We start from the raw sequence: 250,326 nt of genomic DNA on the forward strand, positions 1-250,326 counted from the left end.
ATAAAGTAAAAATACTGGGCTTTAACTTTAATGTTTATGACTTTACAGTTATTTACCCCCTTTTATTTAATTGGGTTCTATATTATTGTATCTATCCTATAGGTGATAGCTTATTATCTCAAATTAATTTAGGTCATTTGTTCTTTTGTTTGTTGTGGTGCTGGGGATTGAACCCAGGGCCTTGTGCATATGAGGCAAGCACTCTGCCAACTGAGCTATATCCCCAGCCCTAGGTCATTTGTTCTTGAAGTCATACTTCTGCAAAACATTAATCAGGCAACAGTTATAGAGTTGAGAGTTTGCTGCAGTGACAGAAGTTGCATGAGTTCCACTCTCTGGCCACGAGAAGTCATTATCTAACTTATATTGGGGTCAGACTGTGTTGCAATAGAAAAGGAGCCTGCAAAGTTTGAGATCTGGAGTCAAATGAAGAGGCCAAATGTTTTAAGGAGACAGCCAAGGGGGTGGGAGTCGCAGAGAAATTTAGATTGGGCAGAGCCCATGGCTAAGAGTTCTCAGGAGCCTGGAGAAGGGAAACAGGAGAGAAGGGGTGTCCCCACAACCTCTCTGATTTCCCACGTAGGAGAAGACCATCAGTGAGGGTTGTTACCATCCCTGACAGGTCTGCGGTCGAAGCCGAGGGAGACCCTGATTCAGCGCTGGGGTTTTCCTAGAGAGAAAAAGAGTTCAGGGCCTCCGTAGAAGAGCTCTGAGGATTCACCGCCAGTAGAAGGAAGGCTGTCCAGAGTCGAATTCTGTGGTGGACGAGGAGGTCGGCAATGGAAGAGGCAGAAACACCCCATAGTGGATATTGGCCAGGGAGGAGGGAGCACGGTCAAGGCGGCTCGGATCCCCATGAGGGGAGAGCCAGCAGGCAATGACCGTGGATCCCATCCCAGGTTTCATCACAGAAAGACTTTCCTACCCAGAAACATTTTCTTCTCCCTTCTACTAAATATATTTTTGTTAAGTAGAACCTTTTATTTTTCAATACTCTAATTGAAACACAGTTGAAATTTTTGGATCCCTTTGTGTATAGAATTATACCTGTTAGAACTTAACAGTTAGCATTTTAACTTTGTAAATTAATCAGATGTCTCTAACACATTTGAGTAATCCCATACATGTCAAATCTACTGATTTTACTGTAAACACCAAGATATCAGACAAGTGTATTGAATAGTATCTGCCGTCTCTTTCCTGGAGAAGAAAAGTCCTAGAAACAATTGATATTAGACATTTTATAGATATTAATTTGACCACCTGGAGGCTTGTGAGGTAAGTAATTTCAAAGACATTTTACTTTCATCTGCTTACCCAATTTAAATTGGACCTTTTAAATCACGTGAATTAAGGTATCTGGATCCATTTTTTAAATTTTAATTTTATGAGTACTATATTTGGATGCACATATATACACAGACAACATGATATCAGACAGTAGTATATACACGTAACACAAAAGCAAAGGCCTTGTAGCTTTTATCTCCATTGCAATGTAACAGATGTTCAAAAATATCTCTACAGTTGAATAAAAATAGTACTGATCAAAAAAATCATTAACCTAGGTAAGTAGGATCAAAATTGTGAGCTCAAAAAATATAGCATTTGAGAAAAACAAGAATCCTAGAAGAAAAAGTGATAATGGCCATTAATTATAACATTAGAGAGTGAGAAAGGGAAAGGCAGGGAGAGGGGGTGAGAGGGAAAGAGAGAGAGAGAGAGAGAAAGAGGGTGTTCTGTGTTGCAGTCCAGGAGAAGTTTAAAATGGACACTTTTTCTTCAGTCTGAGCAGCAGGTCCCTTGCTGAACCTGCTACAATCTACATTCCAATGTAGGCTTCAGCAAGGCTAGGAAGGGGAAATTGCCTAGGGCCTTTTAACCCTTTTTCCTGGTTGGTAATCAGGTCAGGTTTGGATGTAGAAAATTATGAAAGATTATCTCCCACTACTTTTGAGGAATGGGGCTGCTCTATCATACTCCTTACTGTGACATGCCACTGGCTGTTGGGCTGGTTAGGGTTACTCCCTCCACACCGGCCACCTCCCATAGGGGGACTGGAATATGTGTGCAGGACGTCGTGGCAGGAGGACTGGGTGGGCTTGGCAGGGGAATGGAAGCAGAAACAGAATGGGGCAAAGGAGATGGAGGAGCAGGGGCTGGAAGGGCCTCTGCTGCAGGGGACCAGTATGGGGGTGGTTTGTTAGCTGAGTCAAAGCCGGAGGAGGGATTAAGAGGGGGAGAAAGGGGCTGGGGAGATAGCTCAGTCGGTAGAGTGCTTGCCTTGTAAGCACAAGGCCCTGGGTTCGATCCCCAGCACCCAAAAAAAAAAAAAAAAAAAAAAAAAAAAAAGACGGGGAGAAGAAGAAGTCAAAAGGAGGTGTTCGGGTTTGCAGGAAGAGCAAAGAAGCGCAAGAAAGAAAAGACTTAAAGGAATCCCTTTCCGTGTGCCTGCTCGCTCACAGAAGTTGTATGCCATTGTGTGGCCATTTTGGATTGATTATCTAATGGATAAGTTTTGGTGGTTTTAGGCTGGTGGTCAGGTGAAGGGGTTTAAGATTGTCTAGTAGACACCCCAGGGGTGAATCTGCTGGAATGGAGGACCCAGATCCCATGGTGGGGACTGATACAGCCGAGTCAGTGTCCAGGGCATCCCGAGGTCACAGACTAGTTGGCTGGAGATGAGAAGGCAGCACAGTGACGGGGTCATCACCTGACCATCAGTGTGTGCTGCGCAAAAGCCGAGAGAGTTGAGGACCTGACGTCAGGATTTTCGAGAGCGAGCGTGAAGAGGAGCCTCAACACTGAGAGAGAATCTTCACCACAAAGATCGGGGTCCCGCCCACCAGATAAGGTCAACCAAGGGGGCCAGCCATAGCTGTAAACGTCGTGGCTGGGGGAACCCCCACTCCTCAAGCGCCTCGAGGGCACCAGACCATGAACAGTCGCGTCTCAGGTCAGCAGAGGAGTGTTGAAGCCGACCCAGGGAAAGACGGCCAATCTGAAGCCAGTGGTGAATGTGCAGGAGAGCGTCCAGAGGAATGGAAGATGAGACCAGCGTCTCGGGCTCTGGGGCGACAGAGGGATTCCACCGGCCTAAGTGGCGGTAGAAGAGCCCATCTGAGTCATGGCATCAATGAAAGCATCCAGAAATAACTCTGGACACCGGAACTCACACAAGAGATTTTATTAAGCAGACAGAGTGTCTTCCTGTAGGGTGAGAGAGAGAGAGAGAGAGAGAGAGAGAGAGAGAGAGAGAGGGGGAGAGAGAGAGAGAGAGAGAGAGAGAGAGAGAGAGAGAGAGAGCAAAAGAGTGAGGAGGAGAGAGAGAGTGAAAGCCAAGAGGGGAGAGAGCAATAATATTCTTTATTTTCAGCATCAGGGTCCAAAATGTCTCCAATAAAATAGCTGTCTGCCCAGCATCCATTTACCTCTTCTTCCTTCTTAGGAGCCATGACTTTGTTCAGGTGTCCCTGCTCCTCTTAGAGCCCTCACCTCGGAAGAGGCGTTCACCCCTAGCAGCTGGGATGAATCGGCCCGTGGATAACTCCTCATTTCTGACCCTGGTCAGTCACATGACCCAATGTGGACTCTTGAGGACTTGGGAGTGGCTCCTCTTCCCTTTCTGGGAACAATTCTAGAAACATCCATTCCCTTTTCCTCTGGGCATTGCCATGCATATCAGGAGCCAGATATTTCACTACCAGACTGGGGAGGGCTGAGTCAGGAGAATCAACAGGAAGCCGAGACCCTCTGGCTTGAGTCAACCACAAAGGCCCACGAAGGTCCCTTAAACCTTGGACTACCATGTGTGTGAGCACCGTGGTATGCTCATGGCTTAATTTGGTTTGAGTTGGTTCCCCATTGCTTACAGCCTAATGCGTCCTATTTGACTGACAGCACCCAGGGCCTTTACCTCCATAAATGTATACTATGGGCAACACTTTTTAAATTTTTCATTTTTGAGCACTTACTCTAGTCATAAACTGTGTCAAGTATTTCCTGCCATATCTTTATAAAAATTCTCAGTGGCTAGACACTGTTCTTATTTCCGTTTTGCATCTAAGACAACAGTGAAGATCTTAAGATCACATTGCTAGTAAGTGGTAGAGCTCAAATTAGCACCCAGGCCTGACTTCAAGCTCAGCTATTACCCACTATAGTATGTCACCTCCCAGGAAGTAACAGATTAATTTAATATTACCATTTTGCAAATGGGGAATTACGGGTTCAGAAAAAAACTTTTTTGATGCGAGGGATTGAAACCCAAGCCTCAAGAATGCTAAACATGACTGTACCAACTCAACTAAACCCCCAGCTCAGGTAGTTTTTAATTAACTTCTAATGACTTGCACAAAATAAGTACAAAGTAAATATCTGCTGAACTGACTTGCCCAAGATCCCACCCAGGATCCTTCAAGATCTGGCCTCTTTCTAAGAGATTCCTTTTGGGCACCTGTCCTGGGATTTCATAGAGACTTCTCTGTTGTGGGATAGTCTGAAATGACGATGACTTCTCAGTTCTGGGACAGCCAAAGTCTAAAATTATTAGGAAGAGAAAATATGTGGTTGAAGTGAAACTGTTACTGATTCACTCTTTGCCTAGGAAAACCAGGAAGTCAGAGCAATTCAGTGGCCCCAGGCAATTTCCCTTCTCAGAGCATTGCACCGCTCTCTTCAGAGGCCACAGCCACACCTTGCACGCCAGCGTAGACCAGAACTCTCAGGAGTGTCCACCTGCAGTGTGACCTCCCGTGAACTTCCAGGAAGTAAACTGACTTTGTCTGACAGATCTCCACCTGCCTCTAGTGAATCCTTAGAAGCTTAGGCTGGTAACTGCTGATTTTGTTTCAGGACTTTACACTTGTCAGGTTGATTGCTTTGACCACTTGAAAGCAAGCTTTTGTGGGTTGTAGACGTCATAGGATCATGTCCAAACCCACCGATGTGGCATTCAAGGGCCCACTCACCAGTGGCTCAGCTCCAAAACCTAGCACCCCCAGCATCCACTCCAGCCACACCGCTGCCTGTCCCTGAGCACACCAATTCTCCTTTCTAGGCTGTCTGTCCCCACTGTACCCTCTGCCCGAGAGGACTTGCCAATCCCGCTTCACCCGGAAAATTCCTTCTCCACTACCCTTGTCATTTCTGTGATGAATCAGCATCTCTGGAGGTAGGACCCCTGGGGAATCATACTTTTAAAAAGCTCCCTGGATAATTCCAGGGCTCAACCAGCTTTGGAAACACCAGTGTAAACACACACACACACACACACACACACACACACACTCACACTCTTCCCACCACATAACCCTCACACTGGTTTCTGTTCTTCTACAGCCCCACATAAAGGAGTTTCACTCCATAACTTGGATGGGGACAGGGTGCAGGGAGGTGGCATGCAACGGGAGCGGGTAACATGGTGCAAAGAGTCCTGAATGAAGGAGGGGCGAGAACAGGTTCTGTCCTCCAGCAGGTTCCTTGGACTGGTTTGGAACCTCCATGGGGAAAAGGTTTTGAAGCCATCCGTGAAAATGTTTAAGACGGACTTTTGACACGCTGAGCATGGACAGAGATTCAAACCCAAGGGATCATGCAGGGCACTGAGGAATCAATCCCTCTCCCACGCCTCCAAAGTCTGCAAACTTGGGCATATCCAGGGGCAGCTCTTATGATGGTAGCTGCAGCAGCAGAGATTTCTCCAAACAGCTTTGGGGCAGCATAATGAAGCTGTGGGAACCAGCAGTGGAGAGGTAGGTCCAGGAAGAGGTCATAGGAAGTGACAGCTAAGACGATGCACCTTGCCCAATTTCTACAAGGGAATGTAACTAAGGGCCCCAGCTGCTGGCTTCAAAGTATCCCCACAGCTGCCCCAAAGCCATGCCCCTCAATGACAGGACACAGTGGGGACACAAGACACACCTGCTTGTGAGAGACATGCAACTCCTTCCTTGACTGACTTTGACTCTGGCCCAAAACATGTTGAATGAAGCAGATATTTGTACACTTATGTTCACAGCAGCATTAGCGCAACAGCTGAAAGGTGGAAATAACTCACGCGTCCCTTGGCGGATGTGTAGATAAACCAGATGAGGCAAATCTAAACAATGGAATATTATCCAGCCACATAAAGGAATGAAACATTGGCACATGCTCCAAAGCAGATCGATTTTGAAAATGCTATTCTAAATGAAACAAGTAAGGTACAGATAGCAGCTATCGTGTGACTCCACACAGACAGGGCAACTTCAGAAATGAAGTAGGACAGGGGGTGGAGAGGGAATGGAGAATTATCATCTAATTAATGTGCAAGGCACTTATGTTGGGGATTATGAAAAAGATGTGGGTACAGATAGTGTGATAGTTACTCTGAATTATTTAGTATGTAATACCACTAAATTGTACACTTACGAATGGTCGAAATGATAAACACTCTGCTACATACAGTAAGCTACAATAAAAAACAACAAAAATAGGATCATATCATTAAAGAACACTTTGACTTTGGCTCAGGACTGCCTGAAAGTTTTGCCAGACCTTCCGGATGGTCAGGAAGGATGCTTCTGCCCAGACCGCTCTCGTCTCCACCTAGGTCGGACTTGCATCCGGGTCTGACGGCCCTCCCAGTCTTCCTGCATAGCATGTCCCCCAGGACAGTCTGAGCACATCTCATCTCAGATCAGCATCTGCTTCTTGGAGGACCAGGATTAGTACCCAGGGTGGATATAGCTCATCTGCTGGTTCACAGGCACATGCAAAGTGCCTTTCTCAGAACGAGTAGGGACACAGGCAGGGAGACACTCTTGCTATCAGGTGTGTTGGAGCTGTTGCACAAGCAGAACAGTTAAGGCATATGAAATTAACACACTTCAAAAAGCTTTTATTGAATTTAATTTTCAAAGCGCAGATATTTGAGAAAATTCTGCAAGAACCCTGATATTTCGCAGGGCTGTTTTTGTCTACTGTAAAAAAAAAAAGAAAGAAAAAAAAAAATACCACCCGCACACACATCTGGCTCACTGTAAGATCACTTTGGGAGACAGACAGTTCTAAAAGGCACTGAATAAGTGACCCTGATGGGTCTTGTCGCTCCTCAGGCGGCCAGCTCAGCCAGGGCCCTGTCCAAGGGGTCCACAGACCAGTAGTTGTCATCCCAGCCGAGGAACCAGCCCACAAAGGAGGGGGGCTCAAAACCTTGCTTCACAACGGTGATGGGGGTTCGCCTGTCCCGATTAGCAGGGTCCGTCTCGATGTACCGCTTAGCTGCAGACACACAGGTGGGAAAAAGAACCCCCAAGAATTCTTAGTGCCTCCCCCACCAGGGAGAGGGTAGTTCAGGACACGAGTTGCCACAAAACTCTCGGCCCTTCCTTGGGTATGTCACTTGGAAGATATGAAAGAACCTGCTTTTAGGTTCCCAGTCCCTAAATCAGCTCCATTAAACTAGTAGGGATCTGCTTTCCAACATCAGAACCCTGTCACGTCTGGTTTTCAGGCATCCTGGAAACTGGATGCAGCTTCTCCTCTGGTCCTTCCTTCTCCTGGTTTTCCCTGAAGCTTCCTGAAGCAACTCATCTGTTTTCTCACTGCCTGCTGTATAATATGGTTCTGGAAGGCCCTCTACAGCCCATGCAATGCTTGGTCCCTAGCGTGGCACTATTGGAAGGGGAGGACATGGGGCCTTTTGGGAAGTCTTCTAGTCACTGGAAGGGAACAATGGGACCTTGCTGCCTCCTCTTTCTCTGAGACCTAGTCCAGAGGTGAATGGCTTTGCTCTACCACGTGTTCCAACCATGGTGCACTGCCTCACCACAGGCCCAAATGCCACAGAGTCAACTGATCAGGGACTGAAACCTCCAAAACCATAAGTCAAACTAAATCTTTTTCTCTTTATAAGATGATTATCTCAGATATTTCTAACAGTAACAGAGAGCTGACCAACACACTGCCCAAGGCAGGGCTTATGGGGGACTGACTGTGGAGGAGGGAGTGGTCACCCCATGATGCTAACTTCCAGACCCACGCCAGAAGCTGTGCCCACCACCCCACAGCCAAAGACCACACAGACATTCTCACCAGATGTCAAGGCTTCCATCTTTTCCTCTTCTTGGGAGTCCTTTCCAACCCAGACGAAGACCTGGAGGTATGAAATGGAAAGGACATGAGCGTACTGACCAAATCCCTGCTGAAGGAGGATCAGGGAGGTGCCACATGCTGGACAAGACAGCACCTTGGCTAACTAACAGAGCCCATGGCTGGAAGGATGTGGAACAGAGGTCACAAAGTGGTAACCTACAAATGCACTGGCCCACCTGCCAATCCACGTAATATCTTCTTCCACAAATTTAGTAACCAGTGATGACATCTAGATTCCCAACCTCTCTTAAGAAATTAGAGGATCCAGCAGCCCTGGATGTTCACCTTCACTTGGATGAAGCTGGCAGATCCAGTTTGCCTCAGACTCCACCACTCCTCAAGACTCTCCACCCCAGCCTGACCAGGTACCATCAGACATTGAGTTGGAGACCCCTCTCAAAAAGTTCATGAACAATTCCTTTAAAAGCATTTATTTGTTCAACGAATGAGCAGCCAAACACATTCTTACTCATTTATTCATCCAACTTATATACATTGGAAGTCTACTATGTGCCTATCTCTGTCATGGTCAACATGGGTCTAAGACTTGGGATTAAAAACAGCTCACCACCATTACCACCATTTTGTGCCTTCTGATAAATTTTGTTTCACATAAAAATCTATCAGCTGAGTTTTATGTGTCATCTGTAATATCACTTCCAAGAGCACCTGCCATTGATAAAATGGCACTGGACAATAAGATGCCAGACTTGACTGCTCTTTACTATCAGTGTGTTGTCTCCTAAAGTGGAGGCCCCTCCAAGGCAGGCACTCTGTCCACCTGGCTCATCACAGGATTCCCAGCGCTCAGCTTTCTGCCTGGAAAACCGTGGTGCTGAATGAAAGCTGGCTGAGTGAATAATAAACAGAGGGACAAACTGATTAAGTAGCCCATGGATTAGGAACCCAAGAAGCAGCCCTGTGGCAGGGCAGGGGAGGTTCATGCTCGGGGGGCCGGCCACTCTGCAAACCCGAGGGTTCTGGGAGAAGGCGATCTGATGGGAGGGGTTAGTGACCTGTCACCAATCATGAGAAAGAGCCCTGTGAGGACAAGGGAACACCGCTCCACTCAGTCCTCTCTCCCCAGCATCCAACACACAAGGCACCAGGCACAAATCAGGGGCTCGATGGGTATTGGTGGAAGGAAGGGCCTTTTCCCATCTGAGTCTGGCTCACCAGCCTCCCCTGTGAGAAGAAGCAGAGCCCAGAGCCCTTTAAAACAGAAAGAGGGGCACTAGCCACCCCCCGGGTGACCCAGGAGCTCAGCCTTCCTCACCAGCAGGCTTAGGTGAGTGCTTACCTGCTGTGAGGGGAGGGGGTGCGCCCAGCCGGCCCAGCCTGCACTGACTGGTGCTCTGCAGTCCTCAAGGGAGGACCCTCACTCCCATTTACAGCAGAGGAAACAGAGGCTCAGTGGGGAAACGACCGGCGCGGGGACATTTCTGAGAACACCTGGTGCTGCCTCTTTGCGGGCCATCTGGCAACTGCTCTTAGAGCTGGAAGCCCAGCTTCTCCCACTGCCTCTGGCCTTCACCTTGCCTCTCACTCACCTGGTCCCAGGTGTCCAGGAGCATGACGTCATCAGTAGCCAGGTCTTCCTGCATGAGCTCGCCGGGAACCTCTTCGATCTGGGAAGGACAGAGGGAGGTTCAGGGTGGAAGGGCTGGCGCCCTCCCTTTCCCCCAGGAGGGAGCTGCGGGGCTGCTGCCCAGGCAGGGGCTCACCACAAAGCGGCCGATCTTGTTGGAGCAGGCAAAGAGGCGAGGAGGGTGAGCGTCCATCTTCTTGTCCTTCAGACGCGGGGAGGTGCGGTAGGTGGCCTTCCCGCCCAGGGCCTCCCAGAAGCTGTCTGTGAGGGGAGGCCACAGTGGTTGCTGGGGGAGGCCACTGTCACCCCAGCACATCTTCCCAGACCCGGGGGCAAGTGCTACCAGAGCCCTACCGACTGCCCCGCACCCCCAACTCCACCTACAATCCCAGGGGCCGAGGGGAGGGGACCTGGGGGAGTCTGAAGATGATGAAAGGGAGGCCTACAGAGGGTAGTCCTGGCAGCAGGCACAGCCAGCACGGCAGCACTGCAGGACAGGATAATTATCACCTCTCAACAAAGGAGGCAGTGGAGGCTCAGAGGTTAAGCGACTCAGCCAAGGCACACAGCTGGTACACAGCAAACCAGATGCAAATCTGTTCTGACCTCCGTCTCCATATTCTTTCCACTACACCTGCTCTGCCTCTGCCTGCTCTGTCACAAGAAAATACTGACACTTAAACTCACTAAAATTAAATATACACCAAAGTTTGGTTCCTCATTCCCAGAAAAAGGAAGATGGTCTTGACCTATGTTCAGCAAACAAAGGAGGCTGGTGGCGAGCCTGCCCGGGCATATTCTAAGGATGAGGAGAGACAGCTGTGCCCCTCAGGCCAGCAGCCCTGCCTAGGTCTCCCGAGGCTTCCAGGGAAGTGACCTCCTCCTCCGGCAGCCTTCCTAGACTGCCTCACCTGCGCTGTGCTCTCCTGTCTTTAACTCCTGGAGACCACCCTCTTCCTGACCACAGCCTGCATTTTAGTCCAATTGCTTCTCTTTAACGCATGCCAGAGGACAGGCACTGGGGACAGGTAGGAAGATAGCGCCCTGGGCAGTAGGAAGGAGGGAGAGCTGACAGCTGCAGACCCCGCGCTTCCTACCTGGCTCGCTGCCTTCTGCCACCTGCACGGGCTGGGCCCGCAGCACCCTCAGCAGCTCCTGGGCCCCCGTCTTCTCAGCATCACTGGCTCCTGCACCCACCCACAGGTAGGCAGCCGAGGGGGTTTTCAGGACAAAGGCATCATTGGAGTTCAGCGCACCAGCCTTGGGCATCACCTGTGAGGAAAGTGCTCACTCCGTCAGGAACCAGATACAAAGCCCCAGGTCCCTCCTCACAGCCCAGGAGACCCTGCAATGCGACCAGCACCCAGGTGGGGACTTGGAAAACACCCCAGCATAGCTGAGCGCACAAACTTTGGATACTGAGGGGTGTTGCTGACTCCTGTGAGTCTCTAATGCACAGTGATGAGCCAAGATGATTCTAGAACTTCGGGCTCCATTAACAGAGGTTGAGTGCCCAAAACAAAGGAAGTGATGGAGCACCCATCTTCTCCGGGGCTCAGACCATGGTAAGAGAATTATGTCCGGGTCATTGCCTTCCACCGTGAAAGGGACAGCACCATCGGAATGGAATCAGGAACAGTGTCCAGTTGTGCAGGGAGCGAGCAGTGTTACGGAAGATGTGCAGGGGCCCCTGGGTGTCCTTGAAACAGGCGGACATCTAAGACAGTCCTGCTGCCAGCACAGGAAGGCACAACCCCGTGCCCAGTCCCACCCACTCCTGGGCCTGCTGATCTGCCCATCAAGCCTGGGAGGCTCCAGGGAATCCCTCCCGGGATCCAGGACCTGGGCATTACCTCAACAGCCCGGGTGGCTCCAGCGCTGCTGGACCGGACCTGGAAGAGGCGGGTACTGGCAGGGGCAGTCTGCCCACCCTCGCGGGAGGTGCCACCCTTGTAGATGATCATGGGCTTCCCACCAAACAGGCTCATGAGATGGGCAGGCTCCTTGCCCTGGACCACACGGCTCTGGAGGGAGACAGGAGAGCAAGTCGGGAAAAGGGGGCAGTGCAATCAGTCCTTATGTGTGGCGTTGCACCCACACACCCACCCCAAACAGGGCCACCACACAGCCTCTGAACGTGACCCTGCAGCACACAGGCGCTGGGCAGGGAAACCGGGGTTCCAGGAAGGCTGGAGACAGTGCTATTTCCTGAGGTCCCCTGGGCACTGCCTCGGCTGCTCCCCGTCTCCACCCCCATGAGGACTTGCCTCGCTGACCCTGAGTCTAGTCCAAGAACCAGGGGAGCCCGTGTCTGCAGATATTCCCTTAAATGGAAGCTTAAGGATTGGTGGTGGACATTCCTCCAGAAGGGTGACGTCAGTCCCTGACACACAAGCCGGAGCAAAGGAGGCCTTCCAGATCTGGAGAGACCCCTCCTACACACAGGGCTGGTGGTGGACAGGAGCTACACCAAGAGGTGTCACATCTGCTTCTGCCGTGTGTCTTCCTCGCTTCAAACCCAGGTGTGGTCCCTGCTAACTAAATCCGGGCAACAACCCGCCACGGCTGGGCTGGAGTTCATTTCAAGGCCCACCTGAGGGAGCACCTGGGCACCGGAGGGAGCACCTGGGCACCATCTCAACCTCCAGGCTTCTTCCTCTCCAAATGGTGCCCAGAGTTACTGCCAACACCGTTGTTGGGATGAATGAGCAAAGGCGGTGACCCTCTCGTTGTCTGGCACCCAGACTGTCCCAGTCATCAGGAAGCTGACCCTGACTCAAATGCAGAGCCCCACCCACCCCCAGGGCAGGATGGAGGCAGCAGAACTCTTGTCAGCTTCCCCCACGACCCCTTACAGCCTGGCTCTTGGCCTTCCAGGGCTCAGTCAGCAGCCAGAGCAACCTTTTAACCAGAAATCCCTTCACCCAAAGGGAACGTCACCATTCAGCAACTCCCTGCTACTCTCTGGGTCAAGGTCAGCATCCATCACTGTGGCCTCCATGTGACCCAGCCCCTCTGACCACCTCTCCAGCCTCAAGTCGCAGTACCCTCCTCCCCTTAATGCCATCACTGCCTCCACCTCAGGGCCTTTGCATATGCTCCTCCCTCCACCTGGAATGCGCTTCCCTTTACTCCTGGCCTGGCCAACTCCGACTTGACTGTTAGGCCCCACCTGAAGAGTGCCTTCCCGAGGGCAGGAGGATGGCTTCTCAAACCTCATTACATCTTTCTGGACATTTATGTCCTTATACTTACCACGCATGTACACAGGAAGGGCCCTACGTGTCGGGCATGACTCTAACTGCTTTACAAATGTTAACTCTTACTCCTCAACCACAGGAATCCTATGAGGTGGGTACCGCGATCGCCCCCATTTGGAGAACACAGAGGCACAGAGAGGCTAAGCGACTTGGCCAATGTTGCCCAGAGATGAAGTCAGCGTTCGAACCCACGTGGGCTGCTCCACACCCATCTTCTTCCTGCTCAGCCACACGGCCTGTCCCAGTACCCTCTCCCACAGTGTCCTATCATTCTGCTGGCTGCACAGTCACGGTGTATGGTTCACACCCCCATCTGTGTGCACGTGCGCCGAGTGTCTACCTCCCCCTGGACTGTAAGGCCCACCAGGGCAGCCATGTCCCTGCTGCAGGGGTGAGGCCAGGCAGGTGGAAGCCCTCCATAAATATCTGCTGCATGAATGGATGGACAGGCAAGTGAGTGACCAGATGGACAAGGTCCAGGCCACAGCCCAGAGAAGGAATGGGCTGGCTCACCTGGACAGGGGTTCCTCCCAGCTCCTCATCCAGCTGAGCAGAGAGGATGGCAGATGCAGCAACCTCATCCTGGGTAGACTGGGCGCCCTGCCTGGAGAAGGAAGTGAGACTCAGCACTGAGGTTTGCACAGAGCCCTGCGTTGAGAAACCCACAAATCTCCACATCACAGGGGACAGAAGTGAGTTAAAGAAACCAGGGCCAGGAGCCAAACCAAGACTGCCTGCTCTTGGCTTAGCACTGGTCTTACACAGATCTGAGTACAATGAATGGACTTCCCTATCCTAAATGTGCCCCACAGGGGCCTGGCTGGGTCATCCTGTGCTGGACAACGCAGGTGCTCTGAGACTGAAATCTGAGATACAGAAAAGTGGCCAAGAACATTTCACTATGTGGAAAGGCAGGTCAGAGAATAGCAAGCAGACATGAGCCCAGTGGTAGGAAAAGACGTCAGTCGATTCAGCCTGACGTGGACACAGGCAGAAAGGTCTGATGGATGGCCACCAAAAGATCGGTGGTGACTGTCCTGAGAGGGGACAGTTAGGGGTGGCTGGGCTTTCTATCCTACCTCTTCCTATGCTGCTTAAATGTCCCATTACCAATGTACATTATTCAAATAAGCAAAATCTGACAAATCAGTGTGCTGCCACAGCTAATTGTTTTAAAAAGCTTCCTTAAGACTTTATACCACGTGCATTTAAAATCTCTTTCTAAAATTTTTAAGCTGCTTTCAAAAGTGCGAAGTTGTCTTATAGATTCATTCTATAAGATAACTGCCTGACGACATTCCTCAAAAATGTCAAGGTTGTAAAAGAAAATAAAACAGGGAGAAAGTGCCACAGATTCCAGGAGTCTGAGACAAGGGGCAAACGCCATGGGTTAGATCCTGGGTTAGATCCTGGACCAGAGAAAGGACACGAGTGGGAAAGCCGGGGAAGTTCCAGGAAAGCCCACAGAAAGCAGGAGGCATTGTAACAATGGTAGGTTCCTGCGTGATGGTTATCTAGGACGTGACCCCAGGGGAACCTGGGTCCTGGCGTGTAAGAACTGTCGGCAATTTTTGCAACTTCCCTGCAAGTCTAAAATTGTTTCAAAATAAAAAGAAGAATTACAAAAGTCAATAATCAAATAAAAAGTCTGAGGCTAAGGCTGGGGTTGTGGCTCAGTGGTAGAGCGCTTGCCTGGCATGTGTGAGGAGGCACTGGGTTCAATTCTCAGCACTATGTATAAATAAGTAAATAAAAAATAAAGGTCCATTGACAACTAATAAAAAATATTTTTTAAAAAGTCTGAGGCTATATATAAAGCCAAACACAATTTGCAGAATCTTGTTTTGTTTTATTTTTGTTTTTTGGTTATTTTGTTTTGTTTTGTTTTGTCTTGGTTTTTGGTACTGGGGATGGGGCCACATCTAACCCAGGATCTAACCCAGGATCCCACCTGGCATTTACTCCTTGTCTCAGGATGGAGCTCTTGCACATACCAGGCAAGAGCTCTACCACTGAGCCACATCCCAGCCCCAAACACAAATTTAAAGCACACTGAGACATCAGGTTATAAACTATCAGGTTGATAAGCATCTAAAAACTTGACAACCTAGTCCAGGGGTGTGGATACAGGGAACAGGGACTGTCACGTATTGCTGGTGGGAATGTGAAAAGCCACAAACATGCTCAAGGGAAACTGGCTGCATCTATCAAAGTGACAGGTGCATTGACTCTTTGACCCAGAACCCCGCTTCTGGGAACTCTCTCTAGAGGGACTTCTCTACACATTCCACATCATGTTTGTTTAAGATTACTAATCTCAGAGATGCTTGTAATAGCTAAAGACTGGAAGCAACCCAAGTATGCATCAGCAGGAAGTGGGTTAAATCAGCCACAGCGCCTCCACCCAAAGAAGAGGAAGCTATGTAATGACATTGACTGGTCTCCAGAAAGAACTGAGTCAAAAAAGCAAAGTGTAGAACAATATACATAGTATGTGGGGAAGGAAATCAGGAATACGGAGTTGCGTTTGTTTACGTTTGCGTTAAAGAACTACTGGAAGGGGCTGGGGAGATAGCTCAGTTGGTAGAGTGCTTGCCTAGCAAGCACAAGACCCTGGGTTCAATCCCCAGCACCGAACAAAAAAAAAAAAAAAAAAAAGAACTACTGGAAGAATATGCAAGAAATTACCGAAAGTGGTTACTCAGGCAGGAGGCGGTCTGGTGAATGGGGTAGAGAAGGACAGAGGTGTGGATGAGATGGCTCAATAACACCTCTTTATCATTTTGATTTTGGAGCTGACACAGATGGGGACCACTATGAAAACAGGACCCCTCAGGATAAGGATAAACACCTCTCAAGGGAAAGGAGGCGGCCGGGCCCACTCTCAGTCTCCAGGGTCTGACAGCCATTCTAGAGAACCAGGAGCTGACAGTGCGCCAGCCTGCCAGGCCGCGGGCTGAGAGGACTGGCTCGCCAGGGGATGGCGGCTGGGAAAGGCGGCTCGGCCTCCTGAGACTGCGGCCAGCAGAAGCGCCAGCTCCAGTCAGCCAGGGCAGGGTCTGCACTTTTCTGAAAATAGCAGCCTTGGAGACTCTCCCAGATGAGAAGGGCAACGCCAGGTGGCAAGGGGCAAATGCAGGACTCGGCAGTCACCCAAGTGACCCACGGTTGCTGTCACCTTATTAGCAGAGTAGAAGGCACATCCGGGTGAGACTTAAGATGGTAATGAGACATTAGACACCTGAGGAGGCGGGAGGAAGGGCGCAGATGCGACAGGACCCCCCCACGCCCACCCGCCAATGTCTGAAGGTGCCAAGAGTCGGAGCTCCTGCCTACTCCAGAAGTGCCATGGAAGCTCATCCCGTTTGCTCTTTATTGAGTCAGCCTGGGATCACTGTCCCCCACATGCTGTCTCCCTTCTGCCTTGGGCAGAAATTCCTGGCCCCTTTTCCCACTGGAGCCAGCCGGACACCCTCCCTATCAGTGTGACGACCTGCTGCCTCCAGCGGAAGTCCCTTAATGAAGCCTGGCCTGCGTTGAATCCTTCTGGATTCAGTGTTCCTCCTCAACCCCGGACCCAGCAACTGGGTTCAATAACAGAACAATCTGAGTGGACCCTTTACTTTAAAAGGACTGCTTAAATAATTATTTTTAGTTGAAATATATAATAATTGTACTTATTTATAGGTATAGAAAACACGGAAGGGTCAACAGGAATGTGCTCGGGATGCGGCCTGGACTGTGGGAGAAGTGTGATGTGTTTGCTTCCACCTGTTCACCACATCACTTACAATGCACATGCCATCCTCTTTCAGTAAGAGTGAGTTAGATGCTGTTTGGAGAACGAGGACAGGTGGCACTGTGGGCTCTCCTGCAGCGGGTGGCTGTCCCACCTCAGGTCCACACACCCAGACTTCTCTCCGTCCTGCTCATTCTCCTCCCAGTCAGTGGCCCCCACACCCCCAACACAGCAGATGGCCCCAGGCCCTCACCAGTTGTAGATGATCTGTCCCTGGCGGCCACCATGGCGATAGTTGTACAGAATGATGTAGCTGTCACCTCCGTAGAACTGCCCGTACGTGGCAGGGTCCACAGGCACTTTGTTGGAGCCTTCGATTCTCCAGATCTGTCAGGGCAGAGCTGGGGTCAGACACCATGCAGCATCCCTGCCCCAACTCAGGCCATCTGGGAACCACGGCACAGAGGACAACAGGCCAAGCTTCCACAGGTGACTCGACTTGGGCTCAGGATAAAATTAAATGATTTGCCCAAAGCACAGAGTCTCCAAGGGGCGGGCTGAGACTCTGGATCTTCAAACCACACCCCCGCCCCATGCTGGACCTCCCCCTGGTAAGGACTATCATGGCAGCTCCTGTCCAATGTAGCCCAGTGGGGGTTAAGAGCCATGCCCAGACCCAAGATCAGGCCCCATCCCTTACAGGTCATGTGACCTTGGACAACTTGCTGAACCTCTCTGAGCCTCAGTTTTCTCATCTGAAAATCAGGGATAATCACAGTAGCTTCTTGGAAGAATTGTGAATCCCCGGAGTTCACTCATGGAGGTCCAACATGGTGCCAGCACCAGCTGACTACTCCGTAGATGGCAGCTGGTCTTATGAATATAATTATTATTGTATTACTAATGTTTCTATTATCTGTATCATTATTGAATCACTGGGATTTTGCAGATACCTCCAGAGGCAGGGCCATCACTGAGTGACCTCAGAAAGACCCCTGCTGGCAGGTCTCTGCAGCACTTCCATAACACGACCTTTTCCAAGTGGTCGGGAGGCCCTGCAGTGCCACCTGGTGGTACAGCAGAGATACCACGTTCCTCCAATTCCTGGAAACAGTCCTACAGTCTCAGGATCTTGGAAACTCTTGAAGGTAATGGAGCAGGATTAAACCCCATTTTACAGGCAAGAAAGTGAGGCTCCAACAGGTTAAGAACCTTGCTCCAGGTCACAGCCAGGCTGCCAGAGCTCCTTCTACTGTGCCCTGCCCCAAATATTTTCACTACATCCTCCCCAACCCACAGCAGCATGGATGAATAACAACACCAACGATAAAAGAGTCATAAATCAAAATGAACACCTTTGCTATTCCTGCCACAGGAATGCAGTCACAGTGGCCTGAAGTGGACTCTTGCTCACAGGCTTCCCTGAGCCCCACCCCCACCTCTCCTTTGCCATTGGGTCTCCCAAGCTCAAGGGTATCACCCTCTCTCCCCTAAACTGTTACCATGGCATCCTCACAACTCTCCAAGTCCATTCACCGGCTTCACACCCATTTGCACAATGAGTTTCCAGAGCACAGAACTGAGCAAATCTAAGTCTGCTTTTTCCAAAAGGACAAAAGAAAAAGTCCACTGGCTACAGGACCAAGTCCAGGAACCCACACACACGGCACCTCCCAGAGGATGCGGTCAGCATTAGCCTGGGACAGCACCCTTGTCCCCAAACAGGGAGTCCTGCCTGCAATGCCCACCACTCTCCACCCCTTCTCTCCACGCAAACCCCTACTCGAGCCCTGATACCCAACCCAAGTGTCCCTATCCCTAAGCAAATCACCCCAGCCACGGCACCCCACTGCCCTCGTGGCCTGGACCAGCCCAGCCACCTCACCCCCCAATGGCACCTGTTTCTGGCCGGTGCCATCGTCATCCATGGCGTGCTGGGCGGCCATGGCGGTGGAGGTGTGCAGCGTGGCAGCGTCGAAGGGCACACGCTCCACGTTGGCGATGTGGCTGGAGAGATAGGCCAGGCCTGGGCCGTCCGTCTGGTCTGGGTCGCGCCAGTTCTTGAAGAACTGCTTGAACAGCGGGGTCTCGCCACCCTCAGGAAGGACTGAGACCTGGGAAGGGGAAGGGGAGAGGTAGGATGTGGCTGGGTGCCTGGCGGGGGTCCTCCTGGGAGCCTCAGATACTCAGTCCACACTGAGGGTGGGACACTGCTCGCTCCCCAGCGTGTATCCCCCAAAACAGACCCATCCCTCCCGGTCCCCCAAGACTCACCTGGGTCTGTTTGGGGTACTCCATCTTGGAGATGAAGTCGGAGGCCGTTTTGAGGGCAGCCTTCCTCTCCTCTGTGTTGGCCTGTTTGCCTGTTGGCAGCCAGAGAAGGTGATGGAGGATGGGGATCTAGGGTCCCGCTGCAGCCTAATGTCCAATGATCCAGGGAAACGGGTAGCCAAACTCACCTCCCTACTCTTTTTAGTCTGTGGAGAGCCAAGACGAGACACCCACCCCTCTGCCCCAGGAGCTGAGGGCTCCCAGGGCTCCTGGGGGTCCAGCTGGGACCCTGGTCAAGGACAGCAATCACAAAGCCACTGTGGGCCATTTACTGAGCACGTACTTTGTGCTGACAGCTATACATAGATGATTTCATTCGATCCATACAACACTTCATGCAATAAATGTCATTACTGTTGCTATTTACACGTGAGAAAATTAGGGTCTTAGAGAGGCTACATGACTTGGCCAAGACCACTCAACAACTGGGAATCCTGTGATTCAGACTCCCCACCTCCATATTCCAGCCTCCTTCCACTGTGAGGGGATCTGTCCCACTCTGCAGTCTCCAGTTTATCTCAACTCTGAGGGCTCCTGGCTACTGAGTACCCAGACTTTCCATTGCCAAGGCCAAGACCAAGGTCAGCTAGTCCAGGCCCAAGGGGCCCAGAGAGTATTTACAGTAACAGCCACAAGCACGTGCTAGCTCTCTGTCCATCTACTGTCTCCCTCCTTCTGGCCTCTTCCCTGGAACTAGCCTTAGAGCTTGTGGGGAGAACACAAAGGGAGACTCTCAACATCTCAGGTCTCTCAGAAACATCTGGGCCAATGTTTCCCAAGAGCCTCCCATAAAATATTCCTTGAAGAGTTTTGTGAACTTGAAGCATGATGCTCCCCTAACAGAAACCAAGCACCTTCATGAGCAGCCCCAATGTACATCAGCACATTTAAAGTCTAACGTTTAACATTATCCAATTCACTGTAGTCCATGAATGTATTTGACCACAGAGCTAGACATTTTTTCTGTAATATTTACAAGACACCAAAGAACCTCTCAGAGAACTGACATTGTAACACACTTGGGAAATACTAACATGAGTTCACATAGGGAATCTGAGGCCCAGAGAGGATTAAAGAAAGCACTCAAGGTCACACAGCAAGCCAACTGCAAAGCCAGGGTAGTCAATAAGACTCCTGATTTCCACGGCACCAGGGTGTCTCCAAAATTCTGCCTTCCCCAGGAGCTCCTGACAGTCATAAGAGACCAACCCGAGAGACCAGGTGAGACCTTGGCCCTGCCCCCAGTACCTTTCCAGACAAAGATTTTCCCATCCCTGCCATGGTCCAGGATGAAGCAGTCCTCTGACCTCAAGGCTCCCTGGGCAAAGGGGTTCTCATCAGCCACGAGGGAGACTGTCATGCTGCCTGCTCCATTGGAGACCTGAGGGGACAGGGAGATGAGCCGGGCACGTGAGTGTCAGCAAGAGGATGTCCCAAGCCCACACACGGAGCACTCCGAGTGACAGCCACGCGTTTGCCCTCCAGCTCTGAGCCCAGTAGGTCTTATTCTTCTTTTTCCTTTTCTGCTCTGCCAGGTCTACTGACGGACACTCAGGAGCAACATGGAAATACACGAGCGTTCCTGAGACACGAGAAAGCAGAGCCCAGCCCCACAGCACGGACCCTGCTTTGCTTAAGGTCCCTCGGCAGAGGAGCTGGGAGAGCCAGGTCTCATGCCGAGGAGCTCACCTTGTAGAGCTTGGCCAGCTTGCGGTTGGCCGCATCCTCCTTGGCTGTGTCCTCAGTACCTGCGGGCAGAGCTGGCTTGGGACCCAGCACCTGCAGGAGATGGAGAGAAAGGGTGGCCATGAAGGAGGGCTCCTGAGAGAGCTCCCCTGGCAGGCAGGGCCACACAGGCATTCAGAGTGACCGTCCAGGTGGAGTCTGTCCCCTATAATATCCCACGTCTGTTCACAGGATTCCCGTGTGAGGGGCCCAGCTGGATCTGCTTGTCAAAAGTCCTTCCCTGACTGTCTCCCTTCTTCCAGGACAGCCCTTCAGACAGGTCCTCTGCCTTCCGTTAGTGCTGGCTGCAGCTCCTGAACACCTCTGACCACGGGCTTCAAGAGATGGCATGACAGGGCGCACAGGTTATCACTCTCAGCTTATGGAAGGGGAAACTCGGGTCCAGAGAGACAACATCACTTGTCCACTTTGCGAGATGGCTAGCTAAGTCAGAATTTGGACCCTGATCCCTGCTGACTTCAGAGTCTATGTTTGCTCCTCCATTCTGGGCCTGTCTGGCCTTAACAGCCCAGCTCCCGTCCTTCCCAAACCATGGCTGATGCCCAGGCTCCCCTTCTCCATATAACGAACCTTCTGCTCTTTCCAAAACCTGGAACTAGATGTTCCTAGGCAAGTAGGAGCCAGAAGGGGGTGTGAACCTTGCCTCTTTTGATAAGCCACAAAATACAATGGCTGGCATATCATATTATTGACTGAACAGGCCATTAACTATCAGGAACTGCCAAAGGAGGAATTTGGGGACTGGGCCTCAGTTGTCTCAGCTGACCCCCAGGAGAGGCTGACAGGCTTTCCTCCCTGGCTCCTTTGGAGGACTTGGCCCTCCTGCTGGAGGGTGTGGCTCACACTCCCAGCATGCACCACATCTATGCAATTCTCAGGGGGGTCTGGGGGTTGCCAGGGAAGCTGATCCTCCACACTCCCTGAAGGGTTCTGGCCTGGTGGATAAACAAAAGGCCTTCAGGAGGAGGGGTGCAGAATGTAGTTCCCTCACATTCCCCTCCAACGGCCTAAGGTGTGAACCGAACGCACAGCAGCCCACCCCTGGCCACCCCACCCGCGTCCCACAGTACCTGGAGCATGGCCTCGGGCTCGGCACCTTCCTCAGACACATGCACTTGGGCCCGGCCGCTTCGCTCATTGTCACGGATACCTTTGGACACCTGCGTGGCCTTCAGCCTCTCAAATCGGTTGCTGTTGGACCCACACCACTGGTAGATGTTCTGTGAGACAGAGATCCCAGGAAGTCAGCACCCCAGACTTCGGGTAAGCCCTGCCTGGTGGCGTGGCAAGGAGGAGGCCACGGGTGCGTGAAGCCCACCTTATTCTGCGCTTGCCCAGGTGAGGCTGGCAGGACGCACACATGTGCACGCCCCACGTGCCACCAGGGTGACGCTCGCACTCCAGGATGTGGGTCTTCACGCCTGGGGATATGTGTTCTTCCCAGATACAACCACGTCACCGTTATGCCATTACAGGTTACACCCTAAAGTGTCTGCCTGCTGCTAGGGTTTGAATATGGCTTGTCTCCTCCAAAACTCATGTTGAAATTTGATTGCCAATGTGGTGGTGTTGGGAAGGGGACCTTTAAGAGGTGACCAAGTCATTGAGAAGGATTAATTTCTTTCTCATGGAAATGTGTTCATTCTTTGGAAAGCAGGCTGGTTTTTGTTTTGTTTTGTTTTTTTGGGTTTTTTTGGTTTTTTTTTGAGGTGCTAGGGATTGAACCCAGGGCCTTGTGCTTGCAAGGCAAGCACTCTACCAACTGAGCTACCTCCCTAGCCCAAGCAGGTTGTTTTAAAGCACGCCCACTCCTCGTGTCTTGTCTCTTCTGCATGCTCCTGCTTGAACTTCCTGCTTCTGCCACATTACAAAGCAGCACATAGGCCCTCACCAGATGCAGCCACCAGATCTTGGACTTCTCAGGCTCCAGCACTGAGAGGCAAAATTTACTTCTTTCCTTTATAGGTCACCCAGACTCAGGTATTCTGTTACGGCAGCAGAATTGAACCAAGACACCTATGATGGGAATATAAATTGGTCCAGCCACTTTGCAAAACTGTTTGGCCACAGCTACCAAAGCTCACTCTACCTCACCCTAAGAGCCAACAATCCTCCTAGGAACATATCTGTCAGAACTATACTCAAATGTCCACCAAAGGACCTGGGCAAGGATGGAGCCCAAACCAGAAACCACCCCAAGTGTCCATCAGCAATATAAAGGATAAATACATTGTGGGACACCATGCAAGTGAATCTTATATAGCAAGAAGAATAACTGCATGACAAAACGCAACAGACAGATAAATCTCACAAATGCAATGTTAAGTCAAAGAATTCAGTCATGAAAGAGTGAGGTTTGCCAAATCTGTAGTTGAGAAACAGGTGAAACCAATCTATGCCTTTGAGAGAGTTCCAGATGATGGCCCTGTGGGTAAAGAGCCTGGAAGATGGCAACAGAGGCCTTCCGGTGAGCTTGTTTCTTGATCTGGTGTTACGTGGGTATGTTTGTGCTGTGAAATCCACTGAGCTGGACACTCAGGACTCACACACTTTTCTGTGTCTGAGTCTGTTCTACTCTATTAAAAAGCTCACGCTAAGTCATGGGGGCCATCACATCACGGGCATATGTGCACATGAGTCTTGGGGTGGAATGTCCTGCGGGGTCCATTTGCAGGTTTGTGCTCACACGGATCTGTGAGGCAAGTGTGTACAAAGCATCACCCATTTATAGGGTAGTGGGGAGTGCATCCCACATTCACTGTCATAAGTGATATATATGCATGCATCCATGGGTATGACACATACATGTGGACCCAGGTCTACACATGAGGGCATTTGCTACGGTGCAGATGTCCACGCTTGGTGGGCAGGAGCCTGTAGTTTTTACCCATGCCTGACATATACTTTCAAGTGGGTGTTTATGTCAAAAGGTACACAAGAGTCACTCAGGAAACTGAGGCAGGGGGATGGCAAGTTTAAGGTCAGCCTCACCAACTTAGTGAGACCCTGGGTTATTCAGGCATGCTGGTACATGCTTAAAATTCCAGGGACTTGGGAGGCTGAGGCAGAAGGATCGCAAATTCAAGGTCAGCCTCAGCAATTTAGCAAGCCCTAACAACTCAGTGAGATCCTGACTCAAAATAAAAAATACAAAGAGGATGTGGCTCAGTGGTTAAGCATCTCTGGGTTCAATCCCTAGTATCAAAAAAGCAAACAAGCAAAAAAAAAGCCTCTGGGTTTAATCCCACTATGGGTCAGGGGGAAGGTACACAAGAAATATAAACAAAAGTGTCAGGGAGTCTAGGTGTCAATCGAATTCCTGTGTAAACAAGGTGTACTCAAGTCTATGCACATGTGCCCAATGGGCTTGAGTCTACACGTGTGGGAGTCTATGCATGCTGGACACATCTGTCCATGGGTCTCTGACTACCCACAGGGCACAGGGCCTGCTGATCCCTGGGGTTTGCCCTGTTTATGAGTGTCTTTGCACCTATTTATGACTGTATCCATCTCCCTGGTGTCAGCAGCCCCTGGGAAGGGTGGGGCAGGACTCACGTTGCCCAGGTCCAAGATGAAGCAGTCACCATTGTTGAAGCTGTCCCAGGACACAGGCACCTCAGTGGCACGGACCACACGCCGTCCTTTGACCTGGAAGAGTCTCTGCACCACCACCTCGTTGGGTACCACATGCTTGAATCCCGATGCCACACCACCTTTCTGTTGGGGGAAGGAAGCAGCATTAATCCAGGGTCAGGGTCCAGGGAAGAAAGTAGGAAGAGCATAGAATCATGGTAAAGGAAACTCTGCCTGTGGTTCAGGGTTGTACAGCATCCCGTGATAATCAGTCAATGCAGAATTCTCACATCCTATCATTTGAGACATTCTTATGCTCATTTCAGAGAAGGAAATTGAGGTTTAGAAAAGGAACAAAATTTGCCCAAGGCCACACAGTTTTAAGAATTAAATTCCCTACACACTGTGTCCCACTGAATCTCATATTCACTCCACTAAAAAGACCCCTGGAGTCACTTCCCTAAATCAAAAAATTGCAAATATTCCTTTCTCAAAACCAGCATTTCCCAAGGAAAGTTATGACACCCAACTCCCCCATGAGACTCTGCAAGGAAAGGGTTCCAAGATCAGAAAGTGTAGGGGATAGTCCTTACTCCCCACTGCTGACTGCTACACAATGCACAAGAGCTAAGTGTAGGTGCTGGCAAATTCCCTGCTTGCCTCCGGCATTCCCTGACCCGACTGAATCAAGAACCACCTATCTCCACCACATCCTGCCTCCAGCTCAAGTGCTCTGCAAAACCCCTTTGGGAAGCACTAAGGCACTCTAAATCCTTCCCATCCTTCAAGGATCCCTGGGAAGTGTTTGGGCACTGGCCCCACCCACCCCATCTGCCTGTACCACCCAACGGAGCTGGAGGTAAGGGACAGTTACCCTGCCGGGACAGTGCTGGGTGGCTGCAGGCATCACTGGTCTTGTAGCAGGTCTTCAGAGGGCTTTCCTGCTACAGCCCAAATGCCCCTGGCTCAGTAGAAACCCAAGGAAAACTGGCTGGGGTTTCTTCCCACCAGCTACAGGTCCCAAGGACAGAGCAAAATAGGTCCTAAGACCGCACCCCATTTTACCACGGTGAGCTGAAGCCCAGAGAAGTGAAGTGACTTACTCATGGGCTCTCAGCAAGCCTGCGGCAGTCAAGGCTGGCAACTTTGCCTCCTGCTCCCGCTCTGATACTTCTCTCTTCTCCATGCTACAAGAGGGTAGAAGCGGAAGGGCTTCCGAGAGACTGGAAATGCAGCCACCCCACCAGGTCCCTCTCTGCTTACTTCTCTCTGCAGAGATGTGCAAAGTCTGATGCAAGTCACACTCGCTGAGGGCAAGGAGGCAAAGGGAGTTGTCTGAATCAGGCCCCTGTCATGTCCACTCACAGTTAGCAATACATAATACTGTGACATGACAATGCCCACTGTGCGGGACATTTTGCAGGCATCGTCCATGAGAGAGGTATCATGACCCCACCTCACAGCAGAGGGAAGCAGAGCCCACAGGTGAGGGGCTCGCCCCAGATCACACTGCTGGCAGATGGTGCAGCCAGGATTCGAACCCAGCGTGTAAGACCCACGTTCTTGCCCCAGCATCAGGCTTCCTGCAGCAAAGGTTGCTGGGGTCACCCAGATGGGAGGCAGGAACAAGCCCCGCTCTGAGCCATTTTCCAAGTGCCAGGAGCTGGAACGCCCCCTGGTGTCCCTTCTTGGGATCAGCACAGAGCCTTTCCACATTCCCTGACTGGGTGGAGCTGTCAAGCCTCAGCTGACTTTGCCTCTGTGCCTGGCTTCAAGGGCCCTTGGAGGGAGCTGTGGGTGCCACTCTGTGAATGACCTTGATGTGCAGCAGGGGGAGGCTCACAGCCTCCACTCTCGACTTCACCGCCCACAACTAAGTAGCAAGCAACAACCCGTCACCTTCCCTGTCATCTGAAGAAACAAGATGGGGTGCTGGGGTGCAGGGCTAGGCCTAAGGGGGCTCAGGCACTGGGTGGCACTGATGCTTGGGATCTGAGAGCAGAGCAGAGTGCTAAGGACATGGTTGGGGGCTGATGGAGGGGAGCTGGCTGGGAGCAGGTGAGGAGCAGCCAGGGAGGAGGACGCACCGCACGTGACGGCTGTGCTCCACCAGGACCAGTCCTGCCTTCCGCACACGCAAGCCCACGAGGTCACCCCATTTGCTCGTGTCACCCATGTCACTAGCAAAGAAAAGGAGGCTCCAGGAGAGTCCAGACCAAACGTGCTGGGGTTCCCGCTAGTTGGCAGCGGTGCTGGGTTTCACCTCTCCACTCTCCCGTCTGGGGACAGGTCAGTGATCTGTCAGCCCAGCCCTGACCTGGAGCTCCACTCAGCTGGACATCAAGGGAGAGCGGATCTGAACGACTTTTCCAAAAGGTACAAGGACCCACCAACTTTTCCTACTGATTCCTCAGAGACAAGGAAATGAGGAGACAAGAGGAAAGGAAGACCAGGCATTAAAAAAAAAAAAAAAATACACCTCTATATAACTAAACAAATAAAAAAATTAAGTATAAAAAAATACACCTCTAAAATTCTTAACTGGATCGAGCATGCCTTTTTGTTTTTATTACTAAGAAAACTGAAAACCCTAGCAAGGCACAGTGGCACTTGCCCGTAATCCCAGCTACGTGGGAGGATGAGGCAGGAGGATAGTAAGTTTGAGGCCAACCTCAGCAACTTAGCAAAACCTTGTGTCAAAACAAAAAACAAAAGACAAAAAAAAAAGGATTGGGACCAGGTGTGTTGGTGCAGGCCTGTATTCCCAGCGACTCAGGAGGCTGAGGCAGGAGGGTCATGAGTTCAAAGCCAGTTTCAGCAACTTAGTGAGGCCCTAAGCAACTCAGCAAGACCCTGTACCTAATAAAATACTTTTTAAAAGGGGAGGGATGTGGCTCAGTGGTTAAGTGTCCCTGGGTTCAATCCCTAGTACCAAAAAAAAAAAAAAAAAAAAAAAAAAAAGGATTGGGGATATATAGCTCAGTGGTAGAGAGTCCCTGGGTTTTGGGGGGGGGCGGTTGGCAAGATAAAAAAACCTTTTTCTTAAAAAAGGAAAAGGGTTACTTTATGTCATAAATCTCAATTGTCAGGACTTCTCTGTATAAAATTTATAAAATAGAATAATACTTGATTTCTCATGATTGTGGCCATGAGTTTCCTGATTAACTCCTTTACTCTTACTGATCTAGGAAATTACACTTGGCAAGATTAGTTAACATAAATAAATAAATGCTCTGAGAAAACACTATTGGATTTCCAAAGATAGGGGGCAGGAATTTTTTTGGAGGTTACTCCTATTTTTTTACTAAAATCTTCAGATTCATTGTTGCTTTCTATCTTTAGATTCAACTGTTGTTTCTTTTCTCATCATTAGGTGGGAAGAGATTGGTATCAAATAATTTGAAATTCAATAGGATAAACTGTTTAAAGAGTCACTTTCCAAATTGAAATGATGAGACAGGTACGTTCATGGAAAGAAAGAAAAAAAAAATGAACTGCCACTTGGAACATACCTACAAGAGGGAACCCGGGGGGACTTTCACTGTCCACAACCTGTATACTCCTGTACCATTGGATATTTTGCATTAAACTTGCATCTTTCTTACCATGAGAAGGGGAAAAGCAAGAGACATTTACATGAAAAAAAAAAAAAAAGATATCAAACTGTTTATAAAACAACTAAAAATTTTTGGCAGGGCTGGTCCTTCTACCTTCTAAACTCAGGAGTTCCTTTTACAATAAAGGGGAGAAGACAGTTTCCAATGATTCTCTGCATTTCCAACTGTGTTTCTAGGTCCAGGGGCTCCTAGGACTCTGCCAGGTCCTGGATGGATTTGAACAAAGGGTTTCAAATAACCTGGCCCCAGGGGGTCCCCCCTCTGTCTGAAGTGAAGGGGCCGCAGGATGGGAAGGTGGGGGTTCCGAACCATCCTGCACTGTGCAGTGACTAAGATGGGGGGGCGCTGTCAGAACAGGAGGGGCCCCGCGGAGCCAGCCAGCTCCTCCCAGCAGGTCCAGTCCCCGACCTGCCCCTTCTCACACTGGAGGTCAGACTGGCTCCCAGGAAGGGGCTGTCACAGGAACAAGTCTTGCGTGACCAGCCCTGCTCCTTGGGCATCCATAATTGATGAGGGACCCTGCTGAGAACCCGGGCTGGGCCTGCCAAGTGCGGGGCAGGCCTGGGGACTTGCACAGAGTAGCAAACAGGACCCGCATGGAACCTCACATTTCCACCAGGAGCCAGAGCCTTTCAGGACTGAAGTGCCAAATCTGAGCCCCGTTTGGGATCCGGCTTTCTGAAGCATTCCTCAAAATAAGGTCAAGAACATCCCAGAAAATCACCTGGGGGTGGGGGCGGTGAGGGAGGCTTGTTAAACATGCAGACGCTAGGCCCCATCTGGGCTAAGATGCAAGATCAGGGAATCTCGAAATGTCTGCTCTGAATCAGCTCTGTGCCAGCCCCTTCACACCTGGGTTTGAATCCCAGTCCCAGCTGTGTGACCTCGGGCAAGGAGCTTAACTTCTCTGCGCCTTCTTTCATCATTTCCAAAATGATGCTAATCTTAGTAATTACCTCATAAGGTGAAACGAGTTAAATAAGTATAGTGCCCAGAAGAGTCTTGGACACATAGTAAGCAACACAAGTTCCAGTGGTAAGAACCTACCAGCTGTGGATGTGGGCAAATTAGTTCACTCCACTGAGCCCCAGTCTCATATATATCTATGAAATGGGAATATTACAAACCATCCTAAAGGCTACAGTTAGAATTGAATGCAAAGGCCCAATACCTGGTTATGGTTATGGTTCTGATCACCCTTATTCATTTCTGAAAATCGGGGAGTGAATAAGGTGTGGTGGCCCAGGCCCGTGAGTCCAGTGACTAGGGAGGCTGAGAAGGAAGGAGCACAAATTCAAGGACAATCTCAGCAACTTAGCGAGACTCTGTCTCGCAATGAAAAATAAAAAGGGTTGTGGATGTGGCTCAGTGGTAGAGTGCCCTGGGTTCAATCCCCCGTACAAAAAAACCAACCCTGGGGTGTCCCTGATCTGGTCTGCCACATCCTCTGAGCATAAGGACTTCCATTTCTGTGACCACACGAGACCTAGTGCCTGAGAAATGGGACTAGACAAGACAGCTGAGCAGACACCTGCTCGTCCCTGGACGCCCTGAGGAAGTGACCACCATCTGCTGCCCACCTGCATGCTCTTCCTGGCCTGCCCATCTTCTCCCTCCTGGAGAAGGGACCCGCCCTCCTCACCTAGGCACCCCAGGGCTCAGCCCAGAGCCTGACAGGATCCGGGGAACACAGGCCTGGTGGGTGTGAAGCTGGCTTCCACACTTGCTGGTTTCGTGACCGCCCTGAGCCTCAGGTGCCTCACCTGTGAAGTGGAGCTCTACTCCCAGGACAGCCACAGGGCCTAAGCCAGACAAGGGACGTTCCCGGTACAGTGCCTGCTGCATCACAGCACAGTAAGCAGGCACGGCGGGGACAGGGACTTCAGAACTGCGTGTCCCGCGAATGAGCGAATGGAGGGCGTGAGGACGCCGGGCGCACACCTTGCCCGCGTTGCAGGGGGTGACCTGACACAGACAGGGCTTGACGCCTACCCTGGCACCCTGGTCAAAGGGATGTTGGTCTAGTGGACAGAATGCCAGGAGTCAGGAGATCTGGTACCAGGGAGACCCTGGGCCAGCTGCTAGTTCTCTCTGCATTTCAGTCTCCTCTGCCCTCCATAAAACGAGAGCTCGGGCCCTGACATTAAGGCTCATCTAGCTAAGGAAGCCTGTGATCCCCTCCCTGTCCTGACCAAGAGCGCCCCAGCTTTGCAAATCTAAAGCTTTCCCTCTGCCCTTGCAAGGAACCAAGCCCTGCGCAAGGCATCTCCCAGCCTGCCTTTCACCAAATCCTCTTCTGGCCCCGCTGGGCAGGTACAACTGGTTCTCCTGCAACCAGAGAGGAAAGGTAGGCTCTGGAGTCAAGTGGCTGGATGGAGGTCACTCAGAATATTAGGGTGCTGCCTCCTGGGGCTCCCAGATGGGTTCTGCTCAGTCCCACCTGGCCAGGAGCTTAGGGAAAGTGCCGTCTTAGCTGTCCTAAGAGTTCACATGCAGGAGGGATTCTAGGGATCAGAAAGAGGGATGTGACCAAGAGTGCTTTATCAAATGCCTTACACAGGCCCTTCCCGGCAAGGGCCATCGATGACAGGGTGCAGAAATAGGGCCCGCAGAAGGACCCACTCCTCGCTGCTGGGGCAGGAAGACAGCACTATGAGGTTACGGGGAACTGTCCTCTCCTCATTTTAAAATAAGGAATCAAAGACTCAGAGAGAGCGAGCATGTGATCTGTCCAGGATCCCACGGCTGGAAGGGCCTGGGGTCCCCAGTCAGAGCTGGCTGACTCTGAAGCCTGCCTCCCACCTGCCGGCCCACCGCCCTGCGAAGCAGACAGGTGAACCCGAGTGAGCCCCACCATGAACGCATCGGTCCCGGCCACTCAAGCAAGGTAGGGTCCAACCCACCTTGTACTTCAGGCCGGACTTGAAGTAGCCGAGGAAGGTAGCCGACTCGAAGCCCTGCACCTCGCGGTGCTGCACAGCCCGGCCGTTCAGGTAGTCATCCAGCTGCACGGTGAAGATGGCGGCCGCCCCGCTCTCATCCTGGCTGCACTCGTTGCCTGGCAGACAGACATCAGAGCAGCATGAGGCTGGCTTCCCCAAAGCGGTTCCGGCACCCTGGGGACAGGAGGGTGGTGCCTCCAGCATGGCCCTGGCCTCACCACAGAATCTGGACAAGCCTCTGCTTTCTGTGAGCCTCGGTTAGTCCACCTGTGTAATGGGGGATCGGGCCCCACACCATTGCAGAACAGATCTGCAGTCTAGAGACCCCGGGCTCCTGGCTCCACAGATTCGACTGCAGGGGTTTGACTGGATCTGGGCCAGGGAAGCTGCAGAGGGTCCTCTGTGTCCTAGTCACCCACCTAACTTCTTTTACCCTCACGACCCTCCTTTGAGGTAGTGCAGCTGGGTATCATGTCCACTCCACAGGGACACTGGCGACTTGCCAAAGGTCAGATCACAGCTGGGGTCAGAACGTGCCCAGGCTGGCTCTGGAGTCTGGGGACACATGACCACTAGCCAAGAGCCTGCACATACTTAGCACTCGGTCATCAGCGAGACTCCCGGGTACCTCCTGGGACCACAGCTCAGAGGTCGCTGCTGTGGGGCTGGGGCTGGACAGCAGCTGGGAGGGGCGCCTCACCCAGCCAGTAGTGAAGGTCGTACTGCAGGTTCCCGTTCCTCAGCTGCACCGTCTTCAGGATGACATAGGCGTCGCCCGTGAAGAAGTCGCCATAGAGGTTGGGGGGCACGGGCACCAGGTCGAACTTCTCCACGCGCCAGATCTGCAGGCCGGGCTCCTTCCCTGCCTTGAGGAACTCGGGGTGTTCCACCACCATGCTGCTGGGCTGGGGAGAGACGGGGCAGAGCCTGAGCAGGGGCACCGGTCTGGGCAGGCAGAGACCCCGGGCACGAGGGAGGGCGGGTTCCAGCACCAAGAGCGTCTCACTTGAGCCTCCCGCGGCCGGGGGACCCCTTTCTATGAGTCAGCAAACAGGGCAAGTCTTAGGCTCCAAATCCTGTGCCTTGGCGAGCATCTGTCTCTCCAGCTCAGCTCCCTGATCTGCTTTTTCTGGTGATGGGGGAGGCAGAGGGCTCCACCTCCCTTCTCCCTCCCTTTTTATTGCCAATTGGCTGTGATGACAGAGGCACAGAGAGGTGAATGGACACCCAGATAGAAAACAGCAAAGAGGGACTGCCCCAGGCTACTCTGGGTCTATGGGTAGACACCCTCAGATGGTAGTGATACATCTAGGGGTCCCCAGGGGTTCAGCCTGCTCCCTTCCAGCACCATCATGGTTCTTAGAACTAAAGGGTTCTCAGCTCACTGCCCACCTCGGCTCTACAGATAGGGAAACTGAGGCCCCAAAAGGGAGGGACTAGCCCAAGGTCACATAACCTGTTTGCTTTTGCTCTTTGGAAGTGGTAAGCTTGCGCCTGTCCCATCTGTCCCAATCGCACACTCAAGAAGGGACTGGATCGACAAGCCCAAGTGGCCTCCTGAGCTGTCTGCCTCCTCCCTCCTGCCCCCCAACACCCACCCCCAAGATCCATTTCTTGGAAAAGGCGGAGAGGACGCAGCCTGGGTCTGCAGGAGCCTGTTGGAGAGGAGGAGTCAGGGAGAGGGGAAGGCTGTCAGACATGCACTAGGGTTGGAGACAGCGAGCGGGAGGGTTAGGCTGGAGTCAGGGGGTGGAAATCAGCAGGCGCAGGTCTCCTCGGGCCGGAGGGGAGATCCGGTGGAGTCAAAATCAAATGGGAGAAGTCAGAGGGACGAGACTTGGATTAGAGCTCAGGCAGAAGAGTGAGGGGTGGAACAACATAAAACCAAACAGGAGAGGAGGAGGAAGGAGGGCAGTGGAGACAGCGGAGCGGGGAGAATAAACAACAGCAATGAGGCTAAGCAGATGGATGTGAGATCACACAAGAGGTAGAAAACTGGAGCAAGAGAGAGAGATCTAATGGGGAGGAATCTGAAATGGAAGAAGAAATCAAAGGAGGCAAGGAGAGAAGTCAGGCGGACAGGAGGAGAAATCAGACACGAAAAAGAGAAATCAGGCGGCAGAGATGGGTAAGAAATCAGAAAGCGACGAAGGAAAAGAACTCCGGCCAAGGGGTGGGTTAGCCTGTAGGGAGGGAAACAGCCATGGCCCCGAGGCTCCCACCCTCACCCGAGAGCCCTGGAAGCAGCGAGAGATACTTACAAAGCAACAAAACAGTTTTTCCATTCTAGACCTGAATTACTCCCCTTTTCCTAGCGCTGTATCTGCAAGAACTTACAATAGAGAGTTACTCCGGGAGCCCCGGGGCCCCCCGGGCACTCACCCGCGCCTCGGACGCCCGCCCCTGGGGCGGCCGCGCCTGGGCCGCCCCGCGCGACGCGGTGGCTGCGCGGACCCGCGGCGACAGCGCGCACAGCGCCAGGAGCAGCGCGCGGAGCAGCGCGGACGCGGAGCGGTGCCGAGCCATGGCGGCGACGGCGCCAGAGCACCCAGTCGGCAGCCCCAGGCCCCGGGTCGCAGACCTTAAGTAGCCGCCAGCCCATCCCGCCCAAGCAAGGGACCGCCCCTCAGGGAGGGCGCAGGGCTGGGCTGGGCCCCTGCGGGCCCGCGGGAGAGGCGGGGATCTGTCCTGGATCTTGGAAACATCTGGGTTCCCACCCGGACCTACCCGATTGGGCGCGGCTGGCCCTGAATCCCAGCTCCCCGAAGAAGACCCAGCACAGGGCCTGGCATACAACCGGTGCCAACTCAGTGTGAGCTAAATGGGTGCGTGAAAGCACCACGGAGAGCACAGCTCAGCCTCATCTTCCTGTGCAACCTGCACAAGCCCTCTCTCTTCCCTGCACCTATTTCCAGTAAAAACAACAACACCGACGACGACGACATGAACTAACACTGTGAGCTTTCCACTGGTGCATCAGATTGGTACCAAGGGCAGCCCATTTTAGAGAAGCGGAAACTGAGTGCAGAGTGATTAAACAACCTGCACGCAGCTAACAAATGCTACCGTCAGGCTCAGAACCCCCACCTGGGCACCACACATGCCACCAGCTCCGGGCAGGTGAAGCATGCCACACTCAGACACCTGACTAAAACTACCAACTTCTGGGCTTGCGGGTTCTACTTCACTCAAAGCAGCCTTTCTTTCCATCTTTTTTTAAAAAATGCTTTTCTTTTCAAAAGTTTTATTTTGATCAAACCTAGTCACAAAGTCCTGCAAGGTTGTTCCCTCTTGACACCATTTACTTCTGTCCCTGGGTACAACCACTTCTATCCACCTCCCTTAGCTGGTGTCTCAGGGTTGGGCTTCTTGTCTCTGAATAACACGTCTTTGTTGCTTCTCGAAGTTTCCCGTCCATTTGGGGCATTCCCTATGCGCTCTACCTGGGCAAGACAGGGTCTGAGTCTTCTCCCAGTCCCAGGCTCATAAGTGGGACATGGGAGATCTAGGTTTGAGTCCTGGAAGTTACTTTCTTTCTTCCATGCCTAAATCTTACACTTACATGGGTATAGAAATTGCTGAGGACTAAATCAGTCCACGTGGAAACAGCCTGGCCTGCAGATGGGTCAATGAAAGTGTCCCTCCCCTGTCCCTGAATCTATAGTCACCCATCTCAGCTCCTTAGATGGCTTTTATCTAATCGGGTTGAAGTTTGCCTTTTCCCACCTACAATTTCCTCCCACTTAAAAGGGCATGGAGGTGGGGACCAGATCAAAGGTTAAGGGAACTCATATAAGGCAGTTGAGACTCTGGGGTTATACGGAGGTTTCCTGGAGGAGGGGCTGGAATATCAGAGACAGCGGAGACTGGAAAGAAAAAGTATTCCAGGGGAGGGAACCACATGAGCAAAGGGCAGGAAAATCTGGGCCGCCTATGGTGAATGCTGAGGGTCCAGTCTGCAACGCAGGGAACAGAGTGATGCTGCCGGAGAGGGTGGCAGGTGCCCAGAGGCCACACTGAAGAGTCTGGATTGTATCTAGCATATCAAGGGGTGCCTGAGGTCTCAGGGCTCCAAGGCCTAGTAAGTTCACCCCAGGCCCCGCAAAGCCTGAAGTAGGCTGCCTGGGCCTAAATTCAGAGAGTTCTTCCTTCTTCCAAGCCATCTGGAGAATCGTCAGAAAGCCCACTGCTCTCAGGTGCTTGACGGAAGCATAAACCAGTTTCATCTCTCGGGATAACAATTTGATTATATGAATTCAAAATGCACAATACAACATTTCCTACAGAAATACAGACAAACAGCAAAATATACGTGCAAGGATGTTCACTGAAGCATTGTCTGAAGAAAACTGGAAAAGACCCAAATGTCCTGGTTAAATAAATTATGGAGCTGCTATACAATGGACTACTATGCAGCTGTGAAAAAAGAATGAGCTAGATCAGACTGTGCCTGGCACATAGTAGGCACTCAATAAGCAGAAGATCTCCAGGTGCAAAAAAGCAAACTATAACAATGTCTAGAGTGTGCTTCTCTCCTCCTTTTTATGAGTTTTTTTGTTGTTATTGTTTGACTGTTTTCTTTCTTTCTTTCTTTTATTGCACGGACCATTAAGAAGCCAGTAGACACCAACCTGTCAAGGCAGTTTGCTTGTAAGAAACGAAGGGGAAGATTTTCCTCATGGACATAGCCAGGGCTGCCTGAGGCTACAGGAAGTGCCCAGGTCACTGCAGTTTGCAAAGGGAACTCTTTAGGGTGATGAAAATGTTCTAATACTGAATTACGGTGATGATTACACAACTGATTAAATCGACTACAAATCACAGAATTGTATGTGTACAGTGAGTGAATTGTTATGGCACGTCAATTATACCTCCCGATACTTACTGAAAACATTGTAAAAGCATCGCTGTGGGGTTTGAAAATTTACAAGTATATATTCAACATATTTTTTTCATATATGAAGAGCAATACCTTTTAAAATACATTTAAAGTGATACTTGCTCATTAGACAATTTTGAAAATCCAAACAAATAGGAAGGAAAAATGTCCCTGTTTTCCCAGCCCCCAGAGTGAACTCCAGCCAGCAGCTGGCCCGGTTGAGCAGCCTTCTGGAGCAGTGTGGCCTGGACTGGCCAGTTGGTGATTAACAGAGGGGCGTTGTGGCTTGGCCTAGACCCCAGGGGTCATGGACCGCCAGCCCAGGGTCGCCGGACCCAAGTTAATGATCACAAAGGCCCTATACTTTGCCTGCCATATAGCTATGGACCTGGCTGTAGCCCTGGAGAGCTGAACTCCAAGCCCCTGTTCCTGCTTCCTGGGAGCCCAGAGTCCAAAACACTCACTACAGGGCATTGAGAAGTGGTGACTTTGATGCGGCAAAACTGTCCTACTTTGCTTCGGGCCTGGAAGAAGATGTATGAGTTCTGGGGAGGGGAAGTTTGCTAGGGCTAGCTCTGCCACTGACTTCCTGGGTGACTTTGGACAAGTCCTCTCTAGGCCTCAGCATCTCCATATGCAAAAGACAGGGTAGGTCCTATGCTCAGACTCTGCCTCTTTTCTAGCCCCGGCATTCCCAGGTACTGGCTGTGCAATCATACCCAGAACCTACATGTCTCTGAGCTTCAGCGTGCCCACCTGGAAGATGGGGCACTGGACCAGGATGCCTCTGAATCAGGTCCTTCTGAATCAGACAGCCCAGAGCCCCTGACTCGGGGTGGGGAGGCTCATGACAGCATACTATCTCACCTCTGGGCCCAGCTGAGGCAACTGAGACTCAGGGAAGGACAGTCATTTGTCCAGAGTCACTCAGCTAGATGGAGGCATTGCTGAGACTCAAACACATGTCCGGCTGGCTCCAGAGCCCAGTCTGGCTGCGGGGAATCAAGCAGGAGTCCCTGGAACCACCTGGCCCAAGCAGGGAGCCACAGGGCCACATGCAGATGAAGGGTTGCAGTTGCTAAACCAGTCACGCCCAAGTTAAGCTGGCCACCAGGAGTGTTCAGGGCCACCGTCTCTGCCACACCTGCCAGGCCAGGGCAGGAGGCACCGCAAAAGTCCTCTAGCTCTCCAGATGCTCCATGTCAGTGCCCAGAACAAAGGTGTGTCCCAGGAAAATCCCCAGACCCTTGCTTGGAGATTCCCTGACCTCTGATTTTGGCTCTCCCCGGATGCTCCTCAGCACCACGCAACAGCAGGGAGCTTTGCACAGCATGGAGTGTACAGCCCACATCCCTCTGGCAGGCCCTCCTGCCCCATAGGTAGACCCAGGACCTAGGCCCTCCCTCCCTCTGCACCTTCAGGCCAGTCTCTGTGTCTCTGTGGGCCTCCCAGGGCAGCTCCCAGACACCAGAGGAGGTGGCCGCCCCCTCACCCTCCACTCCTGGCCACAATGTACAAAAGGCCTTGGCCAAGCCTGGAAGACACCACCCTGTTCTTTTCTCTTCACCCCAAACACTGTTGTTCTTGCTTTCCCAGGCAGCCAGCCATTCGTGGGAAGCCCTCTCTCAGAGCTTGTTTGCTTTTGGCTCATCTCTCTGGACCTCCTTGTTCACCCGCCACTCTGGCCTGGGATTTTGCTAACAGGGACAACGGTCAGTAAACAGAGAAGCCAGTTATGAAACCCAGTGAATCTGGACAGGGCCTCAGCAAATTCTAGCTTGCCCTGTGAACTTGAAAGAACACAGGTTTTAGAATCTAGCAGACTCAGCCCCTGTGATCGAGGCCTCAGTTTCCCCAACTATAAAATGGGGAAAATGGTACTGAGCTCGTGCAGCAAGGAGAGGGTCTAAGGCATGACACACAATAGGAGTTCTTCTCCCAGAGGCCCGAGTTCAGCCCGTTGCACTGAGGAGAGCAGCACGCTGGGGCAGGAGAAAGGTTACAGATTCCACAGTGGGACTTGGGCTCAGGTCTGGGCTGTGTGACCTGGAGCAAGTTCTTTCCCTCTGTGAGCCTCAGGTCACTCATCTGTAAATAGGGACAGTGAGTCAAGCTAAGCTGCAGGGCTGTCCAGGGAACAGGCACAGCCTGCTAGAGTACACAGCACTGAGCAGGGCTTCTTAGCAACCACGGGCATTAGTCCCTCCTGTCTTTGTGGACGATCATACCAAGAACAAGAGGGGTGATGTCTCAGAGCCAGAAAGCAAGAGCCTGGCAGAAATCTAGAACTCAGGTCTCTTTGACAACCGGGCCAGAGCCAAGGCCTGGTCTGCATGTGACAGGGCTCCCTGACAGGCCAGCTGGGCATCTGCCTTGGCCAAGCCCATCCTGGGTGTGGACAACTATTGGGAAGATGGCCAGTGGGCTGGGCTAAGCCTCTATCTGGGAGGCCAACTATCCCAGGGACTGAAGCCACTGGCCCTTTCCCAGCTTCCGGAGCCAACCCCACCTAGTGCTGAGAGCCAGGACAGGACATTTGTAAAGGGCCTGGCCCCACCACTTCCTGACCCTGTGCCCTGGAAGCAGCGAGATCTGGCCATGGGTGTGAGCCTGGCACCCTTTTTGCCAGGACCCATATTGGCAGCCAATCTCCCCTTGTCTGGGGGAGGAGCCCTGGGAGACTTGTCAGGCCAGCAGCTGGGCCTACAAATGGCTGCAAATGACTGTATTCTGGTCCCCTGCCACTGGCACAAGTACCAGTCAGCAGCAGGACAGAGAGGCCCAGAACCGCAGAAGACACGGGTGGAAGAGGCAGGGTCCATGAGGCCCCAGTCAGAGCCAGAACGAGCAGGAGAAGCCAGGGAGGCAGCTACCCAGAGGAAGGACTTTCCAAGAGGGAGAAAAACAAAGGGAGTAGCCTTGTGTTTGTGATTTTGCAAACAGAAACATCTGGGTGTAAGTTTCTGGTCTACCACTTAGCAGTTGAGTGGCTTTGAGCAAGACACTTTGGTGCTTTGACCCTTGATTTCCTCATCTGTAAATGCCTTATTCCCAGGATTATGGTGAGAATTTAATAAGGTAAAATATGTTTGGGGCTTAGCACAAGGCTTGGTGCAGATTAAGCATGTGTAAAGAAAGCTGCTATTATTGTTAGGCGGTGCACTTGGGTGAGTCTGTATCTCTCTGAGACTTGATTTCTTTATGCATAAAGTATGGTTAAAAATGTCTTTCTTGAATGACAATTGGGAGGATGAAATGAGACCATAAATGTGAAAGATCTTAGAACCATGCCTTCCATAAAATAGATGTGCAAAGAGGCTGGTTTCCAAAAGCAAGACTTGTATATCTGGGTTCATAGCAGCATCATTCACAGGAACTAAAACATGGAAGCAAGCCAAGCATCCATGGGTGAATGAATAAGTAAGCAAAATACACCTCTATACCACAGAAGGTCGCTCAGCCTTCACATGGAAGGGAATTCCGCCCTGTGAACCAGCCTGGAGGACATTATGCTAAATGACATAAGGCATTCACAAGAAGACAAATGCTCATAGGAGGAACTCAGAGTAGTCAACATTCTGGGACAGAAAGTAGACTGATGGCTGTCAGGGGCTGCGGAAGGGGACAGAGTTTCAGTTCCACAAGAGGAAGAGTTCTGGAGATGGACAGTGGGGCGGGGGGCTGGTGGGGGTTACACATTAACAATGTCTTTAATCATCCAACTGTTCACTTAAAAGCGGTTAAGGTGTTAAGTTTTATGATGTATTTTATCACAATTAAAAAATAAACTGGGAAAAAATAGTAGTTCTCTTCTCTCTTCTTAGAGGTAATGAGATGTCCCAGTGGTGACCCTGCCAAGAGGACTCAGAGGACAAGCAAACCAGCCCATCTCTAAGGACCTTGGGGCCCTGGGATTCAAGGATGCTGAAAGAAACAGCAAGAGCCAATAATGTTGTGCATGGGGCCACAAGTCCCCTCCTGCCTGTCTGGGGATCAAGTTCATCCTTCACCGGGATCCACCAGGGTCCATCCTAGTGGAAGCAAGGATGCCTGCCATCAGATGGTGCCACATCCTCCTGCGGCAGGCTCCAGATGAAGCCCTTCTCTGTCCTCGGGCCCCACACAGCCCGGGTTCCCTCGGTGCTGGTCTGGCAGGAAGCTCAAGCCCACTGGCTGGATGTCACTTTGTACCTGCAGGCAGAACCCCCTGAGAAGAACAGAAGCAGGCAGGTGGGCTGGGGTTGTGGCTCAGGTAGAGCGCTTGCCTCGCATGCATGAGGCACTGGGTTTGATCCTCAGCACCCCATCAATAAATCAAATAAAGGTATTGTGTCTATCTACATTAAAAAAAAAAAAGAAAAGAAAAGCAGGTAGGTGCAGGGAAAAGGTGGGAGATGACAGAATCCAAGAGCACAGACTGAGTCTCCTTGAGGTAGCAACACAAGAATGACCAACAGGGTGACAGCTGAATGACCTTCCCACTAAGGGACCACCAGGCCATGTCCAGGAATGAACCCGAAGAAAGCCCAAATCCCTACCACCAGGGGATGCAGGCAAGTGGCTCCTTCTGCAACACTTGAGTTTCCTTCTCTATAAAAGGCATAATGATTCCTACCCTGTGGGGTGTCTGGTAGGATGGAGTCCCTGACACTGTGCTTGGCACTGAGCAAGTGCTTGGTAACCCTGACATCCAAAGAGGACCACCCTGTACCTGTCCAGCCCTTGCACATGTCAGCTCAATAGCCCCCACACCTACCCTGGACCCCCAGAGTCTTTGCATCCAAAGCAGGGGAGAGCCGGAGGGTTCCAGCCCAGGAACCCCAGGACCAGAGACCTGGGGTGGGGCTGGTGGTAGAGAGGAAATCATCTCAGGAGAGGCAGCCTTGCTACTCACCCCCTCCCCTCCTTTCTGAGCTTAGCCTTTCTGCCTCACCTGAGGATCCCAGTCCTCGCATTCACTAGCTGGATGACACTGGGCAAGGCATTCAACCTCTCTGAACTTTTAGTATCCTCAGGCACAGACTGGTCAGGTCATCTCACAGGTTTGCTGGTCCTTGACACCAGTAAAAATCAATTACAAAAACTCCATGAGACAATGAAGGTCAGAGGAAAAGTAGCAGATGGGTAGGATAAAGAAGTGTAGGATCCAAGTGCCATGTAGACAGTGATCAGATTGAACTGTATTTGGGATCTGTGGTAAATGAGATTTTAGCTGTCCTCACCACAAAATGGATAAAAATAATGGGTAATTATATGAGATAATGGATATGTGCACTTGTTTCACTACCTACATATATCATATAACATCATGTTATATTCCTTAAGTATACATAGTAAAATTTATTTTTTTAAAAAAAGAAAAATACTACAGCATCCAAATACTATAGTATCATTAGAGACTGAAATTGATCTTAAACTTTGAGCTATAATATCAAACACTCAAAACATTTTTTATTGTCACTGATTCTTTGAATTCTAACAGATTTTTTAAAAAGTACGTTCCATCCTTTTAACCTACAGAGGCACAGCACTGGAAAGCCGTCGCCCCTCTCAGAACACCACCCTGGCAGGAAGGAGGGCTCCAGAATGGGTGCTGCCTTCTCTCCCAGGGGCTCTTGTGCCTCACCTCCAGCCAGGTACCTGTCAATCATCCATATCATCCCAAAGATGCCTGACCCTCTGCAGGCTTCTGGAATGCTCTGGGATACCCTTGGTGGCAGGTCCCAACCAGGATCATCCCACCAGGATAGTACCTAAGGGCTGAGACCACAGCAGAGATACTCAACTGCTCCCTCTGTCCCTCCCTTACACCCAAACCCCAGACCCCCACACCGGCCACTAACCCAGTTCAGCATCCCCATCTTTCCCCTGGAATCGCTCACCAACTTCCTCACTGGCCCAAACTCTTGCCCCACTCAGCCCTTTGTCCCTAGAGGTTGTGTTATTCCCTGCTGGAGACCCTACTACAGCCCCCAGGGCAGACAGACGTCAGAACTCCTAAGCTTGGCCCTCCACAATCTGGTGCCCACACGCCCTTCAAACCTCATTGCCCCCTGAGCACCACCAACATCCTCTGTGCCATCTAACCTGGTGTCAGTATGACCTGTTTCCTGCTGCAGGAGGCCTGGGGGCTGGCCAAGGCTCTGCCTCTGCATGAGCTCAGACAAGCTCTTTGCCTCTCTGAGCCCCAGTCTTCTCCAGGCTAGTGGGGTCCTTGTGCAGATAGGACTTATTTTGGTAGTGGGCTCCGGGTACTAGGAGGGATCAAGAAATGTGTGCCTGCAGTCCACGGCCTCCTCCCCTGCACTGCCACCGCTTCCATAGCAGCTGTTACCAATTTGCTTCCTGGATCTCCTGCTCTCCCCTCAGCCCGGGAATGCAGACAAGCTCAGAGCCAGCAGCGGAGGCCAGGAGGGGAGCGAGGGGGAATGGATTAGAGGAAAACTACCCGGCCCCTGCACCTAGCCCAGCCAATGCTGGCTAGCAGGCTCTGAGAGGGGACCTGGGGGATGGCAGGCCCTTCCAGAGTGTGGACTGGGCCCCACGCCCTGACCCCTCTCTGAGCTCGTGGTGGGGGTTCTTGGAGCCCCACCACTCCTCTGGGACACTCCCACTCTTTGGCATCCAAAGAGCTGGGGAGGAGGAGGGAGGGAGGAGGGAAGAAAACAGGCAGGCCTTTGTGAGGAGAAGAAAATTGGCTCCTGTCACCGCCTGCAGGGGCCCCAGGCACTGACATGATGGAGGATCCCAAATGAAAAAGGGTCCCACTGTTGCCTCAGAGCCTGCATGGTTGCCACAGCTCAAGTCTCATACCCTTGGGACCCCTTCTCTGTATCATGTACGTTGTACTGTGCCCAGTGTCACATATACCCAGTAACTACGCCACACGCTAGGTCCTGTGTTCCTCACACATCATCATCCTGTGTGTCCACCTGGAGGCTGCATCCCACGTCACTTAAGCCCCAGATCACGATTCAAGTACCCCATCGTGTCTGTTGTGTGCATTTGTACCACCTTTCCAATCCCAAGCCCACATCTAGATCTTATCCCTTGGAAATACATGTCATCAATCTTGTCCTGGATCCACGCACTGAGGCACGATTCACTTTCAAAGTTGGAGGAGAGGGGCAGGTACGCAGTATGGCGATTAAGTGGGTCACACTCTGGCACAGACTCCCAGCCATTATCACCTACCTGACTTTGCAAAAGCTATTCCCTCCTCAGTGCCTCAGTTTCTTCAGCTATTAAAGTGGAAATGATGTGAATACTCACCTACTAGGGCTGTCACGGGGACTGAAACAGATAATGCATTCAAGGTGCTTAGCCCAGTGCCTGGCACAGAGTGAGTGCTTTAAAATGTTGGCGAGGTCTGTTTAACAGATGTCCTGTGTGCTGAGCACCAGGCGCCCACGTGCCCGGTTCTTACTGTGCATGAGATACTCTGTGCATTTTGGTGACATTCAAACAACCACCTGCGAGGAGGGTGTGATTATCCCCTTTCTCACTAGGAGAAATCCAAGGTTCAGAGCAGGGCAATGATTTGCACAAAGTCACAGGACCAGAAAGGGTGACACTGGGAGAGGAGAAGGGGGCTGGGCACTCAAAGACACAGAAAGCAGATCAGTGGGGGGCTCAGGGGCAGGGCGAGGAGGCTGACTGCAGGCAGGCACAAGGAGTATTTGGGAGATAATGAAAATGTTCTTGAACTTGATCATGAAGATGGTTGCATAACTCTGTAAATGTACTCAAAATCACTGAATTCATGAAAATGGGTGAAGTACATGCATGCAAATTTACTTCAATAAATTATGTAAGTTTTATTTCAAGAATGCTGTTTAAAAAGAAAAGAAAAGCCCCAGCCTTCGAGTGTACCATTCTGCCCAAGTCCCCCGCAAGAGAAGCGAGCTTTCCAGAGCTACCACTTAGAGGCACAGCGGGGAGCAGCCTGCGTCATTACCCCAACACCTCTGCAGACTAGGGTGCAGCAGAATCCCTAGGGAGTTCAGGAAAACTACAGACGCCCAGGCCACCCCAGTCTCTGGGTCTGTAGGTCTGGGGTGGGGGCCGGGACCTGGGGTTTCTCATACTGGGGGAAACCAAGGCCAGGCAAGAGGGAACTCAGCAGGCCCACTTGATCAGGCAAAGAGACAGCCAGGACTAGAATTGGGGCCTCCTCCTTCTCCCTCTCAACTTTCCCTCCACCTCCCTCCCACGACTCCCCTCCCTCATCCTCCAGTGACTCAGGCCTCTGAGTCATCCTGTGGCACCACAGAGGAAACTTCTTAGGAAAAACAATTCCAAACAAAGCTTCCCTGATCTGGGGAACAGGATAGGCCCAAGGGGCCAAGAGAGGCGGGGAGAGAGAACACAGGGTGGAGCAGGAGGCCCAGACTCCCCACACCTGATCTCTCCTCTTGGCCACTAACCCGTGTGGGGCCCTCGATAAGGAACTCCCCAGCTCGGAGCCTGTTTCCCCACCTGGAAATAGGACCTCCCACCGCACACAGAAGTTCATTATGGACCAGGCGCCGCGTTAAGTACTTCATACGCATTGTCTCCCCCAAACCCGTGGCTGGCTTCATCCCATTTTAGAGATGAGAAAACCGAGGCTCAGAGAGGTTCAGCCAAAAGCGACACAGTCCGGAAGTGAAGAGCACAGCTGGCATCCAGGACTATCCGACTTTGAAGCCGGACTCTCCCTCCTGCATGCCTGTAAAAAGCGCCTAGTACAACCAGAGAAACAAAAGTTGTACCCCATTTGTGTACGATGAATCAAAATAAAAAATAAAAAAGTGTCTAGTACAGAGGGGCACGCAGATCAGGCGTCATCACACCTGTCCTCACACCTGTCACCACGCCCAAGGCCTGCCCTCATGGCAGGTGCTCAGGCACAAACGCGGTCCTCCTTCCCCCCTTCCTTCCTTCCTCAGTGTCAGGCCTCATCTCAGGCCTTCCAGGCCCCTGGGGAGCACACACAGGAAGACAGGGAGTCACTCAAGTGCTACGGGCAGCAGGAGCACAAAGAAGGGAACTCACAGCCAGAGGGAGCACGGACGGGGAGCACCGAAACAGAGCCCTGAAGGATGCGCCCACGTGGGACCCGGCCCGCCAGGTGGAGGGAAGGCGGAAGCAGAGGCTTGGCGGTGTGGCGGTGTTGGGTTTGGAGAGGTGGAGCTGGAGACGCGGGCGCGAGGCCCGGCTGCTACAGTCTGGCTCCGGGTGAGACAGTGGGGACTTTGAAAGCAGGACGAGGAGAGGGTGGGAACAGCTTGCACCCTTGCAGAGGGCCTGGCTCCGCCGACCCTCCCCTGCTCCCAGGAACCCCTCTTCTGAGTGCTCCAGATCCCTTGCTACTCACCCATGGGTCACAATTGTCCCCGAGGGTTTCCTCCTCAGCCATGGTGGGGCTGGGCAGAGGGAAGCGGCCTTCTGACAGGGCCAACCTATTCGCACTGGCCTATAAATAGGACCCTTGGGCTTAGTCCAAAATAGCTGTGCCAGCCTGACTCCACAGACCTCACGGGCATGCAGTTCCCGACTTGGTCTTTCTCTTCCACACAATTACAAACCAACACCCCCTCAGGAAACCATTGTCCGCACTGGGCTTCGCTTTCTTAAGCTCCAGATCATTGGAGCTCTGCCTGGGCCCCTTTCCTGCTTCCGACCTCCGAGGACCCTGGGCCAGTCACGACCTCTCTCTGCACCTCGGTTTCCCCACATGTGAACTAGGGAGGTTGGAAGCAATGCCCTCGGGTCCTCTAGCCAGGATGCTCCCTAGAGCTGTTTGGGGACAACCCCTGCCCCTCCAAGGTCCATTTTATTTCCTCTTCTAGCTGACTCAGGAATTTTAAAATGATCAGCACTGGAAAAATTAGAATAAATGATCAGATTCGAGGCCCACACTGAAGAGACCTCGGATGTGCCACTGTTCCTCTCTGGACCCCAGATTCCTCAGCCATGAGATGAAGATGCCATCCCACGCACCGAGCACTGCGAAGGACTCCACTGTCCCCATCACTTAGCTCTTGACAATCTTACTGCCCCATTGCACGGATAGGAAACTGAGCCTGAGAAGGACTCAGGAGCTGCAGTGGCCCAGCTCTGGGCAGCTCAGGCAGGAAGTGGGGGCAAAACCAATCAAGGGCAAGGAATAGAAAGGGGCACAGAGGATCTTTCCGTGTGTAGTGAAGGGGACTGACAAGGTTTCACCAGTGACTGTTCTTACCAACCAGCTTCCAGCACCGCCCTCACTGATCCATGCTCCCCTCCTCCTGCTATTGACTGTTCTGAAATTCCATTGCTCAGGTCATTCCTCAGCCAAGACCCAGTCATGCTCTCTGGTGCCCAGAGGGCCAGGGCCAGACATTCAAGGCTCTCCCAGCCCTGTGTTCCAGGTCACCGTTTGCCACGTCGCACCTCAACTCCCAAATGTTAGTCACTAGTCCCCAAGCACAGGGGCTCCTCCAGGCAGCAAATGCAACCCCCTTCCTGGAGTGCCCGGCTCCCCTTTTCCCCCACTGCTTATCTCAAGGGAAGCGGAAACCCTTGCTGGCTCCCTGGACCCCTTGGCAGCAGAAATGCACTCTGGGCACTAGCCACTACTGTCTCCCTCAGGGACGAGAGCAGCTCTCCAGGGCAAGGCAAGGGTGACTCAGCTCCCCCTCCAAAGTCAGCGAGGTTTGGCCTCCAAGTGAAAAAAAAAACAGAAAAAGCCAAGAAAATCCGGGAAGAGTGCTCGTTCCCAGGACTGCCCAAGGCCAAGCTCCTATCATGGTGCAGCATCAGGACACCCCAGTGTGGAAGAACCAAAAATTACAGCCTCAGGGCTTAGGATGGCCCTCCTGCTGTCTCTCTTTCAAGGGTTCTACTAATGAAATTCCACCAAGTTTCTACCCAACTTAAAAACTTCCAGTGGGTCCCAGTGCCTAGCATAAATCCCAGACTCCAGGGCCCACGTGACCTGGTTGTTCCCAGTCCCTGGACTCCTCTCCCACTACGGCCCATTCCCTCCCTTCTTCAGTTCCTGAAGGATTCCCAGGCTCCCTCCTGCCTCTGCCTCTGAGCCTTCCTGGCCATTTGCTCTGCCAGGGGGATCCTCCCATCCACGCTCGCCCCATGACTTCCCGGTCCCTCCTCAGGCAGTGGGTTTTCCAGGGAGGCTTGTCTGACCGACCCATCCAGACAAAACCCCACCCCCTTCCCCATCATTTCCTTCATAGCTGAAGAGAGAACGAATCTGTGGCACCAATACCCAGGTTTAAATATCTGTCAGATTCAGGAACGAATGAGTAAGCGAATGAATGCATGAACGGACCTATTTATGAAACTCAAGACAAGAAGGTGATCAGAATCCCAGGGAACATTTGAGACAGAAAAACTGGGTCTCAACTAAGATCTGAGAGGTTGGGAGAAAAACAAAAACAGACAGCACAGCCTCCCAGGAGCAAAGAAGAGGGGGTTTCAGAAGGAGAAGCATCCATGCGCCAGAGATGCGGACGAAGAGACGCGAGGGTGTGATCGGGACCTCATTAGGGTCTCCTCAGTTGAACCAACATTTCTGGAGACTGTGAGGTGGGTAACTGCAGGGGACAGAGGAGTGACGGGGTAAACAGGCAAAGCTCTCAGGTGACAGGCTGGGCCCGAGCAGACCTAGCCCTGCAGGGTCTGCAGAAGTGGGGCAGGCAGAAGACAAGGTCCCTGTGCCATCGTTACCAAAAGCATGCACAGATAGAACGCTCCATGAGCAGATGATGGAGGCAGATTGGCTTTTGGAGGCATCAAAGCAGAAGCATAAGGACTGAGACACGATCCTTGGGCAGCTGAAGTGGGACAAGGCCCCTCTCTGTGCCCACGGGTCCTTCTAGGAATCCCTGGCTTTGAGGACAAAGAAACCTGGAGACCATCAAAAGGCACTTTCAGTCCAGCGCGAGGACACATGCGGGAATCCCAGTGGCTTGGGAGGCTGAGGCAGGAGGATTGCAAGTTCAAAGCCAGCCTCAGCAACTTAGCAAGATCCTGTCTCAAAATAAAACATAAAAAAGGGCTGGGGATCTAGGCTCTGGGGAAGAGAGACAGGGCTGCAGAGACAAGCAAGCTGTCTGCACTCGTCCCTTCCTCCTTCTGGCCACCAAGAGTGACGCCATGAGCTGGCAGGTGCTCCAGGCTCTACTGCTAATCAGACTTCCTTCTGTTCTGATTGGCAGGGTTGTCGCCCTGGAAGTGTTCCTTCCTGTTTCCCTTTGGCATCCTCGAGCTTATTTGGTCCTCAGGACAACTTTGTCAGGTAGTGGGGGGCGGGCCCCGATGTGCTCATCTCTTGGGTAGAGAAACTGAGGCCTACGCTGGGAAGGGAACCTGCACTCCAGCCCAGTACTCCGCCCTGGCCCCTGCGCCCCACCCACCTCCGCTTCTCACCTGGGAATCTGATAGTCAGGCGGCCCCACCCTGCCAGCCACCTGCAGGTGTGACTCATTCACACCCTTGACTCACTCTTAGGTGCTGCTCCTAAGGTCAACAAGCCAGGGACCTGGGGACCACACCCCAGCTTTTCAGGCCTCTCAAAGCCTCCAGGCAGAATTCCCGTCCCTCTTCCTTACAGGGAATTGACCCTTCTACAGAAGAGCTATCAGAAGCCTTGAGAAGGAAAGTCACTTCACATCACCAACAACTGCACAGCCAGCGGGGAGCCAGGCATTTGGGCACCCGCCTTTCCTTGCCTCTTCCCTGCTGGACCACCCGGCCCCCTCCCGAGGTAAGGGACAGAGACGTGCTCTGAGCCTTAAGAGGAAATCCTGGGACTCATTTTGGATCCACCATCGCCACCAGTGGCCGCTTCCCCCTGGAGTCCCTCCAGACTCCCCTGGGCAGCAGGATTGGGCTCAGGAGGACGATGGGTGTCCGCCGTGCTGCACCTACCTTACAGGCTGTGCTGGGACAAGAGCTGCTCCCAGGGGAGAGCGAAGCACGGGACCAGGGGAGTCAGCAGCACCTGAAAAAGAAGGGCCCAGAACCTCAGCCCATCTGGCCCCTCCCCACTTGACCTCCCAAGCCCTGCCACCTCCAGTAACAGGGCACTCACTTCCTGTCGAGGTTGCCAACACCTGCTGCTGATGAAAAGATTTGTCCCGAGGATGCACTAAAACCTAGCGCCTGCTGGCCTCAGTGCTGCCCTCTGAGGTCACCCAGAATGAATCTGTCCCCCTGGTTCCCAGTTGCTCCTTGGACACTTGAAGACAGTGATTCTTGACAAGTCAAGTTGTGTGATGGGCTGATAGATCTGACTTCATGAGAATGTTCTAGGCCAGATTCTAAGGGAAATGACTAAACAGACTCCATGTTGCTCTGAGACTCCATGTTATGTAGGAAATAAGCTTCTCCCATGGGAACACCCCGCCTCTGTACCCATCATCGGTTACTTAGTGTGACATGTTTAACAATACAAAATGACAATTCCTATGTAAAGAAAAATTGTTCTCTTTTGATTCCTACTGCTCCTAAACAATGTACCATGTGAACAGTGTTTGTGTGGATGTTAGTAACCATTCTTTAGTTTGTACCTAGGTAAGGGTCATTTTGACCCACTTCTCCCTCTGTTGATGATCTCATGATGTTAGTTTGTAATTTCGAATCACAGCAACAGACACTTATGATTGATGTGATTTTTGGTAGAAGAACCCCTACAGACCTGCGGTTGGGGCTGTTCTCCTAATAGCCATTTTTGGGGGCATTGTGTGAGACAGTCAGCCAGCCAACTTAATAAAGACTCTCAAATTTGAACTTCTCAGTGGTGATCCATCTGTTCTTAAGTTGCACCCCATGACAGTTGCACATCCTCTTTCCTTTCACTCTTCCAACACAAGGATACCTGGTTCCCTCACCCCATTCCTGGACATGCTCCAGATGAACCCCATCCCCACTGACAGCACAAGACCCAGAATTAGACATTCAGACATGCAAGGCAGACAGAACTCGCACCTGCATCATTCTAGATACATGTCTCTATTAATCCAGCCTAGAATCCCTTTAGCATTTAAGGTAGCCCTAGTGCATGACTGGATTCAGTCAACCCAAGGACTGTGACTCACGACTCTGGGGTTATACAAACTGGCCCTTCACCTAACTGCCTGTGTAACCTAAGCAAAAGTCAAGGTTTTTGCATATGTTTACTGTGATTATTAGTCATTTAATTCCTAAGTCTTTTCCCTATAAATTGTATCTTTCTCATCCTGGATGTGAGCAGTTTGGGGACCCAATCTGTGACATGTGACATTCCCACCTAGGTATTGCTGTATTATTGTTCTGCTGCTCTGTGACTGCACTGCCACTCTCTGGTGATGGGTCTTCCTCTCCCACCAGGTCGCCAGCTCCTGGAGGGCAAGGGCTCTGTCAGCTGCACCTCTGAGGCTTTAGCCCAGCCCAGGACCTGACTCAAGGCAGGACCAGCAGGGAGATGAAGGACCATCCTTCATCCTTCACGGGTCCCACTGTGGACTGTGCAGCTCAGCCCCCCAGCACCTGCTTTTCAGGGGCAAACTGGAGCTTTGCCCTTCCTCACTACCCAGAGTACTCATGTGTGTGTGTGTGTGTGTGTGTGTGTGTGTGTGTGTGTGTGTCCATGCCTCTACGCTGAGCTATGTCCCCAGGCCTTTTCAAAAAAATTTTTTTTTTTTTTTTTTTTTTTTTGCCCAGGCTGGCCTGGAACTTGCAATCCTCCTGCCTCAGCCTCTGGAGTTGCTGGGATTACAGGAATGCGCCATCATGCCGAGCACATATGGGGAGCAGCTGAGCAAGCCCATTCTGCCCACGCTGGAGACTGCTCTGCCCAAAACAGCTTCTCTGAGCCAAAGGGAGAGTCCAAGATCTCAAATGAGTAGGGCCCTGCAGGCTCCTGGGATTAGGACACAGATAAGCCCTGTTCTCAGGCTGACAGTAAATGGCCCAGGCATTGCTGGTAGTTTCTGCATTGTCAATGACACAGGTGGACAGCAGTGGACCTGGAATCAAGGTAGACCAAACCTAAGAGGCCAGAGGTTAGATATTTATCTGGGCCCCTGGACCTGGTGTTAAATGGCACCTCTGTGAGCCTTTCTCAAAAAGTCTGGGAGAAACTTCCCTGCTCCAAGGGATAGGTCAAAGCAAAGTTAGGTTTTATCATTCCTGCAGAGTGATGAATGGCCTTTCATGCTCTGTCAACTCTGGGGCAGATGGAACTTATCCAATCCAGCCCCCTTCTCTGCTACATACCCCAAATCACACGCTCACCTGATGTGATGTCTGTGTTCCCAACCTGCTCTGTGCCACCTCCCTCTCAGGGTCCCCCTCTCAGCAATCAGCACCACCATCCATCAAATATACAAGGGACCAGGCCAGATGTCAGGGCATGTTCCTCCTCCACCGGCTGCTCTCACTGTCCCCGCTCACCACCTCCTGCCAGCTCAGCCTCTGACCACCTCCGAAGTGGACCCCTTTGCCTCACCCCTGCTGCCAACATCTTGGTCCATGCACCATCTCCTCTCCCCTGGACAGCTGCAGTCGTCCCTAATTGATCCTCCTGCTTCCCCTAGCTCCCCTACAATGCCACCTCCTCGAAGCAGGCCCAGACCAAGTCACTTCTCTGCACAGACTCTGCCATGGCTCCTGCATGGCCCCCAAGGTGCATACTCACCATCCTTCTCAAGGTCCACCCTTCAGGATCTGCCCTCGAGATCTACCCCTTGAGCTGCAGCTCTCAGTTCTTGTCTTCCACCTGAGCCCCGCCAGGCTTCAGCCAGACACAGCTGCACTCTGTCCCTGAATCCTTCACGCAACCCTTATACAGACTATTTCCTCTGCGTCCCCGCTGCCCCCAGGTCTTCCCTGTCATTGCACTGGAATGGTCTATTTCCACATCAGCCACTGGTATATCCCGGAGCCTAGCCTCGGGCCGAGGCCACCACAGCTTCAGATTCACCAAAGGAAGAAAACAGCAAATCATACGCTAGCACACACGCATAACACGCGTGTCTGCACACATTCCCACAGAGCCTGCTGAGAGTTCAGATGCTGCCATCTATGGGCAAGAAAAGCATCTCACTCTCCCTGAGATTGGACAGCAGGAGGCCCACTTTTCAAACTTGGCTGGGTTTACAAAGAGCCCAGCTAATTCTAAGTGAGTCTGTTTTCCATTTTGGACCTTGAGGCTACAGCCATTTAAAAACAAGATCCATAAACCACTGACGCTAGTCCACTGCCCACAAGCTCCCCATGGGACCAGAAAAGACAGAGGTTTCTTCTCAGCTCTCATAACCCCAGCGGGTGCTCACTTGGTGCCTGTTGGCTGATTATAACTTCTAACACAAGGCAAGGAGCATATTCTGAGTCAGAGTCATCCAGATGGGAAGGCCAGCCCAAGGTACAGAGTGCATCCCTAGCGTTACCTGCAGCCTTGTTCAGAGACCCTGCCTGGATCCCAGCTGGCTGGGTTTGGCCACCCGCCAGCATAAGAAATAAGCAAAGATGGGAAAATGCGTAGTGAACTTCATGCTGTTTGATCTCACTGGGGAGAAGCAGCTAGGTTGCCTCTCCCTAGTTCCATAGAAGCAGTTACAATTCATACAAGTGAAAGTCAGGTGATGTACGTGTGCAGATTTAGTTGACTGAAGAGGGACAAAAGGCAGGAAATGCACACAGAAGATGTAGTTAGCCTGTGCAGGACAGACAGGCAGCCGGGGTGGGGGGTGCAGCTGGGGGAGGTGCAGCCCTTTGCTTCCATTCTCAGCATGAGAAAGTTGCTCCTAAATTCAGAGGGGCCCCCAAAGTCAGTCTGCTTCACTAGTCACAATGTGCAACTGCTGCAGAGCTTACCTTTGGGTGGCTACTGGGGGGAGTGGGGGGAGGCTGGGTCAGAGCCTTTTTTCATTCTGTGGGACCACCCCCAGTTCACTAGGTGGACTTTCAGACTTAGTGTCCAGTAACAACAAAAGGATTCAAATGGCCACCCTCAAGAAGTCATCACTTTCTGTGCACCAAGTGTTAAAACTCTATAGTCGCCATGCCTCAGCCTCATGGTAACTCTACCAGGTAGGTAATACTGGTCTTTGTCAAAGCAAAGACATAGACTCAGAGAGGTAAAGTAATATGCTAGAGTCACACAGCTAAGATGCCCAGCAGTTCCCACCAAGCCAGGCTGCCTCCCCCACACCCTGGTCTCACTCAATGCCAAGCTATAAGGCTAGGTCTCTTGCTCACTCAAGAAAAACGCAAAGCTTTGGTTGCTGTAGATCAGAGGTGGCAAACCTCTTCTGCAGAGGGCCAGACATACTTTAGACTTTGCAGACCACTTACCCTATTTCTTTTCTTTTACTTTTTTTTTTTCTTTTTAAAATAACTCTTTTAAAGTATAAAAAGCATTCTTAGCTCAGGGACATACAAAACAGACTGGGGCCTCTCCAGGAGCTAGTTTGCCTTCATGGATACATAGAGAATAATGTTTATGCTCTTAAGCAAAAAACCTTGTGGTGGAAACATGTATCCAAGCCAAATGCTAAGCCCTCTGCCGTATCTCTCCCCCTTCCGATGGCTTCCTACTGAGTCACTCTCTGCTCAAGAAGGCCCTACCTCACTCTGCAACTGGGCAGTAAACTATTTCAAGGATTGTTCAGATTCTAGACACTCACAGTTACAGGTTAAAGAGACAGTCTGCTGGGAAGAGAAAGGGAACAAATATGGTGGATAAAAAGAATCTTAAGACATTAAAAGATCCAGGCTCCTGGCTCAAGCGTAGCTCAGGGGTAGAGCACATGCCCAGTATGCCTTAGGCCTCGGCTCCATCCCCAGCAGCAAGACAGATCTGTGCTATAGACCAGGTCCTGTTACTGGAATATCTTTTACGTCCAACTACAATACTTTTTTTTATAAAACCTAGAGGGGATAAGGAGCCTGAAGATATTTTTCATAATGACCGAGCATTAAGTCACTGATCTCACACCCACACCAGGAGGCAGGACAGCTCCAATCAGACCCTAGACAGGTGGAAAAGTAGACGCCCGGAAGGGGGTGGCAAGGTGAGGGGACAAGAGAAGTTGCCATTTCCAGTTCTCGGAGGTGGAGACAGGGATAGGTTAGAGAGAGAAACGACTTACCCAAGATCACACAGCCCAGACAAACTAGGGGCGTGACCATGGCCAAGTTCCTTGATCCTCCTAGGGCTTAGGTCTGGTCACAACTGAAAGCATTTTGGTTGAGGTACTTTTGGAATCTCACAGTGGTAGAACAGCAGTCAGATAGCCTGCTCTGTGCTTAGGGGAACACTTGTTCTCTTGGGGTGTGAGCATTGGGTTCATGAGGTGCAGGGATGGGGCCAAGCAATTCCTGATTCCTAAGAACCAGCTATAAAAGTGGAGTTTGGAAAGAAACTGTTGTTTTGAGGTGAGGAGGCAGTCAGGAGAAGTGTCCTCTGCCAAGAGTGACCACAGATACACCAAAGTCTCTGGGGTGGGAATACAAAGTCCAATCCTTCAGTTATAAGTGCGGGGGCAGAGGAGTGACCTGGCATGAGCACTGGAAGGGAGGCTTAGGATATGGTCCATTTTATAGATGAGGATCCTGCAGCCTTGAGAGAGGCCAGGGCTTCTTACCAAAGAATTTTTCCCTTCAGCTGACAATATACAAGTACACGGTATTAATTAAGAAAGCCCAAGGGTTGGGGATGTAGTTCAGTGATAGGAAAGGCTCTGGGCTCAATCCCCAGCACTGCAAAAAACAAAACAAAACAAAAACAAACAAACAAATAAAATGCAGATGTGTACAAATGATTGATTTGGGAATAATCAGTCTCCTTACAAATAGTGCACTTTCTTTTACGAACAGAATTCATTACAAAAAGACTCCATTCTGGCCTTTGATGGCAAGGGCCCTGGTGCAATGTTTCTCACACTTGAATTTGCCCATGACTCCCATGGGGATCTTGTGAAAATGCAGATTTGAATTCAGTAGGCCCAGAATAGGTAGGGTTACCAGATAAAATGCAGTATGCCCACTTAAATTTGAATTTTGGAAACACATTAAAAGTTTTTGGTAGAAGTATGTTCTAAATATTGCAAGGAGGATATTGTGCTTAAACAATCACTCATTTTTATATGAAATTCAAATTTAACTAGCGTCCTGGGTGTGTGTGTGTGTGTCTGTGTGTGTGTGTGTGTATTTAACTTGCTAAATATGGCCACGCTAAGGGCAGAGCCTGAGATCCCACATTTCGGAAAAGCTCTCAGATGAAGCCAGGTGCTGAACTGTATACAATCATGAATTCTATGGTCTTTTTTAAAAAACCGCAAAAGAAAGCTGGGCTGATAGATCCTACTTCTGAAAGAGTATTTAGAAAGAAAGCAGTCATTGGAACTGGAATATGCTTGCAAGAGAAACAGAGATACCCTGGGGAAAGGGGGCGGGGCCACAAGTCTACCCACAAAAGTCTACCTCTTAAATAGCACTGTTCAACCCACTGAACTCAGGAAGCCAAGAACACATGGGCAGGCCCTCCTGGAGTCCATAGAAGGGAATGATCTACCCCTCCCTGTTCAGGGCAGTTTTGAATCAAATGAGAGAATAGAAATTCATGGCACCTGAATGACTGTTCTTGCCACACATCATGTTGTGCATTTTTTAAATTCCTATGAACTCAGTGTTGAAATCCTAACTTTACAGATGAGGAAACCAAAGCACGGAGAGGTGACTTGCTCAAGGTCTTATCGCAAGTGCAAAGCAGAAATGGGAAGGAGAACCAAGTTTTCTCTGCTCTCAGCCTGGAATCTTAACTCTTTGGCCTTTCTTGCCATGGGACTGTGCAGATACAAAAACTTATGCATTCGGATGCTCATTACACAGTGTTTATAAACAGCCTAAATATTTAATAATAGAGGATTGTTAAGCAAACATGGCATATGCACATCAAAGATGGCATATTAGAGAGTGATAAAAGTCTTATGGGCATATATCACTTGCGTAATTTAAAATGGTAAGGTTGGGGTGGAGTTTAGCAGGAGAGCGTTTGCCCAGCCTGTGTGGAGCCCTGGGTTTGATTCTAAGTGCTGTCAAAAAAAAAAAAAAAAAAAAAGAGGCAAACTTTTTCTTTTTCTTTTTTTTTTTTTAATAAAATACATCATTTCACTTTAATCCCATCATCTATTCAGAGTGAAATAAGTTAAGTATGCATTTGTCTACTTAGATATAGTATACTTAAAAAAAACCAAAAAAGTCAGGATAGAAAATTTTAAAACAGTATGACCACAATTACATGGCATAAAAACAAAAGTACTGAAAATATCAGGAAGAAAATATGCCCAAATGTTAGTGGTATTGCTTCTGCTTGGTAGAATTTCGGATAGTTCTTATTTTTTAAAATATTTTTTTCATCTAAATTTTCCATCATAAGCATTTATTATAAGGGGGGGAAAGGTTCATGGAGGAGGACAGAAAAAAATACATATGCCACCAATGTCACTAAGCCACTGCCCCATATTTAACTAGTATTTACAGTGCCAACAAGAGCCCAGGCCAGCCACAGCCACTTCAGCCAGCCCCAGCCCCACCCGAAGGCTCACATAGACGGAATATACATTCTTTGCTTGGCAAATAAGCCGGACCCAGATGATATATTTGTTGAAATTGGACAGTAACAAAACTATTTGTTTAACCAGCTCTGCAGAATAAATGAAGCCACTCCCACAGGCCTGGTCCCTTCCTCAGAGTTCCCTGCAAGACTCTGTGGCTCAAACCCTTGGAAGAATGGGTTTCAGGGACACTTCACCACCCAGGGTAAAGCTGTTCTCATTCATTAATCCAAGGACTGAATGCGAGAGAGGCAGAGGTGTTTGTGATGCAGAGAAAGCAAGGCCCAGCAAGGGGAAGCAGGAGGGCCTGGAAGGAACCTGGCTGTCCAGGGCAAGGGAGCTCACAGCTCTGGGCCTCAGTTCTCCTCATCAGTAAAATACATGACCCAGTGACCACCTCAGGGATATTATGAGGCTCAAAGAAAAAAAAGTTATTTCATTTCTCTAGGCAGAGCCTCAGTTTCCTCATCGATAAAATGGAGTCCTCTTCCTTCATAAAGCTGTCAAAAAATTAAACAAAACAGTGCAAGCAAAAGGTAACACATACAGCTAACATCTATGCACAGTGGCATCATTAATATTGCTTGTTATTAGAATAAGGAATAGGATATGCAAATGAATCCTAGGCCTCAACTTCCTGTCTTCAAAATGGGGCCATCATTCAGCAACAAAGGCCAAATTCAAGAGCAGCTGAACTTAGGTGCATGACTTCTGTGAGCTCATTTTGGGCTCTCAGACATGCAGATGCCACGCTCCTGTGGGGAACACAAAGCCTTTTGATGTGGAGGCCATCAGAGCTGAAAACCTGCTGTTCAGCCATGGTGTGGATAGAGTCTGGGGTCCAGAGAAAGGCATACATCAGCCCAAGTCACCCAGCACTCTGTCAGTGGCAAAGCCAGGACCCATGCCCAGGCCTCCAGCAGCTTAGCCTTGCCCACCACACCCACTGCTTTTCTCTCCCCTAATTGCTGATGTGGTCCTGGACAGAGCAGGGGTGAGCAGGCTACAGAGGGGACGGGGGAGGGGAGGCTGGCCAGCAGCAGGAACTGAGTTGCCCTGTGGTCTCCAACTTCGCAAACCACATCAGGCTGAAATATGACACACACGCGCTCAGCTGAAAGGGAGGAGATATTTTTACTTAACATACCTCAGCTGCCTAAACACTGGTCTCTTTTTTTCCCTCCCCACAAAAAAGGCCTACCTCCTGGGACCTGCTTTTCTCTGCTTTAGCCCATGCTTTCTCAGGGAACAACCAGGGGGACAGGGGGATCCACTTTCCCTGGCTTCTCTAGATAGATTTCCAGAACATGGGCTCAAATAATGAAGAGAGGGGACCAGTCATTGCTGGGCTCCCATTTCACCAAGTGACTTTGTCCACCAAAGTCCATGTCCAAAAGCCTTGATTTCCTGAAATATGCAAGAGATTGCCTAAACTCAGGGGCCCTGTTGATGGTAAAGAAAAGTATGGGTTGATAATAAGAGGGGCTGAGCAAACCCAGGTCGTGGCACTAAGTCCATCCCTCATAACAATCAGAGTAGACACCCCTCCAAACACACCCCCCACCCACTTCTTAGAATGTCCAGACTAGACAGAACCTGTGGGAGAACCTTTAGTGCAGTAATTAAGAGCTACAGCTCTGTAGTCAGACCTCTGGAATCCTGATACCATCTCCTTAAATAGCCACACAACCTGAGGCAAGTTATGTAACCTCTGGAAGCCTCAGTTTCTTCATTGTAAAAGGGAGTATCATATCTGCCCCAGAGGAACAGTTATGAGGAGTCAATGAACTAATTAATGTTCCAGTGTTTGGTATATTAAAAGGTAACTTTTGACGATGATCATCATCACCATGCAGACCAAAATCCTTCCACATTACCGACAAGGAACTGAGGCTCACAATGACGGAACTTGCCCAAGGCCACCTAGAAGAACTAGGACTGCGACTGTACTCCTAAGCCAGTACTTCTAACTCGCCTCATGCAGGTGGTCTCTAGTAAGCAAAAATACACACTCGGAAACTGCAGACACAGGCCTTAAACATATCTTGAAAGAAAAAGAAAGAAAAAAAAAAAAAGAAGAAGAAGAAGCAGAGACAGTACCTCAGCAGAAGTCATCTCTATGATCTGGACACGTGTCACGGAAGACCCAAACTGCCCTCATGGCACTGCATGGCTAAGAAACTTGAAGGTCTTTGGTCAACAGCTCTTGCTTGTAACAGTCTGGCGAAGCGGGAACACCACTCTTAACAGTGGCCACCTCTGAGGAGAGGAGGATTTGGAGGGACAAAGTTGTGTCTGAACGCTTCTCTATTTTTAAATCTTAACAATTTTTTTTTCTTGTTTTAAAACTAACAAAGAAGAAGAAAAAAAAAAATACTGAAAATAACATAGCAGCTTTACCTGGCTCGCTTTTTCCAGTTGCTATCTGTTTTTAGATGAAATGTGTGGCAGGTTCTGTCTGAGACCTTCAGTTGGGCTTCCAGAATCTGCCACTCTGATCTATATCCCATAGGCACTGCTCTGGTTCAGACCTGCCCGCCCTTCCACCTGGACCAGGGAAAGCTTCCTCTAGGTCTCCCTGCCTCCACCATTGCACTCCCTATACCAGCCATCAGATAAATGAGAGTTTTTATCACTGTTCTGATTGAAACCTTTGTCAGTTTCTGTCTTCAGAATTAAGTCCAAGTCCTTAGTTTATAATTCAGCTCCATCTTCATTTACAATCCCCACTCCACATTCCTCCCACTGTCCATTGTAGCCACAAGGATTGCTCAGAAAACCTCAGTGCTTTTGCACAAACCGTCCCTGCTTCTTAGAATAGCTTTTCTCAGGATTCATTTTTGTCCTAGTAAATAACTACTCACTTCTGAGATCTGGTTCACCCAGAATTAGTCACCCATCTCACAAGCTGAAGCTGATCTCAGTATGGCACAGCTGTGCGGACCGCTGTAGATGGGAAGTACCTTGAGGACAGAGAAGCTTTGTCCTCCTTAAGTTCCTGGGCCCCAGAACGGTAATACGATGGGGAAGAAAAGAAGGAAGGAAATGCCATGACAGGCTAACCATCCTGATCCCCCTGGGATCATGTTAGTTATTCCACAATAAAAAGACTATGGAAAATTCTGGAGTAAAGTTCCCTTCCCTGGTTCACACGGAAACCTTTGCGTCTACATAACTCACCCAAGCGACAAACCAAGTTCCCCCAGCTGCTTACAATTTCTCTAAGCATTTATAAATAGGGAGGCCCCAGAGAGGAAAATGCAGCTTCAAAGCAGCTGGATGCCAATTGTGCCTCTTCCCATCCTTCCTCCTCTGTCCCAAGTCACTTACCCTTAATATCCCCCAAGAAAAATCAGCCAGCACCCCAAGGCTATGTGGCGGCTGGGTTGGGTCCTTCAGTGAATGGAAGGCGGAGAAAGAGCCGAGAGTCCCACCAGCCAGGAGTTAGCAAAGGGCAGATTGGAACCGGGTCCTAGCACTGCTGCCTTACTAGTGACTAAGAGCCCCACGAACTCGGGCCCTAGAGTTTTCTCACTGTGGAAAGGGGATGGGGGTGAGATTCCAACGAGCTATGATCAGTATAAAGGGCAAAGGGCGGGAGGTCCTGGTGCCCTGATCAGAAATGTGTTCCTGGGAGAACAGGACATACAGGATTAAGTCTTTGAAAAGTACTAGAAGCCAAACAAAAGCGAGAGAGGCACCTCCCCAGAGGCCCCGCCTTCCACGTAGCCAGCTCTATCCCCGGGACAGCCAGGGATGAGGGCTGGGCGTTTTAAAGGTCTCCCCTCTGCTCTGCAGAGGGTGCGAAGGCAGAATAGAAATGGATGTCTGAGCAGAGGGGCTACAGAGAAAGCCAACACCTCCTCACCCACACCCCAGTCCTCAGAGTTCCCAGGACTGGGGCTCTCCCTGGGCACTGCCGAGGGCAGCTAGCATGCACAGGACAGAGGGAAGTCGCTGAACTTAGGTTGTGGGGAGAGTGGACCTGAGAAGAGATGGGAGCCGTGCGAGAAGGGGTTCCAATCTCTGTCTTCAACTCTGAAAGAAGTTTGCGCGTGCGTCGGGCAAGATAACGCACACTGCACAGCCTGGGAGGAGACAGCGCCTACAGGTAATAGTCGCATGCAGATTTCAGCCCAGTACAAGGAAGAACTTTCTAACAGTCCTGGTACCAGAAAGAGGAAGGAGGGGGAGGCCCCCATCGCCAGGGAGAGTAGGCAAAGGTGTTACCCAGGAGTGGAGGATCCGCTGCGCAGACTCCTCAGAGAAGCCACCGCCCAGATCGCCGGCGGGCAGTCACCTGCCTTCTTGGTCCAACACCCTAAGTGCAAGGGAGACCCGGGCCCAGTTCCCCCACTCGCGGGGGCGGGGCAAGGTTAGCTCTGGGGCTTGCAGCACAGCGGGGCCTGTAGGTGGAGTCCCGGGCCCCTCCGATCCTGCCCAGCCCCGGGTCCACATTCTTTGCTCCCCTGGAAGACCCCCCAAAGTGGGCAAGGAAGCCCTTCTCCAGCGATGTCCCGCGGCCGGGTCGAGTTCCAGGCGCGCGCAAGCTGGGAGTGGGAGAAGAGGAAGAGGAGAGACTCAGATCATCCCACGGTCTCCGGTGCCCGGGGGGTCACCCCTACCTGCTACTGTGGCGCTGGCGACGGCGGCTGCTGGGTCCAGCTGTGCTCAGCTGGTTCCGGGCGGCGGGGCGGGGGCGCTGCGGCGCGAGCAGCTGGGGTGGGCAGGGCGCGGGCGGGAGCCGCCCTCGGGGCGGGGCGGCCAGACCCGCCACGGTGGGGGGAGGAGCATCAGCCCCTCCGGTAGGCAGCAGGGAGGAGAGAGTCTCTGGATCCTGGCTGGCGTTCGTCCAGTGCTCTGTGTTTCACTTTATGAAACCCCTCACTATGCCCTGCAGGAAGGCAGCAAGCTCCTTGCTTTACACGGGAGGAAACTGAGATCCGGAACTTGGAAGGGTGGTCTGAAGGGGCCTACGGGTCGGGGGACACCCGAACAGCTCTGGAACTGGGTTCGGGCCAAAGAACTCAGTGGGGGTGGGCAGCGTGCAGTGCTCAGCTGGGACCAGCGGGGACAGATTTCAGCCCAGGACCGACTTCAGGCGCCAAAGCCCTCTGATGGTGAAATGGGCTCCCCACAAAAGTAGGGGAGATGTGCAAAGAGCAGCTAGACCCGCAGAAGGGAATAAAGGGGAATCGTTCCCATCTTTATCCAGAATGAAGAACCAAGAAACGCCACGTGCATCCCTGTCCTAAAATGAAAACAGTAAGTTGGAACTTTGGAGTCAGAAGTCAAGAGTTGGAACCCTTGGCATCTGCTGGTCCTGTAACTCTAGGCAACTGAGTTAATATATCTAGGGCGCAGTTTACTCGTTTGTGAAATGGGCACAATTACTTGCCTCTTTATGGGGCATTGGGAAGACTCAGTGGGAGAAAGATTTCAGCACAGTGGCAAGTGCGGAGTTCTCCATAAATGGACGTGCTCAGTAATGTGATGGTGCATACTATCTTAGTTGATTGGGAAAATCCACACTGGCCAGAGAGATGAGTGCAAGGTCACTTTTACAAAAATCAAAGATTTCATTTATCACAACAGTATCACACATGCATTTGAGAAACAGTCATTTATAATGGAGCAGGGGATAGGACAGTCTCCCAACAGTCCCAGTACAGATATGAGTTCCCAGGTCTCTTGCAGGTGCTCCATGACTCTAATTTGGGAGAACTCATGTACCAAACAGAGGACTGGACCATATGACTGAGATGTCCATTCCCAGCCTAATTGCTGGCAGCAGCACCATGTTGGACCAGAGCAAAACTCCCTCTGATGCAAGATAAAATGGACCAGAGTCAATAATTGCTGGGTGCCAGGAATCAGAGCAGGAAAGGCTGGTGGTGTTCAAATGGCAGAGAAGGTGCCAGTGCAGAACTCCCTTCCTGGTTTTTCCATTGAGAAGCAGCCTGGGGAGCCTCAGGGCCTGGGGAATCCCTCCTGGCTCTTCCTCCTGCCCAACTCTCTTTGTACAACAGCAGAGATCACAGCCTCCGCTTCTTCAGTGCTTCGCACCAGGCTCCAGGCTTCCTGCTCGTTGCCACTTTCATTCTCCCCACCCCTGCCTGCCTCTCAAGGTTTGCATTACCGCGTGCATTTTTCAGATGAGGAGGCCAAGCCACAGAGGGTTAAGTAACTCTCTGGATACTGTGCAGTGTGGTCCTCTGTGCAAGAATCCTTGGCCCCAGCTCCTTTGCTCAATGTCCAATGTCACACTCTGCCACGCTTGCTGTCTTGAGCAACTGCCCAGTTCTACTTTCTCTGAGAACAGAAGCAAGGTGCCCACCCCCAGGGAGGTTCACACCCTCTCTACCACTCTGATTTTTCTAGAGCTCTCTGTGGCTCACAGTGGAGCCAGGGAGGAAGAAGGCAGAAACACAGGCTGCTTGACTCTGAGCTCTTTGATCACAAGCTCCGGCATACACATACCTTGGAATTATCTAACATATCATATCATTTCTAAACCCCAGAAACTCCTCTGAGACTATGGGAGGCGGACCTCTGAATCTGTGCCTGTATGGAGATGGAAAATATCGTATCAGGATGGAGAAAGCACTGGGGAACATCTGGCCCAATCCTTCATTTTGGAAATGGGGAAATTGAGACCAAGAGAGCAGAGGAACTTATACCCATAATCCTGTGATTTTTCCATTTGGTGGCTGGAGAGGCACATAGGCTCAGGCGATCTATCACCAAATGATGAAAAATAATAAGGACGACAATGGTGATGATACCACTACTCATTTAGGAGGGTCAAGCAGTTCCCCACGCTTTGCTTTATGCATTAACACGTGTTTCACAGCTGGTCAGCCTGTTCCTTCAGGGTCACGTCTGCTTTGTATGGGTGCCTAAAAGTCCCCTTTGTCTGGGTGCCCTGTCCTCATTCCTTTCCAGACTCCTTGGATCTAGATATCAGTCAGGACTATTTATCTGGATCCTCACCTCAGAGTGAATGTCTTGCTGATATGAATCTCCTCTGATAAAGAAGTTGGATATATTCTTTTGCCAAAAGACCACCTCTTCCCCAGAGTGAGGATGGGAGAAATGAAGACCACATGCAGGAAGCAATCGGGGTGCCTGCCCTCCTTGAGAACACCTCTTCCCACTCGTGGGGACAGCTCTCACTGGGTGCCCATGTTTGTACAATTACCTCCATCCCCTGCAACACTGTCGACAGCATTAGTAGTGGACACCTCAACCAAACTGGATTATCAGAATTTGGAACTGGAACTTGGACGTGACAACTGTGGTTAATTAGCTGGACCTGTGAGGATGGGTCATCTCTGAAGGCCAAGGCTGTGCTGTTGAAGTAACCGTCTTCTATGATTTTCACAGAGAAAGGCAGCAAGAACCTCACAGAAGGCTGGACTGACCAGGGAAGACCTCTGGGTCAGTGGGGTTCTTTTGATTGTCAATTTATCTGAGAGCTAACTAAAAATAAGTTATTAGAAGATGTATTTGCTGATCATCTAGTGGCTTATAGCAGATTCCTAGAAACAGAACCAAGACATGGATCTCGTCAAGGGATGACTTGAAGGAGTACTCTCTGGAGACCGGGAACACCCCATGGACGGCAGGGCAGGGATGCTGCTGGGCTTCCAGGTTAGACCACAGAGGGGCCTGAGGACTAAGGAGAACTCAGAACATACCCTCACCCCATCTTCCCTCTCTGCCCACCACTTCATGCCTCTGCCTCGTGTCACACAAGCATCCCTGCTTTCCACAAAGTAGCACTGACTAGCAGGGAGATGCAATCTTTATTTGTGGTCCACATTCTAACCTGGGTTAGATGACTACTCTTTATTTCAGTTAAAAAGTCGCCACGGGTCATACTGCCCAAACCTGGTTATTCCCTCTGCTGTGGATGGAGGGGCCCAATTCCCAGAGAAAACATGGGGAAGAGCTGGCAGAGAAAATGGCTTCGCTAGGTAGGAGGCCTCAGTCACCTTTAAAGGATGGAAGGGTAGGAATGAGGTAAGGAAAGGGACAGAATCTTCTGCTAAGGCACAGAATAAGCAAGAGTGTGGAGGTTGGAGCAATGCAGGGCAGGGAGGACTGGGGTTGGGGAGAGATTGTGTTTTGTTCCAGCCTGGATCCACTTTGTTGGTGTGCTAGAGTCAGCTGCTGCTAAGTCACAAGAGCTGATTATTAAATCTCCAGGAATTTTTACACCAACTGGTAATCACAGTCTTCAGTGAAGATTCATATAAACTTATAATTAAATAAATTATAACGGTAATTCTCAAAGCGTAGCTTCGCAATAATTTTACTATGCTTCATGACAATCTATGCTCTTAAGTTTATTTTAGTGATTTATCTAGATGGAAGAAATACTATATTTGACTGCGTACTCTGGCACATCTCTTCCCGACTCCAATGACATCATGTTGGTGGTCTGAAACCAGCCAAGGTAGGAATAGTTATACCACAGAAATCAGTGAAATCTGTAAGCCCATTATTTAACATTTCCCAGAACACCATTTGCCCATGCCCTGGGTCCCCCTCGGGCCCCCGCCATCCCTGCTCAGCTCTCTGCATTCAGATTGTTTATGGGTTCATTGCCTCATTACACGGGGAGCTCAGTGCAAAGAGAAAGTGTATTTGCTTGATTTGGTTTTCCAATATAATCCCGTGACAAAATAGTGCCTGGCACAGAACTCATGCTTAGCAACATTTTTATTGGATTAATTAGTGAATGAGATGAGTTTGGTCAGATAGAGGCATTTGGGACACTTACAGAGGACTCAAGAGTGGGTTGCAAGGGCTTCAATCCAAATGTTTCCCAAGTGCCCTCAGCAGGAATGTGTTTGTTCCTTTGTATTTTGGTGGCTGTCGTTTTGGGTGCTGGGGATGGAACCCCAGGCCCCATGAATGCTAAGCATACGATCCACCACTGAGCTACACCCCGGCCCTGTCCTTTAATTTTAATGAGAATTTTAAACTCTGAGTTTCATACAAACACTGTAGACTCAGTCCTAAGGTCTAAAGTTTATGGATTTCCGCATCATTGGACTCCCAGCAGCATGACTCTAATTATGCCCCATAAATGCCAGAAAGATGCCATGCAGAATGGGCATCAGCAAAGGTCACTGATCGTTACACAGCAGATCTCTCAGCCGGCCCACCTCCCAGGTTAGATTTTCAAGGAAGATCCCCAAGTGCCAGATGTTCTTCCTCCTTCTGCTGAGCTTACAACTGCTGCCCCCGGCTCCATACAGCTGACCCTACAACAGTGGCATTTATTATAATAATAACCAGAAGCACAATTATAACGACTCTATTTTGAGTGCTTTCTCTGTGCTGGCCACTTTATTACTTCAATTAAACCTTGTAACTACCAAGTCAGGCATTGTTATCGTCCATGTTTCAAATCAGAAAGCAGGCTCAGAAAAGATAAGTAACCTGCTTCAGCTTCCATAATGATAGAACAGGATTTGAATCCAGATCTGTCTCCAAAGCACAAATTCTTTTTATAGCCAAAGTGAAGAAGGCCAATGGCAAGATAAGTTCTTTTCTGTGCTTCCTGTACAGGATCAGGAATTATTTCTCAACAGTGTTAGGTCCTGATGTTGGCCTCTTCCTGTCTACTTTAGGCAAGTATTGATAACAACTTACCGTTCTCTCTCGCTCTTGCTCTCTCTCTGCTGGGACATGAACCCAGGACCTCCTACATGCTAAGCACTGCACTCTACCACTTAGCTATACTCTGCCCCTACTCACTGTTTCCTTATATGGAAAGTATTTGGAAGTGTTTAAAAAATATAGAACTATTTTAAAAGAGGTTAGAAGGTGCCATGCTTTAGAAATAGAAAATAATTCATGCCAGGCACACACAGAAGACTGAGGCAGGAGGATCACAAGTGTGAGACCAGCCTCAGCAACTTAGCAAGACCCTTAACAACTTAGGGAGATCCTGTCTCAAAATAAAAAATAAGTAGCTCAGTGGTAAAGGACCCCTGATTTCAATCCTAGCACTCATGCACGCACACAGGCATAGTTCATAAAATTCCTTAAACACACACACACACACACACACACACACACACACACTAAAAATCTTTGATGAGGTGTTGTTTCTGTTCTTGTAGGCATTGGTGGACACCCCGAATCACTCAACCTCTCTGTGCTTTGGTTTCTTCTGATAATAGTGTTGGCTCTAAGAGTTGTGGGGGAATTAAAATGAAATTATCTATGCCAATGTCTGGGCAGAGAGGGGCTCTGTAAATAGCCACTGGTGTCATTAGGGGAACCCCCTAGAGAAAGGCAGGGAGGTGTTTAAGGTGGGTAGGCTTGTGCCAGCCTGTGGAATTGCAAGGGACAGGGGCTGAGTTACGGACCAAGCCAGGCAGCAGGATGCATCCAGAGCACCTGTACTCATGGGTGCCTGCTCTGGGTACTATCTCCTTCAAACCTAACAACAAATTTCACAGTCCCACTTCACAGCTGGAGGCTCAGTGATTTTGCCTCACTTTGCTCAGTTTCCGTTGCCTGGCTGTGAAATGGCAGGGCTGGGACTAGAACTCAGATTTCCTTCAGAGGCACCGCCTCCTGTGTGGGGCTGGGAGCATGCCAAGCAGGGGAATGGGCAGTAGGAAGCTGCCGAAGGCAGAAGACTGACACCATTGGAGCTGGATCAAGAAGACATTTCCTGCAGAGGGGCACAGGGGCCCGCTGGCCTCACAGCCTGTGCCTGCCAGGGATTTAGCAGGAAGAGCTGGCTTTTGTTCTAGATGAATCAGGCCAGCTGTTTCTGAAAGGCCAACCCTACTCTTCTGGGCTCAGGGCACCAGAAGGCATTCAGCTGTCCCCGCAGGTCACCAGTGGTCGGGGGGAGGGGTGGTACTTTGTACACTGGTCTACACCATTTACAGAGTTATATTATCACCACGCGGAACAAAGGGCTTTTCAAATGTGGTTCTGTGTCTTGGTGCTGTCAGGCCAGCAATGAAGTACCTTCTTTGAAATTTGGAAAAACTTTTATAAAAAAAAAAAAAAAAAAAGACAGCTGATGGGATTAAGCCTTTATTCAAAAGTTGATCTCCTTCATTCCCCCGAATTTCCTTCTCCTCCCTTCCCTCCCCCCCCCCTTTTATTCGTGCTTCTCTATTTCTTTTCCCCCTTTTTTTTTCCTCTCCCCCCATCTCCTTATTCTCTCTGACCCATGACTTCGGCAGTCACAGCACTTTGTTGGAATCCAAGTAGCCTTGCTGGAGGAGGGCTGCTGGAGCTCCACTCTCCTGCCTCCGTCTTGTTAGTGACCTGGGGAAGTCATTCACTTCCCTGGACCTCCCTGGTCTCCTCTGCAAACTGGAATACTGAAAGAAACTACCCTTAAGCAAGATCGTACCTGGCTTCAAGGACCAGGAGTGTTGCCAGACTCCGGTAGTGCTGCACTGGCCCCAAACTGGGTTCTGGACACAAGGACAGCCAGAGGGCATTTGTTTCAAAAGATCAGATAAACTGATCAGATAATCCTTAGCCCTTAGGGTAAGTCACTCTTTTTTTTTTTTTAAACTATTTTTTTTTTATTCTAATTTGTTGTACATGACAGTAGAATGCATTTATACATTTTGATAGATCATACATAAATGGAGTGTAGTCTCTCATTTTTCTGATTATACATATTGCAGGATCATATCAGTCATGCAGTCATATATATATATATATATATATATATATATATATACATGAGGTAATAATGTCTGTTTCACTCTACAATCCTTCCTACCCCCATGCCCCTCCCCCCATGCCCCTTCCCCCTCCCCCTCCCCCTCCCCCTCCTCCTCCCCTCTACCTAATCTAAAGTAATTTTATTCTTCCCTATCCTGCCCCACCTCTTATTGTGAATTAGCATCCACATATCAGAGAAAACATTTGGTCTGTGCTTTTTGGGGTTTGGCTTATTTCACTTAGCATGATATTCTCTAGCTCCATCCATTTACCAACAAATGCCATAATTTCATTCTTCTTTGAAGCTGAGTAGTATTCCATCGTATATATATACTACATTTTCTTTATCCATTCATCTGTCGAAGGGCATCTAGGTTGGTTCCATGTTTTAGCTATGGTGAATTAAGCTGCTATAAGCATTGATGTGACTGTGTCACAGTAGTAGGCTGATTTTAAGTCCTTTGGGTATAAACCAAGGAGTGGGATAACTGGGTCAATTCCAAGTTCCATTCCAAGTTTTCTGAGGACTCTCCATACTGCTTTCCATAGTGGTTGCACCATTTTGCATTCCCATCAGCAATGTATGAGTGTACCTTTTTCCCCACATCCTGGCCAACATTTATTGTTGCTTGTATCCTTGATAATTGCCATTCTGATTGAAGTGAGATGAAATCTTAGAGTAGTTTTGATTTGCATTTCTCTAATTGCAAGAGAAGTTGAACATTTTTTCATATATTTGTTGATCAATTGTATATCTCCTGGGAAGTGTCTGGTCAGTTCCTTAGCCCATTTATTGATTGAGTTATTTGTTTCTTGATTGTCTTATTTTATACCCGTAACTTGTAAGAAACTCACTGTGCACATCAAGTACTTCATTTTTTTCTCAAATGGAAGTCACTGGACTTGAGAAACCTAGTATCTGATTAGCAAGAAGCGCGATGTTCCCCACATGGAACTTTCTGCCTCCGCCTGGTGTTCCCCAAACTGGGTCTGAACAGGCCCTAGCAGGGAGGGGGTCAGCCCACTGCCCACACCAAGTAGGCAAGCTACAGCGTTTCCCTTCTTCTTGTGCAGTTTTGCTGCTTTGACCTTGACCTCAGACAGGTGACCCTGCAGATCCAGGTGACTGGGCAGATGCCAGGGGGCTCAGTGGTCCAGCTCCCTCTTTGCTTAGTCCAGACCTGTGCTTGGTTTCTCACATAGCCATTCTCCAAGGTTCGAGTCAGCCTGAAGCCCTGTATCAAAATTTGTTTTTATATGCTGCCTCAGGGACTCTGACCACCCTCTTCTTTACTCCAGATGCCCCCATGTCCCCCCTAAGAGATGAAATGCAACCCTTAGGCAGTTAAAGGCAAAGTACACCAACAGGATTTTAAAGCCATTTTTTCTCTAGAACTGAAAAAGAAAATCACTTAAATCTGTAAACTGTCAGTGGGCAGCCTGCGACACTTCTCTTAAAGCATACATCTTCATCATAGCATAAAATACAATCGATGAAGTCTGACTTAATGAGAACGAAGAAAAGACTCTGGGACCCTTGAGTGCCCAGGGCTGGGGTTTGATAAGTTCTACATTTTACCTCTATCTAGACAAACTCCAGCTTCATCTCACCCAATTCCCGCCTGAACCCTGTACCCCTCCGCTCCTGACTTACCAGTCCCCGGGAAAGTCGTGCTTCCTGGCACCCTGATGCCTCTAAGCCTCTGAACCCCAGCTCTCTCTTTCTTGGGATAACCCACCATGACATTTCCCCCTGACTCCTTGGAAAGCTTTCACCCACTCCTCCAGAGGGTATTGGCTGCCTGTCTGTGTCCTCAGCTTCCTTCTCGTGCCTTCCGTGCACTACCGTGCTGAGATGGGCTCCCTGTCCTATTAGTCTTCATCCCAGAACTCTGTCATTCCCTCACGAGTGATGGTTACTTGTAATGGTTAGTTATTGGGTTTTCTGTCTCTTCACTAGGCTGTGAGCTTCCTGAGAACAGGGCCAGATATCTCTTTCTTCACTGCCTGTGACAGTGCTTAGCACCGTACTCTGGACAGAGCAAACCCTCAACACACACTGAATTATCACAGTATGTGAGAATTATCTGTTTGTTTCTAGCTCTGCCAGTGGACCCCCAACAGACAGGGACCAAGTCTTGTTCACTATTATGCTTCCAGTGCCCAGCACAGAACGTGGCATATTATAGACACTAGTGAATGGCTGATGGATGGATGAAATGGATTAGAAAGAAAACTAACATAAAGCAGGAATAAAAGAGGATCAAATGAAGGAATTCCAAATAACCTTACAGAAACAACCAATTGATAATTTTACTTCCACTATTTGAAATAAATATGTCTTTTTTTTTTTTTTTATTCTGCTCACTTGTACTGTTGTCAGGGGGAAAACAACTTATAATGGAGTTGGACCAGGTCAACCTTTAAAAAACAATCACCACCGAAATCCAATGACTGGAGTAGCCTTTTAATGACTAGGCAAGATGTTGATATCAATTTACATTAATTAGTAAGGCTAAGATACCTTCTCAAAATGTCTGCTCCCTTAATCTCCTAGATTTGTATCAGATATCACTTCTTAGTTTTTCTGTTTCATATTAAAACAAAACACCATAGCGATTGAAGTGTTTTCAAAATAGTCTTTAGCTTAAGTAAAGTAGCCATATCTCTCCCAGTTTCCCCAAATCAGAGTACAGCACCTGACTGTCAGCAATCATACCTAAGGCTGCTCTAGAATATTTCAGATGGATATGCAGCACACCCATAGATATTTCTCTTTTTATATAGTAGTAGTCATCATATCTAAATAATTATACACATAGTGTTTTCTCCTCAATACATTATTTAGCAAGTATTTTTCCATGTTGCTGCCTATTCTTTATATTCCTCTGGACAAGTCATTCAAATTAGGCCTCAGCTTTCTCAGCTTTGTAATCAGGTTCACCACCAACGCCTCCCTCTGAGCTCACGAGAGTTCAATGAGCTAATGGGAGGGGCTGTTCCAGTTGGTGAGAGGGCAGGCTTTGGTGGTCATGCATCTTTCTAGAATCGTGGTTCTGCAAATTCCTTATCATCTTTTTTTTTTTTTTTTGCGGTACTGGGGATTTGAACCCAGGGCCTTGTGCTTGCAAGGCAAGCACTCAACCAACTGAGCTATATCCCCAGCCCTCCTTATCATATTTGATTCTCAGTTTTCTCATCTGCAAACTGGAAATCACAGTGCCATATGTGGAGAGTTGGTATAAGGATTAAAATGAGTTCTACAAAATGCACATGTAATATTTAACCTAGTGCCTGACACAAAACAACTCTTAATAAATGGTAGCTGCTGTTATTACTTTTCTTATTGTTGCTGTCATACTTTCCTCTTCCATGGAGTTCATGTATCATGATTAGTTAACTGTTACCAAATGAGTTCCTATTCCTTAACTCTTATGTAATTCTGCAAAGTACACCCTACGGCACAAAACTTTTTCTTCTCAAAAATTTACCTCTTCAGTTTAAACTCCCAAGAAGTGCCAGCACAGCCACATAGTGCCCCTTCCTGCTTCGTGAGCTCCGGATTCTTTAAGACCCAATTGAAAAATCTCCCCTTCCAGAAAGCCTTCTTTGACCCCCCCCCCCAAAAGAGTGAGTGTTCCCCAGACTCTCTTTACCTATAGCACACTCTCTCTCTCCTAGGTATCTTCAGGTCCTCTCCCTCTAATCAATTCCCACTTGGTCCCAGAGGATTTTTCTAGAAACACACATAGAGTGTTATATGGGAAAACAGAATTTCTTAAAGGCTAATATGAGTGTAAATTGGGACAAGCAAAGAAAAAGACAATTTGAAACATCTTTCGTTCTCTTTGACCCAGCGATTTCACCTCCAGGATTTTTTTTTTTTTCTAAAAATGTCAAAATGGCTTATCTACAAGGTCATTTAAGTGTTGTGTATAGTAACAAAAAATTGGAAATCCCCTACCTGTGAACTAGTAGAGGATTATTTAAATAAATCCTGATGCACACCTACACTGGTATACCAATACATTGTAAACGAGGAATGAGGAAAGACTTAGTGAGGCTACATGGGAGCATTCCCGAGAGTTAGCTATAGTTTTAAGTGAAAAATAATGTGCAAATAATGTATCTGAATACCAGCATGTGTTTTAAAAACAATAAGAGGGGATATAGATGTATTTGCATGCACTTACATAAAATACTTTGGAACGATATATAAGAAATTGGTAATATTGTTACAGGGCAAAGACTTGCCACACAGAGCTGAGGCAGCCTGGCGGTCCTTCAGTTGGTTCTGGTGATCATGCCAGAGATTTCAAGCATGTTGCTCAGAGAAGCAGGCATGAGTTTCTTGAAGGGATAGGAAATGGGATACTCTCAAGGGAGAGAGTGGTTTCTCTCAGAGTGAATGAGGAGAGCACACTCCTCCTACCCTCCAGTTTTATTGGGGGGTGAGTCCCAGGGAAGTTTCTAGAGAGTTCTATTCGCGTCCATCTCTTGACTTTTGACTGATATCGGACTTTCAAATCCCCACTGCTCGTGACAACTCTAGGTCACTTTGGCCCATGTGCGCCAGTTCTAAATAGAATCCGATCTTACAGATTTTAAGTTAGAGGGAATTAGCTTCATCACCCCAAGTTCCAGGATCTGGTCTGTGTAAGGGTCACAAAAGTCCCCTCCTTCGGGGTAACTTGTGAACTTTTTATTGGCATTTTGGGCCTGCATTCCTCCTGCAGAAAACAGGTTGTTGCTGAGGAATGGAACATAGCCTATTGACTTAAGCCAGGCAGGGCTGCAGGAAAGTTGCATTTTGAAAATAAGAAAGCATGGGGGGGGGGGCGGTCAGCACAGTGTGCCCAGTTTATGGAATTATTCCCTTAATCACATGTTCCCACCACTCACATCTATCTGTTCCCTATCGATATTGATCTCTTCAGGAGACAACTGGGTGGCTGGCGGATGGGGTCAGAAAGATTTTTCTGTGCTTCTCTTTTCATTGCTTTTGAATTTTAATGTACGTGTACGTATTACCTACTCAAAATAATAATAGAGTCAGGGAACAACTCTAATTCCAGCTTTCAAGAAGCTAAGGCAGGAGGATTGCAAGTTCAAGGCCACCCTAGACTACCTAGCAAGACCCTGTCTCAAAATTAAAAATGAAAGGGTTGCAAGTACTCCGTGGTATAGTGCCTGCCTACCATGTGCAAAACCATAGATTCAATCCCCAGTCATAGACACACACACAGATTTTGCTATCTGTGCTTGTTGCTACAGGTCTGGTGGAAAAATTCATGTTTGGGAGAAAATTGCTCTTGCATTGGGAAGAAATACCTTCTAAGTAGCTTTTGGTTGTGCAAAGCCAAAGACCAGAATCCAGAGTGAAGGAGAAAGGTTAAGCTATCATAAAGTGGAGGTTGCCTTCTTCAGATGAAAACATAGTTCTGATTTTAAATAATACTCTACCTATTCTGGAACGGACATGAGAGCTGAAGTTTGGGTCACTGGAGGGAGAAGGAGAGAAAAGGAAAGAGAAAAAACCCAGGTCTAAATAAGAACGGAACTCAGAACTGGGATTGCTTTCTGTAAATGCTGTAAGCTGGGATCTCATTTGGGGGAGCCAAGTCTGCCATCACGTGTGTAATGAGGTGTGAAGAATGACAACTGTTTTAGTACAGAAGCTGAACCATCTCATGGTGAACTTTGTTTACCTAACACAATCGTTCGCCCTCACGTATTACACAATTTGAAGCCAGCATGCACCTCTAAGCCTCCAAGAAAAGGAAGTCTTTTCTTCCTTCTTTAAACCTCTTAGAGTTCCTAGTTCCTGCATCCTTCTGTGTGTGTGTGTGTGTGTGTGTGTGTGTGTTGTACAAGAAACCTTGATGTCCTATTAAATCTAGAGTCTGAATCATCAGCAATTAATACAAACAAATCAGAAAATTAGGAGAAAAAAAGAAGTGCCAGGGAGGAAGCCCACAAAGAAGAAAGGAGGACTTCTGGAGGTGGTCAGAGGACTGGGGAGGAGAAGAAAGTGAAGGGAGGGTTCCCAAGGACCGGGCAGCCTGGGAGCTCATCTGGGATAGTTTACTAAAAAGCTCAACTGAGACTGGTGAGTGGAGCTAGCGAAGGAAGGCTTTGAGAGACACTGTGACAGCAAGGAGCAGGATGAGACCTGAGTCATTGTCACAGATTGCTCAGCCATGACCAGGGAGAGCTTCCTGTTGCCTCCACCAAACCCATCTGTGCACATTGTTCCTCTGTGGGCAGCTGGGGACTGTGTCGTTCCTTTAGCATTGATAACTCACTGGACGCCTGCCTGGCTGGAGAGATGCCCATCCATGCCAAACGACCTCAGTATGAACCTATCCCATTACTCCAGGTGGCACACACACCTACACCGTGCCCCAGCAAAACCTCTAACCTCAAAGCGAGGAACGGGGCTCTGGGCCCAGTGGAGTGGTGACAAGAAAGCTCTGGGCATCTGTGCTCAGTGTAGGAAGTGGAATAAAAAGTGGGGGCAGAATTTAAGCTCCACCCCGCAACCCGAGACAGGATGGTTAATGATATTGTTGCTACAAGCGTATGGGGCAATCTGGATGGCAGGCGTCTGGCAAATCTGACAACATTAGTCATTTGCTAGAAACCTACCAAGGGTCGTGCAATGGACTAAACGTTTGTGTCCCTCCCAAATTCATATCTTCAAACCCCAAGCCTAATGCATTTGGAAGTGGGAGCTTTGGAAGATAATTTAGTATGCAGTGGAGCTCTCGTGAGTGGGATTAGAGCCCTCATAAGAAGAAGCCAAAGAAGGAGTTGCGTGCTACACAGCTCTAATCCCAATGACTCATGAGTCTGAGGCCAGCCTCAGCAATGTAGCGAGACCCAGTATCAAAATAAAAAATAAAAAGGACCATGGATGTAGCTCAGGGATAGCAGGCCCTGTGTTCAATCCCCAGTACCACCAAAAAAAAAAAGAAAAAAGAAAAAAAAAGAAAGAAAGAAAGCCAAAGAGCTCTCGGCCTCTCTTTTCACCACGTGAAGGTACAATAAGAAGTCAGCAGTCTGCAAGCTGGAAGAGGGCCTCATCAGAACCCAGTTGGCACTCTAAAGTGGGACATCCAGCCTCAGGAACTGGAATAAATAAATCTCTGTTGTTGTTAAGCCCTCCAGTCTACGGTACTTTGTTATAGCAGTGCAAATCGACCAAGTCAAGCTACTCTCTTCCTCCAAGGTAAATCATAAATTTCTTAGCCAGGTGTATTAGTCAGCATAAGCCAGGTTATACTTTATTAACAAATTAACCCCCCAGTCCTAGTACCTTAATACAACAAAAGCTTACTTCTTGATCAGAATACGTATACAGTGCCTGTGAGCCACACAAGCACCTGTGGACCCAGACTGGTAAAGAGGTTACCACCTTGGAGCTGACCTGTGGGCTCCGGGTCACTCCATAGAGCAGGGTAGGAAAACTAAGCGCAACTCTCACCTGCTGTTTTTATGCTGTAGTCCAGAAGTGATACATGTGACTTCTACTTAAAGTGGTGACACTAATCTTGTCTTTTCCTGTAAAACAAAAAGACAAGGAAATGCAGAGAGAAAATGGCTGTTTGGTGAACAGGAAATATCTGTCCTGCGTGGCATTCTAGACTGCCGGCAACGTGCCCCCAGGAACCCTCCAGCTTCATTTCCTTTGACCTGTCACCACCCCCATTCCTTAGAAATCCCCTTTTTCTTCCTTCTCTATCTTCTGAAATTCTACTTCTTCTTTTAAACCCAATTTGATTACTATCTTCTCCATTTCTGATCCCGCGGGATGAAGTCAATTCCTGCTTTGGCCACATCTCTTTGTGTATATTCCCATTAGCACTTGAGTTCTATGAGACTGAATTCCTTGCATCTTCCACAGTGGCCTGGCACATAGTGGGCACTAAATAAATATTTGCTGAAGAATTGCTTCTACTTTAGAATTTTTCAAATGATACTCAAATTGGATGTTTTTCTTCATATTCATCCACCCACTCCCAATAGGCCATGAATTCAGGGTGATACAGGTCAGGCCTCATTCATCTCCTTTGGCCCACTACCTGCCAGCAATGGGACATTTTTCACTAAATATTTGGGTGGGGTGAATTTGACTTACCTTATATTTAATTTTGAATGAGAATGTTAAAAAAAAAATTGCAAAATTTTTTTTTAAATGAGCCTTGGGGACTGAGGATGTAGCTCAGTGGTAGAGCACTTGCTTAGCATGCAGGAGGCCCTGAGTTCAAATCTCAGCACCATACACGCACGTGTGCGTACACACACACCCACAAGAATTGGTTGTATGTATATTTCAATTTAAAAAGGAATGATAAATATTGGAATGCATGTGTCAATATAGTATGAAGATTTCAGTTTTTTTGGATAAATACTAAGGAGTGGAATACCTGGGTTACATGGTGGTTCCATTCCTAGTCTATCAAGGAATCTCTATGCTGATGTCCATAGTGGTAGTACTATAATTAATTATACCTACAATGTATAAGTCTTCCTTCCTCCCCACATTCACACCAGTATTTATTAATGATATTCTTTTTTTAAAAAAATTTTTAGTTGTTGATGAACCTTTATTTTATTTATTTATTTACATGTGGTTCTGAGAATTGAACCCAGTGCCTCACCCGTGCTAGGCAAGAGCTCTACCAATGAGCCAAAACCCCAACCCCTTAATTATATTCTTGATGATTGTACTTGAAGTGCAGTGTAGTTTCAATTGGCATTTTCATGATAGCTAAGGATGTGGAATATTTTTTCACATCTTTGTTGGTCATTTGCATTTCTTCTTTTGAGAAATGTTCACCTAACTTAAAAAAGACACACATTACCTACATAAATGTCCCCATCATAATGGTAATTGAAACCATGGGAATGAAACATCTATGGTTCCACACAGATAGAAAAACTGAGAGATAACAAGCATGCCCTTTGTGCCATGATTAAAATGTGGGGTAGACACTTTAACATGCTATTTGCTTGTATGACCAGAATGTTTAATAGAGGGGTATATTATATAAAATTGCTTTTTCTTCTCTCTTGGCACATCTGAATCTATTCAGTAACTACAATTTAAAGACGTGCTCAAAACAATTAAGAACCACGTAGGCTCACTTTCATACTTTCAAAAGTGAGCATGTAGACCTTAACCCAAAGCAATTATAGAAGGAAAATAAAATAATACTCAATGTTTGAGAAATAAAAGAAAAAAAAGCAATGATAAACCAAAAAGAGAATTATTGAGAGAATCAATTTTACAATCACAAAGGTGCTTTTAGATGATAACAATCACTGGTGTATGAGTTTTGGAAGATTACCTGTAGATAAATCTAGTAAATCTCTCTTGGGTACTGTAATATAAGCTGGAGCTAAAGCAATATGGTACCCCAGGGTAGAATCTCATCCTGGCCTCAGATTAAGCAGAACCAGGTTCCAAGTGCTGTAGGGGACACACTCAGTCCTGTGTTCTTGTCTGTTCCTCTCTCTGAGACTATACTTCATTATTCTCATTCACTAAACTCCAGGCTTTTCTACTTCCCAGAAAATAGCCACTTGAATCACAGCCAACAGATACCTGGTTTCCATCTCCTTTCAAGACAACAGCAGCCATAACTGTTGTTCCAATTTCAAGATTCCAGAGAAAGACTCTGATTGGCTCTGCTTGCTCAGATGCCTCCCTGGTCCATTCACTGGGGACCAGTGTGGAAAGTCCCCAGGAATACACATGGCTGTTTCTCCCTATGACCTATTTGCAGAGGAACCAGACCCCAGAAAACAGCCTGAGAAGAAAAAGCTATTGCCATCTATTAAAATAAGAAAGAAGGAGAAGTATTCTTTAGAAGTATTCTTCTAAAGTAGCTTTAGAAAGAGAGAGCATTAAATACAAATATAGACTCTGAAAAAATCCATCTAAGGACTTACTATCTTGGAAGGAATTAACTGGTGGGACCCACTTGACAGCCACTCTCACATCCCCTGTGATCCATCCCTCCTGCGCCTCCACTGTCAAATTCCGCGGGTTCTGTCTTGAAATAGACTCCCTCCCCATCACCTCCATTGCCCCAGATCTTTGGTCTGGACTGTGCAACAGCCTCTCAACTCATCTCAATGCCAGTCTCGTCTCGTCCTAATCATCCAACACATGATGGCCTCCAAGTGATCTTTCTTACAAACACATCATCCTGCCATTCCCCTGCTTTAAACCCTTCGATGGCCCCATCTCCTTCCCAACTTCTTAGCACTGTCTCAACACCCTCCTGCCCCGGCACCAGGCCCATCTCCTCTCCCCAGGACTTCTTCCTGTCCCTTTTGCACCAACAGCCTGTGTTTCTGCATCGTCTAAAGCATTTACTCTCTCTGTACCCTCTGCCTAGGTGCCCTTCCCACCTCCATGATCTCTGCCCAGTGATGCTGCTTCCTCTACCAGGTTCAGTTAAGTGTCCTTCCTCCCTCTGGGATGCCTCCACATTGTTTCCAAGGTGGACACACCTGTCTCCCTGCTGTGTCCTCTCAGAGGAGTTGTCAAGTCTCACTTCTCTTTGAATCCCCGGGTCCAAAGGTATGGCCTGGGGCATAGTAGGAATCCACAGATGCTGACGGAAGGAAGGAGGGAGGGAGGAGGGCAGGTGAGGAGGGAGGAAGAAGGGAAGGGAAAATGGAGGGAGAGAGGAAAGAAGGAAGGAAGGAAGGAAGGAAGGAAGGAAGGAAGGAAGGAAGGAAGGATTGATTCAGAAAAAAGCCAAGGGTTTGAAGCTACAACATTCGTTTTCTCCTCTCTGTGAATACCTTGGACATATTATAGCTCTTCCCTGAATCCACTCTATAAAATACAGACCTAATGCACAGGCTTATTGGGGATCACGTAAAGAAGAGAATGTGGAAGTACTTGATTAATTTCTGTGCAAATATTAGTTATGAATTGGCCATTGTGTGGCATGTATTTTCCTAACTACAACCTGGCTCTTCGGGGAATTCTTTCACAGGCTGCACTCCCTGCAGTGGGTGGGGCCCTGGGGTGGGGAGGGGAGGTTGGTCAGTGGTGTTTTATCAGTGAGTCATTACCAGATTCTTGTGAGTCAGGTGAGGCTAACTTTGGGATTCATTAGGGATCAAGGTGGAACAGCTGAGCAAGATGACGTCATTCTATTTGGGCACTTTGTATACTTATCTTAATTCTTGGGTGCTCCTTTCCTCCTGTTCAAATGAATACCATAGAATAGCCACAACTACTGGCTAGTAATGATTTCAACTCAGAATCCAACATTTTTACTGGCTTCTCTCTGAAGAATCTGGGCCCATTTCATTTGAAAAGTGCCTTGGACTGAGGGCAGAGCTCAGTGTTCAGAGTTTGCCTAGCATGCACGGGCTCCGGGGGCCAGCCCCAGCACCTCTCGCCTCCACTCACATACAAAAAGGGACCTGAACCTGACATTGCGGTGGGAACTGTTCCAGCATGCTACTCTTTGTCTGTGTGAATCAGGGCTCTCACAATACCCTCTAACCAAAACAGGAGGCAGGGGGAGATTGGAAGCTGCTTGGGTGGAGGACACCCTTGTCATGTTGCACTTGTCTGGCAGGCCAGATGGAGCCTGTTTAAGAGCCCTGGCAGGGTAAGAAGTGAAACAAGGTGAGACAGCAGTGAGCAAGGGTTCCCTTATGTAGAAGTGGAGAGGTCCTTGAGTGATGGCCCAGGCTTCCTGAGGAGGGCCTGGGCACCCTGGGGCCTGGCTGGTCTCTGACTACCCATGTCGAAATCATTTTGAACTCAAGATGGTTACGAAGAAGCAAGCAGAGGAAGAGTTCTCTCTCTTTCCCCCATCGTATTTTAAAGATGGGCAAGAAATTCTCTTGTTTGAGACAAATCTTATCTTCCCAGTGATGGCCCCAAAGAATCTGCAAACAAATCTTATTCCATTAGTTTGCTTCCATGTATTTGCCTTCCCATAGTTTCCTGTCTCTCAAAGTCTAAAACCGCTTTCCTTGGTCTGGTTAGCTTCTTTTGCTTTGTTGGAGAGTTTTAAGCCACTGCTTTGAGTTACCTTTCATGGAGGTTTCTCCTGCATCAGGTGCACCCAGGGGCACCATAAGTGTTACTAAGCTTGCTTTTCTCTTGTGAATCTGTTTTTTGTTACAGGGCTCTCTTCCAACTATGTACTTAAGAGGAAGGAGAAGCTATATTTCTTTCCCAGTCCCTGCAATTCATCCCGGCATGGACGGATATCACATGCACTAGGTGGGGGAAAGAAGCCAGATTTTAAAGCAACATACTTGTGGTGACTTGTTATAGGAACCAAAGGAAAAGAATGTACCCTCCACAGTGGCTGTCCTGTTTTACAGTCTCATCAAAAATGGAAGGCATGTCAGAATTGTGTCACATGCCCCTTCCTAAGCCAATCACTAACAGGAGTACTCGACTTCCTCCTGCCCCTTGGTAGGAGACCATTCTCTTCGGAGCCTCCCAGCACCAGATCCTGAACAATATCAGGATCTGCCTTCAAGGAAGGAGAAAGGCATAACTTTGGACTGGCAACCAATAGTGCTTACCTCAAATTATTTGCCCGAAGGGTTAGAAGACTGGCTCGGGTAGAGTGCTTGCCTGGCATGTGCAAGCCCCAGCCCTAGGAAAAAAAAAAAAGTTTCTTTATTTAATATGTACTTTATTAAAGCAAAAAAAAAAAAAAAAAAAAGAAAGAAAGAAAAACAAACAAACAAACAAAACAAAAACAAAACAAAAAACCCTTGGACTGGACTCTGAGGACCATGGTTTGCAGCCTTCCAGACCAGGAGTCCCACGTCCAGCACAGTTTAGCTCCACCCTCTTCTCTTCCTCTTTGCAGAGAAGGCAGGGCCTCGCTGAACCTTTATTGTGAGTCATTTAACCAAGGTTAAATGAGGCCTTATGAACACACAGACATCTTGCAGAAAAATATTCCACTTCCCAGAACTGACTCAGGCCCTATTAAGGAAACTATTCTTGTTTTCTTCCCGTGTTAGCCTTTCTCTGACATATCATCCTAGAATTTCATACCTGCAAAAGCCCTTAAAGTAATAATAATGGTAACAGTTAATTATTTATAATGTTCATTTCTTGAGCATTTACTAGGTTCCAGGCACTTTGTATGTATTATCACATTTAATCCTCAGGTCTTCTCTATGAGGTAGGTATGTTTATTATCGTGCCTGTCTAGTAGACTTTGGAACCTAGGAAAATAAAGCTAAATGCTGGCACCAGGATTCAAACCAGAATGTATAAAGATTCTAAAATGTAATGCTCTCAAACACTCTGAATTTTGATTTTTTAAATTCTACGGGTGGGAAATGCCACAGTATTTTGTGTCCCCCCAAAAGTTCCTATGTTGAAAATTTAATCCCCCAATTCATGTTAATGGTATGTGCAGGTAGGGCCTTTGGGAGGTATTTTAGTTAGCTATTGCTGTGACCAAAATATTCCAAGAACAACTAAGAGGAAGAAAAGTTAATTTGGGGCTCATGGTTTCAGAGGTGTCAGTGCATGGATGACTGACTCCACAGCCCTGGGCCCAAGATGAGGCAGGACACTATGGGACTAGTGAAGGGTTGCTGCTCAACTCCTGGTTTCCAGAAGCAGAGAGAGGAAAGGGGGGCCACAGGGAAGAAGCCCCCTCCCAGGGCAGGCCTAAGTGACCCACCTGCCTAGAGTTACCACCCAGTCAGTTTGTTCAAAGCAAGATGGACTCATTAGATTATGGCTCTCATAATCTAATAATTTACCTCTGAATTTTCTCACATTAACAGGAGATCATAGGGGACATCACATATCCATAGCAAGAGGTAATTAGGATTATATGAGGTCATGAGATTGGGGCTCCCTTGCTGGCATTAGTGACTTTAAAAGAAGAGGAAGAGAGATTCAGGCTAGCATACTTGCTCCTTCTCACCATAACATGGGCACACCATGTTATGACGCAGCAAGAAGCCCTTGCCAGATGCTGAGCCGATCTTAGACTTCCCAGTCTCCAGAACCATGAGCCAAATAGACTTCTATTATTTATAAATTACCTGATCTCAGTTATTCTGTTATAGCAATGATACTGCCATTTATCGGTGATGAGTTCTGCTTCCTTGGATGTTGAAGTATAATGCCAGAGAAGCACGCCAAGGCGAGCATATTAAGCAGGTTTCATTTAAAGGTAGTAACACAGACTTCTCCCAGGATGGAGAAGGGGGTCATGGCGATGTTCTAGAATCCCAAGAAGTGAGTGCACCCTGCATCTTTTATAGATTAGGGCCTCCTTTGTTCTCCTGCTCTCTCCCCCTTATCTCTCTCCTTCCTGCCTGGGCCCAGAAGATGCCCGTGAGATGGCAAAAAGGTGAGAAGCAGATGGGCAGGAGAAGGGCCAAGTGGAGGTAGGGGCCCAGGGCACATTAGTTAGCAATTCCCTGCCTGCAGCTTTTGGGGAGGGGTATTATAGGCAGGTAACCTTGGTGATCAAAGGGCTCTGGTGACACTGACATTCTGATTTACCAGGGTAGTCTCAAACTTCCCAGATTCAGAGGCCTCCATTCCTCCATTCAACCTGGTTGCCTATAATTTTAGTTTCAGCAATGGAAAACAAACTAAGACAGGGAATGTCAACCGCCTGGGGATAAGGTGACCAGAAGGTGTAGAAGAAGCTTCTCCATTGCATGACTAATGTGTGGATGAGTGAGTGGCTGCCCCCTCCCTTCCAGTGCAGCCTGCAGCTGGAATTAGCTTTTTCTCTCTCTTCACAAGAAGCAGATATGTTCAAACCTAGCAGATATGTTTAAACTGAGTTGAAACAAGAGAAAAAGGTACTTGCTTGTTTTGGGAATCAGAACAATGGGCATTTTTCCCCTTGTGATTTTCCCCATGTATCTGGCATCATTAGAGAACAAAGACAAGAATAGCAATTATGCATGAAAAGTTTACAGTTCTTAAAACACTTTCAAATGCTTCTTTCACAGGATGCTCTGACTCTGGGAAACAAGAAGATAAGATTACCCTGCTTCACAGATGAGGAAACTAAAGCCCAAAGAAGTTTCATGCTGGGGTGTCACAGATCATTAAATGACAGAGCCAGAATCAAAACCTGCGGAGGAAATTTGTTGGCTATGAGAACCTGACCTCTATGGACAGAGTCTTCCTAAGAACGTTAGACTCATATTTCCAAGTTTGAAAGCCTCATGAAGGTTTTGGTTAGCTGAGGTTTGTTTTGTTTGTTTGTTCACTCAGCTGAGATTTTTCACTGAAATCACCTTGGGAGAAAGGACATCTTCCTTATCTTAAGCCTTCCCATCCTTCATCTTTTATGCCTCCTAGGAGAATTTGCTGTTGTTTTCTCAATAAAAACCCTTTTCATTACTATTTTTCTTTTCCTTTTTTTTTTCTTTTCTTTTTTTTTTTTTTTTTTTTTTTTCTTTCTTTTTAATGTGTGTTCTGGTGCAGGGATTGAACCCAGGGCCTTGAAGATGCCAAATATGTGCTCCATCACTGAGCTACACCCCCAGCCCAACCATGTGCATTGCTTGCTGAGTTTATCCCTTTACAAATTGCCTTTGTAGCTGAGTTGAATAACGTTTTTGGTTCTGTTATGCTTTATTCTAATTGATTTCTATTGCATTACTATTATTATTTCCAGCTAGTAACATGATACTTGGTTGAACTTTCTTCTTATTTCCAAGAGTTTTTCGGTTGATTCCAGTTTTCAGGATAGAATTATACCATCTGCAAATATTTGAAACAGAAAAACAAAACCTGCTCTCCTGATTCCACCACAACTGCTCTTTTTACCACATGACACTACATTTTTCCACAACTCTGCATTTTCCAAATGACCAAATGGTTCCTTTATTTGTGCCATAGAGACAAAGCTGTCTGAGTGAGTAGTCTTTCTCAACCAAATCTAGTGTGCAGACACCTGTGGTTTCCCCTATGCAACATGTCCCTCCCCTATTTTTTGGTGGCAGCCCCTCACCTTCTTTGGGGGAACTGTTCTTCTTCTTCTCCTGAGGTCGCGGCAAGATTTCATTGATCTCATTCACATGCCTCCAAAGAGGCCTTGGTTTCCACCATCAGTCAATCCAATTAACTCTTCCAGGAATGTATATCTTTAGAGAAGGGACACCTGGCCAGAAGGACATTGGAGTGGAGTTGTCTGGAAGGCAAGCCTGAGGCTGCCCTGATTTCTGTCCCTCCCAAAATCTGACAGTTCAAGTGCTCTTTTGATTCCCAAAGCTAACCAATATTCTTCCAATGCATCTCTCTCTCTCTCTCTCTCTCTCTCTCTCTCTCTCTCTCTCTCTCTCTCTCTCTTTTTCTGAAGTTGCTTCCATTACAAAGATAAAGATATTGGCACCCAGGAATTGGTTGCAGACAGTAGACCCTATAGTGAAGGGAATTGTGTCTTTTCCAAAAAGATACGTTGAAGTTCTAACCCCGAGGACTTCCACATGACCTTGTGTGAAGCAGAGTCTTTATGGAGTTATAAAGGTAGAACGATATCATCAGACTGAGGCCTGATCCAAGGTGACTGTGTCATTGAATGGGGAAATTTGGACACAGAGGCTCACATAGAGGGAAAACTCTGTGAAGATACACAGAGGGGTGCCATTTCAAGACGGAAAATCGTGGAGTGAGGCCTCTACAAACCAAAATGCTTGGCCCTGGCAGGAGCGAGGAGAGGGCCTGGAAATCGGTTCCTTCCGTGGTGTCTGTGGAGGGACCAGAGCTCCACCAACAACTTGATTCCAGCCTTCTGGCCTCTAGAATGTGAGACGATAAATTTGTATTTTTTTAAATTTATTTTATTTGTTCTAATTAGTTGTACATGACAGTAGAATGCATTTATACATTTTGATAAATCATACATAAATGAGTGTAATTTCTCAATTTTCTGATTGTACACATTGTAGGATCACATCATTCACGTAGTCACATATGTACATGAGGTAATCATGTCTGCTTTACTCTACTATCCTTCCTACCCCCATACCCCTTCCCCTCCCTTCACTCCCCCCTACCTGATCTAAAGTAACTCTATTCTTCCCTAGTATCCCCTTCCCCTTACTGTGAATTAGCAACCATATATCAGAAAACATTTGGTTTTTGGTTTTTTGGGTTTGGCTTATTTTGCTTAGCATGATTTTCTCTGACTCCATCCATTTACCAACAAATGCCATGATTTCATTCTTCTTTAAAGTTGAGTAGTATTCCATTGTATGTATATACCATGTTTTCTTTATCCATTCATCTGTTGAAGGTCACCTAGGTGGTTCCATAGTTTAGTATTCTGAGTTGAGCTGTTATAAATATTGATGTGGCTGCATCACTTTTGTAATATGCTGATTTTAAGCCTTTTGGGTATAAACTGAGTAGTGGGATAACTGGGTCAAAATGCGGTTCCATTCCAAGTTTTCTACAGAATCTCCAGACTGCTTTCCATAGTGGTTGCACCATTTTGCATTCCCACCAGCAATATGTGAGTGTACCTTTCCCCCTACATCCTGGCCAACATTTATTGTTGCTTGTTTTCTTGATAATTGCCATTCTGATTGGAGTGAGATAAAATCTTAGAGGCATTTGGATTTGCATTTCTGTAATTGCTAGAGATGTTGAACTTGTTTTCATATATTTGTTGATCAATCGTATATCTTCTTCTGTGAAGTGTCCGAAGGAGTGCACAATCTTTGCACATGTATCAATGACATGTATCAGAAAAATCCCAAACCTAAAGAATGAAATGGAAAGTCAAATACAGGAGGCTTACAAGACCCCAAATGTACAAAATTACAGCAGACCCACACCAAGACACACAATGAGAATCACTATAATACAGAATAAGGATAAAATCTTAAAGGCCATGAGAGAAAAAAAGCGAATTATGTATAGGGGGAAACCAATTCAGATCTCAACTGATTTCTCAATCCAGACCCTCAAAGCTAGGAGGTCATGGAACAGCATATTTCAAGGTCTGAAAGAAAAGGGATGCCAACCAAGAATTTTATATCCAGCAAAATTAAGTTTCAGATTTGAAGATGAAATAAAAACCTTCCATGATGAACAAAAGTTAAAAGAACATACAATAAAAAAAAAACCTGCACTACAGAACATTCTCAACCAAATATTCCATGAGGATGAAGGAGAAAAAAAAGTGAATACCAGCAAAGGGAAGAACTACACTGAAGCAATAGTCAAAGGAGAAACTAAATCAAATTAAAAGCCAGAAATAAACCAAAATGACCGAGAATACAAATCATATCTCAGTAATAACCTTGAATATTAATGGCCTAAATTCACCAATCAAAAGACATAGACTGGCAGATTGGATTAAACAACAATACCCAACAATATGCAGTCTCCAAGAGACTTACCTCATAGGCAAAGACAGAATGAAGGTGAAAGGTTGGGAAAAAACATATCACTCATATGGATTGCATAAACAAGTAGGGGTTTCTGTCTTCATTTCAGGTAAAGTGAACTTTGAACCAAAGTTAATCAGAAGGGACAAAGAAGGTCATTTCATTCTACTGAAGGGCATTATACATCAGCAAGACATAACAATTGTAAATTTTTTTTTTTTTTTTTTTTTTTTTTGGTGCTGGGGATTGAACTCAGGGCCTTGTGCTTACACTCTACCAACTGAGCTATATCCCCAGCCCAACAATTGTAAATATTTATGCCCCAAACAATGGAGCATCTATGTGCAAACCCTTCTCAATTTCAAGAATCAAATAGACCACAACACGATAATACTGGGTGACTTTAACACACCTCTCTCACTACTGGACAGATCTAAACAAAAACAAATTAAAGAAACAATAGAACTAAAATAATAATTTATATTTAACAAACATATGTAGAATATTTCATCCATCAATAAGTGACTATACTTTTTTCTCAGCAGCACATAGATTCTTCTCTAAAATAGACTATATCTTATGCAACTAAGTAACTATTAGTAAATACAAAAAAAATGGAGATAATACCCTGCATTCTATCAGATCATAATAGACTGAAATTAGAAAAATCTATGATAAAATAAAAAATAGAAGCTACTCTAATACATGGAGACTAAATAATACACTATTGAATGATGACAGGATAGTAGAAGAATTCAAGGATGAAGTGAAAAAATACTTAGAGGTAAATGAGAACACCAATACAACATATGAAAATCTCTGGGACCTTATGAAGGCAGCACTAAGAGAAAGTTCATTGCATTGAGCTCATACATTAAAAGAATAAAAAGTCAACAACGAAATGACCTAACATTACATCTCAAAGATCTAGAAAAAGAAGAACAAATCAACATCGAAAAGCAGTAGAAGACAGGAAATAATTAAAATCAGAGCTAAAATCAATGAGATTGAAACAAAAAAATTCAAAAAATTGACAAAACAAAAAGTTTCTTTGTATTGTTTTAAACCACTCTGTGTATGAAACTTTTCAAGGCAGTGCTAGGAAATTCACACAGACCTTCAAGGAAGTAAGACCTATTTGGGATGATGTTTGGCAAACATCACTAACTGTTCGCTAAAACCTCTCTTCCTTTTGGTTGCCCACAGGTAGAATTGTAGCCAGGCACGTGGCTACATTGCCAGCTTCCTGTATTTAGAGTGGCCCGTGTATCTGAATTCTCACTGATGGAATGAGGTAGAGATGACGTGCTAGAATCCAGATGTGAGGGCAACCCAGCTTCTACAGAGAAGAGAACATGACCCTCAGGAAAAAATCAATGACAAAGGAGCAAAATTTTCCTGCTACCCCGACCTGCTCTCTTCACTTATGAAAATGTCACTTGTGTTTGCCTTTTTATAAAAGGTGCTTGACTTTCCCTCTAACTGATCCATGGTGCTTGAGCTGAGTTGGAGTGAGGTACCGAGAATCTTAATTATCTTCTAGAATGGCAAGTATCAACCTATAGAACATGGTGGGTACATAAACGGTCTCTCTTAGTCATTGGGGACTTTGGACAAGCCAAAGCCAATGGAAAAGTGTGCCTAGAGCTGTTGAAACCAGTAGATTGGCTGTTGCCAAAACTACAATGTCTCTTACATTAGGGTGATAAAAAAAAATTTTTTTAAACCCTGAAGTCTTAAGATGTTTGCCCCAAGGCAAGAATTGAAACTCAGGACTGCTCTGTAACCAGGTGGAAAACTTTTATTGAGGACATGGACTCAAGACACTGAAGCCAAACTCAGATTTTAGGAGTTGCTGAATTTCAATGTCAGTCAAGTGCGTGATGTCGCCAGGCTTCCTGTATGAATGGATGGCATTATCTGGAGGTTGCTGAGGACTCAGCGAACTCTACCCACTAACCGCCTGCAGCCTCGTCCCCCTCCTGGAGAAGGAAGCTAACACTTTCCTCATGCCTTCGCCCTCTTTACCACTTAGCTGGGACTGGCTCCATCCAGGGTGGGTAAACTGTTCTCCCAGCAATGTCCAACATTTGTATTTGATTTGGGTTTGCTTTCCTTGCTCTTCCGGGCTCTAGAAGCACCACAGCTCACAAGCTTACAGAAAGCTTTCTACCCTGTTCCAGTATATCACATGACACCACCTTGCACTGAGGAATTCACTTCACATCGAAAGTGGTGGTGGCCTATAACGGATATGGAGAATAAGAAATTCCCAAAATAATGAGGCCTGAGAAAAAGAAAAGGGAGCAAAAATGAAGGCCACTCATTGACAGCTGTCATCTCCCAAGATGAATGTTTTCCAGATGCTGGCTACAGGCAGAGAGGATGTTTATCACCTCAGAAGAAAGAGTCTCTAGGAGGTGTTATCTCCTCTGGAGCAAAATCCATTTTAGGCACTGTCCACTCTCCACTGACCTTGACCGAAAGGACCCACATTCCTGACTGTCTAAGCAAAACTGACATATGTTCACTAGACCACTCCTCAAAATAACCTACATAAACCCATCCCTTTCTTTGTTCAGTGGGTCCAGCAGAGCGGGTCCACAGGCACCATTTCATCCTCCTGAATAAAGAGCTGAGATGACGCATGAGGTTTGCATCCTGTTGGGTCTTTTTGTGCTAACAGCCTAATGCCAAAATGATTCACTGTTTGCCTGATGGTCCCCACCCCTCCGTGATCCAGGAGTATCTGGCCATATACAAGAGCAGAATGGCTTTGTAGAGGCCCCCAGTGTCCACTGGGAGATAACTGCCTGCTCCCCACGGGAAGGATCCCTGCTGTGAGTCAGCACCCACCTGTGAGGTACTTTCCTGGGATCTCGCTCCAAGACAGCAGTGAGGCAGCCTCTGCTAAGAGTCTCCCAGTAGCCTTTCTTACCAAAAGTTGCAGGATTTAGAGCTGGGTGCATGACTTTGCAGAATCAAGACCGCATTCCAGCCTCCTAGGCATGACCACAAGAAGTGACATGTGATAGCTTTAAACAACATCACACAGGAGAAGGTATACTTTGTGTTCTTGTCCCTTCCTTCATCCTAGTGCCCGAAGCATCATCTTCATCTGTAAGGCTGACACCACACATAGCACAGGAAAAAGGTAGAAAACTGGTGTCCCTCACAACTTATGGCAATATTTTAGCCTGGACTGTTGCAGGATAGACTGGTTGAGAAGCAACAAACAACTCTTGGAGAGGAGAACTCCAAACTTTTTACTCCAACGGGCCCCGAGGAAAACAAAACTCCAAATTCTGAGCCCACATCCATAGTTTCTCACAACATTTATAGGCTATCTAGTGTCATAAATTTTTTAGTGTACCTGATATAGGGTTGTGCACAGGGGTTTCTAGTGGGAAGCGTGTTTACAGAAACAGAGTGTGATAAGGAGAAGAGCTGACTCTTTTTACGAGGCCTTCAATAAATCTCTAGTCTTGGGCTCGGAGCTTCCACAGATGCGTTCACACTTCAAAGGGGAATAGTCGGACTCCCAGGGGAAATTATCTATAATCCAAAAGGTAGGGACACAATCCAAAAGGTAGGGTCAATCAGGTTTCCTAGAGAAAGACTGAGAGAGGGGAGGGGAACTGACCCCTTCCCCAGGCATTGGTTTCTTACCACAACATTTTTATAATTTCACTTCACAACCAGGTCTGGTTTTGCCATCATAGGACCACTTACCTTTTTGAAAGAAACTTCCAAGTTGTTTAAGGGTTATTGTCTGGGACTTTCTGTTGCCCAACGAGGTCAAACTGAATCTCAGCCAATGCAATTGGTTCAGGAACCAAGGCGTGGAATCACTCAGATTAATACCTAAGATCCACTCCCAATGTTCAGCTTTCTGTCCTAAAACTCTGGGCTCTGCGAGTCTGTAAGTTTTCAGACTTCATTGGTTATCTATTATTGTGTAACAAACCACCCCAAAACTTTGTGGCTTAGAGCAACATAAAACATATCGTTATCTCTCAATGCTCTGTGGGTTGGCTGGGCTTAGCTGTGTGGTTCTTGCTTAGAGTCTTTTATGAGGTTGCAGTCAGATGACAGGTGGGGTAGTGCCATCTGAAGGTTTGACTGGGCTGAAAGGTGACTTCTACATTTGCACCGTTAGTGCCTTAGTGCTCTCCCTTTGCCTGTGGCCTTTGTCCCCAGCAAAATAGCCTGAGCTTCTTGCATGGTGGCTTAGGGCTCTAAGAGAGAGGAGGAAGCTGCCAACTTTATTAAAGAACGAACGGATCATCTCTTCTCACCACATGTTATTGGGCAAGCAGTCTCAGGTCAACCCAGATTTCAAGGGGAGAGGAAACAAATTCCATCTCTCAACAGGAAGTGATAAGGAATCGGCAGCCACCTTAAATATGCCACAAAGTCCCTAAAGGAAAAGTTTCCACCAGGGGCTATAACCATGTTCTCTTGACTTGGAAGCTGAGGCTTCCATTGAACACTTTGGCTCCTCAAGTTCCAAAGAAAACATGGAGGAAAAAAGGGGAACTTTCCTCAAGGAAATGCCTGTGAGCCCTGAAGTTTTGGTTTCTGTCCATGGTTAACTGTTGCCATTGTTCTCTGAATTCCAGCACTAAACAAAGCTCTTTGGATCAATTCCACACACACAAACGCCCCCTTCCACTCTCTTGGCTCAAGATAGCAAGATTGAATAAGCTCTAGAGAACTGCCTACCACATTGTACCTACAGTCGATAATGTATTGTATACAAAAAAATGTTTTAAAAGGTGGATATCATGTTAAGTGTTCTCACTAAAATAAAATAACAAAATTTTAAAATGGTGAAAGACTGCAGTCTGCTCTCTTGCTAACACACTCACCCACATGATGCAAGAATAAGCAAACTTTTACTCTTGTAATTCCACCATAGGGGCTCAAAGCTATGAAAAGGAATCATTGACTAACACCCCTCCTCAAGGTTAAACTGAAGTGTGACTTTTATCTATGCAGACTACAATTCTGTAGTCATAAAAGAGGCCCTGATGTGTCAAGAAGAGGTTCGGTGACATTCCCAAGACTGTCATATAAGTTCTCACTGGATGCTAGACCCTGTTCTTGGCACTGGAGAGACCATGTGAAGAAAGTCTAGGCCTCAAAGAACACCAACCCACTTTGAACCACGTTCTAGCAAATCAGGTTTGGGATCACCAGATCTTCTGTCTTTCCTATATTAAATCTGGAATAATTGTATATTAGTCAGTTTTCCATTGCTGTAACAAAATACCCAGGATAATTACCTTATAGAGAGAGAATGTTTATTTTGACTAATGGTTTTAGAGGTTTCAGTCCTTGGATCTGTTGCTTTAGGGCCTGTGATGAGGCAATAGATCATGGTGGGAAGCACATGATGTAGCAGAACTCCTCACTTTGTGGCCAGAAAGCAAGAAAGAGGAAAAGGAAGGAGCTGAGGTCCCACTGCCTCCTTCAAAAGCATGCCACCAATGGCCAGAAGACCGGTCCCCACATCCTAAAGGCTTCACCATTTCCCAAGGGCACAAGCCTTGGAGACCAAGCCTTTAACATGGGCCTGGGGGAACATTCCAGAAGCAAACTACAGTAAGCTGCAAATGCTTCCATATTTTTAAGATTAAAACTTTCTCCATCATTTTATTTTTCTCTTTTTATTCCCCATCTTCGAAGCCATGGAACACGTGCCTGCTCCATTGCTACAAACGCTTATAAGGCAAGATCTTGTGGTCAGCAGTCTGCTGAAAATTCGGATCACCTCTCCTCCGTTTCCCAGGTCTCAGTTGAATTGGCTGGAGATCCAACAACACCCAATGAAGTCACTGGGTTGTTTTTTGCCTTCTCTCCTTAGAAATAGTGTCCTAAATGAATTGCAATTTCCAAGGGCTTTTTGGCCAACCTTTTCAGTTGAGCCATTTGGTTCTGCCAGGGCTGGAACTCGGCTACCTTCACCTGGTTATCACTTGAAGTGCAGGAGGATGGTGGAGTCCTTGGTAAATCATATTAACCTATGACTCTCATGAGTTATCACAAAGATGGAGAAGAGGAGACTGTATATTTAGTCTCTTGCTCTCCTCCCACTAACGGAGTCCCTTGAAGGAATACTGTTCTGTGATGACCATGATCTTTGCCTTTACAGGGCTTGGTAGCCTTGCAACACATTTTCACATCTGACTCATCCGCTCGGGATCACCAAGAGATCCTGTGCTAAAGGAGAAGGAGACAGTGCTGACCCTTTGCTTTGGTGTTATGAATGTGATTATCTGGCACACAGCAGGGGCTCGTGGCATTGGTTGGGTGATGCTGTGAGTTTGCAAGGGAGGGATTATGAGCCCTGATTTATATGTGAAGAAAATGAAGTTCATGAGAATGGGGACAGGACTTGTCTGAGGTAACGGCTGGACAAGGGTCTTCAGAATCTAAATCCTCTGCTTCTTCTACCATCTTAACTCACTGAGTAACAGGATTCTCTCACATTTTAATAATAATAACAACAGTACTGTTGGTAAAATCGGCTTTTGTTTCTGGAGCAATTAACCCTGGCCAGATATCATACTAATCATTTTCTCTAAATAACTTCATTTAACTTTATGGGGTGGGTATGATTACCCACTTTTACAAATGGAAAAGTCTAGGATTCAACAAGGTAAAGTAACTTTCCCAAAGACACACACAGGCAAGAATTTACATGGGTATTAAAGGAAAGCTTGGTTCTTCCCAACTTCAAAGTCCACCCTAAAACTTTCCTCATGAATACAATATCCTTGGAATGTGTTGCTAATGATCAAAGTTCAAAGTTATTATCCAGATGTCCCCATCTTCTCAGACAAACTCTGTGCAGTCAGTTAAGGCTTTAGCTGTATTTGCAATCATTTACATGTCTTGATAAGGTCTTTTCTGAACTTAAGGACTGGTTGGCCTATTACTTTCCTAGGAATCTGTAACTGAAAGTGCTGAGCTTGATCAGCATCTCCCAAATATTGTGAAAAGGAAAGCCATTTATTCCTCCTCTGTGAAATAAGGATAAAAGGCAAGTCTGGGATATCTTGTTCCAGAAAACCAAGACGTGCTCAAAGCTATGGAGACACATGAATGTACACAGGGGTAATGTTACCTAAGATCAAAAGAATAAACCTTTGTAAAACATATTTATTATTCATTCAACAAACATAAACTGAGCAGCATATGTGCAGGGGCTGTACTACCTGATGGGGACAGAGGGAGGAGCAAGCAACTTCCTTTCTCACAGGGAGCTCCTGGCTAGTGGAAGGAGACATATGAGTAGGTAATTACAACAAAGGATAAGTGACAGAGAAAAGAAAGTGTGACTTGGCAAAGGAGAGTGAATAATTGCATCAGAGTTAAGATCAAGAACTTGGGCTGGTTGCTCATTTTCTGGTTGTAGAGGTGCAATAGCCAGTAGGTTGCATCTGAGTTTCTGGATGCACTAACCAACCCCCATATGGACCAGGTAACCTTGGAAGTGGTGAGTTCCTGATTCTAGAATGTTCAGAATCAAAGTGAAACAAACCCCTGTTTGGGATGCTGGAACCCGAATTCCTGAGCAGGGATGCTGGGCCCGGGTGGTAACTGTCTTGCTCAGGCTCTAGTACATTGGTCCTCCCCTGATTTGTCCAGGTATTAAAGAGAGGGGGAAAACCCCACCAAAAACCAAAGTGTGTCTCCAAATGCTCACACATCCCTCAACACATGTGGGGGCCTGGGGCCTTTCCCACACACCAGGCACCTCTCCAGCAGGCACCAGCTGAGTGTCAGGCTATTCAACTGAGGCATCATCTACTTAGAGATAAGATCCCACAGCTTGAGAGCTAGTCCCACAAGACTGTCCCACTTCAGACACCAATAAAGAGTAATAGGCTGGTCACCTATTCTCTTATCAACCTGCTATGGATCAGGGCTTCCACTACCTGCTCCTCAGGTTCAGTTAACTTGCTAGAGTGGCTCTCAGAACTCAGGGAAACACTTTCTTTACACTTACAAGGAAGAAAGGATATAATAAAGAAAATGGTTGAGCTGTCAGATGAAGAGATTCATAGGGCCAAGTCTGGAAGGATTAATTAGGCCATTCAGAAAGAAGCAAAAACAAAAACTAAACGCTCAATGTGTACCTCATCATCAATGGATCAAACACTTGAAAGAAAGAAAGAATGAATGAGTGAATAAATAGACTATAAGAAAACTTTGTTCTACAGTTTCTGCAATTTATTAAAAAAAAAATTTTAACAAATTGGGATATTAAATGCTTTAAAATATCTAAGTGGCAAACCCCACAAAATCTACTACAAATGGGATTTTAAAACAAAGGGAAAATTTATCCACAATTTTACTTTCTAAAGCACAAAAGCACATATCGGAAATCATTCCAGGATCAGGAGCAGTGGCGCATGCCTGTAATCCCAGTGGCTCGGGAGGCTGATGCAGGAGCATAGCAAGATCAAAGCCAGCCTCAGCAACTTAGTGAGGCCCTAAGCAACTTAGCAAGACCCAGTCTCTAAATAAAATGCAAAATAAATAAATAAATAGATAAAGGGCCGGGGGATGTGACTCAGTGGTTAGGTGCCCCTGAGTTTAATCCCCAGTACCAAAAAAATAATGATTTCTGCCTTCACCAACTGCCAAACAATTATAGGATTAGGAAAAACAATGCTTGTGAAACAATGGTTGTTTGAAAGCATCTTTCATCAGTCTCATCTCCAGGACTACCTAACTTAAAGGCGCCTTCACTGCTGATGGGTCCCCCCAGTCACCCCCACTGGTGTTCATCTGCAAGCAGCAGTGGTGGCAGAAAGAAGTCAGAGTCCCCTAGGCAGAGTCCAGTTCTGCTCCAAACATGCGGGATGGCTTTGGACAGGGCCCATTCCTTCTTTGCGTCTTACTTTGAACTTACAACTCTACCACTGGGGGAGAGGAAGAAGAATAAAATCATCTCTGGCACTGACAATTACCCTTCCAGAAGAGTCCTGAAGAACTCTTGTGTCAAAAAGAAATGTACATTAAAATAGCACTGAGATAGCTTTTTTCCACTATGGGACCAGCAAGTATTGAAAAGACTGTTATTACTCATTGTTAACAAAAATACAAGGTAACTCTTAAAACAAACAAACAAACAAAAAAAAACCTCAAAACTGACTGCTAGTGGAAGTGTAAACTGATAGAACTTTTTAAAGAATGATTTGGTCACATACATGGAAAATAAAAATGCATACCTTCTTGGACCTAACAATTTCCACCTTGAGGAATTCTGAGAAACAGGATGATTTCAAGATATGCATTGAAGCATTGTTCATCATAGGAAAAAAAAATGTAAATAACCCAAACACCCATTAATTGCAAGCTAGATAAATAAACAATGGTGTTACACAGTAGTTAGAGCTCAAATTCTTACTTTCGCCCTTTGTAGCTATGCAATGTTGGGCAATTTATATAACCTCTCTATTACGTAAGTTTTGTCATCAGTAAAAATGGAACCATGAAAGGCTTATTTTGAAGATTAAATGAGATAATATTCAGAGTAAGAACTCACAACCATGTCTGGCACATAGTAAGCACACCCAAAATGTTAGCTATTATAACCATGATATATGTTCCCATGAAAATTGCGGAAGTCTATTGGGTGTCCTTTCAATGGAAAGTTGGGTGTTGTTTAGATGCTATGGGGGTTACCTGATTCTACAGAGGTCTTTTAGCTTAATTTGCAATTCTAGCGACTGTAGAAAAGTGATAGCAATGCAAATTACTCTTCCCCCCATAGAAACACAAATTGATTTTGTCCAGTAAATGTACAACAGAGATGATTCCAAACATCACAATTTATATATAAAAAATAATAACCCACCTTGCATCTACTACCGAATTTATTTCTGCACATCTTTTATATACATCTGTGATAGATCGGATTCTCCTTTCAACTGGTTTTGATATATTACTGGTGACCTCATTAAACACCAAGTTGAATAAAATCTTTGACAAGTGATCATTTTGTTTTTGTACAAGTTGTTTACCTTTAAAAAATTAAATTATAATTATAATGGTATTTGTAGAATAATCCTATCTTCATTATAAGATATATGTCTATTTCTTAGAGAAAGCCTGAAAGGATGGGTACACAAGTGTTGATGAAGGATATCTTGGGTGGGGTGGGTGGATAATATTTCATTTTACTTTTATTCTCTTCTCTATACATTTCATGTTGTTTAAACATTTATTTATTTGGTGCCTGGCGTATGACAAACTCAACTGCTGAGCTACACCCCCAGACCCTGTTGAAACAATTTTATACTGGACACTAGCTTTAGGGCAACTTAAAACAAGTAGACAATAACCACAAAAACCTATCTTCTTTTTAAAAAGACAAAGCAGGAAGTTCTCCTGCTGCAAGTGGTCACTGGGATGGGGGAGAGAGGGTCTTGGGTCAAATGTGAGTGGCCTTTTCACTGCAGGGCTTGGTTATTGATATAAGGAGTCCCTTCCAGAAGCAGGCGGACCAGCTTCGGTCCCTGCAGACCTGTTTTTCCTGATTTAGAGCACTCGGGCATGAAAAAACAATTGGAAATGGCAAAGCGTTAAGTCCTCTTAGTGGCCAGGCTGGGAGCGGTCAGGTCTGAAAGTTGGGCCTCAGCTTGGGCTCCTTCAGTCTCTTTGATCTGGATCTGGTTAATAAATTCAGACTCAGGTTACAGTCCACAGGATGTCTTCTAATCACATCCCTTCTTTCTACTACAGGGAAACTGAGTCCTGAAGAGGGAAGGGAACCCATGGACGGTGTATAGCAACCTGGGAGTCGCTTCAGCACTAGAACCCAGGCGTCCAGAGTCCTGGCCAATGATTTCAGACTTCATCATACTGGACTGATGTGAAAGGCCTCGAAGGCCACGCCAAGAAAACTGGTCAGAGAAACACGGCCTGTTTGAATGCACAAGGGCCAAAGCCAGGACTAGGATTTGAAAAGAGTTTTCACTTAGAGCAGGTGGGAATGGAAGGATTAGGGGGCTGGACTGGGAAGGGGGCCACTCTGAAGACCTGATGTTCCACCAGGTCTTTAATAAACTCCCTTGCAAAGCAGCCTGTCATTTAATTGCATTTGAAAAGAAAACTGGCTGCTCTTTTTCTGTTGTGGTTTGAGGAAAAACACAGTCAGAGAATGCTGTCATGCAAAGGAAGATGGAAACCCCCTCGAAATGGAGAAGTGTCCAACAAGAAAGTTGCATATTGGAAAGGCGGAACTTTCCTCACCCACGTGAACTGGCTTTTCTTGGGGTTGGAGCTTGGCTGGAGCTTGGCTGGACCTCTTCTTGGGGTCCCTGCCAGGAATGGAGGAAAGAAGCAGCCTCTGGGCACTGGAGAGGCTGGAGACGATTCTGGCATTCAGTTTTAAGTTTCTCTTTATTACACACAGTGTTCCCCAGCCTTGATGCCCAAATCTCACAATTTTTACCATTTCAATCAACAGACCACACTACTGTTACTTCACTTTACTGCACATCTATTCCTTTTTAATAGATGTGTTTTAAGAGAACAATGATATGACTATGTCCATTTTTTCAATTGAAAACAATTTTATTTTTGATAGAAATCAGTATCATTTCCACAAAAGTAAATACAAGAATAAAATGATGTGATTAAATTCTAGTGAGCTCTTGTTGCCTGCTCTTTGTTGGAAAGGGAGGTTGGGCAGGTGTTAGAGAACTCTTAAAGTCTCATTAGAAAGAACCCAAGGATTTCCTTGATTTAATCAGAAGGAATAAAAGACAACTGACAATGAAATGACTAGTGGTTTGGTTACTTAAGGGCTTTGTGTGAAACAGCTAAAATTAGCTGCAGTTCCACTGCTGACAGTAGCCAAACTTTGGAAAGAACTTTAGACTGGAGCTACTGGGAGAGGGAACCTCAACTCAGGACAAGTGGGGTTCTTGACAAATGTCACAGAAATGAACTTAAGGATGTGTCCTTTAAAGGCACAGATGGGTTTATTTAGGAAAGAGGAGACACATTCAGCTGGAAATGCAGAATATCTTCAAAGAGAGACTTCAGGGGTGTGCCGACTCTATTTTTTCTTCATTTTTTTGCATTATTTTAATGTTTTTGTCAGTGCATTGTTACCATGCATTCTAGTGGGGCTCATTGTGACATTGTCACATATGCACACAGCACAATTTGCTCCAGGTCATTCCCCAGTTCCTCCCCTTGTGCAGGTTTTTCTTTAAGAGGTAAGTTGGTGAGGGGTGGGCATGGGAAGTTATTTGGGGATGTCATCGGTCTGCTGATCACAAAATGGTTTCATGGTGGTTCAGGATCCTTAGGCTGATGTGGTCTCCATTATTTGATTAGTAGACAACTTTGGAAAGTACCCTAGATTATAGGTTTCTTAAAATATCATATCTCTCTTTGCTTAATCTATTTACTATGTAGGCTAATTAACAGTGCATAATGCAATTTTCATAAGGAGGTGAATTTTCAGTAACTCTAAGATTGTGAGTGACAATTTGTAGATTTTCCAGAAATTTGGTAGCAAAAGGCTTGGAAGAACTGATTTTCAGAGCAAGAGTCCCAGGAGAGAACTGGTTTGAGGAGAAAGGTATGTAGAACTTGAGCACAACGTTTTTGGATTGAAGTTATACTTCCTTGTCTTTCTTTTGTCTTTTTTCTACCTTTTGATTAATTTCTTATATCCTGCCCCATGGCTCTTTGGCTGAGAGACTTTCGAAAGTTTCTTGATCCCTCTGAGCCTCTGAGTCCTCACCTGTATAATGAACATGTTAACGGAATGTACACTCTAGGATTCTGGCAGATGTGGGGATGTGGGTCACATGAAGAACTTCACCTGAATTATATTCTATGAGAGGTGACAATGGTAGGAGACACAAAGGCTTTAGTAAAATTCCTTAACTGGAACCTACAGCTATTATGTGCTTTGGGGAACTGGGCAGAGTCTGGGTACTTGTTTGTATAGCAGAGGAAACAGTAGGCAGGATCCAGCAGAACCGCAGGATGGAGGAGTCCACTCCACCAGGCGTATTTGTGGAAAGTGGAAGCATTATCTGGGATTCTCAGAAACATCAAAGAAGTGAAACTGGGACTGGGGGCGAGCCTCGGGGCGTAGTGCTTGCCCAGCATGCGTGAGAGTCTGGGTAGATTGCCCACACTGGGAGAAAAAGAAGGAAAAGAAAAAAAGAAAGAGAAGTTAAACTGAATGAAGATTATATTAGAGTTTGGAGGTATATTGTCCCTAAAGAAAATGGGGACAGTTAAACACCATGTCCCTGAAAGTCCCTTTTTCTGTTCCCTAAAACCTAGGCCAGGAAATCCAGATATGTGTTCTCTTGAAAGACCCTGCCTCCCTCTTACACACACTGGGAACCAGGGAAAATCAGCGCTCTCTGTCAAAAAGCTACTTTCTCTCATGGACACTGGGACAGTAGCTCCTTGGGATGCTGATCATGCTGATGATTTCTCGGCTCCGACAGGGGATAGGTGCCAGGCGAGGGCTCTGTGGGAAGGGACATGTGTCGCTGCTGGACAAAGTGCTGTGAGGGAGAGAAGGCGCTGCTTGGCAAAGCACCTTGAGGGACCCAGGTGCCATCTGTCAACCTGTCGCCACTGAACTCTTCTGCAGCAGTCACTGCCCTCTTGTGAGCTTTCCCCAGCAAATCACCGCCTCCCACACTGGCTCTGGGCACAGTCTTCTGCTTTTCTGCAACCTACCCTACTGCCCTGGCACAGCTGGGCTGTGGACGTGACCGGGGGCCATGCAGGATGGATGCTTGGACGATACTGGTTGAATATTAAAGTGAAAGGTAACACTTAAATGCCAGGTCCCTTGAGGCTCCCCGGGAGATGACTGTAATTATTGTTCTCTATTTTGCATATAAGAAAAAGATAATATATAATATAATATAATATAAAATAATATAATATAACATAACATAACATTAGGTGAGTGCCAGAAAATCCACAGCAGACCCATACTCCATGCCTGCACTCTTTTCAATATTTCCATGATTCTTCCAAACATAGCTGATCTTTAGGTCAGGGCATGGAGTGGGGTGGACACAAGGAAAAGGAGTAAAATTAGGATTTGCAAAATACTATACATAATATGATCATATGCATGTAAAAGCAAAACCACACCACAGCTATCTCTTTATGTAGGTGCACTCATATATGCAAAGGCTTAGAAACAGAGCTAGCAGTGTAGGATGGAGTGGGCTGGGGAAAGGAGGACTATAGCTTTACTTGCTTTGTTTAAGTTTGTACTAAAACATTTCTAAATTCTTTGAGTTATTAAAAACTTAGAGAAGGACTTATAGGTCAAATTGTGAGCCTCCCTTTACCCCAAGTTGAACTGAAGCCCTAACACCCAATACCTCAAACGTATTTGGCAATAGGGTCTTCAAAAAGGAAATTAAGTTAAAAGGAGGTCAGTAGGGTAGACTCTAATCTAATGCCACTGGTGTCCTTAGAAGAAGTGGAGATTAGGACCCAGACCCACACAGAGGAAGTCAAGTGAAGACACAGAAAGAAGAACCATCCATGAGTCAAGCAAGAAACCAGCCCTTCAACACCTTAATCTTGGACTTCTAGCCTCCAGAATTGTGAGAGGATCATTTCCTATTGGTTAAGCCAACCATTCTGTGATTTTTTTTTTTTTTTTTGTTATGACAGCCCCTAGTGCTATAGTTTGGGTCGTTGAATCCCAAAGACCCAGTGCTAAAAACTTGATTCCCAGCTTTGTCCCATTGGGAGGTGGTGGATTCTTTAAGGGGTGGGGCCTAGTGGGAGGGAGGTCTTTAGGTCATTGGGGCATACCCTTGAAAAGGATCGTGGGACCCCACCTCCTTGCTACTCCCCTTTGCTTTCTGGCCATGAGGAGAGCAGTTCTGATCCTGCATGTGCTCCAACCATGTGCTCCCATGATGATGTGCTGCCTCCTCACTGGCCCAAAGCAACAGAGCCAATCAACTATGAGCTGGAACCTCCAAACTGTGAGCTAAAATAATCGCGTCAGGTATTTTGTTACGGTGTTGGAAAGCTGACTGACACACCTAGCAAACTAATACAAAGCCAAGGTAAAGTTCCAGTCTTCTAGGAGTTCCTAGAGAGAGAAGTCCCATAATATCTTCAGATATAATATCAGGAGAACTGGGAAAAGGACTGCGAAATGCAAAAGCAGGTAGTATGGAATTTGAGGGTAGGAAGACTCTAGGAGTCCAGGCAGAGATCACAGAGGATGTGGCTTTTGACCTGGGCCTGGAAGGAAGAGGAGAAAATCAGGCTGGCAGGAGATGGGGGGTGATGGGCACTGTTTCTGGAGCACATACACAAATCAAGGCTGGCGGTGAAGGTCTGTCCTGTGACGGATCAAAATAGGAGTGCTGTCCCTCAGCACAGAAATGTGGTGGAGAGGCAGCCCGAAGTGTTTGTTGGAAGTGTTTATATTTATTTGTCAGTTCTTGCTGACAGCTGTAGGCCATTATGGAGTGTGTGTATGAGTGTGTGTGTGTGTTTCTGTGGTACTGGCGATTGAACTCAGGGGCACTCTACTACTGAGCAACTGCCCCCAACCCCTTTTTTTGCTTCAATTTTTTTGATACAGGGTCTCACTAAGTTGCCCAGGCTGGCCTTGAACTTGCAATCCTCTTGCCTCAGGCTCCTGAGTTGCTGGGATCACAGGCTTGTGCCACCATCCAGCTTGTGGAGGGTTTTTAAGCAGAGAAGTAACATAATCATATCTGCCTTGTAGAGTGATCCCTCTCATGGTCCATGTGAAAGGGGATGAAAAGTGATGCTGAAGAGCTTTTCAGAGTCACAGAAATGTTTTATTTCATGGACCCAGTTTTTAAAAAAAATTAGTTAGGGGCTGGGGAGATAGCTCAGTTGGTAGAGTGCTTGCCTTGTAAGCACAAGGCCCTGGGTTTGATCCCCAGAACCCCCCCCCAAAAAAAAAAAAAAAAGAATTAATTAGCTGTTCTAACAATATGTATACTATAAATAATTATAAATATAATTAGAATTTAATATTTAATATATTATTTTACATTTATATTATAAGCATCATAATTAATTCCAGTAAGTTAACAATGCATTAATGTTATAATTATGTTAATGTAATTTTGGCATATATTAATAAATTGGAAAATTTTATAAAATTTCAATTTTTTTTTCAGTAGTGAGAATTGAACCCGCACGCTACCACTGAGCTACATCTCCAGTCCATTTTATTTTTTTCTTTTGAGATGAAGTCTTTTAAGTTACTGAGGCTGACCTCAAATTTGAGATCCTTTTGCCTCAGCCTCCAGAGTAGCTGGGATTACAGGTGTACACAGTGCTTGGCTTCAAATTTTTTAAATAATGTTTTAACAAGAGTTGTGAGTGAATTGTGTTCATCCCTCACACCCACAGAAAAAATAGATGTGTTGAAGTCCTAACCCGTGGTGTGAAACTGACTTTATTTGGAAACAGGTCTTTTAGACGCAATTAAGATGTAAACTAAAATGTGGTCACAAAGGGTTGGGGTGAATCCTTAATCCAGTATATGACTAGTATCCAAGTAAGTGGAGCAGAAGAGACACAGACACCTGGCAAAGGTGGCCAGGTGAGGATAACAGAGGCCTAGCTGGGAGTGAGGCAGCCACAAGCCAAGGGGTGGCAGCTTGAGGAGGCCAGCAAGGTGCCCACTCCGCCTCAGTGGGAGCACAGCGCTGCAGATGCCTAGGCTTGGGACTTCCACCCGCAGAACTGTGGGAGAATACACTCCTGTTGTATGGAGCCACCCAGTTCCTGGTACTTTGTTACTGCAGCCTAGGAGCCTAAATAATAAGGAATGGACGTTCCCTCCTAGCAACACTTGGCTGGAGTCCCTGAGGGCATGCCTTGGGGTGAGTCTTCACCAGAGGCATTGCTGCTTCCTCGGGAGGTGCAGATGCAGCAGCAAAGGTCCAGGGACAAAAGACAAGTCTCATCTACCGCTAAACTGTAGGTGGTGAGAAAATAAGAATCACTGTGGATTTTTTTTTTTTTTTTTTTTTCCAGTACTGGGGATCAAACTCAGGGCCCTGTGCTTGTGAGGCAAGCACTCTACCAGCTGAGCTATCTCCCTAGCCCATCACTGTGCATTTATCCCTGAGTTAACTGGTGAGACTGAGGCAGGAGAACAGGGCTAATAGTTGGCGACAGTCAACAGAAAGGCACTACTTCTCCCATGATTAAGATAAATGGCAGGGACAGGAATATAGGGTTAAAACTGAAGTGGGAAACAATTTTAAGACAAGCAGTGCATGCTATATGCTTAAGATCAATGGTAAGAAGGACTCCCCTTTTGTCCAAAGCAGTGTAAAGAGTTCTGACCTAAAGTAACCAGGACCCTCATTTTCATATTACAAGATGTGTGGGTTGGGGGGGAGACTTAACACACTCTTAGACACACTTAAGTGTGAAAAATGGCACACTAAGAGATTATAACATAATCATAAATGTTGCTGTGTAACCTATAAAGAAACCAATTCCTGATCCACAACTGTATGAACATTGTTCACCCTTTGGCTTCCTGGCCACTCTGCCGGGGGCATGGTCACGTTGCTGCCTGGCTACTCTGCTTATGGGGTAGCCACCACCTTGCTATTCTAATCAGTGCAGTAAATGAATTTTTCTAACCCTCGGTTAGCCATGTTTGAGTTCTGTCCTGTGCAAGACCCTGGACAGGAGCTCTGTAGGAATGTGAGACACAGAATGACCATGTGTTCTTAGGAACGATATCTGCTAGGTCTTTGGAACGTGTAAGAATTCAGACTTATTCCTCTTTGTTTTTAGAAATAGTCACCCCTTACCTTGTGAAAGGGAATTAGCTAGTATTTGTTATAATCTATTATATTTTGTATCATTACTATGAAACAGGCCTTGTGCTGAGGGTTTATATATTGTGTCATTTAATCCTCCCCACCACCTATGAAAAACCCCCACTTTATCGATAAGAACACTGAAGCTTGGAAAGCTTATGCAACCTAAATTTTAAGAACTAAAATTTAAGACTAGGGGTATAGCTCAGTGGGAGGGTATTTGCCTAGCTTGTATGAGGTCTTAGGTTTGATCCCTGGGAATGAAAAAGTCCAAACCAAAAAACTAGTATTTATTTGATGCTTACAAGGTGCCAGGCACTAAGCTGTCTGTTCATTGAATTCTTACCATACCCTATGAGGTGGCTATATCTTTATCCCCATTCATGCCCCTCCATTAAGATGAGTGAACTGAGAGGTCAGGTAACTTGCCCAAGTTAGTAACTGCTGAAGCTGTGTAATGATGAACTTGTTGGTTAAAAGAGCTTTTGATCTTCGCATTCATTCATTACTAGTGAATGTCTTTATGCTTCATGCATTTTGGAGAGAAGGCCCCTGGTGTGGTTGAGAGAACACCAGTCAAATGCTGAGAGATATAGGCTCTGATCTAGCCTGGCCCTCCGTGCCTTCATTTATGCAATGCAGGGGCTCTACTGACTGATCTCGAAGAGTCTAAATTTTGTGATTCCCCAGCCTTGAATGTAAGTCACCAATTATTGCAGCAACTGAGAATGGCAATGTGCCATGATCTCAGTCAACAGCAGGGCCAGGATTTTAATCCAAGTCCACCTGACTTCAGTGCTGTCTCACTTCCTCCTGGGATGTGAAGAAGTAACAAAGAGGCTGAGGAAAGCTTGCTGCCAAGCCAGGTCTGGGTGAGCAACATGAAAGAACCAACAGCCAAGCAAAGGCCGGGCTGTCTGCTTCGGAGCTGGCCTGGTGTGGACCTGTGGCACCCTCTTGTGGAGCATGTTGGAAATGCTCTGCTCCCCTAGGTTTTCTGTTTTGACACAGAATAGACAAGGATAGTGTGAATAGGAAGTGGTTTTCCCAGTAGTTTTTGGAAACCAGTGACCCTAAGATAGGATGGGAGAAACTTAAAAAAGAAAAAAAAAGGTAGAAAGGAGATAGAGGAAGGAAAAGGAAATAAGATTTTTTACAGAGGTTCTATATTCTTTTCCAGATCTGTCACTCTCTAAACCTGTCTCTTGTCCAGGCTGGTTACTTTCAAATTCCTGAGAAATCTACAAATCCACAATTAACAAATCTCCCAATAATTGCATTAAACAAAGAGATATAATATCATGAGGAACCTATAATGTAGGGGACTTTCCAGTGGTATCTATTGATCAGATAATGAAGACCCACCACATCAGCCTAAGGACCCGGAAGTTGAGAGATCAGAAGAAACCATCTTGAGATCACCAGACTGAGATGTATGAATTCAAACATTTTAAGGAACTCAAATAAGTGGAATCACACAATATTTGTCTTTTCAACTAGCTTAATGTCTTCAGTGTTTAACTATGCCGTAGCATGTATCAAAATCTCCTTCCTTTTGAAGGCTGAATAATATCCCATTGTAGGTACAGACCATGGTTCATTCATCCATAGACATTAGTGGAGTTAATAACACTGCCTACCCCATAGTGTAATTGTGAAGCCTGAGTAAAGGGCTTAACAAAGTGCTTGTTTATACACAAATAAAGTCAACAAATCATTCCTGTGTGCAGAGAGAGCGTGAGTTATTTTATTAAAAAGCACTAGTATCTCTCCTGATACACTCATACTGGTAAGGAAATGCCCTCATGGGAGCAGGGGACTTCACAGTTTACAAACCACATTCACATCTGTGGTCTCGTTTTAATTCCTACCCCTTCTCTGTAAGGTTCACAGGACAGGAACTGCTAACCCACATTTTATAGAGGGCCGCTGTCATCTGCTGTCTTTCAGCAGATGTGTTTGGATAGGAAGGAAATACACTGTGGGACACTGTCCATCTAGTCACCTCCCTCCCAGAGAATTATACACCCTAAGGCTATCAACTTAAGGCCAGAAGACTGAAATTTGAGAAGCGATTTGGGCTACTCTGGGGCAGAAGCTTGAAAACTCAGTAGGTTGTTCACCAGGTCTCTTTTCCCCCTGCCATGAAATATGACAATAGTCCAGAGAGAGACAGAGAAAGAAAGAGCAAGAGAGCAAGAGTGAGAGTGAGCGAGAGAGAGAGAGAGAGACATAGAGAGAGAGAGAGAGGGAGAGAGAGAGGGAGAGATCCAACAGCCTGGGTGCTGGAGGGAAGATAATGTGGCACACGGAAGCAGTTGGCACATTTTGGATGTAGAGGTGAGCAAGAAAAAATACACCTCCATGGTGGTTGTTAGCCACTGAGATTTGGGAGTCATTTGTTACACAGCAAAACCTAGCCCAGCCTAACTAATCTATCTATAAAGGCAGGATTCTCTCCCGACCACAGGGAGTTGTGATGTCAGACTCCAAATCAATCCTGACTGGTCCACAATCATGTGTGTGTGTGTGTGTGTGTGTGTGTGCACGTGTATATTTGGGGTGATATGGAGGATACAGGAAAAAGAAGACCCAGTTCAGATTGTCTTGGATGCTAGCCAACCTTCCAGACCAGCAAAGCCTGCAAAAGCCTATTTCCCATTCTTTCCTTCTTCTCTCCCTGATTATTCATCTTACTCTGGAAATGCTTCTGGTCTCTGTTCAAATCCATGATACCAGATAAAGGTTTTCTTCTTTCCCAACTTATATGGAGAAACGGCTTCAGGCGCAATTGACTGGTCTTAGAAATAATAATAGCCACTTCTGCTCTCTGGGTGTTTATTCCCTAGCAAGCACCATGCTAAGAGTTTTTCATGTTTTGCCTCATTTTATCTTAATAACTGCCTTAGGAATTTGATACTGCTACTTCCTCATTTTACAGACAAGGAAATGAGGAATTAGAGACTCTCCTTAAGGAACTCATCCAAAGCTTTACAGCAACTAAGAGGCAAGGCTGGGCTTACATCCAATTACAGCATAGGGTAATTTCTGACTTGTCAGTTTGGTTTCCTGTTATATTTCTAGGCTCTGTTATACTTGCTTGCTCTGCTATTTCTTTCTTTTCCCTCCCCTTTTCCCTTTCTTTTATTTGCCCATCTTTTCTTTTTTGTTACTGGGGATTGATCCCAGGAGTTCTTTATCACTGAGTGAACACTCCCCACTGTGCCCTGAAGTTTTTATTTTTTTATTTCGGAGACAGCATCTACCTGTTTATGAGACTGGGTTCAGATGTTATAACCAAGAAACCCCCAAATGATAGTAGTTTTCATGAGATAGAAATTTATTCCTCTCCTATATGAAAGTCTGGGTAGGTAGTCCACAGTTGATATGGCAGCTGGAAGGCACCCCCAAACCATGCTTCTGTCTCATGGTTCTTAATGTCTCTAACACCAGGAAAGGGGAGAAAAAAATAACTGGATGCCACATACCTTTAAGTGTACGATCCAGCAGTTATGCATATCGATTCTGCTCACATCCCATTGCTGAGTCACCTGGCCATGCCTAGCTGCAAGGGATGCTGGGAAATTTAGTCTTTACTCTGAGGGGATTATTACTAATGGTGGATGAAATGAATGGGTACTGAGAAACAATTAGCCATTTCTGCTACATTTCTTCTTTGCTTAAGAGAAGGCAGGTATTAGAGCAGCTTGAAGGCTCAAGGAAGCTGGAGTTAAACCCTCAAGCCACCAAGATGAAGAATGGGAGGAGCAGTAGAACACGAGACCTTTCCCACCAGAGTCATTCACTCGGGATGCCTGTTTGAGGTTCTCCACGGGACTTTGGATAAATGGCATTCCTTTGCCTAGCTTTAGTTTTGAACAAGTTGAACAACAAAAGAGGAAGAAGCAGAGAGAGGCCAGGATACCCCCTTTATATATATAACCATCATGGAGAAGAGGATTTCAGGGTTGGTAGCTGAAGGGAAGTGCTAATACTAGTCCCCAGACCTGAGCTTAGAGGACAAAGGCAGGCCTCCCACCATGGGGGCAGGGTGCTGAGTTGCACATGACCAAGTATGCTCATATTTACCCAATAGGTCAGTCTTTCTTTTCCTCAAGAATGCATAAAGCAGGAGAGGAACGAGGAAAGTGCTCAGAACAAACCCTTCCACTGAAACCAGGACTGGGGAAAAGGAGTTCCCCTCTACTGTCACACAGAGCAAAGAGTGGGACTTAGAATTTGCAGAGCAAGTGACTCGGGATACTGTGTCAGATACTGTCAGTTACAATTTCTCAGTTGATCTAAACAACTATTCTGTGGAACTAGAGCTTCCACCCCATTTTATAGTTGAGGGTCAGAGAAGTTAAGTGATTTGCCTAAGGTCACAAAACTAAAAAAGAGCTATGTTGGAAATGGAGCTAAGGTCAATCGACTCCCAAAACCGTAGTTTTTCCTCCTAGGATACCATTCACTCATTATCCCCATCCACCAAAGACAATATTCTATGACACAAGAAAATCCTGTCCTTGGGCTGGGGTAGTGGCTCAGTGGTAGTGTGCTTGCCTAGTACATGTGAGACCCTGGGTTCGATCCTCAGCACCACGTAAAAATAAAATAAAAGCATTGTGTCCATCTACAACTAAATACATATATAAAATCCTGTTCTGATGGGGACAACTGACCATGGGTCTCTTGTGTTTCTGAAAGTCTTGTGAGCAGAGGCCTGTCTGCTCTTTGCCCCAGACAAATAGGCCCCAGAGGCCTGTTTGCTTTTTGGAGACAAAGCATAGTAAACAGGTTTAGAGGATAGAGATAGTTTTTACCTCCAGAACAAAGATAGAAATACTCCCCAGTAGAAAAGATTGGATTCCCTAAGTTTGGGGTTCTTCTGTAACACTACCCGGTGTGTGTGCAGGCATCCGTTCACATGACCACCCATGGGACTTGGGGACAAGTAAAACTGATGCTAGCATGCTGATGCTCGTGCTGCTTGCTATGCTGTGAATAATAAAATTCTTTGTCTTTGAATCAGAAGTCTCACATCTTCTGCTTATATCCATAGCACTGTGGCAGGCTAACTTAGCTGGCAAATAGTGTAAAGTCTCAGGGGTTTTTTTTTTGTTTGTTTGTTTGTTTTGTTTTGTACAAGGGATTGAACTCAGGGGCACTCAATCACTGAGCCACATCCCCAGCCCTATTTGGTATTTTTTATTTATACACTGAATTGCTTAGTGCCCCACTGTTACTGAGGCTGGCCTTGAAGTTGTGATCCTCCGGCCTCAACCTCCCGAGCCACTGGGATTACAGGTATGTGCCACTGCGCCTGGTTAAAGTCTCAGTTCTTGACAGCCCCTGCCATCTCTGTGCCATTGTGAGAGTCACTGATGATGAATACTGCTTTGGCACATCACATGTGCTTTTACATTTCCTCCTAAATGGACAAGGTCAAAGCATTAAAGAAGTAATTTAAACTCGAATCTCCCTTATTTCTAGTTAACATGCCTGCCTTGGAGCAAGAATACAAAGAAAGAGTTGAATCTATTTTAGCAAGTTTGTTTTCCAAATAAATCTTGTGGTGTGGTCATTTTGCCACACTGAATGTGACTCTAAAGTTCAAAGATGTATATATATATGATACTTGTCCTTTTTTAAAAAATAAATTTTAGTTGTCAATGGATCTTTTTATTTTATTTATTTATATGCAGTGCTGAGGATCAAACCCAGGGCCTCACACATGCCAGGCAAGTGCTCTACTACTGCGCTACAACTCCAGCCCTGTAACTTGTCCTTTATATCAAAACCACCCAATTCTTTCGACGGTCAGACAAAGAAATGGCTTAAGAACCAATGTCAGAGGAAAACTGAGATAATAGTCTCGAGGTTTTTTCCTGAAAACATTTCAAGTATGCTTCTTATGTGGTTTTTTGTTGTTGTTGTTGTTGTTGTTGTTGTTATGGGAGAACTTTATAATGTCACACTCTGACTCTAGAATATTATATTTTTGGAGGTCAGCATAAAGTATATGGGAATGGAGAATGTCAGTCCATAAGGGAATGCAGTGTCGAGGAAAGAGACTCTCTAGAGTCTCATGCACTTGATTTTAACTTCTTCGTCAACCTGCCAAATTTTGAAGCACTCCATTTGCTCTCAGTACTGCATTTCCTTATAGGCTGACATTGCTCCCATTGCCCTGGTCTTTCTTTCCCGTCATTAGTGGTGACGGTGTGTCTGTGGGGAGGAACTAGAATGGGGTCTAGGTCAGGGCGTCCTGGAGTGGAGGTAAGGTTTGGAAGAAGGGCTGGTTTCTTGAACAATAAGTCTTTCTATGCTCTGTTAAGAAGGTAGCTGGTTCCAGGCATTGGAATGTAGATGTAGAATGTAGGCTCCTTATGAAGTTTCACTTTCTGGTTCAGCCTCAGCAGCAGCTCCAGGACAACAGGAAAAACCCCTCCCAATGTCCAGTCACACAAGCATCTATGTCCATTTCACCCTCCTCTTACAGTTTAACAAGTGTTGACATACTAGTTTCTTTATCTCACTTTATTCATTTAAAGCATTTTTTTAATTGCCCTGTATTAGAACATATAAGTGGGCCTCATTCTTTTTAAAGGCTGCATAGTATTCAAAATACGAATGTACGGGCTGTGGAGATAGCTCAGCTGGTAGAGTGCTTGCCTCGCAAGTGCAAGACCCTGAGTTTGATCCACAGTACCACAAAAAAACAAAAACAAAATACGAATGTACTATAATTTATGTTAACGGGTCTCTAGTAATAGATGTTTTGTTTGACTCTAGTCTTTTGCTATTACAAATGATTGCCAAGAATATTGTGTGTATACCTCTCTTTACATAGAATCAACTTTTAAAAATGTTAACTGAAAATGCTGACAGATGTTTGTCACAATGATATTCTTATTAATTATGCTGCAATTGGTTACACACAGTATCTCCGAATTTTGAAAACTTTGGGGCTTGTTATAAGAATTGACTTTTCCTACCTTCTGTAACTGCATTGTTTAGCATATGGCACGCATTCTGCATTCATAACGTTTCTGTTCCAAACTGTATTAAAATGATATCTCAAGCAACCATTAGGGATCTACATTTAAGCTGGTTATGGTGCTGCAAGTGCAATTAAGGGAGAAAGTACAGAATAGCACTTAGAAATGGTAGCTTTAGAGTTATGTGTGGCCAAGTTCAAGGCCCAGTATTTCAATTTTTACCTCTATGACTTTAGGACTTCAGACCTATATGATACTCAGTTTTCTAATGCAAAAAAAAATGGGAATACAGTATGGATTTAATGTGGATGCTGTAGGAATTAAATAAGAGAATAGGATTTTTGGATAGCTCCTGGAACATAAAAATTATTCAATAAACATTAGATACACAGAAAGTTCTCAATTCAAGTGACGATTGGATATACAGAAACTTTATAGCCAGGCTTAAGTTCATACCTGGAGAAGTAAAGGCATATGGCTCATAGATTTCTCCTTTATTTAGCACAAGAAAGTTATTTCCTTCCTTCCTTCTTCCCACTGGAAAATATTGGATTATCGCCTTATATTAGATCATCATATAACAATCATTCCCATTTGAATTCCTATATGCCAGGCATTTTGTGTATATTATCTCATTTAATTTTCATAAGGACCCATGTGCCTTAGATATGGCTATTCTATTGCAGAAGAGACTGAGGATCTGAGAAATCAACTGATATGTGCAATGGCATTAGATTGCAGAAAAGGGATTTGAACCCAGGTCTTTCTAAAAATAAGAGATTTGTAAACTGCCACATATATATATTTTTTCAATGAAATATCACTAACCCATGGCAGAACCAGTTCACAAAAGATCTTAAATGTCAAGTGAACTTGAACTTCATTTTGGGTGTTCTGAAGCCGAGAGCACTTATTCATTATGTTCTCTAGGTTTTATAAGTCAGCAACAACACATGTTGTTGAATACATTAGAAAAACAGGTTTATGAAGCATACATATTGTTTTGAAGACAGACACTAAGAGACTCTTGGAAACCTGCAAACCATTGCTATATGGTGGTTCCTTACTGTCTGTGAACTTTTGTTTGTGCAAGACACAATGTGTAAACACAATGCTTAGGGTCCACAAAACTTTTAGGGATGCCCAATAATGCTTTAAGGTCTTTTAAAATTGGTAGAAAAAATGAACTTTTATCTGCAAAAATGTCTTGCTATATATTATTTTAAAAACTTTTTTTTAGTTGTCGATGGACCTTTATTTATTTTTTTAGATGCGGTGTTGAGAATCAAACCCAATTCCCCACACATGCTACGCAAGTGCTCTGCCACTGAGCCTTTACTCCAGACCAGCTATACATTATTAATATGTTCATCTCTATACCAACGAAGTTGTAAAATAAATTAAAAGTAATATAAAATAAATAAATCCATATCCACAAGTCACAAGGTGAAAATGCTCAGGGTCCAAGAAAATAAAAACGTGGATTGCATCAACATGTGTTAACTTTCTGGGGCGGTGATAATGAAGGCCGAGTTGAAAGATGGGAGGTGGAAAATGTCAAAATTTCCCCCTTCTCGTCAAAGGCACCTTCAAAGCAAGATTAAAAGAGACAGAGGTGATACGCCAGAAAGGGATACTTTCTAGCTGCATGATCTTGGACATGTGAGTTGATCAATGTGAACCTCAGTTTCGCCACCGCTGAAATGGGGAGATATCTCTGGGGTGGTTGGTCAGGGACCTAGTCTGTCTTGTTCACGGCTGTGTATAAACCAATCAGTACATACATGTTGAAAGAATGCAGTAAATGCATGCTTAGCACAGTGGCCAGTATACCGCAAGGGTCCACTTAAGTGGTGTCTGCTAGCATTCAAAATATTGAAAAAGTCTCCAAGATCAACAGCCGTAGAGCTCCAAGACGCAGACGCACCCGCATCCCAGCTGATTCCACGCAAGCCTGCGCACTAAGTTCCCAGGGAGGCGAGGACACGCGACTGCGCTTGCGCATCAGTGCTTTCCCCCGCCCCTTCAGTAGCGAGGCTAGTGGGGCGGGCCTCGGCGGCGGCGCGACGAGTGAAAAGGGGAGGACCGGGAAAGGGGCGTGGCCAGAGGGCCGACCTCCACCACCCTCTTCCGGGCTCCGCCAGCTGCGCGCGCATCCTCCCCCCTTCTTTTGTGGTCCGGCCCATTGCGAGGGTGACAGGAAACCCTGTGCAGGGAGCGCCGCCATCTTGGACCAGCCCGAGGAAGATCCTGAGGGAGCCGCAGGAGCAGTCGCCGCCGTCACCGCTGCTGCCGCCGGCGCGTCTGCACCTCTTGGCTAGCCCGCCTACCTGCCGGGGCCTCGGCCAACCGCCCCCGCCCCCTCTCCCGCCGCGGCCGCACTCCTCTTCCTCGTCCTGACGCCCCCCTCCCGCCCGGAAAGCTGCCCAGCCACCAGCAACCCCCCAGGTAACCCAGGCCTTCCGCAGTGTCCGTCCGGCCCGGGCCTCCTCGCCTGGTCCTTGCAAGGGGCGGTGGCGGCAGCGAGCGGGCCGCGGCGGGCGGCGCCCGGGCCAGGCCCCGCAGGCCGCGGCGAGCCCGGGTCGGCGGAGGGCGCCGCGGCGCCGGCCTGACAGGACGCGTGCGGGGGCGCAGGTGTCCCCTGCGCCGCCCGGGTCCCCTCGTGCTGCCCGCCGGGCGCAGGGCTCCCGGGCGTGCGGGGAAGGGTGTGTTCCGCCTCTCCTTCCCCGCCTCTCCGGCAGAGCCGCGGCTCCCGCAGGCCCCTCTCTCCCGCCGCTGTCCCCGCGGCCGCAGGCCTCCCCCGCAGTGTTTACCCACGCGAGCCGCGCCGCCGTCCACCCACGAGCCCCAGACGTGGCATTCGCACCCCATAGGCCGCATCTGGTCCCGAGTACAAAAGGCAGCAGCCCGCAGCCTCGCCGGCATCTTGGACTAGCTCCCGTGCCCTTGTCGATGTGGGTAACCGGTCTAGACCCGGCTGGGGACGGGGTCTGTGGGTCTGTGCTTGCCGGGTTCTGGATTTGGTGAGCCTCTGTAAGTCCCGTGGATTTCGTGGAAGGCTCAGAACCTACACAGCATTTAGAAATGATGAAGAAAAAAGTTTTGGCATTTCTAGAATTTAAAAAAAGAAGACGGAACAAGAACGTTTCGAGGGTTTGCACTCTGCTGTGTGCCGGGCACAGAGAGCTGTCTATACTTATGCTTATTTGGCCTCACGTCGTCCTTGGAGATAGGGTTACATTGTCCCCATTTTACAAGTGTGGAAACTGAGGCCTGAAGTTGTGATGTAGCTGGCTAACGATGGTACACACAGACCGACTTCTCTCCACACTGTGGCCGGTGTTCTCTATATTATACTCCAAGTTAGTCCAGAGACCCTGTCTGGTCGTGTCTGACAACTGAATTCCTTTTTTCCTCTGTTTGCTTTGGATGATAACTGATTACCCTTTTATGACCTAGAGTCTTCAGGTCAGCTGCTACACTGCCAGATCCTCATGCTCACAAACCTTGGAGGAGATATGGCAGGATTTCCATTTTGTTTGTGAAGTAGTTTCCCAGAAGGCAGGTGTTTTCCTGGTGTTCCCATAACAAGTGTCAGAGCTCAAATTTGAACTTTTGGAAAATTTACTATTCATTGCATTACTGACCCAACTACCTTTTTTTATTTGGGTACAGTTATTGAGGACAAACTTGACCTTACAATAATCCAACTTCTACTTCTTTCTTCCTCAAGACTTTCCAAAGTTTTTCTCCAGAGTTCTGTTTTGGTGATTTTACTTGATCATGACTTAAGGCATGTAGTAGTTAAGGTTTTGTAGTCCACCTGCCTAGTCCCATTTCAGTATTGTCCCTTCCTAGTTAAGGGACCTTATGTGAGTGAGTTAATCCCTCAGACTCAGTGTCCTTATCTGTAAAAGGAGTAATTGGACCTACATTTTAGATTAAGTGGGATTTAAGGAAAGCCTTTTGAAAGTTGCTCGACTTAAGTGACCCTGTGCCTGTAATGGGTGTGTGATATCTATTGTATGAATGAGTGGAGCAAGTCTTTAGAGAGCTGAAGAGTTTGACTTTTAAAGAGTGGGCTTTAATCCTGGCTCTGCACTTAGTAGTATATAACAATGGTTATATCATTTCTCTGACCTAGTTTCCTTATTTGTAAAAGGAGTTTTTAAGATTAGAGATTGTTTATAAAGTAGTTGGGATATAATAAGTACTCAGTAAATGGCAGTGATTATAAAGATGTAAAGCCTTAGATTCTGATTTATTAAAAATTCCTTGGTTATGTACATATATGAAAATGGCATAATGAATCCCACTATTATGTATAATTCTAATGCACTAATAAAAATTCCTTGGAATTAAAGCTATGTTTTCACTTTTTATATTTCCTATTAAATTTTATAATTGTTGCATACTTCAACTTTCCAACAGAGTTGTGAATGTTCTTAAAAGTGATTTTTGTAATTATCAAATATCTTTGCATAATCTTAGTAAGATTCAAGATACAATGTTAAAACTAGGACTATTGAGAGATATTCCACTTTAAAAAAAAAAAAAGCTCATAGCATTTTTTGTGGTTAAAAGTCAGTGACATCTGCCTTAAGTCCAGTGACTTGGAAGACTAACTGGAGAATGGTAAGTGTCTCTCAAAATAAAAAATGAAAAAGATTGCGGGTGTAGCTCAGTGGTAAAGCACCTCTGGATTTAATCCCCAGTACCAAAGCAAAACAAGTGTCAGCCATGGTAGGAAAAAGCAGTTTGCAAGCAGATTGGAGTTAATTATATTTTATTTTTAAAGACCTTTTTATTCTAGACAATTTTAAATGTATACAAAATAGAGTAGTACATCGCCAGTAAAAATTTCACTGTTAACTAATCCTTTTAAACTCTAGTAGCAAGTACAGTATTTCGTTTTTTTGGCTGTTAAGTATTTATATGAACAAAGGTACTTTACTTCCTATTCAGTAGCATACCATAATTAAATGGAAGATTTTGCCTTTTTTTTTTTGACACTTTAAGCAATCCAGGTATTATAATCATTCACATTAACTATTTTGTGAAATGTGAGGTTTTTTTCTTTTTTTTTTAAAGTGGGTCTCCAAAAAGGGGCGTATTATTTTCAGAAGTTCTAATACTGTTGCAGAAAGGAAATTGACCACTCATTTTGATTAGATTAAGTTGTTAGCTGCAGAAGTTTTGTATCTACCTGACTGACAGGTAGCATTCCACTTTAGTGGGCCTGTAATTAAATTAGCATACTTCTGTTCTTGAATTCAAGGAAGACAGACACAATGTTGTCTTTTTTGATCATTGTATTGTCAAATCCTAGCACAATGCTTTGTGCTCAGTGGATAATATTTTCATGATTAAATCACAAAAGCAGTCCATCTTGGTGCTTGTGTTTATAGGTAAATGTATTGCTTGTTGGGAAAAAAAAAAAAAAAATCCTGAACAGTGAGGCGAAGAAAGACTTTAGATCACCAGGAATATTTAGTGGGTTGCTTTTCCCATGCTGTCTTGAATCAGTCATGTAAAAATTTTACAGTAACATCATATGCTCTAAGAAGTAGAGTAAAATGGCTATAAAATAATGTGAAAGACAGTGTATAAACAAACATAGTAAGGAGTTAAACTATTAAAAAAATGAAAAAAATCCTCTGCTATTGGGTGTTGGTTTTTTTTATTTTCATACTTTGTGTATTTTAGAACACATAACCAAATGAAATAGTTTTTTCTTATGTTACTGCAGGAATGTATAAGGTTTATAATTTCCCTCTTTGCCCTTTATTCTCTCAGACATGTATTTTCTGAGTATGTGTGTGTTCGAAATGAGGTATGCTATCTCAAAACTGCAGCATTTTTAACTTAACAAAATCATTGATGTGTTTCCAGATTAATGCACATAAGTCTAACTGGTTTTTAAACTGTATGTTATTTCATAGTACATATACATGTACTTTATTCAGCCATTTCCTTGTTGATGGGAATGTAAGATTGTTCTCATTTTTTTTTGCTATAAAAATGGTGCATTAAGTGTATCACACAGCCTTAAGGACTGAAGTTTTTTTTTCTTTCTTTTTTTTTTTTTTTTGTGTGGTGCTGGGGATTGAACCCAGGGCCTTGTGTTTGTGAGGTAAGCAATCTACCAACTGAGCTACATCTCCAGCCCAAGTTTTTATTTCTATAGAATATTTTTAAGTGGATTTGTGAACCAAAGGATGATTTGGATTATTTTGAAGATGTTTAAATATACCGATAACTTTGCAGAAGTGTGGCATTTCAGAGTTCACATCTCTGCCTGCACATTGCAAAACTAGTCATTTAAATGTTTGTATAATTAGGGAGGTATCTGATTTCGTAAATGAAGACTGTGTGTTCTTCTTTTGGCACAACAGTGACTAATGTTTATATGGAAATATGTTTATGATTTTGTTAAGTGAAAAAAAAATGTGGTTTATGTATTGATATACCCCATCTTAAAATATATTTCTGACCTTAATAGTAGTATGTTTCATATTCAAGATATAAAGCTGAAAAATCCTTTGTTAAAGCCAAATTAAGTGTAATGTTTAACATAAGAGGGATCATTTGACTACATGGAACAATTTGGGTTTGTTATGCATTTAGTAAACATTTCTCTTGACAACTGGGAAATTTTATCTGTCTACCTGTATATGCCATTTAATTAGGTCCTTTAGGGAAAACCATGGCTTTGGAATCAGGCCTGGGTTCAAGTTTTAGCTCTACCATTTACTACCTTGTAACACTGGTTAAATTAGCAGATATCTCCAGACCTCAGTTTCTTCAAATTTAACATGACAGTAATGATTCTACAGAGTTATGAGAGTTAATGAATTTATGTAAGACAATATAGGGAAAAGTAATGCATATCATCATGTGGTTTACTCTCAATTGTTAGTTTTCGTGAAAATTTTTAAAGTAGATAAATTATAATGACTGCTAAAATTACTGTTCATTTGTACCTACAAATTTTTATCACAATGCATCTTTTGCATGTAATTGTTTTATATTTCTTACTCACAATATTAAATTAGGACCAAGTGAGTGAACTGAGAAAGCTCTGTGCCCAAAGCAATACCATTGAGTTTCTCATAACCATGTGGAGGAGGCGGGAATATGTAGTGGTTAAAGAGGAATCTCTGCAGACAGACAGTGTCAGATGCTGTAGTGTCATGTCCACTTAAATTGTGGCCTGGACATGTTACTGACTTGTTGCAACTAATTTCTCATCTGTAAAATGAGAGATAATAGTAACTATCTTGTAATGCTAGTAAAGATTAAGTGAAATACATGTAAAATGTTTAGCATATTGCTTGGCACATGTTCTGTACCCAGTAAATGATAACTGTAACAATTGTGTTTGTTGTTAGTTTACAAATTGTTCATCATGTATTTGATGATGCCTGTTGTCTGAAATATAGTAATTTTTTTCCCTTGTAAATCAAAGGTGGCTTGATGTGGTGGCCCACTTCTTTAATCCCAGCTACTTAGGAGGCCAAGGCAGAAGAATTGCAAGTTTGAGGCTAGTTTTGGCAACTAAAGCAAGACCCTGTCTCAAAAAGGATTGGGACTGTAGCTCAGTGGTAGAGCCCTGGTTAATAGTAAAGCCCTGGATTAGTCCCTATCAACACATATACAAAATCAGAAGCATTAAAGGAGATCTTATCTGTATGTCATCTTTATTTAAATGCTAAAGAAGTGGAAGTGCATTTCAAATCACATCAGGAGTTGTATACAAGTTATAGAATATTACCAAGGTGGTTTGTTTTTTCCCCCTTCTACGTAGTGGAAATTGTGTTTAGTGGACTTGTGTTTTCAGAGTATTTGAATAGACCAACATTTCTTGCCCCCCTTTTGGATCTTTAAGTTCTCAGAAGGTAAAGCAAAAAAAAAAAAAAAGGGAAATTTTCCCTTTCCAAAGCTACGCAAAAGTATGCTTCTCACTAATCAGTGCTGTTTCGTGTTTAAGAAATGAGACCGAGAAATCCTTTTTTAAAGTAATACTAAGCATAGTTAAAAGGGGCCCCTTGAATATTGTTCTGTTGTAAATATATAGTTGACTGAATATAAACTATTGGAATGTTTTTAAACCAACCAGTTTTTTACGTTGGAGTAAAAAGAGTGGGGGTATGTTGTGTTAGCAGCTACAGTGTTAGATATTTTGTTTCCTTTTTTTATATAGAAATTAGTAAGTTTGAGTAGTTTTCCTCTAATTCTGTTTTTAGGTTTATTTGTTTGTTTTCTTAAAGAAACTTGAGCCCCAAAATTGTGTGATGAGGTAGAGGCAAAGAAAAGTGCTTGTATTCAATCTGAAGTAGTGATTATTTTGTTTATTGATTTTCTACTTAAAATTCTGAATTTATTAACTTTGTAGATATTTAATTAATGAATGTTTTGTGTGATAATTAGCAAGTACACAAATTTGTAAAACTAGAATTGGGTTATAATTTAATGATTAGTCTTTTGAGCTTTTGAGGTAGAAATTGGGATTGTTTGAGGCCATAATTGTGTGTGTGTGTGTGTGTGTGTGTGTGTGTGTTGCTGGGGATTGAACCCAGGTCTTTATACTTCCTAAACCTGTGCTCTACTACTGAGCTTTAGCCCCAGTCCCTGTAATTGTAATACAGTAAAATTGAAGGAAGCAAAGTATATACAGCTGTAACTTTTAGAAGATGGAAAGAAAATAGGAAAATTAAGGGAAGGAGCACGAGAGAAACAGTAATTCAAAAGTGACTATTTACTTTTACTCAAGTTCAAGTAGGGGAAGAAGCGTATAGGAGTTAAAAATTAATTAGAAGAAAAGCGTACTCTTTTCATGGAGAAAAGTAATGCAGGTTAGGAAGTTAATAACCTTTAAAAATCATTTCTAATGCAAGAGGCTTTTTGGGTTTGGCATCTGGTTCAGAGATCTGGTGAATAATCCAGACCAAGTTCAACCTCAAGACCAAGTTCTTTCTTAAAAGTTTTAAGTCCCTAGTGGCTGGAAAAGAGATGGAAAGTCATGATATTCCAAATCAGAGTTAATCTAACTCGAAAAACTCCCTTTCCTGACAGAACTGGTTAAGGGAGTTTTCTATGATGTAGAAGACTGATTGTAAATGTGTTACAACATGCCAGACTGTAATGGGGAGCAAGGAATCTGCTTGTACTGAATGAAATGCATTAGCTAAATGGGAAGACTAAACTGTGAAGTGATTGTTTAATAACTTGCTCTAATTAAGAACTTCCTCTTCCTTGATAATGATTCACGTATTGTGAATATTCTTTCTACAGGTAAATTTTGTTATTTATATAGAAACTTTCCTTGAAATATGGTATAGTGAGGTGTTAATTTCAATAAAGGAATTTCTCTAGTCATATCAGATATCTTGCTTGTGTAATTTGATATTGACCAGCACAGTACAAATCAAATTTAAAAAAATACTGTAAGCCAATTTTCAAAAAATGGGTTAATTTTTATATTTATATCATTTGTATATGTATACCTGATGAGAATAAACTTTATTAGAAGTTATTGCCATTATTAGAATTACCCCTTGTTTCTCTGGCACCAGCACAGTATCTGACACGTTAAAGGCATTCATATGATTTGTTTGGAGAAATTTTTCTTGTCATTGAGATGGCATCGCACTGTGTTGCCGAGGTTGGTCTTGAATTCCTGAGCTCAAGCAGTCTGCAGTCTCAGCCTCTTGAGTAACTGTAACTATTAGGTGTGTGCCACCACACCCTGCTGAGAATTTTTTTAAAGTTCTTAAAATTGGAAACAAATTAGAGTTCTTTAGGTTAAGTCTGTGTGAAGGTAATGAATGGGCTGTGACCTTTTGAAATATATTTACATATAAACTTTCAAATTTTACAAGCTCAAGTAAATTTTTCTGGTAGTATTTCTCAGCATCTATTGTATTATTTCTTCAGCAAGCCCCTAATATATTGTTAATCAGCAAGTCCTGTGTTGAACCATATGAAATTGCCAATGATAATTGTCCTTTTAAAAAATAAAATACATAGTAACCATAGTTTCATGTAATTCAATATAATTCTGACATCATTTTGATTTGGAAATCATGTGATTGCTCTTTGAATGCTCTGCTATTGATTCAGAGTAGAGGATAAAAGTTATAAGTTTGTGTTTACTTTCTATCATTCTGTTTAAAATCCAACTGAATAAGTATACTGTCTGTAACTTTCTTGATCTGTTAACAGTGGAAGGGATGTTAAGGGGTGGAGGACTCTTTTAGAGATTTTTGTTGGAAATTTTTCCAGAGTAACATTTCTTTTTAGATATTCCTAAAGTGAAATATTGGAGTTTTTTTGTATATATGGTGTCTCATATTACTGTGGATAGTGCATGATAATGTTAAAGCCCCATTCATTGAAGAGAATTTGTGTATTGATCATTGGTGAAGAGAATTTTACTTACTGTAACCAACATTTTGTTTGCATTCAGTGTACTTTATTTTATATATGTGTGTGTGTGTGTGTATGAAATAGTTTACAGTACCTGTATCTTTTTAAAGGCTAGCAATGATAAGTTTGGATAACTTGTGTATACGTTTCCTTCTGCAGTAACACAATTTTCTTTGTTTTTAGTGCCACCATGGCAACTGCACCATACAACTACTCTTACATCTTTAAATATATTATTATTGGTAAGTTTATTTAACTTATACTTTAATTCCCTAAAGAATGTTGATATACAAAACATTTGTATACTAATATGTAAATGTACCTTTTGCATTGTGGCCCTAGATACTTCTGTAGTGATCTTGGTTGTTCTTGAAGGCTATCTGATAGATTGTTAATACTAGGAATGAGGAATGAGATTAATTTTTTAGTCGTGCTGAAATATCCTAAAAATTACTTGAAAATTCAGATATTCCCCTGGATTCCAAAAATAGGAAGAGAACATTGATTCAGAATAATTTCTGTAATACACATAAAATATAATATGGGTATATTCCCTTTGTTTCAGGATTTTGCCCAAATTAACTCTTAATGCTTTTCAGTCATGTATAGTTGTAAGACTACAGTTTAAGTCCACACGCCTTTTGATGAATTTTTCACATTAGAACTTTTTGCTCTAATGTTTATGTAATTTTATAATCCTCTCTTTACCAAGGGTTAGAGTTAGGGTTAGGTTAGGGTTGCTGTAGAGTAGTCACAAATGAGATTTGTTTTGTCACGGTCATGTAATATAAATTCTTTTCTTTTATGGCATTCTATAAGAAATAGAAAAAATATGAGATACGACAGAGGATCCAGTGATTCAGGCTTGCAAAATTTAGTTAAGTTTGTTATTTCTACTTATATGCTACCTCATTTATTACTCCTTTGCATCTGTTCTGTTAAGGGGGTAAAAACTTTTATACAGCTCAAAGTAGTAACACTTTCATAATTTCCCTGGTAGAGTTGGTGGCTCACTGTTAACATAATAATTTATAACCAAATTCTCTTGCTGTTAAAGGTTGGAACTGGTCAGTGAAAATGTACCTACACATCTTTTTAATCTATTATAAAGAAGGGAAAACCACATTTTCTAAGTGTTCCAGAAACTTGTGATATGATATGGTAAGGGGCATAAGAGTCATCGCATATGATGATAGTATAAAACTGAGAAATGTAATTGCTATCTTAAACTTTTTTTCTCTTTTTTAAATAGGGGACATGGGAGTAGGAAAATCTTGTTTGCTTCATCAGTTTACAGTAAAAAAAATGTAAGTTCAATATGTGAAGGAAAATTTTAGTAGCCTTCTTCATTGTCACATTTCTACTTTTTTAAGTCATTTTCAATGTACTTTATGAATTTAAATATAACTTTCCCTATATTTACACTTTTGTCTTTAATACGATGATTTTTTTACTTTGGTATAGGTAAAATGAAACATTATTACCAAATTGAGTATTGTTTTTTGTTTTTCTGTGGTGCTGGGGACTGAACCAGTGCCATGGACATGCTAGGCAGGCAGGCACTCTGTACCACCGAGCTACACCTTCAGCCCAGAGTGTTAATTTTTATATATGGCATATGATCAATCTGACTCGCTTATTTAGATTTCTTGATGACAAAAATGTATTTTTAAAAAATGCATAGAATGTCAAATTTAATCTTTTTTATTATTCTTTGTTTTAGAAATGTATTATCTTATGGTACATTTGCTGCATATATCATTTGTTAACCATTAGATATGAAATACTTAAAATGGAATTTTTTTATATTTATGACCAGTTGATTAAGATTCAGAATTCAACATTTACACTTTGGGTGATAGGAGAAGGGGGCAATTTGTTGTGATTGATATGCTAAACATAAGTGAAGTTGTTTGTATATGTTGAAGTTATTTCTATAGCATTTTTGTGTTACTTACCAAAGAGATTTGATGTAACATTTTATGAAGTATCCTTTCATCTGTGTAATTGTACCAGAGAATAGTGAGTTTAGGTTTTAAGTGATCTAATTATAAGGAAAGGACTTGTACTCTTGGCTTAGATGTATGTAACTTGTTAGTGTATGATTATAAGTATTTATTAAATGTGGTGAGATGATTTTCTTTGAGACACTGATAATATTTTCCAGGGTAAAAATTTGTTTGACTAACAATTCCTAGAGTCCTGAAATCTTTAGTTGATTTTTTTTTTTAATAGGTAATGATTGTCAGATGGCTCACTAGTATAATTTGGGCATTGTGAAGAGTTTATTAAAAATCTTATGTGTACATTGCAGATTCTTTTAGTCCAAGGGGTCAGCAAACAGTAGCTAGTGAGCTAAATCCAATTATTGCCTGTTTTTTTTTTTTTTAAATAAAATGTTATTGGAACAGCCATGTCTATTTTACATGTTGTCTGACTGCTTTTTTTTCCTTCAGAGGCAGGTTTGGGTAGTTGTGATAGAGCCCCTCTGGCCTACAAAACTTAAAAAAATCTATTGTTTGGTTCTTTCCAGAAGTTTGCTGACCCTTATACTAGTTCATTCACATTTCTCTGACTTCTAGTTCTTTGCTTCCCCCACCCTGTTTCCCATTCCCCAGTGGTAGAATTAGTCTAGAGCCTACAAATATTAGTCTTTTGATTATTCAGTGGATTTTCCCCAGTAGTCTAAATTTGAAGTTTTCTGAAAGTTGGGATATTATATTTTTTTCCCCCTCCTTAACAGTTATGGCTGATTGTCCTCACACAATTGGTGTTGAATTTGGTACAAGAATAATTGAAGTTAGTGGCCAAAAAATCAAACTCCAGATTTGGGATACAGCAGGACAGGAGCGGTTTAGAGCTGTTACACGAAGCTACTACAGAGGAGCTGCGGGTGCACTTATGGTGTATGATATCACTAGGTAAGAGGTGAATAACTTTTCAACCTTCATACTTGGGAATAGAAATCTGCTTTGAGAAATGTGGTTTATTTGTTATTGATTTAGGCTTTCTTTAGTTTGTAATTGGATGACTGAATGTATTTGGTTTTATAATTTAAGTTGCTTTGTACAACTTGATATAACATGTTGGTTTTTTTTCTGAAAGTTGGTACAATTGAAGAAAACTTTAGGAGATGGTGGGTGGAGCTAGTTGAAGAATACAGTTCTGAAAAGCAGCATCAGTTGAATTGTTTGAGAAGAAATGATTATATACGAAGCTTTCTTTGTTCTTTCACTTCAGTAGAAAGCAAGCAAGTCTTGAGGAGTTACTTTATTCAGCCTCTAGTGCTAAAATTGATGCCTTCTGAAAATAAGGCCAAAAAATTAAATATACAGTTTTGCTAATCCAGCATGATAGATTGCAAGTGTTTCTTATGCTAGCATCTGAAGGGAAAAGGGTGCTATTTTAATATATATAGCATCATTTTTTTTTTGACATTTAGATGGTGATTTATGTATAATACTTAAGTATTTAATTGTTCATTTACTTAAATTCTTTTTTGTCCTAACATGGATTGAAGTGACTTAAATACCACATGCAGCAGGATTAAATTTATATCAACATGGCTATTTCTGGAAACTCAAGGCACTTGATATAAAGTAACAAAACTGGACTGTAAGGTTTACTTTGGAGAACATGGAAAACTGTGCTGTTTGTCTCCTGTAAGCTAGAAAATGAACTGGATCACCTTTCATGTTGATGCAAAGCACCAATCAAAAGCAGCGTGACTCTCTCTTTTTAGGGGGTAGAGATAGGTGAGTGGGACCAAGCGATAATTATTTTGAAGCATATTTCTGTTTAGGAAATGCTTTATACTATTTCCTCTTATAGAGTTGCAGTGTGCATTAGCATATTAAGACCTTGAGAAATTCTTCAGTAAAGAAATTCCTTACTGTTTAACTTGTTTAATTTGGTGTTTCCTAAGTTTATTTTATTGAGGAACACACACTATGGGAAATGCTGCCTTGGAATAAAGATGGTGTCTGATTGTAACTATAGTACCTAAAGTCTCAGTAAATTCTACAACTGGGTGGTCTCAGGGAAAAACAGTAAAATAAGCCTTAAATGCTGTTCACTTTAGCCTGGCAGTTGGTAACATGATCAGTAAATGGTATTGTGTTATAAGACTATTTAAAAACCTGGCTATCTGTGTAGAAATGTCTTCCTTTATTAAAAATGCCTTGCATTATTAATAAATTTAAATATGGTGATTTATACCTAAAATGTAACTTATATTTTAAATGTTTTTGCTTTTAAACATATCTTTTAAACATATAGTAAAATATGTCTATTCAAGTCATCAAAAGTACTTCAGGTAGTAACAATAGAAATGTCCATCAACTGATGAATGGGTAAATATATGGTATATCCATACAATAGACTGTTTTTCAACTATAAAAACAAATGAAGTACTGATACATGCTTCATGGAGATGAACCTTGAAAAACATTATGCTAAGTGAAAGAAACCAGATAAGAAGGCCACATGTTATGTGATACCATGTATGAAATATCCAGAATAGACAAATCCACAGAGGCAGAAGATTGCCAGGGCATGCAGAGTTACTGGGAGGGTTTCTCTTTGGGGTCATGTAAATCTTGTAGAATTAGATAGCAGTAATCAGTGCCCAATTTTGAATACACTAAACACATCTAAATTATATACCTTAAAAGGATAAACTTTCTGATGATTGTATTTCAGTAAAACTGCATGTAATTGTTACAGATAACAGGTACTTCAGGCTTTACACAGTGCTTTCCTGACTGACACTTTATAGTGACATTGATGTTGGCATCATTGACACCAGTTTTCCTATTATTAATACTTGATATTTTGTAAACTTTCAAGTCCCTGCTTTAATAAGACTTTTAATTCTTGGCATTAACTGTGATTGTTATGGGATACATTTCTAAATTGAGAGCAGAGCTTATCAATCATTGCAGTTGTTTTGCCAAATCGGTTTTGATATATATCTAATGTCCACCCTTAAAGTTAGGAATATTTTAGTACTAGTACCACCAGTTAATGGGTATTTGAATGATTCTTTATTCATAGACAAAAAAATTATAGTGAATTTCAAATTAGTAACCCAACAATTACCTGAATCATTGGCAGAAGTGAAGGTACATGTAAATAATATGATTTACATGATCTTGATGCTACTAACAAAGGATGTGTAGACTTTTCTTTTTACCAGAGTGGTGGCAGTTTATAAAAATTCACTCTTCCTGTCAGCTTTGAAAATTTTAAATTCATCAAAATTAGAATAAGTCTGTTTGGATTTAGTTATCATTTGTGTAAGAAATAAAACATCCCTGTGTGTGTGAAGTCACAATATGCTGGTACTGCAAACATTGAGCAGTGGTAAGGCTTGTACTTTTTAAAAATGATATTTGAGCATTGTTTACTAAGAACATTTTAAACCATTAGGGAAAAGGTGCTATCTTGATATGTGACATCATTTTTTGACATTTAGGGTCTGATTTATGTATATTTTGAGATAGTACAAAAAAAGGGGAAAAAAGCATCTGAGTAAGAAATTCTTTTCAGTTCCCATTGGGGAAAGAGTAAATATTTAGGATAGTGAATATTATCTGAGCACTGGCAGTTAGAGATCATGGAAATATATTCAATACAAGGCTAACCTAGAAACACTTTAAGGACACATGGTATGTGTGAAAGGGTTGTAGATCTTGATCTGAATCCCTTGGCCTTCTCTTTCCTTACATGGCATATGAGTAAGATGGATTAATGTTCTGAGTCTAAAAATCAGAAACATTTTTAACTTCATAAATTATAGCTTGACTTCTTTGTTTTACTCTGTATAATATCATACATTACAAATGTTCTTTAGCAGTGGGGTTAAATTTGATAATTGCTTTTAAGTTGAAAATACCATTAGTAAAAAATGCACATAATATTCTGATAAACCTATAGTAAAATCAAGTGGAAGCATCATAAGTTGGACCATTTGCATTTGTATTTGCTTGCTATCATGGGGCTGACTTGGCTAGTGCAAAATTAGCCTATGAATTTTTAAACTTTTGCTTGGAGAAAGTAGAGAAATAGGACATTTGAATCCAGAAATGCCGCTAGGTAAAAAAAGAATGCAAAGTGAGGCTAAACTTCCTTTCTGATATCTGAGAACTTGAATTTCCAGTTGTATGTACAAAATACCCTTTTAAAACCAGTTTTTGTGCTTATAATTAACTTACTCTTTAAATTATTACTAAGGAAAGATGAATTACGTACCAACTTACACTGCGATTCTTTGGTTTCTAATTGAAAATTAAAACGCAAAAAATGTTTTCTATTTAATGTGTCATTGACTAGGCATTTTGGTACTATGTTGTGTCCATTTTGTGGTTGAAAATCTGAATAATTTCAAAATAATCTTGATTTTGACTTCAGATTGTTCCATGCTTACTTATTGGTTTGTTTATGGGTGTACTTTAAATGTAAATAATTTGATTCTGACATGTCTTTAACATAGTTGTTGGGTGTTGAGTTATTCATTTAAATATAATGAGTTTAGCTAGGTTTTTAGAAAATTATATGGTTGTATTTCACAACGTTCTTCAGAGTAACTGTCTAGTCAAAGTAAAAACACTCTTAGGATCTATTGACTAAAGCATATGTTTTAAATATTTGCCAAAGTTTCTTATTTTCGGTTTAAATGTTAGTTGTATGTGGAAGTCAACAAATTTAAACTTTAATTTTTGCAGAAGAAGTACATATAACCACTTAAGCAGCTGGTTGACAGATGCAAGGAATCTCACCAATCCAAATACTGTAAGTTAAATGATATCTTACTATACAGAAAAGTTAAGATCTAAGCTAATCCAAACAGGAAAGCCTTTTACTGGTGAGATTTTTATATTTGGGTATTAGGAATGAGGGTTTTTTTTGCTTTTTTTTTTGTGTGTGTGTGTGTGTTGTTGTTGTTGTGCTGGGGATCAAACCCAGAATCTCATGCATATTAGGCGAGTATGCTACCAATGAGCTATATCCCCAGCCCCAAGAATCTTTATTTTATTCTTAGATTAACTGAAGAAAACTTAACATTTTTTTCTAGTTCTAATTGCTCCAGGTTTTCTGATTTATTATAATTGGTTTTTTTGTTCATGTTTGTGGTTTTGAAAAATGAAAATTATGAATGGGGTGGTAATTTCATGTCAGGTGGAGACTGTGAAATCTGAAATTTCAATTTTAAAAGGGATGTTTGCATTTGTTTCATAAAATGTTGCCATTGGAGAAAACTGGGCAAAATATACAAGGGATCTGTGTTATTTAACTGGATGTGAATCTGCAGTTACCTGAATAAATTTTCAATTAAAAAGTATTCAGCATGCTTTAAAAAATCAGTTTCTTAACCAGACTGAGAAGACATTTATTGAAATTTTAAAGCCAACCACCATGGCAGATAAACATGTACTTAACAAAAGAGGTTATAGTCTAACAGAAGCAACAGGTATATAGGTAACTATGCTGTAAAGCAGATTGAAAAACGAAATAGAAATAGAGTGGCACAGTGTTGGGGAGTCTAGGATGAGCAGTGGCTTCTGGAGAACCGGCTGTCAGAGGTATGCTGTGTGAGTAGAGCCTGAAGTGTTTCACTAGTTTCTGTGGAAGGTTTTCCAGCAACAATGAGAGGAGAGCCACAGAAGCGTGACTGAACTTCCAAGAACAAGGCCTGTGTCTCACTTAACTTTATATGCCCAGCTTCTAGCAGGGCCTGGTTTCATAAATAAAATATGTAATTAGTAGTGAGATTAGCTTTTGTGAGGGAACAGGAGTTTAATCATATTTGGAAGTCAGTTAACATTATATGCCTATTATGCTAGAGACTGTACCTGGAACTTTTGTTATCATGTTAAACCCCCTGTTGGTATACATACAAACTGTAGATGAATGTTCAGAGGAGCTTTATTTGCAATAGCCAAAAACTGGAAGCAATCTAGTTATTCACTCGTGCTGGCCACGGACAGGTGAATAGTTAAGCAATGTGGTGTGTTCGTATGGTGGAATAACACTCAGCCACACATATGAATGAATTATTGATCTAGGCAACAATTTGAGTGGCTCTCAAGGACAGTATGCAGAGTAAAAAACAACTTCAAAAGGTTACATATTCCATCATTCCATTTGTTACATTATCAAAATGATGAAATTGTAGACATTGAAAGCTGATGAGTGGTTACCAGGTGTTAGTGATGAGCTGCAAGAGTAGTTCATTACAGTTCTGTATCCTGAGTGTGGGGACAAACCTATACCTGTGCTAAAATTGCATGCCACACATGAGAGCATATAAAAACTGTGCCATTTAAGAGCTATAGATCGTACCAATGTCAATTTGCTGATTTCAAGAGTGTGCTATAGTTACATAAGTTGCTACCATCGGGGAAGCTTGGTGAAGGGTACACAGGACTGTTTTGCTGTGAGTCTAGTTATTTCAAGTAAAATCTTAAAGATACTCATTGTAGAAGGTTCATGGAGGAATGTAATAATCAAATTAGGCATGTCCTTCCTGTCTCCTTTATACCTACAATCTAACCAGATCTTCAGAAGAAGAAAACAAATCTCTTCCTGGAGGTCTAGCTCATAAATTACATTTTCTATAAAGTTGCCTTTGGCTTCTATATAGAAATTATAGATATTCTCATTTTGTTGTCAGTATGTTCTATACCTCTGTGATATTAGCATGCCACTTTGTGTGTCCCCTCTCCATGAGATGAGAAACCTCACTTTGAAATTCTTAAGTAATTGGGAGGGAGACATATTCCTCTCTCCTTACCTCTCATGAAGCCAAGGTGTTGGTCTAGTTAACCATACTGTAGGCAGTTTTCCTTGTTTTGAGTACCTGTCTTATGGCCCTGTATTAGGTGATTTTGACTTTTACCAGACTTGATTTTTTAAAAAATTGATACTTTTTTTTAAGTGCTATTGTTTTATTCTTTAAAAGACTAATGGATTATAGGTTAGGATTTCTTTTCCTTCTCAGTGGGCATTTGTTCATATTGAGTGAAGAATGCTTGCTTTTGTTGTACTGTTTGATTGATGTCCTTGCAGGTTTACATTTGGGTCAGAGTGATTATTTACTTCACTGGACACAAATTTTTGAAAGTGTAAAAGCCAGGTGCAGTAATTTCACATGAAAAAAATTTAACTGATGGAAGCACCTTTTAGTTGACCCCCTACCTGGATTACTATATCTGTTTGGAAGGGGAAAGGACAGGGAGATTTTGATGTACAAAATAAGCTTTTACACACACACACACAGTTGGTCTATAAATCCTCCCTCCCCTGCCCCATAGAAATGCCAAAATCCTTTGCTATTTCAAGACTACACAGTTTTCTTAAGAAAACTTAAGAAACTTTAAAGCTTCTTTCTTTAACTTTCTTTAACTTTGCAGAGCTTTCTTTAACTTTAGCATAACTTTACTTGTATAGATGGTTCCAAATTGAATATTAAAAGGTGTGCAATATTTTGTCCTGGACTTGAACCCATAGCATTTGAACCCTGACCCTCATCCTCAGTTGCCCCCATGGACACACACAGACATTTGTGTTTACCTGCTATGAACTTAGTCCTGCCTAGAGATAGTATAGTAGGAGAGTCTTTGTCTGCAGGTCACAGTGAGGGTTTCCTATTGGTTCTAATGTTCTCCTACCACTGACCCAATGAGTGATTTTGGCAAGTCCCTTTGCCTTATTTGGGCTTTAGTTTCCTGTGTGTCACCTGAAGGAGTTGGAACTAATGGTTTTGAAACTTTCTGATAGTCCCAGAACCTTTTATAGATATGTATATATAAATAAACATATATGTATGTGTACATATACATATATATATGTGATTTAGTAATATTACTCAGTCTTTGGCCTATACCAGAAGTGAATAGACTGGCCAGTGGAATCACATCTGACCCACAGCCTAGTTTTGAATGGTTTGCAAAGCTAAGGATGCTTTTACATTTTTAAGGGGTTAGTAGAAAACAAAAACAAAACAGCAAAGAATATGTAGGCCGGGTATGATGGTACATGTCTATAAGCCCAGCGATTAGGGAGGCTGAGGCAAGAGGATCGCAAGTTCAAAGGCAGCCATAGCAACTTAGCGAAGCCTTATGCAGCTTAGCGAGATCCTGTCTCAAAAGAAAAAATAAAATGAGCTGGGGATGTGGCTTAGTGGTTAAGTGCCTCTGGGTTCAATCCCCCCAGTACCAAAAAAAAAAAAAATGGAGACCGTATGGGGTCTACAAACCTGAAAAATATACTACCTCTTCTTTACAGAAAGCTTGTCAAGCTCAGACTTGTGTGACCTCAAAGGTCTTTCTTCCTACTAATGTCTTTATGATACTGTAGACCTGCCTGATGGGTAATTGCTAGTACTTGGTTGCCTTTTTGTTCTGTCAAGATTTTTTGGGTTTCAGAATTTGAATGGTTGGTTTAAATGGTTCCTTTTGTTTTAAGATGTCTTTCTTTTGATTACAAATTAGGTAATAATTCTCATAGGAAATAAAGCAGATTTGGAGGCACAGAGAGATGTCACATATGAAGAAGCCAAACAGTTTGCTGAAGAAAATGGTGGGTTTCTTTTAACACTTAATGATCACACTTGGGAGAATTATTAAGAGAAGTTGGGATTTTGATACTGCAGATTATTTGACAAATTTTTAAAAATGCAAACTGATCAAAAATCTCAAGAATGAGGAATAAAATGTGTTTCTACTTCAGTGAAATTCATTTTAGGAGTAGTAAAAGTAATTAATGAGAAATATTAAGATATAACCCCAATCAAAACCACACACTCTTTCATACAGTAACTATGGGAGGGATATTGACAGCTGATGGGGAAACTTACTCAGATGTTACTGAAGAGAAACACTCTCTTGAGTTAGTTTGAAATGTCCTAATTATAGTCTCAATTTTATTTTTAGGTTTATTGTTCCTTGAAGCAAGTGCAAAAACGTAAGTATAGTTGAAGTGTCGATTATGTTTCAGTTATACTGTTTCTCAAAGTAGAACCGTGTATACAAAAAGTATGTAATATACACACATTGTAGATACACACACACACACGCACACACAAATAGCTAATACATCTGTGTGTGTGTGCTGCTGGAGATTGAACCGAGGACTCTGTGCATGCTAGGCAAGCACTCTACCACTAAGCTACATCACCAGCCCCACTTGTAGTTCTTATGGCAGGAAGAACAATAAACAAATAGCCCTTCCCTTTTCACATTTAAAAATAAGGTGAACTTTTATTACTTAAAAGATTGTACCTTGATTGTACCCATTGGAAACCTGGGTTAATAAATGAAACTGTTTACATTTCAAAAGTTTTTGACTTTCACAACAGGAATTTGGCATATTGGGTGCAAGTTTGGCTAACCTGTTCACATAATCTTAGGATAATGTTAAAAAGCATGACTTAAAGGAATCATCTTCATGTGTGTATGATATTGGGCTTTAACCCCTGGGGGCTCTAACACCCAGTTACACCCCCAGCACCACCACTGTGTTTGAAATGGGGACTTGCCAAGTTGCTCAGACCAGCCTGGAACTTGGGAATTCTCTTGCCTCAGCTTTCTGAGTCACTGGGATTATGTGCCAGACTGGGAATATTGTCTAATCAGAGACTTGATCATTTTCTAATTGTTCTTCCATTGAATCCTTATACTCCCAGTCATTGTTCTTCATTTGTTAGGTCAAAAGTCCTTGCAAGTGACAAGTGGGGGCTAACTTATTTTTGTTTAGTCTTACCTGTGTGTTAGTCCCAAGAGAACTGAAGTGTAAACATGGCTAAGCATGAGTGTGTTAGCATCACAGGATAAAAACAGGACTGTCCATGCTTGTCTGATCAGACAGTACAAATCCTGGAATCCTGTTCAGCTTGTTTGGAGAAATTTCCATTTCTATTTGGAGTACTCTCTCTGTTGTCACAGAAATGACCTATCTCAACCATCATGTTCTATGTTACATGCACCATTTTAATGATTAGAACACATGTAATGCCAGATAGGGTTTGTGGAAACAGATGTTAGTATGTGTTTATTCACTTTCTACCAGAAATATCTTCCCACATTCTCTTAGCCCAGTCTTTAAGTAATCTCTTATTAGATAGCACTGACTGAGTTGAAGACATCATGGTAGTTGACTAAAGGCTAGCAAAAAAAATCAATGTATAGTGTGGTATCTATAGAAATCTATGGTTCTTAAAGAAAATTGTTAATTGCCTCTTAGGGGAGAGAATGTAGAAGATGCTTTCCTTGAGGCTGCCAAGAAAATCTATCAGAACATTCAGGATGGAAGCCTGGATCTGAATGCCGCTGAGTCCGGTGTACAACACAAACCTTCAGCCCCGCAGGGAGGTCGGCTAACCAGTGAGCCTCAACCCCAGAGAGAAGGCTGTGGCTGCTAGTGACCTCTTTGCTGTGGCCCCTCATTTGACCTTTCACCTCTGTCTGTTGGAAGCAGTACTTTTTACTGCCACGTTGTCTTCTGTACATCTTACTGGGTTTAATTAAAAAACAAAAAACAAAAAAACAACTCTGTTGTAAAAACAGTTTAACACAATACTAAACTGCTAAACAACTAGATGTAATCAGGTTATCAAAGGCAAGTAGAGTAATAAATCTCTCCTGCATGATAAATCTAGAATTTTTTTTCCCCCTTCAATTGTCCTCGTGATAGATATGTCACCAATATATGATTTAAACTGAGCACTGATGCTGGACTTGATGATTTTTACCCTCCCTCTTTGGCAAGTCATTGTCTCACTGTACGGTTTAATTTGATGATATCTTCAGCCTTTCTCCCTATCTTTAACTGTTTTATGTTTGTTGTAACCAGTAAGTTCATTGCTGTGAAATGACTTCTAATGGTAGAGAAGGGTTTCTACAACCGCTTTTGTTTTGTTTTGTTTTGTTGGATAAATTCCCTGTTGTCAGGTGGCATTTTTCTTGATGAGGTTTGCTTCTGTCTTAGCCTTGCACAGGGAAAAATATCCATTTATTTTTTTCTCTTGTGCTTAATTAATAGCTTTATCTTTATCTTTTTTTTTTTTTACACCATTTATCCTTTCCTCTTTAACAGAAAGTAAATATGTATAAAATTTGAAGGAACCGAACTAACAATACATCTTGTGTATATTATTTTAATGAAGAAAATAAATTGATTACTGGCATTGGAACAGTATAAAATACCAGTTTGTACAGTATGACCTGTATGTGTCCATGTTTCTCCCTGCCATTTCACACAAGGAAATAGACACAACTGCAGTTCACAAGTAATACTGGCTCCACCCCTTGGTGCTGGCAGTGTTTGGGGACATTATGCTGGAAAGAGCTCCTAGCGTCAGCGGATTAACACTAGCAGATTCTGTTCCATCTTTGCACTGTGGCTTACCTGCTGATTTTCTTAACTCTTCTCGTGCAATCGACAATGTGCTAACCTGCTTTTCTCTTTTTGTAAACATTTTGCATTATGGGCTGCATTCTTGCCTTACTGTATAGAAAAAGAAAAAAGGCTGGGTTTATTATTGCACATTTTAAGCTTTTATATCTTTATCTTCTTGGAATGGTCAAGATTGTGAACCAGATAGCCAGAACCATAGGTCTGCTGTTAAGGGATTTTAAATTGTGCATTTTTAACACCACAGTGAAATGAGATTATCTCTAGGGGCTAGTTTATGTCATGTTGGCATAAATCCTTTTGTAAAAGGGAAAGTGTTTCTAATGGCGTTTCAGTGTTTGTGCTGATACAAAGTAAGTTATTACTTTGCACTAGGTGGTTTTGCCACTGAAAGAATACATATTTTAAGAGAAACAATCTTCCTTCTTTAGAAAAGTTTGTTTTACTAAGTTCTTCACTTCTGTTGATTTTTTTAATTGTTTATGGTTCAGTGGCTGGGGATTGAGAAGTTACTGGAATTGTAGGATAGATAAACCTGAGCATACTATATAAAATGCACTCAGCTCAACTGTTGTGTTTTAAATACACATTTTAAATCCCTATTTACAGACACTAACATAAAATTACATCTTTCTGGGCTATAAACCTGTCGTAGTTCCAGAGTATTGTATAGTCAATGTTAAATAAAAGCCAAAACTGGAATGTGCAGAAAATAGGATTTGGTTTATTTGTGGACTCATTTTTATTTTTGTCTCTGTTAAACTTTTTAAAGGAGATTCCTGGAGTGGATTGGGATATTCTGTTTGTTAGGCTTACATTGGTCCATTTTGCTTACACTGTTGCATCACAAGGGATTTGCCCAGGGACCATGACCTGCTGGTGTGTGTATATATTTACAAAAAACAAAACAAACAAACCACCTACTGGGATATAAGGTAGCAATCACAAACTAAAGACTGCTTGTTTAGGTGCAATACCCTGATTCCCAAAGTTAGTTACAGTGGGTCTTAATTGTTTTTGTGACAGAAGGATTTATTCAGACTGCTGTACTCTTCATTTGATGTAACAAAATGCTATTAATCTAAATATTTGTAAATAAAGTACCTGTATCTAGATTAAATTAAAATTGGTTGCATTATTTTCTGAACTATGATAGGATTTATTTTCTTCAGGTGAAGAGTTTTTTGATGTTTAAATGTTCAGTTATTATTACATAACTGTGCTTATTCATTGTATGAAGAGGTCTCCATATGCAGCATATAAAACCACATCAATAAGTAATTAAGCTAGTTTTGTCCTAATATTTACATAACTCTTGGATTATTTTCAGTTGACCCTCTTCAGTTTGAGGTCAGCATGTTTGGTGGCTGGTAGTGTTCTCCATTGACTGTACATGGGGCCGAATTTTATTATTTGCATGTGTGATCCCCATAATAAACTTGGGTGCTCAAAAGTAGAGGAGCAAATTGTCCTATTGTAACATCGGTGTGCCAGACACTGGGTAGTCCACTTTGGAGAGAATGCAATTCTTTTAATTTTTAACCCACAAGAGCCTCCCGCTTGTGTGGTCACCTGCTTCTTTGGATTACTCATTGCCCTGCACCCTTGAGAAAGCCCTTGGATTAGTTATTGGTGCTCAGTACTATTTATGCGTTAGACATTCCAGTACAATGTTCAAGTTATTTTTCATGGATAATAAAATGTTTGATGCATTAATGTTGATTTTATTTTTTGGGGGGGTGGGACTGGTTGGTGGCATATACAAAATACTAGTTAGAGGCAGCAAAAAAATTTTTTGGAAAGATGTCTTTTGAAACTATGTATTTGGCATCATAACATTAATTACCTCACTTCTCTAAATCCCTAAGGCCATAGTTTTTAAGACCTTCCTTTGCCCTTATATGCATTGTTTTAGATGTAACCTTTATAAAAATAGAATTGCCCAATTCACTTACCTTAAAGAGAAGACCAAATACCTTCCATTCCTGTTCATTTGGGACTATGGAGAGGGTTCATGTGGCAGTTTAGTTACCCACATTCAGCACAGGCCTGGAAAACTGTCCCCTTGAAGAATGTCAGGACTGTGAATGGGCCAGGCCTTTGACCATTTTGCTAAGACTTGCAAAAATGAAGGAAAATGTAAATACAAAAAACAAACCAAGTTTTGTTTTAGAAATATGGCTTCTAGAACATAGTCAATAAATTGTATGTCACTTCCATTGTCTTTATTGTAATTACATTTATGCAGTAGCGTAATGATCCAGTTCTAGCCCAACTTTAGGAATCTAAACCTTGGTGGCAAGGGATTATTGTACTGTGCTATTTTGTATGATAACATGGTATAATGCTGATTATGGCTCAAAAGCTATTTGGTGGCCTAGAAAACAGTTCTTGGGAAAATTTGAAACCTTATCTATTACATATTTACCCTTTGGGAATAATTCTATTACCACATAACTGTGATGGTATTTTTTTCCCTGTCGTACTGGGGATTGAACCTAGGGGGCTCTATCACTGAGCTACATTCCTGGCTCTTTTTTTATTTTGCTGAGGCTAGCCTCTTAATTTGGGATCCTTCTGCCTCTCAAGTAGCTGGGATTACAGATGTGTGCCTACCTGTTGTTCTTGTTTTTAGAGAAATGTATAGGTCATGGAATTGAGCTGTTAATTTTAATTCAAAAGTTTAAAAGTCTTAAGTACAATATGAACTTATGACTGGGTTAGTGTCCGTAAAAAATAAAGTTTTCCTAATTCCCCCCCAAAGAATAGTACTGGCCAAGGAAAAGTGTCTTAAGCATAATGGTCTTATAGTATTTTTGAATCAAGAAACAGTCAAAGATGGTAAATATGACCAATTTCCAGGTAAAGGATGGTAAAACCATCTGGAAGATTGTCATTTTCTTGGAATTAAATTGGATGGCTTTCACATGTCACAGATCTGTGAAATATAAAGTTAGATGACAGACCCAAGTTGCTTGTATCTTTTATTTTTATACGAAAAATAAATTTTAAGCAGAACCCAAAAATAACTTGAAACTGTATAAAAGAAGAGGGGCTTTAAGTTAAATACATTCTTTGAAACTAGGTTTTCCAGTGTACAGATACAAATAATACAATTAATTAAGGTCAGCACTGTCTTTATAAAAACACATTCCAAGATTAAAAACAAAGGTTTCAGCCATCTAGGAAATCGGTTTAAAGTGTTTACAACTATTCCCATATATACAAGTGGTTTACAAAAATCTTGGCATTAATGGTACAAGCACGATAGAGTGGACTTTCAGCATCTTGATCCGCTGGATCTTAATAAAACCAAACGACGATGCAATCTGGGAGCTAGTGAGGTAGTGGAGAAAGGTGTGTCCTCAGCTGCGTTTACACAAGATAGTACAGTACTCATCCTGGTGGGCCATCCTTTTCCTACAGTGTAAGACAAAAAGGTGCGAAGGATGAATTCAGGCCTTCTGACAGTGAAAACTGCCTTATCAGAAATGATGGCACAGTGGCTGGCAGGAAAAATCACACACTGAGTATCTTTGGACTTTTTCTTTTTCCCCCCAAGGCTGAGGACTGAACCCAGGCCCTCATGGGCCAGGCAAGTGCACTATCACTGGTCTACATTTCCAGCCAAAAAGTATTTTAAGATTAACCACTTCAAGATTATGAGAGAAAAAAGTTAAAGATTTTTTTATAAGACTGCTGGAATTGAAGATCATCCAATTGAAAGTGCTTGGTTTTAAAAGATCTCATGTGGGCTGGGGTTGTGGCCCAGTGGCAGAGCACTTGCCTAGCATGTGTGAGGCACTGGGTTCGATTCCCAGCACCACATATAAATGAATGAATAAAATAAAGGTCTATCAACATCCTAAAAAAAAAAAAGAAAGAAAGAAAAAGATCTCATGTGCTGGGGATGTAGCCCAGTGGGAGGGGAGTGCTTGCATACCATGTGTTAAGGCCCCAGGTACAGTCTCCAGTACGTGAGGAGGGGGAAAACAGAAGAAAAGAACTCTTTAACATGTACCCTGTGAGCAGGAAGCTGTTAATGGGATCCGTGCTGGTAAACGTCTGGCAGTTCTGATGGACCTTGTGGAACTTGGAAGGAGCCCTGAAAAGAAAAGAAATGTGCAAGGGCTCACAGGCCAGCGCCCCACTCCAACCTAGTTCAACCTTTATCCCATGGAAGGCTGGATTTCAGCCCCAGGTTTTAAACCATTCTAACTACCTTGCCCCTCCTCCTGCTCCAACATCTCTTATTTTCCTGCATTCGAGCATCTGAACTCTTGGGTGCAATCTTGAGCTGGTAACTGAACCTGGCTCCTGACCCTCCACGTGCTCTTCTCACAACTCTGGGCTGCTACGGAGCCCACCTGTTTCCATGCCTGGTGCTTCCTCTTCCTTGACCCTGCTCTGAGGCCATGATGGAACTTCTGGCCTTCACCTCACTTGGGTCTCACTACAGAAGGTGTTAATGTAATCATATTCAAATCTTGGCTCTGCTACTAATTAGTTTTTGTGACCTACGTAAGTCACTTACTTGCCCCTCTTGGGCCTATTAAAGAGAAAGTTGTCCTTGAATGTTCCCTGTGGTTCAACCATTACAATAAACGGCTCAGACTGGCCAGTAATTCCTGGATTTGTCCTTTGCTACATCTTTGACCGGGTCATTTATCATTTTAGTATAAAAGGACATGCCAGGATGTAAAGATAAAATGGGATGTTATATGTAAAGGGTTCACAATGTGTGTGTACATAATAGGCACTCAAAAACAGAAGCTATTTTCTGTCTCCTACAGTAATACTGGTAACAGTTCAATGAGAATAGTTTCATGTTCCTCTTAACCTTATCTAAGTCTCACAAAGAAAACTTTGTGAAATTCAGTTTGTTACAGACCTAGGGTTAAGAGATCTTCATTCAAATTTTTTATTGCAAAATAATAATAAGCACTATCATTATTATTAATAGTCATCTTTCCCCAGGACACAGGGAGACAGACAGACAGATGAAACTCAAGACTCAAACTGGCCTCATCAGTCTAAGCACTTTACACTGAAATGGAGGACAGGAGGAGCGGGATCTCTGCATCCCTGCCAACTCGCGCACTCTTCAGTGCTGATCCACTTCCTAAGCCTTCGGCTTTCCTTTTTGGATACCTATGAGCCAGGCGACTCCAGCTTTCCCACAGGCCACAAAAAACTATCTTTGATAAACTTTTCCAGAGTTGAAGGTGGCATTTTGACCCTGGTCCACTCTAGATCATGTATCCCAAAGCTTTCAAGTACTTCCCATGTAACATTAAACTCTGAGGGCTTCCTCTTACCTGACTTTGCCCGAGTGGACAGTCTTCTGCAAAGGAAGACTCCAGGTGAGACAGTGACGACGCTGAATCTGCAGAGGTGCTGGTGACCAATTCCCCTAAAGCATCCACTTGTCTCCTCAAGCTATGTAAAGTGCCCTCTGTCTGCCGCTTTCCTTTGATTAATACGTCTGCTTGCTTGGACATACAGTGGCGAAGCTGGGCCTGAAAGTGTTAGAAGGGGTTCTGTGCAGCAGACACGGGCCAGAGTGTGTGTTACACCGCTTCCTTATCCTCCACAGTAGGAGGGGCTGCTGGAAATGCTGAGTCCTTAGAAACAACTGAAGGAGGTGCCAGGGAAGGATGGAAGCCCCTGTGGGCCCAACAAACTTTTACCATTTGTGTTGTCATTAACCGGGTCTTTCACCCATCCATTCTTTCCACTGTAGCAACACTTAGGATTTCTGCTTCTCCTGACTCCCCACTTAATTACTGCCTCGTCTTTTTTCTTGTCTGTCAAGAATCGGATGCTTAGTTAATGCCTGGGATCTGCAGGGTCTCCTCGCTATGTGTTTGATTCACAGTGTCTTTTGGCCTCTCTGTGCGCTAATCCTGAAATGATTCAGTCCAAGGCAGCACGCTCCACCCTCCGCTGCACTTTCTGCAATGATGGAATGTTCTGTATCTGGTTGTAGCTATCTAGAGCAGCCACTAGACACACATGGCTACTAAGCATTTGAAATGTAGCAACCAAAGACTGAATTTTTAACTTGATTTAATTATATAACTGACTAAAACAGCCACGTGTGCAGGAGAATGTCACTGGAAGTCACAGGGCTCCACTCAGTGCTGCAGTGCTGTTCCCTCCCCGGCTCTGCTGTGCAGGAGCAGCCACTGCCAAAAGATGAGTCCTGTCCTCTCATTCTGCCTCCCTCTCATTTCAGCTCCTAGTACTGAACCCCCAGATCCTTAGGCTGAAGCTGGTCACTAAATCCTAGACTCCTGCTAACAGACCACAGGCCTTCACACAACATGCTCTGAGCCACACAGTTCCCTATCTGACACTCAAAGGCCTGCTTCTCCAGGGTTCTCAACCTTCTCCCAACCACTGGCTTGTGGTGTCTTTACAGTTCATCACTGTGTCTCTCTTTCCTGTTTCAAATACTTAGTTTCTGTCATTTCCAGCTGAAGTAAAGCAGCACTGCACAGGTTAAAGAATATTGGACTTAATTCCAGAATTCATGTTTTTTGGGGTGCTGGAGACCAAACCAAGGTTTGTGGTTATTGCTAAGCAAGTGCTTCACCACTAGCTACACCCGGCCCTAGAATTCATGATCTTAAAACACTGAGTGCCATTCACTAGTTGTGTGATGTCCACTTCTCTGAACTTCAACCATGTCATCTATAAATTTTTGAGTGCTGCAAAATAGTGGATGTGACAGCAGCTTGTGAATGAGAAATTTCCCCCACTTTCCCCCAAGTGCCAAGAATCTCACATCGTTTTGTTTTGTTTTGTGGTACCAGGGAGGAACCCAGGGCCTTGTGTATTCTAGGCAAGTGCCCTACCACTGAGCCACACCACCAGACTGTTTTTGTTTTTGTTTTGTTTTTAAGGGTAACCTTGAGTCGATCTTCCCGGTGCCGCAGTCTCTCTCGGAGCGCTTCCCCACGCCAGTGCTCATCCTTTTGCAAAAGGAAAAGGGAGACCTCAATGAGTCACCAAGTGCCATGGGTGGGAGACAACCAGCCTTTCCACTCCCGCACCTCCAAACCTGTTTTTAGCTTAACTGGAGGAGGTGGAAACCAAACTCTCCTCCTCTGAAGCCCAGGGAATAGCATGATACACCCTTACCGTTATGTGAACTTGGGAAAAACTAGGTTTTTCTTCAAATGGCCTCTCATTCACAGTGAATGGGAAGTTCTCCTTCAAGCTTTCCAACTCTCCTTCTAGGTTTTCATTTCTTTCCAAAATAGCTGTTAGATTTTCTGGCAGTTCTGGAAGAAACTGGTTGAGGTTCTTCAAGCTGGTTCTTATTTCGTCTTTAACCTCAGACTTAAGTGTCCTCATTGCATCACTGATTTCCATTTGTCTTCTCTCCAGGTCTTTTTGGTTCGCTATCTAAACAAAGAGTTAAATACCTAGAGGTGAGCTATCGAATGTGTCTAGTATTCAAAGATTTACAGATAACTGCAGACAATCCCTGTCTTAAGATGGTTCAACTTAAAGACGTGTTTTGAGACAGGGTCTCCCCGTGTTGCCCAGGCTGGTCTTGAACCTGAAATCCTCCTGCCTGAGCTGCCCAAGTAGCTGGGATTATATACAGGTATGTGCTACCATGCCTGCTTCAACTTAAATGATTTTCTGGCTTTATTATGGTGCAAAAGTGATATATGCTCAGTAGAAAGTGTACTTTGCATCTTGACCTTCTCCTGGGCTAGCCACATGCACACTCTTTTGATGCTGAACAGCAGCAGCAAGTCATGGCTCCCAGTCAGCCTGACCTGATCACAAGGGCAAACGATCTGCACATCGTACTGTGCTGTTGAAGTACGATGCTCGGCAGGGTAGGTGTATTAAATGCACTTTCAACCTATGACACTTTCAACTTAAGACGGGTTTATTGGGATGTGACCCCATCAGAAGTTGAGCTTTTGAACCATGAATAGTAGAACTGTAAAAACATGATTTTTCAAATACTCAAGTATCTCCAAGCTACTAAGCAAACAATTTTATACCATTCTGATAGGCACAACTTCCATTTTGAAAAGCATGTGCATAATGTTTCTTGAAGGTGAATTACTCTCTAGAAGTCGATCTCTTTGGAGTGAGAGTTGAATGCCAATCTCGGTTCCAGCATACATTACCAGTATGACCTCTGAGCAAATGAGCTGATCTTCTGTTACCTCACTTACATGGAGATAATACCTTCTCCTCAGAAATAAGAGAATTTGGATGAAGCACCTTGGTGGTACCTAACTGGCAGCTGTAATGATGAAACTTCAAATGAGAAAAGGATCATTTACTGAAACAGGTCATATGTGGTCTGGACTGAGTGCAAAGCTGCGAGGACCTGAGGGATGTCCTGGTCAAACGCGCTCACTTCACGGGAACAGTCCGGTGGTTTGAGCAGCCTGGCGTTTTCCCGAAGTGTTGGGCTGTTTAACACCTGAGATTTGTGGCTCTCCCCATAAGGAGCTTATTAGCAAAGCTATTAGGTTCATTCCTACTGTACTGCTAAATGCCCTACCAAGTTTGCAGAGCCAGCTAGAATAGGTAAGGGATGTGGCTTATAAATCATTTTTAAGAGTATTTTCCCTTGAGTCAAAGGGTGTCTGTGTGTGTGTCGGGGGTGGGAGGATTGGGGACTTTGGCAGCACAGGTGAAACTGGAATGGTTACATGGAATCACCCAAACTACAAAGTAAGAACAACTGAGTGGCCACGGCAGTTCCACTAGAGTTCAGGGCTGGCCCAGATGCTGGCCTTGGTGAAGGGACAACAGGAGCATCTAGTGCTGGAGACAACCAGTCCAAGCATGAACTGGTTTTATGCTTTCCACCTGGTTACATGTTACCAAAGGATTCCCTGGGACTATTTTTTCTTACCTGGAGATTTGGTTATTATAGACTTATTTCTAGTATAAAAATATTTGGGCCATGATAAAGTTTTATGCTAAAGAATTACCATTGTTTTCTTTCAATAACCTCCATAAAAAGCTTATTGAACTTAAGAAGAGAATTTTAGTTTTTTTTTGTTTGTTTGTTTGTTTTGTAGTACTGGGGACTGAACCCAACCCATGGATGCTCTACCACTGAACTATATCCCCAGCCCTTTTTATTTTTTACTTTGAGACACCTCAGTTGCTCAGGCCAGCCTTGAACTTGGGATCCTCCAGCCTCAGCCTCCCAAGTAGCTGAGATTACAGGATTATAGGTGTGCATCATCACATCTAGCTTTAAGAGAATTTTAAAAGCATATTTTTGGGGGGGTGGGGGGTAGGTACTAAGGATTGAACTCAGGGGCACTTGACCACTGAGCCACATCCTCGCCCTATGTTGTATTTTATTAGAGACAGGGTCTCACTGAGTTGCTTAGTGCCTCGCTTTTGTTGAGGCTGGCTTTGAACTCTCGATTCTCCTCTCTCAGCCTCCCGAGCTGCTGGGATTACAGGCCTGTGCCACGGCACCCACCTTAAAAGCATATTTTTAACAAATACTTTTTTCTCTTGGGGAGGTATATTTTAAAATTTAAGTTAAATTTGTTTTTTTAGATTTGACTTACAGAACCTTCTTATCACCAGCCTTTCAAGATTTCCATAAAGAAATAATCCTCTTAAGAGAGATACTAAATCCATCACAACCTGTTTAAGCCCTGAGGGCAAGGAGTGCTTACTGAGCCCTCCTGCCGAGGCCGGCCAGCAGAGGGTCCTGGTCACACACCTGTTTCCTGAGCTCCAGGTACTCCTGCTGCATCTGGGTGAGCTCCTTCATCAGGCGCCTGGCCCGCTCATGGTTGTCCTGGGCTACCAGCTCCATGGTTGCCATCTCCTTCTGCATGCAGCTCTTCTCCTGTTTCTGCTCCTAGACAGGGGAGAAATGACCCCACAGTCCAAACATGGCTCACATATTCACTAGCTCTGTGACTCCATCTCGCTCTTGACCTCAGCTTCCCTAGCTATAAAATGGGGATAAGTCTATTTACGTCTTTGGTATAGCCAGGAGTCCACACATGTCAATCTATTAGCCCAAAGTCTGAACCCCCATCTGCTGCATTACCTTTGTTAAGTTACTTTCTCTGAGTCTCCATTAATTGTCTGTAAAATGGGAACAACAGAACCCATCATCATAATGTTATTGGGAGGAGTAAACTTTAAACATCTATATTCTATCTTTACAGTCACCTTGTCTATTGCTAGCTGCAAGTATACCACCCTCTGGGAACACATATGGCTTAAAAGTTCCTTTCACGGAACAAGGCTCCTTAATCCCATCAGAGCATTATTCCTGTAAAAGTCATTGAGCCACTTGCCTCTACCCACCACAAATAGCTCTCAGCTATTTAATTATACCCACCCAAATTTATTTCAGGGATAAAATCATGGTAGATTGAGCTTCCTGGTCTTAGGATAATGATTAATGCCAATGCTGACTAAAAAGGGCAGGATGAGAATAATTTGTAAGCGATGACTGCAGCTGTGTAAAAATGTCTCCAAGCCCTCTCCAACACCCTCGTCCCTGAAGTGGGCCACAGCAGAAACTCGCTCTACTTCGTGCTGACACTGTTCATGGGATGCTGTCCAGCCAGCAGCCAGCGCTACTCTGGGGCTGCAGCCCAGTTGCAGGCAAAACTTACCATGAGTTTCAAGAGCAAATTCTCCACAAGCACAGCAACAACAGTTGGCTTAGGGACTGGGCGGTTGGGGTATTAATATTCTGGTGTTGCAGTTTAAAAATTTAAATGCAGCATCATCTCATAAAGCGCCAGGGCGACAGGTACTCACAAGAAGGTTCTTCTCCAGCTGGCTCCGCTGGATCTGGAGTGCTTCCTTCAGGCCGGCCACCTGCTTCTCGGCTTTCTTTCTCTCTGTTAACAACTGGTTCCGCAAGAGGCTGAAGTCTGCCCTCATGGTGTCTGTCTCCTTCTGGAGAGCCAGCAGCTCGTTTGACTTTTCCACTAACTGCTGCTCCCGTTCTGAAAGCTGCAGCTCTGAAATGAGCATTTTAGGTAGTTTGGCAGGAGGCCCTGGGGCAGCTGCAGGCAGAACTTTCCTTTCCTTTCTTCACAGGCAGACTGCAAAAGGGTGACAGGCTACCTGCTTGGGGCTGCCCTCCATTACCACATCTCACCAGTATGCCCTGACCACTCCGTGAGACCAGGAAAGATCCAAGTAAGGCACATCCTGAGGTAACTAGTTCCTGGAGGCCTGATCCCAAAGTGACAAAAACTTTTTCCTTTGAGTCTCTGAGACAAAATGAGGATAAATACAGGCCCTCAGGTGCAGGAAACCCACAACAGACTCCTGAAGTTTTTTTTTTTTTTAATAAAACTTGATTTGGTACTGGGGATTGAATCTAGGGGAATTTTACTCCTGAGCTTCATCCCAGTTTTTTTTTTTTTGAGACAGGGTCTTTCTTTGAGGTTGGCCTCAAACTTGCAATCCTCCTGCCCTTAGCCTCTGAGCAGCTTGGATTACAGGTGTGCATGACTGTGCCTGTAATCAAACTATACAAACTTTGATTTTAATAAAGGGAGACACACCAGTACTTCCTTCACAGGAGGTGGTGCAGTAGAAAAGGCACCGGATTTGGAGCTGGTTCCTGCAGCAGCCTGGCCCCACTTTATAGCTGAGGAGCATACTTCTGGTGTTTACTGGAACCACATAGGCAAACACTGGGGACAGAGTGAGCACTCAATAAAGATGCTTACAAATAAAAGTGGCATTTTAAAAGAGATTTTTCTTATCACCCTATCTGGAGTAGCATTCTACTCGTATTTCATGTTCAACACCTCTGGCGCGGTCAGGACTCAGCGTATTTGTTAGTTTCATTTTCATTATGAAATGACTGGGCCTGAGTGTATCATGAGTTGCTAGAAAAAAGGAGTGACAACCCTTTCAGACACCTGAATCCACAACATTTTCTGAGCCTATTAAACGCTGTGGTTTAAGAAAGAAAAATTGTTCATTGATGACCATGTACCCTGGATTTTCAAACAAAGTTCATTTACATAAGGTTCAAGAGGGAGCAAACTGACTCGAAGGAAATACTTGTATTTTTTAAGAATATTTTTTAGTTGACAATAGACTTTTTTTACTTACATGTGGTGCTGAGGATTGAACCCAGTGCCTCCCATGTACTAGGCAAGTGCTCTTCCACTGAGCCAGAACCCTAGCCCCCCAAATACCTGTATTCTAGTACCACTTACTATGTCAACTGAGGACAGAAGAATTGTTAATATTGTTTTTTTGACTGGTTGAGCAAAACAGATCACTATTCCCAAAGTGCATAGTGTGCTAGGGAATATCTCCACCCTTCTTCGCCATACTGTTCCACTTTCTTAAGGTAACATCCTTGAAGGAGGCAATGTGGTAAAGACTGCTTTCAGTCTTAGGATCAAACTTCTCCAGCAAGACACACATCCCCCTTGTCTCTGTCCCTGTCTCCTCCTCTCAGGGCTGCTGCTTTCCTGCCCCTGCCCCTGCCTGGCTGGGGCCCAGGTCTCCTTCACACAATTTCCCCTTCCATCCTCTGGGCCCTGCCCCATCCCTGCCCTGGGCCGTTTCAGGGTACGTACTGGTTTGGGACAGAGTCTTCTCTAGGGTCTCGCCCCACTTCTCCTCTTCTTGCAGAGTCCTCACCCGCTCTTCTGCCACTGACATCTGAATGAGCACCTGGCTCAGTTTGCTTTTCTGGTCCATTAATTCCTTTTCCAGCTGGTGCCGCTGCTCCTTCAGTGTCACTTTACTGGCTTCTAATTTATTTTCTTCATTTTCTCTCTCTCTATGGAGCCTCTGAAACATCTTAGCAGAGAAAAACCTTGGTCATAAAATAGTAAACACTCAGGTCCCAGATGAACATGGGACAGATTTCAGTTCAACAGAAAGGAGAAAAACAGCTACAGGACAGAGTAGCTCCTTTGCAAAAGTGATGAAAATGGATGAAGCAGGGGCTGGGAAGCCACCTGGGCAGCAAAGGGCACGTGGCATTATGATTCTTTACAGGACAATGTCCTATGACTTTAAGGGACCATCACAGAGAGTCACAGAGCTGGTGTAAAAGCTGCACTTAGTTACACAGGGCAGCAGAGAGACAAGGGTGCTTTCCAGCAGCTCCGTCACAGGAAAAAGTTCATACAGGTAAGAGACGGGTCCTTCCACGTAGTCATGAACGTGTAGTACCGTTTCTTGCTGGTCTAGCTTCAGCTTGTTTTCGTCAATCTCATTCTGAAGCACTTGGAGTTGCTGCTGTTTAGCCTCGGCTTCTTTTTGATAGCTCTCGAACCTCTCTATCCACTCACTGATGTCCTTCTGGAGCCGGGTCTGCTCACCAAGCAGTACATTCTGACGGCTGGTGGTATGAAGCAGGTCCTATAGGTAGAACAAATCGAAAGGACTCACACTGTCTTTACAGGGGTGGCCAGTGCCAATCCACCATCTACCATATTTGATGAAATGAGCAGCATTGTTTCCATAGCCTTTATCTCTCAACAGACTTACAGAAAAGATTCAGGAATCAACTTAATTGCTGGCTTTCCTCTTTTTTAGTGCCTAAAGAATAAGGTGTCAAAAATCTTCAGTAAGACTCTCAGTTCCTCTCAGCTTTAGCTGCCTTGTCAATGAGGTGGGTGGATGGGGGGAAACAAAAAACAAAGAGCCACCTCACAGCTTGTTTGGAAATTAAATGCCTTTTTAAGGAACCCAAATTAAGCATTTTAAAGCATATTTCTAACACAAAAAATATTCACAAGAACCTTTGCAGGATTTTTTTATAAGTAGACTATTTTGATTATAAGTTTTATATTTCTCAGAAACACAATCTTAAAGGTACAAGGAAAAGAATTTAGATGTTTAATCTAACTTCTAATTTACACAGTAGAAAATGAGACCCAGAACTTGCTTGAAGTTCTTTGAAAATCAGATTACAGCACTCTTCCCACAGGACAACACTGAATCACCTTCAGGAAAATGATGGTAAGACCAGGGTCAAGAATCTCCCCTATTCACATCAAACCCTGTGCATCAATAGGTGATCAGTTCTAAGGCTCATCTTGAAGGCCTTGCCTATGCCATGGATAAGGGGTGGTCCCCCTCTGGTCCCCAGAGGAACTACATGGCTCTGGTATAGCCACCACTCTACATACTTGTTTTGAGTAAAACTTCGTTTGAATCAAGAGTTCTAGGGCCAGATTAAATTAGAACACCACTGCTGTATACCGAAGTGTTATCTGAGAGTTGCATTATATAAATGGCCCTATGACCTGCTGGTGTGATAAGAAATCAGCCTACTTGACATTTTTATTATGTCACCAATTGTATGCATGCCTTCGGGATACTAACAGAAGATTATACTTGTTAACCTTACCTGTTTTGCTAGGTTCAAATGGTTTTGTACATTAGCTAGTTCCTCCTGTAGTGACTTCACAGCTTCTCGTTTTTCTACAGAAACAACATTTTAATAAAATTACATATAGTATGTATACATAACAGATTTTCACCAGTCACCTTCCCAAAAAAAGTCCAACAGAGTGAATTCCAACTTATTTCTGTTGAATGAATGACGATGTCACACTCACTTATTACAAGTCAAAAGACAGGGATAAATGCACAACCCAGATCTTGGCTGGGAGTCCAGGTTTTTAAATATTTTTATATTCAAAAATCTCACAATAAAAACAAGTGGTATACACTTGTAATTCCAGCAACTTGGGAGCGGAGGCAAGAGGATCACAAGTTTGAGGCCAGACTGGGTTACCTTAGACCCTGTCTCAAAAAATGAAAAAAATAAAAGGGACTAAGCATGTAGCTCAGTGCTACAGTCCCCAGAGGTTCAATCCACACTGAAAACAGAGATTCACAAATAATATTGTTGGTGAGATGCATGGTGTAAAAATATGTACCTTCTACATGCTGGTAATGTAAATTTAATACTTTTTAGGAAGACAATTTAGGAATTAAATTTATATCTATATTGTCTTTGTCAATTACTAATAGTGTGACTCAACATATTACAAGAAAACTAAGCTTAGGTTTCCTCATATGTAAATGGGTAAACAACAGTTTCTATCTCCTAAAAATGTTATGAGGATTAAATGAGAAAATGCATTAGGTCGAGTGCATAATAAATGCTCAACAAGTTGTTATTAGCTAGAATGACAGCAGTTTCTCCTAAACAATTATAAAGATTTGGTAATAAAAAATGTTTATTATTTGCATTAAACCACACACACCCCTAGGAAAAATCTGGAAGAATATTTACCAAACTGTTAATAGGCATTACCTTTGAGGGGTGAAGTCAATAATAATTATTATTTCATCTTTTTTGTTATGTTTTAAAATTGTTCTCTAAAGAACATGAATTCAAGTTTTTAGAAAAACAGATCTACTGAGATAAAATTCACATATCATGTATGTCCTATTTAAAGTGTACAATTCAAAGGCTTTTAGTATCTTCAAGAGTTGGGAAACCATTACCACAATCTAACTAGAAAGAAACCCTTGCCCATTTGCATAAATTACTTCTGTAAAAAGAAAAAAAAATCACACAAGGAATTTAACAAAGGGGGAAAAAAATCACATCTCTCCTGCTCTGCTGCCTCCTACCGTGGAGCTGTGGCTGCATTGCTGAAATGTCCTTATGCAGTGACAGCTTGTCTCTGTTTAGCTGGTCCAGCTCCTGCTGTAGTTTTCTGACATTCAATTCCAAGTTTTCTAAATTTGATTGCTCCATTTTGCTATTTTCTTCTGTAGTTGCTAAAACCCTACCACACAAAAATAAGTCAGACTGTCAAATGTGAAATAGTTAAGCTCACACAAGATATGACTGAGGAATAGTGTTGCCCTTTCACAATGTACAGTTATGGAAAGTCTGAATGAATATAAATCTTAAAACTCAAGATTGTCGAACTCATTTTTAAATGAAGTCTTATGAGCTTTCTAAATAGGAGATTTTTCCTCCCCAAAGTGACTTACTAAATTCAGGTTTTATAAAAATCATGGACAAAAAATGGATGATATTAGAATTCGGGACATCTGAGGATCAAAACGTACTGCTAACTTGTGACAGGCGAAAAAGCAGGAAGCACAGTGGTACAGGGTTTGTCCCTATCATAGACATGCCTGAGGTGTATTCTACGTATCAAGGGCAGAATGACTGAATCTTTGAGTAGGTGTACTTCTGATTTTTAAGTAACTGCCAAACTGTTTTCCAAAACAGTCGTAGCATTTTACATTCCCATCAGTTGTGCATGAAAGTACTTCAATAACATGTGGTATGGTCATTCTGATAAATGTGTAGTGGATATTACATTGTGGTTTTAATTTGCTTTTCCTTAATGAGTAATGTTGCTGAACATCTTATCATATTTACTTGCCATCGTGTATATTCTAGAGTGAAATGTCTGTTCAAATCTTGTATCCATTTAAAACTTTGCTGTTATAGCTGGGTGTGGCAGTGCACACCTGTAATCCCAGCAACTCAGGAGGCTGAGGCAGGAGGCTTGCAAGTTTGAGGCCAGCCTCAGCATCTTAGCAAGATCCTCGGTAACTTAGTGAGACCCTATCTCAAAATAAATAATAAAAAGGGCTGGGGATGTAACTAAGTGGTAAAGTGCCCTGGGGTTCAATACTCAGTATCAAAACAAAACAAACAACAATGACAACAACAAAACTGGGTTATTTTCTTACTACTGAGTTTTGAGAATTCTTCATGTATATATATAGTCTGAATACAAGTTACAAGTCCTTTATTGGATACATGGTCACAAAGATTTTTGTCCCCAGTCTGTGTCATGTCTTTTCCTTATCTTAATAGTGTCTTTTGAAGAGCAGATGTTTTAAATTATGATGAAGTTCAATTTTTTCAAATTACTATTTTATGGATCATGTTTTTGGTGCTACACCTAAGAAAATTTTGCCTAACCCGAGATCACAAAAACTTTCTCCTAGAGGTTCTATATTTAGATTTTGCACTTATGTTCATGGCCCATTTTAAGTTAATTTTTGTACACAATGTGACATGTGGATCAAGGTTTCATCGTTTTGGTTTTGGATATCCAATTGGGTTAGCAACATTTTTTACAGAGACTATCTTTTCTTTACTGAAACAATACTTTGATATATTTGTCAAAATCAGTTGCCCATATATGTGAGAGTTATCTTTGACTTTCTATTCTGTTCCAATGAGTTATTTGTCTACTTTATACCAATACCACAGTGTTACTATAGTTTTATATTGAAGTCTTGAAATCAGGTAGTGTTAGCCCTGAACTTTTGTTCTCTTTCAAAGTTATTTTGGTGTTATGTCTAAAAAAAAAATGCATAAATTCTATTCTAGATTCTTTGCATTTCCATTTGAAATTTAGAACCAATTTATCAATTTCTACAAAAAACAAAAAAGGCTACTGGGATTTTTCATTGCAGTGTTTTGAATTTATAGAGCAATTTGAGGAGAACTAAATCTTAATGATATTGTCTTTATCCAATGAATTAGGTACACCTCTCCATTTTATTTCCAGCATGTGTTATTTCACCTCAAAGACCACAACAGATAATTTTAAAAAGTAATTTTGAGGGGGGAAGAAAAGCTAGAAGGAAATTCACCAAAAATGCTATTGGAGAATTATACTATGCTACCACATTTGAGTACTTTTTTTTTTTTTTTTTCCTTTTCTCTATGTTCTAATTTTGTTTTATACAGTCCCTTCTCAGTTATTTTTGTTTTATTTATTTGCAGTACTGGTGACTGAACCCAAGGCTTTGTACATGCTAGGCAAGTGCTCTTCACTGAGCCACATGCCCAGTCCCTACACTCTCATTTTAAAAAGGGATCCCAAAAGCTTGTTTGTTCTTGCTCTCACCTTTTGGTTTGTGACAACTTCTTTTCCCAACTGTCACATTTCTCTTGGAGATCTTCCTTTTCTTTGCTCAAGCATTCAACACATGACTGTAATGCTTGGATCTCAGCCGTCATTCGCTCTGTTTCCCGTTTGTTCCTGTCAAGGAGCTGTTTCTGCCACTCTATTTCCCCTTTCTGTTGCTGGGCTGCCTGCTGCAAATTCTCTAATTCGATTTTCTCCTAATCAGATAAAAGAGGTCTCAATAGACTAAAAGAGAAAGACTTCAGTTTGCTAAGGTGACAACAGCGCTGTTCATTACCTCTAGTACTTCGACCTGAGTCTTCTCTAACTCAGCCACCTTCTGGTCGTGTTGTAGCTTCAAACCTTGTAGTTCACTGTTTTCAAGTTGCAATATGTCCATAATGTTCTTTAGTTCTAATAGACAGAAAAAAAGCACAGTTCATGCTATTAAATAGACTTGGAAATATTTATAAAATGAAACAAAAAATAATGCTACTGACTGATAGAAGAAACAACAGATAATCAAAAAATTTTTATTCAGCTCAATAAATGATGCTAATTATATTTTTAAAAGAAAACCTTTTTAAAGGTATTGATAATTATTTGTTAGAAGCATTTCAACAAAAACATTTAACGAAGAACTACTTTGAAAAGCATTTATATCTTTACATATACACAAAAGAATGTACTAAGAACATTTTATACAAATTAAAATTAATCAAAATAGGGAAAACTTTATATAAGATTGATATGATTATAGTTTTGCCCTTTGAGATAGATATTTAAATATTAACTTTTCTGATTATAAAAATATTTGTTCACTGTAGAAAATTTGGAAAAACTTTAAAAAGCAAAAGATAAAAAATTGAAAACGTATCATTATCCTAACATCCAAAAGTTATAACCATTACAATGGCATTTTGAGGTATTTCCTTCCAGGAAAACACACCCACACCACACACACACACACACACACACACACACACACACACAATTTTAAAATAAACTGGGGTATACTCCATATTCAGTTATTCATTTGTTTTTCACTGTTCTCTTGAGCACTTTTGAATGTCATTAAATATTAAAAAATGATTTTTAAATTGGTCAATTGTTTCCAAATTTTTATCATCATAAATATTACTATGAAGCATGTAAAGGCATGCCATTGTGTATGAACAGAAGAGGACTCACTGGTCCAACAGATGTGAATTATTTTTTTCCCTGGTGCTGAGGATTGAATCCAGGGCCTTGTGCATGTGAGGGAAGCACTCTATCAACTGAGCTATATCCCCAGCCCCCAGATATGAATTTTTTAAGAGTCCTGAACCCTGAAAGAGTATTCCATTGTACACGTCAATGGGTCACAGGCATATACTTGCCCTTCTGTCAGCATATATTGGTCAACTATAAAAATAACTATTTCATTTTACATAAACCATATTAAATTGAATGGCAAAAAAGAATATATTCCTTTTATAATCTGTCTTTCTTGGTCATTTGTATTTTTCTATAACCTGTAACACAGGTATTTCTAACACCAAACTTTACGATTTTCTTTAAACTTACCAGTTTTGTATTTAGACATCTGCCTTAAAACTACCTGAAGATTTTCTTCCTCTTTTTCAATTTCCTGCTTTATAAGTGCAAGTTGAGTTTTTTTTTCACTAATGTGGACATTCAGTTCTCCTTTCTGAACACTCAGTTCTTCCAAAAGCAATTTTACTTCCTGTGTTTAAAACAAAAAGTTATCCTACCCTGTGAAATTATGAATGGAAATTCCTCTAAAATCAATTCTGTTCTTGTCTCATTTTGCAGAATTTCTTAGAAACAAGCCCATTTTTGCCTTTTATGTCAAGAACAGCACTATATTTTTCACTAATATATTTCTTATATATTTTTTAATATATATTTCTGAATAATGGAAGAAAGTAACATCTTTACACAAAGCATTGACTACATGCAAGGCAATGTGTCATAGAGAAAAAAGGCTGATTCAGACATAGCTGCCCTCAAGGGGCTCAGCAGTCAGTGCAGAGGTGAGGCAGGAAATAAGCATAATCTTGGAAAGTCAAGGTGCTCAAGGAAACACAAAGAACATTGCCAAACTCAGGAGAGGAAGAAACTCCTTCCAGAGCAAAAAAGTCAAGGCAGTCTTCTGAGAGAGTGGCGTGTAGTTGGGTCATGAGAAACAGGTGGGATCTGGCTAGTGACAGTGCAGAAAGGCGATTCCTATAGAATGAAATGAAATGGGAAAGGCACGAGACAGTAGAACTTCAGCCATATCCAGATAACAATATGAGGGAGCTTCACATGAGAGCCACAGCCTGGACACACAACACAGGCCAAATGGCATTAGGGAGGAAGCAAGGTTTCAGGAATTTACATCTTTGGAGAAAACCAATGAAAATACCTCAAAATAATCTCTGGCATTGTCCTAGGACTCTTAAGAAAACCTACTGAATATCATACCCTAATGTGACTGCACTTCTCAGTGACTTCAGTTTCTCCCAGAGTCAGGGCTTCCTGGAGGTCAGCTTTGGCCTGGACCATGCTTTCCTGGAGGAGTTGCAGCTCCTCCTTCTTGTGCCCTAACTGCCTGTCCAAGATAGCCATCTCCTGCTGCTGACTTGTCACCTGAAAAGGGAAGAATGCAAAGTTTGACAAAAGCCACGCAGCCTTCAGTGCTAGCCTGAAGAGTAAGTATTTATTTAGTCCAGTCAAAGAACGTGGGGGAAATGAGAAACTTCAATCCCAGCCCCAACAATCAGGAAGGCCAAACTTGGAGGTGTGAACATACAAAGCCTAATGAAGACCTTCAGCTCTCATATTTAAAATTGCTCAGATCACAGAAAGAACAACATGATAATAGTGATTACCCCTCAGGTTATGGGTTTCAAATAACTTCCATATAAATACAAAATACACCTTAATTCCATTTTGACAATAACCTTGGCAATGTAAGGCAGAAAGTTTTAGAATTTACTCACTTTTTTAAATTTAAAAATTAATTACAATTTTAAGGGCAATACATATTTGTTTACAGAAAAAGCAGTCAGAAACATGGAAAGGAAGAAAATAGAAAATACTTAAAATGTGCTCTTATCAAATGACCACTTTTATACTTGGTTTAAATGCACAAGTGTTTATAAACATATTTAACAGAAAAGAATACTATGCATTAAGACTCATACACACAATAATTGCTATAGTTGGGCTCTTAAGTAGCTGCTAGAAGTTCAGTGTTATTTAAGGCTTAGTCCCCAGAGTGTGCCACTGGGAAGTGGGTCAAATGGGAGATCTCTGGGTCATAGGGGTGTGCCCTTGAAGTAAATAAAGGGATTCTGGCCCCTTCCTCTTCCTTTCATTCACTGCCCAGACACTGCCCAAACACTCGCACGAGATGTGCTACCATAGGCCCAAAGCAATGGGTCCAAGTGGTCATGGGCTGAAACCTCTAAAACTGTGAACCAAACAAATCTTTCTATTTGTAAGTTGATTACCTTAGGTATTTGTCATAGTGACAGAAAGCTGACTATACAATAATATGCTGTACCGTGCTGGGATTCAAATTTAGGTTGTATGCTACACTTTTCTGACACGTAGCCTCATTTATTCTTTATACTTTATATTTTCCAATCAAATGTATTACTTTCATCATCATAAAATGTAAGTTGGTTCTAAAGCAGTATGAATTTTATTTTGCAGGTGTCTACTGCCATACCTGGCTTTTTAGCCTTTCCAGCTCAGCTTGTTTGGCTTGAAGGAGGGTCTCAGATTCCTTAAGGACCTGCAGGTGCTGATGCTCGCTGTGTTCTGCTGCCTCAATATCTTTTTGCAGGTTCTGAAGCCTAGAAAGCACCAGCAGTACTTGAGCAGACTCTATGGGAGACTGGGCCACAGAGCTGTCCCCAGCATACACCCCTGTGGCCCAACAGAGGCCTTACTTACTCTTCTGTTAGCTTTTCCTTCTTCTTGTTTAAACACTGGAAGTCTGCATCTTTTGCTTCTACAACTTTGTTTACTTCTTTCAAGATTTCTTCTTGCTTAATTTTGTGCTGCTCCAAATCCTTTGCATCGGCTTGGAGCAATCTTAAAACACATCATGTTATTCCCCCCCAGACCAAAGACTTAATTAACATGCATCACTTATCACACCAACTATCAACCTCTTAGAATCAAACTTCATTCATTTCCCCACATACCCCAGTAGCTCAGGGACTCCACCTACCTCAGCTGCTGATCAGCTTTCACAAGGTTAACAGCAGTCTCCTGAGCTCTCCTTTCTAACTCCTCAGCATCTGATTCAATTTGCAATAGATTTCTCTTGGCCTCAGTGAACTTTTCAACAGTATTTTTTGTCTAGAAAAGAAACTGTCATTAAAAGCAATTCACCTATAATATTCACTTACAGTGACTGGCAGTGTAAACTGGTACAACACTTGGAAAACAAGACAATACAGAAAGGCATAAAGATGTCCACTTGTTTTGACTCTACATTTCTCAGAAAATAATGAGAAGCAAAGAACTACTACATAAAAATGTACTGAAATGATATAAAACTTGAAATAAAGATTAAGTGATAGTACATTAAACACAATAGAATATTTCAAGGATGTCAGCGATATTATGTTGGCCAAGAAAAACAAATTTAAAATCACATAAGCACTATGAGAGCAATTATATAAAACTAAATCTATGTCAATAAAGACAAAGAGCCTCTCCAAAAATAAAGTCATTTGAAGATGGTGAACTGTAGATGACCTTTTTATTTCAAAACAATCTGTAATATCATTTGATTAATTCCCAATTAAGTGCCAAAGAAGTGATTTTACCAATATTCTGTGTACACTGAGACTCCTGCTTACTGTAGATATTATCAAGTTAAGTGAAAACTCATTTTTTGATGATTTAATTATTGTTAAAAAATACAAATATTAAATTCTTTAGAAGTAGTTAAAAATCTTCCTGCTGGGCATGGTGGCACATGCCTGTAATCCAAGTGGTTCACGAGGCATGCATGAGGCAGTAGGATCCCAAATTCAAAGCCTCAGCAACTTAGTGAGACCCTGTCTCAAAATTAAAAAGGGTAGGGGATGTGGCTCAGTGGTTAAGTGCCCATGAATTCTACCCCAGTACCCAAAAAAGGAAAATCTTCCTAGAAAAGATCTGGCAAAAATCACTTTTTTTGTTTGTTTTAAATCGGCTCAGTTTCTTTTTTTGCCTAAAATAAAACAAGCTGATTATAAAGTCATCAAAAGGTACAAAAATAAGTGTTTGGTTTGTACTTCATCGAGCACTGACTCAACATCAGCCAAAAAACTGAAGCTCAGCAGTTATACTGAAGTCAAAGGAGTCTGTACATTAGTTTTGCCTATTAAATATCCCATGTGGCTACCAAAGGGTCGGCAAGCCCTCAGAGGGCTAGGTATTCATCACACCTCTCTCTGTTCCAGAGAGCTACTTTCTGTCAGTTCATCAGCAAAGCACCAGACAAAACTCACTACACACTCCAGAAGGCCACATTTCTAAGTAGGCTTTTGTCCCCTCCCATGTCAGGTTTTAACAAGTCTGGCACATTCCTTACAAAATACAGCTACTTCCTTTCCCTCCCTCTTCTTAGCAAGCTGCCTCCCTGAGTCATTTGGGTGGAGAGGCGGGGTAAAGGCAAAAGAGCTTCTCAGCCCTAGTTCACTTACCACCTGTGCCTCTACAAGAGCCAACAATTTCCTTTCAAATACCAGTGATAACTTTTTCTATAGTTCTAACACCTATTTTCTCTTACCGTAATCTAACGTGTAAAAAAGAAATGCTCACTTGAATAGAGATGAGAACTTTTTCCATTCTTATTAAAACCAACACTCATAAAATATCTTTAATAACTGAAACCGTTTTAGTTCCTGGGCAATAGATTTCTATTAACTTAAATAGATCCAAGTTGAAATAATAATATAAAAACAGTTCCTTGTGTTCCATGTGGGTAAAGTATTTTTTTCACCTTGCAATTCTCATTGAACTAAAAAAACTCTTGAGTAGCAGAACTTCAGCTGTGTAAGTCTGGGTCAGTTACAAAACACTGTGGGCTACATCTGTAAACTGAGTTACTGCCATCTTACAGAGTTGCCAGGAAGGTTAAATGAAGTGGTATTTATCATGTGTGACAACAGAAGGGGCTCAGTAAAAGGAAGCCCATCCCCACCCCACTCCGACTTTCCTGTGTTGTGATCTTTAAAGAATACTATCTTGGACCAAAATATATCATTATTCACATTTACATTAAAGAAAAAGTAAGACTTGTGATGTCCACTGTGGCTTTGTAAGAATTGGAATGGCCAATTTAAAAAATCATAGCAGAACCCAACACACACACACACACACACACATACACGGAGGATAAAGTAGTGGGATGTGCTGGGAACTAAATTAACTTCAGAAATCTTAAATATGCTATTTAATTTCATTCATACTGAACAGCCTACATATTCTTAGCCTGAATTTATAGATGAGGAAAGCAAAGCTTGAAGATTTCAGTGACTTATCTAAATTCTCACAAATTATCTAAATTCTAGACTCCAGTCTGGAACCTGGCTATCTGACTTGGACAATTGTGTTCTTTTCACCTGTTTTCTTTGCAATCCAGGCAGACAACAGTAAGCTGCCCTACCCACAATGAGTTGATGCCCCAAACCACAAAAAGACATACTTTCTCTTTTGTGCATGCAAGTTCACTCTCAGCCTCTGCCAGGAGTCGGTCAGCTTCCCTGAGCTCTGAGCGACGTTTCATAAGGGTCTTCTCTATGCAGTCAATTTCATCTACAATATCTTCATGGTGTTTGAGTGATTTTTCTATTTCTAGTTCAGTCATAAGACTCTCAAAATTTCCATCAATGAAGTCCCTAAAAAATTACATTCACAAATATTAAAAGATTTTAAATGCATAAGATTTTAAACAGACAATATGGGTAGTAGCCTATGAAAAAGATGCATAATAATTTTCTAATTTTAATGGAAGGGACAAGAGAGGCAGCTACATTTGGTTATGTTCGAAGTTAATACCCACCTTTTTGTTCAATACGGAACACTACTAGAAATAAATGTATAATACCTAGAACAATATATGGAACTGTTTTTCCTTTAAAAATAACAGCAAATAGTTTCATGTTGTTAGTATCTGGCTAAGGCAGTGCTGACACATCCGTGCTTCTGATGTATAAAAATGCACTGAAATATTCTGAATAGTCTGAAGTATAAAAATTTACTACTACAATAATCATCCATTCCCTCAAAACTGTTCTCAAGGCCCAGTTCAGTCTGTCCCAAAGACTGACCTGGTTTTGGGATTTATTCCATTCTGTTAGAGTAAAACTATGTTCATACGTCAAAAGGTACAGTACATGATTAAACAACTCAGCTGGGTGCAGTGGTGCATGCCTGTAATCTCAATGGCTCGGGAGGTTGAGGCAGGAGGATCGTTGAGTTCAAAGCCAGCCTTAGCAAAAGCGAGGCGCTAAGCAACTCAGTGAAACGCTGTCTCTAAATAAAATACAAAATAGGGCTGGGGATGTGGCTCAGTGGTCAAGTGCCCCTAAGTTTAATCTCTGGTACCAAAAAAGAAAAAAGAAAAAAAAAAAACCAGATAAAACAACTCAAGCCTAATATGACAAAATTATTTGAAAATGGGACTATCCATGACTGCATGATAGAAAAACATGAAAATAAATCCAACATGTTAACAAACTTTTTTCTCCTTAAATAAATGCATACAGATGATATTTTAACTTCTTTCATCAATTTTGTGTTACCCAAATTTCCTATAATAATCATTTTAATACACCTTATTTATAACTGGAAAAAGTAGTGGATATCCTACACCCTAGCATCCCTTCAAAAGACCTCAAAATAAAAACTCCTCCCAATATATATATATACTACTAATAGATAAAACCAACTCCAACCCTCCAACACCCAGTCCCAATCTTCCTCATGTGGCCCTTTTGTTCCCTTGCTGGGATTTTAATCAATCATGTGTCTGTTCCTGGATGGCAGTGGCCACGTCTCATTTACTCTGAACCCTCCGCAGGTTTCCCTCCTGCCCTGGGACCTGAGCTAGTCTGCCTTAAATGACAAAAACTTGGGACATGCCATAACTCATGGACTATTACAGAAGGTGGGTTTTACATTACTGATTCAATCAATGATGCTACACTCATTATGCCAGGTACAGGGAAATGGAGCCTCCCCCACCTTCTCCGGTGATGGAGGCCCAGCCACTGTCTTCAAGGAGCTCCTGGGTTCCTCACAACACTGTGTGGACAGTGCTACACCAGTGCTACACCCAAGGTTGCTAACCAGAATTAGGGGTGCCTGGGAGGCAAAAGGTTTTGTGTAAGAGGGATCCCTGACCTTCGTTTGATAGGGAACACTACTAGAAATAAACGTATAATACAGGCAAGGAGAGAGAAGGCATTTCAGGCAGAGGATGTTGGGGAAAAACATGGTGTGTGGCAGGCCACAGGAGTCAGGGGTTGAGATCAAACACTGTATGTGGGAGGGAGGGATACAAAGGACACAGGGGTTCAGATGGTGGCAGGAATTGTGCACTGTAATGGGAACAAAAGTCAGTGTCTAGGATAGAGTGAGAAGACATGGAAGGCAAGTATGGATCTATTACAGTGGCTGAGGATGACAATGAAGAAAGGCCAGAGCAGCAGAGGTCAAAGGGTCAGTTTGACAGCTCTTTGTATATAGTCAGCAGAACTCAGAGGCCAACTAGATGCCTAGGGGAGTAAGGGGAAGGGAAATGGTTGTGCTCTTCTCCAAGAAGGACTACAAGAAGTGCTGATTTGGGACCAGAAGAGAACTTAAATTTGTACTGTCCAAAGTGTACTATGTTGCTACTAATCAATTAGAATTAAATTTAGTTCTGTTCCTCAGTCCCAGCAGCCACATTTCAAGTGTAGCTCAGAGGTAAAGCAGCACTGAGTTCAATCCCTAGTACTTCAAAAAAAAAAAGTTTTATTAGCATTGATTTGGTTCTTAATAAACTAATACTATATCCATCTGAATTATGAAAATATAATGGCTAATAATAATTACTTTCGCTGTTGATGTTTCTGGATGGTTCTATGTAATTCTTCAACTTCACATTCTAATTCCTTCTTCTCTTGCAAAAGACTGTCAATGCTATGTTGCAGTTCTTCCATTTCTTTCTCAGACTGCTGCCTGGATGCTCTCATCCACCGTTCTTCCTGTCGCTTTGATTTTAAATGCTGCATTATGTCTTCTAATCGAGAAACTTCATTCTCCTGAAACAGAAAAAACAAAACAAAACAAAACAAAAAAGCAGTACTGAAACATCAGAGAATATATTTCCTCTTTTTTTTTTTTTGCCAGAAGCTGAAATTAACTGTAGTTAAAGTGACATCTATAGCCTGAAAAGTGGTAGCAGATTCTGACTTTGGTATGAAAATAAAAATTAAGTGGAGCCAATATTTTCACATGCTAAAGGTGAAATAGTTGGACTAATATAACTTAATCAATCAGTATGACTATGGTTGCAAAACATCCACCAAGCTTCTTCCAAATGTCTGCTTCCAAAGCATTCAGAATCTAGCAGAAGAGACAGATGGAGGCTTCTCCTTCCTCTGGACACGTGGGGGGGGTGCTGTCTGAGAAGGCTGCCCAGAGGAAGAGATGTTTTGCCTGGATTTTAAAAAATGAAAAGGGGAAAATCTGAGCTGAAAAATAATGTGTGAAAATGTAGAGAGGTATAAAGGCATACTTGAGAAACTATATAAGGAGTCAAGTACTTTCAGAGAATAAAAGAACCAATTTAAAAGCTTATTAATAAATGCTGAGTAGACAGAATGGCTACAAATTACATTGTACAATGAAAAAGTCACAAAAGAATATGAGCGATCACCAGTGTAACCACATTAATGCACAGAGGCCCTCTGAAGTCAGTTTGAACCATTAAGATAGGACTATGACATGGTACCAAGTGTCCGAGTGCTTTACCTTCCCTTCAATCTGCTGAAAAGGGAAGGGGGAAAACAAAAAAAAGTCTCTAGGTGCTCTGAATTTGAAAGTGGAGCCTGGAATGAAGCTTTAGAACTCAAAAGTTAGAAATTAATCTAGTGATTAGGAAGTAATCCATTCTTGGAATCTACATACAGTCAGTTATAGGACCTAAAAATAAATGTACAGTTATTAAAATACTTTCTAAAAACATTAGTAAAATCATGGGGAAAAGCTTGTAATGTGAAGTGAGAAAAAGTTACAAAAATAACTATGAAAGTAAATTTGTAATAATCAAGAAATCCTACCATTCAGAGGTAATTCCTATCAAAACCTGCTATATGCTATTTATTTGTGTGTGTATACACTTGTGCATATGTGTATGTGTGAGCAGACATATATATGTACATGCACAGGTACAGGCACTAGCATATCTACAAATACACATTAACACAGCACTTGTCAATAGAAAGATACATGAAAATGGTTCATTTCTGAACTGAAGGCATTTCTGTAATAAAATGGACAACCCAGGTTTTATACTGGCCTGGGACCTTATATCCAATTAAAAATAGAATTTTAATAAGAGAATTCTTGCTCAGTTCTAAACATCGGCCTCAAAATCATTCTTCTGGAATACAACCCATTCATTAAATGTACATCGTTATCAGGAACACCTGGAAGCAGTGTGGGTACAGCAGGATGTCTTTCCACTTACTAAGTCATGGTGTTCTGGCACATTGCAATGTAGCACACCCACAGGGATGAGGGGGACGGAAAAGCCGGGGGGCGGTGGTCCATAAATCATGGGGGCTCCAGCAGGGGGTGGGCCGTAAACAACAGTGCCAGGGGTGAGAGGTCGGCTGTTGTTGGGCAGGGGAGGAGGAGGTGCATACAGGGCCATGCCCTGGGGTACAGGAGAACCATCAGGAAGAACAGTATACATCATGTATCCAGAAGGAGGCACAAATGGGAGTTCCTCTTGTTCATCCATTCCACTCTCTTCCTGGCTATCTCCTTCACTGTCTCCATCTTTAAAAAAAATAAACAGAAGAGTATGTTACCCCAGGGTTTAGTAGATAAAGAAGTTTATGTGAGAACAGTAGATTTTGATCCTGAAAATATGAGAATAAAACTCTCAAAAAAGTGCCTGGTGATGTAGCTCAGTGGTGGAGTGCTTGCCTAGCATGAGCAAGGTTATAGGTTCAATTCTTGGCACTGAAGGAAAAACAAACAAACAAAAAAGCAAAACAAAAACTGAAAAAAAGCAATTCCGAGAAGTAGATCAAAACCGATTTAAAGTGCTTTCCGCTGCTGATACTTGAATTTTTCCTATGCCTATCTTGGTTTATTTCTTCATTCACTAGCTTATTCATTGATCCAGTAATCATTTGGGTACCTGTCTGGTGCTAGATTAACAGAGATGTGCCATGAGATAGGATAGCAATGGTATCACCCAGCATTCACCACTGCATGACACCTAACACTCTCCAATATGATGGCTTGCTTACTTGTCACCCATAAAAGGAGGAGCCTAACACACCACAGGTGCTCAATAAATAGTTCCTGAATGAACATATCCTCAGAAGGTAGTACTCCTATATTAAAGATTAACCGTCACAGAGATAAATAATTTGCCTATGATCACAGTTACTAAGTGCAAGAGCTGGGACTTACCCAGGTCTGACTCTTCCCCTGAGTGCTTTGGAAGACAGACCTATAACACTTCATTCTAGTAGAGCCAGGTTACTGCCCAGGAATCAAGGCCCCAAACTCCAGAAATACATGCAAAAAAAGCTGCTTGGTTGGAAGGCTCCCTAAAAGGGGTGCTGTTTTAGGAACTGGGCCTTACTGAAGAATGAGAGGGAATTGGTTTGCGAGAGAAAGAAAGGAGAACATTTCACACAGAAAGTTTAAAATATGAAAATTTGGGGCGGAGGAGTGGTTCAGTGGTAGAGTGCTTAAACTGTGGCAGTCTGAGAAAACTGGTGTGCTGTGAGTCTCTTATGCAATCAGGCACGGTATAAGAGGTAAGAGAAGTCATTGCCCACGACCAGGTCACAGAAAGCCTTGCAGAGTAAACTACAGTTTGGACAATATCTATGGATTTCAGGAAAACAATAAAAGGTTATTAAGCAAGCAAGAGAAATACAACTTTCCTTAAGTGATGTGATTTACCTCTATTTGAAAATGATTTATGCAACCCGCTCCTGATAGGCGAATAGACCCAGTATCCTGAAGCAGGTGGAGGTCCAGTGCTGTCCTTTCCCTCTTGTCCAGGCTGTAATTTTCTGAAAGGAGTTGAAGCTGGGTACTTGAGGCCCACACCAGAATCCTTGGTGGCCTGGGAACTATGGCTGGAAATCTAAAATAAATGACAGGAAAGCACACTGTCTTTTAAAAATGGAAAGGTTGACTTTGAGAAATGTAAAGTCTACAGCAACACTGAGATGTAACAAAGTTGAGAAAGTGCTAGGTTTCTCTTCATTATCATACTTATTTTTCACAGACAGAAGTGAGATGTGATTACAAGATCACATAAACTGCAGTTCCACACACATGATTCAGTTTATTTACTTGCATCTGGACCTGATCAACACGGCAGTGTTAGGGAGGCCATGCAGAGAGAAGGGCTGTGTAAGCAATGGCAGACTGGACTGTGAAAGGGAAAGGCTTAAAGTGTGGTAAAAGTAACCAAACTGATGTCTATTTAATCTCTTCAGAAATTATTTAATGACATCCGTCTCCTATCCTATATTTTGGTACCGTTTTCTAGAAATAACAAGTCCTTCACAATGTTGAAATGGTAAAAGCATGTTACGTGGCTATCTGACTGGGTTATGTTTATGCCACAATTCCCCATAAGATGAAATGAAATTCCAAGCTCTCTCTATATATGTGAGCAGGTCCCTGGGTGTCAGTCTCTCTTTTACCTGTGTTCATCTTTCCTGTGCTTTCTCTTCTTTTGCCTTGTTTTAAAAGCCCAACAACTGAAGCAATGGACAGCAGCAAACTTGCGGTGAACACTAGTCTTCTACTGTTCTGGCATGTTTTTAAAGCTCGACTCTGCTACTCTCCCTCCTTTCCAGCCTGTAGCTCTAGCCTCCAGGCCATATTGTTTGTTCTAACATAAGGTGCTTCTCCAGCCTGGCTGTGCCCAGGGTGTTGGCTTCCTTCAGATTTCTGGGAGGAGGAGGATCTCAGATTCTGCTCTTCAGGTTCTGGTTAAAACTAGTTAGGTCTCTGGGATCCTGGCAGGTTGAAGGCTGCTTCTCCCTGACTTGCTGGTCAGTAGTACATCACCTACTCCTCTACTTTGGGTGATTACAGCTTATAGTCCATTCCTCACTTCCCACATTCAGGCACCTATTTTGTCTCCTTCCCATTCCTTAATCCATCTCTTCTTTTTCAGCTTCACTAATATAACTCTGGTTTCTTTTATCTTTCACTTGAAAGAGTTCAAACAGCTCCCCAAAAAGCTCCCCCTGCTACAAGTCTAGCTTCTACATTCAACTACAATACTCTTCCTAACCCCAATCAAGTTAACATACAACCTCAGTTTCCCATGACCTAAGTAATTAAGTGAAAGGGATTCTACAGCCCTTTGAAAAGAAGCATGACCCCAATCTACTTTTCCAGCTCCCTCTTTCACTGTTCTCATAACCCTCCAGTCCTACAAGGTTACTTGCCATGGCTAAGCCAGCTTCCCCCTTCCACACAAGCTGTTTCCTCCCTCCCCAAAGCCCAGGCCTTGCTGCTTTCCAAGTGCTGATTTCACGGCACTGCAGGTAAAGCCTTCCTCCCTGAGCTTTCTCAGGAGATGAGTCCTTAACATCCCTCTGTAACAAGTGTGTCGTCAGTAGTCACAGTAGCACATTCTTGTAATCCAGCCACTGGGAGGCTGAGGCAGGAAGATTATAATTTCAAGGTCAAGATATCTCAGGAACTTAGTGAGAACCTCAGCAACTCAGTGAGACCCTCTCTCAAAATAAAGAAAAAAGGCTGGGGAGGTAGCTCAGTGGCAAAGCACCCCCTGGGTTCAATTCTCAGTACCCAAAACAAACTCCCACAAGTCTGTTATAACATGCCTATCGCTGTTTTGTAATTACATTAGCATGCCCCATGAGCAGCTGTAAGAGTAGACTGTACCACTTGTCATCGTACCCAAATACTGCCAGATACCTGGTCTAGACTTCAGTAAGTACTAAATGTTTGTTAAAAGAAATGAAATCCAGGTACCTATTTTTCTGTCTGGACCTCTGCATAATTCTATACATATTTTCAGCAGGCTCTCTGACTCAAGTCACCACATCCTTTTCTAGAATCCTCAAGTCAGGGAACCCCATGACACAATACCTGGCCCTGAAAAGGCAACTACTACCTTCTGTTGGAAAGCCCTACTTTTCATCTCAAATAGTAAAAATATTTAAGAAGCTCAGGGCAGAAATGTTCTTGAGAAAGGATTTATTCATGATACTTTATATGATTTTTTAAATAGTTTTGAACAGAAATGGAAAAATTTAGTTTACACTTCCAGCACCACAGAATTCCTACTTTAGATGATGATGGTGGTGGTGGCATGAAGTACCAATAGCCTCGTCTTCTGAAAGGATCTGCCATGCTGCTGATGTAATCATTCTGGGAAGAAACTTCACGGCGCAGCTCAGCAATTTCTTCTAAAACATTTTCAAAGCCTCCTTTGTTATCTGTAAAGGAAAGTCATTCTATAAAGTTGGCAAGAAATCATCAATTCCTTTTCTTTCTCAATGTAAAAAGAGATTCCATGAGAGTCAGTGAATTTCATCAGTTCCTTAAGGAAACTTTCAGCTGTCCTTTGGTAATTAGTTTTTGCTGACACTGACACTAAGAGGATAGGTACATTCATCTCTCTGTCTGATTCCAAAGTAATACACAGAAATCAAATAAACAGACACATAAGCATTATTTCTTTGAAAATTACAAATACAAACACCTTATCTCTAATCAAGTCCCCATATCCATACTTAACACAGAATGTATTTTAAATTCTTTAACCCACTAAATAATTTTCACAATGCTCTTAAGTCAAGCATGGAATTTATTTACAACAGTTAAATACATTTTTTTAAAGGCAAAGAACAGTCAGTTTGATTTTATGGCTACCAATATAAAATCATAGCCCAATAATATCTTACCAGTCCCAGTGAGGTCTAGTAAATCCCGCAGCCTTGTGATCTCTGCCCTTTGCCTCTCCATCGTCTCATTCAGTTTCTCGATTTCTAGCACTTTTGAGGTCGCTCCTCCAGTGCCTACATCTGTTTTTTTCCATTTCTGTTCGAAACTATTTAAAAAATCATATAAAGTATCATGAATAAATCCTTTCTCAGATGCATGTGTCCCTGCAACTTGACTGTAATTCTGTAATTTTTATTTAGTCCCTACCGGTGAGGAAATCAACTGACTCCTTATATTTACAGTGTTGCGTCCCTGGCATACACTGGAGGCTCAAGTACTGATTGACTATTGATTGCACTTCAGATCTGAGATATCACCTGCAGTTGTATTTTCATCTTTTAGGAACTGAGAAAGATCTGGTAGAGAAAATGGCTTGGGTACCAACACTGACCTGCTCCTCTCTCTCCCTGAGAAGATTCTGCAGGAGCTCGATCTCCGCTTCTGCTCGAGTCAGGTCCCTGGCGGCTTGTGCTGCCTTTCTGCTGAACCTCTCCACTTCCTGCAGCTCCTACGGGAACAGAGTATGAGGAGGCCATCACAGGTTGTCATCTTCCTTCTTTCTTTCTCTCAGATTGATTCCTGTTTTTGTCACATTGCCTGCCTGGCTGTCCCATGAACATGTGGTGCCAAACCCCACTTTCTCTGATGTTGTTCCCCATTGCCGGGCAGCCCGCTCCATTCTGGTCAAGTGGTCAGAGTGCTGCATTACAAGGAAAAGGGGCTTTTTCTTCACCGTTCTACAGTCTTCCACAATTGATCTCTCTTTGGGCTCCCATCATTAGACCTTTTTGGTCCTATGATCTTACTTTAATTAGTATCTGTATCCTATAAAGCACCATGACAAACATTACCTCAGTCAGGAGTCATAACAGCCCTATGAGGTAACATTTTCATACAAACACACAAGATTCAAGGTTCAGACAGATTATATGGCAAGACTTCAAAACCTTTGTCCATATACGTGTTGACAAAGACCAAAGTCTATAAAAAGAGACCAAACACAAGTTGCTAATTTTTTTTGCAGCAGCAGTGGTGTAAGCTAGTTCTGATGATGTGAACTAACCTCTGCTCTCTCCTGGTTAATTTTCATAACAGTGCCATGAAGGGACTTCAGTTGGTCTTTGGCAATAGTGAGCTCAGCTGTAGCTAGTTTATCAGAGGCAGCCACAGCTTTCTTCAGATTCTTCAACTCTTTGTCTAAACCAAGAAACTGTTCTTGAGATTTGGCATCTTCATGTTTCTTCTAAAATTAAAAAAAATAAATTACTTAACTAGACAAATCATTTGGTAGCAAAGAATTAAGATGTAAGCTTCAGAGGGCAGAACTGTTCTCCACTGCATGCACCATGTCTAGAACAATCCCAATACACAGTCAGTGCTCCAAAAGTGTTTACTGAATATATAAATAAAATTTTAAAAATCTCAAAACTGACAAACTTTTTAAAGAATCAGTTTCTTAGTTAAGAATCTCACTGTAAACTTCATTCACTCATTGGAAACATATTTCTTGGCACCTTCATTAAGAAATGGACGGACCAGTCTTCAAAAGTCACTGAATTAGCCTCTGTGCATTTACTGGTAAAGAAAGAAGTTGACTATTTTTATTGTTGTTTTTGTTGCATTGTGGTGCTGTGGATCAAACCCAGGGCCTCACACATGCCAGGCAAGCACTCTATGACTGCGCCACATCCCCAGCTCCCAGAAGTTGGCAGGAGGAACCAAAAGAAGGAGCATAGTGAGGAGAGAATTATGTATGGGTAAATCATTCAGGGTCTCAGTTTGAGAAACTGACTATAGCCAATCTGCATTGTAGAAAGAGCACCCTGGTTGCTCTGTGGAGCACGCCATGAGTAGAGCTGTGGTTAGGTGTGTGGGAAGCCATCCTTATTTAACAGAATCAGACTAGGCTGAGTCTAGTATGTGGTGTTGCATGGGAGTGGTTCCCTGTCTCCTTCTGGAATTTTCCCCCAAAGAGGATGGCTCCCCTAACTCCACCCTATCCTGTCCATCACAGAAGAAGCTCCTCCTAGTCCTTGCCCCCTTTTACCTGCATATTATAAAGGAGAGTTGAGTGACTCAGTTGTTGTAAAGAGGTCAGAATTGGTATGGCCAGAAACGTCACACCCCCTCTCATAAAAAGAGTATTGGTTCTTTTGTGTTTATTAAGTAGGTAAGTTTTTTGGGTAATAGAAAAACCACCAACATCCTCCTCCAGCAGTTAACCCTTTCCTCCTTCACATGGTATGTGGCAGAGAGGACACCGACACAGGTGACCACAGCAGTTATCCACAAGAGAGCTGATGGCTAGACAAGGGTGGTGGCATCAGAGAAGGAAAAAGCACATATATTCCAGATATATTTTGGGGGTGGGCTCAACAGGATTTGAGGACTAATGGGTTCCTGGTGACATATAAAGTAAATCATTCACTGAGCTGGGAGAAGGCAGATAGCAGGTGTGGGTGAAAAGGCACAAGACCGTGGAGTGCAGGAGAGCAAGCTTACTGAATGCTGCTCATGGGGCTGCCGACCCTGAGATTATGACACCACTATGCTGGATGGAGGATTTTCTTTTTCCCCTGGAATACCCAGCATGGATACAGGCCCAGGGAAATGGGTAACTTCAGTTTTGTCAGGGAGGTAAGACAGGAGAAAAGGGAAAAGGATTTGAGGGTATCTGTAAAAAAGGGCTTATTGGTATACTGTGGAATTTAAATTAGATAAGGGAAAGTAAAGACAGAAAGGGTTAAATAGAAAAGGTGGGACTAGTGAACTAGAAGTTCAATAAGGTTGAAAAGTTGTTAGCATGGAGGTGCCAGCAAGATAAGAGGTTCCAATCAGAATGGGATACTTCAGTATGTGACTTCAAAAGTGGTGGGTGCAATTTCTGGATTTAACAAGTTCCATGTTGAGACCATGGGAGCAAATGTTTGAAAAAGGTAATCAGAAGGCCAGGGTATTAGAAAGGAAGATGGGGAAGTTGAAAGGTATTTCCCATGGATGTGACCAATTGGGCAAGGGGTTTCTAAGAATGCAAACACATTCAATTATCATTTAAGTATCACCTGACTCTAAGGTTAGTCCAAATCTCGTTTCTATCTATCATGCCTTGGTCTTAGGTTCTTGATTTAAGGACATGCATCCAGGTTTCTATCAGGTCAGGTTTAGCTCTGTGCGAGCAATGAAGCCAGAGGTAATTATGGATCACACTATTCAGGTGACTGGATCACCAGTCGGCAGGACCTGAGAAACAGGTACTTATGTGTCTGACTTTCCTAGCTTTCCCACCTTTTTCTCTAATTCCTGGAGTTGGGCTAGAATTCTCTCCTTCTCTTCATCAGCTTCCTGAAGTTGGAGATCTGTAAGGCCTTGGATTTCTTCCATACTTTTTAGATTTTCTTGCAAATAGCGAATTTCACTCTCTAACTGTTGGATTCTTGCATTGTGATGACGCTTATCAAATTTAATCTGTGAGAAAATCAAGTTTTAAGGATTATTTTTAAACAAAATATGTCTAAGCAAGATAAAAACTTGTTACAGAATTGTCTTTCTCTTTACTATAGAGTGTAATGTAACAAAATCTTGTACCAATGAGTTCACTGGGGATGGTTTTATCTTGAATATTTTCTATGATCCATTTGAATATTTGCTTCATTATTATAACATCATTACTTCAAACAAAACAAAACAAAAACAAAAACCACAACCCAGCTTTTGGCACCACACTGGACTCTAGTAATGTGGTCTTATCTGTCTCTTACAAAACATCTCTCACTTGCTTCAAAAGCAAGGAAAACTGTCACAAATAGACCATATTTGGGTTTGGATTTTAGTCACACTGAACTAGACTTGTTATGAGTGAAAATAACTGTTATGCTGAATTTACATTAAGGAAACATTGTCATTTTCTGGAAAACATTAGCATTTGTCAAATGCCATCCTCCAGCTGCCTCCGGCCACCCTCCAGCTGCCTCTGGCCCCTTCTTACTCGAGCTTCCAAGGCTCTTTCACAGGCCAGCCTGAACTCCTCTTGTCCGTTCACCAGTTTCTCCTGCTGCAGAGCCATTTCTTCCTGGAGTTTTCTCTCTCTAACTTGTGCTTCCTCTCTTTCCCACTGGGAGCGTGCAAGGATTTCACTGAATTCTTTCTGTAAATCTGCAAGACTTTTCCCTAGTACATCCGAAGGACTGTGGATTCTAATAAGAAAAAAACGAAATGGCAAAAATGTGACATTTCATTTTTGATGCTGAATGCAAACATGCTGTTAACATAGAAAGAGTTGTGCAATCCACGAAAATTTATTGAGTACTTGCTAAGTGCAAGTCGTTTTACCAAAGACTGCTGCCATTCTGAAAGCGCAGGCTCATATCAAGCTAAGAGTAATGTCCATATGTTGAAATAATCATCAGTTTTCTTTTGATATTGTTTAAACTGTGTGATGCAGCTCTCGTTCCTGACCATATATAATGAATTTTCATGAAAGACTCTTACTTATGTTTTTAAAATTAGAAGTACCAAAAAATTTAAAAGATCTAAAATGTAAAAAAACAAACAAACAAAAAAAACCAGTGACAATTAGAATTAAACAATCTCATATCTCAGTCTTGAAAATATCATAAAGAGAACCTTGTAAAAGAAATCAGACCAATAACAGAACCTAGGAAGATAAGTTCATCTTTGAAGCTCACACTCTGAGGTGTGAGGCACGCTCTCTGCTTAGAGGTCTAGATTTCTCCTTACCTCATTTCCCCAGCTCCTGAAATCAGTTTCCTCCTTAGCTCATCCACACGAGCTGCCACTTCTTCTGGATGAATTAAACCATCAACCACATGGTTAAGGTGATTCTGGAAATCCTTAAGTTGCTGTTTTAAGAGGTTATTATCATCCTATGGAGGGAGGTGAAATGGGAAATATCTGTTACATGACAGCATATTTCACTACTAACAAATTAATCAACATATCTAGATCACAGAACTAAATTCAGATAGTGCCTCCTTCAAATAAAAGTTGCTAAATTTTCCTAAATTATAAAATGCTCCATATCCTGATTATATTCTTTTGTATTAACAACTGAATGATTAACCTATTTCAAACTCAGTGTAACACTGTTACCTAAAGTGGAGAATACAGAATTGCAATTTTTGTGGGGGGGTACTGGGGATTGAATTCTCAACCACTGAGACACATTTCCATCCCTATTTTTTTTCTATTTTATTTAGAGATAGGGTCTCACTGAGTTGCTTAGTGCCTCACTTTTGCTGAGGCTGGTTTTGAACTCACCATCTTCCTACCTCATCCTCCTGAGCCACTGATTACAGGCCTGGGACACCTGCACCTGGTTCAGAACTGCAATTAATGTTTTAAATGCTGGTACTACCTGGAGTCCTTTCATATGCAAACTGTTCCTGCTCGGTGCTCTGATGCAGCCATTTTTACACCACAGACAGTTCCCTACTTTAAGAAGAAACTGAACTTTAATTTCTAATTTTTTTCCAGGCAAGTAATATGTGCTATGGTGCTTCCTCATGATTGTGTTGATGGCAGGAAGCTGCAGCTCCCAGTCAGCCATGAAAAAACCCATTCTCTACAGTGTACTGTGTGACCAGTGTTTTCCATATTTTGTTTTGTGGTTTTTTTGTATCCCATGATGTTTCCAATAAATTACATGACCTATTCACTTACCATAAAATTGGCTTTGTGTTAAGATGACTTTGCCTGACTTCATGCTAAGGAAGTACTCTGTTTAAGGTTGGCTAAGGTATGTTATGCTACTCAGTAGATTAGGAATATTAAAAACATTTTTCAACGTAACAGTATTTTCTTCATTTTTTTCTTTTTTGGCATAAGGGATTGAACCTGGGGTCCCTGAACCACTGAGCCCCCATCCCCAGACCGTTTTATTTTTTATTTCGAGACAGGGTCTCACTAAGTTGCTTAGGACTTTGCTAAATTGCTAAGGCTGGCTTTGAACTTGCAATCCTCCTGCCTCAACCTCCTGAGCTGCTCAGATTTCAGGTGCACCCAGATCAACTTAATGGTATTTTCAACCTATAAAACCCCATTGTAAATCAAGGAATATCTGTATTATCTAATCCTGGCCGGTAATGTGACCCCAGGCTAGCCGATTCACTGAGTAGTAAAAAAACATCTTCTCACTCTCCGCAATTTGATCCAAGATTCAGTACAGCAAGTTCAAATAACTGCTGAACCTGAAAAGATACATTAGCTCAGGGCTGGGGGTCCATGTTGGGCCAAATACAATTCCCAGAGAAAATGTGAAGGAAAAACAAGGGAGCCCTGTGGCCCCTGAAAACCGATAGAATGAACTCTGGTTCCCAGCAAGTTGTCTCCTTTCTTGAGCTCCTGAGAGCAGTTTTTAGTTCATTGCAACAAATGATTTCTGAGAAAAATGTAGAGTGGGGTGAACTTGTGCTTTCTATTGAAAGGTTAGGACCAAAGGAGCTGGCTTTAATCAGGATAGTCCCATGGCATGGCCAGTCTTTTGGAGAAAGTCCCCAAAGAATATATTTTAGTGCTTTTCTTTAAGAGATGTATACTTAAGTATTTATAGGTAAAACAAAGATGGATGAGATTTTCTTTAAAATATATCCTGGTCAAAAAGAGGTGAACTAAATGAAAGATGAATAGACAATTGTTTAACTGGGTAATGGACAATTAAAGGATCATAAGACTATTCTCTTTGTTTTCAGATTATTTGAAAATTCCCATAGTAAAAATAAAAACTAATAATCCAGTGAAGACCAACACACATACTCACTACACACACCTCTCACACAAGAATGGAAAACATGTACATCTTTTATGGTATTTGCTTCAGAAGTTGAACTGACAGCAGTAAAAATTAAAAATTCTACATTATCAGATTTCCTTAAACTTTGAGGAAAAACATGTTTGAGGTGTTAAAAAGAGAAAATTTGCACAAGCATAGTCTTATTTATCAGAATTCTCCCAGCACTGTGTTTTGGAAGTCTTCCCCCAAAACGAATAAACTCTGCTCCTTTATTCCTGGTGGTAGCAGTGACCTCCTCAGCTGGCCACACAGCCCCAACCTCACAGATCTGAAGATGTGACTGCTGGTAGGTACTTTTCGTTACGAAGACATTTGTCTTCTTTGTTAGAGTTTAATTATCAGGAAAATCCTGTTCAACTACAGTTTGTTGAGTATATTATTTTGAGAATAGCTACAAAGACATTCTGTAATATATTCTCCACAAATATAAAATCATTTCATTTTTAATAGCATCCTGAGGATTGTGAAAACTGTTTACAATTAAGAAATCCTACTATGACCCACTCCAGTTAAATTCATAATTACAAACATTTCAGCTGAAGAGGAATGCATAAATCTAAAAATTTTATAACTCAGTCTGGTAACAAATCAGCTTCTCAGAGCGATACAAAAGTATTGATTTCCTCCATGAATTTACATAGTACACTGTTTCCTACTGACACTGTTTCTATCTCTTCACATCATCATTAACAATGTAAGGAATATTTATATTAATCTTAAAACCATGGTCACAAGGGATCAGAGGCTATAGTACTGCCCTGCTCAGAATTTTTTTAACAGTAATTTGAGTTGCTTATTACATGGTATAACAGGTTGTTAAGTGCCTGACTAAAGATATCGCCTTTGGGTGATCTATGTAAAAGTATATTTCAAAGCAACAAATCTGTACCTGTAGCTGCTTAAGTTGTGTGTGGAGTTCACTGTTCTCTCGTTCCTTTTCTTCTGAGAAATGGGCTTTTCCAAGGGCATTCTTGAGGGATTGTCTTTCCTTCTCAAGTTCTGCTTGAAGTGTTGATTGTTCTAACTGTTGTCACAGGAAGCAACAATATGAAAGTGTAAAACAGCAATAATTTATGATCCAAAAAGGCATAAATACACATATAGATACAAGCTATATTTTAATAACAGTTTCTATTTGTACTCTGAAAATTAAAACCCAAGATAATTTTTTGCATGTCTTTTAAATTATTAATATTTAAGGAATTAGCATCAAGATCAGCTAGGCCTGAATACATCAAATCAAAATACCTCAGGGTGGTACCAAACATCCACCTTCAAAAGCAAACTATGTCCTCAAATACATGTATCAAAATCACTTGGTGTATCTAGTAAAAATGCAGATGCCCAGACTCCATTCTGGACTGAATGGTGAAAATCTCTATGGTAGAGCCCAGGAATCTGCATTGAACAAGCTTGACAAGTGATTTCATGTAACTGAAGTGTACCAGAGATCTTAGATCTTTAGATCAAAGGAACAAGAACTTTAATGTTCCATATTCTCAAAGTATGGTCTGAAGATCAGTTCTGGCAGTCCTGGTGCTAAGAGGGGGAGTGTCTCTTTCAATGCCAAGTGCTCAATAAAAAGGCCAGGCTCTTGTAACATTTTTATCAAGACTTAGGAAATTGTGTACAATGAATCAAAATACAGTGTATAAAAATAAAAAAAATTTTTAATAGAAAAAATTTTTAAAAAAAGACTTAGAAAAAAATAAAAGAATGAAAGTACAAAAGAATACATACACATGCACACACACACACATACACATACATAAATGTATATATACATATGTAAGTTGAAATTAGTAAGGGCTGTCTTGAAAAAAAAAACATTTTTAAGGATACCATTTGAAAATTTTATTTGGTATTATAAAATATGTATTTACTGTTATTTTCCCCAAAATTCTTGTTTTCTGTGGCTCTGATCTGTCAATTATAGTTTTGCAAAATTTGATGCTCTGAGAAGTATAACCCTGACAAATGGCAAGTGATTGATATCTGATAAGAAAATACAATAACATAATTACTATAATAAACCAGACCCACCCTTCTAATCATATGAATGCTCTTTTATATGCATTTTTGAGATTCAAACTATCTTATTTCATGTTCATCCAATGTGCACATACTGATATTTCTCATGTACCAGGCGCTGAGTTTGGGCATTCACCATTCACCGAACTCTGAGTCCAGCTGCCATGAGATAAGCAATCTAAACAGGTGATCGTCATACTTATAAAAGAAGGCTTTAGGGCTGGGGATGTTGCTCAGTTGGTAGAGTGCTTGCCTCGCATGCACAAGGCCCTGGATTCAATCCCAGCACCACAATAAAATAAAATAAAAAAAAGAAAAAGAAAAAAGGCCTTGACTAAGCAAGGTTCTAGGAAAATCAAAGTAGAGTCCTGAACCTGGATTCTTAGCAGGCAGAAGGAAAAGGTGGTCTTTCCTGTAGGAAGATGCAGCCCATTTGGTTAACAACCTAAATAAAACCATATTTTCAATCTGATAAAGAATATAGTACTTCTTCACTATCAAAAGAAATTACAGCTGTCAAAGAATCATCATGGACCTGAAGATAATTTCTTGTGAAGTTGAATGTAATTGTATAGTAATTTAAAGTTTTTATATAAAAATACCAGGAATCTTCACTTTTGCTACTTTGATATAGCATTGGCCTGTCATATTATAATAGAAATACATCAATTTATTAAAAAATACTTTTATAAAAAAAAAGAGAATATAGTACTGGCCTTCTTTCTCACTCTCTTTCCCCACTCTTCTCTCCTCACACTTGGCATCCTGGAGGGACACTTTGAGCACTTCAAATGCACTGTATCCTGTCTCCTTGCTCCTCTGTCTTCTTGTCCCTAGCCCTCACGCCCCTGCCTCTTTTCCCAGTCACATTCTGCTCATTCTTCAAGCCTCAGTTGAAACATCATTGCTACAGGGTGGCCTTCCTTGACCATCCTCTTCTTTGCCACAGAACACTGTTTCTTTCTTTCTCCCACACCTGCTTCATTTGCTGGACTGTGACCATGTCTGTGCTGTTCCCTAGAGCATCCACAACACCTGGACCTCAATGGCCAATCAACAGATATTTATTGGATGGATAAAGTTCACTCTAATTTTCTTCTTTTTTTTTTTTTTGCGGTGCTGGGAATTGAACCCAGGGCCTTGTGCTTGCAAGGCAAGCATTCTACCAACTGAGCTATATCCCCAGCCCTCTAATTTTCAAGTGTAATAAACTAGTGGTTCTTTCAACCAACCATAAAAGGAAACAGCAAAGTAAAATTTAACAGCAACTTGAGAGAAGTTCCTTAAAGCTATTCTGAGAAAGAAAAAAACAGAATTTATTGAACATCAACTACCAGGTGCTTGCATGCCCATTCTTATTTGCCCTAACCTTTTGTCATTTCACAGAATAAGAAGAGGCTGGGAGGCTCAGAGCCATGAAGTATTTGCCAGGGTCACACAAGGATAGTATTTGAACTCAGAAAGTCTGACTTGGAAAATGTCACTCTATATACATTGTATTACAGAGCATTTAATCTTAAGATAAAATAAAGGAAGGATGATGGCTTTTTTTTTTTTTTTTTTTTTTTTGGTACGAGGGGTTGAACCCAGGGGCACTTAACCATCCCCATTCTTTTTTATTTTGAGACAGGGTCTTGCTAAGTTGCTTAGGGCCTCAGTAAGTTGCTGAGGTTGGCTTTGCACTTGTGATCCTCCTGCCTCAGCCTCCTGAGCCTGAGGTGTGTGCTATCTTAAGGTGACATCTTAAGGCCTGGGTTAGAAACTTAGTTTCTGATTGGCATATGGCTCTCACTTACCTGGTTAAGCCTTGTGAGTTTTTCCAACTCTTCCTTGAGCTGGCTGGCTTCAGCCTCTCTTAGTTTTAGCTGAGTCTCCAGCTCAGCTTCATAGGCACTGAGATCTCCTTGAGTCTGCTGCAAGGATGCATTCACTTCATGCTGTTCCTGGAGGGCACTTTCTAGCTCTGCAAGTTCCTGAAAAAGTTCAGTGTATTTAATTGTGGAACCCTCACTATGCTGCTGAAGCATCTGCAAGTCATTTTAAGTAACTTGTGCACCATAAACTGAGGATAGCCAATTGCCACTGCCTAAGGATAGCAGCATGATGAAGCCTCAGGCTGTGCACAGCCCAACTGGAGAATAGAAGGAGCCTGACTAAATGTAATCAGAAAAGTCAGAAAGCTACCAACACGTTGCTTCCTGAAACCAGATGTATGATACTTTAAGAGAATCTGAAAACATATTAAAAAAAAGATAGGATAGAAAAAAATAAAGAGGATAAAATTTAAGGCCTGTTTTCTTCTCTTTTTTTTTTAATTGTTGATGAACCTTTATTTATTTATATGTGGTGCTGAGAATCGAACCCAGTGCCTCGCACATGCTAGGCAAGTGCTCTACCACTGAGCTACAACCCCAGCCCCAAGGCCTATTTTCTATCAGATATGGGACTAAATGTTTTCACATTTATTTATTGTATCTTCACAATAACTGTGTAAGGCAACTTGAAGTTTTACAGATGAAGAACTGGAAAATGACCATCTCAATAAATTGCACAATGAGGTATAGCTAGAAAAAGGATGAAATCAGGATGTGAACCTAGACTTCTGACTCCAAAGTCCATAGCTCTTCCTATTAAACCACAGTACTTTCACTGAAGAAAATGGGATTGGCACTCTCTAATATTAAGGATGAGAAAACTTAAATGTGTGCTCTAAGAATATAAGTACATATTGGTTAGCATACCGCAGTTCTAATTCATTTTAATCTGTTTTTTGAGATTAAATGTTACAGTTTTCACATATCTATTTGGGAGCTTGAAGAATTAGATCAAACCATTCCAGATTAATAGGAGGATGCTGTGATGAGAACTTTCACAGAAGAATATCTCAGTGGGTGGTCCAAAGACCACTGGACATTTCAATCACTGGGGCTTCTTGTGTGAAATGCAGATACCATATATAATCAACAAAGGACTAATATCCAGAATAAAGAAAAGACAATCCAACAAAAATCACAACAAAAGGCAAAGAATATGAATAGGCAATTCAATGAAGAGGCAACCTAAATGGCAAACACACAAATAAATGCTCAACTTCTCCAGTAATCAGAGGAAAATGTGTTAAAATAAGATACTATTTTATATGGAGCACAGAGGAACAAATTTAACAAACCGCAAGAAACAAATCAGGCAAATCCAGAATGTGTGACAATCTACAGCACTACTCGCTTTGATTCTATACACACATACACCTTCCACATGTGTCCACATGTCCACATGCTATAAAAACATTTTTGGGATCACTGGGAAAACTGGAATATGGTTCAAGTCTTTGATGACATCAGGGAATTACTGCTAACTTTCCTAGGTGTAATAATGGTACTACAGTGATATAGGAAACATTTTAAGAGATGTATGATGAAAACGTGATATGTCTGCAACTTTCTGGTGATCAGGAAAGAAAAAGGTATGTTATCTGTGAGAGAAAGAAAATAAATTCAGCAAAATATATATTAAATCTAAGAGGGCTCACAGAGAAGCCACTTCAACTTTCCTGTATGTGCAAAAATTTTCATAATACAAAGATGGTGGGGGAGATACCATTTAAAATTCAGCAGCATGGCAAACATGAAGTCTGACAAAATATTACATTTTCTGAATCTAAGAGTTAATCTGTTTTTACCCTGAAAAAATATCTTAGGAAACACATGCTGAAATATTAAGAAGCAAAGGCAGATGATGTCAGTTAACTAATTCTCAAGTGGTTTGGAAAAATATCTACTTTAAAATATACATAAAATCATGTGAAATGATATATGAGATAAAGCAAATGGGGCAAAATATTATTGGTAACTGAGTGAATGATAAAAAAGAATAACATAATTCAAAATTAAAGTTTAAAAAATAAAAGCCTCACACTGCTGGTGGTAGTAGAACTTGACAGAATCACTACGGAAAATAATTTGACAATATTTAGTGAAGTTAATTAAAGATGCACATACTCTGACCCATAGTTCTACTTCTGATCACAGCCCCCATGTTAGTGAGATTTCCCTTACCATGACAATACCTGAGATTATCAACTTAAAAGGAGAAAAGATTTATTTTGGTTCATGGTTTCATTCCATGGTCACTTGGACCAGGAATGCATGGTGGAGGAGGCCTGTTCATCTCATTGAGGCCAAGAAGTTAACAGAGAGAAAGAGAGAGGCTGGGGTCTCTATATCTCCCTCAAGGGTATGCCTCCACTGACCTCACTTTCTTCCACTAGGCCACACCTCCTAAAGGTTCCACTACCTCCCAATAATTCCACAGGCTGGTGACCAAGACTTCAACATATGGGCTTTTGAAGATTTTTATCCAAACTACAGCAGTCCCCAGGGTCAAGATGTGTTAAGAATGTCATGCCCAGCATTGTCTGTAATAGCAAAAGACTGGAAACTACCCAACTGTCCCCCACAAAAGAGAATGAATAAATAATAACTACATATATACAATGGGATGCTAAACACATCAATAAAATAGAGCTGCAAGATCAATGTGCATAATTCTCAAAAACATAAATGAAAGGAAGTGCCAAAGAATAAGTACACTATACCTTTCATTTGTCTTAAAAATCACAAATAAATGTTTACATATATAATAAAAGAATAGAGGGGCTTGGTTTGTGGCTCAGTGGTACAGTGCTTGCCTACCATGTGTGAGGCACTGGGTTCGATCCTCAGCACCACATATAAATAAAGAAAATAAAGGTCCATCAACAACCCCCCCTCAAAAAAAGAATAGAGATGTAGGGAAATAATAACCATATTCAGGATTTTGTTACCTTTGGAAGGGAGTACATAGAAGTTTTTAAGTTTATCTGCAATGTTTTATTTATTAAACAGGGTTATGAGTACGTGGTGTTAAATATATATTTGATACTTTTGATATGCCTGAGAAAATTTATAATATTAAAAAACATTAATTCAAGTGTCTGAAGTCAGCCCTAATGAGTATGAGGTTTACGAATGTGTGGTTCTCATGCATGACTGCCTGCCAAACTAAAATAAGGCAAGTAAAATCTCTTAAAAAATGGGCAACAGATCAGGTATGGAAAGGTATAATTATAAAAATGTGTCTGTCTTGTTAGCTATAAAATAATATCAAAAGTATCAAGTGTAATAAGTTAAACCATGTGCTTAATTTTGCTGAGCAAATAATATGAACATGAAGTGTGGTTTTTTGCTTTTGTTCTTTTTTAAAATTTAGTATTTTTAATTCATACAATTTTATATTTTTTAGAGTCATTTGACAACAATACATTTCAGGGATGGGAACACAGCTAAAATATCTTTCTTTTCTTAGCAAAGTAAAAATGATTCACAAATAAGAAAAACTTTCAAGTTTTTAAAAGAAAAAAAGAAATCATTACATAGCCACTATTACTTTATGCCATTTATAACTGCACAGTTCTAACTTCTTCAACTAACTTAATTTGAACATCATCTACTTCTGAAGTTAAGGAAAACAGGCAGGAAGAAACAAATCATACCTTCCTCATATTTTCTGCATCCATAGCAACTATTTCCAGTTCATCCCTCTCCTGCTTGACTTCAGTCAATCTCTGCAACAATGTCCCTTTCTCTTCCTGTAGCTTCCTGCACTCATTCTGGGCTTGAGTTGCCTGGTCTTTGATGGTTCCCAGGTATTCCTGCAATCCACTGATGACACCTTCTAAATCCCTCTTCAGAGCTTCATTTGCTGCTATTTGGCCTAAGCAAGACAGAAAAAGGTTAATAATGTACGTTTGAAAAGCATTGCTTTGTCTCCTTAGTGATTTCTTGCTAGCCAAGAATGAAATTAAGCTTCTAATTATATCCTATCTTATTTTTCTTTTTCAGGATGTAGTAATACTTTTCTTCCTGTTATTCACAATACAGAAATATTAAGCAGGTATAGGATAAAAATAGTATATTTAGTGGGAAATATTGACAAAATGCCTGATTCATGCTGCAAAATGCTTAAATAACTTCCAAATACAATGATAAAAATATGCAGCAAAACTGTGAGTTTTTGTTGCTGAAAACACAAAACAAGATCGCTCAATATACAAGACTAGACTATTCCAATACGGTAACTTGAAGACTCAAAAACAAAAACCAAAAAACAAAACAAAAAGATCACACCAGACACTGGGTACCCACTATGTTGCCACTTTAAGAACACTCGCTTTTAATTCTCCCAACAGCTCATGATCGAGAGAGAAATAACTTGTCCAAGATGACACAGTTGACAGGGGCAAAACAGGGACTGTACCATTTTTTAAGCTGAGCCCAGGTTCCTATTGTCTTCTTCTTCCACTATTATGGGAATGCAACAATTTAAATTAACATCGCGAAAGTAGATCCTAAAGTTCTTTCGAGGTTCTTTTTTTTTTTTTTTTGGATACTGGGGATTGAACTCAGGGGCACTTGATCACTGAGCCACATCCCCAGCCCTGTTTTGTATTTTATTTAGAGACAGGGTCTCACTGAGTTGCTTAGCACCTTGCTTTTGCTGAGGCTGGCTTTGAACTCTGAATTCTCCTGTTTCAGCTTCTGGAGCCACTGGAATTACAGGCGTGTGCCACTGGGCCCAGCTCTACACTCTTCTTATAACTAGGTGCTGACTTCCCAGGTGCCAACAGTTCTTTGCGCTGAAGGGGTTTTATTCCATAGAAGACAATCACATGGCAGAGCTTATCATCATCTACTGACTTCTGGTTCACTGGGTGGACTGCCCTGACTCACGAGCAGCAATGCAACAAAACATAAAGTAATTTTTAAATTTTTCTAAACATTTTTGAGTACTCTGTAAATATTTCCCAATCAAATACTAGCACTAAAAGCTGAACTAAATTAAGAAATATCTAGTTTAATATCTGTCTGCATATCATCTTTCTTTAAATATTGAAACCGATTGATCTTAAATCAACCTTAAATTCTCACCTTCAGTAAGTTGCTCTTCAAGGTCCTTAATCTCTTCAGTCTCCTTAGCAATTCTAGAAAGTATTTCATCTAAACGGCTTTCAAGGTGTTTGTACTGCTTGTTCATAATGTCAAGTTGTTGTTCTCTGCCCCTTTTCTGAGCCTTCATGTGGGACTGAATTAAAAAACAAGTTCTTTAGACTTTTAAAAATAATAATCCTTAAAAACATTTTTAAAGGAAGACTAGAAAATAAAAATGAAGTGATCTGCATTTATGTTGTGTCAGGCCCTATACTGCTTTTATGTGAATGGTTTTAAATTTCAAGATAACCTGATAAAAGAATCATCTTTTCTACAAATGAGAAAATTGAGGATCAGGGAGGATAGGTGACTTTTCCAAGTACACAGCTAGAAGATAACACAGTCAAGTTCAGTGTTATCTGTTGGGCATTAAAAGGTATCTTTTTAAAAAAATTTCCAAAAAGTTAATTTATTATATTGACATATATTATGTTTATAGAAAAAGACTAAAAAACATATTCTAAAACATTAAAAGGGATTATATTTGGATGGAAAGATTACAGGAGATATTTTTATTTATGAGTTGTTTTAATATTTTGAAAATTTTGATAGGTAATGCCTTTTTGACCTCATTTTTAAAAAAAAAAACCCTACATCAAATGTGCCCTAAAAAAAGTTTATTAGGAAAAATAAAGATATGAGATAAATACTTACTTGGAATTCAAGTTTACTTTCAATTTCTTCTGCAAACAAACATTTTGCTCTTAAATTCAATAAACTGGGAGCAGGGAGGGACCTCAAAGACCTTGGGGAGACACACCTCTCCACCACCACCTAGGTCTCTGGTGGAAAAAACAGCTTTCACACACCCACACACCCTGATAGTCACTGCATTGGAGAGACACTATTAACTGAAAGGATTGGGCTGTATTATTTCTTAGATGTGCTGGGGTGGGGAAAAAAGGAGAATCACTGATCTTTTCTAACCCATTGTTTCACAAATAAGAAAAATGAGTCTCAGATCCATCAAATAATTTGTTCATGTATCCTTAGGCAACTGTTCATATGGAGACAAAATAATTCCCTAGTGAACTTCTGCCCTCCCACTCACCCCACCCCACCCCCATGACTCTAAATTTGCCCCATAGGATCAAAGGAACACAATATCTAATGAAAAAGTTATCAGAAGAGAAATCTGTATCAGAGTCTGGACAACAAACACCAAGATTCTCAAGTTTAAGACCCATTAGATCATAACACTTCTCAATTTTAGGCATCTGCTTCCCCCAAATACTAGAAAGAAATGTCTTTTCATTTCTGAAGAACAAAGTGGCAGCTTGATTGGAAGGTTTTTATTTTACTACTGGTAAAACTTGGAATTTCCAAATCTTGTCTTTCCTTACATTCCCAAAATACCCATCTGAAATCATTCTGAAAAGGTAACTGCAGATACCAGCTTACATCTTAATCAAACTTCGGATTTTTATGGCTCAAGAACCAATAAAAAACAACCACTGTACTCATATCTTTAAAATTCGCCATTTAAAATTCCACTGAAACCGCTTCATATGCAGGATAAAAAATTTGGTTCAAAATATGATGTGCATTAAACACACTGAACAACAGCAGATCCTGCAATGTTACTCCCATGGAGCTCACAAAAGAGTTATTGCAAAAACAGGAACTTACATCTGACTCCTCCTCCTCTAAGTCCTTTGTACATAGAGAGAGAAAATGATCATACCTTAACTTAGAATTTATCCTGAGCCGATGAGAACAGAGAAACTGTGGGCGGAACGCTTTCTAGCTCTATCTTCAAACTCATGTGCACTTCCCTCCCTGACAGCCACATTTTTGCAAGTGTCTCGAACCTCAGTAACTTCCCAGCGCCTAAAACCACGTTCCTGGCCAAAAGTGAGTGGCAGCCCAGCCTGTCCAGTCAGGAGAGCCTCTGCCGGCAGGCCCCACCCTCCTAGCTTTAAATCAAAACACAGGAAGCTCCAGAGGGCCAATCACGACGCAACGCCGCGGAGATCGCCTCAGTCGAATTCCCTCTGGAGAACTGCTACCTTTTGCTTCCTTTGGGCATTTCCCGACAGATTTACACAAGATCGTTTTAATCATATCTGCTAATGCGATATTTGTTCTTCTAGCTACGAATAACTAAAATAATTTGATTTTTATTTATTTTTTAAATTTATTTTTATTGTAAACAAATGGGATACATGTTGTTTCTGTGTTTGTACATAGAGTAAAGGCATACCATTTGTGTAATCATAAATTTACATAGGGTGATGTTGGTTGATTCATTCTGTTATTTTTTCCTCTTCTCCCCACCCCTCCCATCCGTCTTTTCCCTCTATACAGTCCTTCCTTCCCCCATTTTTGCCCCCCTCCCTAACCCTCACTCTAACCCTAAAACTAACCCCTCCCACGCCCCATTATGTATCATCATCCACTTATCAGCGAGATCATTCTTCCTTTGGTTTTTTGAATGGTAGCTTTTCCCTTTGAAACCTGGTCCCTCTGAGCTAATTTTAAAATGATTTCTTTAGACCTCCAATCCCTTTGTGAGGAGCTGGCATAAGGGCTCTGCCTCTTCCTAAAAGGGTTATTTGGGGGCAAATCCCTTAATATTTCCAAATCACATTTTCATTCCCTTCAAGTTGAAGAGAGGGAGGGAAAAAAAAAAAAAAACCAAAAAAAACTTGACACCTCACATGGATGGGATGATTAAAAAAAAAGAGCCTCACCAGTATATACTGGCACAATGCAAGATACATGGTGAGCACTTACTGTGCTTGTTTTCTATATCGCATTCCAACTTTTACTTTTGACTTTTGCTTTTCAGGAAGATACTTTTATCTAACTAAACACAAGCCAATTAAATAAATGTATCTAATCTAAAGAAAAATATACAGATCTTGATTCTTTTTCTTTTGCTAAAAGGCTCACTCACATTTTGTAGCCTAAAAGGGTGACTACCACTAGCCAATACCCATAGCAACTTCAAATAAATTAGAAAAAGATGCTCCTCTAGGTGAACAAATTAAAGAATGCCCTCTGGTGCAGGGACTATGGCTGTAACCTTAAGAATTAACTTTTAGTAGTTTTAAACAAAACCAAAAAGGAAACTTAAATCTAGTTTGTATGTTCCATCCCACTAGCACAGATTGATTCTGGCTACCTTCAAAACTTGGATAACATTCCTATGTCTCTCTGTGCCCCTTTCTAAATGTAATTCTTTATAGAGATTCAGTGAAAATTAAACTCTCCATCTGCCAAGAATGTCAGTCATTTGTTGGAAGCAAATACACAACCTGGGTTTTAATTAGACTCAGATCACAGAACTGGAAGGGGCAGCACATGAGCCTTGGGTAGGGCAGGTGGGCTGTTCCTTCCTACCTTCCAGAATGCAAGCATTCATAAACAAAGGCCTGGTCCCTGGGGACACATCCTTACCCAGCCAGCAGACTTCTAAACAAATAAACGCAATAAAATATTATCAACCTCAATTGTAATTTTTCATCTAATAAAAATTATTTAAAATAATCAAGATAATTTTGGTTTTAATTTTAATATCAAGTCAGGTTTTTGTTAGAAAAGACTTCATAATTGTAAAACTAGAGAGAGAAAAAAAGAATAAAACAAAGGTATCTCACAGAATAGAAGAGAGGTAACAGGAAGGAGATAGGGAGAGGGAGGGAGAAGGAGAGGGCATGGGAAAGTACTGGGGGAATAATATGTACTAAATTATGCTATGTTCATCTACAAATATATTACAACGAATGCCACTAAATCAAAATAATAGGAGATCAGTAGAGCTAGCAGATGGGGGCAAAGGAAGAGGAAGGTACAGGGGAATGGGACTGATCAAATTACATTATGTGCATATACACATAAGGCATAGTAGTTTACTAAAATGTTTCAAAGAATAATTACCTAACCTGTCAAGTACTTACAGCAATTATGGTGCATGTTATCAGTTAATTGAGAGATCTTAAAATTTTTTACAAAAGGTAAACTTACTGTTCAAAATATATCAGGAAAATATTTAGGAAATACTTTTATTTACTTTAGGAATACTACCTGACATATAAGCTGTTAGTAAGATTTCTCAGAGAACCGACAGAAAAGATTTGAGCCTGACCCTATCATTCAGCCTCTGACCACATCTGACCACACCTTAGGAGGACAAACTCCTGAGAAAAGTTTCATTTTTAAGAACAAAACAATATTAAAAAAACAAATGGCTTTAGTAGAATATTTGCATAAAGGATTAAAGAGGTAGAAAAAGAATTCTGAACCCCCTTCAGCTCTTTATATTACTATGAAAAAAAAGAAGGCAAGGAAAGAGAAGGAGTTAAGAAATTTGGAGAGCCTCTTGGAGCAAGTTTCTTTTGTTCTGAAATTCAATGAAACTGAACCATTACTAATTAAGTGTACTATGTAGCTGTCATTTACTGAAAGCTACTTCCTTGAAGACTAGTTGTTTTATTTTGGAAATATACACACATTTCCTATGTATATACACACGTATTTACATATATGTATAAATATATAGGACATACACACATATATATGCACCACATATTCATTATACATACATATATACATATCACTTAAATTGTACATCAAACCAAAAAAGAGACTTTCAGAAAGAACTCTACTACTAAAAATAGTGAAACAAGTACTATCCAGATAGAATAATATTCAAGTGTCCACAGAACAAGTTGAAATTTCTTAATTTACTTACATATTTTGGGTCTTTGGAGTCCAGGCTATCTATGGCTATTTGCAGGTCCTTGATCTCCTTCTGCTTTTCAGCAATTTCTTGCCGTTGCTTTTCCATCTGCATTTCTAGATCCAGAGTTTCCTGGCGTAATTTATTTAGAAGCTGTATTCTACCACTCAACTGCTTGAAAAGTAGGTCTTTCTCTGCTTCTGAAATCTAATTCCCCCACACCCCAACACCCCAATAATTAACAAAGGACAGCAACACTGATTTATAAAGACAACTTCCACAATGTAAAATGTATTTAATGTTCTATCAGGCTTCTTTCCCTTTTTTCCCCTTTTTCTTTCTCTCTCTTTTTTTTTCCTTTGATCCTGGGGATTGAACCCAGGGGCACTGTACCCTTGAGCTATATCCCCAGCTCTTATTTATTTATTTAGAGACAGTCTCACTAAGTTGCTGAGACTGGCCTCAAACTTGTAATCCTCCTGCCTCAGCCTTCTGAGTGGCTAGGATTATAGGTGTGTACCACCATGCACAGTTTTCAGGTTTCTTTATAAATTAAAATAAAATGTGGGAGAAACCTAGGCACTCCCCACATATATCTTATTATGTAGGAAATCTTATTTTACTAGTTTGTGAAAACTAAAAATTTAATAAATATAGTTGTCATTCTAGTATAAGAAACTTGTAAAATATTAATCACAAATATAAGTATTAAGGATAGCTGATTTTACATAGCACTTACTATGTGCCAGGCACTGTTCTGAACACTTTATATATTTCAACCTACTTCTCAAAACATATAAAGTAGAAAGCATATTTATTATAATTTTACAGATAGGGAAACTGAATTATAGAAAATTTAGATATTTTGCCCAAGGTCACACTAGGAGATTGTGGAACTGAGACTTTGTGTGACTTTAGATAATTTTACTATCTATCATAATACAGTTTTCTAATTAGTTTAAATATGAAGAGAAGTCAATCACTAAATCCTGAATACTGATAAAGCAACTATAATTTTATGCTCTCTCTGCTACTTCTAACAGTTTTTAGCACAGAGATTTGTACAAATATAGAAATGTTTCTCAAAAGGCTATACAGGGGCTGGAATTGTGGCTCAGTGGTAGACCACTTGCCTAGCATGTGTGAGGCACAGAGTCTGATTCTCAGAACCACATACAAATAAATAAATAAAGGTTCATCAACAACTAATAAAAGTATTTTTTTAAAAGTCTATATAGATGTGTGAAAAAACATGCAAATAGAAGCTTAGAAGGAAATAATACAAAATATTGGTGATGATTATACAATTCCCCATAATCACAATACTTTCGAAGTCAGGAAAAGAATTTAAAATTCTGTGTTATCTGGTAAGTAAGATCATCTCACCCTACAGAATTATAAAATATAAAAATGCTCTTGTTAAAGTCAGGTGATCTGTAATCCCAGCTACTCAGGAGCCCACAGCAGGAAGATAGCAAGTTTAAGGCCAGCCTTAGCAACTTAGAGAGACCCTATCTCAAAAATAAAAAATAAAAAGGGCTGGGAATGTAGCTCAGTGGTAGAGGATCCTGGGTTCAATCCCCAGTACCACAAACAAAACAAACAAATGAACACACAATCTAAATTTTTTCAGTGTTTTTCCTATAATACTGGTGCTGTTTAACTACATATTCCCTTTTTACTTTTTAAACTTGTTTACTATTTCCCCTACAAGTCTGTTCACAAAGGAGGGACACACATCTGTTTTGTGCATTACTCAGGACCCAGCCTAGTCAGTGACTGGCATATAGTAAGCTCCCAGTAAAATTCAGCTTATTTCTAGTTACTATGTAATTTATAAACCTGAGCATTCATTTATTTATTTTTTTTTAAATTGTAAACAAATGGGATACATGTTGTTTCTCTGTTTGTACATGGCGTAAAGGCATACCATTTGTGTAATCATAAATTTACATAGGGTAATGTTGTTTGTTCATTCTGTTATTTTTCCCCTTCCCCCCACTGCTCCCACCCCTCTTTTCCCTCTATATAGTCCTTCCTTCCTCCATTCTTGCCCCCATCCCTAACCCTAACTCTAACCCTAACACTAACCCCTCCCACTCCCATTATGTGTCATCATCCACTTATTAGCAATATCATTTGTCCTTTGGTTTTTTGAGATTGGCTTATCTCACTTAGCATGATATTCTCCAATTTCATCCATTTGCCTGCAAATGCCATAAATTTATCATTCTTTATGGCTGAGTAATATTCCATAGTATATATATATACCACAGTTTCTTTATCCATTCATCAATTGAAGGACATCTAGGTTGGTTCCACAATCTGGCTATTGTGAACTGAGCAGCTATGAACATTGATGTGGCTGTATCTCTGTAGTATGCTGATTTTAAGTCCTTTGGGTATAGGCCAAGGAGTGGGATAGCTGGGTCAATACTATGTAATTTAAAAGGAACACTGTGGTTTATCTTTTGGAAGAACCTACAGTTTGGACTTCACATTTTTTTCTACCTATTATGAATGAATGCAGTTACCATTATAATTTTAAAACACTGATTCTTACAAGTTGTAAATAACTAAAACCTTTTATGCATTTAAAAATGAAAATTTCAAAATACTTCCTTTTTTGAATCCCCCACACCATGAAATTACATCATGGATTTGAACTACCCACTTTTACATGAAATACTTTGGTGATTTCTTAGAATACACTACTTTCATCTTTTTGTACATCATATATCTTTTTGGTTTGTTTGTTTCTTGTTTGATAATGTTCATACTAAGGTAGAGATGTTTTCTGGTTCTTAATCTAGGTCCCAGGATCTTAAAGGTGGAGGGTACTTGGTTAAGTTAGAAGAGATATCAGGAAGTGACTCTCTTGGATATAGTAGTCACTTTCACAATAAAGTAGACCAAATACATCTTTTCACATGAATTTTCAGTCGTATACTTCTATATGCTTTATAAAATGTTTAAGATATCATCATGATTGAAAGGAAAATATAAATGAGAAATGCTAGAACCACATTTGACTTTGAAATTCATTACTGTATGATTGATTAGACTTACTGACTTTAAAATAAACATGACTGCTTTGTTTTACATACTTTTTTCCGTTGTATAGCTTCTTCCAGTTGTTTAAATTCTTCAGTAGCTCTTAAAACTTTTTGTTCTGCCTTTTCTATTTCATTGTGCAGTTCTGACAGTCGAGTTTGTGCTGCAAATTTAAAAACCATGCTCACATATACACACAAGTCAATTCTGAAATTTCTGTAAAATTTTTTCTTTGCAATAACCTCTTCTTCCTCAAATTCTGTCTTTATAGATAACAGACATTTTAAAAATTACTTATGAGAGCTCTCATTTCTATTTAACCTTGTAAGAAAAAACTGTTCATGATATGCTCTAGAACTATAATTGATCTTTTTATCTGTAAAATTCTTAACATAAAAGGGATTATACTTGAGATTCCCAATATTAATGAACTATTTTGAGAGAAAGAGGATTTTATTGGGAAATATTCACTTCATATGCCACTAAGTCATAATTAGGATCAAGTAAATGCTTTACAATGGGACTCAATATTTTAAAAATTCAGTATTGGAGGTGACTGCAAATCAATCACTTTCTACCTCAAATTTCAGATTTATTTTTCCCTCTCTCTCTCACCCTCCAATGAAACTATAAACCCCTGAAGCTAGTTTGCACATACATCTGATTTATTTTCCCTTTTCCTTCCAGAGCCTTGCATATAATAAATGTAGACAAGGAGAACTCAGCTTCCTCTCTGCCCTTGCAAAGTCAACCTTTACTGGTCATCCATATTTTTCATTTAACTACCAGTCAAGGGAAGATGAACTGCTAATTTGATAGGTGAGAGCCTCACAGTGGACCATGATTACTAATGGGATAGATAAATTCAGGTTGGCTTTTTCTTTTTTCCATATCTACACAGCTAAGTAGGTAAGTGGATTCAGAGTTTGACACTTGAGGGACTCCTAAAGTGCCTTTTGATTTGACTTTTTCCTCTATGTGACTTGCCAGAGGTGGTGAGATCACTTGAATTAGATGGGGGATGGAGGGATGGTGGTGAGGCAGAGTGTGGAGTTCATCAGGAAGTCAGAGCCCAACCTTAGACCCAGGCCTAAGAAAGGTGCTCTGTTTCAGCCTATCCAAAGAACTGCTTCAGGTTTTGGCTACATGCATGATCATCAATAGAAGTGATTCTTCACCTGCTTCAATTATTACTAATTATGTCTTTTAATGCATACTTCCAATGCTTATTGGCAGGACGGGATTTATGCATTCTTGGATCCCCTAGACATGTTTCCATCATTTACTGTCAAACATACCATTTGCAACAATAACAGGAATCATTTTTAAAAAATCTGTTCAATAAGCCAGTACTTTTAGACTTTTCACATTAATGATAATATAATAAATACTATCAGCATGCTTAATTAAAAGAATTATAAAACAAAACTGGCCTATGTATTCAATCTTTGTATATTTCTAAAGAATTTAATATAACTTTGTTTAACCTGCACTTATTTTTTTTTCTTTATCTTCCAGTTGTATGTTCAGCGGCACATGGGCTCTCAAGTTCTCCTGTGCATTTCTAAGCTGTTCTCCTTCGTCTGGTTCCATCTTCTTGATCTGTACTGCCTGGGCGTTAGTGATAATGAAACTCTCTGTGGCAAACATATTTCTCTTGTATCTGGATTTGCCAATGTAAGGGCTTTCATCTGGGACCTTATCAATTTCAGCACACTAAAAGCAAAATAATAGATTCATGGTTTAATAACAAATAATCAAATGACATTATTCATTTTATTAGTGGTAAACATGTCACACAATCATCCAAATTTTTACTAACCCTACATCTTAGAAGCTGAAAACATTACTCTTTTATTCTTCATATATTAAAATGGAATTAGAACTACAAATGGTCTCAAAAGGATTCTTCCTCCTACTACCAGTGAAAGTTTGGGTTAGTTGATTAAAGAACTGCCCATAATTATGTCATTTTTAGCACTGCTTAATCTCTCAATCTCCCAATCAGAAATCTGGATGTTTCATTTTGGTTCCTTGATGGACACAGTAAAATGTCAATGTAATCAATTTTAAGAATTGCGCTTTTAAAATTTAAACAACATATGATATTATTGAAATCACTGGTTTTTAGAAGTTAGGTCGTTCCCCTGTTTCCATGATATTTACGGCATCTGTACCAATAACAGTTGACTAATTCTGAACTCAATGAGTACTGAACAGACTTGTGGGGAGATGACTAACCATGATACTAAAGCATTTTTTCTGATCAAATCATTCTCTTAAGTGAGGTAACTGAGGGTTAAGGAGGCTGTTTTTACTTAGAGATATGGCTGTGGGCAAAAATTCTCTTGGGGCTTTTACTTCTTTAGGATATTGTTCTAAATACAGGAGCTAACTCACAGATGCGACCAAAACACAGTTTACTCTGATTACTCATAATAACAGAGTGGAATCATTACTAAAAAAAATAATCCCTTAAATTTCCCTACCATCTATCCCCTTCTACCTCACTTCATGCTGGCTTTAATTCTGGATTACTAAAGAATTGTAATAGCTCACCTCTGATGGATAATAATTTAGTGGCTCAAATTTAGCATCGATTTTATAAAAGGCCAATTCCTGTTCCAGCTCATACTGCTTCTGACATGCTCGTGTTAGTTCCATGGTCTTCTGTTTTAGCTATCAGCCCAATTTGATGAGACAAAATAGTTTCAAGTGAGTTAGTACCAAAGTGCAATGTTACCACAAGTTCTCATCACTAATAACTATCTTATAAAAACTCTATAGCAAATAACACAACACTCAGAATTATATCTTAGTTCTCTGTTATAAAAAAATGAAATACAAGATTATTGTTTCAGAAGAGATCACATAAGAGACCTTTGAAGTTTACATACTATTTCAGGATACAAAGAATAAAGATTTTAAGTCATTTAAGTTTGTTTTACCTAAATATAAAAATAGTCCCGTATTAACTATCTTTAAAGTGGCCTACTAAATACCTGCTTCATGATTTCCCAAGAATTAGTTACTAATTTATTTAACTTACTCTTTGGTTTTAATGATATCTTCAAATCATGGGGGAATAATACTTGACAATAACTTCAGAGCAGTAAGAAAGAAGAAAATAGAGATTGCTTTTAACTGTGCTTTTGTTGCAATAGTAATTTGTGGCTAATGACATCTTAAGTTTCACTGTTCAGAACATCATTCTTTGTAACAGGATTAGGAATTTAAATAAGCTTATCAGATTCAAAAATGTAATTTTTAATAAAGCAATTTTACTACAACTTTTAAGTTACTCAGAAACTTTTGGAGCTGGGAGAAGGAGGATATATGAATCATTCAATCTAATTTTCTGAATATATAAACAGATTGGTGAATTGACTGTCAAAAGATAGTGGTGAAAGCCACGTATTTTACTACTATCAACACAAGCCCTCTTTCTATTAAACCTACTGTTTGAGTTCATTTCAAAGGTCCACTAAGTGATTATAATCTTTACTTTTGCCAGCATTTGATAGAGATCTGACAAAAACATGCAGAAATAGTTCATAAATACAAAAATGCAAGCCAAAGAGAATAAAACATAAATAAACACAAGCACTTTACAAGGCCAAGAAATCAGTCGTGCACAATTTAACTTACAGTCACCTCCTGATAATCTGTCAAAATGGACGTAACACTGATCTGAGTACTAATTCTGTGCTAGATGCTATGTGAGACACATCTGCTATCTCACTGGAATGTTTACGACTACATTATGAGATGATAAAAGCTGCACAGAAGAATTAAAGGACTTGCCTTATTGCACAGCTGATAGCAGAAGAGGCAGTGTTCAATTCTAAGAGCCTGGTTTTGAATCCAACACTCTTGCCTGTGGTCCCACGCTGCCTTCAAGGTCCTATTGCAGGGTGCCTAGCATATTAACCTACTTATCTTTTCAGTGAATACTCATAAGGCCGTGAGTCTTAACAAAGCAACTCAATCAACAACTAATCTCTCTCCGTAGTTCATTGAATATAAGGCCAAACCAAAGGTATATCATGGAATGTGCCTGGACAGGTCTCTATAATAAACAGCCTATGTATTTCAAAGTCTTTTTGTGTCTTTTATAGCCCTAGGCTTAGTAGATAGTTAAGTACTCAATAAATGTCTGTTGAAGAAATGCATCAATGTCAGCAAACTAAAAGTCAAAGGAACTGGAAAGTAGGCTAGCTGCAGTACTAGCTATGGAAAATCAAGAGATGACTGTAGTCAACATATTTACCAATAGGAAAGATAATACAAATTCTTTCCCCAACATTCGAATTTGCTCCCCTATATACAAATCCATTCAAAACATAATACATACACACACAGGCACATTTCTCAAAGAGGCAAGCCAGTTTCAAAACTTAAAACATAAACAAACATATGAATACAAATTATCATGCAAACCGTGAAAAACATGGCAGGCAGTTCAGCCCTGAAAGAACTACCTTTAAGTAAGAATAAAGAATCAGCAGAAAAGGGCCTGCAAGAAACCAAAACAAGGGCTAAAAGAAAAAAGAAGCAAACAGATATTGTCATCTGGAGAACTCTAAGCCATGATATAAAAAATGCTCTTTGCTGACAACTTACCAGGTATGGCTATTAGTACTTGCATTATTCTTATATGGACACATCTTATCCTCATTCCAACTATGAATAATAAATTTACCAACTTCCATTACTTAGCTTGATTCATTTCAAATTATTTTCACATTTATAACCTCATTAAATCCTCACAAGTCTATAAAGCTGGCAGGACAAGCAAATCATTCTAATTTTAAAATTAAGTAAACAGAAGGATAGGAATGAGAGTAGGTTCAATTAACATTTGTTGGTGTTGGGACAGGGGACTACTAGTTTGAGTGGCCACCAGAAGACTAACCTCAATGCTATTTTTCTTTTATAAAGGAACTGCTCTAATGCATGAGTAATTATTTTATAAAACTGGAAAACAAAGCAGGGTGCAGTGGTACATGCTTGTACCCAATTACTATGGAAGGTGAGGCAGGAGAATCTCAAGTTTGAAGTCAGCCCAGGCAACTTAGCAAGACCATCCCCCTACCCTACCTTTGGGGCAAAAAGAGGCTGGGAAAAGAGCTCAGTGGCATAGTGCCTAACATCTAACATGCAGGGGCTCTGAGTTTAATCCCTAACACTACAAAAAAAAAAAAAAAAAAAAGGAAAACATACAATTGTAGATAATATCAAATATTCTTCAAAAAATAACATGTTTTTCAAATATATACTCATAAAATAAGGCTCAGATTGTTTTTAAACGTATTATAAGCGCTTGTAGTAAGAGAAGTATAGACAGAACAATATGAATGGCAATTTAAAGAATAATTACATAATAGCCAATAAATACATGTAATATTCAGCTCTCCAATAATTATGGAAATGAGAAATTAAAACAATAATGAGATTCCATATTTTCTATTATAAGTTCAAAATAACTAAATTCAGTTGGAAATTGGACCCTTTCTTTCACTTACTGCTATGGAAGTATAAATTGTCGTAAGTTTTTTTTTTTTCTTTTTTCTTTTGCAGTGCTGGGAATTGAACCCAGGGCCTTCTTCCAAGGCAAGCACTCTACCAACTGAGCTATATCCCCAGCTCAGTCACAAGTTTTTTGAAGTGGGTATTTAAATTTATGGAAAATTTAAAAGAAAATTATATAGTAATTCCACTCAAAGTGATTTATGCTAAAGAAATACTAGTGTGAGTGCATAAGGCACATGTACACACACACACACAGATTTTCTCTGTACTACCTACCTCTAATATCAAAAAAATCAACACTAACTAAATTATAGAGGATTCACTTAATGGAACGCAATTTAGAATTTAAAAAGAACAAGAAAGATCTACACACACACACATAGGGAGACATATGCACATATATACATATATTTTCAACTTGTAGAGCTGTACTGTTTTGTGAAAGATAAGATGCAAGATAATCATACATAATAAGATTCCTTTTTTAAAAAGATCACAAAATATTCAAGGATATAATGTATTTAATTACATATATATTGTATATGTATAGAAAACAAAAAGGATACATATCAACATCTGGGGAAAGGAGTGGGGAAGAGTGGACCTTCATTTCTACTGTATACATCTGTATACATCTGTGTTGTCTGAATTTGTTACAAAAATATATTTTAATTATATGTTTAAACATTTTAAATTGTTTTATTAATTATAAAAGTAATAATGACAGAAAAAAAGCACAATCTAGCAAAAATAGTTACAGAAAAAAGAGCAAAACTGTTGACAATTTACAAAACATTTATTCACGGCACAAACATATTTACAACAACAATAAATAAGCAAAAGAGAAAACTTTAACAACCACATTTTGGGGACAATGCAAAGCCTTAAGACATATTATTAACTAAGGTGTTTAATGGGTTAACATGCACCAGGGAGTCAGCATACATAAAGTTCTTTTATCTTAGTAATAAAATGGACTCTATCTTCTAAAACAGAACAATAACTCAGGAAAATTTCAAAAATGTTCACAAATGTCACATGATACCAAGTAAGTATTGTGTTTTATTTCTGTATGCTACATGATGACAAGAAGAGTCTGTTGTTTAGGTAACATGGATTGCCATGTAATTCTCCACTCGTTTCATTACTCATCAATCCATTCTATTGTGAACAACATATTCAGCGTATGTTGCTGAGCATTCTATTCAGCAACTGAGTCTGAATAATTCAGCAACTGATCTGAAATCACTGATAATCATCTACTAGCATTAATATATGCCTTCAGGATACAGCTGAGATATCTGAAAAATACCTTCAAATAAGAGGCATATGAAGGAACCCACAAATGCTCTGAACACTGGAATAACAGAGCTGGGGAAGTTGTCTTGGATTTCCATCATGTTCCCTTTTCTTTCTCAGGCAAAGGAGACCTCAAGTAGGAGGTAGTTTGAATTCATATTTCAAGAACAACTTCCTTCTATACACAAAGGGGAGAATACTCTTTTGTCTTTGTTTTAAAAAGTAAGTGACTAGACAGAATTCTTCTTGTTAACAAGTAATGAGTGAGAATGCCAAACTTGAAAGGGAGATGCAAAAAGGATAAATTTATCAAAGACTTTATTATTTACACAATAAGTATAATTCCCTAAGTTATACATAATCAAAATAAGGAGTTATTTTAAAGGGGTGGGGAGAGAGAAGAGTACTAATAATTATTTTTTCCTAAATAGCCTAATAAGTTTACAAAGTTAGATTCTTTGTGTTGAAAAGGTCTTTTAAGTCATTTGTCCATCTTCCCTTTCAAATGTCCTTGATCTTTCCCCAGAACGCTGAGTACATGGCCAGCCTCTGTCTGTTTTAGTGATAGCAAACATTCCAGTTTCCTATTTCAGATCAACTATTAGGAATTCCTTTATTTCTAAATTAAAACCTATTTTACTATCAATTGGTTTACAAGATCTTAATTTTATCTGATGGAGGTCTTGGTCTGTAACACTAATTCATCTTCCTTAGAACAGTTCTTTGAACATCTGAGTCTCCTCCTCTAGCCTGGACAAATCTGTTCCTCGGATCATTCTTCATATAACACCGTCCCAAGACCTTTGAAGTATCTTAGTTAGTTACTTCTCAAATTATGCCATTTAGGTTGTCTAAATCTGTCTGTTTTACTATCTTTTTTCTGTTTCAACCACAAAGCCAAACTATACAAAATTTATCCATTACAGATATGCATAAACAAAGTGTACTATAATTACACTCCTCAGAAATACAAACTTTCAAGGGTTTGGTATTTTGCCATTTTCCCCCAAAAGAAACTATCATACACTTTAAGATAAAAGATCATACTTGATTTTGATACTGTTTTGCAACTTGCTTTTTTATGCATAGTAAAATGTATCAGGTATCTTTGATGTTAGGACATAAAACCCTACCTCGTTTTATTAACAACAATTTATTATTCTATCACTTCAGTGTTCACTGTTGGTCATTTTGGCTATTTACAATTTTTGATCATATGAATAATATTGCAGTGAATATACTTGTATATGTATGTGTGTGTTATATGTTACGTATACTCAAATATATACAGGTATATATAATAATATATATATAATCTTTACACATTCTTGCTACTATTTCTACAGAACATATTATTGGAAATGGAATCACTGAGACAGAGGGTTTGTTTAAAATTTGGATATTTTTGCCAAATTGTCTTCTAAAAGTTTTTGCCAATGTATACTCTCACCAACAATGTTGTTGCTTAAAAAAAAAAAAAATATGAACATGGTGGATAATCTCAAGGACTCCTCACAGAAAGGGATGCCCCTTTGTGCTGTCCCAGAGAGCGCTAGTCTTTCTGGCAGCCATATCACAGGTGCACAGTCAACTACAGTCTGTAAAGCCTTTTGCACATATTCTGTTAATCTACATCTTCCCCTTTCTAAGGTAAGGAAGTTGTATTTTTAGACATAGGGTGCAAACAATTTTCTACATGAAGAGAATATAATCAATGTGATGTAAAATACAGACTTACCAATTCATTTTTCATGTTTAGGTCAATTTCTAGCTCCTCACAGCTCTGTTTCTGTAATATTGCCTCTTCTTTTAATGATTTGTTTAATTTATCTTGATTTTTAATTTCCTCAAGGAATTTTATTTGTTTGCTCTTAAGTTCTTCAGTTTCCATCATCTTCTTTTCTAGGTCTCTTTCCAGTCTTTCTACCTCTTCTGTCAATAAAAATGGAATAGTATATTTATCATTATATTTCTTACTTGAAAAAAGGTAGGGCTATTTCTTAAAAGAATAGAAAAAGAAGTTAAGAATGGTGTAATTATAATCTTACTTCTAAAGCAATACACATGACTTTGGGAGAAAACCATCTTGAGCTTGAAACTGATACTTATTAAGAGGCAAGAAGGTATTATTGGGCTGGGGTGTGGCTCAGTGGTAGAGTGCTTGCCCAGCATGTGTGAAGCACTAGGTTTGATCCACATAAAAATAAATAAATGAAATAAAAGGTATTGTGTCCATCTACAACTAAAAATATAAAATAAAATAATAAAAAAGAAGGCATTATTATTTTGATGATATTTTTAAAAATTTGTAAAATTGACTTCTAAGCATTTTTATATTAGTTAATATGTTGGAAATGAGGTTTTTTTTTTTCCCTAGTTCCTTTTAAAAAATGCTATATTTTATTTGATATGAGTAATTACATTTTCAAGATACTGTAAACATCTATGCAAAATATGATATTATATTGAAATCCTTCAAATACTTCCTATTACTCTTAGGATAAGATTCACAAAGCTTCCATAAAGAGTCGAGAAGAGCAAAGGCTCTTGGTGATTTGGTCCCAATCTCCCTTTTGAGCCTCATCTTCAAGCATACCTCTGCAGCTTTCCTGAACCCCTCTTCTTCACACTGCCAATGCCTCTTCACCCCACAGGCTTATTCACACCCTCTGCCTGGACCTGTCTTCCTCCATTTCCCATGGGTCTGTTCTGCATCCTCTAGGTCTTCAGCTTTACCAACCATTTGGAGAAGCCAGTCCTGACCCTCTGCTCTCCCCAGGTTAGATGCTTCTTAGGGAGGCACCCATGCTACCTGGAACTTATGCTCTGGCCCTTGTCACACAGGGAGTTGAAACATGTGATCTACTATCCTGTCTGCCTGCCTTCCCCACTAAAGCTTCAGGAGAGCAGAAACTCCATCCACCTGGTCTCCACTGGGTAAATTACCATCTGAAGTCATGAATGAGCCATAAGTGGTTGAAACCTTTCCTCCAACAGTACATTTATATGCTGACTTTATTTAAATTTTTAATGATTCCAAGGGTCCTAAACTAATAAAAAATTTTCCAAGTTTCTGAAGTATTGGATCAAACCATATGAAATTGCTATAGATTGTAGTAGACTGAATGTGGACTAACATCAATTCCCAGGAGTTAGACATACAGGTTCGTTACCCAATACTCTAAAATGGCGATTTCATAACTTCCTGTTTTTCCTCAAACCTCCTGTAATTCTTCGAGTTTCTTTCTCAGCTGATGATCTCACGTTTTATTGAGAAAACAGACCCCATCAATGGGAACTCCCTTTTTTTCCCACCACCAAAGCAACAAATCTACCCATGACCTGCACTGCTTCTCTCCTTTCTGATGGAGAAAGTGTTCCTTCCGTGAAGGGGTGATCTTTCTTCCTTCTTTCCTCTAGTTCCACTGAGGCATGATTTGTCTCTGCAGTCTACTCACAGATATTCTGCTTATTTCTTTGATTATTGGTTTTGAGGTTAACTACATTTTGTTTCTGCCCATTTCCTGGTCTGGAAGCTACTGGCAAATTTTTAGTTTTTTTTTTTTTTTTTTAACTTAAACAGTAAACACACACACACACACACACACACACACACACAAACCCAGTCCACCTCATTTATTAAGTATTAGAGGAGAGAAACTGTGGGAGGATATTTCAAATCTTCAGCTAAATGTCTCCCTCCTCTTCTTCAATACATTATAATCCAGCCTCTCCCCATCCCTCCTTAGCTGGTCCTGTCACAATCAGGCTAAAGTACTTCTCTGTGCTCAGCTTGATGCCTCAGCAACACTCAACAAGGTTCCCACATCCTCTCTTGAAGTCTGCTTCTCCGGGCCTCTGTAACCACTGTTTGCTGGTTTTCTCCTACCCTGTTGGCCTCACTTTTTCAGTTTTCTTAGTTGGCTGCTCTTATTCCTCCTCCCCTGACCGAATGAGCAAACTGATTCCTATGGAATTAAGTGTCATTTTTATGTGATGACAACCAAATTTATTCCAGCTAAGTCTCCCTTTATCCAAAATTCTTGGAACTGATTTCAAATAGCTTTTAGACTTTGGAATATTTACAATTATATAAAGAGATATATTTTGGGCATTGAACCCAAGTCTAAACACAAATGCATTTATATTTTACATACATGTTATATACACACACATACATGTTATATACACACACACACATACAAAATTTTAATGTGCCTGCTTTGACTGTGACCAATATCACATGAGGTCAGGTATGGAATTTTCCATTTGTAGCATATGCCAGCACTCAAAGTTTCAGATTTAGGAGCATTTTGGATTTTAGATATTCAGATTAGTGATGCTCAACCTGTGCCTCTAATACAGACCTCCTTGAACTCTAGACACGTATTTTTTATTCTCTATTTGGTTGTCTCACAGATAATTCAAATTTAATATGTCCCAAATTCTCCCAGTTTTATAAATGATATCTCCAACTAGCCACTTAAGCCAGAAGCCTGGGAATGTCCCACTCCATTAGAAAACTGATCTATCTTTCATTTCCACATCAATCGCCTAAGCACAAGTCCCCCAACTTCTAGTCTGCATTTACTATCATGGCCTCCTAACACACCCCTCCATCTCCACTTTGCCCTGTTCCAAACCATTCTCCAACGTGCATCAAAAATGATCTCCTTAATATAGGACCTGTTCATGGCCCATCCCTGCGTCCAGGGCTTTCCACTGCAGCTGGAATAAAATCCAAACCCCAAGCCCCTGTGCCACCTTGAACCTCCCCCTTCTCCTCAAACTTTAGAGCCATTCCTTTACACCCCTCTGCCCACAGCAGGGCTCCCCTCTCTTGCTCTACCTGGGTTTCATTGCTTTGTGACTGCTCCACCAAACCATAAGCTGCATGAAGGCCAGCACCAAGTATCTTGCTCACCATTGTACCCTCAGTGCCAGGTGCAGTGCCTGGCACATGGAATATGCTCAATAGTTATTACATTAATTGATTTATGATGGCATTTCCACAAATGTTAATGTCACTAGAAAGTTGATGATACAGGTTTTTCTAGATAACCTCTGAAAACAAACTTTCCTCATTCAGATTCAGAGTTTTTAAAAACTGTCATCTTACCTAAACTGAATCTCTCAAAAGCCTCCTCCCTGTCCTGAGTGGTTACTGGCTGACCTTCCAAACTTTCCAGTGAACGGAGGTGGAAAATGGTAAACTGGAGGTAGTGAGGAAGGGTCACGACTGGATTTTCAACTAATATCAAAGAAGTCAAATCTTGAAGTGGTTTCAATTTGCTTACATCCTGGAGCTGAAATGACATAACAATAGTATTGGTATATTGTACTCTAAAAATGATAAACTAACTTAAGGAAATAATAAATTCAGAAAATTGTTCTTAATATGCCATAAAACCTATTCATGGAACCCAGTGTTCAAAAGCAGCATGAGGGAAGAAACAGAAAGGCAGGATGTGAGTAGTGTATTGGGACTGTACTGGGCATTTTCCTAATAGCATTCTATTTGTAACTCTTCCCAACAACCTATGATAAAAGTATCATCTTAATTTTATAGATAAAGAAACAGATTCAAAGAAGTCAGGTGACTTGCCCAAAGCTCAGAGTCTAAGTGAATAAAATAGGATCTGAATTGGTTTTTATCATTCTTCATTATTTAATTGAACAGATAAAAAAAAATGAATAGTAGTAAAAAAGATTTTAGTATAACTACAGATAACTGAGTTATAACTGACACCTAAAAGACATGAGGATATGTGCCAATATCCACATTTTGAAGTAAGGTAATATTGCCAGGAAAAAAATTAAAAACAAAAAAACAAAAAAAACCTCTTCTAGGTATTCAGTAGTCTAAATTCTAGCTCAAGCTGTGACTTTGGATAGGCACCTAATGTGTCTGAGGCTTTACTTGTAAAATGGGAATAAGAGCTCAAATGAAATGATAAATGCTAAGAGATAAACTCTTAGTTGCTAGGGAATCGAAACAAAATGTGAACCTTCTGTATTTAATGACTGTATTCAGGTTATATCTGAATTTGGTGTTTGATCAATGGACAATAAAGAAATCCCATTTTTAAAACTTGGGTTATCATTTTTCTCAATAAATTAAAAAATTTGAAAAAAAATTCTTACTAGTTTGAATAACTTACTGATGATATCTTGTTGCCTTTCAGATTGAGGACTCGCAAAGATTTCAACTTCTTCCCTAGCCATACTGGAATATGCTCAATCTCATTTCCTGCAAGGTTTAGCTTCTGCAGATTACACATATTTTCTATGCCTTCAATTTTGCTGAAACCAAGACAAAGCAAACAAATTAAATACACTGATGAATTCCTTCTACTGTAATTTTCATGTTTTTTTTAGGTGCTAGGAATTAAATCTGAGCTACACACCAGCCAAAGTTTGAAAATCCATATGCTTTACAACCAAGTTAGACTTGCTAAATATGATGACTAAAAAATCAAAACAAGAAAACTAACAATTGATGAAGTTTCAATAAGACAAAATATATCATTGACTCCATGTGAAGTTACTTTTCATAATTATGATTTATCATCCTTTCTGATTGATGAGAACAAAGTGGCTACAAAGAAATTTACCAGAGCGGCTAAACTGCCAACTCTTTATTACTATGCCTAGGAATTGTACTCACCTTACTCTCAGACCTCAAGACCTGCTACAGAGGACAAAGGAGTGTGTCTACGCCAGTTCCATGGAGTACTGTGAGAACTATCAGTCAGCCATGGGAGAGCTGGAAAACCCCACAGTGCATACTGTGATACATTCTGCAGTCTTGCCCAAGAGATGATCATAGTTATTGCATTAGGCCACTGCCAAATGTTAACTGTGCAGGATTTCAGAGCCCCTAAAATGATACTTTGCTTATGAACATAAACATTTTTACAGAATATTTAAATTAATAAAATATTTATTACCCATATTGATAAATTTTCATTGATGAAAAATTTTCCCAAGTTACTTGTAATATGTCTTTTAATAACTTGGTCTATATTCTATACCAGGAAAATATTCCTAAGCTAGGAGTGGGGATGTCTCTCAGTTGGTAGAATGCTTGCCTTGCAATGCACAAGGTCCAGAGTTGAATCCCCAGCACCACACACACACACACACACACACACACGCACGCACACTATATATATATATACATATATATATATGTATATATTTATATATTTCTAAGATTGTCTTTTCATTTCCATTTTAACAAAATTATTATCAGGATCGATTCTTTTTTACACAAATTTTATATTAAGACTTTAATGAGTATTTTTTCATTTCATTTTTGTCTTGTTGGAACTTCTGTGGTTGTTAGTTGTTTTGTTTTGGTTTGTTGGCTATCGCATTTAACAAGACTAATGTGGGAGAAAAGCATATTCACATAAGATTTTCAACCTTTGGCTTGGGGTGTCATGTTTGCATGTGTGAGGCACTGTGTTTAATCCCCAACACCAAAAAGACAAAACAAAATAAAGAAGATTTTCATTATTTGATTCTTGCATCATTTTGTCTACAGCAAATTTTCAAAATGTAGTTTTACCCATGTCAGTTTTATTATGTTTATTTCTCATAATATTTATTATGAATTGGAAATATGACTGAGAGTATATTTCTTGTAACAACAAGTGAAGAAAATGAAGAAAAATACCTAAGATGAAATGGTTAGAATATCTTTGGGCAAAATGGCAGGGCTAAAACATTCTGTTTCATATCCACATTCTTCATGCAATAAAACATGGAGAGCACCTGCCAGACAAAATTTGGTATTCAAAAAATGTATCTGTAGCTGGGCACGATGGCACATGCCTATAATCCCGGTGGCTTGGAAGGCTGAGGCCAGAGGATTTCGAGTTCAAAGTCAGCCTCAGCAAACGCTAGGTGCTAAGCAACTCAGTGAGAACCTGTCTCTAAATAAAAAATAGGGCTAGGGATAGGGCTCACTGGTTGATGCCCCCGAGTACAATTCCTGGTACCCCCTCTTCAAAAAATGTATCTGCTCCTTCCAAAATTCTAGATATTATTCTGTATTTAAGTAATGCCAAAACATAAAGTTATCATATGTGAAGATTCAGTCTAAAAATGAATAAGGGTTTATTAAAATATGTGCTATTTCAAAGGATTCTTCCAGTAACACGGGTGGCATTAGTTTACCTCTCTAACAAAAAAAACCCTGCAATAATACTTAAAGAAATACTTACTCACCTGATTTTATTATATGATAAGTTGAGTTCACGTAATTTTAAGAGCTTGTCCACCTTCTCAATCTTCCCTATTAAATTATAGCTGAGATTCAGTACTTCAAGTTTAACACATTTTTCCAAATTCTCGATATACTAAATGGAAATAAATAAGCAAATTCTTTAAATGACAGATGCCATGACATAAAGAAAAATATTTAAGTATGTGCATCAGGGGCTGTTTTGACCAGTCATCAGAAAATTAAAAACTCTACTGGACAATCTCTGGAATAGCAACTCCCCTCAAGCTGCCAAAAATCTCCTTGCCCCTATGCAAATGACAGCACTGTCCACTTAAGAAGCTCAAACTATCCAACAAGAATTCTCCACTCTCATTCTCTCTGCCTCAATTTTTCTATGCCTTTCTGCTTTTCCTCCTTTCTTCTTAGAGAAACCTTTCTTCTTTAGGTTCTATGTGTTTGTGGTATAACTTCTCCCTCTTTTCTTCCCCAAATGCCCTTGCATGTTCAACCTTCTCTCTCCCCATGTCCTCTCCAGTTTAAAGGCAGTCATTTCACAATAGACATGCTCTATGCACATACTGTCCACAAGTGTGGCACCAGGCAGTGGGCTGTAGCGGTGAACTGGACAATCCCTCCCTGCTACACACAGCTTAGTTTCAATAAGCTCACAATTCTTCTATAGAAAATAAATCACTCTCGTTCTCTGAAGACATAATCTTACTCCCCTTCTATGTCATCTGCATTCTCACAAGAATTGTCTACATTTACTCACTTTGCCTTCTACTCACTCCTAAATATATTAGTAAGGTGATACATCCTCTACCACATCAATGCATTCAAATGGTTCTCTCCAAGACTGCCATTCAATATTTCACAAATTGAACATGGATTATGTGTCAGAAGTTGTTCTAGGGACAGGAAATATGATGGCAATTAAGGAAAACTAGAATGTGTATTCATCTGCAGAGACACACAATGAAGAAGCAAATAAGATTTTCAGACAACAAACAGTACTAATAAGAAAGTAATAAACATCTTGTGATAGAATGCAAGGCACAAACAGGGCAGATCTTGTCTGTTGTGTACAATGCCATGGTACCACTACCTGACATATAGTGGGTGCTAAACAAACATCTCTTGACTAAAGAGTGACTAACTATGATTGGGTGGTAAGAGAAAGCCTAAGTACACCAAGATGAGACCTTAATAACAAGAATCTAGGAATGTGAACATCTGGGGTCAGAGAATACTAGGCTGAGCAGAAGAAAATGCAGAGGTTCTTAAAAAAAAAAAATGAACTTGGTGGGTTTCAGAAACAGAAGAATGGACTTCTTAATTGCAAAATCCATTGACTTCTATGTTTTCCTCTTATTTGACAATTCTATAACTTTTTTTTTTGGGGGGGGGTGCTGGGGATCAAACCCAGGGCCTTGTACTTACAAGGCAAGCACTCTACTGACTGAGCTATCTCCCCAGCCCCAACAATTCTTTAACTTTTTAATCATTACTTTCTGCCTGAAGCTCATGCTCTTTAGCCTCCACTCATCACACTCTTGGATCTTCTGTAAGAGCTCCCTCAGGCTTTTTCACTGGGTAGGCCTCACCCACACAAGCTCTATGATTGTGTCTCCTCTTAATCCTAGGCATTCATCACACTAAGTCCTAAATGCACTGAGATTAAAAACTAAGCTTATTCACTTCTGTATCTACTGCCACAGTCCAACATATGTATGGTATATAATAACTACACAGTGATTATTTATTTCATATTTCATTTTTACAATTTTGAACTCTAGCATGTTTCCTTTTTTATTTTTTAATTATACAAGGAAGACCTGAATATATTCTAGAAAAAAATTCAAATTCTTCATCAAGGCCCCATATCCTCTTCCCTACCCTCAACCCCCCAAAATTCCTAATACTCAAACCATTTTTAAGAGGTTGGAATGTGTATACCAGATATTTCTACTTATTTCCATTCATTTATACTCGCAGAGAAAACTAGAATTAAAAAAAAATGTTAAGACCATAAAACAACTGTGTACATATTTCCATGTTAACACACAGAGCTCTAAATCGCTTTTTAAAAATAGTCATAACAGCCAGACTCAGAGGCACATGCCTATAATCCCAGAACCTCAGGAGGCTGAAGAAAGAGGATCGAGAGTTCAAAGACAGCTTCAGCAGCTTAGCAAGTCCCTAAGCAACTGAGCAAGACTCTGTCTCTAAATAAAATATAAAAAGAAAAAAAGATTGGGGATGTGGCTCAGTGGTAGAGTACCCCTGGGTTCAATCCCTGATACCAAAAAAATAAAAGAGGCATAGCAGTTCATGGTATATTGTGCCACATTTTGCTTAAATGATACCTTATTCTCTCTTGCCCTCTGGCCTTCTGCCATCTGATGTCATGAAAGAAGGTCTCACCAGGCCAGGTGAGACTTCCCCGCCAGGGAGGTAGGACCAGAGGGCCGAGCCCAGCACAGAGCTGCCAGGTGAGACTTCTGCACTAGGGAGGCATGCCCAGAGACCCGGGCCCAGACCAGCTGGGCCCCAGCCACAGTCTAGTGCCCCTGCGGTTGACCACCTGTCAACACGTGGAGGTGCCTCTGCCCACTACCAGGGAATATACCCCACCTGGAGGCCACCATCCCTATAAGGGCACCATCCTTTTTGGGTCACTGCATTATCAAGTTCCTCCAAGACCTCAGGCTACTGAAGACTAGGAGCTGAGTTACTGGAAACCTGCAGGGACGCTATAAGTCTACAGGAGGGAAACTGCAATACCTCAGATTTGCACTCCTAGAGGGGAAGATACGTGAACAATATGAGAAAACAAGGGAAGAAAGTGTCCCAAACAAACCTAGATGCTGCATCAATAAAATCCAATGACAGCATGGCAGAAGAAATGTCTGAAAGGGAGTTCAGAAAGTACATAATTAAAATGATCAGAGAAGCAAACGATGGGATAAGAGAGCAAATGCAGGCACTGAATGATCACACCAATCCATAGTTAAAAGAGCAAATGCGGGAAGCAAAGAATCATTTCAATAAAGAAGTAGAGATTCTGAAAAAAACAAACAAACAGAAAGGAAATCTTGAAATGAAGGAAACAATAAACCAAATTAAAAACACCATAGAAAGCATAACCAATAGGATAGAACACCTGGAAAACAGAACCTCAGAAATTGAAGACAAAGTATTTAATCTTGAAAACAAACTTTACCCAACAGAAGATAGTAAGAACTCATGAACAGAATCTCCAAGAATTATGGGATATCATGAAAAGATCAAATTTAAGAACTATTGGGATTGAGGAAGGCACAGAAAAACAAACCAAAGGAATGAACAATCTATTCAGTGAAATAATATCAGAAAATTTCCCAAATCTGAAGAATGAAATGGAAAATCAAATACAAGAGGTTTATAGGACACCAAATGTACAAAATTGCAACAGACCCACACCAGGGCACATTATAATGAAAATACCTAACATACAAAATAAAGATAGAATTTTAAAGGCTATGAGAGAAAAAAAGCAATCAACGAGCAATCAACAGTTGTATGAAAAAATGTTCAACATCTCTAGTAATAAGAGAAATGCAAATCAAAAGTACCGTAGGATTTCATCTCACCCCAATTAGAATGATGATTATCAAGAATACAAGCAACAATAGGTGTTGGCGAGGATATGGGGAAAAAGGTACACTGAGACATTGCTGGTGGGGATGCAAATTAGTGCAGCCACTCTGGAAAGCAGTGTGGAGATTCCTCAGAAAACTTGGAATGGAACCACCATTTGACCCAGCTATCCCACTTCTTGCCCTATACCCAAAGGACTTAAAATCAGCACAGTACAGTGATACAGCCACGTCAATGTTCATAACTGCTCAGTTCACAATAGCTAGATTGTGGAACCAACCTAGATGCCCTTCAACTGATGAATGGATAAAGAAACTGTGATATATACACACAATGGAATATTACTTGGCCATAAAGAATAATAAGATTATAGCATTTGCAGGCAAATGGATGAAGTTGGAGAATATCATGCTAAGTGAGATAAGCCATCCCAAAAACCAAAGACCAAATGATCTATCTGATAAGTGGATGATGATACATAATGGGGGGTGGGAGGAAGGCAAGAATGGAGGAAGGATGGATTGTATAAAGGAAAAAGAGGAGTGGGAGGGGTAGGGGGAGGGAAAAATAACAGAATGAGACAAACATCATTATCCTATGTACATGTATGATTACACAAATGGTATGACTCTACTTCATGTACAACCAGAGAAACAAGTTGTACCCCATTTGTTTACAATGAATCAAAATAAATTATTTTAAAAAATGATACCTTATTGACATTTAATTATTTCTAATTTTTTATTTAAATAGTGCTTAATAAACATTCCTATATTGATATTTTTGCATATATGTACAAACAATACTGGTACAATAGACATCAAGGAATAGAATCACTGGGTCAGACAGTATAAGCACAATTACTCGATCAAAAAAAAAGCACATTAGAAATTTTGATAAATATTCCCAACCACCTCCTAAATTACAGTACTTATCTATTCACCCACAATAAATATGAAATATCCATTTCCCATACCTATTGAATAACGAATCTTTTCAAGTCTTGTCCAACAGATGTTATAAAACTTGTTTTATTTCCCATCTCTTTCATATTAAAAATTGAACACATTTTCATGTTAATATTGGTCACTTACAGTACTTTTTGAACTGCCTGCTCATATTTCTTGCATGTGTCATTGAGCTGCTTCTCTCAATGGAAATGGAGGAGACCCACATATTAATGAATATTGTTACAGATTCTGCAAACACTACCTGCCAGATTTTCCTTTTTCTTTTAACTTTTAAAAAGATTCTCTCATTAAACACAACTCTTCAATCCTTATGTAAAATAAATCTATCAATACTTTTCTTTGTGGTACTAGGGTTACTGTTTGTCCATTCTTAAGATTTTAGTTACTCTCTCATACTCTTCACACACACACACACACACACACACACACACACACACACACACACATATATAATTTTTTTTTAATTTTATATTATTGTTTTGTTTGTATTGGGGATGAACCAGTACAACTTTACCACTGAAGGAACTTTACCACTGAGGTACATTCCCAGCACTTTTTGAGATGGGGTCTTGCTAAGTAGCTGAGGGTCTCTCAAAGGTTGCTGAGGCTGGCCTCAGACTTGGGAATACTCCTGCCTCAACCTCCCAAGTCACTGGGATTACAGGTGTGTGCTACCATGTCTAGCTCTTTCCTAACACTTTTACAAGCATTTTGTTTGTAAATTTTTGTACAGCTTTGTTTTCATTTAGCTCTTCAGCTTTCTGAAATTATTTTCTGTGAACAACGTGGTAGAATCTCAGTTTTATGTATTTCAAGAAAAGAAGTGAAGGTGTCTATTACACTGTGTTCACATTGTATAGCTTATTAGTAAAGTATTAAACACTCCCAAAGCAAGGACAGCAAACTTTTAAAAAATGATCATTATATTCTCTTTTTCACACTTTATTAGTGCATTATAGACCTATATGATAGTGGGGTTCATTATAACAGAATCATACTAGAATACAATTTTCTCCACTTCAGTCCCCAGTGCTTCCTCCTTCATCCTGTTCTTCTTGCCCTGTTCTCCTTCCTCTACTCTACTGGTCTTCTTTCTACTTATTGTTTTTTTAAAATTGGTGCTTTATATTCATAAAGCTGAAATTCAGTGTTATATACACATATGTACATAGCATAATTTGGTCAATTTCATTCTATTGTTTCTCCTTTTTCCCACCCCTCTTCCCTACTCCTCTACCCTCTAATCCACTGACCTTCTCTCTATTTTCATGGGTTCATTCCGTCCTCCACTCTCCCCTTATTTTCTCTAGCTTCCACATATGAGAGTAAACATTCAATCCTTGACTTTCTGAGTCTGGCTTATTTTGCTTAGCACAATGTCGTCCAGTTCTGTTCATTTACCAGCAAATGCTATAATTTTATTCTTCTTTGTGGATGAATAAAACTCCATTGTGTGTCGATACCACATTTTCCTTAACCATTCATCTGTTGACAGGCACCTGGGTTGGTTCCATAACTTGACTATTGTGAGTTGCACTACTATAAACATAATGTGCCTGTATCACCATAGTATGCTGATTACCTGCGGTTGTTGGATAAATACTGAGTGGTTGTAACTAACTAGCAGTCCCAGCAAAAATGTATGAGTACACATTTTCCCTGACATCCTCACCAGCATTATTTGTATTCTTGATGATTTCCATTCTAACTGGAGTAAGAGGAAATCTAAATGTAGCTTTTTGTAAATTGTTTTAGTTGTACAGAGACACAATACCATTATTCATGTATTTATATGCAGTGCTGAGAATCGAGCCCATGCTAGACAAGTGCACTACCACTGAGGTACAGTTCCAGCACTTCAATGTAGTTTTGATTTGCTAGATACTGAACATTTTTTCATATATGTGTTGGCCATTTTTGTTTCTTCTTTTGAGAAGTGTCTGTTTTGCCCATTTATTATTAAGTATTTTGATTTCTTTATGTATTCTGGACATTAATTCCTTGCCAGAGAAACAGCTAGAGAAGATTTCCCACTCTGTAGGCTCTCTCTTCATGCTTGTTTCCTTTACCATGTAGATTTTTATTTTGATGTTGTAAAGAAAGAGACAGTGCCTACACCATTATGTTGGAATGTTAACCATGTTTTCTCCTAGCAATTGCAGTCTCTGATCTGATTCCTAGGTCTCTGATTCACATTGAGTGGTCTTTCATGTAGGGTGAAAAATACAGATCTAGTTTCATTTTCTACATAGGATATCCAGTTTTCCCAGAACCATTTATTAAAAAGGTTATATTTTCTCCAATATATATTTTGGCACCTCTGTTGAGTATTAGGTGATACTATCTATGTGTATTTCTCTGTGCTTTCTGTTCTATTCCACTGGTCCTCCTAGAATTTCCTCATTCAAAAGCATATTATTTAACCTCTGGTGTTAAAATGATTTATAGGGTGGATCCAAGATGCGGACTAGAGGCAGGCGGACCAGAGACAGGTTGCGTTCCTTATCACTCCATAACTCAGGTTTCAAGCAGAGGATATCTGCTTCTTGGTGAGGCAGTTTTTGCTCCTTATTGATCCCCTGCTGTTTACCCTATTTGTCTACTGTGATCACCTGCAGCCTGCCAGCATATCGACTACTTTTTGAGTACAGATTGCTCACTGACTGGCGCCTGCCTGCCATTTGCCTGCCTCTTGCCTGTCCATCGCCTGCCTTTCACCTACCCATCACCCACCGCCTGAGATTCACCTCCTGATGGTCTGACAGCAGCCAGTAGACTGACTGCAGACTGCCAGTGGAGCGCCAGCTACCTGCTGTTGCCTGGCAGTTCATTGTCACAGAACCTGCAGGTTTAGTTACACGTGGCTGCTGACATTTTGAGACAACAGCCAGGACCTGTAGGACCCCTGACTGGTCTGACTGAGCCCCATCTCCAGGACTCCTCAACCCGGCCAACTACTCCCTTCCTTCGGGGCCCTCAGACCAACTGACTGCTCCCTGCCACCAAGACCCCCAGACCGACTGACTGCACCCTGCTTCCAGGATCCCACAACCAGACCGACCACACCCCAACTCCAGGACCTCTGCCGAACCACCCCGCCTCCAGGACCTCCAGCTGACCACGCCCACACGAGCTGTAGCTCCCTATTTACCAATACATTTGGAAGCCACAGCGGCCATCTTGGATAATCCTGGAAGCTGTATCTCCCATCTTTAGGTGGGGCAAATCTCATCCTAAGACGCCTGCTGGAGACCTCTCATACATCAAGCTACTGAAGACTGGGAGATTTGAATACTATATGACTGTTATAGTGTAGATTTTTTTTTATCCTTATTAAAAAATTTTAAGTTTTTATTTCTTTACTTTTCTTGCTCTTTTTTCCTTTTGTTTACCTGTTCCCTCAGAGTCTCTTTCTCCCTTTTCACATGCTTCTTTTGATTACACTCTCACTCTTTCTATGATCTAGAACTTCTATATACTCTTTTCTTGTCCTATTAACAGCTACATTCTATACCCCTCCCCATCCTCTTTGTCCTCCATTAGAAACTACAGAACTTATTGCAAATCTATTTGTTATACTGAAGATAATAACTGAACTCACTCTGTTTATTATGACAATATTGTTAATGTCCTCATAGGGGCTATTTGGTTTAGGGTTGCATATTGTCTGTACTGGGCACTGCTAATATTGATCTCTCCCTTAAAGAAAAGGTTTTGAAAATCTATAGGGTCACTATAAGCCTATAGGGGGGAAACAGCAATACACGAGATCTGTACTTCTAGTGGGGAAGATACATGAACAACATGAAAAAACAAGGGAAGAAAATGATCCAAACAAATCTAGATTCTATATTAATAGAATCCAGTGACAATATGGTAGAAGAAATGTCAGAAAAGGACTTCAGATTATACATAATTAAAATGATTCATGAAGTAAAGGATGAGATAAGAGAGCAAATGCAGGCAATGAATGATCACACCAATAAGCAGCTGAAAGAGCAACTGCAGGAAGCAAAAGATCATTTCAACAAAGAGAGATTCTCAAAAAACCCAAATCCTTGAAATGAAGGGAACAATAAACCAAATAAAAAACTCAATGGAAAGCATTACCAACAGACTAGACCCCTTGGAAGAAAAAACTCAGACACTGAATACAAAATAGTTAATCTTGAAAATAAAGTGGCCCAAACAGAGAAGATGGTAATAAATCATGAATGGAACCTCCAAGAACTATGGGACATCATGAAAAAAAAAAAAAATTTAAGAATTACTGGGATTGAGGAAGGCACAGAGATACAAACCAAAGGAATGAACAACCAATTCAATGAAATAATATCAGAAAATTTCCCAAATCTGAAGAATGAAACAGAAGATCAAATACAAGAGGCTTACAAAACACCAAATGCACAAAATCAAACAGATCCACACCAAGGCACATTATAATGAAAATGCCTAACATACAAAATAAAGATAGGATTTTGAAGGCTGCAGGAAAAAAGCATCAGATTACATATAGGGGGAAACCAATAGGGATATCAGCAGATTTCTCACCCCAGACTCTAAAAGCTAGAAGGGCCTGGAACAACATATCTCAAGCTCTGAAAGAACATGGTTGCCAACCAAGAATACTAGACCCAGCAAAACTAACCTTCAGATTTGAAGACAAAATAAAATCCTTCCATGATAAACAAAAGCTAAAAGAATTTACAAATAGAAAGTTTGCACTACAGAATATTCACAACAAAATATTCCATGAGGAGTAAATGAAAAACAATAATGTAGGTCAGCAAAGGGAGGAATGACCTTAAAGGAAATACCATTCAAAGGAGAAACCAAGTCAAGTTAAAAATCAAAAATAAGCCCAAAAGATTGGGAATACAAATCATATTTCAATTATAACCCTGAATGTTAATGGCCTAAACTCATCAATCAAAAGACATAGACTGACAGGATGAATTAAAAAGAAAGACCCAACAATATGCTGCCTTCAAGAGACTCATCACTTGATCATTTCTCATAGAAAAAGACATCCACAGACTAAAGGTGAAAGGATGGGAAAAAAAACCTACCATGCACACAGAGTCAGTAAAAAGCAGGGGTTTCCATCCTTATTTCAGGTAAAGTAGACTTCAAGCCAAAGTTAGTCAGAAGGGATAAAGAAGGACATTTCATACTGCTTAAGGGAAGCATAAATCAGGAAGACATAAAAACTGTAAATATTTATGCCCCAAACAATGGTGCATCCATGTATATCAAACAAATCCTTCTCAATGGCAGGAATCAAATAGACCACAACACAATAATTCTGGGTGACTTTAACACACCACTGTCACCAGATCTTCCAAACAAAAACTAAACAAAGAAACCGCAGAACTCAATAACACAATCAATAACTTAGATATATATAGAATATTCCATCCATCAATCAGTGAATTCACTTTCTTCTCAGCAGCACATGGAACTTTCTCAAAAATAAACCACGTTATGCCACAAAGCAGCCCTTAGTAAATGCAAAAAAATAGAGATACTGCCTTGTGTTCTATCAGATCATAATGAAATGAAATTAGAAATCAATGACAAAATAAAAACCAGAAATTACTCCAATACCTGGAGACTAAATAATATGCTATTGAATGAAGTATGAATAACAGAAAACATCACGGAGGAGATAAATTCTTAGAGGTAAATGAGAATGACAATACAACATATCAAAATCTCTGGGACACTATGAAAGCAGTACTAAGAGGAAAATTCATTTCATGGAGCACATTCAAGAAAAGAATAAAAAGTCAACAACTAAATGACCTAACATAGCTCAAAGCCCTAGGGAAAAAAAAAAAAAAAACAGAACACCACCAAAAGTAGTAGAAGACAGGAAATAATTAAAATCAGAGCTAAAATCAATGAAATTGAAACAAAAGAAACAATTCAAAAAATCGACAAAACAAAAAGTTGGTTCTTTGAAAAAGTAAACAAAATAGAAAAACCATTAGCCACACTAACAAAGAGGAGAGAGAAAACTCAAATTATTAAAATTCGTGATGAAAACAGAAATATGACAGACACCACTGAAATACATAACATAATGAGAAGATACTTTGAAAATCTATATTCCAACAAAATAGAAAATAACAAAGACATCAACAAATTTCTAGAGACATATGATCCTCCAAAACTGAACCAGGAGGACACACACAATTTAAACAGATCAATATCAAGCAATGAAGTAGAAAAAGCCTACCAACCAAGAAAAGCCCAGGACCAGATAGATTCTCAGCCGAGTTCTACAAGACCTTCAAAGAATAACTCATTCCAATAGTTCTCAAAGTATTCCAGGAAATAGAAAAGGAGGGAACCCTACCAAACTCATTCTATGAAGTTAATATCACCCTCATACCCAATCCAGACAAAGACACATCAAGGAAAGAAAATTTTAGACCAATATACTTGATGAATATAGACACAAAAATCCTTAATAAAATCCTAGGAAACCACATCCAAAAACATATTAAGAAGATAGTGCACCACGATCAAGTGGGGTTCATCTCAGGAATGCAAGGTTGGTTCAACATCTGTAAATCAATAAGCATAATCCATCATATCAACAGACTTAAGGATAAGAATCATATGGTTATTTCAATTGATGCAGAAAAAGTATTCGACAAAATACAACACCCCTTCATGCTCAAAACACTAGAAAAAATAGGGATAGTAGGAACATGCCTCAACATTGTAAAGGCTATCTATGCTAAGCCCACGGCCAACATCATTCTTAATGAAGAAAAACTCTAAGCATTCCCTTTAAAAACTTGAACAAGACAGGGATGCCCTCTTTCACCACTTCTATTCAACATCATCCTTGAAATACTAGCCAGAGCAATTAGACATACTAAAGAAATTAAAGGGATACCAATAGGAAAAGAGGAATTCAAGTTGTCACTATTTGCTGATGACATGATTCTCTATTTAGAGGATCCAAAAAACTCCACCAGAAAATTCCTAGATCTGATAAATGAATTCAGCAAAATAGCAGATATAAAATCAACATGCATAAATCTAAAGCATTTTTATACCTAAGCAAAGAAACATCTGAAAGGGAAATGAGGACAACTCTCTTCGCATAGTCTTTAAAAAAAATAAAATACTTGGGTATCAATCTAACCAAAGAGGTGAAAGATCTCTACAAAGAAAACTACAGAACATTAAAGAAAGAAATTGAAGAAGACCTTAGAATATGGAAAGATCTCCCATGTTGTTGGATAGGCAGAATTAATATTATCAAAATGGCCACACTTCCAAAGGCACTATACAGATTTAATGCAATTCCAATTAAAATCCCTCTGACATTTCTCATAGAAACAGAAAAAGCAATCATGAAATTCATCTGGAAGAAAAAAAGACCCAGAATAGCCAAAGCAATCCTGGGCAGGAAGAGTGAAGCAAGAGGTATCACTATACCACAACTTAAACTCTACTATAGAGCAATAGTAACAAAAATGGCATAGTATTTGCACCAAAATAGACAGGTAGACCAATGGTACAGGATAGAAGACACAGAGACATACCCACATAAGTACAGTTATCTCATACTAGACAAAGGTGCTAAAAACTTACAATGGAGAAGAGAAAGTCTGTTCAACAAATGGTGCTGGGAAAACTGGAAATCCATATGCAGTAAAACAAAAAAACAAAAAAAAAAAAAAAAAAAAACCCTATCTCTCACCCTGTAGAAAACTCAACTCAAAATGGACCAAGGATCTAGGAATTAGGCCCAAGACCCTTCACCAAATAGAAGAAAAAGTAGGCCTGAATCTGAATCACATTGGCTTAGGACCAGACTTCCTTAACAAGACCCCCACAGCACAAGAAATAAAGCAAAAATCAATAAATGGGATAAATTCAAACTAAAAAGTTTTTTCTCAGCACAGGAAACAACCAATAATGTGAAAAGCGAGCCTACAGAGTGGGAGAAAATCTCTTCCACACATACTTCAGACAGAGCACAGATCTCCAAATTTTATAAAGAACTTAAAAAACTTTACACCCAAAATACAAAGAACCCAATTAGTAAATGGGCTAAGGAAATGGGCAGACACTTCACAGAAGATATACAGGTGATCAACGAATATATGAAAAAGTGCTAATCATCCCTAGGAATTAGAAAAAAGCAAATTAAAACCACCCTAAGATTTCATCTAACTCCAATTGGAATGGCTATTATCAAGAACGCAAGCAATAATAAGTGTTGGCATGGATGTGAGGAAAAAAGCCCACTTAAACATTGCTGGTAGAGTTGCAAATTGGTGCAGCCACTCTGGAAAGCAGTGTGGAGATTCCTTAGAAAACTTGGAATGAAACCACTATTTGACCCAGCTATCCCACTCCTCAGTTTATACCCAAAGGACTTAAAATCAGCATACTACAGTGATGCAGCCACATCCCTATTCGTAGTAATTCAATTCACAATAGCTAGATTGTGGAACCAACCTAGATGCCCTTCAATAGATGAATGGATAAAGAAACTGTGGTATATATACACAATGAAATATTACTCAGTCATAAAGAATAATAAAATTATGGCATTTGCTGGTAAATGGATGAAGTTGGAGAATATCATATTAAGTGAAACAGGCCAATCCCAAAAAACCAAAGGTCAAATGTTCTCTCTTATAATTGCATGACAATAATATGTAATGGGGGTGGGTGGCGGTGGGGAAGAGAAGAATGAAGGAACTTTGGATGGTGTAGAGGAAGGAGGGGGAGGGGACAGAAAGATAGCAGAACGAAACAGACAGTATTACCCTATGTATATGTATGATTACATGAATGGTGTGAATCTACATTGTGTACAGCCAAAGAAATGAAAAGTTGTACTCCATTTGTGTATAATGAATCAATGCAGTCTGTCGCAAGCATGAGGCCTTGGGTTAAATCCCCAGCACTGCAAAAAAAAAAAACAAAAAAAAGAAAAGAAAAAGAAAGAAAGAAAAAAAATGCAATCTGTAAAAATAAAAAAGATTTTAATTAAAAAAAAAAAAAAGAAAAAAGAAATCAACCCTGCTGACACCTTGATCTTAGACCTCTATCTTCCCAAAATGAGAAAATTAAGATTTTGTTGTTTCAATTACTATACTTAGTCTTTGATATTTTAGTATAGCAGCCCTAGCAATATAACACAATTTACTCTGTAAATATACTAAAAATCATTCAATTGTACACCTTAAATGCTTGAAGCTATGACATGCAAATAATATCTCAATAAAATTGTTTTTATAAGAAAAACAAGTAAAATGATTTACATTTTTATCTTACTGTTGATTTTTAATTTCATTCCATTATGATCTGATAGGATTCAAGGAATTATCTCTGTTTTTTTGTACTTGCTAAGACTTGCTTTGTGCCCTATGATATGATTTATTTTAGAGAAAGTTCCATTTGCCACTGAGAAGAAAGTAAATTCAGTTGTTGATGGATCAAATATTCTTTAGATGTCTGTTAGGTCCATTTCATTAACAGTACATTTTAGTCCTGAAGAGTCTTTACTTGATATATGTCTGGATGACTTATCTAATGATGAGAAAGGTGTGTTGAAATCACCTAGTATTATTGTATTGTGATCTACTTGATTCTTTGTATCGAAAAGATATAAAGACATAAAAAGATATGTTTTATGTATGTTGGCACATCAGCATTTGGGACATAAATACTCCAATCATTATATCTTCTTGTTGGATGATTCCCCTCACCTTTATGAAGAGACTTTCTTTATCTCTTCTAATTTTGGCTTGAAGTCTTCCATGTCTGATAGAACAGGTGCTACCCCTGCTTGCTTTCAGTCTTCATTTATACAGTATATATATTTCCATCCTTTCACATTCAGCCTATGGAAGTACTAGCTCCAACCAAGCACCCGCTACAGGCTTCACTGGAGCTAAAGTTAAGATGGGTCAACTCATATCTACTCCCATCATGGTGATGGCTAACACCCTGGTGAGTTGCACTAGTGAGTGCAAGGGCTTCTGTGCTAGGATCTCTTGCCACAGAGAGCCTGCACCCACAGGACCCACAGTTGAAGACAGCTACCAAGTGCTTCGATAGCACCTCTCCATAGAAAGGTTCATAATGGTGGGCAAATTGATGTTCTATACCAGTAATAGGAACAGAGTCCCAGTAATACACATCAGCCAGGGTGAAGCTTCTGCATCACAAACCACCCACAGAGAACCAGCAATCATAGGCTTCACACTTGCAGACAGCTACCAACCCCTCTGACACTTTAATGAAGTCCCTGGGGACAGTCGCAGGCACCCAGTATTCCACAACATTCAGTGTGACTATATCCTATGCCCCTTCTCCAACAGAAATAGCATAGCATCCTCTAAGTATGCAGGTTCAGGTCCCTGAGCTAACAAACAAGTACTGGTTGGCAGGAAATCCAGAGCAATCAGGGAAGTCTCTCCTGTGTACCAGCACTTCCAGGTGGATCCACAGCTCTAAGTTCTAAAGTCGGATTTAACTCATTCTCATTCAGGCACTCGAACCCCTGAAGGTAATTTCTGAGGTTAAACTAAAGAAGTCAATGGAGAACCTCACACACGCAAAACAGCAGTATACCCCAGAGAGGGGCTGAGAGAAGAGTACCCCAGACACTACACACCAACCTGTGGATCCAGATACAAGTCCACCAATCGCTGGCTGGTACATTCCAGAGAGGAAGTAGCCCCTTCAGCCCAGCAGGCCACCCAGGACCACATCAAACAGACTAAAATACCTCTGTCTTAAACAATCACAACACACACTCCAAAATATTTAGTGTAGCTCACACTGGATTTGACAGTGCTGAATAGAAGGAGCTTTTCTTAAGAAGGGCACACAAGACAAGACTACACCCTTTAACAGAAAATAATGGATTTGCTAAGTCACAGGATATCAGGGACCATTTCCTCTAACTCTAACAGAAGGCCAGGGGTCCTCCAAGAATTGTATTAGAGGTGAACTAGTGTGATAAACATCTCACACCCAGAGAAACACAGGTGAATTTAAAGAGTAGTTGGCATCTTCTAAGGTCCCAAATTCTGATGAAATCCAAAGAGGAAGACTCAATAATTAATTTCTCAACTTCAGCATGGATAATTTTATATAGCTCTAATGTCAATTTTGATCTTAAATATATTGCTTTTCATTTTGCATTGATTGACATTCCTCTATTACATGCTATTGCATCCTCAACCCACTAGATTATATGTCTTCTAATGTTTTAAAGCATTAACTGGAATCATTCTTGCTTTCTTTTCATAACTCAGGTTTATACTTGCTCTTCATAGTCTCTCTTTTCTCTATTGTATTACCTACAGCTGCGTTAATTCCCTCCCCCCACCACCACCTTTTTCTTCTCTTACTTGGTTTTTTATTATTCTTTTCTTTCTTTTATCTTTCCTTTTCCCAATTTTCTCTCCTCCCCTTTATAGCTCCCATATAATGTAATATGAATTTTACTATAATAACTCATTTCAACCTATTCTAGAATATTACTACAATTTCATTCCCATATCAGGAAAACTGTGTAAAACATTGTCAACAAGTTTTTTGTTTCCTAAGGTCTAATAGTACATGGCTGTGCTCTCAAGAGATTGTAGTTAATAGGATTTAGCATCTTCACTCAAAGTGGTACTGATACTGGGAACAGCAGAGGATACACATTGACTGCAAGTATTAATACCTGGTTATTCATCCAGACTGAGGCACTTAAGGAAAAGAAGTTCACTATAGTCCCTGGCATAAAAGTAGAAGAGATAATCATCCCAGCAGATCAGTACACATAAAAACAATATGAGAAAGCAAGGGAACAAACCACCTCAAATAGTCTGCAACTCTTTAACTAACAACACATTGAGGAAATATCAGAGAAAGAATATACAAAGTTCATAGTTAAAATATTCAATGAGCTAAAAGAAAATGTAAGGAATCAATTTAAAAAATAAAGGAAGTGAAAGATCATTTCAATAAAGAGATGAAGATTCTGAAAAAGAACCCAACAGAAATCTTGGAAATGAAAGACTTAAAAAGTAAAATTAAAAATTCAGTTGAAAGCATTACCAATAGATTAGACCTCAAAGACGACATATTCTCAGGCCTTGAAGACAAAGAATATAATCTTGGAAATAAAGTCAATAAAAAAGAAAAGACGTTAAGAGACCATGACTAGAATGTTCAAGAAATCTGAGATAACATAAAGAAAACAAATCTAAGAATCACTGGCATAGATGAAAATCCCAAAATATACAACTAAAGGAATGCACAACCTTTTCAATCAAATGATACCAGAAAATTTTCCAAACCCTAGGAACAAGATGGAAATCCAAATACAAGAAGCATTTAGAGCGATCCAACATGGTGGACTAGAGGGTGACTGCATCTCCAGTCACTCCACAACCCAGGATTCAAGAAGGGGAGGAATTGAGAGACTCGGACTAAAATGCAGCCACGGAGCCAGCCACAAGTCCCCGAGCCAACGGAGAGCTTTGACCCACAAGCAGCCTCTGGGATCAGGGAAGGACAGCCAGAGACTTCTCCAGGCGGCCCTGCCCCCTCCAGCCGCAAGCTCTTTCCACGGGGCGATCCAAGATGGTGGACTAGAGGGTGACTGCATCTCTAATCACTCCAGAACCCAGGATTCAAGAAGGGGAGGCATTGAGAGACTCGGACTAAAATAGAGCCACGGGTGAGTCTCCCGCACGGGGTAAAGCTTGGCCTGGGCGGCAGGCCTAGATAGGGGCGGCTTATCAGAGCAAGGCAGGGCAGCTAGAGTCTTCCCTAGGTAGCCTTGCACACTCCGGCGGTGGGCTCCTCCTACACAGCCAGCTGCGCGGTGCAGGCCCCCCAGTGAGAGCCTTTCCGCACAGAGCCAGCTCCAAGCCCTGGAACCAGTAGGGGGCTAGGAGCAGCTTTCTTCGGAAGCACTGCATTATCAAGTTCCTCCAAGACTTCAGGCTACTGAAGGCTGGGAGGTGATACACTGGAAATCTACAGGGACACTATAAGCCAATAGAGGAAATCTGCAATATCTCAGGGTCCCACTGACATCTGACCAATATGAGAAAACAAGGGAAGAAAATGTCCCAAACAAACCTAGATACTATATCAATAAAACCCAATGACAGCACAGCAGAAGAAATGGCAGAAAGGGAGTTCAGAATGTACATAATTAAAACAATCAGGGAAGCAAATGAGGAGATGAAAGAGCAAATGCAGGCATTGAAGGAGGGATGAAAGAGCAAATACAGGGGCTGGGGATATAGCTCAGTTGGTAGAGTGCTTGCCTTGCAAGCACAAGGCCCTGGGTTCAATCCCCAGTACCACAAAAAAAGAAAAAAAGAAAAAAAAAGAGCAAATGCAGGCATTAAATGATCACATCAATCAACAGTTAAAAGACCAAATACGGGAAGCAAGAGATCATTTCAATAAAGAGTTAGAGATACTGAAAAAAAAAAAAACAAACAGAAATCCTTGAAATGAAGGAAACAATAAACCAAGTTAAAAACTCCACAGAAAGCATAACCAATAGGATAGAACACCTGGAAGACAGAACCTCAGACATTGAAGACAAAATATTTAATCTTGAAAACAAAGTTGGCCAAACAAAGAAGATGGTAAGAAATCATGAACAGAATCTCCAAGAATCATGGGATATCATGAAAAGGCCAAATTTAAGAATTATTGGGATTGAGGAAGGCTTAGAGAAACAAACCAAAGGAATGAACAATCTATTCAATGAAATAATATCAGAAAATTTCCCAAATCTGAAGAACGAAATGGAAAACCAAGTACAAGAGGCTTATAGGACACCAAATATACAAAATTACAACAGACCCACACAAAGGCACATTATTATGAAAATACCTAACATACAAAATAAAGACAGAATTTTAAAGGCCACAAGAGAAAAGAATCAAATTACATTCAGCGGAAACCAATAAGAATATCAGCAGATTTTTCAGTCCAGACCCTAAAAGCTAGAAGGGTCTGGAACAATATTTACCAAGCCCTGAAAGAAAACGGATGCCAACCAAGAATCTTATACCCAGCAAAACTTACTTTCAGATTTGACAACGAAATAAGATCCTCCCATGATAAACAAAGGCTAAAGGAATTTACAAAAAGAAAGCTGGCATTACAGAACATTCTCAGCAAAATATTCCATGAGGAAGAGATGAAAAACAACAATGCAAATCAGCAACGGGAGGAACTAGCCTAAAGGAATAGCCAAAGGAGAAACCAAATCATGTCAAAAAACAAAAATGAGTCAAATGACTGGGAATACAAATCATATCATAATAACCCTGAATGTTAATGGCCTGAACTCATCAATCAAAAGACATAGACTGGCAGATTGGATTAAAAAAAAAAAATCCAACAATATGCTGCCTGCAAGAAACTCATCTCATAGAAAGAGATACCCATAGACTAAAGGTGAAAGGATAGGAAAAAACATACCATGCACACGGACACAGCAAAAAAGCTGGAGTATCCATCCTCATTTTAGATAATGTGGACTTCAAGCCAATGTTAGTCAGAAGGGATAAAGAAGGACATTTCATACTGCTTACGGGAAGCATAAATCAGCAAGATATAACAATCATAAACATCTATGCCCCAAACAGTGGCTCATCCATGTATGTTAAACAAATCCTTCTCAATTTTAGAAACCAAATAGACCATAACACAATAATACTAGGTGATTTTAACACGCCTCTCTCACCACTGGACAGATCTTCCAAACAAAAATTGAACAAAGAAACCATAGATCTCAATAACACAATCAACAATTTAGACTTAACTGACATATATGGAATATACAATCCAACAAAGAATGAATACACTTTCTTCTCAGCAGCACATGGATCCTTCTCTAAAATAGACCATATTTTATGCCACAAAGCTACTGTTAGCAAATACAAGAAGATAGAGATACTACCTTGTACTCTATCAGATCATAATGGATTGAAATTAGAAATAAATGACAGAATAAAAAACAGAAACTTCTCCAATACCTGGAGATTAAATAATACGCTATTATATGATGAATGGATAACAGAAGACATCAGGAGGGAAATAAAAAAATTCTTAGAAGTAAACGAGAACAAAGACACATCATATCAAAATCTCTGGGACACTATGAAAGCAGTACTTAGAGGAAGATTTATTTCATGGGGTGCATTCAACAAAAGAAGTAGAAATCAACAAATAAACGACTTAACATTACAGTTCAAAGCCCTAGAAAAAGAAGAGCAGACCAACACCAAAAGTAGAAGACAGGAAATAGTTAAAATCAGAGCCGAAAACAATGAAATTGAAACAAAAGAAACAATTGGAAAAATTAACAAAATAAATAGTTGGTTCTTTGAAAAAATAAACAAAATTGATAAACTCTTAGCCACACTAACAAAGAGAAAGAGGGAGAAAACTCAAATTACTAAAATTCAGAATGAACAAGGAAATATCACAACAGACACAAGTGAAATACAAAACATAATTAGAAGCTATTTTGAAAATCTATACTCCAACAAAACAGAAAACCTCGAAGACATCAACAAGTTTCTAGAGACATAGGAATTACCTAAACTGAACCAGGAGGACATAGGCAACTTAAATAAATCAATTTCAAGCAATGAAATAGAAGAAGTCATCAAAAGTCTACCAACCAAGAAAAGTCCGGGACCAGATGGGTTCTCAGCCGAGTTCTACAAAACCTTTAAAGGAGAGCTCATTCCAATACTCCTCAAAGTATTCCATGAAATAGAAGAGGAGGGAACCCTCCCAAACTCATTCTATGAAGCCAATATCACCCTGATACCTAAACCAGACAGAGACACATCGAGGAAAGAAAATTTCAGACCAATATCCTTCATGAACATCGACGCAAAAATTCTCAAGAAAATTTAGCAAATCGCATACAAAAACATATTAAAAAGTGCACCACGATCAAGTGGATTTTATCCCGGGGATGCAAGGTTGATTCAACATCCGGAAATCAATAAATGTCATTCACCATATCAACAGACTTAAAGTTAAGAATCACATGATTATTTCAATAGATGCAGAAAAAGCATTCAATGAAATACAGCATCCCTTCATGCTCAAAACACTAGAAAAAATTGGGGTAGTGAGAACATTCCTTAACATTATAAAGGTCATCTACGCTAAGCCCATGGCCAATATCATTCTAAATGGTGAAAAACTGAAAGCATTCCCCCTAAAAACTGGAACAAGTCAGGGATGCCCTCTTTCACCACTTCTACTCAACATCGTCCTTGAGACTCTAGCCAGAGCACTTAGACAAACCAAAGAAATTAAAGGGATACGAATTGGAAAAGAACTCCAACTATCCCTGTTCGCTGATGACATGATTATATATTTAGAGGAACCTGGAAATTCCACCAGAAAACTTTTAGAACTCATAAGTGAATTCAGTAAAGCAGCAGGTTACAAGATCAATGCTCATAAATCCAATGCATTTTTATACATAAGTGATGAATCTTCAGAAAGAGAAATTAGGAAAACTACCCCATTCACAATAGCTTCGAAAAAAATAAAGTATTTGGGAATCAATCTCACAAAAGAGGTGAAAGACCTCTACAATGAGAACTACAGAACACTAAAGAAAGAAATTAAAGAAAACCTTAGAAGATGGAAAGATCTCCCATGTTCTTGGATAGGAAGAATTAATATTGTCAAAATGGCCATACTACCAAAAGTGCTATACAGATTCAATGCAATTCCAATTAAAATCCCAATGATGTACCTTGCAGAAATAGAGCAAGCAATTATGAAATTCATCTGGAAGAATAAAAAATCCAGAATAGCTAAAGCAATCCTCAGTAGAAAGAGCAAAGCAGGGGGTATCACAATACCAGATCTTCAACTCTATTACAAAGCAATAGTAACAAAAACGGCATGGTATTGGCACCAAAATAGACAGGTAGATCAATGGTACAGAATAGAGGACATGGACACAAACCCAAATAAATACAATTTTCTCATACTAGACAAAGGGGCCAAAAATATGCAATGGAGAAAAGATAGCCTCTTCAACAAATGGTGCTGGGAAAACTGGAAAACCATATGCAACAGAATGAAATTAAACCCCTATCTCTCACCCTACACAAAACTCAACTCAAAATGGATCAAGGACCTCAGAATCAGACCAGAGACCCTGCATCTTATAGAAGAAAAAGTAGGTCCAAACCGTCAACTTGTTGGCTTAGGATCAGACTTCCTTTACAGGACTCCCATAGCACAAGAAATACAAGCAAGAATCAATATCTGGGATAGATTCAAACTAAAAAGCTTTCTATCAGTAAAGGAAACTCTCAGTAACGTGAAGAGAGAGCCTACAGAGTGGGAGAATATCTTTGCCACTCATACTTCAGATAGAGCGCTAATTTCCAGAATTTATAAAGAACTCAAAAAACTCTACACCAAGAATGCAAATAATCCAATCAACAAATGGGCTAAGGAAATGAACAGACACTTCACAGAAGATGTACAAGCAATCAACAGATATATGAAAAAATGTTCAACATCTCTAGTAATAAGAGAAATGCAAATCAAAACTACCCTAAGATTTCATCTCACCCCAATTAGAATGGCGATTATCAAGAACACAAGCAACAACAGGTGTTGGCGAGGATGTGGGGAGAAAGGTACACTCATACATTGCTGGTGGGGTTGCAAATTAGTGCAGTCACTCTGGAAAGCAGTATGGAGATTCCTCAGAAAGCTTGGAATGGAAACACCATTTAACCCAGCTATCCTACTCCTTGGCCTATACCCAAAGGACTTAAAATCAGCATACTACAGAGATACAGCCACATCAATGTTCATTGCTGCTCAATTCACCATAGCCAGATTGTGGAACCAACCTAGATGCCCTTCAGTTGATGAATGGATAAAGAAACTGTGGCATATATATACAATGGAATATTACTCCGCAATGAAGAATGATAAAATTATGGCATTTGCAGGCAAATGGATAAAATTGGAGAATATCATGCTAAGTGAGATAAGCCAATCTCAAAAAACTAAAGGACGAATGATCTCACTGATAAGTGGATGAGGACATATAATGGGGGGTGGGAGGGGTTAGCGTTAGGGTTAAGGTTAGGTTTAGGGTTAGGGATAAGGAGGGTGGTAAGAATGGAGGAAAGAAGGACTGTATAGAGGGAAAAGAGGGGTGGGAGGGGTGGGGGGGAAGGAAAAACAATAATGAATCAAACATCATTGCCCTATGTAAACGTATGATTACACAAATGGTATGCCTTGACTCCATGTACAAATAGAGAAACAGCATGTATCCCATTTGTATACAATAATAAAAAAAGCATTTAGAATTTCAAATAGACAGGATCAGAAAAGATCTTCTCCAACATACATAATAATCAAAATGCAAGAGAAAAATAGCAGGTCACATTTAGAGGTAAGCCAATTAGGATATCAACTTCTTTCTCATCCAAGACCCTAAAAGACAGGAGGGCTTGGAATATTTACCAAGCCCTGAAAGAAAATGGGTGCCAACCAAGATTACTAAACAAAACTCTCCTTCAGAATTAAAGATGAAATCAGAACTTTCCATGACAAGCAAAAATTAAAAGAATTTATAACCACTAAAGCTGCACTACGAAACATACTCAATGAAATACTGTATTTAATACTGAATAATAGATGATTATGAATTTGGAGTTCTAAAACTTCTGATGTATAACTTTCACTAGAAACAATAAAAGGTCTGGTAAAAATTAGGGGACATGAGGATGGGATTCAAATCTTTTTTTATTTTACTGGCAATTTTAAAACACAAAAAGTTAAAGTCAATGTCTATATACAGAAATTGTTGGTAACATACCCTAAACTTCTTGCCACCATCTTTAGAAAGTGAAAGATTCAGAGACTTTACCAAAGCCAAATTGTCTTCTTTAGTGAGTTTTTTAATGAGGGCCTCTGTAATATATCTAACTCCTACTTTTGAATCAGCTCCTGAAATTACAAACAAGATTATTATCAGTAGAGGGAGATATGCATATTCCAAAAACTAATCATAACTTTGACACTATGTAAGAAAAAAATTTTAAGCCAGGCAAAAGTTTAAAAAATACCTTAACAGTGTTTTAACTTATAGAATTTTTGGAATAAATAGCAAGTACACTATGGAAATATTAGATGTGTGCCAAGCTTTGGGCTAACAGTTTACATTTTACAAATTTAGTTTGTACAACAAACCTTTGAGATCCACATTTACAGAAATTTTATTTGCTCAAAATCTCACAACTAATAAGCTGCAAATCTAGAACATAAACAAAGGCAGTTGAATTCAAAACTTACAATATTATCCATATGCAGCATCAAGTTTGTTTCAAAGTAATATTTTCAAGTCAGTGTTTAAAAATAAACTGGTACTATTTTTTTTTAAATGCCAAAGTTCAGAAACTAAATTCTCAAAATCCTATTTTCTTCCTTTTTAATAGTGAGAAACTCTAAATTTGTTGCTCTTTTAAATGCAGAGTGTCACAGCATACAGTATAAAGATTCAGTACCAACCTGATGAATAACAGCACATTTTGTTTTATGGTCATCCTGGTTAATGTAGTAAAAAATTGTTAAAATCATATTACATTTTCTGAAAGTAGCTATGAAAAGGAAATTGTTTCGTGGCTCTTTACAAGTCAGAAAAAAATAATCCTGATTCAGATCCAGGCTATGGGCCAAGAGATCCCTATAATGACTTATATGTTAATATCAAATTAATTTTAGTTCAAAACATTGATTTTTTTCTTTAATTTGATTTGTTCTAGGAATAAAAATGACTAATATCCTAGAATATCAATCAAATAGAAATATTGAGAACAATTGGCAGCAAATATGTAGTATAGTATAAACTTAATGCTGTTAGTGTTTATTAATAAAAAATTGATCAGATATTCAAATTAATAGTTTGACAGCCGTGACTTCATGACCTACAAAGAATAAGACATTTTTGAAAACAGACTCCCAACTAAAAGAATGCTTTTTAAGAAAAAACAAAAATTGTTGATGGAACATATGCATTTCTCAAATGTGGTAATCAGTCTACTCACAGACCCAGCAGTTTGAAAGTAAGCAGACTGGCACAGCCTAAGTGTGGATAACATTTTCATACTGAATATTTACACCAAAGGCACTCTGAAATGCAGAGATATGCCCTCCTCCTCACCCAGGGTGGCACAACTAGAGAATGAGCATGTAGGCCCTCTTCCACAGGAAATAAAGCTTCCTCTTTCTGGAAACTCCACTCCCCTAAGACGACATTTTCACCCTCACCCAGAAGCCTCAGTTCTCTCACTGTCTTCCACAATTTGTCAGTGAAAACAACAGTTCAAGTGAGTAGCAGGATGGGTGTTACATTTGGGCCAAAAATGTAAATTCAACAGTTTCCAACTCTACTTACGTATGTGGTCAGACAAATTCTCAGACGAAAAAGCGATACCTTTGTGGTCTTGGCAGCCCAAAATCACATTGTGTTCATCTTTAAACTTGACTTGCTCACACCACGGTCCTTCAGAATGAAATGGCAGAGTCTCAGATCCAATCAAAGGTGAAAGTGACCTAGATCTCATACTGGACATAAGGGATGGGCTGGAAGTGTGACAAGATGGTGGCATCTTGGCTTTGGAGAATTTTTTTTGTTGAGAACCTTTCTTCATTGCAAGGATAAAGCCAGGTGGTCATCAAAACCTGCAAGGGTTTTCAGAATATTTAACATGTTAATTTTTCCAGAACTATCAAAACCATTAAATTTTTTTGAGAGCTTATAAGACACAAAGTTATAAACTCAGAGGTTATACAGGGGAGGATCTATGCTACCCTAACCTGACAGAGCAGACACTATTCTGAACATCACTGATGAACTGCAACAGGGAAGAGACATGCTCCAGTCAGAAGTGTTACTGTCATCCTATTCTTAGTTGACTGGACTACACTAGTCACAAGGTCTCTTCCACACACCAAAGAAGTCCCAGGATGCGGGAAGCTAGAGATAAGTGGGGACCAGCAGTCTTTTACACTGATAGCTCTCTCTCACTCCTAAACAGTTCTTGTGGCTTCTGGGACACCACACTCTCCTGGTATCCTCCCACCTCCCTGATCACCCCATGGCCTCCTTTGCGGGCTCATGTTCCTCTATTTAGCCTAATTTAAATGCCAGTATTCCTCAAAGTTTCCTTCCAGTTTCTCTTTAATTTCATCTTGCCAACCTAATGTATATTCATGGTTCCCAATGCCACTTTTATACTGATATTGATATCTTCTATATGACCTTTCCTGGAGCTCCAGAATCATCTTCTCAATTATTTATCTCACTGACACTCTAAACATTCTAAACTCAGTTCAAACAGTCTCATTTACCCTTTCCTCCCTTCCTCTCTTCCCACTCCATTCCTCTTCCGGTGTTCTCTCACCAGTGAACAGTGCTCAGAAACCTGAGAACCTGGCGATACCTCTCTCTTCCTTTTTCCCACACCAATCAATCACTAAGTCCTATAAATTCTAACTCCTAAATATCTTTCGAATCAGTCCACTCTACTCCAAGCCCTCGTTATACTACTACAGTCAGACAGTCAGAAGGATCTACTTATAAAGCAAAATTTGCAGTCTGTAAATGAATACCTGTTGAGCCCTTCAAGGTCCCCATGATCAGGTTCTATCTCTCGTGACTCACCTCTATCACTCATTCCCTCTACCATGGGCTCAGGCATACTGACCTCCTACATATTTCCTGCTGCCTCAAATGCTTGATCCCATTCTTTTTAACCACTTTCATTCATAGTCTTCCTTCTCAGAGTAGCTCACACTGTTGCTTCCTCAGAAGCACCTCTGTCTAGCACACTCGAAGTCAAGTTTCAATTAATTAGTATTTTCTCCCTCAATCACGTTTTACATGTATACATGTATACATGTTTTGATGAACATTTGTCCCCCTACCAAACTGTGAGATCCATGAGAATTTCTTTTGTTTACCACTGTTTCCCCATTCCAGCAGTGCTTGGCATCTACTAGAAATTTAATAAATATTCATTGAATGAATGAAAGGTGTTCATTATCTTCCACTTGCCCTTCTCCCTCATTCATCAAGATATTGATTCAATCTCTGCAATATTTCTAAACTCATCTCTATCCATTTTCATTGCTCTTATGTTAGATCCATCATTCCTCATCTCTTTCTTAGACTATACTTTCCTTCCAATCTTCCTTTGCCTTACCCCCTTAATCCATCCTCCTCCTGTTGTACATACTTCAAAAAAACAAAAGAAGCTACAGGATTCACATTGCTTATACTACACATTTCAATAGTACTTATAGGACCTGTCACAATCTGGTCTCACGTTTCAGGCCTACTCTCTTACCCCTCCTCACCATGCACCCTATACTCAAGTCTATCTTTTTTTCATTATTTGAATCCATCATAAATTTTTGCTCATGACATTCCTCTCCTTAAAATGGCATCCTTCTCTTCTCTAAAAGTTTTCATGAAGGCTTTCCAGAAATTCACATCCTTAAGGTAAAACAAATCTTGTCTGCTTACCACACTGAATGTACCTCTATCAGAGAACATAGTTTACTAGGTATTTTTTGCTGGCCCATGATGTAATACCCACAAGTAGAGGCATAATATCTGAACTCCCAGCAGCTCACTGGTATAGGTCATGAATGTTCTATCATCTTGCAAACAGAATTCAATATGCTTAGAAGTCACACTTTCAAGAGTGTGTTCCTGTGCCCATCCACTCTCTGCATATGTATGTATAGGTGTGTGCTTGTCTTTGTGGCAGTCTATCATACATGAACTGAACTTAAGTGTACAATTCCATGAATTAGTGTCTTCTTTCCTTCCTTCCTTTTGTTTTTTAAAGATAGAGATTTAGGAAAGCAGAGACACATGCAAGAGAGAATGCGGGCCACCTTAAGAGCAGGAGACAGCCTCCATGAGTTCCTATATGGTGAATACAAGCTGTATTATCAGTATCCAGATCCAGAAACAGACCACCACCAAAATCCCAGAAGCCTCCTCATGACCCCTTCCAATCACTGAACTGGTGCATGGGTACTCACTATTCTGACTTCCAACACCAGGTTCTAAAACTGTTTTCGAATTTTACCTAAGAAATCATACAAAATAAGTACATCTTTTACATCTATCTTCGTTTGTTAAACATTATGTTTCCATAATTCATTCATGTTTGTCTCATGCTGTATGAAGACCTGTGATCACTTCAAACTCTGGTGCCTATTACTATGTTTAATTGCTAAGCTCTTTGTTTCAACTAAGACACTTTGGAGATGCTTACAAGGAATCAATCAAGGTTACCCAGTCTCTCTCATTCATTATTTCATATGCCTGGAGTAAATTTTACTCATTATAATACTGAATTCTCAGCTTCGAAGCATTTATGTCTGCCGTCTTCCTTTTTCAACATGTGGTTTGTGACCCTCAACTAAACATGCTTAGGAATGTGCTGCCATCTTTCCTTTTAAACAAGTGATTTATGACCCTGAACTGAACATGCTCAGGAATGTATCCATCCCTACAAGTGCTTTCCTATCTGAATATGCAGAGGTTCTTCAATAAAACCCCTTTGCTTGCTTGCTTTAAGTAAACTGCTTTGTAAATCACTTCTTACTTGCTATAAGAAGTAAGCCTCTCTCCATTCTACTTTTAGGTTGGTTCACTTGTTTTGTTCTCTCCAAGAGGAGAACACATTTTTGTTCAGTAGTTTACTTATTGACAAACAAAATTTTATTGAAGCTTAGATCTTCTAGAAGGAAGTAAAGCAATTATTCTTAAAAGGGACCTGTTCAAATTCCTTTATTTTTCATGTAAGGAAATCAAGGCTCAGAATAGTGATTTGGTTAGTCACCATGCTAGCAACAGTAAGCTCTTCTAACAATAAATTGTGATCTGAAACTAATATGTAGATCAAATCATACATCCAGCAGAATATAAGCTCCATGAAAGTAGAAATACCATTAACTAATGTATTTGATGCCTGAAATACAGCCTAGCACAAAGAAAATAAGTTATTGAAAAAACTTGTCATAAAGAACATAAAACTGGTAAATATCATTTAGCACCTTAACAAAGCGATACCTTCATGATACTACCTCCAGGTACACAGAGTTGAATTAAATAAGAGGACATGTAGCAAGCGTCCAGTAGAGAAGTGCGTGGTGTGTGGGCAAAGAACCCCCACACATCTGGTATCAGAAATATTATACTGCATGGTGTTACAAGAGTAGGAAAAACATTACTTTGGGTTTTTCATATCTCTATTAACATGTACTATGCCTTTGTAGGTTATACAGGCTGGGATTATGAATAAATTAATTTTTTAAATGATTGGGGCAATACAGTATATAGGAAAGAAATCTTCCATTAAAATAATCCATTAATATATTCAATGAATTAACCTGCATTTAGCAGATGTGATACTGTTCAATGACCATACTGTCATTCTAGGAATATTGATCTGCCCAAAACATTTTTGAAATTCTTCTTTGGGTCCTGTTTTCAGGTTCGATTTACAAGTCACACAAGAAATAGAACTCATCAGTTCAGATATACACAATGAGTAAATACAACTCCAAATAAATTATGTTTACTTCTAAAAATCTAAGCCTCTTTGAAAAGATGCTGATTTGTTATCACTGAAGTTAATTCCAAAGAATATGTTAATGGCAAATATTTACTGAGGCTTACCATGTACCCAATATTGAGATGAGCTCTTTATATGTCATCACCTCAGTGGAAGAACTGTATAAAACTCTATAAGTGGCATTTTTAAAGATGAAAAGGCAAATCTGTCCAACGTTCTGTAGCTAATTGCATAAGCCAAGATTTGAGTCCTGATCTGATTCCAAAACCCATGCTTTTCATGACCATGTCATAGAACTTGAGTTTTCTGGAGTCCATATTATGTTTGCTTTGTCCTCTAGAAACCAGCAGACCACCACCTTACACAAAACAAACCATAAGTAAATGACAGTAAATGACCTGGATAAATGGATGATATGCACCAAAAAATAAATAATTAATTAATTATATATATAAATAAAAAATAACCAAAGGGGAACTGGGAAATTTTATAGTGAGACAAGATCACTGAAGTCATGACCTAGCCAACTGTAGTTAACTAGTTTCAAGGGAACAAAACCTGCCATATTTGCTTTTTAAAAGTCAATTATTATTTCATAGACATAAATTATAATATGGCAAACTGCCTCACTCTAATATCCTAGAATGCTACTTTAAACTCCTTATATGGGTCTGTATTTTTCTTTCATTTCCTCATGTGTAACTATTCATATGAGTCAGATCCCCACCCACCGACCACCCTGCCAATTCACATGACTACTATTTATGCCATTGCCCCAGACTTTTAGTCCTAATTTCAAAAGTGTGGTAAGCAACTTTTACGTCTAATTTATCATACCATTCTTCCATGGAAAAGTTTCTTAGTAATTACTACTGATTCTGTGCTAAGTTGAATTCCTTCTAAATAAGAATACTCTCCAACCTGACAACAACTGAGAGGCATGTACTTAGGTAAAATTTTATTTACTTCCTAAATTAAATGGGTTAAAGGATGACATACACTATACTATGTAATTTTCATAAAGGTGATAAATTTAAAAAAACAAAAGAGGAACCACGGCCCAGTCATACTTTTATATTTTCTTTCTTAAACCTAAATGACAGATTTAAACCTAAAATGACAGATTATAAAACTGGAATAAATGTGTACTACATGCTAGAGATAAAGATTTAAAATTTTTTGTTAGTTCTTTAAAAAGCATCTCATATTTTTGTTATCTTGTATCCTAGCTCTCCAATTTTTTAAAATACTGAACCATCCCAAACTCCACCATAAGATCCTAATGACCACATCCTCAGGTTATCATGAGGTCTTTTGTTCCCTTTGCTGATTAGTAAAACTCATTCTTACTCATAAACAGAGGTTAAAAATATGAGAATGGATTCCAGAAACTTAGATCAACTCTTTCCTTTTATGATTCTAACACAAAAGATTAAATGATGGTTCCAAAGTCACAGAGCATCCCCAGATGCCTTCCCTGGGATGGCACAGCTCCTATAAAGGCAGCTCATTGAAACAACAGCTGTCGCACACAAGAGTTAACTCAAGTGAACCATTCTTAGGCATTTATAGTGTTTCAGAATGCCTGGCATTATTTCAGAGACTAATGCCTTAAGATCGTAAATCTTCAACATTTTTAAAAATCTTTTATTGGTTCTTTTTAGTTATACTTAACAGTAGAATCCATTTTGAAATGATTACACAAACATGAAATATATCTTGTTCTAATTCAGACCCCAATACCTCTCCTTTCCCTTCCCTCTCCCCATTCCCTGTTCCCTTCTCACTTCAAAAACAATTTTAAGGTAGTAATGAGAATAGAGTTTGACCCTAGGATGCTGTCTGCAACAAGAAGAAATATCAACCCATGGGAAAAGAGAAAATGGCTGAGAAGTAGGTGTAGAAGAAGTGAAGGGGCAAAAAAGAGAGAAAACAAGCAAAAGAAGTCTAGAGCTGTAGACACACTGTACAGGCACAGAAGATGGTCTGTAGAGCAAGAGTGCTGACAATCAGAATCAGATGACCAGGCTCCCAAACACTAGCATCTGCCCAACAATCCCAAATACCTGCCCAATCTAACAACCCCTTCCATCACAGTTTCTCACAAGTGGCAAATTCTGCTGCCACACAGCCCTTCCTGCCATTCCAAGGTCTCCATCTTCTCAGATCTCCAAATGAGGCAGAGCTTGACAATCCCCAAAACTTCCATCTCTCCCAAAAGACCGCCCAAATATACAAATACTCTCCTACCTTTTGGACTCCCATGTCCCTTGCCACACTACATACCCAGTCCTTTAAATGTATTTCAATCAATTTCTTCCTATTGTGCTTCATTTCATAACCCTGGAGCTACTGAAAATACTCGAACCTTCTCCAGCCATGTCAAATACTAATTCCCAATCCTCTTCAAAGTCCCTAATTCTGGCACTCTTCCTAAAGCCAGCTCCCCATTCTGTGCTGTCAACCTCTCTGCTTCTCAACCCTTTTAATCCCATTCTGACTGCCAAGTTTTCCCACAAATTCTGTTCCAATTACCTAACGCAGTACAAATTTCCCCCATTTCTCTAAGATTTTAATATCCCTTAACACTTCTATATCCATCTTGTCATCCCAAACTGTTCATTTATTTTCATTCCAGCATGTATCCTCACCAGTCAATACTCTAACCTATACTCACTCCCCTACTCAAACTAAATACCCAAACTCTATCCACTCCTGTTCATCCCAAACTAACTGCCTACCTGCTTGGCTTTCACTTCTTACACCCTGGCCTGTGTCCTTCTGGAACCTATTAACACCCTGATTTTGCTTCCCCCATTCTCTTTCTATTCCGATACCCTAAAACCTAAGCTTCCCATTAATTTATTTCGTTATCCTTTGTGTGTGTGTGTGGTGCTGGGGATTGAACCCAGGGCGTTGTGCATGAGCATGAGCGAGTGGCAGAGCATCATTAGCAATCAAGTGACTGCTGGAATTCAAATCCAGAGTTTTCACTTACTGTGCTACATAAGGTAAATTACCCAACCTCTGGTGCTCAGCGCTATCACTTTTTAAGTGGGGATGATAACCTCCCGCACGGTATTTCAAATGAGTTAATCCATGCCAAACACTTGGAGCCCAATCAGACACATCGCGGACACTCAAAGGTGTCAGCTATCAAGCTTACAGATGAGGACACCTGCTCAGGAAGTGAAGGAACTCACCCGGGGTCACCGGGCCCAGCTTGAGAAACACGAGCCTCAAGACCTTCACCAGGGTTCGCTCTTCCCCTGCCTTCGCCTTCCTCCCAGCACCGTCCCTGGTCTTCCTGCACCCACTGCATTCGCCCGATTCCGCCCGGTGGGATGCCCGCAGCCCCTTCCCTCGCGCTCACCGCGCGGACCCGGGGCACGCCCGCCGGCGGCCGGACCCCCGACCCGCCCGCCGCCGCCGCGGCCCAACTCCCACCCCGCCCCTCGGCCGGGTCCCGCAGCGCCCTCAGAAACCTCGCCCCCGCCTCCACCTGCCCACGTTCCCCGCCCGCCCATTCTTCCCGTCCAATCCCAATCTCCGGGCACACGCCCCCGCCCCAATCCATCCCGAGCCGGCCCACCTCACGCCCGCCCAGGCCTTTCCGTCTTTGCCCCCGGCTCCCGCAATCGGCGGGACGCCGGAGGACAGCGTCGTCTAGGCTGGGCACTCACCGCCCAAAAACCGAGCCGAGCAGCGCCGCGGGACGAGGCGAGGCGAAGACGCGCGGGTTCTTCCCGTCAGGCGCCCGGCGGCGCGGAAGCCATTTTGTTGTGTTGTGCCGGTTGCCGAGGGGCCCGCGAGCGGTTGGGCGGGACCTGTCCTGTGTAGGCCACGCCCACGGGCCACGCCCCTCCCTCCTGGAGCCGCTGGGCGGGGCCGGAGGCGCTTCCCGCCGCTCTGGCCGCCTGTGCGGCTGGCGGGAGAGGGCGCGGGGATCTGCTGGTCCCCTGTCTTCCCGCCGCGTGGGGCGGCGCTCTGTAGCGCCCCAGCGCTCGGGTTGCGATGTGGGCGGCGTTGGGGTCTGAGTTCTCGGGAAGCGTGGTTGTCTGCGGCGGCAGTCCGCAAGGACGCCCTCTTCGCTGAGCGAAATTCTTTCTCGGGGCTGGTTCCGAGGACCACCTGAGGTGGAGTCAGCGCAGTCAGCGGCCTCCCCCACTTGGGGTGCTGGCGAGCTGGCCTGGAGCAGGTGCACCTCGCGGCTAGTGCTGCTAGTGCTGAGGCGAATTCTCTTCCTCAGGGACCCAACCCACCAGCAGAGTCCGAATTCAGAGCGGACGCAGCGTGGGTGCCGGCCGCCGCCTGGGCTTAGGGAGCCACACCCGCCCACCACTCCCGGCAGAGTGCTCCTCCGGTCGGTACCGGGAAGCCCAAGCAAGAAGCCTCTGCAGAGACTTCAGGTGGGGCTTGCCTCAAACTTCTGCCTTCGACTGCAAACGTTCGCCAGCTCTATGAAGAGAATGTAGCAGACACTCTTCAGAATGCTAGGAAATGCAGTGCAATTTAAAAAAAAAAAATTATCATCAAGAACACTTGCTTGCACTCCGGCCTCCCATCTCCAGAGTATACCCAGGACCCGTTACCCTCAGAGGCTGCACCAACTCCAGAAACCGCCAGTGCAACCTCTACCTCTCCTTTAAAACTAGATTTTTTTTAAATTATTTTTTAAGTGGTCCATGGACCTTTACTTTTTCTTTATTTATCCAACCAGGTGCCTCGCACGTGCTAGGCAAGCGCTGTACCATGGAGCCACGACCCCAGCCCTAATCCTCGATTTTTAACTACATGCTTGAAGGTCCCCATCTCAGCGTAATTCTAAATTTCCCTACTAGTCTACAGTCCCTTGTTCCTCGCATTTTCTCACAATCGTTCCCTCCTATTTTCGTTTCCTTCTTCACCACGGAGTTCATGAGCCATCTTTATAACACTATTTTTGGAAATCCCTCGTTTTCTGTCTCAGTTTCCTCCTCCGTGAAATATGGTAATCTTCCCTATTTCCCACAATAGTTCTAATTATGAAACAATGCATTTGAAACAGTTTAGAACAGCACCTGACCCATATCAAGTTCTCAGTACATTTTAGTTATCCTATTATTAATCAAGTGATGTCACATCCTAAGTCTGAAAGAAGAGTTCGTCCAGGAGTAGAGAGGTGGGGAAGAAATTGCTTGGTAAGAGAACCACTTGCTGGAATAAAACATTAAGTCATTCCGTATGGCTGGTGCAAAAAATCTGGAAGGAGAGGCAAAAGCCGGAAGAGGGGCCTTACTACATTAGCGCTTTAGATTTCCTTAAGGCAGAAATGGCTTCACTTCAATAGGAAATTCACGTGACCTCCAATAGGGACACCATTCACATTTATGTGAATGATGCCCCCCTCTCACCAACTATTTATGCAATACAGAAGGAAGCCCTTGGAGTTGTAGAAAACCAGAATTCCTGAAAAACTCCATTTAACATTAAAAGGAGGTTGTATTCATTTTCAGTCAAAATTCACAGGATATGTATTAGTTTAGAATGCGTACAATGCTGAAAGGTTATTATCAGTTTATTGTTTTTTGACACTCGTCATTTCCACCATAGACTTGGATTTATTGTGTAACCTCATTGCTTTGCTCCTCAAAGTCTATAATGGTGTTCAGGTGAGATCCATTGTCAAATCATGGTGTGCTGGTTATAATGCATAATCTTTTTAGTGACTATCAACCATAGACATAAAATCCAGAGGAAGCTGCGAAATACTTATTTTTCACCTGGGTGGTCTATGAGACCATGTCTAGGTAGCCTCAAGTGGGCATTCTCCACTCTCATGTTGCCTCATTTCCCTTCTTCATATAGGCCTTTGCAGGTTTCTAGCATGGTGAAGGCTTCGGTTATACCTCAGGTCTTAGTGATTTCAGAGTGAAGAACTTTCTCTCGTTAATTTGAATATTAACTGCCTATCAGCATACTAAAAGAAGCTTCCTCAAGAAGGAGCAAGGAATAAGAAAGAGTGAGGGAAACTCACTCCATGCTAATTCATATTTATCTGATAATGTGGAAAAGTTGTCATTTTCCTGAGTTGTATTTACGATAGAAATAGCCACAGGAGAGTCGATCTAGCTATTTTGAACTTGCTTTACCTTTTGCAGCCCACTTTAATCATTTACTTTAAGAATCAGCCTAGCTTGTCTGGCAAGTTCCACTGTTGCCATTTCTCTTCTGTGCCTTGCCAGTGGGACTATGAAAATCAACAGAATTACAGATATATTTAAAATAAATGTTTTAAAAATTTTTTTCAGAGAATAAAGCATAATTTGCAATATAAAAAAATCATGTCCTATGTCTAAATATAAATTCTGTATTAGACACCTGTGAATATTGATATATGAATCTGACCTCAGTCTATGCAAGTAGAATGACTTGCCACCCTTTGCAAAATATCAAATTTCATGGGATGGCTTGCAAGGCCCTTGGTAATCTTTCCTCAATGTATTGGGTTGTTAAATGTTGAAGTCTCAACATTCTATTCATTCATTCTGTGAGTATAGATCTTAAAACCCTACTATGGGCCAGTTCTGTGAGAAGGCATTGTGAATGAGATAGACACAGTTTTTGCCCTGAAAGACATTGTAGTAGGGTGGGGAAGACACAAAAATAAGGCACCATAGCAGTGAAGTACAGTTTAAGATTTGGCATTGTTCTGGGTAAATCTATTTATGGATGTGGGCCTAGAAGGTAAAGACCTACAATGTCTAGTAGTTCATAAAACTCTACCCAGGTTACTCCTGGACTGTAATGAGTGCCCAGATTTCAGGGGGCACTGTCACTCTAGGAATTCACAAGGCCTTCCCTCTTATTTGTGGTTTACTGTAAAGAGGACCAGGACAAGGCTTTATGTTCTGAGCTCATGTCAGGCAAACCCAGAACGCATATCTATATCGATAGCTAGCTAGCTCTCTCTCTCTCTCTCTCTCTCTCTCTCTCTCCCTCCCTCTCTCTCATATCTCTCTCTCTCTCTCACCACCCCTCATCCCCTCTGAACTCCACCACCTGAATACAAACTTTTATTTACCATTCTGTTCACCAAGACCAGAGAGACTCTCCCATGTATCTGAAATGGCAGACTGAAATTCCTATCACTTCATTCTTAGTTTTAATGTTAATGATTTTGTAAGTTAACATTTTGAATTTCTATAAAAGGGAAAGCACTTCCTTTCAGAAGAGTGCCAGCTAGTAGATAAAGAGACAGAATTAGGAGTTCATCATTTTGAAACTCTTAATGTATTTTATTCAAAGATTAACAATATATATTAAGGATTACATGAAATGTTGTTGGGGCAAAAACAGTCATTTGATCTCAAAATATCACTCCAAAGATTACATATTCTTTACAAAAGGAAAATCACTTATAATGTGAACTGAGGAGAAGGAGAAATAAATCACTTTTTTTTTAATTTATTTTTGTTGGCAACATATCTCTCCCAAATTCCATTGTAAGATGCACATGTGTTAAACCAGAGTTACATAAATTTAACATATGTATGTATTGTCCTTGGTCATCATGTACAATTGTTTTGATGTATTGAATTTGGTTTTTAATATTTTATTGAGTGTATTGGAATGTTCTTTAGAGATATTGACCTCTAGTTTTCTTGTGGTGTTTTCTCTGTCTTATGTCAAGATGATTCTGGCTTCACAAAAAGTATCTGAAACTATTCCTTCCAACTCTGTTTGTTTGGAAAAGTTTAAGAAATATTGGTGTTAATTCTTCTGTGAATGTTTGATAAAATTCAGCTGTGAAGCCATCTGGTCCTGAAGTATTCTTTGATGGAAACTTTTAATTACTTTTTTTGTCTCTTTCAATGTAAATGATCTGTTCAGGCTTTCTGTTTCTTCCTGATTCAATCATGGTGGGTTGTATTTTTCTAGGAATTTATCCATTTCCTCTAGGATTTCCAATTTGTTGGCGTATAATTGGTCATAATAGTCCCTTAAGGTCTTTTTAATTTCTGTCACATCTGTTGTAATATTTGCACTTGGAATTTTGTTTTATTTCTCTCTTTTTTCTTAGTTTCTAGTTAAGGGTTTGAAATTTTGTTATCTTCAACTATTAGTTCTATTGATGTCCCCCCATGTATGGTTTTTCTATTCTCAAGTTATTTCTTTGTGATCTCTATCATTTCCTTCCTTCTGTTAATTTGGGGCTTAGTTTGTTCCTCTTTCTACAACCTGGAGGCATAATATTAGACTATTTGACATCTTCTTTATTAATGTATGCATTTGGTGTTTTGAACTTCCCTCTTAGAAGTAAATTTCATTATGTTGGATTTTCATTGTGACTTGTATCAAGATAATTTTAAAATACTGTTTGGCTTTTTTTTTTTTTTTTTATCCATTGGGTTATTAGGGAACATGTTATTTAATTTCCATGTTTTACGAAGTTTCCAAGGTTTCTTCTCTTACCAATTTCTGTTTCATATCAGTGTGGTTGGAGACAATACTAGCTATGATTTCAGTCTTCTTTAATTTGTTAACTTCTTTTGAGCACTAACATATAGTCTGTCCTGGAGTATACTCCTAATGTACTAGAAAATAATGTATATGACTGGGTACCTCAGTGGCCTACAGGAATTTGTGGCAGTGGTGGTGGCATTTAAAGGTTTTTGAGGTTCCTTTATTCTTTATAAATTACCTAGACTCAAGCATTTTGTTAGAGCAACAGAAAATGGACTAAGAAAATGTGCCTTGATATTAATATAGTTTTACCATTTCACTTGGCATTTAGCAGATTCTTTCAATTTGACAACTCATGTCCTCTGTTCTGGAGAATATTCTTAATTATTTCATTAGTGATGGCTCCCTCTTGTTTTCTGTTCTCCCTTTCTAGAGTTTCCTTTACCACCTGCTGAAATTCCTAACCTGCCTCTGTAATTGCCTTGTCCATTTTACTCCTATTTACCATCAGTTTTGTTTTTTTGCCTTATTTTTTTAAGTTACTCAACTTAGTTTTCCAAAGTTTTCTATTTATGTTGTTGGAGTCTTTTAAGAAAATATTTTATTAGTTGTGGATGGGCCTTATTTTATTTACTTATATGTGGTGCTGAGACTCGAACCCAGTGCCTCACACATGCCAGGCTCTACCACTAAGCCACAACCCCAGCACCTGCTGCTGGATTCTTAAGGTCTAAAGACACATTTAGTTTTCTGAATGTTCCCTTTTTATGATATCCTGTTTTTACTTCATATATTTAATGTCTTCCCTTATCTTAAGAGTACATTAATGGCCAGGCACAGTAGCACAGGCCTGTAATCCCAGTGTTTTGGGAGGCTGAGACAGGAAGACTTAGAGTTCAAAGCCCACCCTCTGCAACTTAGTGAGGCTCTAAGCTACTCAGCAAGATTCTGTCTCTGAATAAAATTATTTTAAAAAAGGAGGTGCTGGGGATGTGGCTCAGTGTTAAGCACCCCTGGGTTCAATCCCCAGTGCCAAAACAAACAAACAAAAAGTATATTAATGAAGGGTTTTGTTGTTGTTGGTGGTGGTGGTGGTGGTTAGAATAATTTTCTTCACTTTGTACACCCAAGTTTTTATTTTCCTCTGAATATTTTGGTCCTGATTTTCCATGTTGGAGGCATGGTAAGACTTTGCTGTGTTGAGGAAGAAAGATCTTGGCAAATTCAGTTTTCAATAGACTGAGTTTAATATGTTATTTAGAGATACAAGTGTAGCCATTCCATAAGGCAGTTAGATACACAATCAGTTGTTCAGGAGGGAGATCCAGGAGATTAAATCAAGGTGTGTTGGCATGTATAGATGATATCCCAAGGCATGCGATTGGATGCAGTTGCTTAATGAGTGGATTTCGACAGAACAAAGGTTTGAGTCCTAAGTCCTGGGCCACTACAACATTGAAGGGGAGAGGTTCCTACTGGAGATATAAATTTGGAAATCATCAGTTAATAAGTGGTGTTTGCGGTGATGACTCCTCCTTGTGAAGGAAATGGGAGGGGATAACAATTTTCCATAGTAACTTAAAATAGTCAAATAGCATGATGAGGAGCCTGCTGAGTTCTGTGTCTTCCACAGGAACACAGGTAAGTACTTTCCCATCTGCTTTTAAATTCTAAGCCAAGCACACGGCAACTCAGTGTTTTTCAGCCAGGAACCAATTAACCCTGCCCTTAGCTGGAAATATTTTGCTAAAATCAAGGACATTTTGTTGTCATGACTCAGAAGGTTCTAGTGACTTCTCATGGGTGGAGGCCAGGCTTATTTCTAGAAAGGCTTCAAATGCACAGGGCAGCTGACCATAAGAATCATTCCATTCAAAATATCAATCATGCTGTGATTGAGAAACATTAAGATATTCTTACCTGTATTTTTTCCACCCACTTGTGACAAGACAGGGGAAACAACTCTAAAAATTTCAGAATGTCAAATATTTGTGACCTCCATTACGCAACTACTGATAATGGTGTGGAATTTGACCAGACAATTATTTTCGGGGGGGAGGGACAGTGTTGGGTCTCCAAATATCGTCACTATGTTTCTTCATAGTGACAACTGAATCTATGTATGAGAATGAGTACAAGACAAGAAATAAAAATTGTCTTTTGGGGGCCAAAATTGGAAGACTTGTGTAAGAAAGGCTGTTCCAATGTTCAGTGTGTCCTTGAAATAAAGTTTTGTTTTTTTCCTGCAGGTGGTTTCAGATATGGAGACAATTAGCCAAAACTTAAAGAACAGCTGCAATCATTCTCATAAGAGATGAGAGTATTTTTTGTCACTGTTTGTCTGAAAATGTTCCGAACTGAATTAATGACAGGTTTATCTGTTCTATTGGCCGATCTAAAGATCCTTTATATTATATCACCTTTCCAGTGCATTATTGATTAGTGATTTTCCTGTCATCATGTCTGCGATGTCCTGTTTGATTTGGTTGGAAATTCAAACTGTGGTTTAAATAATAGCCTGCTGACCCAATTCAGAATATGTGCATAAATATACACAACATCACTTGCATGAGGATATTCATTTACTACTCATACAATTTCATTAGCTTTGCAGTTGTGAGACTCCTGATTAACCCGATATCAAAATTTGCTGTCAGGGTAGATCTTTTAAAAAGTTACTGTTGTGAATGAAAGTTTGACATTCAGGTTTTATCCACCTCTGCGTGCATTTTATCTTGAAGAACAATTTCATTATTACTTTGCATAGCATATACTAGTTGTCTATCTTTTTGATGGGAACAAAGAACACAAATAGGTCCTAGAAGCAGCAACATATTCGGGATCTGAGCAGCAATCAGTCTGCCCTCAGGCTCGGTTTCAACATTATCTTCTCTGGACCATTTTACTGTTCATTCATTTAAGAATTTGAAGAGGGCCCAAGTATCTTTTATGTCATTGCCATAAATTTGGGAGGATGTCCCCATTGTATATGTTAGACCTTGTGCCTGTTCTTATGGAATTTATAGTCTGTTGGGGATATAGAGACAAGTGAAGAGGCAATTATAAAACCCATTACCCTAACCAGCAGCCATCCCAGCTGTACTTAGAGACTTGTAGCTCAGTATGGGTACATACATGCGATTAAGTTCCAATGGGAGGAAAACCATGACAGCAATTGTTTCATAGCTTCCCTGTCTGTGTCCTGGCCAGTGTGGCTCATTTCTAGTGCCAGATTCCTGTGCCATCTCAGCATTTGGGAGGTTGCTTTTGGCTGTCACATCTGCTCTACAGAGGATCACTACAAGCTTCATGGTACTCAGCTCAATCCAGATCCATTCCAGGGAAGGCTCACAAACATCTTTGCCATGAGACATTCTCTATGGAGTGCAGGATGACAGTCCTTCACTATTTCCTTAAATTTAGAGTGTTTCTAAAAAGCTTCACAGCAAAGGAAATAATCAAGAACATGAAGAGAAAGCCTGCAAAATGGAAGAAAATCTTTGCCACCTGTACCTCAGATAGAGTATTAATTTCCAAGATATATAAACAACTCAAAAACTTAACACCAAAAAAACAAATAACCTAATCAATAAATGGGCTAAGGAAGTGAACAGACACTTCACAGAAGAAGAAATGTATCTGGACAAAAAATATATGAAAAAACATGCAACATCACTAGCAATTAGAGAAATGCAAATTAAAACTACACAGATTTCATATCACTCCAGTCAGAACAGCAATTATCAAGAATACAAGTAACAATAAATTTTGGCAAAGATATAGGGAAAAAGGTATACATACGTTGCTGGTGGGACTGCAAATTGGTGCAACCACTCTGGAAAGCAATATGCAGATTCCTCAGAAAACTTGGAATGGAACCACCATTTGACCCAGGTATCCCACTCATCAGCATATACCCAAAGGACTTAAAATCAGCATACTATAGTGACGCAGCCACATCAATGTTCATAGCAACTCAATTCACAATAGATAAACTATGGAACCAACCTAGGTGCCCTTCAATAGATGAATGAATAAAGAAAATGTTTATATACACAATGGAATATTAGCCATAAAGAAGAATGAAATTATGGCATTTGCTGGTAAATGTATGGAACTGGATACTGTTATGCTAAGTGAAATAAGCCAATCCCCCCAAAAACCAAAGGCTGATTGTTCTCTCTGATATGTGGATGCTAACTCACAATAGGTCAGGGTGGGGCAGGGAGGAGTGGAGGTTCACCGGATTGGAGGATTGGACGGGGCAGTAGAGGGAAGTAAGCGGATATGGTTGGGAAAGACAGTAGAATGAATCGGAGATAGCTTTCCTATGTTCATCTATGGAAACCAGTGTGATTCGACATCATGTACGAACACAAGAAAGTGCAGTTATATTCCATGTATGTATGATATGTCAAAATACATTCTACTGTCATGTATAACTAAAAAGAACAAAAAAATTTAGTGTCTCCCTAGAAGCAGAACCTGAAATGGGAACATTCGTATGAAGTGGCTTATGGAAAGACTGCTCTTATTCTAGGAGAGAGAACAGTACAAGAGAGCAAAGACTGAAGTCTGGCCTCAGTTCCGTCCCACAGGGACTCTGGAGCACAAATGCTACCTCAAAGTTGTCCCACCTTGAGGCCAGGGAGCTGGCCGATTTTATGGCCAGCTGTTGTTTATGTACCACTCTCACGGAAAGGATAGAACTTCTAAGATATTTCTGGGCAAACTATCTTCCATGACTGAGCTGGGTTAACTGGAGAAGTAAACTGGAGTGTAGAGTAAGGAAACTTCGGCAGCCAGCACTCAGCACCTGAAGGATAAATGTAACAGCCCAGTAGAGATCTGGTCATCGGGGCTATGGTCTCTACTATACCCAGAAAATGTGCATGACCAGAGCAGCCTCCAGATAGTTTGTGTCTCTGTCCAGCTTTGAAACATTTTCCTAGTGTTGAGAACAGGGTGGTATCTGTGCTGCCAACTGTCTCAATCACCCAGATGCAGGCAATACAGGACAAACAGGACTGCTGGGCCCCTGTGCTTACCAAGGTTGTTAAGAGATATTTGTCTGAGGAATGTGCGGTTGCCTGGAAACCTTATCTATTAAGGACAGCGGGGGCTTAGCCCCGACTCATCTCCTGCATAGTTCACCCCTTCCCTCCTCCCTTCTTCCACTAGGACCGATCAGTTCTGGCGGGACCCAGTGAGAATCAAATAGATTGGCAGGACCCAACCAGAGGAGGACTAATGTTTAGTTGTTCAAATGTTAACCAATTAAAAGAACACTGTAAAACTGCTTGCCTTTCATTATAAAAACCATGCTAAACGAGGGCTCGGGGCCTCTTAGCGTCACCGGTCACCAAGGGCGCGGAGGACCAGGCTCGAGCTTGCTAATAAATGACTCTTTGTTGCTTGCATTGATCAGTGGTCTCTGGTGGTCTTTGTGGGGTCTCGAGCCTTTGGGCACAACACTAGAGACTAGCATTTGAGTATCTTTTCCATTTTACATATAAAAATTGAGTTTCTCCTCTGAAATCCAGAAATACCTGGGGACATTTAAAAGTTGTCATTTAAGTTTAGAGGTTTCCCTATCAGTGTTACTACT

The 250,326-nt window shown here is 42.1% G+C and overlaps 3 protein-coding genes and 1 non-coding gene across 7 annotated transcripts; 2 read left to right on the forward strand and 2 right to left on the reverse strand.

Moving 5' to 3' along the window:
• Nucleotides 1-6,859: 6,859 nt before the first annotated feature.
• Gsn (gelsolin) lies at nucleotides 6,860-61,070 on the reverse strand. 3 transcript variants are annotated; one of them, XM_047524176.1, is made up of 18 exons: nucleotides 61,022-61,070; nucleotides 48,727-48,799; nucleotides 31,633-31,837; nucleotides 30,894-31,048; nucleotides 24,356-24,517; nucleotides 21,871-22,020; nucleotides 20,744-20,833; nucleotides 20,303-20,435; nucleotides 18,998-19,086; nucleotides 18,622-18,837; nucleotides 16,977-17,110; nucleotides 13,498-13,588; nucleotides 11,578-11,748; nucleotides 10,822-10,996; nucleotides 9,861-9,985; nucleotides 9,687-9,764; nucleotides 8,077-8,137; nucleotides 6,860-7,263 (listed from the first exon to the last, which is right to left on the reverse strand). In XM_047524176.1, the coding sequence occupies exons 3-18, from the start codon at nucleotides 31,826-31,828 to the stop codon at nucleotides 7,094-7,096; spliced, it is 2,196 nt and encodes a 731-aa protein (XP_047380132.1). In that variant the 5' UTR covers nucleotides 31,829-31,837; nucleotides 48,727-48,799; nucleotides 61,022-61,070; the 3' UTR covers nucleotides 6,860-7,093. The 3 variants fall into 3 exon arrangements, with proteins under 3 accessions (XP_047380132.1, XP_047380130.1, XP_047380131.1); XM_047524174.1 differs by lacking the exons at nucleotides 48,727-48,799; nucleotides 61,022-61,070 and adding an exon at nucleotides 33,315-33,504; XM_047524175.1 differs by lacking the exons at nucleotides 48,727-48,799; nucleotides 61,022-61,070 and adding an exon at nucleotides 33,194-33,232.
• A 15,260-nt stretch (nucleotides 61,071-76,330) lies between these two features.
• Nucleotides 76,331-76,403, forward strand: Trnaa-agc (transfer RNA alanine (anticodon AGC)). Its single transcript has one exon. It is a non-coding gene; the product is annotated as a tRNA-Ala (tRNA).
• Nucleotides 76,404-113,556: 37,153 nt separating this feature from the next.
• Nucleotides 113,557-136,934, forward strand: Rab14 (RAB14, member RAS oncogene family). 2 transcript variants are annotated; one of them, XM_047524594.1, is made up of 9 exons: nucleotides 113,557-113,829; nucleotides 121,993-122,051; nucleotides 123,062-123,105; nucleotides 123,865-123,874; nucleotides 124,553-124,730; nucleotides 128,535-128,601; nucleotides 132,303-132,390; nucleotides 132,744-132,774; nucleotides 134,053-136,934. In XM_047524594.1, exons 2-9 carry the CDS (start codon nucleotides 122,000-122,002, stop codon nucleotides 134,228-134,230), a joined length of 648 nt encoding a protein of 215 aa, XP_047380550.1. In that variant the 5' UTR covers nucleotides 113,557-113,829; nucleotides 121,993-121,999; the 3' UTR covers nucleotides 134,231-136,934. The 2 variants fall into 2 exon arrangements, with proteins under 2 accessions (XP_047380550.1, XP_047380549.1); XM_047524593.1 differs by lacking the exon at nucleotides 123,865-123,874 and having other exon boundaries at nucleotides 113,561-113,829; nucleotides 123,062-123,116.
• Nucleotides 136,935-138,099: 1,165 nt separating this feature from the next.
• On the reverse strand, nucleotides 138,100-240,076 carry Cntrl (centriolin). Its single transcript, XM_047524737.1, is given in 46 exon segments — nucleotides 138,100-138,642; nucleotides 139,244-139,327; nucleotides 140,541-140,741; nucleotides 142,137-142,199; nucleotides 142,369-142,635; nucleotides 144,956-145,096; nucleotides 146,017-146,222; nucleotides 147,810-148,035; nucleotides 148,414-148,602; nucleotides 149,597-149,670; nucleotides 150,835-150,992; nucleotides 153,090-153,307; nucleotides 153,388-153,503; nucleotides 154,656-154,815; nucleotides 155,559-155,723; nucleotides 156,811-156,937; nucleotides 157,038-157,178; nucleotides 157,318-157,448; nucleotides 159,790-159,982; nucleotides 162,183-162,391; nucleotides 163,822-164,135; nucleotides 165,282-165,468; nucleotides 167,658-167,809; nucleotides 168,278-168,404; nucleotides 168,406-168,423; nucleotides 168,709-168,825; nucleotides 169,381-169,560; nucleotides 171,603-171,782; nucleotides 172,303-172,510; nucleotides 173,055-173,200; nucleotides 176,015-176,149; nucleotides 178,953-179,129; nucleotides 182,687-182,907; nucleotides 184,122-184,275; nucleotides 188,878-189,072; nucleotides 191,973-192,082; nucleotides 193,407-193,635; nucleotides 194,479-194,598; nucleotides 196,401-196,457; nucleotides 200,489-200,682; nucleotides 203,870-204,056; nucleotides 204,912-205,053; nucleotides 206,986-207,116; nucleotides 230,495-230,625; nucleotides 232,073-232,359; nucleotides 239,957-240,076. Coding segments are annotated over 44 exon segments (7,119 nt in total). The 5' UTR covers nucleotides 232,329-232,359; nucleotides 239,957-240,076; the 3' UTR covers nucleotides 138,100-138,642; nucleotides 139,244-139,261.
• Nucleotides 240,077-250,326: the final 10,250 nt, after the last annotated feature.

The sequence above is a fragment of the Sciurus carolinensis genome, chromosome 14 (assembly GCF_902686445.1).
Source record: "Sciurus carolinensis chromosome 14, mSciCar1.2, whole genome shotgun sequence".
Lineage (NCBI taxonomy): Eukaryota > Metazoa > Chordata > Mammalia > Rodentia > Sciuridae > Sciurus > Sciurus carolinensis.

Coding starts and splice junctions, on each gene's coding strand:
- Rab14 (XM_047524594.1), top strand. CDS start 122,000: ATGGCAACTGCACCATACAACTACTCTTACATCTTTAAATATATTATT. Junction 124,731..128,534: donor ATGGTGTATGATATCACTAG/GTAAGAGGTGAA, acceptor TAATTTTTGCAG/AAGAAGTACATATAACCACT. Junction 132,775..134,052: donor CTTGAAGCAAGTGCAAAAAC/GTAAGTATAGTT, acceptor ATTGCCTCTTAG/GGGAGAGAATGTAGAAGATG.
- Gsn (XM_047524174.1), bottom strand. CDS start 33,458: ATGGCTCGGCACCGCTCCGCGTCCGCGCTGCTCCGCGCGCTGCTCCTG. Junction 31,838..33,314: donor GGCGGGCGTCCGAGGCGCGG/GTGAGTGCCCGG, acceptor GTCTCTCCCCAG/CCCAGCAGCATGGTGGTGGA. Junction 18,838..18,997: donor AGTACCCCAAACAGACCCAG/GTGAGTCTTGGG, acceptor TCCCCTTCCCAG/GTCTCAGTCCTTCCTGAGGG.